The sequence below is a fragment of the Leguminivora glycinivorella genome, chromosome 23, assembly GCF_023078275.1.
Source record: "Leguminivora glycinivorella isolate SPB_JAAS2020 chromosome 23, LegGlyc_1.1, whole genome shotgun sequence".
Classification (NCBI taxonomy): Eukaryota; Metazoa; Arthropoda; class Insecta; order Lepidoptera; family Tortricidae; genus Leguminivora; species Leguminivora glycinivorella.
In genome coordinates this window covers 11635148-11883980 of record NC_062993.1, presented here as the reverse complement: position 1 = coordinate 11883980, position 248833 = coordinate 11635148, and the positions used below count along the sequence as shown (strand labels likewise).

General features: G+C 37.9%; 2 protein-coding genes across 2 annotated transcripts; both read right to left on the bottom strand.

Annotated features, from left to right (window-relative positions):
• Nucleotides 1-25678: 25678 nt before the first annotated feature.
• On the bottom strand, nt 25679-231429 carry LOC125238447. Its single transcript, XM_048145800.1, has 4 exons — nt 231279-231429; nt 127888-128070; nt 37458-37515; nt 25679-25864 (listed from the first exon to the last, which is right to left on the bottom strand). Exons 2-4 carry the CDS (start codon nt 128065-128067, stop codon nt 25746-25748), a joined length of 357 nt encoding a protein of 118 aa, XP_048001757.1. The 5' UTR covers nt 128068-128070; nt 231279-231429; the 3' UTR covers nt 25679-25745.
• LOC125238224 lies at nt 142777-147124 on the bottom strand. Its single transcript, XM_048145498.1, has 3 exons — nt 146233-147124; nt 143409-143519; nt 142777-142790 (listed from the first exon to the last, which is right to left on the bottom strand). Exons 1-3 carry the CDS (start codon nt 147122-147124, stop codon nt 142777-142779), a joined length of 1017 nt encoding a protein of 338 aa, XP_048001455.1.
• Nucleotides 231430-248833: the final 17404 nt, after the last annotated feature.

Below are 248833 nucleotides of genomic sequence, written 5' to 3'. Positions count from 1 at the left end.
AAGCTTGCGATATTTTAACTGGGAAGAGTAATTTTTGGGCACAATTCCACACGTCACACACGATATACTATCTACTAGCTTTTGTTCTAGGCTTCGCTCGCGTTAGAAAGAGACAAAAAGTAGCATATGTCACTCTCTATCCCCTGACTTACTCCCCTTAAAACATCACGTAAAGTCGTCGCTCCGTTTTGCCGTGAAAGACGGACAAACAAACGGACACACACTTTCCCATTTAAAATATTAACATGGATTGTTAAGTTGCACCTCGCTTTACGTTTAACGAATTATAGCTAAAGGTAAAAGAACAATTTTAAATATTTTATCATTATTTAGGTACTTAATAAAGAACTTTTCAGGAATAATTTGTATCAGTAGGTATCTATGTAGAATCTGTTCAGAAGTAGATCAATCATAGAATGTATAGGACTATATAATTAACTACTCGTCTCTTTTTGAATAGTCTGTATATACTTATAAGTCTTATACAAATACCTTTAGAAGTCAAGAGAACAATATATTTTAATGCATTTAGGCATTTATAAATAGCTTTTATTAAAGAATTAGAAGTAAAAACTGTCGTTTTATTTTATGTTTATGACCTATTGACCATAATAAAATTTTATACTGAATCATAAAATTTGAAAATAACTTAAGTACAGTCACCGGCATAAATATGTGATGATTCCTACACCTTATCACATTAACGTCTTGTTTGATATGTCTTAGGAAATTGTCAAATGATTAAAAGCGACAAGGTACATAAATCATCACTTATTTAAGCCCCATTTAGATGGTACGAGTTTCTCGCCTCGAACGTACGATTATCGAAGTACGAGAAAAAATATCGTATCATGTAAACTATGCGTACGATATCGCACGAGAGGGGGCGATAATCGCCTCGCCTTTGATATTTGTATGTCTCCGTGTAAACAAAACACATATGCGAGAATCGTATACGAGTTTATACGCTACTCAGTCGAAATGAATTCAGTAGAAATCATGTAAAACATGGTGTTTTTATATTTATAGCTGCCTCTCAGTAACTGCTAAAACCAAAAATAAATTCGGCTTATTAAAATTTATGCAGTTAATGTTTACCTTCTGACATTTTACCCCTATCTATGGGGCAAAATGTCAACTATAATTTAAAAAAAATGTTATTTATATTCTATGTTTAATAATATTCTAAACCTAATCGCAAGTATCGCAACCAAGATTTTATTAGCTAGGTAACGCTACGGTCGAAATCATTATTTTCCCTATTGTATATTATTGAGATCTTCATAAATCATTTAAATTAGCGTAATAAGAAAAACAAGAATACTTTATGTAAATAACTAATATATTAAAGAATATAAAGTACATTGACCCGGTAAGTAAACGTGAGCAAAAATGTACAGACAGATACAACCAGCGCCATGTGGCTATTTAGGGAACTAAAATTAAAAAATAAAGTGCTGTCTATGACAGCTAGTGCTTTCAGCCAATATCAAATTTCAATATTTAATACTCCCACTAAATTTGATATGGCTAGTGCAATGTGTGTATTACATTTACTCATAGCATACAATAAACAAAAAAAAACAAACCTTCAAATTGCCAACAGAACAACTTCCTGATTTTAGAGCAAATCAAAGAAAATTACAATATAGAGAGTATCTGATCTCTGATATTCATAAATTGCACAGCCGGTAAAGACTTGGTAAATATATCCGCAAGTTGTTCTGTACTGGGCACATATCTAATATCTATCAACTTTTGTTGGACTTTTTCACGAATGAAATTAAACTTTACATCTATGTGCTTACTTTTCTTATGGAAAACTGGGTTATTTATGTTTTATGGCACTTTGATTGTCCATACACAAAGTTGTACAATTCATATCAAATTCAATGTGTTTAAAAAATTGTTTAAGCCATAACAGGTTCTTGGCTGCTTCACAACCAGCTAAGAATTCAGCCTCACAGGTTGACAAGGCCACGCAGGGCTGTTTCTGACTAGCCCACGAGATAGGCCCACCATTCAACATGAATAAATAACCCGTAGTTGACTTTCTAGAATCTAAGTCCCCGGCAAAATCTGAATCAGAATAACCAACTAATTCTGACTGCTTTTCATACTTAATACAGACATCTTTTGTTTTAATAAGGTATTTGATTATTCTTTTCACTTGAGCTACATGCTCCAAACTAGGATTATTAATATATCTGCTTAAGACATTTACACCAAAGCATATGTCAGGCCTAGTTGCGTTGGCCAAGAACAATAGTGAACCAATAGCTTCACGATAGGGAAAATCAATAATATCATTCTCATTTTCATTTTTCTTAATAGGCACATTAACATCAACAGGTGTATTGCACGCATTTGCAGTACTCATATTAAACTTACATATTATCTGCTCTATATATCTTTTCTGGTGTATACAGATGGTGCTATTGCTCTTGACTATCTCTAAACCCACATATTTGTTCAAATCTATTTCTTTAATTTGAAAACCAATTTTCAAATGGCTAACAATCAAGTCTAAAACACTATTAGATTCAGACATAACCAGAGCATCATCAACATATAAAATCAGGATTGCTTTAACACCCTTAAAATTACCTACAAAAACACAACTGTCTGCCTGTGATTGTTTGAAACCAAATTTTACTAAAAAATCTGTAAATTTCTTATTCCAGCATCTGGAAGCCTGTTTCAGTCCATAGAGGGACTTTTCTAACTTGCATATCTTATTAGGTGCTGGTGCTGTAACACCATCTGGCACTTCCATATATATGTCCTCTTCTAGGACCCCATATAAAAATGCTGTTTTCACATCTAATTGTCTAATGTTCCAATCCATTTGAGCAGCAATGCTTAGCAATATTCTAATTGACTCATATCTGGTAGTTGGTGAAAATGTTTCATAATAATCAAGTCCTTGAATTTGTGTAAAGCCACGAGCACAAAGGCGGGCTTTATACTTCTCTACTTCACCATCTTTGTTCCTTTTAATGTTGAAAACCCACTTTGATGTTATGGTCCTATGATCTTCTCGATCAACGAAGCTCCAGGTGTTATTCTCTTAATGAGATTCTAGCTCTTCCAATATAGCTTTCAGCCATTCTTTACACTCCGGACTGTTGATAGCATCATTGTAAGTAACAGGGATATCAAAACTATTTGAAAAGTTTACTTCAAAGACACAGTTTCTCCTGGGTCTTAAGTTGTATGACACTTCATTGCGTAACGCTTCTGCATTAATTTCACAAGGTGGTATATAGGTGTCATCCTGTCGATCCATATCACCATTAGAGGTATCCTCATCCAGAGGAATATCTGCCTCTTCTTGCTCCACCCTTTCTATCTCAATTTGTTCTAAACTGTTTTCATCTTCAATTTCATCACCAAAATGAAGTGAGATTTCTATTTCATTCTTCTGAAAGTTTGGTGTGTTTCTCTCATCAAATATAACATTTCTTGATACTGTCACTCTTTTGGTTTCTGGGTCATACATCCTGTAATTTGTGTGTTCATATCCAACTAACATCAATTTTCGACTCTTACTCTCTAGCTTCGTTCTTAATTGATCCGGTACATGTACATAACCCACACATCCAAACACTCTTACATGATCTAGACTAGGTTTCATATCAGTCCATAGTTCATAAGGTGTAACACTTGGGGTTTGACGTGAAGACGTACGATTCAGTATATACACAGCACAGCTGACTGCTTCAGCCCAAAGATCAAGGGATATGCCACGAGCATATAGCATAGACCGAGCATTCTGCATAATTGTCCTCATTTCCCGTTCTGCCCGGCCATTCATTTCTGGACTATAAGGAGCAGTCAATTCATGCAGTATGCCTTCACTGTCCAGATATTCTTTAAATTCTTTACTTTTAAATTCACCGCCATTGTCAGTATGCAACACACGCACACTATGCAACAACAATTGAATGAATTGTACAACTTTGTGTATGGACAATCAAAGTGCCATAAAACTTATAAATAACCCAGTTTAATAAAGAGTATAATAAAGAATTTATTCTTTATTATGGCATTGTATTTCTTGAAATACTCTAATGCATCACTTTTGTTCTTAAGAAAGTACACATGTCTATAAGCAGTGGCAGCATCTTTAAATAATATGAAATATTTCATACCTTGTACTGAGGGCACGCTCATGGGGCCACAAAGGTCACTATAAACCATGTCACCTGGCTGCAGTGGACCTCTGCTGGACTTCTGGAACGGTCTCCGAGCTTGTTTTCCGTAGGCACAACCCTCGCACACAAAACTGTCACAATCAGTTAGTTCCACACCATTTATCACATTATTATTGCACATTTTCTGGATTTCTTTAATGTCCAAGTGACATAACCTCTCATGCCACGTACGCAAGTCCGATTTTTGTACTAAATTGCACTGATTTAATACAGTTTTCACTTTCACTTCATATAAGTTATTTCTTCTTAAAGATGCACACATAACTTTTTTATTGTCCAGATATATAAATGCGTCAGAGCCTTTTTTAACAATTTCATATCCATGTCTTGTTATCACTCCCTCAGAGATTAAATTTCTGTTTAACTTAGGGACATATAAAACATCTTTCAAAACACTGGTCTCCCACTGACCATCGACCCATTTATTTAACAATATGTCTCCTTGTCCGGCCACATCTAAAATTTCCTCATTTCCTAATTTCAATGGTGAACCTCTGTACTCGTGAATTTCTGTAAAATATTCCTTTTTAAATGAAATATGTCCAGAGGCGCCACTATCCAATATCCATTTGTCATCTTCCTTGGGTTCTTTCCACTCACAGTGTGTAACATTGAAAGCTAACATATCACTTTTCCCTTGACTCTTCTTCGGAGCCCGACATTCTCTCGCATAATGACCACGAACACCACAGTTGTAACAAGGATAGCGATGTCCTTGATGTTCTTTATTCTCTTTTGAATCTTTCTTACTTGAAGAAGGGCCAGGCTTAGTGGTAGTGAACACTTTCTTCTTCACCTGTTTAGAAACATACAAGGCGGTTTCATTTTCATCTTCCACACTTAGGCTCGCCTCTTCATCCAGTAAACGAGCAGTCAAGTTAACAATAGTTTGGCTCTTAGTATCTAATGACATCCACGCCTGACGTAAGGATCTGAATTTAGGTGGAAGAGTACTCAATATCTTCGTCATAATGGCGGTATCACTGATACTCTCGCCGCTTTCTTTAAGTTGTTTAGCCAAGGATTCAACTTTAGCTATATGTTGAGTTATGCTATCCGTTGGACTCATCTTGTATTGATAGAATCTCTCGTGAATCATCATCTTAGTAAGCTCAGACTTTTGTTCATAAATAGATTCGAGCTTATTCAATATTTCTAACGCAGTCTCACAATTTTCAATAAGGGTAATTTGATTGAGATGCATGGCCGATGTCATGATGAACATAGCCATCCCATCATCTTTATTCCATTGTGTGGCATTCGATTCCGTTTTAGTTTCCCTTATATTTAAACCTTTCGCTCGTAATGCGCACATAATTTGGAACTTCCACTGCTTAAAATTCGTTCCATCGAATTTCTCGACTTTTCCAGTAACCTCCATCTTTGTTGTCGAGTCACTGTTTCTCACTGTATTTGCACACTACTTTACTGTCTTTCTTTGTTAATCTTTCACTCGCGTGGGCTAAGGGGCCCATAACCAATTAGCGGAATAAGAAAAACAAGAATACTTTATGTAAATAACTAATATATTAAAGAATATAAAGTACATTGACCCGGTAAGTAAACGTGAGTAAAAATGTACAGACAGATACAACCAGCGCCATGTGGCTATTTAGGGAACTAAAATTAAAAAATAAAGTGCTGTCTATGACAGCTAGTGCTTTCAGCCAATATCAAATTTCAATATTTAATAATTTATAGTGTTTTTAAGCCCCATTTAGATGGTACGAGTTTCTCGCCTCGAACGTACGATTATCGAAGTACGAGAAAAAATATCGTATCATGTAAACTATGCGTACGATATCGCACGAGAGGGGGCGATAATCGCCTCGCCTTTGATATTTGTATGTCTCCGTGTAAACAAAACACATATGCGAGAATCGTATACGAGTTTATACGCTACTCAGTCGAAATGAATTCAGTAGAAATCATGTAAAACATGGTGTTTTTATATTTATAGCTGCCTCTCAGTAACTGCTAAAACCAAAAATAAATTCGGCTTATTAAAATTTATGCAGTTAATGTTTACCTACTGACATTTTACCCCTATCTATGGGGCAAAATGTCAACTATAATTAAAAAAAAATGTTATTTATATTCTATGTTTAATAATATTCTAAACCTAATCGCAAGTATCGCAACCAAGATTTTATTAGCTAGGTAACGCTACGGTCGAAATCATTATTTTCCCTATTGTATATTATTGAGATCTTCATAAATCATTTATAGTGTTTTTAATATTATTGGGTACTATTCATCTTAAATTCAAATAAATCCAAGGTAAATTATACCCAATATTATAAAAAAAGCATATAATATATGTGTTTATAATTAATTAATTAGCAACTAGGCACGCAAGTTGACAGGCAAAACTCGTATGTAAATCGGTTCGCTCCGATTCGTGCGATAATCGCACGTTCGAGAAAAAATGTCATACGAGAACTGGTTTAGACGAGTCGAGAAATGTTATGGAAATATCTCCCGAAAATTCTACACTCCGTCTAAACTATTTCGCCTGGCGATAATCGCCTGGCGAGTCTCGCATACGATACTCGTATGCGAGTTTTTATTTCTCGCACTAATGTAAACGTTTTGGTACGATACTCGCCAGGCGATTATCGCATACGATAATGTCATACGAGTTTCTCGACCAAGACGGGCGAGAAACTCGTACCATCTAAATGGGGCTTTATGCCGGTGACTGTAGATACCACTTATATTTTGACAATATATTCTCAAGGTAGACCAAAACCAGACCTCGAAATTAACGACAATATATTTATCAATCTCACTGCAATGCCACAATTGCATACCTACGTTTTTTTTCAACCCCATATTTGCCAAGAGTGGTACCACATCTCAGACACTGGCGATCAAATATAATGAAAGAGGCGCGTTCCTAGCACACATTCTAAGCTCGTGTAGGTGAACGCGTACCATGCTTGTGTGGGTGAGATGTGACAGGTCGACTGTTGGCGTTTTTGACAGGCGGTAACTGTGAGGTAACCGAGAGGGGGTGGGCGGCACTTTCAGCGGGGAGCGGGAGTGGCCATACTGTACGATAGTAATCTTTATTATACTGTGGTGGTACTGAAACTTGAGTAATTTCATGTGCTCTGAATAAATTTGTATGGGATACATGTGTGATTGTATGTATGTATGTATAATCATCAGTTAATTGTTTGTTTGCCGAATAAATGATTTTATTTGATTGATGAAGCCTATGCTTGACAGGCACGGACGTATAAAAAATACAATAAACTCATCACCAGCCTAATAAATATTTAAATATAATGTTTGAATCGAGATGCAAATGCGCCATTATTGTGCGCGGCCGGCGGCTGTGAAGCCGGTTTGATAAATTACTTCACACGTCGATACACTTCAATAAAATGCCGATGCCGCTGTTTACGTTGGATAGATGGGAAAATATTTTAACTAGATACTAGTAGAAGTTTATTAACCGTTCTATGCGGATGATACGAGCGGCGTGTCATTGAAGTTTCTTGCGTGTGGCGTATGACACGCGAGCCGTGTCATTAGCCGCCTTTGCACAGACGCTCTATCGCGCGCGATAAAGAATGCGCGTGTAAAGCGGAAGGGGAAAGGAAAGAACGCGCGATTGCGTCTGCTAGTGCGGGCGCGCGATCGCGTGGCTGAAGTTGTCTTTACGCCGTGTCTTGAGTGGGCAACGGTCGCGCGACCGTCGCGCAAAGGCTTTTGTTTAACAGATTACGGCAAAGGCCAAAAAATTATCTCAGAAAATTCATACTATAACAGATATCTCCCTTTTTCTCTCCAAATTTATGAAAATTGTATAATTTTTGGTGAACTACTGTTTTTTTTTTAAGTATGAATAGGTAGACGTTTGACCACGATCACACCTGAAACTGATGCCTGATGTTTTATGTCGTATCCTAATGGAAAGTGGTGCCAAGAAGACCTCACATACCCAGTCATCTATGTATGGATTTCTACAGTCTATGTGTAGGCCAAATAATCGTTAGTATCAAGTAGCTGGATTTGAATAATGCCCTTTAGTTTGCTCTGGAGGGCTGATTGGCTTGCCTTAAGATTAAATATTTAGCGATTTCTATATGTATTTCAAGGACAATAATAATGGAGCCATATACTATGCTTGTAAAATGTTTGACTGGGATTAAATAAGTACCAAATAGCTAGTCAATGATTTTGTGAAAAGTAAAAGGTGCAAAATCAACAGAAAAAGTTTAGTTTTGCTTTCCTTTCTAAATTTGATGTTCTTTTATACTAACGAAAAGGGCTTGACAGATTTTTACAGTCACCGACCCGCCAAATAAGGTACGAGAAGGTAAATTTAATGCTAAAGGGCCTGATCTACAAGTTAATAAGAATTATCAGTCTCTATACTTAAAGTATAAAAGCGCTGGAGGTCGCGGGTTCGAACCCCGGCTCGTACCAATGAGTTTTTCGGAACTTATATGCGAAATGTCATTTGATATTTGCCAGTCGCTTTTCGGTGAAGGAAAACATCGTGAGGAAACCGAACTAATTACAATAAGGCCTAGTTACCCTTCGGGTTGGAAGGTCAGATGGCAGTCGATTTCGTAAAACTAATGCCTACGCCAAATCTTGGGATTAGTTGTCAAAGCGGACCCCAGGCTCCCATGAGCCGTGGCAAATGCCGGGATAACGCAGAGAGGATGATGATGAATACTTATGATGATACTTAAAGTATAAAATATCAACACTTAACAGATGGTTACAAACCTCTTACCTCCTCCGCTGCCGCCCATAACTCACGCCATTTTCAAACTCGAGGTGACATTTGCATATTTTCATGCATGTTTAATTCGGCTCCAAGTTGAATTGTTAACGGCGGATAGTTCCTCAACCTCAAAACTCAAATGTCATAACTCACCGAACAATCCTTTAGACTTGCGCTCCTTTCAAACTGAGACGGTTATGAAAGCTGGCGACGTTAAAAGGACTTAAGTGACAGGAAATTCGTATGGATATAAGGCGTTTTGTGTTTGAGTTAGCTTTTGCCTGAAGGAGTTGAGGCAAGTTGGTCGAGATTTCGTATAATAGAAATGTATGGTGAAGTGAAGGATGTATAGGCTTTTAGAGAATTCAATGGCCTTGGAATATCTTTAACTACATAGTTATAGTTAAAATATTAATTGTATATTATGGAGGAAAAGGACAACGAAGGCTGACCAAGTAAAAACACACATAAGTTACGCTTGTATCCCATAAAGAGGTATGCAGAGCACATGAACTACTAAGTTTCAGTGCCTGTCAAAAAGGGGTTGAAAGAAATCCAAATTGTGACATTGCAGTGACAGGTTGCCAGCCTCTCGCCTACGCCACAATTTAACCCATGTCCCACAGTCGACTTCTACGACACCCACAAGAAGAGAGGGGGTGGTGAAATTCTTAACCCGTCACCACACGGAACCATTACCAAGTAAATAAATAGCAAAAATGTCAAGAAAGAAGAAAAGATAATAAAATTATAATTAAAATAAGCTTAATATCGAAAAAAGGTGAGATGATTTTACCCTGTTAAGCAATAATTTTTGGGAGTTAAAAAGTACTTATGAACATAACGGGGACCTTAAGGTAAGGTATGGGGGGGACTCGGGACACAAACTGCCTCTATTTAGTCGGTCCAGCAGTTAAAGTGTGAAGACAAACAGACAGACACACTTCTTTACACCTGTATTAGTTTAAATAGAGGCAGTTTGTGTCCCGAGTCCCCCCCATACCTTACCTTAAGGTCCCCTTAAGGTAAGGTATGGGGGGGACTCGGGACACAAACTGCCTCTATTTAGTCGGTCCAGCAGTTAAAGTGTGAAGACAAACAGACAGACACACTTCTTTACACCTGTATTAGTTTAAAAATCCATACTATCATTACAAATGGGAAAGTGTGTGTCTGTTTGTCCGTCTTTCACGGCAAAATGGAGCGACGAATTGACGTCATTTTTTAAGTGGAGATAGTTGAAAGGATGAGGAGACATAGGCTACTTTTCGTCTCTTTCTCACGCGAGCGAAGCCCCGGGCAAAAGCTAGTAAAATGTAATTTACTGACAAAAATGGCATCAACGCTATCGTGGTCACAGTCTCACAGTCAATTAATAAGTACCATTCAAGTGGTATTACATTGGCCGTTTTCATCAGACCAAATATCCCACACCACGGGGACCGCAAACAAATTAACGTCAGCCACGTTCATTTCGAGTGATGATAGACGCGGGGTAGTGGAGAGCCAAGTTCTTACTAGCTGGCTTTTCATAATTCATAATTCATAATCTTTATTTGCTTTTTTTTTATCTTTATTTTTTTAAGCGTAATACTTTTTTACGTAATACTAGCTTTTGCCCGCGGCTTCGCTCGCTATAAATTCGAAAATTGCGGAATGCCCCGTACACATTTCCATCCCCCCTCCATTTTAGGAAAGTGGGGGGGGGGGTACGAGAAAGACAAATATAGGGTCCCCCCACATCTAGCGTCTCGCGAGCGTCGCGTCGGGCCAACTGTATGGAAAAAGACGTCGCGTCGACGCGACGTCGACGCGGCGTCGGGCTTTGCCCATACAGTTGGCCCGACGCGACGCTCGCGAGACGCTAGATGTGGGGGGACCCTTAGCCTATGTTGCTCTCCATCCCTTCTACTGTCTCCACATAAAAATCACTTAAATTCATCGGTCCGTTTTGCGAAAGACGGACAAACAAATAGACACACAATTTCCCATTTATAATATGAGTATGGATCGCTCTCGCAGACGTTTCTGCATGATAAAAAACAAATCTAATACATATTTATTGCTTAATATTTCAACCCTTACCCAAGCTGCAACAAAAATGTTTTTTTTTTTCGGAAATGACAAGTCACTTTCCCCAAAACCTCAATCGAAGATTCGTCGTGAAATGTATGGCATCCAAGACATTCCACGACAATTCTCTTTCCGAACAGTCCCTATGAACTTATTACGACGGATAAATAAATAAATAACATTAATTTTCATTTTCATCTAAGTTGTAGGTACTCGTCTCCCTTGGTCGCTCTTTCATATTAAGGCAAAAGTGCCAGTTAGGTATCGTTCGCCACGGAGCACCAACAATTCTACTCTTGCTTACAGATCTTGAACAGAATCACTTCTCAATACATATTAAATGTGATAAAACATTGACTGTGTTCATTGAGAACTGACCGTGGAGTCCCTCCGCGCGGAAGAAGTGAAACTTCGTAACGTAAATATTAAAATTTTAAATAATATTTAAAAAATTGAGTTGGCAACACTGAGCGTTCTCAGTAACTCTGAGCGCTATCAGTGAGCGTTAAACGTTTAACGCAGTTGGAAGTCGCATTGGAAGTTTCACTTCGGAAATAATAACATGACTTGGCAATGCCTCTACCCGCACACACCTATTTAATCACTCTGTAAAACGGCTCGTACGTTTCGCGTCATATTTGTTTATCCGCTAGTAATTTATGTAACGTAATTAATTAGCGAGTAATAAAACGTTATTAAATGCAAATCGAGTTCAAGTGGCAGTGAGGCTGATTAAATGGGCTGGTAATTTATTGTAATGGTTTTTATATAGTTTGTATGTTTATGCCATGAGTTTATTATTGCTTACCATGAGGCGATCTGTCTGCTCGTTTCCCTTCTATTTCATAAGATAGGTACATACTTATTTCAAAATAATGCCAATGTTGTAGTACAAATAAGTTCGAAGAAACATCTTGCGTTGAATATTAAGTAGGTACTTTTAGATATGGATCGGATAAGGCAGTTTTGAAAAACCGTCATGTTGACACTAAAATATCCGATTCACATCTTATTTATATTTATAACCAAAATCTTACATTATTCAAATCTTATATCATTTAATCGCGCCGACAAACACATTTGCATTGTCTGAAATTATGAATGATTAAAGCTTTGAATTACACCATTAAATTTATAAATACCATTTTAAATGAATGTTATATAAAAAATAAAATGTTTATAAATATTCTTCTTCTTCTTTCTCCTGTTCTTTTCTTCTTCTCCCTGTAGATCTGCGTGTGAGTCGACTAAAGAATCAGTTCGTTTTGTGAACGCACGCGCAGTGACGACAAAGCGTACTGATTCTAATGCCGGCGCACGACATCTTCTTTTTTCTGCTTTGTTTCTTCTTCTTCCTTCTTAGTTCAAGTTTAGATATCTTTTGAACTTACGTCAATCTTAGATTTTTGTTTCAGTTACATTCTACCTGTTTGTTTGTGTTATAATATTTTAAATAAAATATCTTTGGCGCCCAACGTGGGACTTCAAATTTGGGCGACAGTCATTGTAGCATAATGGGAGTCTATAAAGTAACAAACTATAAATCTAGACGCTATTTTTTTAATGAAATTTTCAGAGGAAAAGTCTGGCATTGCCATTGTTTATACCAAATTTCGACGAAAATATAATTTTTTAGTACATAGATGCAAAATTCGTTTCAAATGGGTTCTGAGTCTTCTGACAGCGTCTAGAAACTTTACGCCAACTTCAAAGTCAGCCAGCATATCAAGCCCTTAAAATGCAGTCTGTCTGTAGTAGCCCTTAGAAAATCAATTGAAACTTGGACTTTATAACGCACAAAGTATGTGAATTAATACATACATACATACATACATACAATCACGCCTGTATCCCATAAAGGGGTAGGCAGATCACATGAAACTACTAAAGCTTCAGGGCCAGGCAAATAAGGGGTTAAAAGAAAACGAAACTGTGGCATTGCAGTGACAGGTTGCCAGCCTCTCGCCTACACCACAATTTAACCCATATCCCATAGTCGCCTTCTATGACACCCACGGGAAGAAAGGAATTAATACTCTTCTATGTATAGGTAAAATTAACGTATTATTAACAATAATTTATTTTCCTTGTAGACTCGCTATGTCAAACATACTTACCAGATTAATCCCCTGGATTCACGGTCGGTTCGGCTTCAAATCTGCAAAGTCAAAAGTTCAAAGTACGCCCTGAACAAATAAGTACCAACAAAGTTTTTGTCTAAGTACACTTTTACACTGATTAATGATGTAGTGAGTCTCGAAGAATTTCTCATTTTACGGGAAGTTGAAGCACGAAAAATCATTTGAAAGTTAAGAAATGTCGGAAGCAGAAGCTATTACATAAAATCAAGGTTATTCAAGGACTTCTTGAGGTTGTCTTTTCTAATAAGTTTTTTTGATTATTATTCGTGTCTCACTGACTCTCCCACTTTTTCAGTCCTCCCTGCAATGGCAGTTTTTAATCATGATCACAGATTAGTCGAGTCTAAGATATGGCCTACGATAGAGCAAACTCGCTCAGAAGGTGCCTGTTTATCCTTTACAGTAGGTACCTACACATCTAATTCTACAGAATAGATAATTTTTAGGTTCGTACGTAGTAGGTCAGTGTGCATAATAGAAATAGCTGGTAGTTTTTTTTTTCAGTTATAAATATTAGTCAAATTGATTGAGTATTTAAATAAATAATCCTTAACCTGCTTACAATAATGAAGTTGTTTTTTTAATTAAATATTTATGTTTAACCTGAGTTCATATCGATGTAGGGAACAAATAAAATTATTTTATTAAATATATATTTTTTTATTTGTTTTTTTAAGTAGTAACACTACTATATAAAAATTATAAACTGAAATAGATAACAACTAAAGAAATACCGATCAAGCCCACTGGTGGCGAAGCCGGGAATCGAATGCGGGTCTCCAGCTAACGCGGCTGACGTGATAAACCGCTACACCACCTCGACCGCCCCGAGGATTCCCGGCTTCGCCACCAGTAGGCTTGATCGCTATTTCTTTAGTGTATGTTATCTGAGTTTATATATTTATCTTCATTGTTAGTCTCGGTTTGAGAAGATTTATTCAACAAATGTTACCAGTTATCACTCAAAAACTGTATTTCATGACATGTGGATAAAATACACGCCTGTCTGCATGTACGAATCAGACGAGTTAACACGTCGGACTCTGAAAAGCTTTAAAACAAATGGGAAACATTTCACACTAGACAGAATAAATCCTAAAAGCCAACACTGTGCCAGATAAAAGCGTTCCCAATATTTAATTCTTTCCCTCGAAATGACAGTGATCCGATTAATTTAAATATGCTTCAAAAAACACATTCAAATCGGTAATGGTTATTTTTTAAATGTCGAGAGAAATAAAGGCTTTTAATGTTTTTTTTTTATGTTGAAAATTGAGAACAATATATTTTTTATTAATCAGAAACGTCTGCAAGGCAGCCACTAATTTTAAAACTATAAGAGAAATGGAATGTTCACATCTGAGGCTCCAGCTGAAACGGTGTTTAAGAATGTCGCAGGTTTGATTCCTGTCGAAAGGAATACATTTTTCCATTTTCCTTTTAGTTTAAAAATTGTAAACATTATTTCAGAAAAAAATCAACCACTCCGACTGGGTCAGTTTGCTTTCGATAAACAAAAACTCATCGATCATAAAAAGCAATTTATGAACGACCTAAAAATTATATTTACTTTTTTGTTGTGGACGTTCCAAAATTACTACCTAAAACATCACAGGTATTATTTTATAACGAAAATAAAAACGCTCTTTTACGATATTCTAAACATCTTAATAAAATTATATTATGGTGGAAGGGTAAAATGGTGCTGTAAAAATATATTAGCATTTTGGGTATAAAAAAAAGTCAGTAATTTCAATGAATGATAAATTGGTCTTTATTTAGCTATAAAGAAATAGAAACAGTGTGTCTTATTAGAAAACTGTCCAAAGTAAATATAAATGATACCTATTTGAAATATTTCCTACGCTATTCTTAAATAGGTATATGTGCATAAACTTGGAAAGCGTCAGCGCCAGACATTTTTTAGAGAAGTTTAGGTACATCAAAATATTGTTAAACTCAATTCTAAAGTAAATATTGAATGTGATAAAAACAGCGAAGATTTTCGCATATTCGGTTTCGTGTTAAAATTAAGAAAAAAGTTGAAGAATAAATATTTGGTTCGTGTTTTTGGGCAGGTCGTATAAGTCGACCAAACCTCCATACAAAAATGGAAAGTTTTTCACGTCAATCTATTTTTCTTCTAGTTTTTCCTAATAAGGTACAGCGGGGCAAATCTCGACTGGGGGAGGGAGGGGGGGGGGGGATTGTAACTAAACCATTTTTTCCATTACTTATTACACTATTATTTTGAGTTCTACATGTATCCACTGAATACGCATAATATCATATTGTCCATATTTAACCGGTGGACACTATTTAAAAATGCAAACATTGTAAAACATGAAAAAAATGGACCAGTTACATTTGCCTCGCAGTCAAAATTTGCCCCGCTTTACCTTACTGAATATGAAGAGCATAAGTTGATTAGATAATAATAAACGTTTGTTCACATTAAACATATTATTAAGAATCTCTCATACCAGTTAGACAGTTGGTGGTCTGCCTATTTAATTAACGCAAAAATAAACTGATTAGTATTTAAAATTATGTTTTATCCTTGATTTGTAAATACATTCATTTAACCAGAAAAAAATATTCTCATATATTAATATATGAAAGTAGTTTTTTAGTAAAATTATTTTTTCTTTCATTGATTTATTAATATGAAAGCGAGACTGTTTAATTAAGGAAAAAAGGTATTTCTGGAAACGCTCTTCTTTGCGACTTTCCATTGAATTTTTTCTGCGAAAATATTTAAGCATATAATTTAAAATAAAGTTTTTTACCTTACCCCTAATTACTACCTACAAATATTTTACGATAATTTAGAATATTTCAGCTTCTGATGTCAATAAGTGATAAATTATTATAAAGCGTTCGTTAGAATGTTAATTAATTATATTAATTACGATTTCTGTTTACTTTGTTTGAGAATTATTCTCGCGTAAATGCGAAAAGCAACATTAATTCTATAAAATAGAAAATAAAGTTTAAGGCGTCTCATGGAATGGTGTAACTATTAGTAATAAATACATTTTCAATATTAACGGTAAAAAAATTAACGGTTCTCAAACAAAGTAAGTATTTCTATCTTAACTATTAAAGTTCTTAGTTCTAGCAACAAAAGTTGCCAATTTTTCAAACACCACGCAATTTTGAGAAAATGTAAGTACCTAAATATATTTGGTAGACATATATTTTTTGATTTGAGAATTGCCAGTATTTAAGTGGTAAAGATAAAAACGTAGTTGTGTAGAGCAAGGGCGGAAAGAAGTAGCAGGACTAAATCAATAACCATAGAAAAACGCAGTACTGGTCATAAGAGCTACACTACACCAGCGTCAGCTCTAGACGCCAAAGCTTTAAATACGCTTGTGTGGTGTGGCCATTATAATGTGATTGGTGTGTTATCAACAACCATTTATCTAGTCAGTAAACAAGCAGGGCTATTAAAATAAATTGGCAACTAATCTTGCGGCAGCTGGGTCTTAACGATTATTACTGTTAGACTAAATAGTTTTGATTCATGGAAGACAGAATACGAACCGTGAGTAGAAAATATCCCAAATATTTATTAAAATTATGATAATACTCAATTCACTTGAAAAAAAATTGTTCTCCAAAACAGGGCTTGAGAACCGGTATTTACTCTAATTTTTTGTAGGTCTTTTATTTTGTTTTGGGACAATCTTGATATTAATAATATTGGTCTTTATCGGGGTTTTAAAAAAACACCGATTAGGAACCCTATTAGCTCTGTTAAAAAGTATTTTGATATAATTTGAATGAACTTTTGCTTTTATTTTATTCATAAAAAAAATTTTGAATATTTTGACTCTTCGAACGAAATTATATTGCTATGAATTTAATAAATTTTTCATTTCCACATTTATATCAATTATTAATTTTATTCTCAGAATCTGTTTAATGACATCTAAATTCGAATGTACCTAATGTAATGTGTTTTATTTCAATTGAATTTAATATCTATTTCATTAATGAACGGCTTCACGTCACAGTACTTGATATTATTGTATATTGCATGTTAGATCCTAAGAAATACAAAACTAATTAGCACCTAAGGTTTAACTGTAAGTGTAAATTTGATGCAATAAATTGAATAAATTGAAAATTGAAAAAGGTTATGACAATTTCGTCAAAACTTTGTTGACTAAGCAATCTGATATTTTGACCTTGTTTCTAAATGAAATTAAGAATATTCGTTAGCCGTCATTTCAATAATATTCATATAATTTGATTTATATGAATATAAAATGTCTGGGATATTTTATAGCTAAGATATTTTTGCTAGGTTAGTTCAAATTTGAACTCGAGATTCGCATTGCGTCTAGGCACTGTTAGGATAATTTTATTTTATTAATACTGATAATAGGTCTCGTACAAGTTTTGAAATCAGTTATTACTTGGTTAACACTTATTTCAGGAATAAAGCGCTTTGTACTTACTACTAGCGTACAAGAAAGAATATATAGTCATCTGCAATCATATTTATATAATTAATCTTGATACACTATTTTTTAATGACAAGGACCTATTATTAGGTTATTAAATTTCTCTCTTTCTTCCAAAAAAATTATGTATCGCACTTTCTGTTGTAAAAAAAAATACCACCAAATGGTGTTTAAAAAAATGTTTTTTTTTATTAATAATTGGTTTTGAAGGCTATTATCCTGATTTCAATTGTGTGTTATATAAATTACATGGATCTTAATTTTTATTATAACTACTGTATACGTCTCATTACCTTTAACGACATCTAAAATATGTTTTTAATATAACTTGTAGTCATATAAATTACCTAAATTGTTAAGTATAGTCGCGGCCAGATACATCAAATCACTTTCGCAAAAAAAAATCAAAATATTTTTTTATGTTCATAATAATAATTAGAGTTGTGTTCAGAAATTATTATTTACATAAGTTTGTAGATATAACTGAACGCCACTATACTATTTATACCTACCCAATATTATTATTTGCACAAAATTCAATTGCGTGGAATTTAAGACATGATATCTCTTAGTTTATTAATAAAACATGTTATTAATATTAATTAATAATTTGTGATAATAACTATTCGAAAGCGTATGTGAATAGGTACTATTTACATTAACAAATTTAGAATAGTTTCTTTAATGTAATAAAATACTATTAGAATATTGAAAGTTGACATTTCGGTCAAATTAATTTTATTTTTAGACATTTCTTAATTTTGTTCTGAAAAATTTTACTTGTTATGATCCAACGTGCAAACAATCCCATAGTTAGTTAATTTTAGTTCACGTATATTTTTTACTATAATTTAATTATAGTTATCAGCAGTTTAATTATAGTTATAAACATATAATACCTACAACTGACTAACAGTCATATTGTTATCATTTCACAGAAAGGAAAAAAAAAACTCTAAATATATTCGGTAAAACTTTCCCACTTTCATTCATTTAAAAGATTCCAAATCTTGCCGATTTCTTGCTATGATTGCTGTTTTCGGGAAATTAAATTGTTTTCATAAAAGGAATTTTCTTCCGCATCTTCAAACTTTCATTTTCTTTTAATACTAGAATATTTGAACCCGACAAATATAATTGAATTCTTAAAAATTGAATGTAAGTAATCTCTCTGTTCTCGAAAATCGAATATTTTTCTTAAAGCAATGAAAATAGGTACAGATATATTGATTTAAGCTAACACGATTTGCGCTCATAATTTTAGAACTAAGCGGGACTTAATCGCGTAAACACTTACATCTATATTTGGCCCGACGCGGTCTTGGTTTGGTTTGGTCTGCGGTAGCTGAACATGTTCTATAGTCAGGATCAAACCACTGGATCGAGCTCCATAGTGTAACATTATCTTCCAACTAGGCTAACCAACAATTATTTTAAGTGAAGGTAGGGTCTTTGAAGTTGACAGCGGATGGTATGAATTTAGAGGGTAGGTAAAGAAGGACGGTCAGCCGGTTAGGAACGAGTCCAGTCGGGTGACAGTTAGGAAAGTTAACGGACGATTGAAAAGGAATGTCTTATGTTGTCTTATTGTGAATAATACAGCAGTGAATATTCGAGATTGTTTTATTTAACGTGATCTCGTTTACATACACCAGTCTGAGTGCAGGAGTGTTTTAGTTCAGAAGACGGGATAAAAACACAAGCCCACGAAAAGGTAAATTACCGTTAATTCGGTTATTTTTTTTTCTCTTCCCTTTGCTTGACAATTGTTTATAATTAGATGTTTTCCATTGATTAACTACAGATGAACCTTAAAATATTAGCTCGTTGAGATGATTTGACAAGAACTGCTACCGTTATAAGATGCTAAAGGGTATTTAATTACATAAGTACATTTATTTAATCACCAGTCAGATATTGCTTGAAAACAAAATCTACACATTACGAATGAATAGGGCTAAACGATAAGAGTCCATACGCAAATGGCGTCTGGCCATTGATTTTGCTTTTACTAATCGTATTGAGCAAAATTCTATCAAAACACTGATTTAAACCTATCTACTTACACGATTTTTACAATTTTAAATAAAATATTCAATGTCGTAAACATATCAGGTTGCAACCGTCACATACCTCAGCATAAAAACGACTTGTTGTAACTTCATTTTGGCAAGTTAACAGCGCGGTTGTGAAGTTTAGTAAATAACAGTTTAGTCCTAAACTAACAATATACCTACGGTGTTACTAGTTGTTTACTATTTATTGTAATCTAAGATCATTGTTTACATTAATAAAATAATAAAAGAACGATCACATGTTATGAACTCGCCTTATAAATACTAAAAGGTTCCCTTTATTTTAGTCCGGGTGAAAATAATTTCGAACACATTTAGATATTTCTTAGCATGTCATCACAATTGTGAATCTTTTAGTTTATTTTTTTTGAACAATGATGATAAATCGAGTACGTGTTCTAGATCCTAGTCCTTTTAGGTCGATGAAAGTTATGATAACATATACAAATATATTTGTTACAAGTTTCAGATAAAAACAGACTATGGAGGATGACGATGACAATGGCCGGCCAAGGCAACCAACCCCTAGCAGTCCTGTTCTACAAAGGAGAGGGACAGCTACCGCCGCACGTCGTATGCTCGACGAGACTGCCGGTAACCGAGAAGATATCAGGTCAGAGAGAATCCTATTCACTCCCAGGCAGAGTCGTCGTCGTAGCCGTACCGGTAGTGTTCGAGCAGCTAGGAGTCGGAGCCGTCCACGAAGCCCTAGTTTTGGCTCAGTGACTAGAAGGGACAGCCGAAGTCGTGCACGTAGTCGTAGTCGTAGTTCTCGGCGCAACAATTTGCTACGAGAGGAGCTGGAGCTCAAGAGACAGCGACTACGTGTTTTAGAAAGTCAACTGAGGAACGAGCGTGAACGGCAGGAGCTTCAGGAACGCGCACGTCTTAGAGATTCGGAGATACGTAACCGTAGACGGAGCCCTGGAGTAGGTGAGGGAACCAGGAGGTTCACAGACCTTGCTATTCGGAGACGGACTCCGGACAGGGACAGCATGGAGACCAGCAGGTCCATGGAGCTCCGAAATCGGAGTCGGAGCCCTCTAAGGGTCAATGAAAGTACCGGGAGGTACTCGGAGCTCCGAAATCGGAGACTGAGCCCTGGAAGGGACTGCGAGGACAGGTATGGTTCAACATCTCGTCTCTTTGAAGAGTTTTTAAAGGTTATTAAGAAACAAAATAATGAGCAAAATAACAGCTTTCCTGTCTTAAACAACGTCATTCCCGACTTTGACCCGCTGAGTAGGGAACAACCAATTACCGTTTGGCTAAGCAAAGTGGATGAGTGCGCAGAAATGTATAAATGGAACGATAGGCAAACTATCCACTATGCTTTGCCAAAACTCATTGGTCATGCAAAATTATGGTACCAAGGGTTACCATCTCTGAAACGAACATGGCCCGAATGGAAAGTGCTTCTTACGGAATCGTTTCCTGCAACCGAGAATTATGCAGACTTATTAACAGAAATGCTCGCAAAAAGGGCTCGTTTTGGCGAGTCTCTAGAACTGTACTATTTTTCAAAAATCAACTTGTTGAACCGCTGCAAAATTTTCGGTAGGGAAGCTATTGATTGCATTATACATGGTGTAGATGATAGAGGGGTTAGGGTTGGCGCGCAAGCGGCGCATTTTGAGAAAACGGAACAGATTTTGCAATTCTTTAAAACTGTTAAAGTTCAAACTAAAGAAAATGCCACAGACCTGAGGAAAGATAGAAAAATTCCGAATAATACGTCCAGTAAACAAAATTACCGAACTAGCAGTAGCGACGCAACTTCTCCTAAACCACGTCCAAATCCAGATAATGTAGTGTGTTTCAATTGTAAAGAAAAGGGCCACCCGTGTTCTAGATGCCCAAAACCCATTGTTAAGTGTTCGTATTGTCCTTGGGTGGGTCATTCTATAAATGATTGTCCCAAAAAAGCCACTAAACCTGATATAAAGGATAAAAGTGTTATGAGAGTTCTCCACGTAAATAAAAATGACAACAATATTCACGATCTATTAAGTCAAGTAAACAAGAGGGACGGTAATATGTATGATTCATCAAATGACGATACCAATAGTAAATATAAGATGGTCATTGAAATCAACGGCCAACCAGTAGCTAGCCACATAGATTTGGGCTGCGAAACCACTCTTGTACGTAAGTCAGACGCGGAAACTTTAGGACTTGAGTGGACAACGGTAAATGACACTGTATTGAAGGGCTTAGGGCTAATACCATACGTCCCATTAGGACATACCAAGGCTACAATTGATGTTCAGGGAGTTACAGAAAAGGGGGTAGACATTTATATTGTTGACGACCACCTCATTAATTGCTCATTACTGTTAGGGCACTCTTATACAGAACGCCCAAATATTTGTATTATAAAAACATTTGTGAGAGTTGATGAGGACAATGACACAAAACTGTTACTAAAGGCGGATAAGGATGTAATAGTCACTAAAGGTTCGATGAGTACAGTTCGTGTCATTGCGGATAAACAATTCAGTGGAATTGTCTACATAAATGGCTCTGTCAGAGGAAGTGTCGGTAATGAATATTATCTTTTACCCGGTGAGTATGAAATAAATTTAGGGACATGTTTGCTACTCCTACAGAATTTAGGCGCAAAGCCTCTAACTATTCTCAAGGACTCACTAGTTACGCGGGCCAGATATTTAAATGCGGTGAAACATGTTTAGAGTGTTTCCGTAACAGCTGAACAGAAAGAGTCCTCGAACGAAACTGCAATTAGATGTGGAGAAGAGCTGCCTTCCGATGTGAAGCAAAAATTGAGTGAACTCTTAGATAAATATGGGACCTGTTTTTCAACTGGTTTGCGTGATTTAGGATTCACAGCTGAGGCCGAGATGGTTATCCAGCTTAAGGATTCGGAACCGGTCGTCTATAGACCATATAGAATGTCACATTCAGAGCGACAACTTGTGCAGAATATGGTAGATGACATGATTGAGTGCGGGATAGTCCGAGAGTCTAAATCACCGTACGCTAGTCCGATTGTTTTAGTGCACAAGAAATCGGGTGAGAAGAGACTTTGTGTCGACTATCGCGCACTCAATAATAAAACAAAACGGGATCACTATCCCGTTGTCCGGACAGACTGTGTCCACAACTCTAGATCTTGCGTCGGGGTACCATCAGATACCCATTGCGGAGGAGTCTATAGAGAAAACTGCGTTTGTCACGCCAGACGGACAATACGAATATACTCGGATGCCGTTTGGCTTGGCAAACGCGCCCGCAGTATTTCAGAGGGTAATGCATAAGGTCCTGGCCAAGGTCAAATATGTCGTTATTTATATGGACGACATTTTGATCCCAGCCGCTTCATTTGAGGAAGGGTTGACTCGGCTGGAAGAAGTTCTCAAGGTGCTGCAACAAAGCGGTCTTACTCTTAAAAAGCAAAAATGGAACTTCTTCCAACAGAGTATTGAGTTTTTGGGATTTGAGATAAGTAAAGAGGGTGTTAAGCCTGGCTTACAGAAAGTACAGGCTGTTTCCAAATTCGCCGTCCCCACAAACCAACATGACGTTAGACGGTTTCTGGGTTTGGCCAGCTTCTTTAGAAGATTTGTCAAGGATTTTGCTTTAATAGCTAAACCACTGACGAGTCTTCTAAGGAAGGAAACTCCTTGGAGATGGACTTCCGATGAGGATAATGCATTTGAAACCCTTAAAAGATGCCTTATCGAGAGGCCTGTGCTTGCGCTGTATGATCACACTGCTGAGACACAGCTCCATACAGACGCGAGTAAAATGGGTTTAGCCGGTATATTGCTCCAGCGTTCAGGCTCTGAACCTTAGCGCCCCGTAGCGCCAAACGACTATTGATGAACAAAAGCTACATTCCTTCGAGTTGGAGACACTAGCGGTCGTAAGCTCACTCATGAAGTTTAGGGTATACCTGCTCGGGGTCAAATTCACAATCGTCACTGATTGTAATGCCTTACGCTCAACCTTTACGAAGAGGGATCTCGTTCCTCGTATCTCACGATGGTGGATACAATTCTTAGAGTACGATTGTGAAGTTGAGTACCGAGCAGGCGAGAAAATGGCACACGTTGATGCGCTCAGTCGTAGTCCCATCAACGAAAAGCTGGAAGAACCACATGTAATTGACGTCCTGTCGGTAAACGTTGAGGACTGGATCACGACTGTTAAGTCCAGTGATACGGAAATAAAACATATTAAAGACATTTTACAAGACCCTTCAACTGCAGAAATTGTAAATATTCATAAGGACTACAAATTGAAAAATGGTCGAGTATATCGTAATATCGACGAAAATACGATGCGTTGGGTGGTACCAAGAGGCGTCCGTTGGCAAATATTAAAAGCCAACCACGATGACGTAGGCCATTTTGGCTTCGAAAAAACCTTGCAACGGCTAAGATCACACTACTGGTTCCCGAAGATGCGCAGGTTTACCAAAAAGTAGGTGTCGGCGTGTTTGGAATGCGCCCACCACAAAATTCCAGCTGGTGCGAAAGAAGGAGAACTTCATCCAATCCCAAAAATTGATGTGCCATTCCACACAATACACGCCGATCATTTAGGACCGTTCGTAAGAAGTAAGCGCAAAAATGCTTACTTACTTATGATCGTAGACGCGTTTACTAAATACGTCAATCTTACTGCTGTCCGTAGCACTAAATCGAAGGAAAACATAAAGGTTTTCAAAAATTACTTCAGCTACTTTAAACCACCTACGCGCTTAGTGACTGACAAGGGCACATGTTTTACAAGTAAAAAGTTCAAAACGTTTACCCAAAAGCTAGGAATCAAGCATATTTTAAATTCAGTGGCCACGCCTCGTGCAAATGGACAGGTGGAACGCTATAATCGCACCATCTTGTCTGCACTTAGCACAATGTCTCACGGCCAGAGGCCTGATAAATGGGATGAATATATTCAAGATGTTCAAATTGGTATTAATTCTACGGTGCACGAGATAACAAAAAAATCGCCGACCGAATTACTTTTTGGCACGAAAGCGACCAACACTTCTCAGGGAGCGTTGAGTGAAGTTATAGAGGAAATAGATAGAGATGGGGTAGAACCAGATTTAGAAGAAATTAGGGTACAGGCTAGAGAGTTAATAGAGAAAAATCAAGAGAAGAACAAAGAAAGATTTGATAGGAATAGGAAGAAGGGTACACAGTACAAAGAAGGAGACCTAGTTAGGGTAGTGCGAGCTATAGTTGGAGGTACAGGTCAGTCTAAGAAACTCGAATCCAAGTGTCAAGGGCCCTATAGAATCAAAAAAATCTTACCTCATGACCGCTTTGTGATTGAAGACACACCACTGACAAAAAAAGGTAGACGTTATGAAGGTGTAGTCTCGCTTGATAAGATATTTCCATCGATGAGTTACGATAATGACCCCACTAGCAAATCTTCTACTGATGTTAGCTCCTCAGAAGAGTAAATTGACTCAGAGATTAGACAGAACAAGCAAATAGCCTATTATTGTTGATCACCTTTTGGGAAGAGATGTTGAATCAATACGAATGACCACGAATGTTCGAAACGTCGGGCCAAATATAAATGTAAGTGTTAAAGCGATTAAGTCCCGTTTAGTTCTAAAATTATAGGTACAGATGTAGTGCAAAAAGCATTTCCTTCGTATGCTACGGAAACAAACAATTCAGTCAGTGTCAGTACATCTTGTACTGAGATTGACTGAAATAACATGACACACTCGTATATATGACGAGAACAACAGAAAACAATTAAAACCAAAACAAAACATAGGGGCTCATGAAATGAAGCCTCTCTCTTAGTGCGGTCAGCGCGCGGCGTACAGAAAGTCCACTCTTGTGCAGACGGCGGTGAGGTGGAAGGCATTCCTCGAAAATATAGATAGTTATGTAGACTTTCCGCAACTGACACATAAGTATGAATCATTTTTGTTACAGATAACAACGACGAGTCAAGATCAACACAAATAAAGAACCCAAACGAAACAAGGCTCATGGATTTAAGCCTCTGTCTTAGCTGTTCGGTCAGCGCGCGGCGTACAGAATGGCTACTCCTACGCAGACGGCGGACAGGAGAGAAACATGCGCGGGCGCAGAGTTGCACTCGTCCGTGTCGCAGCAAAACGTGCGCGCGCCCCACCATTCTGAAACAAGGGGTGAAGGTCATTCGAGTTTCGACAGAGCATTACTTGCAGCAGGGACTATTATTGCTATTTTAAAAAGTAATGGTATCTCAGGAATTAGCTGCATCTGCATCGGGTGTTTTAACTTATAAATAAGATTTTTTTTTATTTCAAGCTTTTCGGTTCATAAGTATTTTTTATGTAGAAACATATTGTACTTAAATTCCTTTGTCAAATATGTTTTAATAAATCCATTTTAATACAGACCGAAATTTATTACACTGTGTAATATGCAAATATTTGGTCAGCTTAATAGAAAAGCAGTTAATTAAAGAATAATGAACCTTGCTCTTATTTAAAAAAGTTTCAGAAATAAAAATACAAATACAATTAAAATTAATTACAATGTGTTAATGAAATCATTAACACATTGTAATATTTGTAATATTTACATGACATAATAATAAGTCTAATATCGCATTACATTTTACATAGAATTTTGTCCCTCAAATGTAAGAATTTCCAGACATGGCACCTGTCGGCAGTTTCCGTCTCAAGAGAAAATAATTTTACGAAAGCGTTCGTCCGTTTCCGCCTGAGCGCTTACCTTATGTTACCCCTGCAAATGCTAAGAAGGAATTTTGATTTAGAAAAAATTTGGTGACGTTTTTAAAATCGAGACTTAAAATTAGGCTTGTGTCGTTCACGAACTATGAACTGTTAGGAATAAAATCCCATCAATGACCAAAATGAACTGAATCTTTCCGTGCTCTGAGAATCGGTCTTTGCTCATTTAGTTCAGTATAGGATCGGCGAGCGCGAACGGTTTGGATCGAGAACGAATGTGTGGTGTGACTGCGCCGACCGACAGCGAGAGCTACTTAGAAGCTACTAGCAGAGCAACAAAAAAAGTCAAGTTTTCATATTGAACTTCGGTTACTTACAACCTTTTGGCCCGAAATGTTACTATCTGTGGACTATTCGTGTCATTTTGACACTCTTCGGTCCCATTCATTCTGATTTTTCCGACCGCAGTGATCGCTGGTCTGGCTGAACTAAATGAGCAAAAGACCTAAAAGAGCGAACTAGTTCGTGGGACCGATTGAACGAGATCGGAGCGCTCCGATCAACGAACGAAACGGCACAAGCCTACTTAAAATTCACAAATGGAAATAAGAACATAACGAGAAATGATTTGCTTTCAACTAGTCCCATTCACCACAGTGACAATGAGGAGGCACACTGACATTTTATCCCGCCAGGCGGCGCCTCTGCAAGTGTCAGGCATGTCACTGTCGTTCATATGTGTGTGAGAGAAAAAAAACATCTTCTCGCTCTCACGTATGAAATTCTTTATTTGTGCAATGGACTAATAAGGTGGCACCATCTGTCATGATATTTGAGTGTGTCTCCTCATTGTCGCCCGACAGTGACACTTCGCTGTTCATTGATTACAGTATTACGATATACTTGTTAAACTGTGGCTGAGTTATAATGTTACTTGTCAACCCAGAAATAGGCACAGAATTGTCAGTGTCCAGTGTCAATGTCACTATGGTAAAATAGTCCACTGCATTCCGAAAATTAATAATGACAACTAACCACAAAATAAAAATTTTGAAAAAACCCCCGACCGCGACATAGTTCACCGATTTTCATGAAACATGGCTAAGAAGTCTAAGAACACTCCCGACTAACTCAGCTTTCAGACAAAAAGAAATAAATTTAAATCGGTTCTTCCGTTTGGGAGCTACGTTGCCTCAGACAGACACACACACACAGACAGACAGACAAACAGACAAACAGACAGACAGACACGTCAAACTTATAACACCCCTTCGTTTTTGTGTCGGTGGTCAAAAATGAAGTCCAATATTTTTTGTGAAACCAAGAATCAAAACTGGAGACTTTTTTATTTACGAAATATAACGAATTCTAAATTTCACAAAAGTTTAAGGATATTTATTTCATTTCTTATCGTGAAAGATATTTCAATTTAAACGAGTTTACCGATAGCACTGCCTTGACAGACATTCCCTTTATCAGTTGATTTATTTTTCTTTACGGTGACTGTACCTTTCGGAAATGAAAAAAAATAATGGGCCACATCGGTTCTAGTAATTGTGGCAGAAATGCAGTAGGGCCATTTCGAGAAAAAAGATTCAAAAACTTTTTTTCTATGATTTTTGAAACACTTTGTACAGCGGTTACAAAGTGGAAAGTACTTACGCAAAATAATATGAAATATTGGGATCATTTTTTTCGTCTATTGTTTTTTGTCCTACATCGAAAGGGCTCGTGATTCTGAGTAGGAAAAACATTAAACAGTGGGCCTTTTTTTCTTTCGTGTATGATATCTATTTCAATTTATAGTGAACCGACACTTGAGCAGTGTCATTTATTATGATCTGCCTATGGAATACAGGCGTGAGTTTATGTCACAGACCTGTCATTTCGCTTACGCTTAAAGACTGCTGAAGTGTGCAAAAAAGAAGCTGTCAAGTATATGATCATGCTATAAGTGGAAAAGAGGCAGACTACAAATGCAAAAACCTGACCATTTTTGATGACAGGCAGCGGCCGCTAGCGGCCTACTCAATTAAAGTAAACTGATTAATCGGACCTTTCAGTACAAATAGTTGTATTTAGAGAATACAGTGGGTGATTTCCGTTTCGATTAAACAGTTAGAAAAGCAAATTATTCATGTTATTAAACATAATTTCTGAATTTAATACTCCCAATGAGACTTGACATTGGTCCAGTTTAGGTCACAATTTTGATATTCGACAGTTCTTCTATTTTATGTATACCACTTTTCGGTGTAAGTATAGATTTTTTTAGCAATTTTATTAAATGGAATTTAATAATTGCAAAACTAAAAAAAGCTCAATTGTGGCGATCTACTGAAAAACGGCAGGTCGGAAGGCCCAGGTACCGATGGATCGATGAGGTCCAGAAAGACCTGTGTGACCTTTAAGTGACTGAGTGGCATCAGATCGCACAGGGTAGGAGCGAATGGCGGAATATTGTGTCGGAGGCCAAGATCCACTTCGGGTCGCTGAGCCATCGCAGTAAGTAAGTAAGTAAGTAGTAAAACTATTATCATCATCATCATCATCTTGTCCCGGACGGTTTCGGCCTCAGCGACTGGGTTTGGTACCTATGGCTATTGAGAGCGACAGTCATGAGTTCTCAGGTGGCTGACGTAGTCTATTTTCGCAGAGAATGTACGACCACACTCACTGCATCTCAACACCCCTCCGATGTAATTATAGTTTAATTAGTAAAACTAACGATGTAAATAGTAAAACTATTATACAAGGGTCGTGAATGACGTCAGCTGATAACGTAAAAAAGCTATTACTGCTATTAGTGCATATTGGATTTAAATATGGATATTACGCGGTCACGGTAACCATTTCATTGCTTTTGAATAGTTTAAATCAAAGCTTTTATTTCCTTTTATGTAATAACAGGAAACAGTGAAAATTTCGACCCTTGCTTTCGTGATCCGATGGCCGAGTGGTTTTACATGCATCCGTCCGGTTAATGGAGTACGCCGGTTCGATTCCAGCTCGGAACACTTGGAGGCCTTGGTCACTTTTTCTTTGTATATGATATTTATTTATGGAAATAGTAGTTCGACACATAAATGAAAAAAAGTAACTTTTAAATATGTTTGTCCAATAAAAATATAATTGTACATACTTTTTGATATTGCTCTGATAAGTAGTTTTTTATATTCGTTAGATAAATACCCAGTTAACTAACTCAATTCACTGCGGCAATTAAGTTAGTTAATTTGTAGTTCACCACTCTTGTACAGGGTCAATATAGCCTGTACCACACTACCTAGCTATCGTCACTTTTTGATCATAAAATTCGAACGTCATGTTTAACGGTTAAATTAGGTACTTACTCATTATTATTTATTTATTTATTTATTTATTTAAACTTTATTGCACAAATTATCAATAAAAAGTACAAATGGCGGACTTAACGCCTTAAGGTATTCTCTACCAGTCAACCATTGGGCAAAACAGAGGTAGTTAGTTTGGTGCACAAGATTATAAAGCAAGTGTGAAATTTTAACGATTAAATACAAGTTGATACCTACTATTATAAAATAAACATACACAAAATACAATAAGTAAACCTACATATATATATTAGTATAATACATATAAATATATGAATAAAATACACATATACATACATAAATAAATAAATAAATGTACCTAGTGCGAGACATCAAGTAGACTTTAATCTCGAATGTTTGCAAATAAATGCTTACGCAACTTGCTTTTAAAAGAGAGTTTACTCTGAGCTTGCCTGAAAGGCAGAGGGAGGGCATTCCATAATTTCCATAGACGAATAGCCTGACAGCTAAACGAGGAGAGTTATTATATTAATCTAATTAGATTTGGATGATCTGTCAATAAATAGAAGGATCGTCTTACATCACTCGATAAACCACGAAGGGCCGATTTTTCTTCCATCCTGACTCCAGTCTTTTCCATGGAACAAAACTTGAGATAGGGGCAAGCAATGAGCGACATCTCGATGCATCTATATTTTTACAATTTTTTAACAGTTTTTTACCACAATGAAGTGGAATCTATCAATGAAAGAGTTGGGTACATACACTCTGTTGGATAAAGGCACTCATAATCGTTCTAAACTAGAGATGGGCCGAATAAGGACTTTGCCGAATACGAATATTCGGCCGAACATTCGGTTCAGCTGTTACCGAACCGAACATTCGGCTGAATATTCGGTTGAGCCATATTTTAAATCCTGGCTTAGAGTTAAAAACGTTTCATTGGTAATGGGTAGGTATACATTTATCTTACTAAGGCTCTTAATGTTCCTATAATTTAGTGCATAAGAAAATTTTGGATTTCGTTTCTTAAGATACGTTATTTTTACTTTTTTTACAAAATTATTGTTTTTATATTTGCTTAACGCATTTTGAAATCCCTTTGGTAGTTCCTTAGAATGCTGAAATAGGATGTCATTACCCGATGAATTACGAAACAACTTACGCTATTTAATTACTTTGTTTATTCCGTAAATATTCGGCAATGTAACCGAACTATTCGGCCGAATATGAAAATTGAAAAATTTGCCGATTTTGTCGAATACCGAATATTGACCGAATATTCGGCCCATCTCTATTCTAAACCATTGTAATTGACATGATCGGCAAACAAAAGCACAGGTCACTCAATAAACCTTAACACGCGGGTCATTCGGCGGCATTGGTTTTTATATATACTACGTCGGTGGCAAACAAGCATACGGCCCGCCTGATGTAAAGCGGTCACCGTAACCTATGGACGCCTGCAACTCAAACAGTGTCACAAGCGCGTTGCCACCCTATTAGAAACTTGTACACTCCCTTTTGCTGTGTTAAGTACACAGCAAAAAGGAATGTACAAGTTCTAAGGAGGGTTCGGGTTGCCGACGACTCAAAGGACAATAGACGGAACAAGTTAGTTCCGTAAGTCCTCCCGTCATCAGCACACCGCACCCTCGTTGAGCTCTGGCAGCCTCACTCACCGGCAGGAACACAACACTATGAGTAGGGTCTAGTGCTATTTGGCTGCGGTCTTCTGTGCGGTGTATTGGTCTGCGAGTGACGTCACAATAGCTAGCCTGATAGAAATGGAGACCCAAATCCAGACCGATTCCGCAAATTTGGACATACGGTTAGGCAGATTGGACATTAAACCATACATATTTGCCAGTCGCTTTTCGGTGAAGGAAAACATCTAGACAAAACCGGATTAATAGTTTTGAATGATTCACGGTTATTTTCATTAGACTTATATTGACCGGGATGTAGATCGTGATTATCTTTTTGTTTTTTCCCGATATTTCTACGCAAAGCATGCATCATGATCACGTTAAACTGACGCAGGCGGGGTGAATATCAAAGTTGTGTAGACAGCGCGCGATCAAAAAAAATTAAAAAAGGTAATCACGATCTATAGATATATCCCGGTCAGTATAAGGACGAGTTTGTCTTCTGACTTGAATAGTCAAATGGCAGTCGCTTCGTAAAACTAGTTTTTTTTTTGTTAGCCTATTGTAGTGTCCCACTGCTGGGCAAAGGCCTCCCCTCGCTTCTTCCACTCAACCCTGTCACGTGCGTAATTCTGCCAGCTTGGATAGAATGCGTTCAAGTTATCCCGCCATCTCTTTTTTGGTCTGCCTGAACCCCGGCCTGCACCCTCTACGGTGTTCCGTGGGTGTGGGTCCCACTCGGTAACCATTTTGGCCCACCGTTCAGGGTGCATGCGGCAGACATGTCCAGCCCAGTTCCACTTAAGCGGTAGAGGTCTTGACACCTACATCTGCAACTAGTATTTATGCCAAATCCTGAGATAAGTTACCATAGCGTTCCAGGCGCTCATGAAGCGTAGTAAAATGCGCAAAAGTAGATGATCAAGTATACCCGTAAAAAGCGGGCTATGAATATAAAACTCTTGACAGCAGTGTGTGTCAGCCGTCGCTCGGGGGCAAAGGCAAGCAGGCCCCAATCTCCATGGAGCGACAAACGACTTAAATCGCACTTTAGCCACCACAATCTGCACCGATGTGGCGCTAACTTTGTAAGTGAGGATTTTAGGCAGAGCTAGACTTAAGGTTACCTATTGGATCTCCAATACTATTAAAACGATTACTTATTTATTTAAAATCGAAGATTGCTTAACAAGTTTCATTCTAAAAAGAAAAATATACAGTATGGCACTAAAGCGTTGGCCAACCGATTTTGTTAGTAATCAAATTTGTATTGCATTCTAATTGCAAACCTGTTTTTGATTTTCAAGAAATGTTGTTCCGTAAAGGAAGGATAAAGGATTTATCTAAATAATCCCTCAGAACATTACCAGTTATAAATCCATTATCCTCTCATCAGAAAAGATAAAAAGGAACTAAAATAGTCCTGACATTCCATTATACAACAAAGACAAACTAAATTGCCAAAGATCTGAAGAACTAATTATTCATTGCTACGGGTCACAATAGACCCGTATTCGAGTAAAAGCAACGCGAATACGGGCTTAGACTAATGGACCTCTTAGCTCCTTATATTTTATGCAGAAGCTTAGGCGGGACGTTCGAAAACGATGCACTTGCCGTTTTTGGACCTTTTGTAAGGAATGCAATGGTTTACAACGATTAATTTGGGGTATTTAACTTAGTTTTTTTCAAATTGTGGACTTTTTTTGCAAAAAATATTTATATTATTTCTCACTCTAAAATAGATTTTTAAAGAATCACCGAGAACCGAATCTAAGTATATTTAAGTCATCACCGAAAGTTTCCTTCACTTGTGACTTCAGTCGATCACCAAATACTAAAATACTCGTATTCAAGGTTGAAGGATATTTTCTTCATTATTTTAAGGAAGCAATGTCTCTAAATATTTTAAGGATATATTTAAGGACATTGCCACCGAGAGAAAATGATTGACTTTTTTAACTCATTATCTAGGTTAGCAACTAAATTCAACAGTCAAAACAACCTGCCTAATATCACCACAAATACAGCAATAATCCTTTCAACAACTGAATCCACAATATCCACAAAATATCCATAATGCATATGGATGAAATTCATCAGACAGGATTATAAATCAAAATTCGGATAAACATGGCTTCGAAATGTTAACAACATTGAAATCCAGGCATAAGCTAATACACGTCACAAATGGAAACAATATGCTTTGTCCAAAATCAGGCTACATAGTTGTGTGTGCAGAAGTTATATATAAGGAAAATGATGGCGTTGTTTGAAGAAGAGTTTCCTTTGACTGCATTAATATCTGTGTTCTGTGTCCCTACACTGAGAGAAAAAAAAACTAGTTTTCATGTTCGTTCAACAAGTTTTCTGGTTAAAATAGCGCCTACGTGCTCTTTGGTTCAAACAACAAGCTACTTGTCATTTGAATCGGCAATGTATTTGAATCAACAAGTCGATTTTATAAAAACAACCTGACACATATTGTTTTAAACATACGTTTGGCTGATTCAAACGGATAAACCGCAACAAGTCGAACTTGTTAAATTCACAATGCAAATTTCTCTCAGTGTAAGATATATGTAAGAAGTGGAGTCATTTAAATTTTTGAAGTATGTGGAATGGAGAGCGTCGTTTCAACGTCGGAGACGCCGAATAATTGTGTAAGTTTGAGTTCTACACTAAGTTCAGTCACGGTGTAGACGTAGATTGCATCTAAATCGGCTCTCAAATTATTGTTTCACCCTAAAAAATTACACCTTGTTTTTCATTATTGAAGAAAAAAAATGTGATAAGTAAATAGTGTCTTATGTTGTCCTTCATGACAAAGACAATATCAAAATAGTTGCCCTAAAATTTTACATCAAAATCCATGATGCCCACTTCTCAAGGCCAAACTTATAAAATCTCTTTTGTTGCACCTATGCCTTGATTTATTAGATCAATAACTAAATTTGAACTAATAATAATAAGAAGAAGAACTAAATTAACTAATTCAAAACTAAACCAATAAGTTAATCTAAATATAATATCTAATCTGAAAAAAAAAAGGAAACAATGTAAACGAAACAAACTGGTCCAGAGTAGGAGCACAAAAATAAAATGTCTTGTTCACTCAACGCCGTATTTCCCTACCTGTACAAAGCACTAATGCTATGCAAATAATCAAATGCATTTCAATTGGCATTTCGTCAACGGCTATTTGATATCGGCCATTTTGGATCGGGCATTCTCTTTGCAGATTGCAAATGAAATGCTTACCGCGATTAGAATATTTGATTTGATTTGGTAAGCTAATTGCTCAATATCGAATTGTATAGCGCAATAATTGTAGTGAACGGTGTGGTACACAAATAGTGATTATTTTAGTCATTCTACATAGGTAAAGCTTAGCAGAAATAATAATGACTACGCGCCATCTTGCGGAATTTCATTAGAACTATTTTTAACCCCCGACGCAAAAACGACGGGGTGTTATAAGTTTGACGTGTCTGTCTGTATGTCTGTCCGTCTGTCTGTCTGTCTGTCTGTCTGTCTGTCTGTCTGTCTGTCTGTCTGTTTGTCTGTCTGTCTGTGTGTGTGTCTGTCTGTGTGTGTGTTTGTCTGTGGCATCGTAGCTCCCGAACGGATGAACCGATTTAGATTTAGTTTTTTTTGTCTGAAAGCTGAGTTAGTCGGGAGTGTTCTTAGCCATGTTTTATGAAAATCGGTCCACTATGTCGCGGTCGGGGGTTTTTCAATATTTTAATTTTGTGGTTAGGTTATTTCATACTATCCTGAACTGCCATCCCATACATCAGAATAACAGCGCCCTCTTAACAATAATGTCATTATATTTCTGGTCAGGATTTCGTTCATATATAGCTACCAGTCCAACCTCCAATCGCGAAAATACGATTATTACTTTTTTTTAGAAATTTCCCTTATTTCTTATAATATTTAGCTTTCGCTAAAAAATTTCGCCAAATTTTAAAGAATTCGCATTTTTATAAACTGAATTTAATTTGCAGAGCCAATATTTTTAAAGATTGGCATATAAGCGGAGCAGGATTTCACGAAAACTAAATAAAACTATTTATGTTTTACGAGGATTTAGCAAAAGAAGCCGATTCAATTTTAAGAGTTTGCTTTCTTGAACAGTGTTTGATACGAACTGAAATGAATACAAAAAATAATTACTTCTTTGAAAAACTTAAATCTAAACTGGTGTCGCACACTATCAATTGATGCCTATCACGAGACCTAACAATGTATCAATGGGTAAAACTGTAGGTATACAAATATATGTACTTATACGTAATTCGCTTGCTCAGCCTTGCCTATTAATTACTTAATCTAGCAGTAAGCATGCTAATGTACCTGAAGTGTAAAATTTTATTTTATCAATAAAGGATTGTATTGTATTGTACTGCAGGGCTTGCACATGATTGGTGTACTATATTGCCATGATTGTAGATAAGACGTATATTTTCTCATCATCATCCTCCTTGCGTTATCCCGGCATTTGCCACGGCTCGTGGGAACTTGGGCCGCCTCGATAACTAATCCCAAGATTTGGCATTTATGCACTAGTTTTACGAAAGCGAATGCCTTCAGACCTTCCAACTCGAAGGGTAACTAGGACGGAACTTGCAATGGTTTCCATGACAAGACCTTACAATTTTCAAGTGCCGTGTCGTGTCAAATCCAGTTCAATCCAATTCATATTTGTTGAATCGGAATCTGGTTCAAGGTTTGAAAATATTTGATGTTTAAGCAAAATATTTTTCGTGGACCCGATTTACGACTTTTAAAATATTTTTCTGCTTAACAGGATTCGTTCGTTAATCAGTAAAGAATTCTAGCTTATTTCGTTTTCTACGAAATTTTCGTTATTATATTTTCAGTTTATTTAAGTTCCGTTTTTAAGAAAATAGTACGCTCTATTTATGAAGGCGCATCTCAACGGGCAAGAAACTGGACAACTGGAGGCCTTGGTCACCTTTTCTTGGTATTTTGCGTTTTTTTTTTAGTTTCTAAGAAGAAACCAACCATCATTAATTTAGTCCACCATTAGTATCATTAAGTCCGCTATTTGTACTATTTTGTGTCGTTCAATTAAGTTTAAATAAATAAATAAAAATAATTTTATGAATTAATTAGGCTTTCTTCATGTGTCTACCAAATTTATTAATCAACAAAGTAAAATAGATTTGACATGCCCATAGATGCAAGAAGTTTCAAAGGCATTATTTTACAAAACACTCGCTTTGATCTCACACAAGATCAAACCCTTCAATCGGTTCTCTTCAATCTATCATCAAACCCGGTCAGCTGTAAATGTAGTCTATAGACTGTTTGTGGCCAAAGGAATTCTCAATCGTTCATTCAGAGGGAATGTAAGTTGTGACGTACCTAAGGTAAAGTTTTATACTATATTCAAAAGAAGCCAGAAAAATGCCAACCTACCATATTAAAGATAAGCCAGACAAATGCATTTAATTTTTTAGTATTTTAACTTGAGAAATTTCGGTCCGATCCGCCATCACCCGGGTGGCCCACTGACTTTCAAGTAGGCATCTGGCACGAATAATTAGTATGAAGGTAGTTTGTAAAATGACATGAAAAAGTGCATGGGCCTATTTACTATATAAGTTTTTGTATGGTTTGTGCCCGTGTGGTGACGGGTTAAGAATTTCACCACCCCCTTTCCTTTCTGTGGGTGTCGTAAAAGTAAAGGATATGGGTTAAATTGTAACCTGTCACTGCAATGTCACAATTTTATAATACTTATATTGACTGGGATATAAACCGTGATTACTTTTTTGATTTTTATTGAGCTCCCGATATTTCGACGCAGTTGCATGTCAAAGTTGCGTAGACAGCGCGCACAATTATGTTTTCTTTTTTCCGTTTCCCTTTTGCCAAGAGTGGCACTGAAAGTTTTCTTTATTGGCGTGGGTATGTTTTTTTGTATATTACCAAACACATTGGTTCAATGATGGAATGATTGAATTATGATGGAATTATTGGTTGATTATTGGTCACAAATTATTTCGTTTTTATTATACTATTTCCGTAAAATGAACCAGGAGTTATATTTACCTTTTTCACTGCAAGTAGGAACACAGTCCCGGACCACTGTCAACTCGCTCACATATTTCTGAAACAAGCAAACAATATATTGATTTATTGATTACAAGCAAAGAATTTAGGAGTAAAATTGTGAATTAATATTAAATTAGTAGGTACTTATATAATTCTAATTCTGTATAATTCATCAGTTTATTCTGAGTAGATAATTTCTAAGTACTGTTCTCATGGAAATTTCTAGATATTGTTCTTCGCACACTTATTGTTAAACTTCAGGGTCATTTTTTGTGGCATTTGATGAATTGATAATATCAAATGACGCGATTGTCAACTCGTCGTAAATGTATATTTACGCAATGTTCTCCTAATCTTAAAGAAACTGTTCTTAGTTGCAACTTTGCTCACGAACATTTTTATTACTTACCTAATTTTCCAAAAAAATAGAATATTCTGCAAATTCTATATATAGTATAATCAAACAATGTTATCCATTAAAAAAAAAACAGAACCTGTTATGCATTAAAAATACGCGTCCTGGGCTATCTCATTACACTCAGGTAAACACTAAAAGCTCTAACGCAAAACTGTTATGACACGTTCTCTTTATCATCATTAGCAAAGCAAGCAACACTAAGCTCAGGAATTATTAGTATTATTACAATCGCGTGAAAAGCGCGAGTTGATTCTCTGAAAAACCAGTATAGCCCGGGCTTTAGTCCCAACTTTCACCCCTAAACCCGTATCCACCACACCAATCGCTCACGACCGAAGCGTAACTGTCTCTGTTCTACTAACATGGAAGAGTGATAGAAGGTACAAAGCGTATTCTTTGTCGTAGAGACAGCGATAGTGCTTTTTGCTACACCGGCTGTTTTCTGATCAAAATTTTAATAATTTTTACAAGCTAGCGGGAAACGCTCACGATAATACTCTTCTCTCTTTCTTAGCTATCTATCTCTATCGCTCTTGCGTATTGGCGCGACAGAGCCAGACTACAAATTTCTGCGGCGTTTCGGTGGCGTTTCGGTGGCGTTTCGCATCACGGGGCCAGGACACGGTCAAGTGCAACATCCGCTCGGTGTACCGTAACATTTCATTAAAGTGTTAAAAGGGCCTCTACGTATAATTTGCTTTAGCTACGTGCGTGCTTCCCAAAAGCCCAGATTTTAGTGAACTTGTTTGGTACCGGGATTTTTTTATCTACCACGACAATTCATCATCATCATTGGCCACGTCATCTATTGCAGATGATTGTTGCAGTGTCTAGTAAGTCATGTGTTGTGTGGGGTGCCCGATTGATATTCCGAAATAAAATACGCCGATTTTCGTTACGCCGACAACGATTCGCCGACGTCTGTTTTGGCCGAATAACGATTGGAAGATTCTCATTTCGCATAATATTCGTTCGTAAACGGAGTCGGTAGGCAGAAATTTGATACGCCGATTTACTTTTCGACGAATAATCATTTAGTAATTGTAAAAATTGGCTGACACAAAATTGGTCGAAACACAATAGGTCGAGTGATCTTTTTTTTTTTGTGAGTTGACTGGAGCCTGGAATTTGCGTACAAAGTGTTCTGCGGATTCAAAAATCTGGTTGTTAGATCGTTTATAAGATTAATTCACATTTATTTCATTTACTTATTTATATTACTCATCATGTTCTGATTCTAAGGATTAATTGTAGTAAATTATGTATTGTTGTTTTCAACTCATAAAATTTTTTCAAGAACATAATGTTGCCAGTATATGTAAATTATTCCCGCAACGAAAAGAATTTCACTTTATACATTCTTTAAGAACCCCCCCCCCCATTTCTTCCCGTGGGTGTCGTAGAAGTAGACTGTGGGTGTGGGGTATGGGTTAAATTGTGGCGTTGCCACTGCAATGTCACAATCTGGACTTCTTTCAACTACTTTTTGCCAAGAGTGGCACTGAAACTTAGTAGTTAATGTGCTCTAGCTACCCCTTTATGGGCTACAGGCGTGATTATATGTATGTATGTAACGTAAGAAAAAAAGTGTCTATTAAGTGCGTAATTTTTTTACAACAGCGATAATTTATTCGTCCGAAAATATTTTAACAATGTATAAAATGTGAAACGTTATTCGACTAAACGTGGCCTAAACGAACATATTACTTTGCTAAATGAAAAATGTCCAATAATAGTTCGGATAATTTGCACAGAAGCGAACTGAACTGTATGCGAACCAAGATTCTACGTAACGTTATTCGACCAAAAGTGACAGCGATAGTTTGATTATTCGGTTAAATGGCATTCGGCGAATCGTTGTCGGCGAATCAATAATCGGCTAAAAAATTGTCGGAGAATCATTAGGTAGCCGTTGTGTGGAGGTTGATTGAACCGTCTCCGGTAGCTAAATAGACCTATACCAGTGTGCGTCGCCGAATGGTACAAACGCTCAGGAAATGAAAGGCTCGTAGATATCTATCTCTATCGCTCTTGCGTATTGGTGCAACAGAGCCAGACTACCTTTCTCCAGCGTTTCGATTTCGTTTCGCGTCGCAGAAATGCTTCGGCTACGGGGCCAGAGCGGCATCTTCTACCACAGCGATTGCAGACATGATCAGAGTTCAGGGGAGGGGCTCTGGCAGTAGATTTTTCTGCCTGAGGCTTTCTAACCAATCCTCGTTATGTTTATATAACTACACCCGTTTTAAGATCACGGCGCTACTTCTGGTCTCATCTCACGAAAATGCATAAGTAAGCAAATAAAAACAAACCAAGCTTTTTTAAATTACACTGGCAAAAACTTTTCTTGCATATAAAATATAATAATTGTATCTGGAGTTCATTTTACACTGGTAACCAAGATCTCGATTAGAATGAAAAGCAAAACAGAATTAATATTAATTTGCGTGTTAATGAAGAAAAACTACGAAAGTGCATTATGCGCCGTGTTGTGATAGTCGGGATTTAAAAGTATGAACTTATTTTCTCGGCTATGTTTTAAATTTGAATTTTATTCCTAGAATAATTGTTGGTTTTAAATCTGAGGCACGGGCGTAATATGTTTTAATTTCACATCTTGTTTTGCTTGCTTTTAGTCGTTAAATTTTGTGAGACATATCTAAATATTTAAATAGACGGATGTACTCGCAAAAAAAATTAACTGTTTCATACATTCCGACTGTCATGATGCCGTTCATTTCTATGTAACAGCCAATTTTTTTTTGCGATTTTAGCATTGGTATCATAATAAAAGGTTAATTATGACCTCAAAAGTCACTATGCAAAGTTTGTACGGTCCTTTTTAATTCACCCTGTATAATTAATTATGCCCTTGATGATCCACCACCCCACCGCTGCTGCTGCTGGAGCACCCCAGGAGTCAAGTCACATTTGTGTTCGATGCGGCAGAAAATGCCGATCCGCCATTGGCTTGTACAGCCATCATAACCGATGTAGGCTGCAGACTGCCTAACTCTTACTTACGCCGTGGCATGCGTGGGCGACGGTCGCGCGATCGTCGCGCGACGGCGATGCGACGCATACGAAATCAAACCTTATCGATATGGAAGTGCGTTCTAAACAGCACACTCTCGAAAGGAACATTATGCTCGGCAAAGTCGAAGGCCGACGCTCCAGGGGTGGAATACTGCTAAGGTGGGCTGAGACCGTGAAGAAAGCTTGTGGTTCCATGCAGATGGCAGTCCATATGGCCCTAGATCGCGTCAAGTGGAGAGAAATCACTGTTGGTCACGATCCTCAGCCATGAGGGAACGACTGAGAAGAGAAGAGAGAGATATGGAAGTAGACGATGCGATGAGACGCGACGGCGACGGTCGCGCGACCGTCGCCCACGCAAGACACGGCGTTAGTCGCTGCAAGTGCTGCAACTATCATCTGGAAAGATGCTGTGGCCAATGACGATGATGATCGCATTAAATCTAAAGAATTAAACGCTCCCTCACACTTTATTGTTTAATCTTACATTCATCATCCTCCTTGCGTTATCCCGGCATTTGCCACGGCTCATGGGAGCCTGGGGTCCGCTTTTGACAACTAATCCCAAGATTTGGCGTAGCCTTCCAACCCGAAGGGTAACTAGACCTTATTGGAATTAGTCCGGTTTCCTCACGATGTTTTCCTTCAGGGAAAAGCGACTGGCAAAATATCAAATGACATTTCGCACATGAGTTCCGAAAAACTCCTTGGTGCTGCTTGGTGGTTGGACTTGGTTTTCTAGTCTTAAATTTCGATTGCAGAACTATTTAATCCTTAACACTTCCGAATATTCCGTACAGAATTAGCTAATATTTAACCTAAAAGCAAATATTTCACGAAAGTTCAACTATTCCGGTGCAGTGTTTAACAACTGCAATTCCCAGTATACAGTTTGGCTGCAGCGGGGGATTTTTGGCCAAAAAACTGATTTCAGCTTGAAATTCTTCAGCTAAGTATTTTGGTGCGTTGCGGTATATATCCAATGCAGGGATTATGCGACGTTCTTGCCAATGTCACTTTTTCCTATTCGCAATTCTGGACAATCTGAATTCTACGCAATTAGTATTTCATTCGCTATTGTGGACAGTCATTCGTAATCGCACATTTTTAATTCGCAATTGTTCGCAAATAATGACTGTACACATTAGCGCATGAGGTCAAAAACTATTGTGTGCAGAATTGCGAACAGGAAGAATCGCCACTGTTCACAAGTAATGACTGTCCACAATATCGAATGAGGTGAAATACTAATTGCGTAGAATTCAGATTGTCCAGAATTGCGAATAGGAAAAAGTGACATTGGCAAGAACGTCGCATAATCCTAATGTAGATGTATGAAATACTCCTTAGGTTATTTTAAAAATATACTGTAGATTTAGAAGTTTAACTTGCTTCTTGGAAAATAATTCGCACGGAAAAACTGAAGAATCTTATACTGCTAAAGTACTAAAAAAAGTTGGACAATAAATTATGGTCTTCAGATACGGTATACTTCCAGCTAATTCAATATTACGTTGTTTATAGGTACATAGGTAAAATGTGTGGTTAATAATGGACTTTTACAATTACATTAGACAGTCCGCCATTTGTAGGTACATTTTTTATTTATGTGCAATAAAGTTTAAATAAATCAATAAATTATAAAAATCACAAAGTGTAGAGTTTTTCTGTTAAACATTTTGTTATTGTCTTTATAAACTCTAAAGTCTAAATAAAAAAAAAAACGAGATAAATTTGTATAATCCCACGTTAATCCGTTTTTCGGTCAGCGAATACAAAATTCTAAATATAAAATAATCTAAGCTCTCGTTTCTCAAAAATTAAGTTTATGAACTTTAAAAATGTTTAAAATTGCCGCAGTGACTGTCCAATTCAAATAGGTCAATTCGAACGAGCACCTAAAGACTGAATAATGAGTTTTGGATTAATATTTAAAAAAAGAAGATAATTCTTTGCTCTGGTCCTGGCTCTTTTTAACCCCCGACGCAAAAACGACGGGGTGTTATAAGTTTGACGTCTGGGTTGGAAAGTCAGAAAGCTATTGCTTTCTTAATTAATTTAAAAAAAAAACCCCCGACCGCGACATAGTTGACAGATTTTCATGAAACATGGCTAAGAACACTCCCGACTAACTCGGCTTTCAACAAAATAAATTAAACCTAAATCGGTACATCCATTCTGGAGACAGACAGACAGACACCCCGTCGTTTTTGCGTCGGGGTTAAAAAGGGTGCTTAAAAATCGTTTAGATGATAAGGCCACGTTCAAATTGTCCTAGAAGTTTCGCTGGAGTCTGTTAGCGAAGTTCTTTAGCTTTCGTCTTAGTGAGTCGTTATAAAGTTATTTTATTCATCGGTAACTACTTCATTTTAACATTGTTTTCTCTTGGCAGAATTTCGGCCTTTTATCTCTAGTTCTTTATAAAATTCTTAGTTTTTAGGTAATATTCGAAAATTCTATGATCATAAACGTAGATTAGTACGAATCGGGAGGTCTGCGCTGCCGTCCTATCACTAGAACCCCTCTAAGCTGCATATTACCAGTTTTCATTTGGATAAATATTCTTAAATAGGAAAGAATTCCCCATCGACTGGTCTTGGAATCATATTTTTATCATTTTTAGTTACCGAGATACAGAGTCGACATACCTCGCTAAGTGCACTATTTTATAACCCTTTTCAATAGTATAAAACCGCAAACCCACATTTGTCTTCTATAACTTATATTAAAGCGCTTAGCAGTTGTTTATCTTCATAGTTTTATTACACGATACATAACTATAACAACGTTACTTGACATAAGCTTCATAAATTCCCATTAAAGCCGTTTAATTGCGTTATTACATTTTATAACATTCACTTTTTTAAATAAAATACTACGCTTAAACACGGCTAAAGTCCTTTAACCGTGTATTTAAAGACTTTCATTGTAATTTCGGTTACAAATACATCACTAAAACCTAGTTACTGCGCTTTACGGTGAATTTATTACTAAAAAATATTCATAATGCCACACTGAAACAGGACAAACCAGCAAAGCTACGCTAAAACCCCGCTAGTTGTAAAAGTATACCTTCCAAAGTTATTGCGCCAGTCCGACAGTCAGCCGAGCGGCTCGCGCGCAGAAGGTTGTGCGAAGGCTGTAGTGACCGGTGAATGAACATTTTCTCCTTAAAATGTTAAGAAACCGAAGACCAGGTAAGTGTTAAATATCTTTTTTTTAAGGTTTTTTCAAGCACAACTTGCGTTTTGCTAACGTATTATCACACGTTTGCCGCGACAAGTAAATACCTAACTCATAAGTTATTCGATCAAGAGCCCAGTTAAAACTATTGTGTACAAATAAAGCGTAAACAAAAAAGTCAAGAAATTACATTGTACCATCCTATTGCTATGTAGGCATTGCCATAGCCACATACATTTTGTAAGCATTTATTTACCTTACAATGTTTTAGTACCTATGTAGGTATGGATTACTTGCGCAACATTATATTACCGTCAAGCTGATTTAATAATGCAGTCAAAAATCAAATTAATTAATGTTATTTCTTTTAGGCTTGTTACGAACTTCAGGATACAAACGATAACAGAGATCTGCGAATAAAATGAATACCGAAAAACCGACCACAAGTCATCACACCAGCAGTAAGTTTAATAAATGTAGAACAGAAGGGGATTGCTCAACTCGATCTTTACCAAGGAACATTCTATCGTTGTGTATTGTTTCAAGAATTTTTGAGATTGATAGCTCAGAATTCTTTGCCTAACTTAGCCACGTCGAACGTTTCTGCTTTAATTTTCAATGCTGACGAAAATACATCAATTTTAAAACTCCCTTTTACTGGTCCAAGCTAAAACCGTTGCTGACGATCATCGAATTTGGGTTTATCCTTCGTTGTAACATAATCGAACAACGTTTACTTCTTTAATCATTCGTAAAATGCTTCTCATCTTGATATAAGGAAAGAAGGTTTTTGACTATTCCGTCGCAGACGCATTGAAACTACAAGTGATGACTCGAAAGAAGAAGAACTCTTTACCTAGCATGTAAAAATTGTAAAATGACAACATATGTATCATCCAAAATGAAGCTTTATCTTGATTTATCCGCTCCAATTCATACAAACAACAGAGAAACAGACTTAAATTTAACCTAGTTAATACAATTTTAAGCAATGAAGCACCTGATTTTACCAGAAATTGTCAACAAAAATCTCTATATTGATTCTAGTTAAAAAAAAAAAAGATGTATGATATATAAGTATTCTGCTGTACCAATTCATTCAGACCCTTCAAATCCAGAAGTTTTACATACAGAAAAGGAGGACTGACCTACACATAAGTACATATAACCATTTATCGATGTAGAACCACCGTCGATATAGAGCACTACACTCGTAATATTAATATTAATAATACAACTGTCGAAAACCAAACGCACAAAAAAAGAAAAATAAATTTTAAGAAGAACGGAATCAAGCGGAAAGAGAGAAAATTATTATGTCAAACAATCCTAAATGTATTTTGAATTTTTGAAGTATAAAATAAATAAAGATTGCTATTTTCACTTGCTTGGCGAATAATAAATGAAATCCGTGTTTTTTTTTGTAAGAACTGCCAATGTCAACCGTTTTTAACCTTATATAACTCGGTAATAAAAACATTATTTTAATAGTGTATTATATTAATAATACGAAAAACTTTGGATATCCAAGAGCGACACCTTTCGCCGTGTCGGTATAGCAAATTGATTTGTTGCAATGTAAAAAGCGAATTTTATTGTTTCATATTAATGTTATGTTAGTTTTCACTAATGTTAGAATATTATATTAAGTTTAAATATGTTAATTTGTAACATAACTTATAACGAGGTTTTTTATGCATGCAAATAAATGGTTACAATATCATACAGTTGTCTTTTATTCATTTAACAAATTGAATTGCTCTTGAAACTTAGTGCAGGTACTGCAGGTAAACGGGACATTGCTAAAATGATAAACTCCTTTTAAAAAGAATGACAATGCTAAAACCTAGTAATCGTCGCTGGTTTGTCATATAGCGGGCTTTTAGATTAGGAATGCATACAAATTATTTCGATGTTAGTAGTCATTGCATAGCTTAAAAACGGTTACAGCATTTTTTTAGAGCATATACGATAGTATAAAATTGTTTAGTGTCTTTGCGGTTATTAAGCTATGTTTTTAGATTATTATGCAATGCTCAGTTACGATTACTATAAACACGTAAATTTACTTTGCCGTTATTAAGCCATGTTTTATGTATTATTCAATCCTAAAACACGGCTAAAGTATACTTAACCGTGTTTTAACAGTAAAATCATACATATTTTAGGAATTATTTGCATAACTTAAACACAAAATGGCGAATTTCTAAAAAATTAAACAATATTTAATTAAATTGATTTTAAATAATGTTAGCGTGAATTTAGTTTTAATTTAAGAATAAAAGAAATCTTGACTAAATCGACACATTTCCTAGAGATATGGGTTTTTATGTTTTTTGCCCATATCTCAAAACTATCATTTGTGGGTTAGATGGGTTTTAGTGATAGGACGGCAGTGCGGTATTTGAATTGTAATGGTATTTATGATACGAAATATATTTTTTTTTTCAAAAGCGCTGGTGGCCTAGCGGTAAGAGCGTGCGACTTTCAGTCCGGAGGTCGTGCGTTCGAACCTCAACTCGTACCAATGAGTTTTTCGGAACTTAATTTGATATTTTCCAGCCGCTTTTCGGTGAAGGAAAACATCGTGAGGAAGTCCAGATGCATTAGTTGCATTAAGATGTTGTTTTGGGTCAGATTGCATAGTTGCAAAAATGTACATCTTTGTACAACCGGACTAATTCCAATAAGGCCTAGTTACCTCTTCGGTTGGAAGGTCAGATGGCAGTCGATTTCGTAAAACTAGTGTTCACAGCGAACCCCAGGCTCGCATGAGCCGCGGCAAATGCTGGGATAACGCAACGCAAGGAGGATGATGATATTTTTTACAACACGATTTTTTGCTCATAATCTGACGTGAAATTCCGATAACAGGTCTACATGATGCTTAAGGAATCTTTAATGAAGAAAGCCAAAGCTGTTGTTTGCATTATCATCAGTTGTCTCTAATCCATAAGTTACGATTATTAGTAGGTTTGTACGTATTCGTGTTACCAATTTATTAGCTACATTGTATTGTACGGAAACTATCATAATTGGGTTAGTAGCAACTGGTCCAAAACGCTAAATATACACAACATTTTTTCCGTTTTATTGTTACTTTAAAGCGACATCGACGGATAAGCGTACCTATTCTCTGTAATTTGGCCTTCGTAGCCGAATGGCATTTCTGCGACGCGAAACGAAAACGAAACGACGCGAAAAGTAGTCTGGCTATGTCGCGCTAATACGCAAGAGCGACAGAGATAGATATTTACGAACGTTTCGTTTCGTGAGCGTTTGTGCCATTCGACTACGTACACTGGACATGTTGCGTTTTAGACTTGCGACTATACGTCATAATACTCATAATTAACAGCGAGTGACTATGATTTGTCTTTCGTCTGGAGAATGCGACTGGCCCTAAATCTATACAATGGATTCTATAGGTTATAAATTAACTCGGACCACAAACACACTTCTTCAAAGGTTGTGGCAATTACTGTAATTGATGGTGTCAGCGTTAGGCGAACGTATCCCAAGTTTGGTCGCGATTTGAATACATTTGGGATGTCGTTAGACTAATGGAGGGGGTGGCTACAGAGTAAAACGGCTAGGGCAATTTGAGGGAAAACGCTGGTCAATAACTTACGAAAGTCAAAAGAATTTATAGGAAAAATAGTTTTTAACTCTTTTGTAGTACCAGTTTATATCGTGTTCTACTGGGCAAAACTATCCCTGTTTTTCGCGCCTCCTCACGATTGTGCTCCCGGCGCTCTTTATAGGGATTATGCGACGTTCTTGCCAATGTCACTTTTTCCTATTCGCAATTCTGGACAATCTAAATTCTACGTTTTATTTGTGCGTGTTTGAGGGGATTGAGGAAGCTGAGATTGTGTAGAATTGCGAACAGGAAGAATTGCTAATTTACACAAGTAATGACTGTGCATAAAATCAAATGAGGTGAAATACTAATGGGTCGAACTCAGGTTGCGTAGAATTGCGAATATGAAGAAACTATACTGTACACAAATAATGACAGTGCACAATAGCGCATGAGGCGAAATACCTATTGTGTAGAATTCGAATTGCGTAGAATCGCGAAGTGGAAGAAACTATACTGTATACAAATAATGACTGTGCACAATAACGAATGAGGTGAAATACCTATTGCCTCGAATTCGGATTGCGTAGAATTGCGAATAAGAAGAAACTATTCTGTACACAAATAATGGCTGTGCACAGAAGCGAATGAGGCGAAATACCTATTGTGTGGAACTTAGATTGTGCAGAATTGCGAACAGGAAGAATCGCTACTGTACACAAATGATGGCTGTGCACAGAAGTGAATGAGGCGAAATACCTATTGTGTGCAATTCAGAATGTGCAGAATTGCGAACAGGAAGAATTGCCACTGTTCACAAGTAATTACTGTCCACAATAGCGAATGAGGTGAAATACTAATTGCGTAGAATTCAGATTGTCCAGAATTGCGAATAGGAAAAAGTGACATTGGCAAGAACGTCGCATAATCCCTTTATAGGTAGATCAAAATAATACCTTACCACAAAATTACAATTTTGAAAAAAGCCCCGCCCGCGACCTAGAGAACCGATTTTCATGAAACATGGCTAAAAACACTCCCGACTAATTCGGCTTTCAAACAAAAAAAAAACTAAATCTAAATCGATTCATTCGTTCGGGAGCTACGATGCCACAGACAAACCTACACACAAACAGACAGACAGACACGTTAAACTTATAAAACCCCTGTCGTTTTTGCTTCAGGGGTTAATAAAAATAATTAAGAAAATACCCAGGACGTGACGGATCAAAAATTTTACCACCCACTTTCGTACCGTGGGTGTCGCAGAACTCGACTGTGGGATATAGTTTCAATTGTGTTGTGGACGATGGGCACTGCAAATATCACAATTTTGTTAACTGTCAACCCCTTATTTGAAAAAGTAGACTGGAACTTGAGTCATGGGTTCAGCCTACTACACCTTACGAAAATTCAGACGGTAATTCATGTATATTCCGGTGTTTTATCTCGTGCAAGAAACTTGCCCTTGCAATACGGAGTGAACAAAACAGGTACCAAATATGTTATTTCATTGTACATGTATAATATTGATGTAATAAATAAAATATTGATGACAGTCTTTTCCACCGACGAGCATATCGCTCATCGCTGAACGCCGACAAGATGGATACTTTATTTCAACATCTTCCAAGAGCGGTAAAAAGGAAAGTGATCTTTCTGCGGCTTTACCAATCTGTCTCCAAAATACGAAGTTTCGAAACTTGTCGCCTATCGAACGTTCTGCGAGATATTGTTGTGATTCTATTACTGCGGCATGTTATGTAAGATTATATTTGTGATAAAACTACGAGTAGTTCTGTTTTCTATTCATTTTCTGATCGAAAGGGCGAAATGTAATTCAAGCGTATGATTTTTTGTGTGTAGGTTATGTTGTTTCTTCTTGATAGAATATGTACTATTCATTACTTTACGACATAAGTCTGAAAAAAAGGACGTTCGAAACGAGTGCCGATAAATTAAAACACGACCGAAGGGAGTGTTTTAAATCGACACGGGTTACGAATTTCCTTTTCGCGCGTGTATCGTACGACGTTTTTTAGTACAGATGGCCCTCCGAAGTTTCGACCTGGCATAATAATGAACCACTTCTTGCACTAGTGCGTAAAAAGACACCATCTACGAGAGCCCACGACCAAAATTTTTGTCTCATAGCAATACAGCCAAAACCGCATCAAATCGATAGATACGATTATCCTGAACTCGAAAATACCAATATCAGACATTTTCCGCGTAGCGTTTAATCTGACCGAATTTTCAAAATTGTCAAAGAATTTTACCGAACTGCATCATAGCAATATGTCTGATTTGCAGACTGTAGTTGAATGATAGTTCTGAGATACCGGAAACATATTTTTCAGACGTTAGTGGTGTAGCGCAAACCCGTAAAATCACTTAAAAAAATTAAAAATGAGACAAAAAAAATGTCTCATAGCAATAAGTCTGAAAATCTTTTTTATTAGTAAATTTTGGTTATTTGATGCGAACAAAACAATTTTCAGACGGAAATGTGAACGCATTAAATTTTGAGACCGTTTTGAAAATGTTAACAAATTTTACCGATCGGTATCATAGCAATATGTCTGAAATTGTTGGACATGATAAAATAAGTTGTCCACATGTGCAAAAAATGTATATCAGACAAATTAAGTGTAGCACCTTCTCTATCAGACAACTTTTCGATACTCAGATATCATTTAAAAATCGTATTGAGGCATCTTGAATTCTCTGTTACAAACCAATGAATACGTTGCGACCCTGAATTTATTAGATGATAATTAACAAAGAATTTACCCGAAACCGTAACATTGAAGTTGAAGGACTGAAATAAATCGCACAAAAGGAAACTGGGATGAAGTTGAAAAAAAAAAACGGTTTATTCAAAGTTACAAAATATTCTCGTATTCAATCGCTGTCGGATTCGGAGTCGGACACCACCACAACCGCACAACGCATGACAACTAAGTGAGCGTCGTTCCAACGTTTGGAGCAGCTGCCGAGTGAGCTGTATAATAGTAAGAAAGGGGCAAGAGCGTAACAAGCGCTGAGGCTGTTGAAATTAAATACTGATTGATTTGATAGTTTTGGTTTTATTTAAAGCACTTGAGTTCAGTTCAGTTCAGTTTTTAAAATTAAATGGCTTCAGTCCATTGGGACTATTTCGCCAGTGTCAAGGTGATATGAGCTAATATTAGTAATTTTTGTACGGTAAGTACGACATTGTACGGTGACTTAGCACTTGTAAATTGATAGCTAGATTTTACAAGAGCACGTGGACTACCGGCCGTTTACGACAAAAAAGAGGCTAAATGCGTTTCGAGAACAATTCTTCATCAGCTTCTCGCTACACCATTAGTTTACTGCATAATACGCTATCAATATTACACTTTAAACAACATTAATGAGTAAAAGAAAAGTAAATTATTCACGACACGAAACCGCTATGATGGCGTCCCAACCGGAAGTCCCTAAAGCACTTGAGTAACTTTTACAAAAGAAATAAGTAATGACATCTGTCATCTGTCAAAGTACATTTATAATAGACAAGGGAGATTCTTGAATATCTATGAAGGCTGTAAATTTAAAAAAACATTTAACAGAGGCGTCGGCCAGGCGACTCCGAAACGTTATTTTCGTTTTTGGGAGTATATGCTACACTTAAAGTGTCTGAAAACAGGTTTTTGGTAATCATGGCAGCAATACGAAAAGTTAAAAAAAAAAAATTATCCGTATTGCTATGATACAGGTCGGCTAAATTTGTTGACATTTTCAAAAATGTGCTCAGGCTATGTGCTACGCGCAAAATGTCTGAAAACAAACTTTTTCGTAATACAATTATAAAATCTATGTACATTTTCACTATCAGACGTATTGCTATAATACCGACTGCCTTTTTTTTGACACAGCAGAAATGGCCTCCCACGCAGTTGCTACACTTTCGACCGTTACTACACACCTAGTCGGGTTCAGAATCATACAAAACACATAGAAAAGTATATTAAAAAAGAATTAGTATGTACACTGTCTAACTATAACCTTCAAAATCACATAACTTCTCCGACAAGAAAAAAGTCCTGCATAGATTTAATTGCTAGCAATATAAGTGACTGTATGCCTCAAACTCATTTCTTAGCTTTGTCTGATCACGAAACTTGTCAAACATTAACTTTCCATATAAAAGTAAAAAAACTGGTTAAAAGAAAGCCGCAAGTATGGTACGAAACAATCAGAGACTACAGTCAGGACAATTTGAAAAAGTTTGCAGAGTGTATGTCAGCGTTAACATTTACACAAGTACTTTGCGAAAGCGACACGAATGTAGCTTTTAATGAATTTCATGATTTGGTCACTATGTTTTATGATTTATGTTTTCCTTTAATTAGAGTGAAAAAAATAAGTAAACCTATTTTGAACAAATGGCTGTCCAAAGGTATAAAAATCTCTTGTAAAAAGAAGAGAAGAATGTTTAAAATGACAATGCAATGCACAGAAAACACAGAGCATTTAAGAAAATATAAAATGTATACAAAACTTTTAAAAAAATGTTTATGTAGTGCTAGACAAATATCAAATAGTCGTTTTATCAAAAGTTCTAGAAATCCAGGTAGAGCGGCTTGGCAACTAATAAAAGATAACTGCGACGTTCAGCTCAATACTAATGAAATTACTAAAATTATGGCGGATGGCAAAGTGATAGACGATCCTAAAAGTATAGCTGGAAAATTTAATGACTTTTTTATTAATATTACCAACAGAGCTCAAAAACAGACGCAACGATGTTATAGTATCGATCAATGTAGAGATAGTATATTCTTATATTCAGTTAGTCCAGTAGATGTAGTCACAGCAATAAAGGCTCTAAACAACACGAGAGCCACTGGGTACGATGGAATATCAACCAAAGTCCTAAAATTATCAGCTATTTCATTATCAATGCCTCTTAGTCACATAATAAATTTGTCTTTTTTGCAGGGTGTCTTTCCTGAACGTCTAAAATTATCATTAGTTAAACCACTTTACAAAAAGGGGCCTAAAATGGATTTAAATAATTACCGTCCTGTCACGCTAATACCGGTCATATCCAAGATACTAGAGAAAATTATGTATGATAGACTATCAAGTTTTATAAATAAACACAAAATTTTGAGTGAATATCAGTTCGGTTTTAGGAAAAATAGTTCAACGGCCTTAGCATGTTTTCACTTAATAAAAACCGTAACTGAAAGTCTGGACTGTAAAACTCCTATAGTAGCTATATTACTAGATATGAGCAAGGCTTTTGATTTTGTGGAACATGAATTATTAAAGAGCAAGCTCTATAGATATGGCATAAGAGGCCCAGCTTTAGAGTGGCTAGGTAGTTACCTTAAAGACAGAAAACAGTGTGTGGAAACTATAAATTTTGATGGTAGAGTTAGAGTCACCAACAGATCGAGCTACCAAACAAATTTTTACGGTGTACCACAGGGTAGTATATTAGGCCCATTGATGTTTCTGTTATATATCAATGACCTTCCAAAGGTCATTAAACATAGGTGTTTACTTTTTGCAGACGATGTCACAATACTCGTAAAATGTGATAATGTCGAGTCATTTGAAGAAAATATTAATAGCGCAATTAGGGATGTTGTAAATTGGCTTGATAGTAATAATTTGAATATCAATCTAAGTAAAACTAAAATTATCCAATTTCAGACATACAAAAGTAATCATATAGCGATGGACATTAACTATCAGGAGTCTCATATAGAGGAAGTAAAGTCAACAGTATTTTTAGGTTTGACCATTGATTGTTTTTGTAATTGGAAGGCTCACGTCGACGTTCTACGGCTTAAATTAGACCGTTTTGTATATGTTTTGCATCGTCTTCACAATGTAGTTTCGGAATCTACAGCGATGACAGCCTATCACGGCTATGTTGCATCGCAATTAAGATATTGTATCATTTTGTGGGGGAATTCTGTGGATTCAGACATTATTTTTAAGGTCCAAAAAAAATGCATAAGGGCAGCATGTGGTGCCGACTTTCGCGAGCCTTGTAGACCATTGTTCAAAAAGAAAAACGTATTGACATTACCTGCTATGTACATATACGAAATCTGTATTTTTGTTCGGAAAAACCTGTCTTGCTTTAGAACAATTACTATGACATCAAAGCGAAGTGATTATAGGAACAAACTTTTTATGCCGCTGACAAATATATCTCTTCCTAAGAAGAATGTTTATGGAATGGCAATACAAATATTTAATTGTCTCACTGATCATTTTAAGGAACTCCCATTTAATTTATTTAAAAGAAAATTGTATAGCCATTTAATGGAATGTACCTATTATTCTGTTAATGAGTTTTTAGAAAAGTGTGATTTATAAGTAGGGAATTGGCCATTGATTATAGTATTTATAGTGTATTTATTAAATTAATTAATTTGAATGTAATTGCAAAATCATTTATATTATATTTAATTTATTTTGATAATTTTTAGTTATTAGTGCTAGACATTTAATTAATTTGTGCCATTTAAATTACACCTAAGAGCGCATGCTTGTACATATAATGTATAAAAGCTAAGTTAGTTATAAGAATTAAATATTTGAACGCCAAACTGTGGTAAAATAAGGCTTGAAATGAAAATGTATTGCCCATCTATTATGTACCCTTATTTATTCAAATAAATATTTTTGATTTGATTTGATTGATTGATACAATCTAACGATTTTATAGGGTTTTTGCCGTATTGCTATGAGACATGGTTTTGGTCGTGGGCTCTAGTACTATGAAGAATAGTTTCCTTAGCTACCATTCGCCTTTTATGTCGACAAGACAGTATGAGTAGGTACCTAGATTATTGTTTTGTCAGAACGAGTCAATGCATTTCGATTACAACTTATACAATGAGTTTGACGTTTTAGAATACTTTGCTTGATAAAATAAACGACGCAGAAAGTGGAGTATTATTATATACCTATACCTATACCAAAATTATTAGACCTTTTATAAAGTTACCGTTTGGGCGTGCTATTCCCATTCTCCATATAATACTGTCACTAGAGAGAGGTAGGAAGAGGTGGGGAAGGGAGAGAAAAAATTGAATCTGTTGAGTGACGCACCTATTGTAGGTACTTGTAAAACTTCAAAAATATTACTCAACTCAACCCTAGTTATCTTAAGCTTTCGCTTCAACATTTCATTTCAACAAGGAGTGGAATACCCTGCCTGCACTGAGAGAAAATACAACCAGTTTTCATGTTCGTTCGACAAGTGTTTTGGTTAAAATAGCGCCTACGTGCTCTTTGGTTCAAACAACAAGCTACTTGTCATTTGAATCGGCAATATATTTGAATCAACAAGTCGATTTTATAAAAACAACCTGACACATATTGTTTTAAACATACGTTTGGCTGATTCAAACGGATAAACCGCAACAAGTCGAACTTGTTAAATTCAGAATGAAAATTTCTCTCAGTGTGAGTCTGTGTTTCCGCATGAGTACAATCCAGGTCTATTTAAAGCAAGAGTAAATAGGTATCTCATAGGTAAGCGTGCTCCACCGTAGACAGCATCATCACTTACCATCAGGTGTGATCGGGGTCAAACGTCACCTATTCATACTAAAGAAAAAATGCTTTCTACCATCAAAACTGCTTCTTAACCCAACTTTAACCCCTTTGAACCCTTGGGTAAATATCTTTATTATCTAGAGCAGAAAATAAAACATTTCCAACCTATAAACATTCCTAAGGTCCCTTTAGACGTGTAACTCAAGAGGTAACAGAAAAGGGACCCACGGGTATCATGACAGTTTATTGTGACATAAAATGTTGACAGTGCTACTACGCGTTTTTAACACGTTACTCGATAGTGTAAAAATACGTCGCCAAAATTACACCATCATCCTCCTTGCGTTATCCCGGCATTTGCCACGGCTCATGGGAACCTGGGGCCCGCTTTGACAACTAAACCCAAGATTTGGCGTAGACATAGTTTTACTAAAGCAACATCTGACCTTTCAAGCCGAAATGTAACTAGGCTTTATTGAGATTAGTCCAGTTTCCCCGCGATGTTTTCCTTCACCGAAAAGCGACTGGCAAAATATAAAATGACATCTCGCACGTAAGTAAGTTTCGAAAAACTCATTGATACGAACCGAGGGTTGAACCCGCGATCTCCGGATTGAACGTCGCACGCTTTTACCGCTAGAGTACCACAACTACTGAATAACAGGAGTTTTGAATGATTCACGGTTATTTGCATTAGGCTTATATTGTCCGGGATATATATTTTTATTATTTTATTATAAATGGACTTAACTCTTGTCCACAGACTAGCCAAAGGCAAAGACGTGGCCTACGATGGAGTCAGCTCACCCAGAAGATGCCTGTTCACTCATGATTTGAAGGTTTATCGATTTAGATTTAGTTTTTTTTTGTCGGGAGTGTTCTTAGCCATGTTTCATGAAAACCAGTCTACTATGTCGCGGTCGGGGGTTTTTTCAAAAAAAAAATTTTTTTAAACGTTAATTCACGTAGTAGAGGTACAGCTTTGCCAGTGAGTATTTCAATTTGTACGGTCAGATAAACTGTAGGTTGATGTAAAATGTAATATCGCCTTGAGTATGATTGCGTCAAGTTTTTATCGTTCTTTTTGATGATTGAAATCTTTTTGCTGTATTTTGCTATGATTAATATAACTTTCAACAAAGAAAATACGAAGAAATGAGAACAATTCTGTGGGCCTAGTGAAAAAGGGTATAACTCAAATTGACTCGGTGAAAAAGGTCACAAGTCTGAGGTGGGACTTGTGCCCTTTTTCACCGAGTCAATTTGAGTTATACCCTTTTTCACTAAGTCCACAGAATTGTAGAATGCTCTAGAAAAGGTTAGGTATGCTTTAAAGTTTTTCTTTTGAATTAAGGCCTGCGTGCGTAGCCAAATGCACGAACGCTCACGAAACGAAACGCTGGCAAAATATCTATCTCTATCGCTCTTGCGTATTGGCGCGACAGAGCCAGACTATCTTTCGCGGCGTTTCGTTTTCGCAACGCAGAAATGCCATTCACCTACGGCACCTGACCAGAAATACTTGCTATTGTCAAGAGGGCGCTGTTACTACGCGCCATGTTGCGGAATTTCATTACAACTATTTTCTTCATACTTAACTGAAGTCTCACGCCATACATCAGAATAACAGCGCCCTCCTGACAAATAATCAAAATTATATTCTGGTCATCCTTTACTTATCTTCTTCTTCTTTACATCTTGCTACCTTCTGCTGGGGTGTAGGGCTCAAATCATATTTCTCCATTTACTCCGGTCTTGGGCAGTTTGGGCAACCTCCTCCCACCCCATGCCTAGCACCCTGAGCTCCTGCTGTACTGAACGACGCCAAGTCGATTTAGGTCAGCAGGGTTTCCGCTTGCCGGGTATATTCCAGGTGAGGGCCATTTTGGATAGGCGGGTATCAGGTTTTCTGAGGATGTGTCCAATCCAATGCCATTTCCGCGTCTGGCTTTACTTATACAGGAGGACAACAAAGTGACACCATACGTCTTTCCTTTTCCCTTTTGAGGTACGGAATCCTAAAAAACGCAAACCAATAGATAAATATCAACAGCAATTTATTGCACGCCAGTATGCGACATGAAACACCGGGTTTTATTGAAATTGGTCTGAAAAAACCACAGACGACACAGACACCGCAATATGATGCATTTACAAAGAACACATAGTCATACATATGTGGAATTTTACTGGTAAAATATATATAAATTCCTCTTAATCGTTTTCGATGACGGCGACCCTAAATAAGTCTTACGGACGTTTCCTTGCGTGTGCTCTAATGTGGCTGGCCAGGCCGAACTTGCTTTTAAATACTCGCTGGCACGTGTGGCAATAAAGTTCGCCAGCGGAGTTATACGTGTACACGTAGGAGGGCTTAGGTCTCTCTTTTCGTAATTGGCGCTTTTCAAGGGCCAGAGATATTTTTGTTATCACTGGTAAAATACAACAGCGGAATTGAGTAGCGTCTTACACCATAAAATAAATATACATAACAATCCAGGTTCAACAAAAAACTATTTTTTTTAATGTTCCAATATATATATATTGCTACGGGAGAACATAATATATGTGGTGCACAGATTTCACCAGAAATCAAGCAAATGAATCTACTTAATAGTATGCCCGAACTGTGACCAAGCGTTAAAGGTATGTAGAACGTAGCTATAGCTACTCAGTCTTCGCTCGTCAATTTTTGTAGGTAGGTTTGTGTCAACGAAAACATAGGTATCTACTTCTTTACGTGATATTTAATAGGCTAGTTTCCTATACTTAAAATAAAATATTTTATACAGTGCATGTAATAAAGCAATACTTAGCGGACAAATATGAACAGTAGTTATGTTTAATCATAATTTCTATTTAATAAAAATCGAAATAAGATGTCATATATTAAAGAAAAAATGACGAGCACCACCAGTGTTGAAGGTCGGATATAAAAGGTCGGTTAGTTTAGTCTAGTTAATTTAATTTTAAAATATAGTTGTAAAATTACTCTTAGGATATTAAGTAACTAACAACCTAGATATTAAGTCTATACTAACAAGTTCTAAAAATAAACATTTTTTTTCTTTTTTTTTTATAAAAATATTTGTTAAAAATAATTTGATTTGTTCCCATAGTTGTTCTATTTAATAAGTCAAAGAGAAAGATATAAAGTAAATGAATTGACAGTGACGTCACTCCTCTCCATATTAGCAAATCGTTTTGACAGTTCTTAAAAAGAAGCTGATTTGACTAGTAGGAAACTAGCCTACACAAAAATTATGAACACTCAAGGGCCAGAGATATTTTCTTATCACAGGTAAGTAAGTACATGTTAGTGCAAAATGTGACACGTTCGGTCCCTATAACATTTTTTTCTATCCAAATACAAGTTTTGTGGTGTAACTCTGAGTTGGCATGAATGCTCTGTCTAGTTAAAATGGTCTGTCGAAAAAACTGATTTATCGAAGTGGAAATAATACACTGGCGAGCATTCCGGGCACTGCGGGACAATTTAGCATGAAGTTATTTTATGATTGTCGGGTATTAAATGAACGGAAGTATTGTATTTATTTAGCAGAAGTAGGCGCAAATCGTATTTTCTCAAATTATTTCATAGGTATAGTGTAGGTTAACTGGATGTCATCCCACTTACCGATAAGTTTTCCTTTGTAGAGTTCCTTCTAATAGACAATAGAAGTAGATATTTTTGCCTACCTTGGCTGCACCGATAATATCTTTATGTTTACTTCATATATTATATCTTATATGAAGTAAACAGAAGTATTCATGTCCAAATAAGAATTATTTTCATAAAGAAAATATTAGACGTCACGATGTCCGGATTTCAAATGTCATTTAATATCCTTACACGTCGCTCGCATGTCACGTCCTTCTGTTCACCCTATTGTGTGGAATAGTGTTGGAAAAATATTCTCGAGTGTCTGTACCATGAGACTTTAATATTTCACTCGACATCGTGCGTGTCACGGAAAACGACATTTGTATGGGAAAAATGTACAGCGCCATCATCTGGCGGTTGCTCTACAGATATAGGAAGAAAGGAGATCGAACTTATGTGCGAAATGTCATTTGATAATTTGCCAGTCGCTTTTCGGTGAAGGAAAACATCGTGAGGAAACCTGACTAATTCCAGTAAGGTCTAGTTACCCTTCGGGTTGGAAGGTCAGACGGCAGTCGCTTTCGTAAAACTAGTGCCTACGCCAGATCTCGGGATTAGTTGTCAAAGCGGACCACAGGCTCCCATGAGCCGTGGCAAATGCCGGGATAACGCAAGGATGATGATGATGATGAGATCGAACATGAATACGCCTGTCGCAAGCTCTTGACCACACATACATACATACATACAATCACGCCTGTATCCCATAAAGGGGTAGGCAGAGCACACGAAACTACTAAAGCTTCAGGGCCACTCTTGGCAAATAAGGGGTTAAAAGAAAACGAAACTGTGGCATTGCAGTGACAGGTTGCCAGCCTCTCGCCTACGCCACAATTTAACCCATATCCCATAGTCGCCTTCTACGACACCCACGGGAAGAAAGGGGGTGGTGAAATTCTTAACCCGTCACCACACAGGTCCTTGACCACACACACTTAGATATTTATTTAATCTTTCTTCTCGTTAAGAAAATGAAAATGAAATGAAAATGAAATATTTATAGTAGCGGGTAGACTACCCGTGACCACGAACATAATGTGATGTTCGAAACGTCGGGCCAAATATAAATGTAAGTGTTTACGCGATTAAGTCCCGTTTTGTTCTAAAATTATGAGTGCAAATCGTGTTAGTCTAAATCAATATATGAAATATTTATTTTTCAAGTAGGCATATTACTTAGTCGGTCCTAAAGTTCTGTCACAAATGCTTTAACTGATAAAATTGTATATAAAGGTTTTTATTCAATAAAAAATACATGATATCAAAACCTGTTTTATACTTATTAAAATGTGATATAAACGATCGAAAATGTAGATCGTGATTTTTAAGAATCCTTGATTACTTTGAGTTTGTCGATAGACGTCAGCACGCGGAAAAATAGACTTCGCAAAAGGAAGAAAAAACATTGTTACATTAGCCAAATAAAATAATTATTTTTTTAGTACGAGTTCTCTGAATTTGGGCATATTGAATTACTGGTATTTCATTTTCCTAGAAATCTTTAAGTCTGCTAGTAACCTTTAGAACTTGGGTACTTTTCAGTAAAACGCTTAGATTTCACAATCATCAACGGGAATGTGCAACAAAACGTTGTACAGTAGCAATATTGTCCATTTAATTCACAAAAATCATATACAAACTTAAAGATAAAAGACCCAGCGTTTATAATAAGTATCATTAAAGCATATTAAGCCAACCAAAAATAAATAAAAAATAAAAACGTCCGGAAGAGGTCGCGTGTTTCTTGACTTGTTTTTTTTACCAAATTTTCAGATGTTACAAGGAACCACGCGAAACTGCGACAGCAAAGTACTTTAAGTAATATTGCAATTTATTCAGTATGAAACGAGCTTTCAAACCATGTATATGCATAGTAAGAAATATCTGTCAATAAAGTTTTTATCACTTAAAACCTTTGTGACAGAACTTTAGAACTGACTAAGTACAATGCGCATATGCACGTCAAATAAAGCTACGCCGGCTCTAACCCTACGCCTCAGCCTCGAGAAGATTTCAGTCCCCCCTCAGTTGGGAGGGGGGTATCCACTATGGGACCGGCAAGAAACTCGGCGGGCAACTTCTTTTCAAAACATTACATCTTATAATAATTAATATGCATTAAGTAGTAGTAGTAGTAGTAATACACTTTATTGTACAAAGATAAGAACACACAAAGTAAAGAAAAAAACCGGCCAAGAGCGTGTCGGGCCACGCTCAGTGTAGGGTTCCGTAGTTTTCCGTATTTTTCTCAAAAACTACTGAACCAACTTCAAAACAATTTTCCTAGAAAGTATTTATAAAGTTCTACTTTTGTGATTTTTTTCATATTTTTTAAACATATGGTTCAAAAGTTAGAGGGGGGGGGGACGCACTTTTTTTTCCTTTAGGAGCAATTATTTCCGAAAATATTAATATTATCAAAAAACAATCTTAGTAAACCCTTATTGATTTTTAAATACCTACCCAACAATATATCACACGTTGGGGTTGGAATGAAAAAAAATATCAGCCCCCACTTTACATGTAGGGGGGGGGTACCCTAATAAAACATTTTTTTCAATTTTTTATTTTTGCACTTTGTTGGCGTGATTGATGTACATATTGGTACCAAATTTCAGCTTTCTAGTGCTAACGGTTACTGAGATTATCCGCGGACGGACGGACGGACGGACGGACAGACAGACATGGCGAAACTATAAGGGTTCCTAGTTGACTACGGAACCCTAAAAAAGAACACACACATCATTTGTACAAAGGCGAACTTATCCCATTAAGGGATTTCTTCCAGTTAACCTTAGAACAGTTAAATAACAAGATACAATTTAACATGCAAAAGTATTCATCAAAGAATATGAACAGACTAGGTAAGCTATGCAAACATGTAGTTTAACAAACCGGTCAAGTGCGAGTCGGACTTGCTCACCGAGGGTTCCGTACAAACTTTCAATAGTTGAATCATCAAAATAATATTCATAGAACTCTACAGACTTGACTAAATCCCTCAAGCCTCAATTTCCCACATAATAAGTAATGTTTTAATATACAATTTTATTGTTAGACAACGTCCAAATAAAATCAAGACTATTCGACTTCAATAGTTTACGACGTACGACATGTCGCAAGGACACTCCTGAACCGACCTCATTAATCCCATTATAATATCAGGAAAAACGCTATGTAGGAAATGAGCGTTCAACGTACAGCGACATCTATCGGCAAATTGAGTAAACTAATGCTCGTGAGCTACTATGGAAGATGATATTTATGGAATAATTGTTTTTTTGCGTGAACCGATTTTAACCATTTTGCCTCTAACTATTTGAAACAAGGTAATTTCATTAACATTACCACTATTCACCAACAAACTGGTTCCAGTTTGGCGAAAAGAAAAAATGTAATACCATTAGTCATAAGTTTTTTTTTAAATAAATAAATGAAATAAAATAAAAATAATTGTTATTTTGTTAAAAAATACAACATCGCAACATCATTTTCTCGTTATAAGCTATGCAAACATTTGTAGTGTTAACAAACCCTTTCCTCCCATACAACCATTTCAGTCGCAAAATCTTCAAATCAGTAACTAACTGTCAAATGTGACATAACGCGTGGTAACGTCGTGCAAACAATGCGACCGTATTGTTACAATAACAAAGTGTAGTCGTCGTGTGCACTCGTTACGGTAACAAAATGTGTACGAATTTGTGGCTGTCAATGTCACTGTCAGAATGACTTTTAACGACACTTTATTAGTCGACGTTTGCACACATAACGGTAACAACATGTGAACGAATTTGTGGCTGTCATTGTCACTGTCAGAACGGTTTCTGACAGTGACATTGACAGAATTTGTACACACATGTGTAGGTCTGATTACCGAACTGCTCCTAAACCACTGTAACCGCAAATGACAATCTGAAATACGAAGGTTTCTCAAACTTTCTTGTGAAGTTGTGGACTGGTTGCTTTGAATCATTTAAATATGAGCGAATTAAATAATAATAAACGACGACGACCATTTAAGCACTCTTAGACATTTTATAAAAATGTGGGAAAGTTAAGAAAAGTGCAGAATGATAATACAAATAGATAAGCACTTTATAGTTACTTAATGTATTAAATATATAATTTTTAATTCTTATTGATAAAAATGAAGTGCAGTGTTGCTTTACACAATAAAAGTAGGAATCAAATGAAATAGAGTATTTACTGTGATATTAATAGAATTTCTGTTGCGCAATGATAGTTTTTTCAGTACAGATGCTGCTTTTTACACGCAGTAGTGCGAGCAAATCAAGCAATGATTCATTTCTTGTCTGGTCGAAACTCTTAGCTTGGATTTAGGTACTGAAAATCGTCATCCGATACACGTGCGAAAAGGACATTCACAACTCGTGTCGATTTAAAACACTCCCTTCGTTCGTGTATTAATTTATCGCTACTCGTATCGATTTTCCTCTTTTCCGCACTCGTATCTACAAGTATTTTGTTTGGGTTACAAAAAAAAACATTTTATTTACTCTACTACGTTTTATTTATGTCTCTTTAACATTACAAATTTGTAGACACTTATCTATACAAAAATCTTGACAAAAGAAGTACAGATCGCTGAAATTAATGTTGATAGTAATATTATTGACGACTACTTCAACAAGTGTCAATTGTGAAATGCCGCAAAATACTAGTTGCTCTATAGAAGACCATAATAATATGATCCCCGATCCTTTACAACCCAGCAGCTCGGTACGCACGTTACATTTTTTTTTAAATCTTCTTTAGTGAGGGCAACTGAGTACGACGGCATATTTAATTGTTTATAAAGTTTGAGGATACCTGGAAAAAATTAATACAAGAATTACGCCATTTTGAAAACAGCTTTCGGTCACGCGTGTACGCTGCGACCATTTTGCGACCGTTTGTCGACCGTTTGGTGACCGTTTGGCGACTGTTTTTTACATGGAATATTACCGTCTTAATCCATATTTTAACAACTTTATTGGTTTTCTAGGCATTATTTTTAATATTTCAGTATAGTGTATGCACCGGAGCACTAAAACTTCACCAATCAATATACATAACACGCAAACACCGAGTAGTCAATAATATTATTACTGGTTAAACTGAGGTAAATTGATGGCGCGTTGATAAATTTAGACTTATTTTATGAAATCACTCGAGCAATTTAATTGGCCATGGTAATTAGCCCACATTATATTACAAATGCAAACAATATTTATCTTTAACAAATTCTTACGCCATTACATTTTAATGTCAAATGGTTTTATTTCTTTTTACTTTGACGTCTCTGACAGTCGCCATTTGAAAAGAATGAAATGAACGAATGATTTTCGGAAAGTAGTCGCCAAACGGTAACAATGTGTGCACGCGTAGTGCACACTTCTGTCACTTCTGTGACCATTTGTGCCTGTTACCAATCGTCCCCATTTGGGTCGCCGCGACTAAACGTCGACCGTACTGCGACTAAACATTGAGACCCGAAGACCTGTGTGTACACAAAATAGGAGGATTTGCGTAGGAACGGCGACCGATTATGGTTATATGGGCTTACTTTGCCACCTACAAGCATGAACTACTTGCATACTTGTATACTTTCAGTAGCATAATTTTGCATAAAAACAGCGTGACTCAGGGGACCGTAACCATGGCAATAACAGGCAAAAAATTGTTGATTCACCCAAATTTGTATTGTACCTATTGTATTTAAAAACCCCCTACGCAAAAACGACGGGGTGTCATAAGTTTTACGTGTCTGTCTGTTTGTCTGTCTGTGTGTGTGTCTGTCTGTGACATCGTAGCTCCCGAACGGATGAACCGATTTAGATTTAGTTTTTTTTTGTCTGAAAGCTGAGTTAGTCGGGAGTGTTCTTAGCCATGTTTCATGAAAATCGGTCTAATTATGTCGCGGGGATTTTTTCAAAATTTTAATAATTGGATACCAGTGGCGGCCTCTGTACAACACTACTGGCATGCGAGTACCTAGACACGCCTGTCTCGTGTCAGCAGGCTTTGTTGATCTAGCATGCCACCTGACCTAATACTGGCTGCGGCCTATTTCATTCATTCATATCAGACATAATATGCAGTGGCCATTTATTTAAACCAATTAGCAGTCGTTTGCGAATATCAGAAAAATGCTATATTAATGTACCGAAATCCGCAAATCGATGTACTGCGTGCACTTCGCAAATTATGAGCTGTCATTGCCTTTACGCCGTGTCTTGCGTGGGCGACGGTCGCCGTCGCGTCTCATCGCATCGTCTACTTCCATATCGATAAGGTTTGATTTGATAAGCGTCGCATCGCCGTCGCGCGAACATCGCGCGACCGTCGCCCATGCAAGCCACGGCGTTACTTGACATAGTGTTTATATACTGTACTTTGCTGGCAATTTTTCTTTTTAACCCCCGACGCAAAAACGACGGGGTGTTATAAGTTTGACGTGTCTGTCTGTGGTATGTCTGTCTGTCTGTCTGTCTGTCTGTGTGTGTGTCTGTCTGTGGCATCGTAGCTCTCGTACGGATTTAGATTTAGTTTTTTTTTGCCTGAAAGCTGAGTTAGTCGGGAGTGTTCTTAGCCATGTTTCATGAAAATCGGTCCACTATGTCGCGGTCGCGGGTTTTTCAAAATTTTAATTTTGTGGTTAGGTTATTGACAGTAAGTTTATACAGTCTATATTTTATTTGAAAATGAAAATAAAAAATGAAATATTTATTTTTCAAGTAGGCATATTACAATGCGCATATGAACGTCAAATAAAGCTACGCCGGCTCTAACCCTACGCCTCAGCCTCGAGAAGATTCTGAAATCTTGGGGATCAGTCCCCCCTCAGTTGGGAGGGGGGTATCCACTATGGGACCGGCAAGAAACTCGGCGGGCAACTTCTTTTCAAAACATTACATCTTATAATTAACATGCATTAAATAACAAGATACAATTTAACATGCAAAAGTATTCATCAAAGAATATGAACAGACTAGGTACTCCATGGAAATTAATTTCAATAAATTATATTGTTGCTTAATAATACGTCGTTCTTCTTCAGAGAAAACATATCAAATTGTCACAGAAGAAAAAGATAATATGAATCTCAATGTCATTAAATATGTAATTTACACAACATAAAATATAAAATATTTGATGTGCTTTCTTATCTGAACTGTGTCCTCTATACATAGTACAATTATTTTAATTGCTATTCGTTTTTTGTAGTTTCTGGTTCGGGCCATGCATGTTTTTCTGTCAAATAGTCCTTGACTCTGTAATAAGCCTTTAACATCAATGATTTTTTTAAGTAGTTCTTAAGAGCTGGGAGGGGTAATCTCAAAGCAGTGTCAGGTAACTTATTATAAAAATGAATGCATTGCCCAACAAATGACTTGACTGTGTACTTTATGGACACGAAACTTCTTTATGGCAAGCTTATTTTTGTTTCTAGTGTTATAATTATGGATATCAGAATTCTTAGTGAAACAGTCTAAATTCTTAACAACATAAATAAATAAATAAATAAATGTTAGATTACGCTCCTTTAAAAAAGCCATCTTGCTGTCAACATACTGTATAACTCAGATAAAGTTTTTTTTTACAAAAACGGTACAGATGTAGTGCGAAAAGGGTTTCCTTCGGAAACGTTCGTATGTGTCATGCTAGTTCAGTCAATGTCAGTACATCTTGTACTGAGACTGACTGAAATAGCATGACACGTTCGTACGTTTCCGAAACAATACGTACGAAGGCCACTTCTCACTACCTGTACATGCCTCCATCATTAAGTAATCATGAATCTATACAAAACAATTTTATTAACAGCTTAATAACTAACACTCATAATTTATATCTTATTTACTTAAACGGTTCATTTTTTTATTTATTTCCAACTTGTGTATGTTCCAACTGTAATATAATATTTATTGTCAAAGCTGTGTAGGTGTTTCAAATATTTACAAAACCCATAGCTAACCCTATCGCCGAACGCCGCGCACGTGCGGCTCATTTCTTTGTAAGTATTTTGTAGGTATTTAAAAAGGCGGCATTTCGTGAACATCAAAGCAGTGGGTCTTCTGTACTTGTACACTGAGAGAAATTTGCATTGTGAATTTAACAAGTTCGACTTGTTGCGGTTTATCCGTTTGAATCAGCCAAACGTATGTTTAAAACAACATGTGTCAGGTTGTTTTTATAAAATCGACTTGTTGATTCAAATATATTGCCGATTCAAATGACAAGTAGCTTGTTGTTTGAACCAAAGAGCACGTAGGCGCTATTTTAACCAAAAAACTTGTTGAACGAACATGAAAACTGGTTGTATTTTCTCTCAGTGTAATTACATATTATGTGGTATAACTCCGTAACGTAGTAGAGGGTTAACCCTCCATTTTCGTTGGTGCAAGAGGCCCTGAGACAGATAAAGTTGTTTTGCTCTGAACGTCCACTAAGGCACACCCACACCACCTTCAGACTAGGCAATATTTCCCAGCTTCTAGTATTATTGCCAATACAGATATTAAATTACTGCGAGCGGAGACGTAACCTATTTACACGGAGCTAGCTTGTTTCTTTTATTAGATTATTAGTTCTGAACCTTACCAAAAGATATCAGACTTTGGTCACTGGGGATTGGGGACATGATTCTACATTATTTATTTAGGTTTGTGAGATTACGTTCGTAATAGTAATACAAGAATTGCTTCGTGAGTAAAATCGGTAGTTAGGCAAGGACGTGGCTGTCACTAAAATACCGGTTGGAAACGGTGAATTGCCTATTATTTTCAGTGACAATTTTCTGAATTCGAACGCCGTGAGACTCAAAAATCGGCCCCCAGATCTGTCACAGATAATGTAAATTGCAATTAACAAATTATAAATTGAAATAGTTATCATACACGAAAGAAAAAACGGCAAGGCCCACTGGTGGCCGAGCCGGGAATCGAACCCCACCACGAAGCGCTTTGCTTCTTCTTTTCTTATGCGCACTGCCAAAAGGAGTGGATGGAATTCCTTGCCGGCGGCTTCCGAGCTCATATACCTAATCCGGCAACCTTCAAATCAAGAGTGAACAGGCATTTTCTGGGCGAGCTCACTCCATCGTAGGCCACGTCTTTGCCTTTGGCTAGTCTGTGGCCAAGAGTAAGCCCATTTAGAAACAATAAAAAAAAAAGCCTTTACTACCTACTTTAATAACATTCCTGATACATTTTCGCCGGTTTTAGTTGCTCCTGTTACCAAGAGTCTCTAGTTGACGCGAAAAATGACATATGATTTGTATGGAGAAAGTGGATAACACCTCCAAACGGTTACCTTGTTTGTTGACCCAAAATTTACACACATTTTTTGTGAAGGTATAGTATCTATAGATTGAGCAACTTACACTACAAAAGGTATAGATGCACTCTTTTGCATTCCCTATTCAAAATGCAATATTCAGCTTATTAAGTATAAGACCCCAACCCACTAAAGTCGTTTGAAATAAAACCACTATCCCCGCTTAGTGCATTCTCCTGTACTATCCAGGCTCATTAAAAGATCTTAAGTCATCAGTATCTATATGTCGCTTACGACCTTCTTAGAAACCAACTTTGCAACCGTTCGCCTAAGTTTAAAAGGCGTAAGAACAAAGGAGGTCCACGGCGCTTAAGTCTTTTCGAATCTGTTCGTTTCGTTCAGTGTAGGTAAAGAAGGGCTTAAGCGATTATGAAAGCGTAGGCGCATAAGACCTTTAGTGAACATTGTGGTTAGTTCCTGCTTAACTGTAATGCGGCTTTTAGGTTAAAATTTGGGAACCGGAGATGCAGAGAGAGAGACTGACAAAGTGAAATGTGTTATTTTGTGTATTTGATGCTTCGTGTACCGTGGGAGAAACTTTCAACTTTATTAAAGTAACTGGCGAACTAGGCTTCGCACCGAGTCAAGTATACCTATTAAGTAAGGATGTACCGACTAGTCGCCGACTTTCCTTCCTAGTCGGCGATTAGTCGGCGACTAGTCGGCAAAAAAGGCCGATTAGTCGGCACTTCATTAGTAATAGAAAACAGTACAGAACTAAATATCAGCTGAAAATTATGGTTGTATTATGTACCTATTCGTAGGTAATTCCTTTCTTTGTCAAGACAACAAATATCTGTACCTACCTAGGATTATAGGTTTCATAGGCAGGATCACTATCCACTAAGCCAAGCCGGTTGTTAAAAATGGAAAAGTATATAAATATTGGCATGAACCTTAAAACCTGTAAAAATCATGAAAACCGCAAATGAAGAACCAAAAATGACATTCAAAATGTGAATTTAGTCGAAAATTATATTTTGGCCGACTAGCCGACTAGTCGGCCGACTAATCGGCCACCCAAGCGCCGACTAGTCGGTAGTCGGCCTAGTCGGCCCAATCAATAGTCGGTACATCCCTACTATTAAGAATATAGAAAAAGTTATACACAGTGTAACATGAGAAAACCGAATAATTTTGACACCGTAAAATTCCAAGTCACATGGACTAAGAGCCCAGAGCCGCCAGACCTTCCTCATTTTCTCAAGGATGAAACTTTGGGACAATATCCTTTGGTGTAGAAACTCTAGGTCCATGGGGCCCCAGCGCCCCAGCGCGAACAAGTTGTTCACAGAAATCGCGAAGCGTCTGGTTGAGGTAACTGGTGACCGAAGAGCTGGCGGCTTCCTCGCTCAACGTATCAGCATTGCGATACAGCGAGGAAATGTCGCCAGTATCCTTGGTACAATGCCTCAAGGGCCTATTTTAGACATTAGCTAGCTTTTAAGTTTAGTCTTAGTTTCTTATATAATTATGTAAATATGTTCATGTAAATAAAGAGAATTTAGTTCGTATTGACGTTTAATGTCTACATATTACCTAGTTCGGCCCTTCGGCCATTTTTTTGCTATAAGGTTTTTTTAAAAAACACTAATTTTCCTCCGGCGTCTATAAAGACTAAAATGACATGTAAACTTTTCTGGTTTTGGCACAGTTTCAGAGTTACTACCATTAAAAAAAATCAATCATTATTATTTCTTAGTACAAAATGCTTTTTTGATGGCAATGATGAAGCATTTATCGATCCTTATTGACAAATGTCAAAAGGTGTCAAGCAAAACTTTAAAAAAAGTAAGTTTCAATAACTCATATAGCTCATAATAATCCGGCAACCTTCAAATCAAGAGTGAACAGGCACCTTCTGAGCGAGCTCACTCCATCGTAACTAGGCCATGTCTTTGCCTTTGGCTAGTCTGTGGCCAAGAGTAAGCCCATTTATAATAATAAAAAAATTAAGGTAGGCTGCGTCAGAGACACAGCCGCGATGGATAACGTGAAACGTTGTGTGGACCACCGCTACTGAGGAGGGTACGTAACTAACTAGCGAAGGCCGCAGGCCGAGCTGCGGATAGACAGTGCTCCCAGGTATAACAATAATAAGTGTCTAAAAAGCGAAGCGGCGGGCCGGAGGCCCAACGCTGTGCTTCGAAACCCAGCGAAGGCCGAAGGCCGAGCTCCGCGTAGGGCCGAAGGCCCGGAGTGTCCCCGTGGCGCTCCCAAGTACGCGAGGCCGCAGGCCGAGCTGCGGACAGATAGTGCTCCCACACAGAGCAATAATAAAAGTGTCTAAAAAGCGAAGCGGCGGGCCGGAGGCCCAACGCTGAGCTTCGAAACCCAGCGAAGGCCGAAGGCCGAGCTCCGCGTAGGGCCGAAGGCCCGGAGCATCCCCGTGGCGCTCCCAAGTACGCGAGGCCGCAGGCCGAGCTGCGGACAGATAGTGCTCCCACACAGAGCAATAATAAAAGTGTCTAAAAAGCGAAGCGGCGGGCCGGAGGCCCAACGCTGAGCTTCGAAACCAGCGAAAGCCGAAGGCCGAGCTCCGCGTAGGGCCGAAGGCCCGGAGCGTCCCCGTGGCGCTCACAAGTACGCGAGGCCGCAGGACGAGCTGCGGATAGACAGTGCTCCCACACAGAGCAATAATAAAAGAGTCTAAAAAGCGAAGCGGCGGGCCGGAGGCCCAACGCTGAGCTTCGAAACCCAGCGAAGGCCGAAGGCCGAGCTCCGCGTAGGGCCGAAGGCCCGGAGCGTCCTCGTGGCGCTCCCAAGTACGCGAGGCCGCAGGCCGAGCTGCGGACAGATAGTGCTCCCACTCAGAGCAATAATAAAAGTGTCTAAAAAGCGAAGCGGCGGGCCGGAGGCCCAACGCTGAGCTTTGAAACCCAGCGAAGGCCGAAGGCCGAGCTCCGCGTAGGGCCGAAGGCCCGGAGCGTCCCCGTGGCGCTCCCAAGTACGCGAGGCCGCAGGCCGAGCTGCGGACAGATAGTGCTCCCACACAGAGCAATAATAAAAGAGTCTAAAAAGCGAAGCGGCGGGCCGGAGGCCCAACGCTGAGCTTCGAAACCCAGCGAAGGCCGAAGGCCGAGCTCCGCGTAGGGCCGAAGGCCCGGAGCGTCTTCGTGGCGCTCCCAAGTACGCGAGGCCGCAGGCCGAGCTGCGGACAGATAGTGCTAACACACAGAGCAATAATAAAAGTGTCTAAAAAGCGAAGCGGCGGGCCGGAGGCCCAACGCTGAGCTTCGAACCCCAGCGAAGGCCGAAGGCCGAGCTCCGCGTAGGGCCGAAGGCCCGGAGCGTCCCCGCGGCGCTCACAAGTACGCGAGGCCGCAGGCCGAGCTGCGGACAGATAGTGCTCCCACACAGAGCAATAATAAAAGTGTCTAAAAAGCGAAGCGGCGGGCCGGAGGCCCAACGCTGAGCTTCGAAACCCAGCGAAGGCCGAAGGCCGAGCTCCGCGTAGGGCCGAAGGCCCGGAGCGTTCTCGTGGCGCTCCCAAGTACGCGAGGCCGCAGGCCGAGCTGCGGACAGATAGTGCTCCCACACAGAGCAATAATAAAAGTGTCTAAAAAGCGAAGCGGCGGGCCGGAGGCCCAACGCTGAGCTTCGAAACCCAGCGAAGGCCGAAGGCCGAGCTCCGCGTAGGGCCGAAGGCCCGGAGCATCCCCGTGGCGCTCCCAAGTACGCGAGGCCGCAGGCCGAGCTGCGGACAGATAGTGCTCCCACACAGAGCAATAATAAAAGTGTCTAAAAAGCGAAGCGGCGGGCCGGAGGCCCAACGCTGAGCTTCGAAACCTAGCGAAAGCCGAAGGCCGAGCTCCGCGTAGGGCCGAAGGCCCGGAGCGTCCCCGTGGCGCTCACAAGTACGCGAGGCCGCAGGACGAGCTGCGGATAGACAGTGCTCCCACACAGAGCAATAATAAAAGAGTCTAAAAAGCGAAGCGGCGGGCCGGAGGCCCAACGCTGAGCTTCGAAACCCAGCGAAGGCCGAAGGCCGAGCTCCGCGTAGGGCCGAAGGCCCGGAGCGTCCTCGTGGCGCTCCCAAGTACGCGAGGCCGCAGGCCGAGCTGCGGACAGATAGTGCTCCCACTCAGAGCAATAATAAAAGAGTCTAAAAAGCGAAGCGGCGGGCCGAAGGCCCAACGCTGAGCTTCGAAACCCAGCGAAGGCCGAAGGCCGAGCTCCGCGTAGGGCCGAAGGCCCGGAGCGTCCCCGTGGCGCTCCCAAGTACGCGAGGCCGCAGGCCGAGCTGCGGACAGATAGTGCTCCCACACAGAGCAATAATAAAAGAGTCTAAAAAGCGAAGCGGCGGGCCGGAGGCCCAACGCTGAGCTTCGAAACCCAGCGAAGGCCGAAGGCCGAGCTCCGCGTAGGGCCGAAGGCCCGGAGCGTCCCCGAGGCGCTCCCAAGTACGCGAGGCCGCAGGCCGAGCTGCGGACAGATAGTGCTCCCACACAGAGCAATAATAAAAGAGTCTAAAAAGCGAAGCGGCGGGCCGGAGGCCCAACGCTGAGCTTCGAAACCCAGCGAAGGCCGAAGGCCGAGCTCCGCGTAGGGCCGAAGGCCCGGAGCATCCCCGTGGCGCTCCCAAGCACGCGAGGCCGCAGGCCGAGCTGCGGACAGATAGTGCTAACACACAGAGCTATAATAAAAGTGTCTAAAAAGCGAAGCGGCGGGCCGGAGGCCCAACGCTGAGCTTCGAAACCCAGCGAAGGCCGAAGGCCGAGCTCCGCGTAGGGCCGAAGGCCCGGAGCGTCCCCGTGGCGCTCCCAAGTACGCGAGGCCGCAGGCCGAGCTGCGGACAGATAGTGGTCCTACACAGAGCAATAATAAAAGTGTCTAAAAAGCGAAGCGGCGGGCCGGAGGCCCAACGCTGAGCTTCGAAACCCAGCGAAGGCCGAAGTGTCTAAAAAGCGAAACAGGGGGCCGGAGGTCCAACTCCCACGCAGAACAATTATAAAAGTGTGTAAAAAGTATTCTGCGTGGGAGCACTATCTATCTGTAGCTCGGCCTGCGGCCTCGCGTAAAAACACTAAAGGTAAACAAAATACAAAAGACAAGACCGTGGGGCCTTCGGGGCCTGCGCACTACCAAAAAAGTACTGTACATATAAATAAATATATAAATATTGGACGACACCTTACACAGATCAACCTAGCCCCAAACTAAGCAAAGCTTGTACTATGGGTACTAGGCTACGATATACATACTTATTATACATAGTACTTTACTGAATTTTAACTACAATGAATCATTATCGCTTGATCGTATGTTATATGCGGCCGCCGGTGCCATTCATTCTAATGCATATTTGGGGAGATGAATATGTTTTACTAGAGAAAATGTATATTTATTCCAATCCTTATTAGTTAGTCTTAGTATTTTAAGTACTTTTTTACGGTTATATGCTTAAATTTTTGCATACTGTTGGTGAGGGGTGCGGGGCGGGGCAGAGAAATGAAATACGTGCGTCTCGCGTAGGTGCATCTATTCGACTAATTTGCATGCGGGCGCAGCCGCACTCTTATACTAACATCCCTCCACCCTTAGCCTAAAAATATTGTTTGTAATTAACTATGTTTCGATTTCTCCTCGGGGGAGGCGGCTCAGCAGTTGGAGAAGAGTCAGGTGACTCAAACCGCTCGGCGAGTTCTCCGGCCGACTCTGACGTAGGCTCTGCCTGGCATGCCACAGTTTGCTCAGAGTGTGGAGATTCGAGTGAGCTGGTTCCGGGTTGCTGTTCTGCGTGCTGTCCAGCCACTTCATGGCTTTCTTCACATGGAGTCACATCAGTGGTAGGAATCGGTTCCGGCTCCGCCTCAGTAGGTACTACTGTAATGTGCGTATCAGCGTGCTGTGTTGGAGTCATGTCGTTTCGATGTACTAGTGGCAAAATAATTGTAGGCATCTCTGATACGATAGGCTCCACGTTAGAGGAACTTGGTTGAGTCGCCGAGTCATTACGATATCCTTGATATCCTTCCTCCCCATTTAATTTCAGAAGTTGGTTAGCGTGTCTTTTAATAATGTTTTGAGAACCACTTAACTTGACAGTGTACAAACTTTTACCTAATTGTTCAATTATTGTTCCCTTCACCCAATAGTTTTTTGTGCACTGTACATTTTAACTAAAACTATATCGTTCAGTTTAAAGTCAACAACTCGCTTGCCGCCGTAATGTTTACACTGCGAAAACTGGTTTTCTTTTACAACGCATTCGAGTGCTGCGTCAGCTGTTGCTGGGCGATGCATGGCTAGTGTATCTAATCTACTTCTCAACTTGTGGCCAAAAACGATCTCTGCTGGTGACTTACCTGTCGTGCTATGCACTGAGTTTCTGTATCGCATCAGGAATTCGTACATTTTGCAATTGAATGATTTTGGATTAATCCCAGACAAAATGAATGATTTTAACGCTTTTTTTACTATTTTACAATATGCCTCAACCTGACCGTTGCTGCTTGGTTTATAAGTAGGGGAAGTTAAATGAGTGATTCCATTTCGCAAACAAAAGTCCTTAAATTCAGCTGAGACAAAAGAAGTACCGTTGTCAGTACATATAGTATGAAATAAGCCAAACCTTGACATTAACTCACATACCTTTTCTATTACTATTTTAGATCCATATCCGTTTGAAACATCGAAGCATTCAGGCCATTTCGAATATGCATCGATTGCAATTAAATACATTTTATTGTTTAACGGCCCTAAAAAATCTAAATGTACTCGATGGAATGCATGTGGCGGAAACGGCCAAGGCGTGAGAGGGGCGCGCGGGGGCGAAGGTCGTAAGGAAGTACATATATCGCAGGACGCAACAAAGTTATCTATGTCTGCAGACATGCCTGGCCACCAAAACCGACTCCGCGCCTCCACTCTCATTTTATTAGACCCTAAGTGCCCAATATGCAGTTCAGTTAGGATTTTATTACGACAATTAGTAGGAATCACTACCTTATGCCCTCTAGTTACGCATGATTTTTCTACTGATAACTCGTTCCTGACAGAGAAAAATGGTTTTAAATAATCACTAACTTGGCTAGGCCACCCTTGCAATACATATGTCCGTACAGTTGAAAGCACGCTATCTGCTGAGGTATGTTTACCCAATTCGCTAATAGTTATTAACTGCTCGTCCTCGTAAACAAAGTTAATATAAGTAGCTCTGTCGATAACTGCGGTCGGCTCGGCGGCGGCGTCAGCTGTTCCCTTATCAGTGACCGAGCGACTCAGGTAGTCAGCTGCGTTGCGTGCACTGCTAACATACTCAATGACGAAGTTATATGACATTAGGTATATAGCATACCGCTGTAACCTATTTGCCGTTACCTCCGGTATCCCTTTGTCTGAACTAAATATTGACAACAACGGTTTGTGATCAGTTCTAAGCACGAAAGGAACTGAACGGCCGTACAAATAATGGTGATATTTCCGTACCGCATATATTAAAGCAGTTGCTTCCTTTTGGATCTGACTGTAGCTCTTCTCGGCCGAAGTAAGCGACCTAGACGCGTATGATACCGGCCTCTCGACTCCATCGGCCCCGACTAGGGACAGAATAGCCCCAAGGCCCCAAGGTGACGCGTCTGCAGTCAGAATTAACTTAGCATTGGGATCAAAGTGTGCTAACGTTTTTTCGGAAATTAATTCGCCTTTGATGGTAGATACAGCTATGTCATGCTCTTTCCTCCATTGCCACGGAACATTTTTTTTCAACAGGTTATGTAATGGGCTTAAAATAGTCGATGCATTTTTTACAAAATTACGGTAATAATTTACCATTCCTAAAAAAGACTTAAGTTCGGTGACATTGGTTGGAACTTTTGCATCACTTATTGCTTTTATTACCTCGCTCCATATTCTCATGCCCCGGGGTCATACCGAGTACAAAGCGATCTCGAAGCGTTTCGTCTAAAGTTGTGGCAGAAAACCCGCAGTCGACTGCTAGTCCACGAATGCGTGCTGCCCATTCTGCCATACTTTCTGTAGATTTTTGAGTCGACGAGTAGAACCTGTTGCGCTCCGCAAACCCGCACTTTGCCGATTTTAAGTGACCATCCAAAAGTTTCACCAGTTCATCATACTCTAGGGTTCCCACGACCTTGGGTAATGCTAAGTCCCTAGCAGCTTATATGAACCCTCGGTAAGGCTGCTCAACAATATAGCTCGACGCTTACACTTGGCCTTGTCCACCGTGGCGTCTATATCGTTGGCTACGAACCATTGTTCCAGACGTTCTTTGAACACTAACCAATCTTGCACTTCATGGTTAAACATCGTTAACGCTCCTATCGACACTTTAGCCATGATCACTATTTATTTTTGCACGCGTAATAATTAAAGGTACAGCCCGTCGCCACTGTTGGTGAGGGGTGCGGGGCGGGGCAGAGAAATGAAATACGTGCGTCTCGCGTAGGTGCATCTATTCGACTAATTTGCATGCGGGCGCAGCCGCACTCTTATACTAACACATACGATGGCCTTAAGAATCGGAAAAGACAAGATTGCTTCGGTATGTTATATGCGACAGCGGCGCCATACATTCTAATGCATATTTGAGAAGATGAATATGTTTTACTATAGAAAATGTATGTTTATTGTAATCCTTATTAGTTAATCTTAGTATTTTTAGTCATTTTTGACGGTTTTATGCTTTAATTTTAGCATATGATTGCCTCAAACGAATCGAAAGAGTCAGGATTGCCAACAAGTTTCAGTACATTGCCAACCGTTGCCGCCGCCATAGTTTCTAATGCATTATTTGATAAGATGGATAAGTTTTACTATGGATAATGTATATTTATTTTATTCCTTATTAGTTAATCTTAGTGTTTTAAGTAATTTTTGACAGTTTTATGCTTTAATTTTTACATACGATGTCCTCAAACATGAACAAGCACCAAATTTTTGTAAAAAATGCCATATTATTGAGTTTTTCCAGCTGGTCATAAATAAATATGTTAGTCTTTTATAATATTTCGATAATTTAGCACGAGATCTAATTAACAATACCATTTTATGGTACAGCACAATACAATTTTTGTGAGTACTTGCTAAGCAAACAATATAAAAAACGCCATTTTTGGCCCGAATGGAACGCTTATACCGCAAAAGTGGCGCCATCTGTATCAGCAAATTATGTATGTCCGAGTAATGGCTACTTTCCTCTACACACTCATATTAAAATTATTTATATGGGTATTATAGTTACAGAGATATAAGCCGCCGCGCCATAACACTTTTCGTTACACCTGGTTTTCGGTCCGGTCACTCTACTACGGGTTTTTAAAGACGTTCACCTAACGTTTCACGTCAAAAAATAAAAAAAACTACTTCGAAGGTGAAAATAACTATATTTGAAAAAAAAAAACAACAAAAAACTTAAGTGCCATATATGACCTATAGTCACTCTACTTAGGGCCACTTGCACCAAGGAAAATGGAGGGTTAATCCAAGGGTTAAGCTACCAGTTTATATGGAATTTGACAGATGACAGCCCACTAACCCTGAGTTAAGTGGTTGGTGCAAGTAGGCCTAAATAATGTAAAAGTTGTAAAATATATAATAAAATCAATTAGCACTTAGTGCGACTTTATCAAACCCTTAGCTCAGCAACCAAGTTTCCACACGATATAACCCAGATTTAATCTTACCAAATTAATTGATCACTCGATTACCGATCAGTAATCGATTAAACCGATTATTATGTAATCGATTATAGACGGCTGACTGAGTCAGATGGTGATATATTGATAGATAGTTATCGAATAGTGTAAAGGGATCAGCCTGATCAAAGGTTATTTTAAACGCTCGTTTATTAACGTTTTTCGTAACTACATATTTGTAAATATATTTTGTGTAAATATTTTGTTTAGTGTTAGATTAGTTTTAGTTATAAGTATTTTTGTTTAATATTTTGATATACAGCGTGTATACATAATACAGGCGATAAATGAAACCAGGCATAGAATTTCTTAGTGTTATCTTTAACCCCTGGAATGCCGTATTGTATGCATACCTAGCTCACGCACACAGACGCGTCCGCTGGCGCCGCCAGGGACGGCTCACTCCGCTATCCTATCGCCGCGCTACAAGTATATCCTGGCGGCCGCGAGCTGTGGCCGCGAGTTCGCGGCCTACTCAGGGGTGGCGCACATTCTCACGGAATACACGTTCGCACTTTCTATTGTTACTTTACGTCGCGAGGTTGGAATGGCTAATAATACTTAATTAAATAGACATATTGAATAAAATAAATACCAAAAGATATTCTTATACAGATCTACTACTGATTAAGTCCCACGGAAAAGTTCAATAAGGCTTGTGATGTTGGAACCTTGAACAAAAATATATAAATACAGCGTATATACCTAGAAAGCACTCAAGACTTGAATATAATAATATAACATTTAATGTGAAACCAGGCATAGAATTTCTTAGTGTTATCTTTAACCCCTGGAATGCCGTTGTCAAAAATTTGCTACTGAATTAATAACCTGCAGTTTGTTAGCTACAGTTTAACTTGTCTGGGACAGATCTGGAACAAGGCGTTTGAGGGGTTAATTGAGAGGTGCTTTTGCGTTACTTACTCTTAATTTTCACCCCATAATGATTTTTTGAAAACCTTCCTAGCAGCAATGTGCTAAACGTTAAACGTGGTTGCGATGGCAGTCAATGGCAACTGTCAATGACCGTTTAACGTGAGCGTACCGTAAAACACCATATCTTCGCCTACTTTTTCTCATATATTTTAAGTTTCCTCTTTAACCGAATATTTTTTATGGTAACACTGATGTCAAAATGATATATAATGTGGCAATACCTAAGCTTAATACAAAAACGATTCAATTGTATGTATACATATACCTAAAAAACGAGCCTAAAGTCAATAGGCAAAGTTTTGACTTTTTGCCTAACTTTGCCTACCCTATCAATTATGAGTAAACAGAGGCACATGACATTAGATTTAAGTTCTACCCTCTACATGATTTACATAATTTATATTAAATCGTATGCAGGAGTTATTAAGGTACAAATAAGCACAAATGTTCATCATAGGCAAAGATAGGAAGGCATCCGGAGAGTTTTCATACAAAACACGCTGCTACTTCAGGGTTGTCAAAAATCATGTTTGGTATTTTTAATATATTGCGGGCCGAATTATATTCTTTGGATAAAAAAATTGTTGCAATTGTAAGTAAAATACATAAATAAATAAATATTGGGGACACCTTACACATATCAACTTAGCCCCAAACTAAGCAAAGCTTGTACTATGTGTGCTAAGCGACGATATACCTACTTAAATAGATAAATACATACTTATATACATAGAAAACATCCATGACTCAGGAACAAAATATCTGTGCTCATCACACAAATAAATGCTCTTACCGGGATTCGAACCCAGGACCGCGGTTTAGCAGGCAGGGTCACTACCTTCTAAGCCAGACCGGTCGTCAAGTTATGTAATTACATTTCTTGTCCTATAAGTATACTGACCACCGTCAAAAGATTCACCCGTATTAGATTTACACCCTGAAGATGTGTCAATAGGCTGACCTACCTCAACCATCCCTTAACTTACTATAATTTATTTTATTTTATTTTATTTTTTTATTTTTTTATTAGGGTTTACCAACAGTGGCAACAATAACTTAATATAAAGAAACAAAAATTTTACAGCTTAATTGTGATAATAGATCGGATTAACTACAGTAATGCCTAAGCAAGTCATATCGGGGAAATCCTTCGCATATCACGAGCACAAGACATATTGGAGATATTAGTCATACTTGATTGAACCGCACAGTGTTAAGTACAGAGGAAATCTGAACCTACTTATAATAAGATATTGATATTGTAAATAAATAACAACACATACATACAATCACGCCTGTATCCCATAAAGGGATAGGCAGAGCACATGAACTACTCAAGTTTCAGTGCCACTCTTGGCAAAAAGAGGTTGAAAGAAAACTAAAATTGTGACATTGCAGTGACAGGTTGCCAGCCTCTCGCCTACGCCACAATTTTAACCCATATCCCACAGTCGCCTTCTACGACACCCACGGGAAGAAAGGGGGTGGTGAAATTCTTAACCCGTCACCACACGGGCGACGATATACATACATAAATAGATAAATACATACTTATATGTACGAGTATACATAGAAAACATCCATGACTCGGGAACAAAATGAGGAATGTCATGGTGTCTTTCCTAAAACGGTTTTTTTAATGTTATACCTACCTCTTATCTTATACTTGCTACTTATAAAGAATATATTTGTAAAGACATACATGTTATTGGTATATATGTGTATAAATGTTGTGACGTTTTAATGTATGAGTGCATTTACGAAATAAATGAATATAATACATTCTTTAAAGCTTTATGAACACTTCTTGTTTTTAATCCGCGGCAGATATTCTTCAATAGTAACATTTTCTAGTTGTGATTCATTTTAATACATTTTAGTACCTATCTGAATTTTTCTGGCTTAGAAAAGTGTTACACCAAGCCAGAAAAAAGAAGTATTCCGAGCTACAGGATTTTGGCACGTTTTTCATCCGCTACTGCTGATGCTGACTGTACCCAGCGTAGCCAGATCTACGGAAAAGTCTGTAGATCTACGGATTTCGGGGCTTCAACACAGACCTACGGATTTTTTTGAAATTTCTACGGAATTCCAATAAACACAATTTTTTACTAAATTATACATGTAAGAATAAAGATATTGTGAGCATCGATTTAAACTTCTCTAGATACACTATCACCTACAAATTCGGCACTCAAAAGTGTCCGATCGCTTAGTTGCAAATGTGTGCGTCCAGTTGACAAACGAAAACTTCGCAATGTAGTAAAAACTACTTTCATTTTTTTACAAAAACAACGTTATTTCTTAGTACTTAAAGTTCAATTTCAAATGCAAGCAATTGGCGGTTATGACATTAATGAATGTGATCATCGCGAAAGCCATAAAATTTTATTACCGCAGATCGCAGGTGTGCATATTTTTAAAAAAATCTACGTCTTATTGCAACCAACTTAAGTTTAATTTCGTTTGCGCTGCAACAATCTAAACGCCATTTTTACATTGGGAACGAGGATGGACAGAGGCATCATGGGAGTCGCGCTATGAGATGAAAGGCGAGAATGAGGAAATTTGCGGTATTTTTGCGAAAAACTGTTTTAAAAAATCCTATTAGATAGAAAATTTCTTAAGGAACAAAACGTTTGGTATAACATTTTTCGAGATGTTGCGTATTTTAAGCGAAAAAAAATGAGTTTTTACTGTACGATATTTTTATTGATATTATCTCAAACAAAAAAATATATAAGGTACGGCGGGACAATTTGGACTGGGGGACAATTGCAACTGAACTGATTAATATCTCCACGTTTTGCAATGTTTGCATTATTAAATAGAGTCAACTGAGGTATATATATATATATATATATATATATATATATATATATATGTGTGTGTGTGTGTGTGTGTGTGTGTGTAGGTATGTATATATATAACATATGTGTGTGTGTGTGTGTGCGTGTAGCGATTATGTGAAGGTAAACAGTTGAGGGATTGTATGTGGTGTGTGTGAGGGTGCACTTGGAGAATATGAATTAAGTAGCTATTAAAACAAAGAAGAATTGAACGATGACATTAATTTATTATTCTACGTATAATTTCTTTCAAAGCTTTGTTTGGGTAAATCTTCTCTCCGCTCCTCAGCTATAATCTTGCGCCATTTTTCCCTTTCAACGTCTTGTTTTGGGAATCTGGAATAAAAAGCTTTTTTATTACTTAAAAACGAATTTGCTATTCCCGGGTTGTTTCTTTTTATAATTAAAGTAATTTATAAGATATGTATTAATATTATTGAATTGAAATCATTTATTTCAGACTTATTGGTCCATAATAATAAATAAATACATACATTATTAATATGAAATAGGCTTCTTTTACAAAAAATATAAATTAGCGACTCCATCATTCCATTTTTAACTATGTTCCACTTCATCCATCTTTTGTCGCCGTCCGCTCATTACTAGTATAGCGCGAGAGAAAGAGACAAACTGCGTAAGACCAAATCAAGGAATTTACTTTAATTATTCTAGAAAATAAATGTTTTTTGTAAGTTAGGAAGCCATTTTGACCACAAATGCATAACATTATAAAATTATTAACAATTACTTACCGGAAATACGATACGTCATCCTTTTTCAACGTATATAAGGTGTTATTTTTGCACTTTTTTACGGAGCACTTAGGCATGTTGCCGACACGGCGGATGAAGCGCTACTGACCGCCCAATTGTGCTTAGAACATTTTCAAGCACAATTTGCTGCGGACACATTCTAAGCCGTGATGGTGCATCTAGGTAGTTTAGATCGATGATTGTGAGTTATTGCTAATAACGAAACGCGATTCCCGTCTGTCACGCTTCGGATGTGCTTCGGACTCACTTCGGACTCAATTCGGACTATAGCGACTATTTATACTTTTGCGTTTCGTTACACGCCGCTCACGCTGTACAAGATCTAACTTTCTAAGGCTACACTAATGTAGTAAAAGGGAACGGAATTGAAGCGTACCAATAGTGTAGGTACGCACTGTAATAATATGGCGAAAAAGTAGAAGTGCTACATACACTTCTACTTTTCATTACTCATTATTTATGCTTCAATATAGTCTGTCAAACAGAGGTGTGTCACAGTAAAAAGGCGCGAAATTTTAATTCTTCGTGTCTTTTAATTATCCTATTTTATTTTAATTTTCCGCTTTTTCTAGAGACGGAATCGGCCATAAAAACTTAAAAGAAAAGTCTGTAGAACTACGGATTTTTTAAATTGCAATCTACGGAATTCTACGGATATTTTGGCCGCAGCCTACAGATTTACAGAATTATAATCTGGCAACACTGACTATACCCTTCCCCTCTAAATTGCGAGACCAGCGATCGTGTTACATGCCAAACGTTAAAATGAACGGCCAAGCTTCCATTGCTCCCGAGGGACCGGGATGTGATCAATGAATGAACGAGATGAACGAATGGGAAAGAGAAGTTTCCTTTTTTTATACTACGTCGGTGGCAAACAAGCATACGGTTCGCCTGATGTAAAGCGGTCACCGCGGTGACGCCTGCAACTCAAAGGACTCAAAGGTTGCCGACGACTCAAAGGACAATAGACGGAACAGATTGATTCGGTTAGGTCCTAGACGATGACAACAAGTGCCTCTGGCTGGTTAAAAAATATTGTGAGCTTACGTTTGACATGGAGATAATAGATTTTTCCCCTCACTAGCTCGGAAACACGTGTTTTGTCCTTTAATACCAGCGGGTAAAAACGCATTTTATCCACTAGTGGGTAAAGTAATTTGAACTTGAATAAAGTCAAATTAACTGCTTTAAAATTGATAAAAGTAGGTGAATCTAGTAATAAAGATGATTTACCACAGCGTTTCCAGTAGGAAACAGTGATAAACGCATCTTTTGCGTTGTAGTTTCCTCGCTGTAGTGAGGGGAAAAGTTTTGTGTTACACTCGGGTGCAAATGTATTTTACTTCTCGTGTGTTAAAAAACTCGCAAGTTCAGGATTCTTTTCTAGAACCACTCGCTTCGCTCGTGGTTCAACTATAGAATCCTTTCACTTGCTCGTTTTTCAATTCCACACTCGGCGTTAAAATACAACTTTGCCCCCTTGTATAACAAATAACTATTGTGAGCTTACGTTTGACATGGAGATAATAGATTTTTACATGCAGCGCGTGTTTTAATTCAACCGCAAATATAATTGATAGGTTATATTTATTAATAGCACGTGTAATGAATAAATAACCTTTAAAATTATTTTTAAATATGGTTGCCTTTATTATATTATGTAAGATTTAAAAGCTTCCCGTTATTATTAGAGGTTAATGGTACTTGTAGTAATCCTCATAGCTCTTAACGGAAATAAGTATTTTATTTGTTGTTAGGTTATATTAAAATTGCAGGTATAGTATGAATTTTCTGAGATGCACTTTTCGCTTTTGCCCTAATCTGTTAAACAAAGGCCTTTGTTTCTATTATTCGCTGCGGTTAGCTCCCGTTTAAACGGCACGTGCTATAGTCTCAGTGTCGTTAAAAAGCAACTATCATGATAGCAATAAGGTTCAAATCCATAAAAAGCCCTTTCGGAGATAACACGTTTTGTCATCTTCAAAAAAAGTTACCTGCACACTGCAAACTGTTTAATAAATTTGAACCTTATTGCTATCATGATAGTTGCTTTTTAACTACACTGAGACTTTAGCACGTGCTGTGGAAACGGGAGCTAACCACCGCGAATAATAGCAAAATCGTATACCTGTCCTACCCTCATCATCTGTATGTTAAAATGTTTTAATTTGTGGTTAACGTTGTTGACTGTGCATAAAACAATACTTATTAACTATGTAATTCCATTTATAAAATGTATTTGTATAGTTGTTTGTTATCCCTTGAAAATAATAAAATAAATAAATAAAAATAAATAAATAAATAATAGAAACAAAGGCCTTTGTTTAATAGATTAGGGCAAAACCGAAAAGTTCATCTCAGAAAATTCATACTATATTTTATTCTGGTAAGAGCGGTTCCGGCGAATACGTGAAATTAGTACACCCACACTAGATCCGAAAAATGACAAAATGAAAATCGGATGACAGGGATCGGATGTATGTAGTACGTAAAGTACCATACAAATACTTCTACGGTTATGATAGATCTTATTTTCACGGATTTGGATTTGGATCACACGTAGTGGAAAACCGCTCTAATGGATAGACCATCCGGCTGTTTGGATAGACCATCGAGTGTGAATGCGACCAGTGGTGACGCTGAAAGTGAATTCAGCCGACGCGATCGCGCGCTGTCTATGCAACTTTAACATCCACCCGCCTTCGTCAGTTTTCCGTGATCATGATATTCATGATGCATGCAACTGCGTCGAAATATCGGGAGCTCAATAAAAATCAAAAAGGTAATCACGGTCTATATCCCGGTCAATACATATAAGTCTAACCGCTCTACTATCGAATTATTTTGTAAGCATCAGATACTAGAAATTTCAAAGATCGTAAGATACTTTTTGTCGTAAACACTATAATATCCCGTTGAAATCAGTGTTTGTCCCTTACGACATTTGAGAATTTCAGTGTCGTGTTGACAAAATACCTGTTTACTGGTATGCCGTGGTTCACAGATTTTCTCAAAAATATTCATCGTCAATAACTGACACCGTTTCAGGCAACAAATTTAATCAAATCTCTTGAGAGATATAAATTACTGGATGTCAGATCACGTCAATCCTTGTTAGATTTATCTCGGGTCTCCTGGGTTGTTTACTAAATCGAGATATTGTCTACGTTGAGTGTAAACAATTGAATGAATAAATGAATACTGGGGACACCTTACACAGGTCAACTTAGCCCCAAACTAAAGCTTGTACTATGGGTGCTAAGCGACGATATGCATACCTAAATAGATAAATACATACTTATACATATACATAGAAAACATCAATGACTCAGGAAAAAATAGATTTTTTTCTGTTTTTAAATCATCATCATCGCTTACTGCTGAGCATAGGCCTCCCTTCGTGTACGCCACTTATCCCGTTCCTGGGCTAATCTCATCCAGCAGTGCCCCGCAGTTTTTAGGGTTCCGTAGTCAACTAGGAACCCTTATAGTTTCGCCATGTCTGTCTGTCTGTCTGTCCGTCCGTCCGCGGATAATCTCAGTGTAACCGTAAGCACTAGAAAGCTGAAATTTGGTACCAATATGTATATCAATCACGCCAACAAAGTGAAAAAATAAAAAATGGAAAAAAATGTTTTATTAGGGTACCCCCCTACATATAAAGTGGGGGCTGATATTTTTTTTTTCATTCCAACCCCAACGTGTGATATATTGTTGGATAGGTATTTAAAAATTAATAAGGGTTTACTAATATCGTTTTTTGATAATATTAATATTTTCGGAAATAATCTCTCCTAAAGGAAAAAAAAGTGCGTCCCTCCCCCCCTCTAACTTTTGAACCATATGTTTAAAAAATATGAAAAAAATCATAAAGGTATAACTTTATAAAGACTTTCTAGGAAAATTGTTTTGAACTTGATAGGTTCAGTAGTTTTTGAGAAAAATACGGAAAACTACGGAACCCTACACTGAGCGTGGCCCGACACGCTCTTGGCCGGTTTTTCGAATGTCGTCCACCCAACGAGCCAACGGATGCCAGGCGCTTCTTACATCCGATACTTGTACCGTTTTTCACTAAGCTCTAAAAAAATATTATGTTTTTTTTAGGTTTTTTAATTTCCGCACACCGAATTAATATTCCCATTGTCTTCACAAATGGAAGCGAAACTACTGTTCAAAGGGAAACTAACGGAGAAAAGAATTCCCCTTTTGTGCCGCTGAGGTAAATAATTTTAATAATCCCGACTAAGAAAATGAACACTGAGAATAAAAGATTTTTAAACATTTATTTGAAACAGATACATTTCATTATATTAAAGTGTTGCTCACTGAATCGTTACACCACAGAAGTGCGTTACACAGTGTCTTTACATAGTGGCCATATTCGACCTTCAAGCGAATACGACAAATATGAGCTAAAGTCACCGTCAGCAGAATTTGCGAACAATGTAAATAAACCTTGTATTCAAAATGCCTCGAAAATGACGTTTATGTTTGAAGTAACGTAATTTTTGCCAGTGACGTATTCGATCCATTTCGTAACCCTAAGGTTCACTTTTTGACGTACTTTATATTAATAATTGAGTGCGTGTTCACATTATCCGATCCGATATCGGATGTCAGAAGGATTTCTAAGACAAAAATCAAGGATGGCGACTTAAATGTATGGGGTATCGGTCCTACATCCGATATCGGATCGGATAATGTGAAAACACACTTAGACACAAACAAATAACATCGATGTTTTGGATTACTCTTGACCTTTATTGTACTTTTGTAAGTTTGTCTATCTTGCCTACTGGAACGATCCTCTCATCTACTCCATGGTTAGCTGGAAGAGATCTCTTATAGGGATAACCTCGCCTTTGTATACCTACAAATTGTATATAAACTGTTGTACACAATAAAGTGATTACTACTACTACTAGTACTATAACAAACTGATTACAGTAATATTGTATGTGCCACTAATGTCACTGGTAAACTTATAGTTCAAACGTTTTATAGCTGATACAAATTTTTAATTGTTATATTTTTCTGAATCAACTTTTTCTTGTCTGTTATTGCCATGGTTACGGTCTCCGGGGTCACGCTCGTTTTATGCAAATTTATATGCTACCAACTTAAACTATGCAAACATGCATCTTTCTGGTGCTAACAAGCAAGCCTACAAACATGGACAACATGCATAATTTTAGTAGAATAATTTTGCATAAAACCAGCGTGACTTAGGGGACCGTAACTATGGCAATAACAGACAAGAAAAAGTTGATTCACCCATTTAGAATCAATTTATTAATATCACAATCTGGTTAGAAACTATATTCAGGCTTTCTTTTAGTTTCTTAATTCTGTAAGTAGTAAGTACGGGTTACGGACTTTAATTGTTGATCCACTTCTAGCTCATTTTATACTGGACATTTCAGACTTAAGCATAGTTAAGCTATAACGTTCCAGTATAAAATGAGCTAGAAGTGGATCAACAATTAAAGTCCGAGACTGTACAAACTTATGTCGCCGTGTCACTAATAATTTCTGCCTATCATAATCCTGCAAAGGATTCATAATATAGGAGGTGCAAGCACAAATTGCCCTCCTTAAAGTTGGTCAAAGGCGCCTAGCCTTCAGAGATAAAATACACTAGAGAAATTTCGACGGGCACCTCGGCAGTCGAGGTGGTGGTGAGGTGGTGTAACGGTTTTAGCACGTCAGCCGCGATAACTGGAGACCCGGGTTCAATTCCCGGCTTCGCCACCAGTGGGTTTGATCGCTTCTTCTTTAGTCATCATCATCATCATCAGCCCGTTGCAGTCCACTGCTGGACATAGGCCTCCCCCAAGGTACGCCACAGAGCCCGGTCTGCTGCTTTATGCATCCAGTTTCCGCCAGCCCCCCTATGCAAATCATCCCGCCATCTAGCCAGAGGGTGTCCCACACTACGTTTACCAAGACGCGGTCTCCACTCCAGAACACGCTTGCTCCAGCGGTTATCGGTTCTGCGACATATGTGGCCAGCCCATTGCCACTTCAACCTACTAACTTTCAAAGCTATGTCGGTCACCTTGGTTCTCTGGCGGATCACTTCGTTCCAAATTTCTTCTTTAATGTATGATATCTATTTCAGTTTATAATTTTTGCCTATCTTTCTTATTTCCTTATTCACTTCTCACGCTATTTGTTAGCACAAAATACTCAAATAACATTGTTAAATTAGTCGTCCCCAAGTCGGCGTGAATGAAATTGTTTGTTCCAAATTGTCACGCCAAATAACACTTCCTAAAATAATACCGGTATTTTGTAGCTAAATTACGATGCCAAAGAAGGCATCTTAAGGATTCTGTTTCAAAATGTGAATTTCAATTTGAAATGGCATTTCATTTTATTTTCAGCTTCACAAGCCAATTTCAACGTACAATATTAGTATCATTTCATGTTGTATTAATGTCGTTTGATATTTGCCAGTCGCATTTCGGTGAAGGAAAACATCGTGAGGAAACCGGATTAAATCTAATAAGGCCTAGTTACCCTTCGGGTTGGAAGGTCAGATGCCAGTCGCTTTCGTAAAACTAGTGCCTACGCCAAATCTTGGGATTAGTTGTCAAAGCTGACCCCAGGCTCTCATGAGGCCTAGCCAAAGCCGGGATAACGCAAGGAGGACGATGAATGTATGTTTTTATTGAGTTTTTATGCATTTTGCGCCAAAAAGTGTGGATAAAGTAAACGTGGTTTAGTTAACGCTAAAGATTACAAAATAAAGCTAAACGGCAAAGATCACTAAAATAGTAGGGGAATATGTAGAAAAAAAGTATTTATACATAAATGAATTGGTTAGGTATAAAATTTCCGTGAGACTTACATTTATATTATATTAAAAATATTGTAAGTGGGTTCACTCATGCTTATTTAAGTCGAAATAACGCTCGACATGTTTTGATCCATTACCGAGGATCTTTTACAAGAGTAACGACCGCGCCTTCATTCGTTGCCTGCATGACGCGTACTTACGTCGAAATTAATCGAAACATGTTAAGCGTTATTTCGACTTAATAAAACGTAAGTAACCCGTTTGAAATAAATATTTCAACCAATAGGTTATTAGAAATAAAAAAAATCTTACAGTACTTGTAGCTTAACACAGTAACATTCGAGAAACGTCCAAAAGCTATTTTAAAGAAAGATAATATTTTAAATGAGATAAACTTGGTCTACCTTTAGATTAACCTAGGTTCTTAAACAACGTACCTTAACTAACAATATCTTCAACCAATTAGTATTGGATTTCATGCAGAAAATTGTGGGGAAACTTCTGAAGAAAACTTGCAGCTCACGGCGGAGATTCTTTTCAAAGTATTTTCCATTTAACTATCTCAGGAATCGCACCTTTGAAGAGCGTAAGAACTAAATATAGGCTTGGGAAAGAATTTCATATAATTTTTTAAACTATTTTGTTGTTTTTATTTGGATAAATTTTACTGTCAAAATAACATCTGTAGACATAAACCATGTAACAATACATATTTAATGCAAATAAAGCTATTCTATTCTATTCTATTCACGATATCAGATTAAAATCACATTATTGAAGTTTGATTTCCGCTATAGACACATTGATTAAAATAAAACGACTAAGAAGATTTATTGCTCCGGTTTCGAATGGCAGGATCAGATTGTACCGACCGTGTGCCAAGTGCCAAATAAGCTGCCATTATCTTTGGCGAAGTATCTGGCACAGGGCATTTTGGAGCAGTACTTTAAAACAGATTTAGGTAAGTAAATAACTGTGCCTGTTTAAGAATTTCACCACCTCTTTTCTTCCCGTGGGTGTCGTAGAAGGCGACTGTGGGATATGGGTATCACAGTTTCGTTTTCTTTCAACCCCTTATTTGCCAAGAGTGGCACTGAAGCTTTAGTAGTTTCATGTGTTCTGCCTACCCCTTTATGGGATACAGGCGTGATTGTATGTATGTATGAAAGTAAATAACAAAATGAGGTACAACATACCTACCTAATGCAACAACTACCAGCTACCTACTTTAAACATTTTAAAAAGTTATTAAGAAATGAATCATCACGTGTACAAAAACTTGCAAAGAGTCGTTCTGTCATATTCGAACAATACTTTTAACATATTAGCAAGATGTTACCGTATGATAGTTTCTGTTGGGAAAGAAGAGAGTAGTGAAATGTATGGGTCCAAAACATTCCATGACTCTTCTCTTTGCAAACAGACCATCAATCAGTTGAGTGTCAAAACTTCGTACGAAGAAAATCTAAATTATTGAATTTCTCATCGTATCTAGAGCTTGATTCTATTAGAGTTTGATTTGGACCCCGTATCTAGTCAAGTATAAAGGCAAAATGAAAACCAGTTAGCATCAATTATTTTAAATTAGTCAACCGCAGGAAATTGAACTCTTTCTTACGTAGAAGTTTGTAAACAAACGTGCTAATAAATACATAAATAAATATTGGGGTCACCTTACACAGATTAACTTGGCCCCAAACTAAGCAAAGCTTGTACTATGGGTGCTAAGCGACGATATACATACTTAAATAGATAAATACATACTTCTATACATAGAAAACATCCATGACTCAGGAACAAATATCTGTGCTCATCACACAAATAAATGCCCTTACCGGGATAAAGTACTTAATATTACCATTACTGATAGTGATGTGCAAGTTGCGGAAACTTTCCAAAAAAATCTTAAAATTCTTGAAAAATTCAGGAAACTTTCACGAAAAATAAAGGTAATTTAAATTTATGAAATGGAAAGTTTCCATCCATATAATTGTCCATACAAAGTATGGAAAGTTTCCGAATGTTTCGTATGTAAAAATTTCAGAATTTTGGAAACTTTCCTTCGGCACATCAGTAATTACTGACCGTAAATTTGTATTGCCTTGTTAAGGTCCAACAAGGAAAGCGGAGTAGAACCTCGTTTAATTATCTCCTTCATTACTGACACGTATTTTACTGTGAGGAACCCAAGATGCGTAAATAAACATTGTGTGTCTTAGACCGGGAGCGTTCTGGTAAATTAACGTGGGGCTCAACCCAAACATTTGCGCCCAAGGGCTGCAATGTTCATATCACCTGCCGAGCTACTAAGTGAAGATAATAGTTATTTGCCATATAAGGGGCAAAGTTGAACCACGAGCGAAGCGAGTGGTTCGAGAATAGGATCCTAAACTTGCGAGTTTTTTAACACACGAGAAGTAAAATACATTTGCACCCGAGTGTAACACAAAATTTTCCCCCTCACTATAGCGAGGAAACTACAACGCAACAAAAGCGTTTATCACTGCTTCCAGTAGTTCCACAGGTGGTAAATCATCTTTAGTACTAGATTCACCTACTTTTATCAATTTTAAAGCAGTTAATTTGATTTTATTCAAGGTCAAATTACTTTACCCACTAGTGGATAAAATGTGGATAAAGGACAAAACACGTGTTTCCGAGCTAGTGAGGGGAAAAATAAAATATACTATTGCCCACCCCGCCTTTACGGGGGGCGCTTGTTGTGTGCGCGACAGACGCTACTCTTGAGAAAGATCCTCGGAAATGGATCGAAACATGTCGAACTTTATATCGACTTAACTCGTGAGTAACCCGCTTAAAATATTTTTAAATATGTTTGAGTCTCACGGGAGTTTTATAGTTAAAATATTAATTATTTGATAAAAAATTAAGAGCTTTATATCGAAGAAAATTCTGTTTCCATTCAAAGATTCGGTTACCTCTGTAAGCGATTCTAATAACAGACAACAAAATGTCGGGTTGTATCCTCAATCCCTCATACAACCTTATTAGCAGCAGCATTCCTTAATATTTCAAGCGAATCACAACTTTATCCTTACAAAATTACAGTAGCACTTTAAAAAGCGTTCTGTTTGAAGTTAATTCATTATGAAGATGAAATTGAGACAGAATCAGATTGTCTCAAGATGTTGTGTTCATTTTGGAATAAATAGCGTCGGAAATGGAGTATAATTGTTCATAAAGGGGGTGCTACAAAGACAATGGCGTTATTTTATTGGGGATCCTTACCCGTTAAAGATGTTCAAACATAACAAGCGATCTGTTTTTGATAATGGAACCATGCGCGGATCCAGGGGGGGGGTCATGGGGGTCATGACCCCCCCCCCTGGAGCCTAAGTTGGCCATACAAATAGACCACGTGACCCCCCCCTGGGACCCCGGGCCTTTACCACGTGACCCCCCCCTGGGCAAGAAGCTGGATCCGCGCTTGAATGGAACGTCGTTCAAATATTTAACTAACCTAAAATTCGCTCGTGGTTCAACTATAGAATCCTTTCACTTGCTCGTTTTTCAATTCCACACTCGGCGTTAAAATACATTTGCACCCGAGTGTAACACAAAACTTTTCCCCTCACTATAGCGAGGAAACTACAACGCAAAAAATGCATTTATCACTGCTTCCAGTAGTTCCACAGGTGGTAAATCATCTTTATTTACTAGATTTACCTACTTTTATCAATTTTAAAGCAGTTAATTTGACTTTATTCAAGGTCAAATCACTTTACCCACTAGTGGATAAAATGCGTTTTTACCCGCTGGTATTAAAGGGCAAAACACGTGTTTCCGAGCTAGTGAGGGGAAAAAATACTTACACATATATGTTTCTTGACGTTTAGTCATGTGTTCTATAACGTTATTGGGCTCCGATCTATTAGTATCACATGAATTAAGTGAAGTTACTTCAAACCTCTTGGAAACATTTTTGAGACGGACGTAATTATCAGCTCCAAAATGTATTTAGATATGGTATATATCTAGTTAGAATTCTAAAACTATTATAAATAATCAGAAAAGCACACGTAAGTTTTACTTCGTGTAACTTGCTGTCCGATTCGAACTTTATAATATACGTCTAATATTATCTGTATATATCATACAGAAATAAATAAGGGAAGAGTGGTAACTCCATACATCAGTAAATACGGGTTATTTGTATAGGCATAGTTAAGTGACATCTAGCGACCATCACGCCTCAACTAGCGTGAATTATCAGTACCACTACTCGATACTAGGTGGCAACTGTGTCTCGTCTGCCAAAAATTGAATATTAGAACAGTTTACAACTCATATTACAAGCAGAACGAATTGATAACAGATTAATTAATACTATTGTAATATTAGCTAAAAATTGGTGAGACTTTTCGTTCGTCGCGACAGCTATTGACAAGTAGCAGTACTGATAATTTACGCTAGTTGACGCGTGATTGTCGCTAGATGTCACTTAACTATGCCTATACAAATAACCCGCATTTACTGATGTATGGAGTTACAACTCTTCCCTTACTTATTTCTCTATGATATATACAGATAATATTACTGCCCTGATAAGCCGAAAAGCGCTATCTCAAACGAAAATCCATAGCTAACTTATACTTAAGTATCTATAACTGACAGTTCCATTTTCAAAATCATTTGGTTTTGAGATAGTGCCACTCGGCTTAGCAGGGCAGATTAGACGTATATTATAAAGTTCGAATCGGACAGCAAGTTACACGAAGTAAAACTTACGTGTGCTTTTCTGATTATTTATAATCGTTTTAGAATTCTAACTATGTATTTTTTCAAGGTCACATCGGTCTAGTAGGCGGTTCAGTTTACACTTTATTTGAGAATTCTGTTTTAAGGATTAATAATAAAAAAAATATTGTATGAAATAAAATATTAAATTTGAAAATATTTATTTTCAAGTTACTTTTAATTAAATTGTAGTATTCACAATTTCACAATATTGTACGTAAAAAATATAAAATAAAATTTGTTTAATAAAAGAAATGACATACAATTGTACAACTATATCCGTGATCCCACACTAGGCGAGGCTTGTGTCGTGGTGACTGGTCTACACGAATTTCTACATTTATATTTAGGGGTCCTATCCTTTAGACAATTATTACATTACAAAAGTTTTAAATTATTACATTACAATTTATTGCAGTACAATCCCGCATAACATATAAGCCAATTTGACTCAGGGGTAAGTATATGAGTATAAAACAAAAGCGAAACATAATATATTCCCTTTTGTTTCACACACAATAAAGCCACCAATCACGCTGTCATTGGATTTTGTACGTTTACGAGAAAAAATTAAAAATCTGGGCCTCGTGAGACCTGCCTTGATTCTATTCGACTCTTAGCCAAGAGCACATATTCAATAGTACATTACGATACAAGTGCGTAAAAAAGGAAGTTCGAAACGAGTGGCGATAAATTAAAACACGACCGAAGGGAGTTTTTTAAATCGACACGAGTTACGAATTTCCTTTTCGCACGTGTATCGTACGACGTTTTTCAGTACAGATGAGCCTCCGAAGTTTCGACCTGGCATATAATGAACCACTTCTCGCACTAGTGCGTAAAAAAAACACCATCTGTACTGAAAAATAAAATAAATAAATTTAGGACATCACACAGATTGACTGAGTACCACGGTAAGCTCTAGATGTGTGTTGTTGTTGTGGGTACTCGGACAACGATATATACATAATATGCATAATAATATACAAATACCCTACTACTACAAGAAATATCAATGAACCATGATCATAAATAATGTAGATTTTGTATGTGGGTAGTTTTTGCACATTGTAATTTTTCCTCAGTCACCCGTTGACCACGAATGCTGTAAAGTGTTCGAAACGTCGGGATGAATTGTAAATTCATTATACGCGATATAATCTGTTTCCATAGTTTTATTTCATGAGTAACTATCGCGGTAACCGAAGACAAAATTAAGAATAAAATAGTAGTCTTATGTTGGGTTGCATCTCTGTAATTAGTTAGAATAGGATAGCTAGCTCACAGCTTCCGAAAAGTTGTAATAGCGTCTGTATCGTTACGTAAAAATAAAAGTCTGGGCATATGTAGCAGCGTGAGTCGTATCTACTGAAATCTATCTTAATTTGAGAGCTCGCACGTTGGTGCGCTACCTCGATGATTCAGTTTTTATTTTAATTAAAACAAGTATGTACCTATATGCAAACAGGCTAGGCTTGTGTAGGCATGTACAGTCATAGGCGGAAATGCGTTGGTCGGCTCAATCGTTCCTAATACGACGTTGCAAAAATCATTCGTCAGGGATGCAGTGGCCAATGATGTTGTATGCAAACATAAAGTTTTTGATTTAGAATACTCAGGCCCCGTAGCCGAATGGCATTTCTCCGACGCCAAACGAAAACGAAACGTAGTCCGGCTCTGTCGCGCCAATACGCAAGAGCGATAGGGATAGATATCTACTAGCGCTTCGTTTCGTGAGCGTTTCGTGAGCGTTCGTGCCATTCGGCTACGCACCCTGGTTGTTGTTGTTGTGTGTGGAATAGTTGCTGTGTCATCGTTCTCCTTGCGTTATCCTGGCATTTTGGCACGGTTCATGAGAACCTGGACACCACCAAAGTTTCTACCGTAAACCATAAAATTTGACGTTTTAAAATACGTACTGGCTAGTGTAAAGTTTACTTTCTCACTGTTCATTTTCTCAGACTTTTCAGTCAGAAAAACATCGAACGAATAAACTCAACTGCTATACATATAGGTAAATAAATAAATATTATAGGACATTCTTACACTGATTGACTGAGTCCCAGGGTAAGGTCAAGAAGGCTTATATTGCAGGCACTCAGACAACGATATATTGTATATAATATATACAAATACCTAACAACATATATATAATATACAAATATTCGAACCCGTGACCGCGGCGTAGCAGGCAGGGTCACTACGCGCTAGGCCAGACCGGTCGACAACATATTTATAAATACACCTACAAATTTCATATTCCATAAACTAGCTTTATTCGTAAAAGAAAAACATTTTCCCACCTATTCCCCGTTTGCACACAACCCATATTAACCCAGCATCTTACACGTTCATAACCCACTTTCATTGTCTCTGCACAACAGACAAAAATTAGAACTATACACACAATATCTTAAACATCTACAAGGACAAAGCTCCAAAAATTGTATACTACATCTGAACGCGTGGAAAAAAGGCCTTGTTTATATATCTTTGGCTCGTTTTCCGTTTACTTATTATCTAAGCTATACAAGCAGCATTGCCTTACTACAAAACACCTTATCGACAACTATCTGATATGCCGAAAGAAACTCAAAGGCGGGGAAATAGAGAAAAAACTTAAATGGAGGGGCGTGTTATTACTGAAAAAGGGGTCACGGGGTAGGCAAACACGAATCAACGGAAGGTAGGGATAAAATCGCGTATGGAAACAATGTTTTTTGATGGAGGGTTAATATTAGTGTTTTGGAATATTTGAGAGTAATTCTAATAATATTTTCTTCGGTTACCGCGATAATTAGGTAGGTACTCTGACATAAAACTATAGAAACGGATATCGCACGTAAAGTGTTCGAAACGTCGGGACGTATTGTTAATTAATTATACGCCATAATTAAAATCCATATTAATTCATGAGTAATAATAATATCGCTGACAATTTAGGTTTGGCTCAACCTGATAGGTTTGTAATTTTTTGAATAATCTAATATTTACTTTTTTATTAATTCTTTTTTTTTTATTGAAAGTTCAAAAGCTTTCACGATTTTTATATTTCCAGTTTTTAAGTTTATATCTTAAAATAAGAAGCTTCATTTTCTACTAATTATTAGTTTACTGACATTTGGTGCAGTGAAACTGCTGATGAAGATCAGAGCGACACTCCATAAATCTGTACGGCACGCTTACAATGACTTTGGTATTTTTAACCGACTTCAAAAAAAAGGAGGAGGTTCTCAATTCGACTGATTTTTTTTTTATAAAATCAGCTTGCATTTACGTTCAGAATAGTGACATTTGTTGCAGTGGAATCCTGATGATGATCAGGATAGAACTCCTCAAATCTGAACGGCACACTTATAGTGACTTTGGTATTTTTATAAGAACAGCGTGCATTTAAGTTCAGAACATTGACATTTATTTGTTAGATTTGTTCTCTTTGTTATGTTTGTTAAGCATATTGAGTGTTTAAGTCAAATTTTGTCAAGCTCGATTTCTTATAATTAGAGGATATTGGATTAATGAGAAATTGAGGAAACTCCTCAAACCTTAACGGTATACGTATATTAATTTGTATTTCCATCAAATAATCAAAGATTTACAATAAAAAAATACCTACACATTTCTACATAATCCAACATTCGCAAGTATCTTTCACCGGAACCCCAAAAGCGGCGGTTTTTTTTTAATTATTTCCAGGTTTACCTGTATTTTTAAACAAAAAAGTAAATCTAAAACTTCAGTTTGTTGGTGGATATAATGGTTAGCGCAGATTATGAACCTTCGCTTAGCTGTTTTTGTTTCTAACCCTGTCTGAGGATTAAACTTCATGAAACTTTTATTATGTCGGTACTTACTCGTAGAAACGACAGCAGTTTTAAATGTAATGAAAGAGCAAAGTTACTTCGAAAATATAATTAAAGTTTTATTACTCAAGATTCAGTAGGCGATACGAAAACCACATTACATATTGAAAAAAAAATATTTATTTAATATTGTCTTCGGTTACCGCGATAGTTACTCTAGAAATAAAACTATGGAAACGGATTCAATCGCGTATAATGAATTTAAAATTCATCCCGACGTTTCGAACTCTTTACAGCGTCACACTTGCACAGGCGCCGCCTGGTGGGATAAAATGTCAGTGTGCCTCCTCATTGTCAGTGTTCAAGTGCGGAAAAGCCTAAGTGCAAGGAAGCAAAGCTCCCGTGTTGCCAAAATAGAAAAGTTCCGGTAAGCCAAAGCTCGCGTGTCTCACGTTCGCAATTTCTTTCGATCTAAGCTCCTGAAACATCGATTGATTGGAGATAAAACCAAGTAAAATTAGTAGAAAAAATGTATGACGAACTGAAAGGTAAATATTAAGACTTATAACACGGCTTTGAAATATTAGGTACGCCGTTTATCTATAAATGTGTCGCTTAACTTCAAAACTGGGTAAATCCCTTCTGAAAAATTTAATATGATCTGAAAGATACCGCTGCAGGACACCATCGCGAGCGCAGACTTCTGGCCGAAAGGCGTGGTATTTCGGCGGTTCCGGGGCAACCTGCCGAACCCTACGCCGTGTCAGACGACGCAACGGAGCCACGCTGTTACGTCGTCGCCTAAATAGAATATTGTTTTTTTTTTCGTCTGATTTTTACTATTTTATGTGCTATACCTATTGTTTCTATTTTTTAGTTTCACAGTGCCTTGGTTTTACTGTTATGCTGTGTAACTTATTTGAATAATAAATAAATAAATAAATACTCAACCGTAACCCTTTACGACCGAGAAAATTATTTTCTAAAATCTCATAAAAATGCATGTGAACAGTTTTCAATGGTCGTCAAATAGTCGTAAAAAATAATATAAAAAATTGTATTGCCTTTAATCAATAAAAAAATCGCATGCAGGAAAGTGACGTTCAGGACCTATATGTAAATGCACAAAAGTGCAAATTCGGAAGGACACGTAAAAAATGACTAAATATCTTATTTTACATAATAAAACTTTTTTTTATAATCATCTATTATTCGTTTTTACATAATACAACGTTTAAAAAACTATAAAAAAACAATTGACGAAAAAAATCTCATTCCAACTATCACTTACTTCGTATGTAAATCTTTCAAACATTTATTTTTGCGTGTAATGCAAAGGTACACGTTGTTGCAACGTTGATGCAACGTGTATTAGTTCGACTGGATCAGGATTCGAATGGGGAATGCAGGTTTTGGGGGATTTCATATCGTCCAATTTAGGAAAATGATTAATAACTATCAAATATGATAGATGCAAAGGGCTGGCGAGCTCTGACACTTTCTGGGCCTCACAGGTGTTTTACCATGTGAAACGTCATTCGAACATGCTTCTCTATTCACTACGCCGTTTTCTTGGTGCTTTAATGAGCATTGCAAAGATTTCCAAGCGGAAATCTAGTATAAGTAATTACTTTGCGTCTAGGGAGGCCCATGGCGTCGCAAACAATTTTGTACGTATGCCCTCCATGCATTCACCAAAGCTAAATCATTATCATTGCGTCTCAGAAACAATTGACGGATCGTGTATTTTTAAATCAGTTAAAGTATTTGAAGACGAAGGTTCAAAAAACAGCTGGTCAACCTCCAAACTTTCGTTGTCACGCCATTCAAAAAGGTAATAAGTTGATTCTTCAAGGCCCTCGTCAAAATCCTTAGTATCTGATATTTCACCATTGCACAAAATTTCAAGGATTTGTTCATCACTTAATGGACGCCCTATAGAATATAAATATTGAATTACAAACCGAAATTTGTAATAAACCGCGAAAATAATTGATTATTTGTTCGAAATTCATTTTACGCCCAAAGGCCGAATGCACATAAACGTGCAGATATTTATGGCAAACGGATTACGGGCTACGACCGAACCTACAAATTCGTGCACTTCTTTTTTACGATCTTATAAATAACACGAAATCACTTAATTTTAGTCTTAATTCATAATTAATAAAACCATTAGCTCTTTAACAGTAAAAATCATGCATTAAATAAAAGGTTTGTCACCAAAAATATACGAAATTATGAACTTACGTGGGTCACTACTCTCACCAAAATACCGCGCCATCTTCAAACATGTCCTGCGACCGACTGACCCGGCCAACCTAAGGTATTTACTATTATTACGTGTTGCTAGTGTCTGCAGATTCGATCGGTATAGGTTTGAGCCCGAAAATACAATTTACTTTCTGTCAAGATTTTTTTTAAATAATTTGCAGGATTATATCAAACCGGTCGGAAAGGGTTATAGCAGAATGTATTCATGATGGGTGAGAACTAGAATTATCATTTTTGAGTGAAAAAACGTCTGGTGACGTATGTAAGAGTTAAAATAAAGCCACAAGCCCGTTAAACTAATATTGTAGTAGGCTAGTTTCCTATACTTAAAATGAAATATTTTATGCAGTGCACGAAATAAAGCGCCACAAAATTAGAAGAAATATATGGACAGTAGTTATGTTTAAACATAATTTCTATTTAATAAGTCAAAGAGAAACAAAGTAAATGAATTTTCCCCTCACTAGCTCGGAAACACGTGTTTTGTCCTTTAATACCAGCGGGTAAAAACGCATTTTATCCACTAGTGAGTAAAGTAATTTGACCTTGAATAAAGTCAAATTAACTGCTTTAAAATTGATAAAAGTAGGTGAATCTAGTAATAAAGATGATTTATCACCTGTGGAACTACTGGAAGCAGTGATAAACGCATTTTTTGAGTTGTAGTTTCCTCGCTATAGTGAGGGGAAAAGTTTTGTGTTACACTCGGGTGCTCGTGGTTCAACTATAGACTCCTTTCACTTGCTCGTTTTTCAATTCCACACTCGGCATTAAAATACAACTTTGCCCCCTTGTATAACAAATAACTATTACCATGACGTCACTCCTCTATTATATTATTCCATATTAGCAAATTGTTTTGACACTTTCTTAAAAATAAGCTGATTTGACTAGTAGGAAACTAGCACATTACTTGCGTCCTTTAAATACATAGATCACTAATATTGATAGATTAGTGATCTGTACTACGTCGGTGGCAAACAAGCATACGGCCCACCTGATGGAAAGCAGTCACCGTAACCCATGGACGCATGCAACTCAAGGAGTGTCACATGCGCGTTGCCAACCTGTTAGAAACTTGTACACTCCCTTTTGCTGTGTTAATTACACAGCAAAAGGGAGTGTACAAGTTCCAAGGAGGGTTCGGGTTGCCGACGACTCAAAGGACAATAGACGGAACAAATTAGTTCCGTAGGTCCTTCCGTCACCAGCACACCGCACCCTCGTTGAGCTCTGGCAGCCTTGCTCACCGGCAGGAACACAACACTATGAGTAGGGTCAAGTGCTATTTGGCTGCGGTCGTCTGTAAGGCGGAGGTACTTCCCAGTTAGGCTATAATAGCCTCTTAAGTTTAAACTTCGCCACTAACGCCAATTGAATCCAGGAAGTTTTCGATGTAATCAGGCGTTACTTTGCGGAAATCCATGTTAATCGTAAACTAGAACTTTCCTTTGCTAATCCGCGAATAGATAACGTGCAAGTCAGTCAGTGCTAACCTGTTATAATTACTTGCGTATTTTTTACATGAATCATCAGAGAATCATTCTTTTGATGTTTTACATGTATGTGAGAAAGGGCTGCGTTTGGGGGTTCTGGAACAGTTGGAGATAATTAGGTACAACAATAGGGGGTTAATCCTTAATGAGCAGTTGAATGTTGCGTCATCGCCGTTATTACGAATTTTTCCATCTAACTTGCTTGGTAGGGGGGGGTGGACAAAGTATAAATATGGCCGACCATTCTGGGGACGATCAGTCAGTTGCGGGACTTCGGACCGTCAACATCAGCTCCTGAGGATGCCTCGTAGAGAGGCGAAACACGTGTCGAGTTTTGTATTTTTGGTGGTGGGTTGTTATATTTATTTGCGTATTTATTTTTATTTTTGCGGTGGGAGGGTGGGAAAATTAATTGCATGTAAAAAATACGCAAGTAATTATAACAGGTTAGCACTGATTGACTTGCACGTTATCTATTCGCGGATTAGCAAGGGAAAGTTCTAGTTTGCGATTTCCAGGAAGTTTGTATTGTACCTCATAGGGTTGCATTAAAATATCAGCATAGTAAAAATATTTTTTTCATATTTGATTTTTGCTGATTTTATAAGAGTACCAACCAAATTACTACGAGTATGTAGTGGCTAATACTTACCTTATTTATCTTCCCTTGCTTTTATAGCAACCGTTGAAACAAAAAAAAAACCTTTAAAATTTTTTTTTAAATATCAGATACGAAGTTCTGTCTGCGTACAGACGAACTTTATTCCGTCGGGCGATAATGCCACAATTTACGTCCATAATGTTTTTCGGAATAATTCCTATTTTACGCAGTTTTAAATTCGTGGGGAATATTTTATAAGACAAGCCGGATCCCTCGGTGATAAAGAAGGATAAAAAAATCCAAGAACATATTTTTCATTCAGTATATCTTAGAAATAAATGTTCTTAGGTAATGTATTTTTTTTATATGCCACGTCGGTGGCAAACAGGTATACGGTTTGCCTGATGGAAAGCGGTCGCCGTAACCTATGGACGCTTGCAACTCAACGGGTGTCACATGCGCGTTGCCGACCCATTTATGTTCAAAGCGGCAAAACATAATAGGTACTGCTATTAAAAATATAGGTGACATAATTTATGCCTCATTTAATTTAAAAAGGAACGTCGTTTTTTGTAGCATCACTTTAAACATTTCATAATATGCCAGAACAAACATCAAAATGTACCCCCAGACAGGGTTTACGATAGTACTCTTTATTATACTGTGCCCCAGGACCCCCTTTTTTGCCAATACACGTTGCTTGACAGAGTATACAAACATACAAAAATTAATATAATGATTTTATCTACTCCCGAACTGTTATTCGTCATTTACAAGGTCGTTCATAGATATTTAAAATCCTACATAAAAGTCTATTCCCCAAAGCCAGCCTCCGCCGGCTTTCCGCGCATGCGCGCAGTATCGAAAAAACTGAAAATGCATTGTTTGGCTCTGTAACCATGGCAATGCATTGTTATAACGATACTGCGCGCGTGCGCGAGAATGCTTTGGGCAGCTGAGCTGACACTGCAAACCATTGTGTCAAAATACAGGAAACAATGTGAATTTCACGAAAGTTATTAAAGAAAATTAAAAAGTGCATGGTCGTAGAAAAAGTATTGTATGCAACGGTGTTTAACTGAGTCAAAAAATACTCGTGGCGTCTTAATAACAATTTTCGGTTTCGCCTCAAATTGTTACCCACGCTACTCGTCTTTTTTGACCTCCTTTAAACGCCTGTTGCATATAATACTATACTGACGCATTCCACGAGAACGTAACTTACGAAATGCTTTTGCTTTGTATTATGCCAGATACTTCATTCAAACCCGCAAAGCTAAATATTACAATATACTGGCAATTTGTTAGCCAAATCGCGTTAGAAAATCGCTTTCTTAGGGCCACTTGCACCAACGAAAATAGAGGGTTAACCCACCATTTTATATGGAATTTGACAGATGAATGACAGCCCACTAACCCTGAGTTATGTGGTTGGTGCAAGAGGCCCTAAGCATTTTTAGAAGTAAATGAATTTTCCCCTCACTAGCTCGGAAACACGTGTTTTGTCCTTTAATACCAGCGGGTAAAAACGCATTTTATCCACTAGTGAGTAAAGTAATTTGACCTTGAATAAAGTCAAATTAACTGCTTTAAAATTGATAAAAGTAGGTGAATCTAGTAATAAAGATGATTTATCACCTGTGGAACTACTGGAAGCAGTGATAAACGCATTTTTTGAGTTGTAGTTTCCTCGCTATAGTGAGGGGAAAAGTTTTGTGTTACACTCGGGTGCTCGTGGTTCAACTATAGACTCCTTTCACTTGCTCGTTTTTCAATTCCACACTCGGCATTAAAATACAACTTTGCCCCCTTGTATAACAAATAACTATTACCATGACGTCACTCCTCTATTATATTATTCCATATTAGCAAATTGTTTTGACACTTTCTTAAAAATAAGCTGATTTGACTAGTAGGAAACTAGCACATTACTTGCGTCCTTTAAATACATAGATCACTAATATTGATAGATTAGTGATCTGTACTACGTCGGTGGCAAACAAGCATACGGCCCACCTGATGGAAAGCAGTCACCGTAACCCATGGACGCATGCAACTCAAGGAGTGTCACATGCGCGTTGCCAACCCGTTAGAAACTTGTACACTCCCTTTTGCTGTGTTAATTACACAGCAAAAGGGAGTGTACAAGTTCCAAGGAGGGTTCGGGTTGCCGACGACTCAAAGGACAATAGACGGAACAAATTAGTTCCGTAGGTCCTTCCGTCACCAGCACACCGCACCCTCGTTGAGCTCTGGCAGCCTTGCTCACCGGCAGGAACACAACACTATGAGTAGGGTCAAGTGCTATTTGGCTGCGGTCGTCTGTAAGGCGGAGGTACTTCCCCAGTTAGGCTATAATAGCCTCTTAAGTTTAAACTTCGCCACTAACGCCAATTGAATCCAGGAAGTTTTCGATGTAATCAGGCGTTACTTTGCGGAAATCCATGTTAATCGTAAACTAGAACTTTCCTTTGCTAATCCGCGAATAGATAACGTGCAAGTCAGTCAGTGCTAACCTGTTATAATTACTTGCGTATTTTTTACATGAATCATCAGAGAATCATTCTTTTGATGTTTTACATGTATGTGAGAAAGGGCTGCGTTTGGGGGTTCTGGAACAGTTGGAGATAATTAGGTACAACAATAGGGGGTTAATCCTTAATGAGCAGTTGAATGTTGCGTCATCGCCGTTATTACGAATTTTTCCATCTAACTTGCTTGGTAGGGGGGGGTGGACAAAGTATAAATATGGCCGACCATTCTGGGGACGATCAGTCAGTTGCGGGACTTCGGACCGTCAACATCAGCTCCTGAGGATGCCTCGTAGAGAGGCGAAACACGTGTCGAGTTTTGTATTTTTGGTGGTGGGTTGTTATATTTATTTGCGTATTTATTTTTATTTTTGCGGTGGGAGGGTGGGAAAATTAATTGCATGTAAAAAATACGCAAGTAATTATAACAGGTTAGCACTGATTGACTTGCACGTTATCTATTCGCGGATTAGCAAGGGAAAGTTCTAGTTTGCGATTTCCAGGAAGTTTGTATTGTACCTCATAGGGTTGCATTAAAATATCAGCATAGTAAAAATATTTTTTTCATATTTGATTTTTGCTGATTTTATAAGAGTACCAACCAAATTACTACGAGTATGTAGTGGCTAATACTTACCTTATTTATCTTCCCTTGCTTTTATAGCAACCGTTGAAACAAAAAAAAAACCTTTAAAATTTTTTTTTAAATATCAGATACGAAGTTCTGTCTGCGTACAGACGAACTTTATTCCGTCGGGCGATAATGCCACAATTTACGTCCATAATGTTTTTCGGAATAATTCCTATTTTACGCAGTTTTAAATTCGTGGGGAATATTTTATAAGACAAGCCGGATCCCTCGGTGATAAAGAAGGATAAAAAAATCCAAGAACATATTTTTCATTCAGTATATCTTAGAAATAAATGTTCTTAGGTAATGTATTTTTTTTATATGCCACGTCGGTGGCAAACAGGTATACGGTTTGCCTGATGGAAAGCGGTCGCCGTAACCTATGGACGCTTGCAACTCAACGGGTGTCACATGCGCGTTGCCGACCCATTTATGTTCAAAGCGGCAAAACATAATAGGTACTGCTATTAAAAATATAGGTGACATAATTTATGCCTCATTTAATTTAAAAAGGAACGTCGTTTTTTGTAGCATCACTTTAAACATTTCATAATATGCCAGAACAAACATCAAAATGTACCCCCAGACAGGGTTTACGATAGTACTCTTTATTATACTGTGCCCCAGGACCCCCCTTTTTTTGCCAATACACGTTGCTTGACAGAGTATACAAACATACAAAAATTAATATAATGATTTTATCTACTCCCGAACTGTTATTCGTCATTTACAAGGTCGTTCATAGATATTTAAAATCCTACATAAAAGTCTATTCCCCAAAGCCAGCCTCCGCCGGCTTTCCGCGCATGCGCGCAGTATCGAAAAAACTGAAAATGCATTGTTTGGCTCTGTAACCATGGCAATGCATTGTTATAACGATACTGCGCGCGTGCGCGAGAATGCTTTGGGCAGCTGAGCTGACACTGCAAACCATTGTGTCAAAATACAGGAAACAATGTGAATTTCACGAAAGTTATTAAAGAAAATTAAAAAGTGCATGGTCGTAGAAAAAGTATTGTATGCAACGGTGTTTAACTGAGTCAAAAAATACTCGTGGCGTCTTAATAACAATTTTCGGTTTCGCCTCAAATTGTTACCCACGCTACTCGTCTTTTTTGACCTCCTTTAAACGCCTGTTGCATATAATACTATACTGACGCATTCCACGAGAACGTAACTTACGAAATGCTTTTGCTTTGTATTATGCCAGATACTTCATTCAAACCCGCAAAGCTAAATATTACAATATACTGGCAATTTGTTAGCCAAATCGCGTTAGAAAATCGCTTTCTTAGGGCCACTTGCACCAACGAAAATAGAGGGTTAACCCACCATTTTATATGGAATTTGACAGATGAATGACAGCCCACTAACCCTGAGTTATGTGGTTGGTGCAAGAGGCCCTAAGCATTTTTAGAAGTAGGTATTAGAAAAATAGAATTTCGTAAGGGACATCTTAGTTAAAAGCCTGTATTTACAAAAAGCACTTAAAGTAATCTATCGTCTTGTTATGCTCCTAACTTCTAAATAACGTAATTGTTACCGCAAATCGATTAACTTTTACAACCTTCGCCCACACATAAAATAAGATTTTATCAAGTATACGGTAAAGAACGTATTTGAATACAACGAAAGCATGATACTACCTTTTAGTTTTGGATTGGTAGTAGGTAATGCCTTTGTAAGAAGTGGGTAAATAAGGATAAAAAGAGTGGTAACGGATTGTATCGTAGCGGTCTACGATGCTACGGGTGCTACGCCGTAGAGGAGCTACGAACTTTAGCATTTTTTATCATAGATTCTAATGTGAACGTATACCTACTGTGCCTACTGTGATATATAAGATAATTTCATTTACTCATCATTAAATTATGTCATACAGTACCAGGTTCATTATCAGGAACCACCCTGTATATCACTTTTAGTTAAATTCGCAAAAAAAAAATATTTTAATTGTTTTCATACATAATAAATTAATTAGGTTACTGTGAGAGACCCTTAAAAATAATATTCATGTTAGTGTCAAGTGATTGACGGCACATGTCAAAACAAATAGTATTGGGAAGTGGTAAAGGCTACCACACACGTGTTCAGTAATTATTTTTATTTTTTTAATAACACGATAACCGTACATTAAGACGACAACCGAGAAATTAATTGTATTTGACCTAAACCACCATCCCTTAAAGTTAACGGAATTCAATAAAAACAGGGTGTATATGCCTTTTCATCCAAACTCTAACTCAATCACATACCTCATAGATTAATGATTACACACTAGTTTATTACATAGTGTGCAAATTAGGTTTAGGTTAATAATAGTAGCTTGTAATTCAGACACAGCTTGTTTACCGAGCCGAGGTTGAGAAGGGTTCTAATCACGGGTTTCCGAGGTATTTGCTCGTTTGGCATCGCATTGTGGGGTAAGGTCTTAATAAGATTACGGTTCTAATTTGTCTGTGTGTGGGCGGTCGTCATTGAGGAAATGGAACTATGGTTTAAAATTTAGATACATACGTGCCGTGAAATTTTACTTAGTTCATAAACACAAATAAATGACTTCCGGTTTGAGCGCCATCTAAGCGATCTCGTGTCGTGAATAATTTCTTTTTCTTTTGCTCATTAATGTTGTTTAAAGTGTAATATCGATAGCTTATTACGCACTAAACTAATGTTGTAGTGAGAAGCTGATGAAGAATTAATCTCGTAACGCGTTTAGCCTCTTTTTTGTCGTCAACGGCCGGTAGTCCACGTGCTCTTGTAAAATCGATAGCTAGATTCTAGCTATCAATTTACAAGTGCTAACTCACCGTACACTGTCGTACTAACCATACCAAAATCACTTATTAATATTAGCTCATATCACCTTGACCCTGGGAAAATAGTCCCAATGATAGACTGAAGCCATTTATTGATTTAAACTAACACGATCTTCACTCATATTATTAAATTAAAACGGTCTACCCGTGACCACGGACGTAATGTCATGTCCGAAACGTCGGGTTAAATATAAAACGTAAGTCTTACGCGATTAAGTCCCGTTTTAATTTAATAATATGAAGCCATTTAATTAAAAAAAAACACTAATATGATGCACAGTGAACTCCTACATGATTCCTACACGTAAAATAAAATATTTTATGCAGTGCACGAAATAAAGCACAACATAATTAGAAGAAAATCATGGACAGTAGTAATTTTTAAACATAATTTTTATTTAATAAGTCAAAGAGAAAGATATAAAGTGTGTCGTCAATCCTCAGTATTTCAATAGTAATTCCATATTAGCAAATCGTTTTGACAGTTCATAAAAAGAAGCTGATTTGACTAGTAGGAAACTAGCCTATGACACCATATTAATTCCCTTTGTACTTTTTAGGTCAATTTAGGTATCAAAATAAGGGTGGTTAGATTAAAAAATGAAGGTATCTAATATTGGTGGATAACGGGGTTAGGTACATATTATTATATTCGTATGTCTATAGAACATAAAAGAATTAATAATTTTATTCACTGTCTTAAAATTTCTCCACATCTAAAAGTTTCTAAACTCTAGCAAGGATAAGGAATATCTTTGACAATTTCGAAAGGTAACATTTAAATTTTCTTCAGATATTATCAGTCCTTTGAAGTAGGACTGACAAAAGTCTTTATATAAAAGTTGGTAGCTGGAGAATTCATTTTGCATGTTTAGAAAGGTTTGTGAAATAATAAGGAGTATTACTTTCCTGCCGAATTTTTTGAATAAGAAAAAACTTCGAGTTACGTCAAAGTGACTGTGTAAAATATTTGTACGATTCTGATCTGCCTAAAATCGATGAGGTTGCTTAAGTTTAGTTAGTACACCAAAGTTTAATTTTTTTTAAATCTGTTTCTTATACCTACAAAAATGTGTTTTTAGTAATAGTACCCACGGAATATCCAATAGTGCAAAGTAGTAGATAAGTAATAGTAGTGAATATTAAGTATGCACCTACTCAACGGCAAACAATATAATACAGTGCTGTAATTGTCTTGCTTGCCATTGCTAGTAAATAATATAGATATGGAACCTAATGTATTTGGAGCCTCGTCTGCCAACCAACCACACTCTGGTGTGTCTGAAGTTATAATTTAGTTTGAAGTTTTAAGTTTGAATAAACATTTATTTAATTTTTTTTAATGGCTTTCTACCCTAGTAGGTAGTGAGCCTGCCTACAAGTCAAAAGGTCCCAGGTTCAATCTAAGGACATTTATGTTAAGTATTTTTGCTTCTGAGTCATGGACCTTTTCAATATATATTTTAAGCATTAACTATTCATAACATTACTCAAGTTTGTGTTCCATTATTATTTGGGCCATTTTTTTCAAAGTTGTCCACCCCACTTTTTTTTTAGATTTGGAAATTTTTATGTGTTTTCCACTAAGAATCGCGAGTTCTTTCAATCCTAATAGGAGAAAAAAAGTGTCCCAAGGTTTTTTTCCCATTCCGTTACCACTTTTTCATACATTTTGTATGGCGGTAACGGAATGGAAGGTTCGAAAAAATGTATGGAAAATTTGGGACATTTTTTTCTCCTATCAGGATCGAAAGAGCTCTCGATTCTGAGTATGAATCGCGTAAAAAATACCCATGTTACAAAAAAAGTGGGGTGGACAACTTTGAAAAAAATGGCCCATTTGTTACCCATTTGTATTATTGTATATAACACATTTGTGTGTCAAAGATTGTTGTTCAACTTAACATAATTTGCTCGTTAACTTAAACGAATTACTTGATAGAGCGTTTATAAACCTAAGTGATAATGTGCCTTTACCTTAATACCTTTTAATTAAAAAGGGCACATATTTTTTATACTCTGCTGCTCAAGACGAAAATCCTCATCTCAGAAATAGATATCCAAACGTATCTGAAGTCTACACCCTCATTACAACTCTAACTCCACTTACAGCATCAAAGGCTATCTGTAACCTTAAACTTGCCCTTCCGACCTTGAATCAAGTTTCAAGACTTATTCTCATCGGTTGAGAGTGTTGGGAGTCGAGTTTTTGGGGAAATCACAGATTACACAGAAGAATGAAAGAAGTAAGTAAATATTCTTTATTGCACCACAAAGATAACAGATTTATAAATAATAAAATGACATTGAACATAAAGGTAGCAACAGGCGGTCGTCAGTTTTTTTTTAATGTCAGCAATGCAGACAGGCAAATTTGCCTGCAGAATTTAATCGTATTTATGACGACCGGTCTGGCTCAGTCGGTAGTGACCCTGCCTGCTAAGCCGCGGTCCTGGGTTCGAATCCCGGTAAGGGCATTTATTTGTGTGATGAGCACAGATATTTGTTCCTGAGTCATGGATATTTTTCTATGTATATAAGTATGTATTTATCTATTTAAGTATGTATATCGTCGCCTTAGCACCCATAGTACTAGTAGTAGTGTAGCTTTGGTTAGTTTGGGACTAAGGTGATCTGTGTAAGGTGTCCCCAATATTTATTTATTTATTTATTTATTATTCAACGACTAACGAACACTATCAAGTGATTTGAACTAGTTTTAATCTCAAAAAAATATAAAAAATTTAAATGAAAAACGGATGTGATAGAATGACGATCAGTTTGCTGGACTATATCGACTAGTCAGTTAAAAAAAAAAACAACCATACCCAAAAAATACCAAATGCTCTCACGACTTTTTTAAGCGTATCGTCGCTAGCTCATATCGCACTTATGAAGGTGCGTGACAGAGCTAGTCTGCATTTTGATCTCCTCTTAGCGTAAACGACTATCATTATCGGGAGACCTACTTAACATAGTAAGCTGTGTTCCCGGGCGCAAGACTATATTAAAATTGAAGCTTAGTTCGTCAAACGTTAATAGTTATTTGTTATACAAGGCAAAGTTGTATTTTAACGCCGAGTGTGGAATGGAAAAACGAGCAAGTGAAAGGAGTCTATAGTTGAACCACGAGCGAAGCGAGTGGTTCGAGAATAGAATCCTGAACTTGCGAGTTTTTTAACACACGAGAAGTAAAATACATTTGCATCCCGAATGTAACACAAAACTTTTCCCCTCACTATAGCCAGGAAACTACAACGCAAAAAATTCGTTTATCACTGCTTCCAGTAGTTCCACAGGTGGTAAATCATCTTTATTACTAGATTCACCTACTTTTATCAATTTTAAAGCAGTTATTTTGACTTTATTCAAGGTCAAATTACATTACCCACTAGTGGATAAAACGCGTTTTTACCCGCTGGTATTAAAGGACAAAACACGTGTTTCCGAGCTAGTGAGGGTAAAATGTTATTTACTTATACTAGTTTTATAAAATTCTTTCTTGTTATAGCATTTGGAACGTCTCCCAAGCAAACACTCAGCGCTTGTATCCGTGATTCGGCGTCCAATTTCCGGACGCAGCGCCAAGTGGACACAGCGCGGGTTATGACGAATTTTATTAGCAGTTTAGCTGGTTCAGTGTGCAGTTTATTGCAGGATTGACTGGTGACAGCAAATAGTCACGAAATGAGCTAAAAAGGCACGTAGCCATTTGGCTTGAAATGACGGATCCGTCATTTCAACTACGTGTATGGTATAGATCAAGCAAATGTAGATACTCACTGGATTTTACCGAGTTCGTTTGACACGCTAAGTAGATACTTAGCGTGTCAAACGAACTCGGTAAAATCCAGTGAGTTGTCTGTCTTTAATCGCAGCTTGCAGTTTTCGGGCGTCAATTTTTGTAAGTTGAAGTCAACAAAAATTTTAACAAAATAAAAAAAGCCGCGTAAGCTGAAGACCCGGGTTCGATTCCCGGCTCGGCCACCAGTGGGCCTTGTCGTTTTTTCTTTCGTGTATGATATCTATTTAAATTTATAATTTATATATAGTTGTTCCGTTCTTAACGTTTAGTTTTACAATAATAATTCATATTCCGCGCGCTTCCAACCATTTATCGATGCACTGCCAAACCGTACTTCGCAGGGATGCGAATTTTGAAATGCTAGCCAATGAGAATCGCCTAAACTGTAATTGGGCGCATGCGCGTGGATACCGTCTGCAGCGCCTCTGTCGGCGACTGAGAGAACACCGCGACGCCGCGAGCGATCACATCGACCGCCATTGAATAAAATCGAAATATTATGTTTTAATCGTTCAATCTCCAAATTTGTGTGTTTATATCGTGATTATTGTGCGTGACAAGGCCTGAGACTGTTTATCGTACCACCGGCCGGTGTGTGAAGGAGAAGGGGTGAACGTGAAAGAACCAGCCACGCTGAGGAGCCATATTGCAGCTGAAGGTTAGTCCAGTGCATGATATCCTTGTTGGCCAGGTTTCTCAATTAGTATCGTTTGTTACCGGCGAGTATACATATTTATGCTCGATCCAGACAGTTACGAATTGGCATTGCATCATATTTTCGAAAACCGCGTCAATTTGTAACATCTTTTTGGTGCCGAAACAACCGGGAACGCCCTTTGATCCTCATTCACAATCGTCCAACCAACTACCAATTTTACTTCGTAATATTTCTTCCATTGTCGTTAATCCTCGTTTAATATCCTTTTCTACCGTGTAAACGAATTGCAACGTCAATTTATCGCGTAATTACGAAGTTAAAATCAGAGTCTTTGTGCCATCTTTGTCTCGACCTACCGCATACCGTACCGATAGATAATATTATATTCGCAAATTCATTCATTCAAACTTTACCGAAATAATACCTATTCGTTTCAATCCATTTGACAAAATTAGTTACCGTTTTTATTATAAATAACTGAATTTCTAAGAAATCGAACCATATTTCTTAAAAACCTACAAGTTGCAACGGGTACTTCGCACAGCTGTTCGAGGTAACCACGTAAGCTGATCCCTCGCCCGCTGAATAGTGTACGGCGGCACGGGTCATATTCGCGTTTTCCTATATTGTAACATCAGTGTTACAGGGTTAGGTATTAATTCCTTATAACTGGCCAGTATTTTAATGCGGATCCCTAAAAATATATTCACAAGTCGCAAGCTCTTGAAATCGACCTAATCTAAACACACGGTCATAATTTTTGCTTTTTATTACCTTTTTTCGGCGAGTCGCTCTTATGGTACTTGACACTATCGAATACTCGATAGCTAAACACAAGAGTTCTATTTCAGATGCGTGTAAAAAGGGCGTAGGTTAATTTAAATAAGGTGACACATACGTCATCTAGTTAGAAATTATAATGATCGAAATTATGAAATGACGTATGTTAATGCAAAACTTATGTACAAAAGTCTTTTTATTATAAAGGTCTATTCGTGTGAATGTTATGGTTTTAAAATATAAACCTACAGGAGTTAGTCAAGATTTGGAGCCCGAAACGACTGGCTGGATACGCGTCGTGACATTTAGCCAGAAATCAGTTAATTGTGTCTTTATCTCTTAGGTCAAATCTATATAGGTAGATTAGCCTTGAAAGTGAATTATAGCAATAGTGTGATTTAAAATGACAATAGACTGTGTAGAGATTTTAAGTGTTTAAAGTGTTTGTTTTCTAATAATGTGTAATTATGTTCAAGTAGAATCAGTGAAATCAGGAAGTGTTTAAACTTATTTATAATTTAGTTTTAAGTAATATAAAGTTAATCATTTTATCCCCTTAGGTCATCACGTCGGGTGTTTTATATTTTTTTTAGCTTAGTCCAGCGTGATTCGCGAAGGGTTAGGGAAATCGTCAGTGGACGATTCGTACGTAGGACAAAATAGATCTCTTCTGCAATGTTCCCGAGTCGAGCCAGCGAGCGAGAGTACGAGTGAACGAGAAGAAGATTATAGGGAGCCCTTCTGGCTACTTTCGTATCTCATGATTTAGCTCGTAATTATTAAATTAGCTATGAAAGTGGATAAAACACTCTTAAAATCACTTTTACTTTGATCAGTTTGCATGAATTGAATGTTGACATTGCAGTGAAGTTGTTTTGAAGGAGGAGCCGAATACCATACATCATACACTCAATCAAATTTTGGCTCTTTCCGACAGAATGACAAAATTGTAGTGTCACGCATTTAATTGCTTCTTTGATCCTATTATTTGTGACGAGATAGTGAACCACAATAAAAAACTATACACACACACACCCATGTATTTTGTCCCACAAACATAATACATGGACACACACACTCGATACACACCACACTACACTTACACACACAGCTGACACACCACACGTTTAGTCCATTTGCATACACACACTTAGGTACACTCGGAAGAAGGTCGGTGGCCGAGAGTAGCTCCTGCCGCACCGGGCGCCGAATCTGGCTTTGGCCTGAAGTATCTGACGTGTCAGTGCTTCAGAAGTCCGAAGCCTCTACACACACATTAGGTACACACCCAAGGCCTGAGTTGTTTGTATTTCTGCAACATTTCGCTCTGTAGTCCTGGGATTCAACCACTCGATATGTGCCGACCCCTGACGTCTGATGTCGTGTGTGAAGGTAGAGTGCTCTCTTTCCAATTTAAGGGGCTGCAGTACAGTGGATGTTGTAGAGTATAAATGATATTCAGAGCACCTTTGGACAAATTCACACACTCACTAACTTTGTCACAAATACGCGGCTGCATGTCGAGTTAGGGAAAAGCGTAAATATCGCAGCGCGTAGATAGCATGGCGTAGTTTATAAATGCATTGTGCGTAAATATATTTTTGAGAATGTCAGGAAAGTGAAGAATGTTGAAGAATGAATATCTAGGTGCGAAGGTTTGAATGTTTTTATGATTAGATAGGAATTGCGCCACGAAGGATTGTCGGACGCGTAGACGGGCTTGTTCCATTCTCAACGTCACGCGAGGTAAGGGGTGTAGGCGTGCAGGGAGCCCCTTTTCGTTCCAAAACAAAGTAATAACTTAGGTTCCCCTTTATAGACCTATGGTCTTATATCACAAGGTCCCTTTGTGGTCGGGTTTTATTTTAGGTTGTTGTTTGTCTGCTGTACGACGGAGTCTATGGATATTTATTTAAGTTAGAAAAGTACTTAGTTGTTTAATTGTAATATAATTATATAATGTAATTGTAAAATCAGGTAATTAAGTCAATTCATTAATTTTATTCTTAGTTTTAAGCCCCATGCTGTTTTCGGGTGAGTTGCATGTTCATTTATGTAGTTAGTTTTTTTTAAATATTTTTCCACAATTTATGTCTGCGGGAATTTTATTGTGTTTTTATTGTTTCATTTTATACGTACAATTTTATTTCAGTACGGTAACGAAATGTATTCGTGATTCTAATGATATTTTATCACAACGTAGCGGGTTATACATTTTAATCTAGACGATCACAAATATATAGGCCAATAGTTGAATAAAGTATTTCTTAAAAGCCGTAGGGTTATTGCTTTTACAAGGAAATAAAAAATATTTCTGACAGTTTTCAAGAATCTCACCTTATCATTTCGGATCTATTGGGGGATGATGCCGACGAAGGTGAGAATGAGATTCAAGAACGTTTTGATGAAGCGTACTTTAAGGTGGTTGCCATGCAGCGTAAATTTTTACCGTGCTCGTCTCAACAACCGGATATTTCGAGGCAGGACACAACAACGGGTTCGCATAGTAGTAACATGCGACTACCAAAGATTTCGCTACCGACCTTTTCGGGTACTATTAAGGAGTGGCCCGAGTTTATCGCCACTTATAATGCGCTTATTCACGAATCTACTCTTTTGAGTGAAATTGAGAAATTTCATTATTTAGTGTCCGTTTTACGCGGTGACGCTTTATCGTTAATTAAGACGTTTCCGGTTTCAAATGAACATTATTTGAGTGCATACAATGCGCTTAAAGCTCGTTATGAGGATAAACGCGACTTAGCTTTTACGTGTTGGCGGGACATTTTAGATGTCAGTTTTAAAATAGGTAACGCTCAAGATTTTCGACACGCGCTAGATACTATCGATGAAAATCTAACTATTTTAAAACAGTTGAAATTACCGACGGAACATTGGGACTTTGTCCTATGTTATAACATTCTTGCGAAGTTAGATACTAAGTTGCGACGCGAGTTTGAGGAAAAACACGCCGACGTGGAAATGCCTCAATATAAACAAATAAGGGCATTTTTACACTCGAAATGCGAAGCTATGTTGCGCGATACGCATTTTACCGCCGTTACTTCTAAAACCGCGAGTTCTTCTAAAGAGGCAACGGGAACCGTTCAGAAACCGAAGCGACATAACGTCACGCATACCCTGCTATCACCTACCGTTAATGCAACCCCCCATGCGAAGGGTGAGAAACAAGAGGTGAAACCGAAAGTTTCGGGAACTCCGAAAGTTGTCCGAAAATGTTCCTTCTGTGATGAGGATCATCACATATCAGCCTGTAAGGCTTTTTAGCTAAATCGGTAGATGAACGCATGGCTGTCACTACAGAGAGAAAGTGGTGCTACAACTGTCTTAACGCATCTCATTCAGTCAGACAGTGCACATCGATTTTCTCTTGTCAGAAATGCAAGCGGAAGCACCACACTCTGTTACACCGAGAGGAACTTGCCAGCCATCTTGAACCTTCGGGTGGAAAACCTAGCCCAGTCGTGTTACTGGCTAAGGAACCGCGGACTTCGTCGAACTCACTTTTAAACACGACCGTGCTACTGGCAACCGCGCTTGTCCAAATTCGTGATGCTTCGGGCAAGTTTCATACCTTCCGGGCGTTATTCGATACCGGAAGTCAAAACAATTTCCTTACTACGCACGCTGCTCAACGGCTACAGCTGGAGCCTACCGTGACTAGTGAGGGGCCAAGCGTCCTTGGTGGAGCACCCGCATCGGTGACTGGCCAGGTCACCTGTGATATAGGCTCCAAGGACACCGTACATTTCCGTCTGGATATGTTTGTCGCACCGCACATTTGTGCAGATCAGCCAATTGGAAGACTCAATACGAGTGGATTGGGCAACGTCAAAACATTACCGTTAGCAGATCCTGGTTTTGACATTCCTGGTCCAATTGATGTCTTGCTCGCTGCCGACGTCTTTGCTGAGGCACTTCTCGACCAACGTGTGAAACGCTGCGTCAATAAACCGCGTGCTCTCAACTCAGTCTTCGGATGGCTGATTGTCGGAAGAACCCGACTAGCTTCGTCATCCTTATTAAGTGTGCCACCACCCAATATGGATGAAAACCTGAACAATATCGTTCAACGCTTCTGGGAAATCGATACCGTTCCACATTCTTCCCGATTAACCCCAGATGAACGGCTCTGTGAAGACAGTTTCACAAATGAGCATTACCGTGACGAGACTGGTAGGTACGTCGTCTCTCTCCCTTTCAAAGATAACGCTGAGCCTTTGTTTGAAGGCTCTCGGGAGATAGCGTTACGACGCTTCCATGCTATCGAAAAGCGCCTGTCTCGTGATCCAGACTTGAAACAACAATATGTTGATTTCATGACCGACTACATCGAAAGTGGTCACATGACTTTGGTGCCTGCTAAGCACATGGGTCAAGGGAAGTATTACGTGCCGCATCATTGCATTTTGCGCCCTGAGAGCGCCACAACGAAGCTGCGCGTCGTTTTTGACGCGTCAGCTAAAGATGCGCATTCCAAATCCCTGAACGACACGCAATTAACAGGTCCAAAGTTACAATCCAACATTGCGGAGATTCTTCTTCATTACCGGGAGCACGAAGTGGTCTTTATGGCTGACGTGCGCCAAATGTACCGTCAAATTAACGTTGCTCCGCAACACCGGGATTACCAGCGTATTCTCTGGCGAGCTCACCCAGATGAGCCTCTTCAGGAATATATTTTAAACACCGTAACGTACGGGGTCTCCTCGGCTCCGTTTCTTGCTTGCCGAACGATCCAGCAATTGGCCAACGATGAAGGGCACAAGTACCCAAAGGCCAAAACCGTTCTAGCTTCCGATATTTATGTCGACGACGTTGTTACCGGAAGTTCTTCGCTGGATGATGCTCGTGACATCAAGTCACAAGTTATCGACCTTTTCAAGCTCGGCTGTTTTGAGCTTCGAAAATGGGTAAGCAACCAACCCGAACTTCTAAGGGACTTGCCCTCAGAAATGTGTCTTTCGGAGGCCGTCGTATTTACCGAAGCCGAAGACACTACCGTTAAGGTCCTTGGCCTTAAATGGGAACCCGCTTCAGATTCGTTCGTTTTTAACGTTCAACCTTCCAATCAACCGTGTACCAAACGAACGATTCTAAGCGAGGTCGCCAGAATCTTTGACCCTTTGGGTTTCTTGTCTCCTCTGACAATCCAAGCCAAAGCCTTAATCCAAAAACTTTGGATTCTTGGCACATCATGGGATGAAACTCCACCTCCGGAAATTGTCTCCCAGTGGAACAACTTCTCCCAGCAGCTCCCTCAAATTAGGGACCTGAAAATTCCTCGCAAGCTCACCATAAAAGGTGCTCAAACGTATCAGCTGCACGGGTTTTGCGACAGTTCGGAGGTAGCGTATGGCGCCGTCATATATCTCCGTGTCACCGATTCGGACGGTTCCGTTCACGTCTATCTCGTGTGCGCAAAGGCGAAGGTTTGTCCACTCCGTAAACAATCTTTGCCTCGGTTGGAACTGTGCGCAGCAGTGCTGCTTGCTGACCTCATCAAGTTCGTCAAGGACACGCTACGGTTGCCTATTGACGAAACTTACCTTTGGTGTGATTCAACCGTTACCTTGGCTTGGTTGCGTGCTCCGTCCTCGCGTTGGGTGACATTCGTCGCCAATCGTGTTAGCCACGTGCAGGACATCGTTCCTACCGCCTGCTGGAGACACGTTCCCTCTGGAACGAATCCCGCAGATATCTGTTCACGTGGGCAGCTGCCACATGAACTTTTGACCAATACGCTATGGTGGGCGGGTCCAGAGTGGCTTTCCCAATCACCGTCTGAATGGCCAACAGATCTATCGAAGGATCGTAACAACGACAACGTTGTACTTTCCGAGCAGCGTCGGGTAACTCTGGTAACAAGCCAAACCGAACCTATCAAGCAACCGTCAATCATCGATCAGCTGTTAGAGAGGTACTCGTCCTTGGACAAAGTCTGTCGCATTCTGGCTTACGTTCGTAGGTTTTGCACCAACGCGCGTGGCAACGCTTCTCGATCTGAAAGCCTGTTCATAACAGACACCGAGCGCCATCGGGCGCTACTCGAAATCGTTAAGCATTTCCAAAATCGTCATTTTTCCGATGAGATATCGAAACTTAAATTGCGGAAACAGTTACCTCGTAGTCTTCGCAAACTGAATCCGTTTCTCGACGACCAAAGTATACTCAGGGTGGGCGGACGACTTGCGCGCTCCGGATTAGAATTTGAGCACAAGCATCCCGCTCTATTGCCTAGAAAATGTGTACTTACGACACGCGTAATCGAATCGGTGCATCGGAAATGCTTCCATCCGGGTTTAAATACGACTCACTACTTGGTCCTGCAGCAATTCTGGAAACGATGGAATAATGAGTACCTACATGCTTTAACTCAGCGGGCAAAATGGACCAAAGACTCGACACCGTTAACCGTAAACTCACTCGTACTTATTAAAGACGACAACCGACCTCCTCTTCATTGGCCGTTGGGACGAGTTGTGTCTCTCCATAACGGACCTGACGGAGTAGTTCGGGTGGCTACCGTTAGAACCGCGAAGGATAACTTAGTTAAAAGGCCCCTGGTCAAACTATGTCCTCTTCCATCCGAATAATCACTCCCAACAACGCTCCTAGTTTTAAGATTAGCTTAATAAATCGTAGTCTAATAGTAATGTAACGTCCCTTTTTTATTCGGGAAAATCCCATTGGTATTTTGGTGGGCGGAATGTTCCGTTCTTAACGTTTAGTTTTACAATAATAATTCATATTCCGCGCGCTTCCAACCATTTATCGATGCACTGCCAAACCGTACTTCGCAGGGATGCGAATTTTGAAATGCTAGCCAATGAGGATCGCCTAAACTGTAATTGGGCGCATGCGCGTGGATACCGTCTGCAGCGCCTCTGTCGGCGACTGAGAGAACACCGCGACGCCGCGAGCGATCACATCGACCGCCATTGAATAAAATCGAAATATTATGTTTTAATCGTTCAATCTCCAAATTTGTGTGTTTATATCGTGATTATTGTGCGTGACAAGGCCTGAGACTGTTTATCGTACCACCGGCCGGTGTGTGAAGGAGAAGGGGTGAACGTGAAAGAACCAGCCACGCTGAGGAGCCATATTGCAGCTGAAGGTTAGTCCAGTGCATGATATCCTTGTTGGCCAGGTTTCTCAATTAGTATCGTTTGTTACCGGCGAGTATACATATTTATGCTCGATCCAGACAGTTACGAATTGGCATTGCATCATATTTTCGAAAACCGCGTCAATTTGTAACAATAGTAGTGTGACTACTTGAAAAAAGAACAAATCAAAAAAATATTCAATAAAATAATTTGATTTGTTCCCTAGTTGTAAAATAAAAAAATTTAAAAAACCCCCGACCGTGACATAGTAGACCGATTTTCATTAAACATAGCTAAGAACACTCTCGACTAACTCAGCTTTCGGACAAAGAAATTAAATCTAAATCGGTTCATCAGTTCGGGAGCTACGATGTCACAGACACACAGACAGATAGACAAACACACTCACAGACAGACAGACAGACACGTCAAACTTATAACACCCCGTCATTTTTGCGTCGAGGGTTACAAAAGACACGTAGTCATTTGGCTTGTGCATTTGCAGAAACGCTCTGAACGGTTTCGTACCATTGCTAGTGCTATTCAAATCCGTGAAAATAAAATCAGTCATAGGCGTTTAACTATGTGTATGGTCGTTTTCATACCGTGTGGTTACGAGTCAAGAATTTCACCACCCTCTTTCCTACTGTGGGTGTCGTAGAAGTCGATTGTGGGTCATGGGTTCCATCGTGTTGTGGGCGATGGTCTGGCAACCTATTACTGCAATATTTCCTCAATTTCCAAGCGTGGCACAGCACTGTAATGGTGCTCTCACACTGGCAGTTATACCTCTATGACATGATATGACAGGGCAGCGCGATGGCGCGATGGCGCCGTGTTATTGTAACGTGATATAACAGAACTGCGTGGCAGCAGCATAACTAAGCGGCTTCATGTGCTTACCACGTTTGTGAAAACAGGCTTGAGTTTGTATGTTTGTGTTTACCGTCCAAATCTAATCCATACCGTGTACAAATCTTATATTTAGTATATAATAAAGTTTGAGCGGCGAGAAGGGGTTAAGCGGACAGGCACGTAAGGAGATTTATGTCGGTACATGGAGCACATCACATCAATCTGTGACGTGAGCTGAACGAAAATACGTGGACGTCCATTCTGGTCGTCAATCAAGAGAAAGCTTAAGAATACGGGTATGTTCAAAGACGATGATGTTGTAAGGGCTGATAGGGGAAATCAAATGGCACTTTTATTCCCTGCTACCAGAGCTATGATCTCGAGCTCTCTTGTTCTGTTGTAAGGTTTTGCTATTCTTGGACACTATTTTTTACTCTTTGTATTATTTTATACTCATATAAATAAACTAAGTAAATCGATATTCTTTATTGCAACATTTTAGCATTTTACATGTAAAAAATATACAGAATGTTGAGTAAGAGTATAAGTAACTAGGTAACAACAGGCGGTCTTATCGCTAAAAAGCGATCTCTTCCAGGCAACCTTAGGGTAGCTGGAAAAACGGAACATAAACAAAAGCTAACGCTAGTCTTAATTCTACTGGTAAGGAATTCCACAACCGTACAGCCCGGAAGGCCCTAAGGCGCTTTTATAGCAATTGACAAAGTGGGACGTTTTACTAAACACACTCACAATTTGTCATGTATATTGTACCATTAGTTTTCGTTTTTCTTGCATTCGATATTGATCTGGATATAACCTATCGTTTAGCATACATGTTGAACTAAAACCTATCACCGCTTATCCGCCATTTTGATTTCGCGCGGTCCCCAAAATGGCCGTCTTATCGAACGGACGCTGAGGGATTAAGATTCGTCTTTGAGATATCCTGGTTCGAAGGCTTACGAGTACTGTATTCAAACAATGTTTCTAAATATCAAAGCGATATGATACCAATCTGTTATTACGAAAATATTTTTTTACATCTTATAAACATCGAATTAGTCAATAAGATTTTTGTGATTTTTCCAGTTTGAGGACTTGAAGTATTCAAACAACGATTTTAAGTATTTTAAGATTTCACAGCTATATGATACCGATCAGTATGTGTCAAAAGTGACATATATCTTCGACCAGTAGCATCACTGTTGACTTAGACTGATTCGTATCGCAGTTAAATCTTGTAGGCCTTGTTCGAATTGGTTCATAAGAATTGTCTTTGCGATTTCCCTGCTCGAAGTCTTAGATCTCGATAAATGTTGTGTGTGGCAGTAGAAGATATATCAGGCTTGAAAACATTATTATCGATGGGTGCCTTATTCCAATATACTTTCGTCAAAAACGTACTCTAGAATACGATATTGATCGGAAATATTGACGATGTAGTGACGTCTGTTCAAACAAATTCTTCTGTTTTGACACCGCTATATATATCCGATAACTATATGGGTGAATCACCTTTTTCTTGCTTGTTATTGCCATGGTTACAGTCCCCTGGGTCACCCTGGTTTTATGCAAAATTATGCTATTTAAACTATGCAAACAAGCATTTTTCTGTTGTTAATACATCCCTTTCTTAATGGGCCATCTACAAACATGGACTACATGCATGTTTGCATAATTAAAGTAGCATAATTTTGCATAAAACCAGGGTGACCCAGGGGACCGTAACCATGGCAATAACAACCAAGAAAAAAATGATTCACCCATATACCAAAGACATGTGTAACTCCGTATAGACGGATAAGGTCCAAGAAAAAAACGTACCTCAAAACCATAGAGAAAAAGGTACGGTGGCCTAGATGGCGTTACACCTTTATTTTTTGCGGTTTATAAATCATAATAAAATATAGTGATATTTTTTTCGGTTAATTGGACAGTAAGTAATTATAAGACAAACTTTAAAAAAAACCGGCCAAGAGCGTGTCGGGCCACGCTCAGTGTAGGGTTCCGTAGTTTTCCGTATTTTTCTCAAAAACTACTGAACCTATCAAGTTCATAACAATTTTCCTAGAAATCTTCATAAAGTTCTACTTTTGTGATTTTTTGATATTTTTAAACATATGGTTCAGAAGTTAGAGGGGGGGGAGACACACTTTTTTTTTCCTTTAGGAGCGATTATTTCCGAAAATATGAATATTATCAAAAAACGATTTTAGTAAACCCATATTCATTTTTAAATACCTATCCAACAATATATCACACGTTAGGATTGCAATGAAAAAAAATCACTCCCCACTTTACGTGTAGGGGGGGTAACCTAATAAAACATTTTTTCCACTTTTTATTTTTGCACTTTATCGGCGTGATTGATATACATATTGGTACCAAATTTCAGCTTTCTAGTGCTAACGGCCACCGAGATTATCCGCGGACGGACGGACGGACGGACAGACAGACATGACGAAACTATAAGGGTTCCTAGTTGACTACGGAACCCTAAAAAGGGTCCAGTAGCCTATGCTCTCCAAACACCATCATCGGAAATTACTATCATTGGCAGTTTGGAACAGCCCCTGAGGTATTGAGAAAGATTGATGGTTTAAAGGTGATCTTTCCAAAACGCGTAGACAAGTCGTCAATTTCTCAAGCTTCGTGCGAACGAGACGGAGCTCTCTCGCTCTTTCATATTAGCACATCAAATACCTACCTTTAAACGAGCAATTCTTGTATATTTATATCCCGGCGATCTAAGAAACAGCTGTAACGATTTTGATGAAATTTCTTATGTGTAGGTTTTCGGGGGTGAAAACTCGATCTAGCTGATTCTTAGGTCCCAGGAAACGCGAAGTTTCGAGTTTTCATGCGTTTTTATATCGCTTTATTAAACGCAATATGTAGACTAAAACTCCGAGCGAAGTTCGGTCGCCCAGGTACTAAATAATAATACCTGCTTATGTACCAAAGATAATGACTTCCAAAGTATGTAAAGATCGCGTCTATACACTATGACTTCGCCACGCAACGATAGCGATTGACCACTTGTGTATGCCTTGAGCTGTGTCATATTTCAGAGCGGCCAAATTGTCTGCGTGTGGAGTCCATTTTTATGGCTTTGAAAAGCGGCTTTTTATACAGAGTGGGAAAGCGGGGTGCGTATCGATCGGTATAACTTTTTTTGATATATTTTTAGTCGCTATAACGATCATTTGATATAATTATTGAATCATATAACAACAAATAATATACTGACAAATTGTATTATTCTTATTTAATATAATGATAATTTTTTCGCATAACATTTACTATAACATACTTTGAATATAATGCTTATTTCCTATAATAAATAAATTGTATAACACAAATTCTTTTTAAAGCACAGTTAGAATTGCACAATAAATTAGATCCATCATTTACCAGAAAAGTAGATTAGGTTAGAACTGTGACCCTTACACACAACGCGCTGCTACCAGACAAAAAGGTTAGGTTAGGTTAGAACTGTGACCCTTAAACATACGTACTGCTATCAGAAAAGTAGGCTAGATTAGGTTAGAACTGTGATCCCTTCAAAAAAGAATAAAATTAATTCATGAAATGTTTTATACTGTTTGCTAGTTATATTATACTAGTCGTATATCAATAGATAGTTACACCATACCACGGTTATTACAAATAAGTGTTATACGAAATAATGATTATACAAAATAAAAGTAGATATTTTGTGGTTATACCAAATGTTAATTATGTCAAATAAGTGATTATACCCTCTAGATATATACCAAATGTTGTTATAACAAATGTTACTATACCAAAAAAAGTTATACCAATCATTACACACCCGAGAAAGCGAAGGTTGCAAATGGAAACGGAGATAAAATGAATTGAACTGAATGGCGCGATTGTCGTGGAATTAAGATAAAGAACGTTTTATCGACCACGTATTATTAAGCTATAATATAATTAATTAATTTCCATAGAGTACCTAGTCTGTTAATATTTTTTTATAAATACTTTTGCATGTTAAATTGTATCTTGTTAATGAATGCATGTTAATCTCTAATGTTTAGAAAAGAAGTGGCCCGCCGAGTTTCTTGCCGGTCCCATAGTGGATACCCCCCTCCCAACTGAGGGGGGGACTGGAATCTTCTCGAGGCTGAGGCGTAGGGTTAGAGCCGGCGTAGCTTTATTTGACGTTCGTATGCGCATTGTAATATGCCTACTTAAAAAAAAAAATTTTTTCATTTTCGTTTTTTTTTTTTCATTTTAATAGGTATCAAATTGTCGAAATATGATATGAACTTGTTCTACATATTTATAGGTCCTTACCTACTAAGACGCTTTTCTCAGTGTTGAATAAATATAAGGTAGGTAGCGGTCAGGACAATAATAGTAATATAATAGAATGTCATAGAAAACTCAACAATAAATGCTAGTAATCGTAGGCTAGAACCTACGTCTAACAGAAATTACGATAATTATGACAGACAAATTTTTCATTTATTTTCCATAACTAAAACGACAAAGTTATAAAGTTCCTCGTTAACATAAATTTTACAGCCCACCCATCCTATCAATTTCCGGAAAACACCGGAAATAACGGAAGTCGTAACTTCCGGTAATTTAAACAAAATTGACATGGTTTCTATTACCGGATAATATGTGTTACGCGATACTTTTTTAAATAGCATTTTTTCTAAAAGAAATTTCACTCAATCTTTTAGGTTATTTTTACTGTGTAAGAATTTGAAAATTGTATGTAGGAGTGGTTATTTCACCGTTTCAAAAAGTACAAATAACGCTGTTTTTTTTTCATAGAAATTATAACAATAATGAGACACGGTCAGTTCTGTTGTAAATATTAGAATAAAGAAATAGAAAAAACGTCCATTGCAGAAACCATTTACATATGTAGGTACAGCACCACATGCATTTGAAAAAAGAAAGAAAGAGATCGTATAAACTAAATACTTAAAGTTATTATCTTGTAGTGCTTAGTGCCAATTTGAGTGATATACATTCGCCTGGAATTGTAATAGTAAATCCATAGTTTCCCATTATATTTAATATTTTGACCATTTGAAATTACACCCTGTATGTAGCCTACTTAATCGATATTGATTTGTTGGTTAAGTAAAACTTTTTTTGGCAAGAAAAGGTGCCCGGAGATTGTTTCCACAACCTGGATAACTACGTCCATATAAAGGTGAGATAAATAGGTAGAAACTTTACTGGTAAAAACTTTCTGAAAGACTTTTATTCAATGTAGCGGTAAAATAAGCATTACGTAGCCTTAATGGCATCTCATATGGCGAATACTGATATTTCTGGCGCTCTTTACCATATTATCCCCTCCCGAGCATTTCTTTTTTTTGCCACTTTTATGAAGTGTGATATTTTTGAAAAAAAAATACGCTATTCCTACTCAGAATTACTAGCTTTTTCAATCCTAGTAGTTAAAAAAATTGTCCCATACGATTTTTTCTTATTTTGTTACCATTTTCCGTATATGTTGTATGGGGTAACAAAAGAGGAAAGTAACAAAATGTATGGAAATTCTGGGACACTTTTTGTCTCCCAGTGAGATTGAAAGTACTCGTGATTCTGAGTACAATTGACCTAAAATTCCGTAAAACAATCAAAAAAATTTTATTGGCAAAAAAAAGAAATGCTCTCCCCAACCTATATTGCTATCTCCAGTATAATAAAAGTACGATACAGTATCTGGCGTTGTTCGGGCAGTTGTCTAAGCGTGCCGCGCTTTGATTAGCACACTGCGTAATACTGCCAACGCCAACACTATACTGCCCGCATTTTATCACCATACACGACTACTATCTGTCATTTGTCATTTAGTTTGTGTAGCGACCGTTGGCGCTAGTAACATGCGCACGCTGTGTTCGACCGGACCAATACAGGTTCGATCGCCACATCTATTATTATTGTCAAATGTTTATATTTTATAATTTCTTTATGCCGTATGCTTCGTTATTTTTGTATTTCGTTCTTTATGCTTCGTGTTTCTTTATTTTTGTATGTTGCTTCCGTTCTTAATGGTCTCACCGGAAGACCAGCGCTGGAAGTCGCCAGCAATATGCTGAGGTGAGGCCATTTCGTGGCACTTTATTCTTCTATGTCATTCGTAAATATTGTTTATTTTCTGTGTGTTTACGAATAAAAGTGATTCTATTCTATTCTATCTCTGTCTCCCTTTACTATTATGCCTTCTGCAATCAACAGTGCTACCTCTGTCACTCGTAATATATTCATGAAAGTACTTACGATACAGTATCTGGCATTGTTCGTACAGTTGTCTAAGCGTGCCGCGCTTTGGTTAGCGCATGGCGTGATACTGCCAACGCCGTCACTGTACTGCCCGCACTGCCACAATTGAAGCGTTAAACACTGCCACTATCTCCGTCACTCATTACCATATCCCCTTTACATTGCTATCTATCATAATAAAATTACTTACGATACAGTATCTGGCGTTATTCGGGCAGTTGTCTAAGCGCGCCGCGCTTCGGTTAGCGCACGGCGTAATACTGCCAACGCCGTCGCTGTACTGCCCGCACTGCCAGCATTTCAGCGCTGTGCACGCCGAAACCAGCGCTAGGAGCAGCGCCACAGACGCCAGTCGAGTTGTGCTTGACATTTTCTGGAACAATATATATATATTTTAATACTTTATCACCCAAGAACCCGCCTGGTAGGCACTCGTGAACTTTGTTCGGACAACGTTGGGCGGTAAAATGTCCGGTTTTTGACGGAGTACGACATTATTTGTCTGCTACTGTATGTGTTCATATTAGTTGCTACAGATAATTGGAGTAATCCAGAAAAAAAATCTATTTTGTCAGAGGCATGACGCGACTGGCAGCTACCGTTGAAAACTCCGTTGAATTAGAAGCTGTCAAAATGTATTACAAATAAACAAAGTGTTACCTAAACTGACTGCAATAAGAGACAAATACATATACTTGTAGGTAGTGAACTCTGAAGAAATAATGATAATTATTTATTCTTTAAATAATTATTAAATTTCTTAGATATAAAATACATTCAATAAAGGGCGGCATGATTTGGTAGGATTACGAGAATATGAATATACCTAATATTGTCCTCGGTTACCGCGATAGTTACTCATGAAAATTGCACATTTTGATTGTTTATATAACATTTAGTTAATTTAATTCTTACAAAATGTAATTTAATGGATGACTGTTATTGGCCTTCTTATACGTAAGCAGTAGTATGTCTTAGTTATATTTACGGCTGTTGTTATCCTGAATACCAATAAAATAAAATAAAATAAATTAAATGAAATAAAAGTATGGAAACGGATTAAATCGCGTATAGATGAATTTAAAATTCATCCCCATAAATTCATTATACGCGATTTAATCCGTTTCCATAGTTTTATTTCATGAATATACCTACTTATGTATTTAATGCAACACTTTTAAACAATAAATACGTTATGCAGTTTCCCCAAATTGCTAAGCCATACCATAAAATATAATTTGCATTACCATTATACGTTTAGCTTATATTCGCTGTTTGAATAGAAATCATCGCTGACCAAACTTAAATTTTGATAAAATTTCCTATTGGACCGATTTTCATCAAACGTGAAGTGAGTAAGAACATTGCCGACAGCTTTCAATAATAAAAAAATCGAAATTGGTTAATTTGTTCAAAAGCTACAAAACCACATACAGATACATTCTCAAAACTAACACTGATCCACCTAGATCATCGATCGTCGAAAAGATCTGAACAGCTGTTTCAACGCAATCACTTTGCCGTTCAATTGTTTAAAAAACGTGACGGACCAAAGAAGAGCTCTAAAAAAGTAGGCTAAAGTCCAAAATTGGGTGGATATTGAGTTGGAACCGCGCCAAAGTTGGGTAATGAAAGTGATTGGGAATGGGGTAGCGATGTACCGTTCCCGGGAATAGAGAAATCTTTTTTTTTATATATTAGGAGCAGACAGGTTGCCTCGCCACCAAAAGTGTTGGTGCTCGGAAATATTCTCTGGGAGTAGCACTAGTGTCACATATATTATGACACGACCGGTCTGGCCTAGCGGGTAGTGACCCTGCCTGCTAAGCCGCGGTCCCGGGTTCGAATCCCGGTAAGGGCATTTATTTGTGTGATGAGCACAGATATTTGTTCCTAAGTCATGGATATTTTCTATGTATTATAAGTGTTTGTATATTAAATATATCGTTGTCTGAGTACCCACCAAACAAGCCTTCTTGAGGTTACCGTATAATATTTATTTATTTATTCTGTAAGTGCGATAAAACTTTTTTTTGTCGCAAACTCGACGAATACCTATGTTTAATCGCTTAGTAAACGAAACAAGACAAAATACCATAGAAACTTGAAGGCAAAAACTTTGTAATTTTTATAATATTTAATACAAAAAATATATATTATGTAATAATTGATTAAAAGACAGTAAAACCCTACAAAATTCCCTAAACACGTTATTTTAACCAACAGATATAAACTAAAGAAAATAAAAACAACAAGAACATTTTTATACAAAAAAAATAGAGTGCAGTAATTTTTGCTAGTCAAAGAATTCTCGAGTTTAGAAATTTCTCCGGAAAATAATTCTTAGAAACGAGAACATTCTCATCGGCACATCACTATGATTGGGGTTGGGGTTTTAATGCGTGGAGTTTGAAAGGTTCTTGCTACAGAATTTATTGAGAAGGTGGAAACTTTGAAGGACTTTGTCAAACTGACGGCACTCAATCAGGCTTTCGGCGTTGAAAACAAGAGTGAAATGATGTTTTCAATTATTTATGTATGTATGTATGTAAACACTTTATTGTACATAAGATAAGTTAGGACATAGAAATACAGTATAATTATGGTCTACAAAGGCGAACTTATCCCTATAAGGGATCTCTTTCAGTCAACCTTTGAGCGAATTGAGAGGAAAAACTAATAAAAACATGATAGACAAACGAAAATGCTGTGTCGCCTCCATGCTCTTTATATCCATGTTAGTAGTTCTTATCTCTGTTACTAAGACGAGCCGGTCCGGGCCGTAGCAACTACGCTCGCATTCCATTGTGCATTTATCTTGTTTTGTTGTCGATTTACCCATCATAGAAAAAAGTGAATTTAGATTTTTCTTGTGTAATATTCGTTTAAGTAAAAAGAATAATAATATTATATTATTACCCCTTAAGTAATAATATTATGTGTACCAAAAGTGTTAAGTTATTGTTAATATTGTAAGTTATTAGTACTTAATTGAGTGTGCGCTCACCGCTTAAAAGATAAGTATTGCATGAAAAATAAGAAATTCTCATGTAAGTGAATATTATGTATTCTTATGGGAAATAAAGATCTTTAAACCTAAAACTATGTACAGAAAGGAAAAATTTATAGTTTAATTATTACCCCAGTAATAATTAGAACCGAATATAATATTAAAATAATAAAACCGAAAAATAATAATAACCGAAAATAAATACAAATAATAATAATAACCGAATATAATAGAATTTAGTTGAAATGGTCCGATTAGGTAACATACTAAAACTAGCTACACTAAGTATAATGATTGCAATTGCATTGCAGACGTCGTGTATCCGGCGTACGCTCAAGATCCTTAAAGGCGTTCCCTGCGCCAATGACCTTCGATTTGAATCCATTGATTTTATGATAGTACCTATCTAAAGCCTATCATATTAAGCTTCGTCTTTAAACAAAAGAATATCTCATAATTACTTCACAGCTCATTGTTTCTGTGATTTTGGCATCAAAGTTTTAGAGTATCAATTTTAGGGCCAAAAACTGTTTTTTTGGCCATAACTTTTGTTTTACTTAGTTTAAAATTAAAATCTCTCTTGAAATTTTAGAACAGTCAAAGCTAAATCCAAGCATGTCGATTTCATGTATGTAACACCCTTCACTTTTTAGACCATATTTAAAAAAATCATAAAAAATAAGTATTACTTTTTTTTTCAAAATATGGCCCTAACGTATAGAGATAAAAGATTGAAAAACCGATGGCCGTTGGTCCTATAATTCTATCTACACCGTGTTTCACTTAACACTAAAAACCTGAAAACCGTTTGTCCAGAATCGAGAGTAGAATTGATTGAGCTATATCTTGATGGGGGTAATATTTTTATTTAAATTAGTATTATTAGTTATTTTTTATGTGCCTATTCTATTGTATTCGTAATACAACATTGTGTATATCGCATTGCTAGAGGTTGTTTACCTTTTTCAGTATTTGAGGTAATACTGGCTGGTAATACTTGGACGATTATTTTTTCCGCTACGAGTTTGACGTTGTTTGTCAGTTTAATCTTAATGTTTATCATAAGTCATAACAAATTGAACTCGTACCTAATTGCAACCTTTTCATTTCGAATATTGGGTTTAAATTTGCTTACTGCGATTACCTGTCCAATTTGAAGTTTACTGTGACAAAGCTTTAAAGTGTTTTACAGTGACATCTTAGCTGTCTATACACAAATAAATAGTTTTATGGTTTATGATGGTAGTTAGCAATTATTTTATTGACTGTAGAGCTAAAAGTCAAGTAGAGCTGTACAGAAAATTCAAAATTCAATTTAAAAAAAAAGTAACCATCAGATTAAAAGATGAATACTCTAGATGAGTTTAAAAAAATAAAAATCAGTTGGGGTGTCTGAGGTTTTGAGTGATACCGGAAACACGTTGTATGTAAATTTAGGAGATTCAACTCAAAACTTGTCAAAAATCGATAAAATCCGTGTGGAGCCCCTTAACATGGTATTTCCTTTTTGTCACTACTAGACCATTTTGTAAAAGGCATATCCACATTGACTTGTTAATCTTAGCACCTTTGCTTTGTTTCACTTTAAAACAGTCACGTAACTGATAAAAGATTTAAGATTAGAAAAAAATTAAAAGCAGTCATGCTTAATGCCTAGTCGTTTGCGGACGTTCCTGCTTGATAGAAACATTGTAAATGTTCCATACAAACTTCCACCCCCATTTGAGGAAATTGGGTTGTTAGAAAGAGACAAAAAATAGACAATGTCACTCTCCATCCCTTGAACTATCTCTACTTATAAAATCACGTCAGTTCGTCGCTCCGTCACTTTCCCACTTATAATAATAGTATGGATAGTTAGATACCTAGCACATGCAATTATCGGCCGAAGCGAAGCCGAGGTCAACAAACATGTTAAATATTTGAGGCTTTATTATTTACTTGCCAAGGTAATAGTTATTTGTTATACAAGGGGGCAAAGTTGTATTTTAACGCCGAGTGTGGAATTGAAAAACGAGCAAGTGAAAGGATTCTATAGTTGAACCACGAGCGAAGCGAGTGGTTCGAGAATAGAATCCTGAACTTGCGAGTTTTTTAACACACGAGAAGTAAAATACATTTGCACCCGAGTGTAACACAAAACTTTTCCCCTCATTATAGCGAGTAAACTGTAGTTGTAACGCAAAAAATGCGTTTATCACTGCTTCCAGTAGTTCCACAGGTGGTAAATCATCTTTATTACTAGATTCACCTATTTTTATCAATTTGAAAGCAGTTAATTTGACTTTATTCAAGGTCAAATCACTTTACCCACTAGTGGATAAAATGCGTTTTTACCCGCTGGTATTAAAGGACAAAACACGTGTTTCCGAGCTAGTGAGGGGAAAAGGTACTTTTTCTGTTCGACGAAGCCGGGAAACAGCTACTTCGTTCAGCGTAGCGGCCCAAAATTTGACGCCTTAAATGATTTACTTTACCAAAATACTAAATCACCCCTAGTAACACAAAACTTCTTAACCGAGCCTAGTCAGTTGTACGTCTTATCCACAACAAATAAAGTAAAGTAAAGTAAATTTATTAATTAAATAAAAACACAAAGTTTTACACGCAGGCATTATCCGGTGGACTGCAAACTAGGCTAGGCCTGTATCTATAACCATACACTTTTTCAATCAAAATAATTTACAACAGTTATAAATCTGATGCCCAGTTACACCAAACCGGAGCTTGTAAAACCCGTACAAACTTTCCTCAGTTAACTGAAAACAATTTGGGAACCTCTAAAACGGTTTACGATACAAATTCCAGCCATTATATAAATCCGGTTTACAGCTCGTAAAAAAGGTATTACCGGTCTGATTCGGACTTTAATATGTACAGATTGTAATTTTTATGAACGAAAATATTTTGATCAAAATCTAGAAAATTTATTTGATAAGTAGGGGCTAGTTGGCTAGTTGATTATAAAAAAATTGAGCCAAAAATCAAACTTGAGCCAACCAAATAATTTATTTAAATTAAGAAGATAATTATTGAGTAAAATTAAGGTATACTTTTTCATGGTTCTGCAAAATAAAAGTTCTGCACATGATAAAAGAAATTTAATGTTTCTGTTTAAAAGTCACATTTGACACTATAACATTCGATCCTATCGTACCTATTTATATTTTTTTTTGTATTATAAATGGGCTTACTCTTGACCACAGACTAGTCAAAGGCAAAGACGTGGCCTACGATGGAGTGAGCTCGCCCAGAAGATGTAAATTTTATAATATGTTTGAATCGGGTCGTACAAGTGTATTGTATACATGAGCTTATGGCGCTCACAAAGTGTCTTTTATCGTGTAATGATACGGAGTTGAATTTTTGATGAACGACTTTGTAAGTCTTTGGGACATGTTACTCATGTAAATAAAGGAAAAGTATCACAGAGTTGCAGTGTATGTACCTAGTGATTCGCTTAAAAATGTAAACACTTTTGCATAATTCATAATTCAATATTATTTGTTATAATGATATATACATACATACAATCACGCCTGTATCCCATAAAGGGGTAGGCAAAGCACATGAAACTACTAAAGCTTCAGTGCCACTCTTGGCAAACAAAGGGTTGAAAGAAAACGAAACTGTGGCATTGCAGTGACAGGTTGCCAGCCTCTCGGCTACGCCACAATTTAACCCATATCCCATAGTCGCCTTCTACGACACCCACGGGAAGAAAGGGGGTGGTGAAATTCTTAACCCGTCATCACACAGGCAATAATACATATGTTATAATGATACAGTATAAAATAATAAAATTGCATACCGTTTTGTTAGGCAGGCGTCTGATTTTTTATCCCGTAGTCTAGTATTTAGTCCATCACTTTCATCGAATAGCCCAGGTCAATTTAGATTCCATTACCTAACTCTCAAATAGTCCTTACACCCTGGCGGGTGTTGCCTTTGCGTGTGTCTCATGATACGGGCAAGGGCAACATCCGCTCGGTGTACCCCTTACATTTTATTAAAGTGTCAAAAGGGCTTCTACGCGTTGGTTTCGGACTCCGGGCAAAAATAATCTAAACGTACTTAAATAGTTATTTTATGCAACCGGTGCTACAAAATGTGATTTGGGGAGTAGACTGCAGTAGACTTAAACATCTTTTACCTATAATTTTAGAACAAAACGGGACTTAATAGCGTAAACACTTACATTTAAATTTGGCCCGACGTCAAAAACAGCCAAATTAATAAATCTGCGGTAGCTAAACATTTGCTACAGTCGGGACCAAACCACTGGATCGAGCTCCATAGTCCCAAAATTCTATCAACGGAACGTCTGTTCTTCAGCAGAAAAGTACGTAAAGCGATTAAAATTAGAAAATTTCAACCAGAATGAGGGGCAGGGAATTTCTTTTTCATGGAATCCAGTAATATTCGAAACGTCGGGCCAAATATAAATGTAAGTGTTTATTAATTAGTCCCGTTTTGTTCTAAAATTATAAGTGTAAATCGTGTTAGTTTAAATCAATATATCTTTTACCTATGTAGGATTTTTAAAGTCTATGCACGATCCCGTAAATTCCAAATATCATTACGGGAGTAGAAGAAAGGTTTACATTATCACTACCTAAGTTTTCGCCATTTTCGCGAAGATGCTGCTGTTGCTCTCTCAACTCAAGCCGAAGTGAAACATGCTTAAGACGATACGATACAGGTCAATTCTCCATACAAACGCTCTCGACTATTTCCTCCCTGGTTTTTGAAGATAGAGCAATGACTTTTTCAACACAGATTATTATTATTTTTATCGGTGTCGGACCGTTTTGATTTTTTTGCTATTTTTATTATTTTAAAAGACGCTAGAGCCAATCAAAAATTTCTAAAAACGGTCTTTTTCAATATGGCTCAAAAAAGTTGTGATACTCAAGATCGGTAACAATTAGCCAAAAAAATCTAAACGGTCCGACACATTATTTTATTGTTATTCAGATTCTCAAATTTCGTTCCGTTTAAATAAGTTTTGAAGGAGGAAACAGTGGATTGCAATCCGGTCCGGCGGATCCGGTAATCCGGCCGGATCCGGTGGTTTTTTCATGCTACCGGATCCGGTGAAATTCGCCGGATCCGGTAATGTATTTTAATATGTTAGAATAGTGCAAAAAAATAACATTTACGCTAACATTTGAACGTAGCTCAACAGGGGATTGCAATCCGGTCTGATTTCCAATCAAAAAATAATTTAATACATACGTTTTTTGCATTACTAGGCCGTTTGGAAGTAAAATAATGTGCTCGAGTGACGCGTCAAACTTTCCGTCTTTGAATCTGTAGTGAAATCTGTGCAATTGTTTGCTTGGATGCAAAATGTGGAATAGTGGAGAGTGACAAAGGGCCATACGACAAAACTTTTCGTTAACATGTCACTGAGGTCGATCATTCGCGTTTTCTGGCCAATCACTATCCGAAATCAAGACCTATTGAGTATATGCCAGCAAACACCCATTAGTGAGGAAACTGCGACACAAAAAGTACATTGGTAGCACACAATTCCAAGAGTTCCCTCTAACAAAATAACTCAACCATTTCTTTCGGCTGGAAATCGTCTGCCGCTGGAAGGAGCCTTGGCTCCAGGCGCTCTGTAAGTAAACTCATGGAAGCGGTCCGTTGAGGATGAACTACGAGCGACCAGGTCGAGCTGGAGCGTGGCCACGAGGGTAGCTGAAGATAGGAAGGCATGGCGCGAGCTTGAGAAGGCCCTTTGCATCTCTGTGGTTACGTAGGACTACAAGAACAACAACGTTTTCAGCATGATATACGAAGTAAGAGGGCACATTGCTACAAAAATCATAAAAAAACAATTCAAAGCTTAAATATGAACATTTTTAAAAGGTGGATAGATTGTGGTTTCAGCAATAGCAAATAATACTAAGGTCAATTACTCTTGATGACTTTAATTTAGCTACTGTCGTTTTTTTAGTTCTTCTTTGCGTGCGAGAAAAGTTAACTGTAAAATAACACATAATTATCTTTTTTTAAATAGTTATCTCATAATGCATGTAGGTAATGTTATAATGTCCGTTCTTAATTGTATCTTAAAAGCTCTATAGGTATTACTGTAAAACAATACAGTAAAAATAATTTTGTTATCCTATGAAAGTTTAAAAAGAACGAAATAATTTTCTTTGCGACTGATTATTTTAGTAAAATTTACTTTTTACCTGGTAAAAATGTTGATTTCTAAGCTTTCAACTTTTGGTTTATTAATCGTGAAGCAAAATACCATCATATTTGTCATATTATGCTGAAAACATACAAAAAAAGTTACTATTTGGGTACTTTTAATCCTCAAGGCCAATCCGGCCGGATCCGGCCGGATCCGCCGGATTGGGACCAAAATCCGGCCGGATCCGGCCGGATTGGATATCAGACCGGATTGCAATCCCTAGAAAACAGTTAATTAATTGATCTTTAAATTAAATTAAATTAATTAAAGTCTTCGTCGTGTTTGTTTCGTTATCAGATGTACTGCTAAATCCCAAGCCGGTGGTAAAGTAAAGCCATCTTCTCAGTTTGGATATTTCTTGATCTCAATCCGTTTCCATAGTCTTATTTCACGAGTACCTAACTATCGCGGTAACCGAAGATCGAATTCTTCTTTGTAGGCGAAAAAGAGACACTCCCTATATTACTATAACTGTTTTTATATACAGTTTGGAGTCAGCTTAACACTATCGAAACCCTAAGCACCTATATCGTCCAGTAATACGCCGATCGCGATTTATCTCCAGCCGGGCCATTTGTCGCTGTCGACAAACTCATCGCGTGTTGGCAGCGACGCGACAATTTGTCGTCGGATAAGCGACTAATGTGGGTGATTATTGTGAATATAGAATATACCTACTGGTAACTCCCTCATCTTACTAAGGTACTTAAAACGACTAGATTGTTTAACATATCTTACAAGTTAAACTTTATTGCTGGAATGTTTTGCAATTACTGTTATTACGGTTATTTCTGTGAAAACAAGGTTGTTCGTATTGGGGCATTTTCAGAATTTGGGACCCCCTAATTAGCGTAAGTTGTTAATAAAAATTAACTCACTCTCAGTTTTGATATGCGTGATGTGTGTACCGTGTTTAATTTTATCTTTTTTGTTTGTATTTTTTCCTCGTGTTGGTAGTTGTGGCAGTAATTTTTTTTTAGATTGTCCGTTACGTCCGTAAGTTAAAGCTTGTAGCTTTCGGGCGTCAAATTTGGACGGTTGAAGTCAACCAAAACATAAAAAATGCCTCGTTAGGTGATATTTTATTGCAATAACGCAAAAATTATGAACATTCAAGGGCTTTAGACGATTTCCTATCATAGGTGAGAAACAAAGTCATTGCAAAACACCTGTCCGCACCCATACAAAATACAAATAAATGAACTATAGGTAGTTTCAACTCAGTTGAGGCCACGCACACTATAACACTGTCATGTAATGACAACGAAATTTTGAAATTAGTGTTCTTACCGTGTACCGACTGCAGATTCAACAGTGAATTGCAAGAAAGACCAAAAAGTTTCTATTTACTATTTTGTTAAGAATTACGTCTATAGAACAATTTTCAAACAAAACAGAAAATAAAATATCTCGTATGTGATTAATTAATTGTCAGATTATGATTGTAATATAAATCGTAGAAATCAAAGATTACTGAATATGTAATAAATTGCCTTATTTTATCATCGTAGCTGTTAAAATAGTGTTTATCTATTTTTTCATTACTTATTAGCAGACATAGAAGTCGCAGTGGCAATAACGTCAATTAACATAGGGACATCCTTCCGATATAAAATATATCGATAGCTGAATACTTATTTGGAAGTGAAATTTCATATGAGCTATAAAGTTCATCGGATAATTTAATTTAATAATATAATATCGTTTGTCCTTAGCAAAATTTTATTCGTGCCACCGCGACTTCCAGCTAGTAATACTGAGTTCACATTTAATAGCGTCATGAGAAAATTAAACGAAGAAATAGCAGCACTTGATAAAGAAACGTTTCACAGTATTTTCAGAAAAACCCAAGAAAACGAAGAAAGAAAGATATAGGGAAAGGGAACCTATGATAGATGATTTAACCGAAAACCAAAACCTTATAATCAATCCTAACGAATCAGATGAAGATATGCCAAGTGACGGTGGTTTATAAAAGGATTTGTTCATTATTTTTTACTGCTTTTAATACCATTAATTTATTTATTTATTTATTTAAAAACATATTTCAATGACATTACAGATAAATCCAATGCGTCATGAAACTTAAATTAAAAAAAAAAAAAATAAGGTAGGCTGCGTCAGGGACACAGCCGCGATGGATAACGTGAAACGTTGTGTGGACCACCGCTATTGAGGACGGGACGTAACTAACTAGCGAAGGCCGCAGGCCGAGCTGCGGACAGACAGTGCTCCCAGGCATAACAATAATAAGTGTCTAAAAAGCGAAGCGGCGGGCCGGAGGCCCAACGCTGAGCTTAGAAACCCAGCGAAGGCCGAAGGCCGAACTCCGCGTAGGGCCGAAGGCCCGGAGCGTCCCCGAGGCGCTCCCAAATACGCGAGGCCGCAGGCCGTGCTGCGGACAGATAGTGCTCCCAGCTCCCACACAGACAAATAATAAAAGTGTCTAAAAAGTGAAGCGGTGGGCCGGAGGCCCAGTGCTGAGCTTCGAAACCCAGCGAAGGCCGAAGGCCCGGAGCGTCCCCGAGGCGCTCCCAAGTACGGGAGGCCGCAGGCCGAGCTGCAGACAGATAGTGCTCCCACACAGAGCAATAATAAAAGTGTCTAAACGCGAAGCGGCGGGCTGGAGGCCCAACACTGAGCTTCGAAACCCAGCGAAGGCCGAAGGCCGAGCTCCGGGTAGGGCTGAAGGCCCGGAGTGTCCCCGAGGAGCTCCCAAGCAGGCGAGGCCGCAAGCCGAGCTGCGGATAGATAGTGCTCCCACACAGAGCAATAATAAAAATAAAAAAAATAGCTGAGCTGTGGAGAGAGAAAGCTCCCACACAGAGAAATAATAAAAGTGTAAGGTAAGCAAAATACAAAAGACAAGACCGTGGGGCCTTCGGGGCCTGCGCACCACCAAAATTAAGCAAAACTTTAACTATGGGTGCTAGGCGACGATATGACATAGGTACTTATTATACATAGAAAACTTCCATGACTCGGAAACAAATATCTGGGTACGTCACACAATTGAATGCCCTTACCGGGATTCGTACCCAGGACTGCGGCTTAGCAGAACGTCTAAGTGTAAGTATGTAGCTATTTGAATGAATGAATGAACATTACAAAGTCCAAATTCTCAAGCAACCGCCGTCGGTTCCATTTACTGTCGCCGCACCGCTACAGATTCTGATGCATTATTTGAGAATATTACAACTACAATGAATCATTATTGCTTGATCTTCATAATAAAAATAATTTGCTTCATTTTAATGTTTTAAATTTTGCATGCGATGGCTTTAAATGAATCGAAAGAGACACGATTGCTTCGGTATGTTGTATGCGGCTGCCGGCGCCATACATTCTAAATGCATATTTGAGGAGATGAATATGTTTTACTATAGAAAATGTATATTTACTGTAATCCTTATTAGTTAGTCTTAGTGTTTTAAGCACTTTTTTACAGTTATATGCTTAAATTTTTGCATACGATGGCCTTAAACGAATCGGAAGAGACAAAATTGCTTCGGTATGTTAAATTTACTGTAGCGCATCAGGCATGTTTGCGGAGGCGCGCACGGACGGCTTTCAAGCCATTCTGCGCAAACGGGTGGCCTCGTTGGCGCACAGGTCGCGGACCAGCTCCAATAGTATCCTCAACGCATTAGCAAATCGTTTAGACTGCCCACTCACTAAAGCGCTTCTCGACCTACATGTTAGACCACAGAGCTTGCGGACTGTATAAATTAAATAACTTTTTAATTAATAGTTCATGTTAGTTAAGTGCCAACATTTGTGTTGATGTTTAAAATTTCAAATTTCAGGCACACGTCGGACATTTCTTTTTATTTACTTTATTTTATTGAATGAATTTAATTTAATATTTAATTTATTATATAATATTAATATTCACAAATTATTTTATACTATATTAATTTTAATTTAATTTAATTTGAAATTTGAAATTTTGAATTTAATTTAATTTGATATAATTTAATTTAGTTTGATTTAATTTAATTTAATTCGTATTTATTTTGTTTTAATTGTTTTGTTTTGATTTAATTTTAAATTAATAATTGAATTCTATAGCTTTAATTTTAAATATAAGTGTAACGTAATGTAACAATATGGACTGTTATGTCTGAAATAAACGAATACAATACAATACAAATTGCGACGGCGGCGCCTTACATTCTAATGCATATTGGAGGAGATGAATATATTATGTTTTAGTATAGAAAATGTATATTTATTGTAATCTTTATTAGTTAGTCTTAGTGATAGTTTTAGTAATTTTTGATGGTTTTATGCTTTAATTTTATCATATGATTGCCTCAAACGAATCGAAAGAGTCACGATTGCCAACAAGTTTCAGTACATTGCCATCCGTTGCCGCCGCCATAGTTTCTAATGCATTATTTCATAAGATGAATAAGTTTTACTATGGATAATGTATATTTATTTTAATCCTTATTAGTTAATCTTAGTGTTTTAAGTAATTTTTGACAGTTTTATGCTTTAATTTTTGCATACGATGTCCTCAAATATGAACAAGCACTAAATTTTTGTAAAAAATGCCACATTATTGAATATTTCCAGCTGGTCATAAATAAATATGTTAGTCTTTTATAATATTTCGATAATTTAACACTAGATCTATCTAACAATACCATTTTATGGTACAGCACAATACAATTTTTGTGAGTACTTGCTAAACAAACACTACAAAAAATGACATTTTTGGCCCGAATGGAACGCTTTTACTGCAAAAGTGGCTCCATCTGTATCAGCAAATTATGTATATCCGAGTAATGGCTACTTTCCTCTATACAGTCATATTAAAATTGTCTGTGTAGGTATTATAGTTACAGAGATATAAGCCGCTGCGCCATAACACTTTTCGTTACACCTGGTTTTCGGTCCGGTCACTCTACTACGGGTTTTTAAAGACGTTCACCTAACGTTTCACGTCAAAACAGTAAATAAGAACATGAAAAAAAAACAAACAATAAAGTTAATGATATCAATATCAATAAATAATAATGTTTTTCAAAAATATATTAAGCGTTTTTTTTTACATTCACTCACTCATTTCATTCATTAATTTTTTTTGCAATCAGTACTAATCTTCATTTAGCTGTGTGTGTTATCATTCACTTCAACCTCCGTGGAATTACCTATACCTATTTCTTTTATATGAATATAGTTCTATGCTATCACTATATAAATATAGAATATTTGGAAACACTTTAATAAAAATTCCATACAATAAATATCATAAACTAGGCAATTAAAAGGAATACTAAAAATAATCGATGGAATCAGGCGTTACTTTGCGGAAATCCATGTTAATCGTAAACTAGAACTTTCCTTTGCTAATCCGCGAATAACAATAATTAAGATAAAAAAAAGATAAGATAATCATTTATTTGTTTGCTACAATACACACCAAAATTAAACAATTAAAACAAAAATAAACAATAAAAAGTACTAACACTACAGAAAAAACAACAATAGCATACATTAAAATATGGGTGGGTTTGCTGTGTGCGTTGCAGCAAAAACAAAAGGGTCCTGGCTCAGTTATATGCTCCACTCTTTCGGGCGAAGCAACTGGTAATTCTGCTAGAACCCAGGTCACTAACAGATCGTTGTACAAAAAAAAATTTAAAAAAAAAAGTAATAATAATAGTAATAGTTTGCCTATGTCTAAACGATTGCATTATAGTAACATGACATAAACATAAATTGCAAAAAATAAAATTACAAGGAGTGTGCGTGTGTGTGTGACTGTGTGTGTGTCTGTGTGTGTGTGTGTGTGTGTGTGTGTGTGTGTGTGTGTGTGTGTGTGTACACTAAAAACAGACCAGACTAGATTAGATCCGGTAATCTGCAACCAAGTACCCGTATGGGATTCCTAAATTTTGCTTGTCCAGTAGGTATTTTTTGAAATGAAATTTGAATGAATTCTTAGTCTTAAGGCATCTTAATGGTGGAGGGATATTATTCCAGCATTTGGTTGCGAGATACCGGAAGCACCCAGTAAAGGCTACAGTTTTGTGTGGATGTGTTTCCAAAAGGCAGCGCCTAGTTGCTCTAGTACCGTGTCGTGTATGAAATGAGGAAACGCGTATTTTTGCATGCAAATAGTCAGGAGTCTTATCATTCATGACACCGAACAAAAGACTTGCAAGGTGTAGGTGTCTGCGAGACGACATATTTAGTATTGAAGCCTTATTTAAATATGGCGTTATGTGACTTCTAGGCGGAATTGAAAAGCAAAAACGGTAACAGGCATTCTGTACTCGTTGTACAAGACGACGTGTTTTGTCTTGTAGACGTGGACCATACACTATGTCTCCGTAATTCAGCTTAGACAGAACCAGTGATTCACATAAAATCTTACGTACTTCCTCACTCAAAAGATTTCGTATTTGGTATAAAACCTTTAGGCGAAAGAAGCAGGATTTGACCAACTCTCTCACATGTTTTTCGAACCGCAACTGACCGTCGATCACAAGCCCTAGGTTTCTAGCTTCCTCCACACGTTCTATTATTGAACCTTCTATACTTATTTCTGGTTGACGGTCGAGGACTTTTGCTATCTGTACTTTTGAACCTAAAATCATGAACTTGGACTTGAGAGGGTTGAGCAGTAATCCATTTTTATCAGCCCAAGTGGATATACTTTTAAGATCTGTATTTATATTGTTAATGGCCTGAGGTAGATCACTAGGTGGGTCGAAAAGTATAATTGGACGTCATCTGCATAAAGATGATATTTGCAGTATTTAATATGGTTTACTATATCTGCGCTGTAAATAATAAATAGCAATGGTCCAAGTATGGAACCCTGGGGGACTCCCCGTGTTAAAGGTCTAGCATCAGATACCATTAATGAACCACTTTCCCTTAAAATTTTTACAGACTGAGTTCGTCCCTCAAGATAACTTTTGAACCAAGCCAGTGAATTCAAGTCTAATCCATAGTAACTCAGTTTTGAGAGTAGTAAGTCAACATTTATACAGTCAAAGGCGCGCGAGAAATCTAAAAGTACCAAACATGTGGCTTTACCCGTGTCTTGTTCAGAGAGCACATTATCAACCACGTCAATTAAAGCCGTTATGGTCCCCCTTCCCTTACGGAAGCCAGATTGCATCTGAGGCAGGATATTTGTATCTTCTACATACTTATATAATTGTTCAAAAACAGCTTTTTCTAATATTTTCGACAAGAACGGCAATATGCTTATTGGCCTGAGGTCTTTCAGTTGCGATGCGTTATTCACTTTAGGCAATGGGGTTACCAGCGCAGATTTCCAAATAGCTGGCACCTCACAGGTAACAATTGACCTATTAATAATAGCTGTGATCACAGATAATGTGCGCGGTAATGTGAGTACAATCATGTCCCTACAGATGGAGTCAACGCCAACCGCATTACTTGTAACAGACAGTATGTATTTTCCAACTTGTTGCTCGTTGACTGGTCCAAGGGTGAAAACAGAATTGCCAAAACGGTCATACTGAAAGCCCGATATTGTAGACTGCGTAACCTTATCACAACTTGGAACATTAAGAAAATGGTCATTGATTACGTTTGGATTATTAAAACAATCAGAGAGAGGTCGGTCATTAGAGTCATCATATAAAACGGTATTTTTTAGATTTTTCCACAAAGATTTCGAATCCTTATATTGGGAATTTATTTTGTGATTATAATAAGCTTGCTTTTCACGAAAAATACTCTGAACAACAAGTTTTTTAAATCATTGTAGTATTTTTTACTGCTATCTGATTTGGACTGCCTATATTTCAAGTGTGCCTCATTTCGTTTCGCAATCATGACCTTAATAGTTTCAGTTATCCATGGAAGATTATAATTTTGTCTTATTTTTAAGGATTTTATTGGCGCGTGCTTATCAAACAGCGCGAGCAATAATTTATTAAACATTTCTAACATATGCTCTACTGAGCTGCAATTTAATACAGATTCCCAGTGTATAGACTGCAAATCCTTATCAAATTCAGCATGCATGCATATATGTAATGGATTTAGAAATTGTTTTAGGTTTTTTAATCGACACAGTAGCTATAACCATACAGTGACCCAGAGAACCTGTTATGTTTGAGACGCACACATCGCAGACTGGAGCATTCGTACATACAACGTCAATTAGGGTTTCATTGTCGACTGAGTAATGCGTAGGTTCTGTTACTACTTGTTTCATATCTAGACAATCCAGAAAACAAGTGAATTTTGTCACATTACTATTACAGGTATCGAGCATATTTATGTTAAAATCTCCAAGTAAAATTACATAGTCATGCTTGGAAAAGTGACTTATAGATTCTGTCAAAGAATCAAAAAATAAATCAGTGTTTACCCAATTTGGCCGATACGCTGTACCTACTATAAAACTACGACGATTAATTGTCATACTTAACCACATCTGCTCAATATTTGCAACGGGGTGGGTAGATAGGCGCGCGCGAACACCGCGTTTGATGTAAAAGCTTACCCCACCGCCGCGCCCTCCGCGCATCGCAGTAGGTCGCGGGCTGTTGAGAAATTTATATCCAGGAACCGCCGGCGCACGTTTTTCTTGGCCATGTCCTATCCACGATTCGTTGATTGCGACTATGTCTGCGTCATATTTATTCATCACAATTAAAAAGTCGTCGTGTCCGGTTGCAAGGGACCCCGCGTTAAAGAGACCTAATTTTAAGAAACATGTTTTATTAGTGCCCGTCACTAGTTATACCATGTAATATCTGGTTAGTAAAGCGATACAATAGCGCACAACGCGGTAGTATAACCTCAAATACTGGTTCAATATTAGCTATCAGTGTTATCATATGTACGTGGATGTGGTAATAAGTGTGTCTCAGGCAGTTAAAAGTGATGTATAGTGCATAAAATATGGCATAAAGTGTGTTATAACGGGTGAATACTGTGACAAAAGCTTTTAAATGTGTGTGTAGATCCATGGTGGTTGTTATCAGTGCAACGCATTCAACAAACAAGTTTAAAATAAGCAAATTGTTACACATACAAGATTCAAGGTTATTCAATCTATTTATATGTTCAAAATATATTAAAAATAATAAAAATTGTGCGTCGGAAAACAATTCAAAATCAATCGTGTAACTATAGTGTACGTTATTAAGTGTAAATTCTAAAACATACTTTTTAGACATGAGATCAAATATCGAGTGTCCCAAAAACACGGCTTAAATCTAGTTCTGTTTGTATACGATATCGCGGAGTTTCCGAACCTGGACGTTGGCGCACGTAAATCCTACCATCGCGGGTCCATACATATCGCCAACCGTAGTGTTCTTTTAGCTGCCTCGCCTTCTGGAACAGTTTTCGGTTGAAGGAAGTCAGGCGCTCGTTAACATAGAAGCGGCAGTTATGGCCCGGCAGGCCAGTGCCCTCCGTGGTGGCTCCGCGACGTACCCGCGCCGCCTGCAGCAGCCGGTCGCGCACGGCGCGGCGCGCCAGGCGCACCACCAGCGGCCGCGGGCGGGCCGGCGGGCCCTGGACGCCCTCGCTCAGCTGCACGGCGCGCCCCACACGGACCGCGTCGACGATGTCGTGCTCCGAGAGTGAGACCCCGAGTTTCTGGCCCAAGGTAGTGACTATGTGCACGGCGTTCTCTCCGCATTGTTCAGGTACGCTAGATATTTCTATGTCGTTCAACAACGACTCCTGGTCTCTATTATTTATTTCCATTCTCAATTGGTCAATAGTCTCTTGAAGCGACTTATCCATGTTCTGACTTTCACAAATGTTTGAGGTGTTGTTTTCAAGTTTTTCGACGCGAGTATATAAACTATCAATACGCCCATCACATTGTTCAATTTTAGCGGTCAGATCCTTCATACTCGTACGAAGAGCCTTAATTTCGTAACTCATAGCTCGCATTTCTTCGCGAAAAAGACGAAACTCAATCACCAACTGCTGAACATCGTTACCACCAGTAGTGTCAAACAAAGCCCCATACCTAGTGGTGTCGTTTAAGCCTTGGCTTTCTGTATAGGACATATCCATGGCTGAGCTATCGAGCTCGCGGGCCCCGGCTCCCCGGGAGCAGGCGGCTCCTCTGTGCAATGTCACATTGGCGTTGTCGCCGCGCACCGGTGTATTAGTGTTGTCTAACCTAGGTTCGGAGCTTTTACATTCCACACACTTCCACGAATATTGTAATGCAGGTCCCATTGAGTCAAAAAAGGCATTTGAACAGTTTGCGCAAAGCAGACAGTACGATTTTCGGCAGTTATGACAATTCAAAAGTCTCGCATCGCTTAAGTTGTTGAAACATCCCGCACACGCTGCCATTGCAAAATGTAACTTATGCGTCCGTAATAAAGTCGGAAGTTCCAGTGGCTGTCACTGACACACTGAATACGCGCGCACGCGGATACCAACAGCTGATTGGCTGACAGCGGTCAGCTGACTCGCACGAATATAAGACTGTTTCAACGACTACTCGTCGATTTTAAACTGTAATATCTTTTAACACGTTAACGATTATGCACCAAACACTATTTATTTCGTTTATCACTGACGTTAACTCTTAGTTGTTCACTACTTGAAGGTGACAAAACAACTTTTATAATTATTATAGGCAATAAACACGGAGCTATCTAAAAGTTCAGTTGACAGTTTGACGTCTGTCACGTGACCATTATTCGCGGATTAGCAAAGGAAAGTTCTAGTTTACGAGAATATTAAAAATCTAATTCTAAAGAGGGCTCCTGCGGCATAGTGCCCATGATGCTGGCAGCATTTCCTCGCTGAATTGCAATACTTATACATATTTCAAGTTAAACACAAACCCGAAAACACCTCATTACAACTCCAGCTTCTCTTAAAAACTCTTTATAATACGTGTTTAAAATGTTGCGAAAATATTTAAAAACAGAGCCGCGAGCGTCGAGAGCTCTTGACCTGCCCTCGTTGTGTCCTATGTCTGTCTCTTTCTGTACTACGCGGGCAGAGAGGGAATACCGAGAGTGCTGGTTCAGTGTTTTGTTTGTTGAGAAGGTCGAGAGCGATTAATAGTTGAGGTTTTAGCTATGTTTAAGAGATACATATGTTCATACTTAGGTACTCAATTCCGTATTCCCTTATGTGATCCCATCGTCGACTTTTTTTACGACACCACGGGAATAAAAGATAGGGAGGTATGTATGTACAAGTATGGTATTTAAGAGATAAATAAAATAATTACTAACTACTTTTTTAAACAATGTAAAATACTTGAACTTATTACACAACAATTGCTTTGCTATAAAAAAAAAACAAAAAATACACTACGTAAAGTAATATTTATAACACTTAAATAAAAAATAATTATATTAAATTTTTATTGAAGTGTTTTAAAATGAAAACTTAAAAAAATCTAGATATTATTACAAATTGTAATTGTCAAAAGTTTCTGACACCGAATGAAAATAATTTCAGCGTTCTTATTATAAATTATTATGCAAAATTTTAAACTCATAAAATATGTTCTAAAATGGCCCTAAATATTTATATTTAATTATAATTGAATCATTTATTTGCTGTAGGTATTATATTTTGACAACAGTATTAAATGAGATCTCACTGCACCCGCAAATCAAACCTAGTACTCTAACTTAATGAAATTGGTCACTAAAGCAATTACATGAAGTTATTACTTCAGATAATAAGACATCACTGACGATTTAACCTAATTATATCCAATAAATGTTTAATAAAACATTTATTGGATATAATTAGGTAATAATATAATTGGGTAATAACCCAATCACCACAGAACCAACTTTAATTAGCAATGAATCAGAAGGCTAATCAACCATCAAATAAGATCGGCGATCCAATTGACGATCCCAGTTTACGAAGTTTCCAAACATCTTCTTTATTAACAAAAGGACCTATATGAAATACTCTCACAAGTCTCATAAATATTAGCACATTCTCACAAAGATTGAGTCCCACGGTACGGTAGGGGAGATCCGCCACGAAACGGACATTTAACTTTGAAGCAAGATTACATAATATACTTTGTTAAAAACTTAGGAACGCGTTGATTATCCTTATGAATGTTTTTAAATTAAAGGAAAAATGGAAAAATTCACACTTTCGGTAGCACTCGAACCTGCGAACTCTGGCCTTGCCGGGGCCATCACGCTTCCAACTGCGCCACGGAGGCCCCGGCAAGACCAGAGGTCGCAGGTTCGAGTCCTGCCGAAGGTGTGAATTTTTCCTTTAATTTCAAAAACATGTAATATCGCACGCAGACGTTTCTTCTTGTACTAGGCTGTTTTAAAGCTCTTTTTACTAACCCTAATTAAGATAATTAATTGTACAATTTCATTTAAAATATAAGTTATAAACCCCAAAATAGTTCAATTTCAGCACCAAAGTCCTTAAGCCAAACTTCTTAACTCGCGCACTCAAGTTTAATTCATAATGAATAGCGCAAGACAACTTGGCTTAACTCTGTTGTGTGCAGAACTCTGGGATACCCCCATTTGCCAGAATTTCATTTGCCATAATTTTATTTGCCATCCTATTCAACAATCATAATATTGTTTCTCATAACATCTTATGCCATAATCATTGTTTACTATATTAATCTAGTGCCAGAAACTTTGTTTCCCATAAAGTCAGTTTCCATAATGTCATTTGTCAGAATCATCGAAATCCGTAATTACCACATTCCATACCATCATTTGTCATACAAATTAGCGTCCAGAAAAGTCAATTTCCATAATGTGCTTTGGCAGAATCGAAAACTACTATAATAGGTACTAGAAGGACTAGAGAATGAAACTGCTATCAGAAAGTAGGTTAGGTTAGGTTAGAACTGTGACCCCCTGGAAAATGAAACTGCTATCAGAAAGTAGGTTAGGTTAGGTTAGAACTGTGAACCTCTGGAAAAGGAAACTGCTTGAAAAGTAGGTTAGGTTAGGTTAGAACTGTGACCCCCCGGAAAATGAAAATACTATCAGACAGTAGGTTAGGTTAGGTTAGGTTAGAACTGCAACCCCCTGGAAAATTAAACTGCTATCAGAAAGTAGGTTAGGTTAGGTTAGAACTGTGACCCCCTGGAGAATGAAACTGCTGGAAAAGTAGGTTAGGTTAGGTTAGAACTGTGACCCCTGGAAAATGAAACTGCTATCAGAAAGTAGGTTAGGTTAGGTAATAATATGGGCAACAATTAATATGGCAATAATTGCTTATGGCGTTTGAATATTCTATGAAACCATATTATTGCACTTAATAATATGGCTAATAAATAGTATGGCATTGTATGATTATGGAAGGTAATATTCGGATAAACAACGAGTATGTCATATGATTTTTATGGTAAACAAATCATTCGGGCAAATGAAATTCAGGCAAGTTAGATTCGGGCAAATGAATATTATGTTAAATGACTGTCGGGCAAACAATAGACAACCGCAGAACTCTGTTAGTTGAACAGAACCTTTGACACCAGAAGGCGTATTATGCTTCCCATTTCATCACTTATCCACGTGGATATGACATCTGTCACTCTCACTATGACCAGGGGCGGCTCACTCCGCGATTCTATCGCCGCGCTACAAGTACATGCTAGCGGCCGCGAGTTCGCGGCCTAATCAGGGGTGACGCGCGTTCTCACGGAACGCACGTTCGGACTTTCTATTGTTACTTTACGTCGCGATTTACTTTTTAAGGTATATATACGACGTCCGCGTGTGGAACGGCTAATAATGCTCAGTTAAATAAACGTCATGAATAAAATAGGACAATCTTACATAAATCTACTATTGATTAAGTCCCACGGAAAAGTTCAGTAAGGCTTGTGATGTTGGGACTTAAACAAAAAAATATATAAATAATATAGACCTAAAATGGGTTAAAATGTGGCGTAGGCGAGGGGCTGGCAACCTTTCACTGCAATGTCACAATTTCGTTTTATTTCAACCCCTTTTTGCCAAGAGTGGCACTGAAACCTGAGTGGTTCATGTGCTCTGCCTGCCCCTTTATGGGATACAGGCGTGATTGTATGTATGTATGTATAGACCTAAAAAGTATATAGACCAAAAATGTATATAGACCTAAAAAGTACCCAAGACTTGAATATATAACATTTTATTTGAGTATTAATTCGTTTTAAACCATAGGCAACCCTGTCGTCTGACGCTGCGCACGTGCGGCTCGTTTCTTTGATAGAATTTTGTAGGCATTTAAAAAGGCGGCATTTCGTGAACATCAAAGCAGTGGGCCTTCTGTACTTGTACTATTATATATTCTGTGCATACGTGACGGATTCTTTATCCATATAGATAGGTGATAAAATTGGAAGAATAATAGGTCCACAGGGTACGTTGCCAAAATGCACAAACGCTCACTATAACATCTGTTTCGTAGCTGTCTCTATCGCTCTTGCGCGACAGAGCCAGACTGCATTTCTGTCGGCGTCTGGCGTCGGCTATTGCCTTTCGGCTACGCCGGCTGGTAATAAGTACTCGTGACATGACTTTCTGGTTAATTTTGTAAAGGTCATTACATATTTTTAAATTAAAGGAAAAATATGTAATATCCCTCGCAGACGTTTCTGCATGATAAAAAATAAATTTGTAAAGGTCAATTTTGTAAGGCCTGAGTGGACGCTAACGGCTCAGCCACGACATTGGTCTAAGCGCGACAGCGGTGAACGGCGGCCATACATTGGAGCGAGACACGGCGATGGGACTTTTCATTCGCACATATCGCTGCCGCTCACCCGGCTCACCGCTGTCGCGCTTAGACCAATGTCGTGGCCGGGCCGTAAGAGCGGAGCTTTCGGCGGTGCGTGCAGTGGGGCGAGCGAGCGTGCGTTCACCCTATGCAGCGTCGGGCCAAGCATGCGGCATAAGAAACAATTAAATAAATAAATAATAAATAAATAAAGTGTAAGTGTAAGTAAGTAAGTAAGTGCTTTATTTGTAAATATAGGTTACAGTGGTGGTCAGTTATCATATATGGTACAGTTTCACTATATTTTACCAGTTGGCGTACAAAAACATTAAACTTAATACTAGAAATTAGACTATCCTGTACAAGTATTAACACAATCTTACAGCTTAACTAAATAAATATTATAGGACATTCTTACACAGATTGATTGAGGCCCACGGTAAGCTCAAGAAGGCTTGTGCTGTGGGTACTCAGACAACGATATATATAATATATAAATACTTATATACATAGAAAACATCCATGACTCAGGAACAAATATCTGTGCTCATCACACTAATAAATGCCCTTACCGGGATTCGAACAATTGAAGCTCATACAAGTGTCCTGCGTCGACGCTGCATAGGGTATGCACGCTCACCCGCCCCGCCGCACGCCTCACCAAACGCTCCGCTCGCACCGAGCGTCCACTCAAACAGGCAAGCATGGTCGCGTGATAAATGATAAAATATCCGGCTGACCGTTGCGCGACCGTCGCCGTCGCGTCTCATACTTCCATATCGATAAGGTTTGATTTCGTATGCGTCGCATCGCCGTCGCGCGACCATCGCGCGACTGTCGCCCACGCAAGCCACTGCGTTAGACCGTTTTCACATTATCCGATCCGATATCGGATGTCGGAAGGATTTCAATAGAAAAAATCCAAGATGGCGCCTGTAATGTATGGATTATCGGTCCGATATCCGATATCGGATCGGATAATGTGAAAACGCACTAAGGGATATAGGGACGCACCGATGTGATACAGTTTATCCAACTAGTGTGCTACGCCCGCAGGATTTACACTTTCACTTAGACGAACTTAGTGCTAATAAATAGTGTTTAAAAATAGGTACATAACACGATGTACACACACACGTATGTTTTGTAGCGAACCAAACCAGGAAAACATATACATATAAACTTACATACAACTAAAAAAAAAACAATTTATTCGTAAGGTTATAAAATCGTATCTCAATAGGAACCTATATATCGCCACACTTGAAGCGTGAGTAATACCAAAGAGGATCGAGTATTAAAGAGCGTTACTGTCAAAGTAAAATGTGTAATCACAGCGCATAGACTGCCATCTCTCGACACAAGCTTAAAACTTTTGAACCTCAGTTTTGACAATTTGGCCCATATTCTTAGCTTGATATGTTTTAAAATGTCAAATATTAATATTAGCGCCATCTAGCCGAGCGTACCCCAAAGGTGTATCGCCATCTAGCTCACCGTACTTTTTCCTGTATGGTTTTGGGGTACATTTTTTTCTTAGACTTTATCTGTCTATACGAAGTTATATAGGTATTTGGTAATACCAAGTAATACTTAACTAAGCTCAGAATTCAGAACTATAACCTAATTTTTCCCTAAATCCACTTTCAACACAACAGACAGTTATCAAACTAATAAACAGGATCTATGAATGAGAACTTTACTACAATGCAAAACATCTCATTTACCCACTACATCTCTGGAAATACGCCCTTTCCGCACAAGGGGGCAAAGCGGGAGTTTATTCACCAGTCTGCAATCAAACTTTTAATTACCCTTTAGTTACCTCGGGTTAAAATGAGCTGAAGAAATTCACAGCTATTTATGTGGGAAAATGTAATTTTAGCTGTAGTTACTAATATTATGCACAAAATATTTGTTTTGAAAATTAGAATATGGTATGTACTTAGATTACGTTGCGACGTTGCTTGGAGTAACCTACTCGTACGTGAGCATTTCTTTTTTTTTTTTGCCAAGAAAAAATGTTTGATTGTTTTAGGTAATTTTATATCAATTGTACTCAGAATCACGAGTACTTTCAATCTCACTGGGAGACAAAAAGTGTCCCAGAATTTCCATACATTTTTGTTACTTTCCTCTTTTGTTACCCCAGACAACATGTACGGAAAATGGTAACAAAATAAGAAAAAATCGTATGGGACAATTTTTTAACTACTAGGATTGAAAATGCTAGTAATTCTGAGTAGAAATAGCATATTGTTTTTCAAAATTTTTTCTCATAAAAGTGGCAAAAAAAAAAGAAATGCTCACCTATGTCTTTTGTACCTGCCTGAACCAATTTTGAAGTCTCAGATATATTGATGATTTTCAGCATAACTTTTTATCAATAAATTACCCATATTAACAAAACAGCACATACGAGATCATAAGAAGTTTCATAATATAAAAGCTGACGTAAAATCTTTACGAAAACTTTAACTCGCTAGACTTTAAAAAGGTCATTATTAAAATGCCACAGAGACTAATGTTCTATGCTCTCTTTGGTAATGCGAGTCAAAATGGCGGACAAAGTTCTAAGCTTATAGCTGAATCTTTGCAACTTTGTCAATGTTTGTGGGATGTGGTATGTTGGGTATCCCAAAAATACGCGTCAGTGAAGTTGGATGAAGCATGAATAAATCTAAATAGGTAATAAACAAAACTATTTCTTTTCTCTTTTGTTCCTAACAGCACCAATGAAATGCCAATGTTTTTGGTAATCTTGAAAAATTTGCTCCCATCTTCCCTAGAGTGAAATAGTTATTTGTTTTACAAGGGGGCAAAGTTGTTGTTTAACCGCACGTGCCAATATTGAAGCCCGAGCAAGCGAAAGATTCCAATATTGAACCGCGAGCGTAGCGAGGGTTTCAAGGCATGAAGGTTAAACAAACTTTGGCGCCGAGTGAAACACAACATTTTTCACCACACCAACAACGAACAAAATACTTGCTATAAAACATCAAACTAAATCAAATTTATCAATTTGTTCAATGTTTATAATTCAAAATCATCTTTTATAGGTAATATCTACCAGCCAGCTCAAGATATGAAGTTAAAATTTTGAAATTACTTTGCACTCTTGTGGATAAAATGCAATTTTGCTATCTGTTTTCGAATAGCAAAGTTAGCCTTTATCAGTTGATGTGGTGAAAAATACTTTTAATAAACTTGGGCATAAAAATTTTGATATCAACTTTACTTGGACAGAGCACCGAGGGCAATATTGTTAATACTTTTAAGTTCAAAATGTTCAAATCCGTGAAGGATCTTTCCGTTTACATCCCTACTTGTGGTTACTGCATCCATTTCAGTCCTCGAACGTGCAACCGCTCAAGCTTGACCTTTTCCACAGACAAGCTAGAATTTGTACAAATATATAAATACTAGTCTTTTTCTACGACTTATTCGTTTGAGTTTAAGTACGGAGCGATCGGCAACAATCTATGCAGCGTAGACTCATCATCATCATCATCATTTCAGCCATTAATCGCCCACTGCTGAGCATAGGCCTCCCGGTCCTGGGCTAATCTCGTCCAGTAGTGCCCCGCAGTTTTTCGAATGTCGAACCCAACGAGCCAACGGATGCCATGCGCACATACATCCGATAGCGGCCACCATTCGGTCAGCGTAGACTTAGGACAATTGTATGGGCTTCAATTGTTTGACAAGCACGTCGCACTCCCAGCCCCGCTGCTTACCCAATATCAGTGTGCCTAGACCTAGACAATCAGAGATTTTGACTAGGTTGTAGTTGTAAAACTGTCCCCATAGAATAGGCGAGACGACTAAAAAATAGTTATTTTCTCAAACATGCAATGAAATATTGTCTTTACGTTCCTTAAAATGCGCTGGGAAGTATCGCTTTTTGGGCGCAACAACTCGAGAGGACTGTAAAGGGATTTCATATTATTTTTGTGTGCCTGCAAAGTAACTTTTTTTTATAAAATATTGTCCTTTAGAGCATTTTTTTTTATTTCATTGTATGTTTGAGAAAAGCACTATACATGCCTCGGCGTGAAAACAGATTCCCGGCCTCGTATCCCTATCCGACCGCGCTCGCACGCTCGGTCGGCCGTATATACCCACTTGGCCGGAAATCCTCATTTTCCCGGCCTCTGATGTAATGTACTATTGTTATACAAGGGGGCAAAGTTGTATTTTAACGCCGAGTGTGGAATTGAAAAACGAGCAAGTGAAAGGATTCTATAGTTGAACCACGAGCGAAGCGAGTGGTTCGAGAATAGAATCCTGAACTTGCGAGTTTTTTAACACACGAGAAGTAAAATACATTTGCACCCGAGTGTAACACAAAACTTTTCCCCTCACTATAGCGAGGAAACTACAACGCAAAAAATGCGTTTATCACTGCTTCCAGTAGTTCCACAGGTGGTAAATCATCTTTATTACTAGATTTACATACTTTTATCAATTTTAAAGCAGTTAATTTGACTTTATTCAAGGTCAATTTACTTTACCCACTAGTGGATAAAATGCGTTTTTACCCGCTGGTATTAAAGAACAAAACACGTGTTTTCGAGCTAGTGAGGGGAAAAATATATAGTTCACATATTTTTTATTTTTTCTCGTAAACGAAAAATGACGACGGTATAGTGCGTTGAAGTTTCGCGTGACGTCACGCCTAGGTACAATTTTTACCTAACAGTGACGTCACAACTGCCGTCCTAAGGTAAAAGGCAGCTATTCGACAAAAGCTAGTTTTGAGATAATCGCAAAAAACCTTCTTTTTTGAATTTCTACAAAACGGATTAACTTTTTTCATTATTTCTTTTTGTACATAGTAGGTATAAGTGTTTACTTATTTTAGACATTATTTGTGTGTTTGTACAGCGACTGGTTTTTTTTTAATTCGATAAAAGCCTTTTTGCATAGTATTAAGCTTCAAAAATGGTAGATATTACTAGTCAAGAAAGCGGTAAAACATGCTTTATACGGTGTTCTAATCTAGGATTTTCTCTTAAACTAGGCTATAACGCCGTATATAATCACATACTATCTTATTGCTTAGCAACAATGCCCATCTAGCACTCGAGATTCTAAGTTAAAGGCAGTATCGTAGTTATTCGGCCTTTTTAATTAGTATCCTAGTGAGTTTTCCAGATTTTCGACTATACTGCTCTGCCGTCCTAAGGTAAAAGGCAGCTATTCGACATTTTGCCGAAATAGACTTATTGTAATATTCGTAATGTACAGGTTAAGCTGCATTGACCATTTTTTTCCGTTTTTCGATATGTTGCCTAGTTTCCGAGAAAATTTCTCTAAAAAGGCAGTATTTGCACTAATTTTCCAAGATTTCCTAGCCAAAAAAGCAGCTATTTAACAAAACTAAGCTAAATCAACGTATATGCAGATATACGTTTTTTTACGCTCTGGTTAGGTTGACATATTATCCAGTATTACTAGCCTAAAAATACGTAAAAGTGAAAAACTAGGCTAAAAATACGTACAAGACGTTATACGTAGTTTCAGCGTAGGATTTTGATAATTTTTTTTAACTGATAGTAGTCTAAAAAAGCGTATATACATTTTTTCTGTAAAAAATGTCAAATACGTCATTTAAGCCTAGTATCGCTCGATTGTTTTACAACACAATATTAGTCTATAAAAACGAATAAGTGTTATACGTTCTTCTTATTTTGTATGGGTGTCATATTAAACGTAAAAAAACTTTTAAAATGAGTGAAAGTGCTGCAAACTAGCCTATAAAACAGTATATGCTCCAACCTTTGTCAATCCACCCGCCAGCCGAAAGATACTTTATGCTATGGAAAAGCCATCAGTGACGAGCTGCGAGCACCGGCGCAGCTTGTGGCTGACAGTACGAGAGCGCAGCTGGCTTTTTTCGCGCGAAATATTGATCGAAACCAAACGAAGTTAGGAAAAATACTGAATGATTGCATTTTTGATATGTTTTAACAATAATAACTATTGTTTACATTTCCTACATCATTTCTATTGTCATTTTTATTCGAGATACAAACATTTAACTCGATTTTCAGATATTATTGCTCGAAAGCAAATACGTCTTTTTAGCGTAGTTTGCGGTGGGAAAGTTGTTCGTATATAGTTTTTTTTGCAGCAAACACTATATAATATGAGGTATATTAATATTCCACGGTTTAAGTATTTAAATACTTAAACCGTGGAATATTAATATACCTCATATTTATCCTTTTTGGTTTAATTTACAGTAAAACAAGTAAATAATTTGCAATTAATGAATGAGAACGTTAGAGATGAATGTTGATATAGAGAGGGAGGGGTAAATCCAAACAACGATGAATGGATTATGTGAAATAGGATATTAGAGAGAAAGATATGAGTGTTGAGATGACGAAAGAGGAGAATGAAAGAGAAAGACCTGTTCTGTGATAAGGGTATGAGGAATAAGAAGGAGAAGTATTGGCAGTAGTCTACATTTTCAACTATGTTTTATTTTACAAACATGGAATATTAATATGAATATAATAGGAAATTGAATATGAAAATAACCATATTTTTAATAACCAGTATCAAAAAGCATAGGCATGTTCGTGTGAAAGTTAGGCCTATATAATAAACTTACGGGGTCATCTGCCACTGTTTCCAGAAAATCCATTAAATGACTATTTTGGTGTAGTCGAATTCAATTTATAACTAATTATTTTGATTGACTTTGATTTTGATACTCTCTATAAACTTTTGGATCGCAATTTTTGTATTGTAACATTGTTGAAGATTTTTATGGTTACTAATCCAGTCATTTCTGAATTGCTCGATGTTATCTGTTTCTTAGCTTAATTCATTTCAGGGTAGTTCGACGGATTTAATGTTTTCGCAACAAACTCGACATCATTCTCTTGATACCAGACCGGTACTTGGCGAGCGTAGTGAAAAGCAGCTTAATCGGACCAGAAGAATATTTGATCCCTGTACTTTCATATACTTAAGCAGAACCTGCTTATGAAGGCATTCCTTCTTGTAAATCTAGGAATGTAAGTTTCCTTAAACAAAAAACGAATGGACAAATTGGTTGCCAAACTGCTTGGATGCGTTTTGGATGTATTTGTTTCATGTATATAACCAGCCGCAGTGAATAACGCTCTTTAGCTTACTGAACTATTGCTACATATTCGCACAATCTCTAATAGAAATTGGTAAAATTGTTTTTTGTTTGCAAACTGTTCGTCACATAATAATTATATTATCTTTTTCTCTAAATTTTTTTATAGAAAAGAGCCAGATTTTTGGAGCGACCATGAAATTCTTCTAAACTGTATGTATAATTCATGCGAAACCATTTGGTAGTAGGTAGTGTAAACTGCTTTCTAACTCACATCTTGTGCGGCCAATTTCATAGTCATCCAAATCCTTTGCAGATAGATTGGTCACAATTAAAACCCGTTGTTGTTCTACCTCTCATCTTGGCATTAAAATTACATAATTATAATTTATTTTGCCTCCAATTCTCAGAAGTGACGCGATAGATTGACATATGACATATGATATAAAAATTGACCTTTTTTCAAAGCAAAATAACAAATTGACCTATTTTATCATTACTTACTAACTTGTTTCCATTAGCAACGTAAGAAAGTTTCCACAAAACTCCGAATTAGTACACGTATGTTTAGTATACAGACGGCACTCTTATCATCTAGGCTTTGAGGAAAAATGACGATTAGATACTAATAATTGACTACTTACTGACTAACTTAAAAGAGCAGGTATTATTGTGTACTGTAAAAGTTTATTATATTATATTTATCACTATCCAAAAAGAATCGATAGATCTAGTTTTTTTTTTAGTAAATAGGGACAGAATGGCGTTTTCTTGTTTCTTTAATACATACGTTTTTAAACGACGTATTTGCATTTTGTTCCAATTTCTTCCAAATATACTAATCTATAAAGCCGTATATACGATTTTTTTGATAGTATGCGTTCTTTTAGACTAGCAGTATAGTCGAAAATCTGGAAAACTCACTAGGATACTAATTAAAAAGGCCGAATAACTACGATACTGCCTTTAACTTAGAATCTCGAGTGCTAGATGGGCATTGTTGCTAAGCAATAAGATAGTATGTGATTATATACGGCGTTATAGCCTAGTTTAAGAGAAAATCCTAGATTAGAACACCGTATAAAGCATGTTTTACCGCTTTCTTGACTAGTAATATCTACCATTTTTGAAGCTTAATACTATGCAAAAAGGCTTTTATCGAATTAAAAAAAAACCAGTCGCTGTACAAACACACAAATAATGTCTAAAATAAGTAAACACTTATACCTACTATGTACAAAAAGAAATAATGAAAAAAGTTAATCCGTTTTGTAGAAATTCAAAAAAGAAGGTTTTTTGCGATTATCTCAAAACTAGCTTTTGTCGAATAGCTGCCTTTTACCTTAGGACGGCAGTGCTAGTCTAAAAGAACGCATACTATCAAAAAAATCGTATATACGGCTTTATAGATTAGTATATTTGGAAGAAATTGGAACAAAATGCAAATACGTCGTTTAAAAACGTATGTATTAAAGAAACAAGAAAACGCCATTCTGTCCCTATTTACTAAAAAAAAAAACTAGATCTATCGATTCTTTTTGGATAGTGATAAATATAATATAATAAACTTTTACAGTACACAATAATACCTGCTCTTTTAAGTTAGTCAGTAAGTAGTCAATTATTAGTATCTAATCGTCATTTTTCCTCAAAGCCTAGATGATAAGAGTGCCGTCTGTATACTAAACATACGTGTACTAATTCGGAGTTTTGTGGAAACTTTCTTACGTTGCTAATGGAAACAAGTTAGTAAGTAATGATAAAATAGGTCAATTTGTTATTTTGCTTTGAAAAAAAGGTCAATTTTTATATCATATGTCATATGTCAATCTATCGCGTCACTTCTGAGAATTGGAGGCAAAATAAATTATAATTATGTAATTTTAATGCCAAGATGAGAGGTAGAACAACAACGGGTTTTAATTGTGACCAATCTATCTGCAAAGGATTTGGATGACTATGAAATTGGCCGCACAAGATGTGAGTTAGAAAGCAGTTTACACTACCTACTACCAAATGGTTTCGCATGAATTATACATACAGTTTAGAAGAATTTCATGGTCGCTCCAAAAATCTGGCTCTTTTCTATAAAAAAATTTAGAGAAAAAGATAATATAATTATTATGTGACGAACAGTTTGCAAACAAAAAACAATTTTACCAATTTCTATTAGAGATTGTGCGAATATGTAGCAATAGTTCAGTAAGCTAAAGAGCGTTATTCACTGCGGCTGGTTATATACATGAAACAAATACATCCAAAACGCATCCAAGCAGTTTGGCAACCAATTTGTCCATTCGTTTTTTGTTTAAGGAAACTTACATTCCTAGATTTACAAGAAGGAATGCCTTCATAAGCAGGTTCTGCTTAAGTATATGAAAGTACAGGGATCAAATATTCTTCTGGTCCGATTAAGCTGCTTTTCACTACGCTCGCCAAGTACCGGTCTGGTATCAAGAGAATGATGTCGAGTTTGTTGCGAAAACATTAAATCCGTCGAACTACCCTGAAATGAATTAAGCTAAGAAACAGATAACATCGAGCAATTCAGAAATGACTGGATTAGTAACCATAAAAATCTTCAACAATGTTACAATACAAAAATTGCGATCCAAAAGTTTATAGAGAGTATCAAAATCAAAGTCAATCAAAATAATTAGTTATAAATTGAATTCGACTACACCAAAATAGTCATTTAATGGATTTTCTGGAAACAGTGGCAGATGACCCCGTAAGTTTATTATATAGGCCTAACTTTCACACGAACATGCCTATGCTTTTTGATACTGGTTATTAAAAATATGGTTATTTTCATATTCAATTTCCTATTATATTCATATTAATATTCCATGTTTGTAAAATAAAACATAGTTGAAAATGTAGACTACTGCCAATACTTCTCCTTCTTATTCCTCATACCCTTATCACAGAACAGGTCTTTCTCTTTCATTCTCCTCTTTCGTCATCTCAACACTCATATCTTTCTCTCTAATATCCTATTTCACATAATCCATTCATCGTTGTTTGGATTTACCCCTCCCTCTCTATATCAACATTCATCTCTAACGTTCTCATTCATTAATTGCAAATTATTTACTTGTTTTACTGTAAATTAAACCAAAAAGGATAAATATGAGGTATATTAATATTCCACGGTTTAAGTATTTAAATACTTAAACCGTGGAATATTAATATACCTCATATTATATAGTGTTTGCTGCAAAAAAAACTATATACGAACAACTTTCCCACCGCAAACTACGCTAAAAAGACGTATTTGCTTTCGAGCAATAATATCTGAAAATCGAGTTAAATGTTTGTATCTCGAATAAAAATGACAATAGAAATGATGTAGGAAATGTAAACAATAGTTATTATTGTTAAAACATATCAAAAATGCAATCATTCAGTATTTTTCCTAACTTCGTTTGGTTTCGATCAATATTTCGCGCGAAAAAGCCAGCTGCGCTCTCGTACTGTCAGCCACAAGCTGCGCCGGTGCTCGCAGCTCGTCACTGATGGCTTTTCCATAGCATAAAGTATCTTTCGGCTGGCGGGTGGATTGACAAAGGTTGGAGCATATACTGTTTTATAGGCTAGTTTGCAGCACTTTCACTCATTTTAAAAGTTTTTTTACGTTTAATATGACACCCATACAAAATAAGAAGAACGTATAACACTTATTCGTTTTTATAGACTAATATTGTGTTGTAAAACAATCGAGCGATACTAGGCTTAAATGACGTATTTGACATTTTTTACAGAAAAAATGTATATACGCTTTTTTAGACTACTATCAGTTAAAAAAAATTATCAAAATCCTACGCTGAAACTACGTATAACGTCTTGTACGTATTTTTAGCCTAGTTTTTCACTTTTACGTATTTTTAGGCTAGTAATACTGGATAATATGTCAACCTAACCAGAGCGTAAAAAAACGTATATCTGCATATACGTTGATTTAGCTTAGTTTTGTTAAATAGCTGCTTTTTTGGCTAGGAAATCTTGGAAAATTAGTGCAAATACTGCCTTTTTAGAGAAATTTTCTCGGAAACTAGGCAACATATCGAAAAACGGAAAAAAATGGTCAATGCAGCTTAACCTGTACATTACGAATATTACAATAAGTCTATTTCGGCAAAATGTCGAATAGCTGCCTTTTACCTTAGGACGGCAGACAAGCCCCAACTCCTGAACTTTGATGCCTTGTATCTTTGTATTTTTTCATTCATTAGATAAAGCGAAAAATATGTTTTCAGTATTTTTAAACGATCTAAAAAGAATGCTATTTTTAAATGTAGTCGTCATCCCTATTCTTGATCTAATAAGGCGTTACCTTTTGAGTAGTAAAGGTGCGCCAAAATTTAACAACATTTTTGGTAATTCAAAGAAGCAACATTGTCAGTTATGTATCCCACTGGGGTTGTAATTTGAACCGGCTAGTCCAGAGTGGTAACACAACCCTGCTAGATTTAGTACTTAAGTTTGATGAAGTCTGTTGTAGATTACTACTAGATTTATAAGTGGGTGATGAAGCCTGTAGCTGATTTTATGTCCTCTTATATCCACTTGACAAAGACTGCGTTACTGGTCATGAACTATGAAGTCTACTTGTTGGTATTCTTTGTAGGGTTCCGTGCCTCAAAACGTAAAAACGGAACCTTTAACAGAAGATCGCTCGTGACTCGTGAGTCTGTCTGTCCATCCGTTTGTCAGACTCCACTTTTTCCGAAACCACTCTTTTTTTTAATTTGAATATGTAGACGTTTGACCACGATCATACCTGGCAACACAGACTCAGGCAGAGCATCCCCAACCAACCACCGAACTAGTTAATTACTCACGCAATTAATTTTAAATTTGTTATTTTATTGAACAACTGAACTTACAAACTAATACAACTGGGCTTAATAGCGTCTATTTTAGATGATTTATGGTGCAATCTCCGAGAGACATCGCTTTTGAAGAGACCTATGCGAGAGCGACATGTTTTGCCATATAGCTGACAAGTGAAACTTGCAACCAATTGCGACGTTTCGCTATGGTGTCTTCTTTCCCTTTTGTCAGCAAGTGCCACAAACCAGGTCTCATCGACGAACTTGCGACCATCTCCAACGCACTTTCGCCACTCTGTCCGCTTCTTCTCAAGCTTCTCCCAGTTTTGGTAATTGATTTTAAAGGCTGCCATGTCCCTCTTGGCGCAGTCTTTGAAGCGAAGCAATAGTCTCCCAACATCTCTTTTGGCAAACGAATACATTTATAATATCAGAAAGAGGATAGACAGACCCAGTTAAACTGGCTACTAAACTCTTTGAAATTTTAATGGCTCAGGTGTCGCTAGTAAATATTTAAAACAGACATCTTTGAAGCTATTCATGTATTTTTAATCGTGGAACTGGGTGAAAACGGTCCTTTAGTGGAATAAATTTAAATAGGAGTACATAATAGACTTCATTTAAATTGTAGATTTTTATATGACTATTAAAATTAAGAACTATACGTTTTTGAATAAGTATATTGCATTATCAGTGCTTATTACATAGTAGATTTCACCAAGTACGAGAGAAAAATAATGTTTCTTTTAAATAAAAAATGTATGAAACGGAACATGCGCTCCTAGTATTTTCCGTTTCTTGCATTGAGTTATTTCAAAATACTTATGTACATAGAAAACATACTTGACTTAGGAACAAATATCTGTGCTCATCACACAAATGCGGAAATGCCCTTACCGGGATTAGAACCCACAACCGCGGCATAGCAGGCAGAGTTACTGCACGTCAAACATTTTATAAAATGAAAATGAAAATGAAATGAAAATGAAATATTTATTTTTCAAGTAGGCATATTACAATGCGCATATGAACGTCAAATAAAGCTACGCCGGCTCTAACCCTACGCCTCAGCCTCGAGAAGATTTCAGTCCCCCCTCAGTTGGGACGTAAAATAGTTACATTACAGCGAGTCATTTTTAAATAACCTTACCACAAAATTAAAATTTTGAGAAAAAAAACAATTTTCACCGACCGATTTTCATGAAACATGGCTAAGTCAAGAACACTCCCGACTAACTCAGCTTTTAAACAAAAAAAAATCTAAATTTAAATCGGTTCATCCGTTGGGGAGCTACGATGCACACACACAGACAGACAGACAGACACATCAAACTTATAACACCGCGTCGTTTTTGCGTCGGGGGTTAGGTAATCAGTAATTAAATTATAGCGGTTATTTAGTGTTGTCTATGAAGAGATATCAAAAAGAAAAAAACCGGCCAAGTGCGAGTCGGACTCGCCCACCGAGGGTTCCGTTCAAACTTTCTTTCAAACTACCTAGTTAAAATAATCTCATGTTGTCATATAACTCTAATGACTTGACTAGAAGACAACAGTATGGGTACTAATGAGCATAGCGCCATATGTATTAGCGCCATCTCTGGGTGAATTCACTAACTAATTTGCGCGACCTGTATAGTATGTTGGTTTTTCAAGGGTAATTATTTATAATGTTAACCGATTTAAACAGTTTTTAATTTATTGGAAAGAAGATGGTTTAGGTAACATCTCGTATTAATTTGAAGAACGATATACGGATGCAAAGGTGGGTAAATTAAATTGAAAGTCTGAAAAGTTTTTTGTCAATTAAAAAAAAAGTTCTCAAGATACAAACACGATTATATTTTTCCTGTAATATTTAGCATAAAACTATTTATATATGTTGTAAAATTTTCATAATTTTTCGTTGCTAAACTTCGGAGATAATGGGGGGGAGGTATTTTTTTACATTTTCCTTCAAAATTCTTTTCCACTACAAAAAAATTATAAAAAATAGTTTATTTACGTTCAATTTGCGCTCTTTCTAACGATACCCCACTTGACCTGGTAACTTGAAATTTACAGTTTGCCCCCCTTTCATTTTGGCCATTTTCTACCATTAAAATTAATAAATTAAAAAAAATATACTTTCTGTTTGTAGAGGTTTACAATGTTAACAACTGTTCCAAATTTCAATTTGATAGCATTAGTAGTTCTCGAGATATTTGGGAATGTGACAGACGGACAGACAGACGGACAGAGTTGCACCATAAGGGTTCCTGTTGTACCTTTTTGGTACGGAACCCTAATTAAGTAAAGCAGTAAGCTAAGGGAGTATAACTGGAGTTCACTGAGTATCGAACAGTTCATATTGTGCTTCAAGACGGCATTTAACTATGCGTTTAAAAAACAAAAAATTAAAATCAATTTAAATAAGGAGAACAAAACAAATTGGATAACTAAGGGCCTTAAAGTTTCAAGCAAGATGAAGAGATTTCTTTTGAGTGGACATATAAATAGCATCGATTCATCTATAATGGACTACAGGAAAAGATATATTCGCACCTATAAAAAAGTCATCAGCATAGCTAAAAGAAATTGCATTTCTCGTCACCTACAAAAAGCAGCCCATGTCTCCAAATCAATATGGACCGTGGTAAATAGACACAGGAATAAGCTATCTGCTACTTCTCGCCAAAAGTTGTTATTAAAGGTTGGAAATAGGGTCATAAACGATCCTCATGTTGTCGTAGAAACTTTCTCACAAGCCTTTGAAAAAGGATTTAATGAAAACGTAAGGCACCCTGACAGCGACACAGCGCTAAATATATTACAGAAACACAACAAAAAAACGGACAACGATATTGTTTTCGGCGTCACAAATGCTAACGAAATAACTAAAATAGTGAAAAATATGAAAATGAAGAAGTCGGTGGGATATGACGATATTCCTATATCTGTAATTAAGGAAAATTTAGACACATTAGCCTTGCCTCTCGCATATTTTTACAATAACTGTATCACACAAGGGGTCTTCCCAGATCAATTTAAGACGGCTAGGATTATACCAATTCATAAGAAGGGGCCAAAAACGGACCCAAAAAATTATCGGCCGGTGTCAGTGCTGCCAACTCTGTCAAAAATTTTCGAGAAAATTATTCAAAATAGGCTCATGGCGCACTTACACGCAAATGGAATTTTGAGTGATACACAATATGCTTATCAAAAATCTAGAGGTACCTCCCAAGCTATTGATACTTTATTAAGTGTTATTGTGAATGGACTAAACCAAAAGCTTAAGGTGGGGGCTATATTTCTAGACTTAAGCTCCGCATTCAACATGGTTGATCACAGTATACTTATGCAAAAACTTGATTTTTATGGCATTAGAGGTAGATCATTAGATTTGATAAAATCCTACTTTGATAACAGAACTCAGTTCGTAGAAATCTCTGATGTGGATGGCAATTGTGAGAATGTTGTTAGGTCCAAACCCATTAAGATAACGAGAGGTGTACCCCAGGGTTCTATTTTGGGCCCAGTTTTATTCGTTGTGTATACAAACGACCTGATAAAATTTATCACGAATGAAATACCGGACATTAATTTAGTAGTTTTTGCAGACGACACGAATGCAATTGTTAACTCTAATTCGCTGGATGATCTAAATGACAAGGCAAATCGAGCGCTAGAACTATTTCATCACTGGTTCAGTTGCAACAAATTGAAGGTGAATTCAAGCAAGACGAGTGCAATGCTCCTTAGGTCTACGGTCAAGCAAAAGGATATGCTGGATCTTAAATTTTGTGGTAATCACATTGAAAACGTTACTAGTGTTAAGTTCCTGGGCATCCACATTGACGATCTACTTACTTGGAAAAATGAGCTTGCAAACGTAGAGGCTTCCATCAGCTCTGCTTGCTATGTTCTGCGTAGTTTACGGAACGTAGTTGATCGTAATCATTTGAAGATGGTATATCACGCACTGGTTGAATCGAAGCTTCGCTATAGTATACAATTTTGGGGCAATAGCTATGACTATAATATGCATAAAGCCTTTGTAATACAAAAGCGAGCGATAAGAACCATAGTGCGGATTTCGCAACCTCAATCATGTAAGGAACACTTTATAAACATGAGAATACTGACCGCCCCGTGTTTGTACATCCTTTTGCTCCTTACTGACCTCTTTAAAAATCTAGGCAAATACGAGACTTCTGAAGAAAGAGAAATACGGCTAAATACTCGAAGGAAATATCTACGTTGTAAGTTGCAGCCAAACTTAAAAGTAGTGAGCCATTGTGCATACTACCAGGGGGTACAGCTCTACAACAAACTTCCTAGTGAGTGGAGGAACATTACTAGCCTAAATATTTTTAAAAATAGATTAAAAGCCCTGTTGTTGAGGGAGTGCTTTTACTCAATTGAAGAATTTATTAATTATTTCAACGAAAATTGACTGACATAAATAATTTTAGTAATACCTAATAATAATAATAATATTCTAATTGTGATTTTTTGGCATTTGGCTTTTACTATATGTTGTAAAATTTATGCATGTTAGATTAATATTTAGATGTAGTACATTCAGACACAATTGTTATTGTTCATGAATAAATAAATAATAATAAAAATCCCTTGACAGACTTAGTACAAGAAAATTTCTCAAACCATATTTTCAATGAAATTATGCGCAACTCAGCAAGAACAGTAGAAAAGATAGACATAATTAGATTTTTTCTGAACGTTAAAGGAAGAATATACAGACTTGCTATTCACTATGGCTACTAAACTTAGTTAAAAGCTGAAATTTAATTACTATTAGTTTAGCTTAAGCAATTATAATTTCTTGAAGCGAACTTTAATCCTCTGACACAAAGAGTATGACTTATCGCAAATTATAAATGCAGATATTAATATTAATGAAAATTCAATAGTGATCAACACTGACCAACATTAAATAAATATTGGGGACACCTTACACAGATCAACCCCCCAAAACTAAGCAAAATCAATTATATGTACTACGGGGGACAAAAGAGCTGGCAGCTTCCTCGCTCAACGTATAAGTATTGCAATTCAGCGAGAAAATACTGCCAACATCTCGGGCACTATACCTCAGGGGCCCTCTTTAGACCTAGATATTTAATTTTCTTTTTAATTGCTTAGTTTATGATATTTATTGTACGGAATTTTTATTTAAGTGTTATGAATAAATAAATAAATACAGAAATGTTGCGTACAGTACATAAAATTTGTCTTGTGGTTTTTCGGAGGTTCCGGGGCTACCTGCCGAATCCTACATCGGGACAAACGACGCAACGGAGCCACGCTGTTACGTCATCGCCCAAATCAATTGTTTAGTTGGACAGTGTTATGGAATAAGTGATCAAGCGACAGTTAGTTTAAATCGAGAAAATGAGCTAGAAAGATTTGAAATTTGAATCAGTTGTTGTAAGTTCATTTATGAAGCAAAAAAGTTAATTTTGACATTGAACCTATAAAAGTGTTCATAATTTAAATTGATAAAAAAATAACACCATACCTATTCAAGTTTCGAAGTTATTAACGTTTTTCCGCTTGATTCTTTATTGAACTAATACTGCGATGACGTTAATTTATTTCGCCGTAGCGTACTATGAGACATATTTTGTCGTTTGATTCTTTAATGCAAATTGTTAGAGGTAAAGTGAATACTGGAATAAAATAAAATTCCATATATTTGAGTAAATAGTGCTATTGTAAATAAATTAACAACAATGTTTTCCTTCACAATGATTAGGACTAATCCGTCTAACAATTTAGTTTTGTTCTGCAATCAACTTTTTTTAATAAATATCATAAAAATCAGCATATATATGGCAAAATTGGCATTGTAACTAATAATAATTCATTAGTACTAGCCAGGATTACACACATAAGATATTATGATATAACAAAACCTCTTGGTACTTAGTTCTCATTAAGCGAAATATCCTGCAATTTCAAATATGTAACAACGAATTAAACGACACCAATAGGGCGGTTAAATCGATATTGCGTTTATAAATCATCAAAACTTTAAACCAAAACGAATTAATAACATCTTTATGGCGTTTAACTCGATTTTGCGATTTAGAATATACGCTTATTATAATTTGTAAAAGTAAATTTGGCGTTCAATTCGTTTTTACGTAACTAATTAGTACACAGGGCCATACAAATCTTAACGTGTCGCTTGATTCTACCCCTTAAAATAAGGCTGTAAGCATGATTTTTCAACAAAGAAATAATCAATACTATAGATTATCACATTTATATCCGAACTGCATTCATAACTTTTTTTTCGGATTCTGGCGCTTAGTTCGCTTTTCCATAACACCGTCCAGTTGTAAACTTTTATTGTTTGTTTTATTTTCATGTTCTTATTTACTGTTTTTTTTTTTATTTCATGACGCATTGGATTTATTTGTAATTTCATTGAAATATGTTTTCAAATAAATAAATTAGTTAAATTAGTTAATAACTCTGTAAGCTGCAGGAATAGGAAATTATATTCACCGAGTGGCAACTTTTTAGACTCTTTTCAAGCCCTTTTTATCCTCAGGAGAGCATTTACCGCATAAAAGCCTAATTGTACCTTTTGTAATCTTGTTTTTATGCTCTTGTATGTAGGTTAGAATGTGTTTTAATTTACTACTTAACTGGAGAAAAAATGTAAGATTTTTTAACCCCCGACGCAAAAACGACGGGGTGTTATAAGCTTGACGTGTCTGTCTGTCTGTCTGTCTGTCTGTCTGTCTGTTCGTCCGTCTGTGTGTGTGTGTGTCTGTCTGTGGCATAGTAGCTGCCGAACGCATGAACCGATTTCGATTTAGTTTTTTTTGTCTGAAAGCTGAGTTAGTCGGGAGTGTTCTTAGCCATGTTTCATGAAAATCGGTCAACTATGTCGCGGTCGGGGGTTTTTAAACATGGCTAAGAACACTCCCGACTAAGTCAGCTTTCAGAGAAAAAAAATCCGTTCGGGAGCTACGATGCCACAGACAGACACACACACAGACAGACAGACAGACACGTCAAAGTTATAACACCCCGTCGTTTTTGCATCGGGAGTGAAAAATAAATAATTATATTTGGTGTTTATAGATAAATAAAATATAAATAAATAAATATTGGGGACACCTTACACAGATCAACTTAGCCCCAAACTAAGCAAAGCTTGTATTATGGGTGTTAAGCGACGATATACATACTTAAATAGATAAATACATACTTATATACATAGAAAACATCCATGACTCAGGAAGAAATATCTGTGCTCATCACACAAATAAATGCCCTTACCGGGATTCGAACCCAGGACCGCGGCTTAGCAGGCAGGGTCACTACCGACTGAGCCAGACCGGTCGTCCGATAGATAGTTAAAAGTATGAAAATTATTTACTCTCAGTTGCATAGAAAACTGACATCCTGCTTATATAGGTCTGTATGAAAAGGTAATCAGCATTGCTATGTGTACACTGTACATACATATATACATACTGAAAAGTTACGTGGTTGGTACTTAAATGCTTACCCCCTTATTCATAATTTATCATGCCGATAAAGTTCGTTTGTCCTTTTCTATCACACCAATACGTCGGAACGGGACAAACGAACTTTATCGGCTTGATAACTTTAGAATACGTTTATGAATAAGGGGGTTACAAATCATAATTACTTATATATTTTGCAGTTTTATTTACAGCTAGGTTTTTTCGCGTGGGTGTCATAGAAGTTAACTCTGGCATGTGGGTTCAATTGTGTTTCAACCCCTAAATTGCTATGATTGGCTCAGAACTTAGAGCCATTTTATGTACTCTACTTACCCTTTTTGGAAAAAACAACGTACCTCCAGTTAGTTAAGTCAAATTATTAATTGGTAAGGTTTCTCATAACACTCGAGATTGATGAAGTATAATTCCAGCGATGGAGCGAGCGTGTTTCTGCGTGTGAAGCGCTGGTAGCCTAGTGGTAAGTACGCACGACTTTCGTTCCGGAGGTCGCAGGTTTGAACCCCGGCTCGCACCAATGAGTTTTTCGGAATGTATGTGCGAAATGTCATTTGATATTTGCCAGTCGCTTTTCGGTCAAGGAAAACTTCGTTAGGAAACCGGACTAATTCCAATAAGGTCTAGTTTACCCTTCGGGTTGGAAGGTTAGATGGCAGCCGCTTTCGTAAAAACTAGTGCTTACGCCAAATCTTGGGATTAGTTGTCAAAGTGGACCCCAGGCTCCCATAAGCCGTGGCAAATGCCGGGATACCGCAAGGAGCGTATTTCTGCGTAATTTATTTTATTGTAACCACAACTGTACGAGCCTTCTTTTTCCGGGTTTCCTTTTATGAGTGTACGCAAACTGGCCTTTTTACGTCTTTTTCAGGCGTCTGTAGTAAATAAGTAGGGGTTTTATTGTGATTTCAGTACTTTAGGTTGGTTTACTCTTGGTGAGGCCTGTGTCTAATGCTTTTAAGAACATGGTAGGTTAGTAAGAGGAAAATAAGTTTCTTCTAATTTCCATTTCTGTGTACAGTCGACTACAAAGAGATGTGTCTACTTTTTAACCTTATTACAATGCAATCTCTTTGTAGTCGACTGTACATGCGAACGACCAGCGAGTGGTGAAATTAATGGAATTTCTGCAGAGGGCTAATATTTTGGTGCTAATATTATTTAGTATGATCAGCTATTTCTGGGCGCCCGCGGTGCCCGAAGACATCTAAACAGTTATGCCATCACCTTGAAAATAGCGGCGTGTTGACATATTTATGAGCACCTTAGCTGCCCCCATATATTTGACGGCGACTGTAGATGTAGACCTTTATAAACCCCATTGGCAACTTTTAATTAAGTGTGGCCCGAAGCATCAAATACAACCCGTAATTTTGTTCTACGGTGGTCTTCTCGGACAACAGCGTGATGGGGAACAAAGTCCCTACAAACGACTTTGCCGTGTACCAGTTACGCACGCACACATCGACAACTGTAAGCTCAATGAGCTACTAACTGTGACACGTCTTCTGGCGGCTTGTCTCATCTCTAGTATTATTTGCTCCGACGTAGTCTGACTATTTCGCGGATGAGATACTGTCGTGGTCGTGCCCACCGTGTGCTTGTTTTACAGTTGTATAAAAAATTATTTCCACAGAAATATTATAAAAATACGAGTACAGGAAAAACACCACCGAACCGAATCTTTATTTCGCATTCAGCCAAATCGGATTCCATCTCAAAGTCCGTTGCATTCAAATGGCCAAAGAAAAAGGCTTACAAAAGAACTCATTCTGGCGACCAATTACCTCCGGACACTCGAAAAACCACTATAAATTATGTCGCTTAGCGAGAATCTGACTAGGGGAAACCAGTGGTAATAATTTCCAACACATCGACAGAGTACACAAATTTACCTTGTTGCAAAATTCTAACATCATTTAAAATCAGATGACACTAATCTAACCACAAAAAAAAACCCCGACCGCGACATAGTAGACCGATTTTTCATGAAACATAGCTAAGAACACTCTCGACTAACCCGGCTTTCAGACAAAAAAACTAAATCTAAATCAGTTCATCCGTTCGGGAGCTACGATGCCACAGACATCAAACTTATAACTGAACACCCCGTCGTTTTTGCGTCGAGGGTTAAAAATGACACATTTAAAGAGACACCATGTGCTGGCAACAGTGGCAACCTTATAGGTTAATTTTTAAATGAACAAAAATTGTAATAATTACTTATCCCATCGAATAGGGTATGTTTTCAGAAATAGAGGAAATAAACTGATAACTTGTATAGGCACCAGTGGCGTGGCGTGAACATTTTCGTAGGTAAAGCCGGAGGGGTTTTCGGGAACTATTTTGTATAAGCTTCTAAAGAAACTGGACAATATTAGGAAACCCGTGAGGAATCGAGTTGTATCGACGTTACATCACTGATAGGCCCCAACGCTTTATGAAAAACTGATTATTGATCAATACAAACAAACATTCGAGTCAAACGAGCAAACAAACCACTTGATAGTAAGCAGTCGTCGCTTATGGCCTAACATATCTATAAATAATAGTTATTTGTTATACAAGGGGGCAAAGTTGTATTTTAAAGCCGAGTGTGGAATTAAAAAACGAGCAAGTGAAAGGATTCTATAGTTGAACCACGAGCGAAGCGAGTGGTTCGAGAATAGAATCCTGAACTTGCGAGTTATTTAACACACGAGAAGTAAAATACATTTGCACCCGAGTGTAACACAAAACTTTTCCCCTCACTATAGCGAGGAAACTACAACGCAAAAACTGCGTTTATCACTGCTTTCAGTAGTTTCACAGGTGGTAAATCATCTTTATTACTAGATTCAACTACTTTTATCAATTTTAAAGCAGTTAATTTTACTTTATTCAAGGTCAAATTACTTTACTCACTAGTGGATAAAATGCGTTTTTACTCACTGGTATTAAAGGGCAAAACACGTGTTTCCGAGCTAGTGAGGGGAAAACAATATAATATCTTTTCTCTAGGGGGTCTTTAGAATCAAATAAAATGTTTATATCAATACTTGTTTGGAATAACTTGTCACTAGAGGCAAAATACTCGTTCGACAAGGACAACCAATCTCTGTTCATTAGTATTTTTCCGCTACAAAATTTAACCTACAAAAGGTCTTAAATCTTTCTAATTTACGACCATCATAGCCCTTTTTTACCGAAAAAATTGCGGAAAAAGTTTCCTTTCCCATTCGAGGACTAATCCGTTGACGGTATAATTTTTAAATTATTTAAAAATGGAATTCTGCAGTTGTTTAAACTTGATTACTCGGTTAGTTAAAATTGTCACGGAGCGAAGAATATTTTTAATTTTTTACTGAGGTAAATTGAGAGCGGATTAGGATCAATTTTAATTTTCCTGTTTTTTTTTTGTTATATTGAGGGATAATGCCGCTCTTAAGATACTTCTGATTCTGAATGGAAAGACTAATGTATATTGAAGTGTACTTTTAAGTTTAGTAAAACAATACCTAGCATATGAATCATTTTTGGATATACCGGTGCTAGTAGCGTAGCGGTTATACACAGTGCAACTTTCAACCCGTTAATCGCGGGTACGAATCCCGGCTTGTACCAATAAGTTTTTCAATTAAGCACATATTAACGCACTCATAAACGTACACTAAAGTTATTAAGCTGATAAAGTTCGTTTGTCCCTTTCTATCACACCTGCGTCGGAAAGGGACCAACGAACTTCATCGGCTTGATAACTTAAGTGAACGTTTATAAATAAGGGGGTTAATGTTATTTCATGTTTGCCAGCAACTTGTCAGTGAAGATAAATGCAAATAAATTCTTTGAATCTTTGAAGAAAAACATCATGAGGAAAACGGACTAATCCCAATAGGGAATTGTCCCCTGGAGTGGTAGATCAGGCGATAGTCATTTTCTTAAAACTATGCGAACGCCAAAACCTATGATTAGTTACCAAAGTACTATTATATATTCTGTGGCTATGTATTGGTCGAAGCTATCTGTGCATGTTCTATTCGGTAGGGATGTAGTAGAGTTTAATAAATGAAACACATGTTGACTCTCCAAGGCATCAATATGTAATGTCGATTAGAATACAGATAGAATAAGCTGATCATTATGAGTAATACAGTTTCCATATATAAAGCATCTAGCCTACTTAATCTAATTAGGTATGCTTACACAACACACCTTCCCCCCCTTTTTTTTTTTTTTTTTTTTTTTTTTTAGAAAAGAAAAAAAAATATTACACAAAAAAAATCATGTTTAACAAACTTTCAAATTAACCTACAATAAAAATACAGGTCAATCACTTTTATGTGTTATTGTATAATACGACACGCTCATAATTATGGTGAGGTGATTACTCTCTTAGGTTACGATAACAATAATATAATGAAATGTGACGCACACCTGGTGCACCGATGAGTCAATGATTATGACTAACTTATTACTAGCATAACTCGTTACATAAAATAAGGAATAGTTCTATTTTTATGGATTACATTTTGTTTATTTCCTATAGAAACTTTTACATTAACATCCATGTCTTCAATAACAGAGTATGGACCTAAATACACTGGGTCCATTTTTTCACGTCCTTCTTTTTTCACTAATAATAAATCGCCTATTTTATACTTAATTGGATTACATGTTTTATCATATCTTTCTTTTCTTAACTGCTTTGACATAATTAAATTATTTCTGGCGTCTTCCTGAGCCTTTTGCAATCTATACCTTAAAGCTATCGGATAATCATCGAAGTTATACACAGGATCTATATTATTATTAGTTATATTAGTTGGTAAATTACAAAGTTTTCCGAATACTAATTCGAAGGGAGTATACTTAGTTTCAGAATGCATAGTCGTGTTATAACTGAAGCACCAGAATTGAAGCCAGTTGCTCCATTCGTGAGCCTGGTTATCCGTCTGGATTCTGAGGAAAGCTCCCAGGGCCTTATGAGAGTTCTCCAAAGAACCGAGACTCTCATGGTGATATGCCGTGGATTGTATCTGATTTATTTTTAACAATTTACACGTATTTCGCATAGTTGAAGAAATAAATTCAGAACCTCGGTCTGTTGCTATCTCGCGCGGGATGCCGTAATGTAAAATAAAACCTTCAACGAATGCTCGCGCGACCGTTTCGGTCTCTTTATTGGGTAATGGGTAAGCCCATACGTACTTAGTGAGCTCGCACTGTATCGTCAATATGTAACTATACCCGTTGTTATCTTTAGTTAAAGGGCCAACTAGATCTAGATACACTTTTTCACATGCCGATGTGGCTGTGGTAGTAATAGACATCGGTTCTTTTATGTGTTTATGGAATTTTTGCTTTTGGCATTTATCGCATTTTTTTACAAAAGCTTTTATGTCATTTTCCATGCTTGGCCAGTAGTAGTGACGTTTTATATTATTCGTCATCCTACGCATACCCGCGTGTCCGCTAGTGGGTAAGATATGAAAATCATTCATGATGACTCGCCTGTCATCTTTATTCTTTACTTCTTTTGCACCCTTTATAATACATAGTCGTGGCCCGGACCACTTACTTATATTTTTTATATGTTGAGCTAGCTCTTTGATAATCTTTTCATTGTCTTTGTTTTTAATAACGCATATTTCGTTAATGTTTATAATATTGCAGAAAGCTTCCAATTCCCTCATGAAGAAAGCTCGTTTCATACATGATAGGGATACTGGTGCAACGCTAATAAGTGACAATGAGGGTGTATATACAAACGTATTGTTTCTGCTATAAATACAATCATTCATTTTCGCACACTTGCGATACTCTTCTGAATTAAAACTTAATTGTGTTGAATTGTTAGGTTTTTTTAGAATTTCGGCCACGTTTGGGTGATCAATCCAACCGTTTTGGAAATCCGTAGTGCCGGCATTTTTTTGCCTTTCTTTCTCTTCCATTCGCTTCTTTTGCCCACGTGTTGTTACGAACATAACTCTTTCACTCATGTCTTTCAGCTGTTCACTAGTTATCTCAACCCTTGATAATGCGTCTGCAGCCACATTATCTTTACCTTTCAAATACTCTACCACAAAATCGTACTCCTGTAAATACAATTTGAACTTGGTTAGGCGGCTGGAGGGATCCTTCATGTTAAATAAATAGACTAACGGCCTATGATCCGTAATTACTCTGAAACGTCGTCCAAATAAATAAGGTCTGAAATATTTTATTCCCCACAAAATAGCTAAAAGCTCTTTCTCAATGGTGGGATAATTTTTCTCCGCTTTGTTCAGGGGTCTACTGGCGTAAGCAACAGGTAAACCATCTCCGTTTGATAAAACGCAGCCTATCGCTATCCCTGACGCATCGGTGTGTATTCTAAACTCGTTATCTTCTGAAAAGTTAGGATATTGTAGCAATGGTGGGTTACTCATTGCTGTTTTTAGGGTATTAAATGCATCTGAACATTCATTAGTCCATACAAAGTCTACGTTTTTTTTTAAATAAATTATTTATTGGCTGAGCTATTTCGGCAAACTTCGGAATAAATTTTCTGTAATAGTTCGCAAACGCTACGAACCTTCTAGCTTCATCTTCATTTTTTGGAGTTGGATAATTTTTAATCGCTAAAATTTTGCTTGGATCTGGTTTGATTCCATCTGACGTAACTAAATGGCCTAAATATAAAATTTCCTTTTTTAGAAACGTACATTTTAGTGGGTTAAGTTTAAAGTTGACTTTCCTCAGCCTCGAAAATACGTCTATTAAATTTTTGCTATGCTCCTGAAGATTTCGTCCCATGACGATAATATCGTCAAGGTAAACGATACATTGTAAGTAATTCAAACCCGTCATTGCAACTGTCATCGCTCTGCTAAACGCACTAGCACTCGTTTTTAGACCCATTGGGAGGCGCTTCATTTGGTAGTGCTTATCAGCCAAAAATGCCGTGTATTGCCTACTCTTAGGGTCGAGTTTTACTTGATAGTATCCTTGATTAAGGTCCAAGGTGCTGAAATAAATTGCACCAGACAGTGAATCCAATATCTCGGTAATATTCGGTAATGGAAATTTGTCATTCTCTATACGCTCGTTAACTTTTCTGTAGTCAATTACGACCCTCCATTTCTTTTCCCCGCTGGAATCTGCTTTTTTAGGTACTATTAACAAAGGACTAGCCCATTCCGAATAGGACTCTTCGATTATGTCATCTCGTAACATTTGATCGATTTGTTTTTTAATTTCCGCTTTTTGAGAGTGAGGCAATCTGTATGGCTTACTGTAAACTGGAGATTCATTAGGCTTTAAATGGATTTTTTGTTCGTAAAGGTTCATGGTATTCAGCTTATCACCTGGTAGGTGAAAAATATCGGCAAACTTAGCGCAAATACTTGAGATGCTGGCGTTTTCTTCCGAATTTAAATAATTCAATTTTAACAAAGAAAGCAACAGTTTCACTCTTTCGGCGTTATTTGGACATTCATCAAAATTAAGAACGTCAAATTCCTCCAGTCGCCTAATTTCGGGAGTAACACACTTAATCCTCACAACCTGCTCTCGCGTGTTCAATAGTTTAACAGTCAAATTACCATCCGTACTTCTAGACAAAGAATTTGCTATGAAAATACCCTCGCATACTTCGCTGGCATAAACAACAAAATCTCCCGCGACATTAATGGGAACTTTTACAAAAATTTCACTTCGCGAAGGTAACTCAATGAATGATTGTTCGTTACTGCTATGTGTAGAGTAAACGCGTACCGGTATAAAGGATGTGCGGTTACCGTTTTTCAATTTCAAAACGTCCGTTTCAAAATCTATATTGCCTCTATATTTTTTTAAGAAATCCTGACCCAGGATCCCGTCCGCGTCAACCGGTAAATTTTCAAAAACATGAAATTTGTGACTAAATGATTCATTTGTCTCATAAAATAAATCGAGATAGCTGTAACCAACAGATGTAATTACACCGCCTAGCCCATTTACGTTTGTTGTGTGTGGGTGAATCATCGGAGCTGTTGGTCTTATCGAACCATATTTGACTGCACTCAATGACGCTCCGGTGTCCAATAGCCATGTCAACGACTTTCCATTTACGTGAAGCTGAACTGAATTCACGTTACCGAAGGCCATAATATAAGGTAAGGTGTTAGTTACGAAAAAACTGAAGATCAGACGATCTGGCTGGTGACTCGCTCGTGTCATTGCACTCACGAGCCGTGTTTACGTACTGCTTATTATGGGGCTTACGGGGTCCGAAACCGTTACCATTATGCCCGTAGCTCTTACGATATCCATGGCCGCGTAAACCACCCCTGAAAGCGCCACCGCCTCTGCCTCTGGGCAAGTAGGAAGCGCGTCCTTCGGTTTTCCTGTACTCGTACTGCGGGTGTCTCGCTGCACCTACCCTACTGTTGAAATATACATTTCCACGACCCGAAGCTATTTGGGCTCTTGCACCCCTACCGCGCACCGCGAACACCTGCTCTGAGGGTGTTGGTGTCATCGCAATCTCTTCATCCTTAGCACCCTGTATTGCGTCTTTAAGAGACGTGTAATTGCGAGCCGATATTACCGTACTTAACCGGTCATTTCGCAAACCACTGGTAAACCTGTGAATAGCCTGCCTTTCATTAAGGGGTTTTAGAACACTGTAAGCACTCGAATCACCATTGGCTTGTGAAATTGTCAGCTTGACAAAAATATCCTCTAAATCTCTACCGAACTGCTCTATACTCTTTCCCGCCTGCCTAGCCGTCTGCAACTGTTTCTGCAAAGCGGTATCCGACCTCCGAGTTAGCAGATGAAGTTTCATATCTGCAATTAAACTCGCTACTGTGGTATAGGTACCTGTTAACCGCAGTTTTGCATTGTAAGACAAACGTGTTTTCAAAACGAAATTTATCAACACCGGGATGTCAGCTTCGACTATCATTGTCCCATACAACTCTATGGCGTCGATTAATTGCAAAGAAACCTTTTCAGTATCATCCATGACGGGCAAAAGAGAGACTGCCGTCTTCAAGTCGAAATTCGATTTGGAACCCATGTTTGAATTAATTAATTGTTGCGATTCCCCGAACAGTTGCAATATTTTAGCATATGCTCTTTCGACTTCCGCAATATACTGTTGTACCTTATTGTCGAGGGGCACTTCCCCCTTTTCTACCTTTGAAATATAAATCTCTAAATAGGCATTATACTCGTTATAAACCGACTTTGCTTCCGAAAATTTTTCCTGCCCTAACTTCTCGCTTCTTCTAACTGGCCCAAGCTTAAGCAAATATTCCTTAAAATAATTAATGCGCTTATAAAATTCTAAAACATCTGGCATAACTATAACGAGCCTTAAGCTAATATAACGCCACACGATAAGGTCTACAGTCCATAGGAAAATAATTCACTACACTTACATGATTTTCCGGCAGGCCGATGAAAGTCTTTGTCACTTCACTACACTTACATGATTTTTCCGGTAGTCCGATGAAAGTCTTTGTCACTTAGTTCGTGGTAGGACACTCACACTGCTTTGCCGATCCGCAGCGCTCCAGGAATCCCCACGACAGCCGCTGCCCGCCACCTTAGACGGACGCACGCCTGCGCATCACCATAGCAGCCGCCTGGCGCTCGATCTTCTGCGTCAGACACTTGTGGATCCTTTTCCAGACGAGATAGACGAAGATAACGGTGATCATCACTCCCATAGCCATCGTTATGTATGATTGCCCATCCGCGTGGCTGATGTCCTGACTCGTCCTGGCGCTATTGCCCTGACCGGCCTGAGCTATGATGACCTCTTCCTTCTCCACTCTAGACACAGTTTTCCCCATCTTGAAAATAGCAAACCGACGAAATGCTGCAGAGAAGCCTTAGTGGTCGTAGTTCCTCAACACGCTGACACGCTTTGGCAGGGTCGCCATGTATTGGTCGAAGCTATTGGTGCATGTTCTATTCGGTAGGGATGTAGTAGAGTTTAATAAATGAAACACATGTTGACTCTCCAAGGCATCAATATGTAATGTCGATTAGAATACAGATAGAATAAGCTGATCATTATGAGTAATACAGTTTCCATATATAAAGCATCTAGCCTACTTAATCTAATTAGGTATGCTTACACATCACAGCTATACTCTAATAAGGCCTGGAAAATGCAAAGAAGAATAGAAATAAGTAGACATTTACACGCGGTTAAGGAACAACTATTATCAAAGTACCTATAGTAAGTTCAATATCGCAATATTCTCACCGGTAACTATATTGAACACGCACACTCCTAACGACCCCAACTTTCTTGAAATCGGTAAAATATGAGATACAATCTTTTGGCAACAATCGTCTGTGTAGGCTGAGAGATAAAGAAAAGTTTGACTATACACTATACTATCTGAGCAATATCGACTGTGGAGAACGATTATGCCCGAAACTTTTCCCTCCTACCCCCACTTAACCCCTTATTAATAAATGTTATATTATTAAAACCATAATTAAGGAAAAGTAAAGTTTATATTCTCGTGACATGACATTGAATCCTAATACTATTTTCAAATATTGACTTTGGCATATTTATTAAGATGTGGACACAAACAATAAACTAAGGCTTGTTGTACACAATACTACAACATTACCCCCCTTCCCCCTCCACCGAAAAGGTTTGTTTGTCTCTATAGTCCGAAAAATCCAAAACGTGTCGGCGATTTCATTTTCCTTCCCGACCACCATAATTAAGGAAAGCTAATGTTTATATTCTCGTGACATGAATCCTAATACTATTTTCAAATATTGACTTTGGCATATTTATTACTAGCGACCCGCCCCCGCTTCGCACGGATACTATACCTACATGTAAACCTTCCTCTAGAATCACTCTATCTATTAAAAAAAACCGCATCAAAATCCGTTGCGTAGTTTTAAAGATTTAAGCATACATAGGGACATAGGGACAGAGAAAGCGACTTTGTTTTATACTATGTAGTGATAGTGATGAAGATGTGGACACAAACTATGAACTAAGGCTTGTTGTATACAATACTACAACAATAAACTACTCTAAAATTATCACGCCGATAAAGTTCGTTTGTCCCTTTCCGACGTATTGGTGTGATAGAAAGGGACAAACGAACTTTATCGGCTTGATAACTTTAGAGTTAGAGTACGTTTATGAATAAGGGGGTTAGATTTTTTAGAATAGGTACGTTACGCGTATAGAGTATAGCGTAAAAGTCACAAATAGTGCACTTGTAAGATTTTAGGTTTTAGTGGTGTATTCTTCTCTTTCTTCATAATTTGAATGTATTTTGAACGTATTATAAAAAGTAGTTTATTGTTCATTTTAAACCCTCAAAGAAATAGTAGCTAAGGCACGATTTATAATTATAATAGAATGTCATATCTAATACAGAAACCTATCGGGTAGGGTAAATAAATTACTCAGTCGATTTGATCATTCCGCATTTTTCTGTGAATTGAAAATGTCATGTTCGTCTCATGGACTATAAATGATGGACACTTTTGGCAGCAGTCTTACTGTGACTTTTTTTTTTTTTTTTTTTGTCGGAGTGGGGAATGCGTTACGCACCGTCCCCCCAGCCGCGGGAAGGCCTTGAAGGGGGGGTGTGTGGGACTCCCTCCTTCGGCCCCCTCTCTTGTCGAGAGGGAGGGAAGAGGTTTACCCACTAAACCCCACTCCGGCGTTTCGCCCTCTGTGCCGTTCGCGAGGGCATCATGGGATCATCGGGTCTCCTCTGTCCACCATGGCGCCCTCCGGCAGCCCCGAATTGTCACAGGTCATCCGCACAGGTTAGGGAGAGAGGGATCAGAAACGCTTGATCCCTCCCTCGACGAGGTTAGTGGGGCCGGTGCAATGCGGGTCCCGTACCCGCTAGCCCCACTAAGGGTCGTGGCGCAAGAATGCTCGTCGCCTTCGACCCTGCCGTCTTCGACGGAGAGGCAGCGCGTCAGCCGCAGCTTCGCGCTCTCTTCCGCCGCCTCCTTCTGTGACATGACGTCTTCACAGAAGGAGGCCACTACATCCCATCTTCTCTCGCTGCTCAGCATCGCCCCTATGACGCTGTGCAGCGAGAGGTCCACCAGTCCTGTGGCTGCGACCAGCGCAGCCCTTTCCACGGCCCAGCGACTACACTCCTCAAGGGTGTGCTGGGCCGTATCGTCCTCCACACCGCAGTCCAGGCACTGGGTGCTCGGCTCTCTCCCTATCCGGTGCAGGTAGTGTCCAAAGCACCCGTGCCCGGTCACCACCTGAGTCAAGCGGTACGTGAGGACCCCCCTCCTTCTTCCTAGCCAGTCCTCCATGACAGGAAGGATGGCTCCTATGGTTCGCGTTCCATAGAGGCTATCCTCCAGGGCGTCCCTCCATTGTTGGCGCAGGTGCTCCTCAGCTGCCCGCGCCGCTCTTTCCTCTTCCTCAGGGTCCGGCGGCTCTCCCCGGCTCCTCGCTGCCACCTTCCGCTGGTACCTTTCGGCTAGGACCACCGCGTCCAGCTCCCATGGGGGCGTGCCAGCGAGGAGGCAGGCTGCGGCATGGGAAGTGGTGCGGTAGGCCCTGACTGCCCTTTGGGCCACGACCCTCTGGGGCCGACGGAGTAACGCCTTGGTGCGTTCTCGCAGCCTTCCGGCCCAGATTGGCGCTCCGTAGAGCACCATACTCCGGACGACCCCCGCGAACAGCCGCCTGCAGGGGGCGTTCGGCCCTCCCAAGTTGGGCAGCAGATTGCCCAGCGCCGAGGCAGCACCCACGAGACGAGGAGCGAGTCTTGCGAAGTGCTCCTCAAAAGTCCACTTTCTGTCCAGGACAAGGCCCAAGTATTTTATGTTGGCCTTGACCTGGACAGACTGGCCCTCCACCCTCAGCGCCGTGTTTGCCTGTAGCCTCCACCGCCTCACGCCCCCCAGGACCATGGCTTCGGTCTTTGCGATGGCGACCCGCAGCCCGAGGAGCCCGATGCGGTGGACGGTGAGCTCCGTCGCAGCCGCCGCCCTCCTGAGAACCTCCTCCAACTCCCGCCCTCGCACAGCCACCAGTGTGTCATCCGCATAACACAGCGTGACCATGTAAGGGAGTTGTGCCCCGCGGAGGACCCAGTCATAACCGAGGTTCCACAGGAGGGGCCCCAAGACGGACCCCTGTGGAACCCCGCAAGTCATGACCCTCGCCCTCCGTACACCCCCCTGTTCGTAGAGCACCACCCGCCCCGTCAGGTAGTGCTCTACTATCCTCCTTAGGTACAGAGGCACCCCGTGGTAGCGGAGTGCCTCTGCGATCACCGCATAGGGGAGGGAGCCGAACGCGTTAGCGATATCGAGAGACACCGCCACGACTCCCTGTCCCTGTTCTTCCGCCAGCTCGCTAAATGCTCTGAGGGTTCCCACGGCGTCCAGCGTGGACCTCCCCCCACGGAACCCGAACTGATTGCCGCTTAAGTTCGGGCCCGTCCCTTCGAGGTGCCGCTGGATGCGGGAGGCCAGGATACGCTCGAAGAGCTTCCCGGTCTCATCCAGCAGGACGATGGGGCGGTAGCCGGCTGGGGAGTCCGGCGAGCGTCCTTGCTTCCGGAGGAGGCATAGTCGTCCCTCCTTCCAGAGTCCCGGGAAGGTCCCCTCGACCAGGCAGTCCTCCAGGAGGGCCCTGAGGCGGTCTCCCAGGTGTTTCAGGGCCAAGAAGAGAACTCTCCCTGGCACTCCGTCCGGTCCCGGGGCCTTGCGGGTAGCCCTGACCCGCTCCACTGCCCACTCAAATTCGTCGTCCGTGACTGGGGGGATGATGAGAGGCCCATCTGGGTGTCCTTCCGGGGGGGCCATCACCGGCGGGACGAACTCCGGCGCCTCAGGGAAGAGGCCCTCTACCACCGTTTGGAGGAGCTGTGGCTCCATAGAGTCCATGGGGGGTGCACACTAGGGTGGAGCGAAAAAACACTTTTCTGGAATTAGCATATCTAATAGTTATCAATCAATGCCCCTTAGTCTATGAAGCCTTTGTGCAAATTTTCAGCTTTTTAAATCAACATCTTCAGCCTCCGCATTAGGTTTGAAATTTTGAAAAACTCATACAAACCTGAAAATTCAACTTTCAGATAAAAAAAATTTTTCGACAGTATTATGTTTAGTATACATTATTGATACATATTATTACAAGAAATTACCAAAAGTTGCGAAAATAGCGTCAAAAATCGCCAAAGTTTGCCTAGTTTCAGTACATTGGCCAAAATAGCCGCTAAAATACTGAAAATTGGCGATTTTTAACGCTATTTTCGCAACTTTTGGTAGTTTCTTGTAATAATATGTATCAATAATGTATACTGAACATAATGTTGCCGAAAAAAAATTTTTATCTGGAAGTTGAATTTTCAGGTTTGTATGAGATTTTCAAAATTTCAAACCTAATGCGGAGGCTGAAGATGTTGATTTAAAAAGCAGAAATTTTGCACATAGGTTTCATAGACTAAGGGGCATTGAATGATAACTATTAGGTTTGCTAATTCCAGAAAAGTGTTTTTTCGCTCCACCCTAGTGCACACTGCAGCTTATTGCGCACCATTCTGTATGGGCGCCCCCACGGATCTCTATTAAGAGTTGCGAGGAACTCTTCCCACCGCTCAGTCTTGGCCCTTTCAATGGCTTTCCGAAGCGCCCGTTTCTTTTCCCCAAGGATGGTGTGGAGGACCCCCTCTTCCTCCAGGGTGTGCCTCCTTCTTCGGCAGCGGGTATAGGCCCTCCGAGCGGCATTACAAGCCGTACGGAGGTCAGCGATCTCCGGACCCCACCAGTACACCTTGCGTCTGCCTTGAAATGGCCGGGCTCGAGGCATGGAGGCGTCGCACACAGCCATTAGTGACCGGCGTAGGTGGGCTGCCCGCTCCTCTACGCTAGTGGGGGCTTGCGGGGGGGCGTTCCAGGCCTCAACAATGGCAACCTCTGCCATTCTTATCGACACATCAATTATTTTTATTTGTTCTCGAAATTCTTTATGGTGGCTGGCAGTGTTACAGAAAACGTTATATCAGAGCTTTGTCTTCAAGCCATACTACTGTTTTTTTTAGCAGTATGGTGTGTTGTCATTGTCAAGAAATTGCCTAGCAGCAATTTTTTTATGAAAAATCAAAGGAAATTAAAGAGACTGTAATTTTCAGAAAGGGAATTTATATTTTCTTCCAACGAACGCCTAAAACACATCATCGGTAAGTGAATTTTATTTTATTTATTTGGAATTTTTCCACTTGTTTTTCTACTTAATCATGATTAAACGACACCAACTATTCATTTCTCGATTAAAACCTTTCGACAAACGTCATGTTATTTTTTTACATAATATTTTACAACATAGTTTAATTATTGTACTTAGTATTGCTCACAATACGACAATATGTGTGATTCCATTTAGCTATCAAAATTTATTCGATTTTATGAAATAAATAAAACATTTAACAGTTTTACAAAGTGTAAAACTATACGTAAGTAAAATATTTAACTTTAGTTTTACCGCTTCAAGCATCATTGACTAAAGAGCGCTTGGCAGCCAACACCGGTCCAAGTCGCACATTGTATTCGACATTTAATGAGTGTGTTTGCGCTCGTGACAATTGAACTGCGCTACAGTAAGTTTTAGCATTTTGTGACTTCTCTTAGGAATATATATTAACTGGGTATAGAATTGTATTTTCTTAGGAATACTTATTTTAACATTGTACACAAGTTTTCGATTCGAATGTTCGACATGTTTCTATCCATAGTTAAAATTCGTGAGATATAATATTTAGGTATTGAAAAATAACACGTTCATTTTGTCGCTTTTCGAATCAGTTGGATGATCCCTTTAGATGATATTAAATTTGACTTGAAGAATCAGTTATCTCTACCAAGGGCGGCTCACTCCGCGATCCTTTCGCCGCGCTACAAGTACATGCCGGCGGCCGCGAGTTCGCGGCCCATTCACTGGCGACGACCTTCGCGCGGCGCAATAAAATTCAATGTCGTCTGCACGCGTGCGGTCCGTTTGTTAATGTAGGTAAGAATTTAGAATGGCGGCGTTTTGTGAACATCAAAGGAGTGAGCCTTCTGTACTTGTACTATTATATATTCTGTGTCTCTACTTAGGTACTTACTTATGTAGCAAAGCTGTAGCCAAGAGTACATTCATTGAGGATCTGAATCGTAGCTATCTCTCTCTACCACTATTTTGTACTGGTACGAAAGAGTTGCATATCGTTCGGCACAGTGCGTCAAATATAGTACTTATAGGCCCAAATTGGAAAATATCAAATGTTTGAAGTTTTACAACTTAGTAACCCATTTTAACCATGTGAAGTATGTATAACTTCCCTAATAAATTATTAACTTTATTCATAAGTGATAATCTAAGGAAGAATTTATTGATAAAATTACTTTGTAAATTCTTTAATAATTTATACAGAGAGTTAAACCTCTGGTTATTTTCTGTGGCTTTTGTATCGTTACTACTTAATGGGTAATATTTCAGTGATGGCCGCAAACGGGGGTTAATGTAGGCTATAAAATAATAATATAACATTATTAAAATAACTTTCGTATAATGACAGGGCTTGAGTATTCATAAACTATGGGATTCTGGCTTCAACCCAAATTTATAGCAGTTTTATATTGTTTTGTTAATATTCATTTATACTTGATACCTACATTCAATCTACATAGAAGTCCTCTATCTATTCGGTGATACTGATGTCCATAGGTGACGGTAATAACTTACTATTAACGTTTTGCCTGCTCATTTGCCTCCTGGGTCATAAAAGAGGTTTTATCAATTTCCTGTTGGCTACGTGCACGATGACAGCGTCACCTGGCGGTTACAACTACGGCGGACTTTGAAACGCCAAATCGTCGTTGAGATTGCCAATTCCGTTATGTGCATTTTTTCGATTTTTCGTTTTTTGCAGATTTGCCTTTAAAATTGTATTCCACGTCTAATGCAAAAACCAGCATACGCAAATTCTACTTGGATCATGTTTTAACTAAACACATTTGTGATTTTAGCCCCAAAAATAAATACACATGTACTTCCAAGCACATTTAATGGCTTTCTGTCATTACGAAGAGTAAGTAAATAAATAAATAATTCATAATGAAATATCATAAATTACATACATTTTATTCGATCATATAAATTAAAAGTGTCCACAATGACAATCTCCTTTAAAAAATATCTTAAAAATCGTCGATTCCATGACAGGCAAAAAATAAATCAATTCTGAAAAAAAAACGGCCGCTGGATAAAACTCCTCTATTTTTCACAAAAAATCCCAAAACCGTTATTTCCTTGAAACCTTCATAAGAAGAATTTAAGAATCTAATGATATTTGCATTTTCCTACGGCAGGGTACAGTCAACAACACAGCTGTAAATACAAAGTGCCAAAATAATGTACAGAACTTTATTATATGATTTTGACTCTACCCTACCCCGACTAGACCCTATTCACCTCTCATAATTAGATTAAGTATACATTTTATCATTAGTGACATTTAGAGTCATTTTGCACCCTCTAAAGTAATTTTAGCCTTCTTTTTGTATTTGGACTTTTTATACTAAGTGTAGTTTTTAGTTGTTTTCGACATTTAGATACCTCATAACACCTCTAATTAATTGTAGTAGTTATACTTTAGTTAGAACTTAGAATTAGTATGTGTATCTGTGGCCTATTTGCTGAATAAATTTAGATTTTTTGATTTTGGAGTGTATATATATTTTTGGCACTTTGTCTGCATTCACATCTGTGTTGTTGACTATACCGTACATAAATTACGTTTAGAAACACTGCTATTATTCACGGCGGCATTTCATAAAAAGTTTGTCCTCAAAGTGTACGGAATACCTTCCCTTGAAATAACGTGGATGCTTTTTAAATTATTACAATTACTTTGGCGTGTTCAACACTTTTTTAAGGAAGTTTAACATAATTATTTTTAAATATTTAGAGTAATATTACATTTCATCTGCACTGTAAATTTGTGCTTAAAAACTAACAGAAAATCGTAATTCATGCCTATAAGTTGTACATTGTCCATAAGTACGAATATTCTACCTTTATATATTGTATACAACGAAGTTTGGTAGGTAAATAATTATCTTCTTATAATATTTGCAATAATAAGGTTGAAGAAAAACATTCCTATATAGCTTTTTTTTTATCTACACTGAGAGAAATTTGCATTGTGAATTTAACAAGTTCGACTTGTTGCGGTTTATCCGTTTGAATCAGCCAAACGTATGTTTAAAACAATATGTGTCAGGTTGTTTTTATAAAATCGACTTGTTGATTCAAATATATTGCCGATTCAAATGACAAGTAGCTTGTTGTTTGAACCAAAGAGCACATAGGCGCTATTTTAACCAAAAAACTTGTTGAACGAACATGAAAACTGGTTGTATTTTCTCTCAGTGTAGCCTATAACGGTGTCCCACTGCTGGGCAAAGGCCTCTCCCCTTAACCTCCATGACTCCCGGTTTAGTGCCTCTTCCGGCCAGTTGGTGAGGAAGGTGTCTAGGTCATCCCTCCATCTTCTTCTGGGCCTGCCGCGTCCGCGCTCTATTTGTGGCATCCACTTGGTGGATACACTAGCCCACCTGTCAGGATGCTGCAGTCCCATTTGAGCCTGGCAGTCCTCTCGTCCACGTCGGCAATGCGGGTTTTTGAACGCAGCGTGGTGTTCCGGATACGATCGGTCCTCTTCACACCTAGAATACTACGCTCACTAGCCCGTTGGCAAACCTTCAATTTGGATTAAATAATAACTCGATTTATCTTTGGTTTTGACAGTTCCTCCAAGAATTCATAAAAACCAATGACATAAAAAAAATCCTTTAAAAAATAATAAAACGGTATTTTATACTGACCAAATCTTTACCAGAAAATCAACCCGTAAAATATTTTTATACTTCTGTCTTACATCAGAAATTAATGCTGAAAAAATAAAATTTACACTCGTCAATATTACTTACATGTAAAATAATAAATGCAGGACCATTTTTCAATTGCAGTAAATGCACGCCGTTTTCGAGCGCATCGCACACAGCTTGAGAGTTGAGTGCATTCGGTTAAAATGGGAAATTATACTTCGCGCCTCGTCCTCGAGATTAGTAACTGAAGATATATATATACATGTAGTTACGCCGGTAGGTGCTACCACTCTGCACTTAGTTTGGAGTTATTTTTAAATTTTTATTTTTTAAAAGTGGGTATGCTGAGACAAAGTAGCTGAGGTATGGGAGGTAAGAACCTCCCGGCCGCTATCGCTCCGTCGGTTCATACGTTTTCTAGTGCTCGACCACTCAAGTCACTTCTCAAAGAAATTAACCAAGTTTTTTCTTTCGTGGATCTCGCATTAAATAAAAATGCCTAAACGTAAACGTATTAAGAAATACGAGGATGACATTGATCATCTAATGCATAAAGTCCGAAAATTAAAACGTAAATTACAACGTAATAGTGACAGTGCTTCGTCACACAGTGGTTCTAATGATGAATTTGTACCGCCAGAAACCGGTAAGTCCTTTTAATTTTCACTTATAAAATTTTAACCAAGGTTTTCAAACCTAGGGACATAATTCTTATAATGTGCACTCAGATTTAACCATTGGGGATAAATCAAAGCACAAATATTATATCGGTTGGCGACGTTGGCGTTCAGTTCACTGAGAACGGATACCCAACTGTAATGTACGTTTTTCTATTATCATTAAAAGTTACATAGTTACAAGTTTATACTTGTATATACATCAATGCTTTCCGATTAGTCGTTGGGGCTAAATCGACGCATGGTATGACGGTTGGCGTACAATTCGTTGGGAATTGTTACCTAACTTTAGAAGAGATAACGTGCGTTATCTGGTTCAGTTCACCATTAAAATATGACAAGTCATTAGTTACATTTTACGAATAAAATTTAAAGTTAAAAATGTTTTGCTATTAAGTAATTTCTTATTCTTAATTTATAATAATAATTTTACATTTCAATATTCGGGTATATGGATAATACATAGCAAACTTAAGTATTGCGTTTTGTTCTCAGTATCACCGGTTTTACGACCAGATGATTGGTTTCCGGAATACCCGGATTATGAACTGAACTACGACCCATACAGCCAAAATGACCATGCCATTGGCGTTGATTACCAGAGAGACCCTATCGAGGCTGATAATTTTCCTATAGAGGAACACCAGATTTCTGCTGAAAATTTGATAAAGCCTAATGAGGCTCAGCAAAGCGCTACACGGGCCGACACGGTGGCCGTTTCAAATACAAGCGATAATGCTGCGCCCGGCACGAGCTCCGGCGCCGCGGCCCCGGCCCCGGCCGGCGCGAGCGCCGCCGCGAGCGCCACCGCCACACCAGGCACTAGCGCGTCCGCTGCTGACCGTACCGACGATAATAAAGTCGAGGACACAATTGATTTGGACGAGGATGTACTACAAATCCTGGGAGATGACCCCTCGTCGGCCACAACATATGGCAAAGAAGTGCGTGCAGAAATAGCTACCCGTTTTACACATGTAGCCATAGAAGTTATACCTAAAGATATCCGTAAAGAACTCCTTAGTAAATACCTTATCCCCGCTAATTGCGTGAAAATAGGCGCGCCCAAGCTAAACCCTGAGATCAAGGCCACCATTTCAGAGAACTTTGCTAAACGTGATAAGGGCATCGAGTCCAAGCAAAAAGAAATGGCTTGCGCAATATCTTGCCTTAGCGAGATAATTACATCACAATTAAATTCAAAGGAGAAAAATAACGACCTGTTACAAAAACTTATAGACCTCGGTCGTATTTTGTGCGACTTATAATACTCAGATAGCATAACTAGACGCAACTTCATACTTTTCTCATTGAAAAAAGATCTCAAGGACCATCTGGCGAATACCAAGATAGATTCATGCCTATTCGGAGAGAACTTGACCGAGACGCTTAAATCAGCGAAAGCCATGATTAAATCCGGCGGAGAGATGAAAGCTCCCGTTCCAAAACAACCCGTAGCGCAATACAGACGGGTAAGATCCAGTGTGTCGCGGCCTTTAAACCGCCGAGGCCCAGCGCCGCGCAGGCCGCCGGGCCCGCCGCCGCCGCCGCCTCGCGGCCGCGCGCCTGCTCCCCGCGCGCCGCCCCCGCCGCCCCCGGCGCCGCCCGCGCGCTACTACAGGCCGTCGTACGCGCACCAGCCCCCGCCGCCGCCGCCGCGCCACTACTACTAGATACAGTTAAGTACGCTGGCCGTTTATCACTATTTGAGAAACATTGGGCGTTAATTACTAATGATCGCACCATACTTTCATGGATAGCTGGCTATAAAATCAATCTTAAAAGTAGTGTTGTTCAAAATTCTTTACCTTCAGTGCCAGAATATTCTGAAGTAGAAAAATCACATTTTGCAGATGCCATTGATAATCTTTTACAAATAGGTGCTGTATCAGAGTGTACTCCTTGCGAGGGCCAATTTGTGTCCAGTATTTTTCTTGTGCCGAAGCCGAACGGTAAAATGCGTGTTATACTTAATCTTAAAAAATTAAATGAATTTATCAACACAGACTGCCGTTAAACTTCTAACTCCAGATTGTTATATGGCTACACTGGATTTAAAAGATGCTTACTTTTTAATCAAAATTCATGAAGAATCAAGAAAATACCTACGTTTTATCTATGAAGATAAAATGTACGAATTCAACGTTTTACCGTTCAGCCTCAATGTTGCGCTGTATATATTCACCAAAATCACAAAACCCATTGTAAAACTATTACGCTCCGCAGGCTTCCTCTCTACCCTGTATCTAGATGATTGGTTACTTTTTGGTCAAACTTACGAACAATGTCTAGAGAACATTGAATTAACTAAACAAATATTGATATCATTAGCCTTTATTGTCAATCAAGAGAAAAGTATGCTCACTCCTATGACGTCATGTAAATTCTTGGGAATGATAATCGATTCGCGTCGTTTACAACTTAACTTACCTTCTGAAAAACGAGCACGCATAAAGACCGAGTTAGAACTGTTTTTAAAAATGAAGCGTTGCAAGATTAGACAACTAGCAAAACTTACTGGCCTACTAGTCTCAGCGTGCCCGGCTATCGAGTACGGATGGCTCTATACGAAGGAACTAGAACGCTGCAAGTTCCTTAACTTACAGGGCCAAGATAATTATAATCGTACAATGGATATACCCGAGTCCATCCTACCTGACATACGTTGGTGGTTAATGAATATCGATAATTCACATAGTTGCATTCGCACTGATGATTATCGAATTCAAATATTTTCTGACGCCTCAACTACGGGGTGGGGGGGCAGCCTGTGGGGGTGATACGGCAAGTGGCCAATGGTCTAATACTGAGCGGGAAAACCATATTAACTACTTAGAGTTGCTTGCCGCGTTTATTGCTTTAAAGATTTACGCATGTAGCTTGTACAATTGCCAGATACTCTTACGGCTAGATAACACGACTGCGATAGCGTACATAAATCGAATGGGTGGTATACAATACCCCCATCTTACTCAGATTACGAGAGAGTTCTGGCAATGGTGCGAACAAAGAAAACTGTTCGTATTTGCATCGTATATAAGATCCCGCGATAATACTATAGCTGATTACGAATCAAGAAGATCACATCCCGATATTGAATGGGAATTAGCCGATTGGGCTTTTAAGGAGATCGTGTGCCAATTTGGTTTACCGTCCATAGATTTGTTCGCAAGCCGTATAAATAAAAAATGCGCAATGTACATTTCCTGGCACAAAGATCCTGATGCATACGCGGTAGACTCCTTTACTGTAACCTGGACAAGCATGTTCTTTTACGCTTTTCCACCTTTTTCGGTTGTACTTAAAGCTCTTCGAAAGATTATTTCAGATAAAGCTACAGGCATCATGATTGTACCTTTGCGGCCAACACAACCATGGTACCCTGTTTTTCAAAGTCTCCTAGTTAGCAATGTCATTACCTTTCAGCCTAGTAGCAATGCCTTAATTTCTCATTCCAGTTCCCAACGAATACACAACTCGATTACCCTGGTTGCAGGGATATTGTGCGTGTCGCGCTGTCCAGAAGAAGCTTACCGCCGTCCTCATTAGATATAATGTTAGCATCTCTATCACCAAACACGATTAAACAATATGATGTTTGCCTTAAAAAATGGTGGATTTTTTGTAAAAGTAACTCGGTCGACTTGTATGACGCATCTGTTCCGACAGTAATATATTTTTTGACTGATATGTTTCATGAAGGTAGCCAATATGGTACATTAAACTCCTATAGATCGGCCTTATCTTTAGTCTTAGGTCCCACAATATCAAAGGATGACAGGCTTCACAGATTCTTTAAAGGCGTTTTTCGTCTTCGACCCCCAACACCTAAATACAATACAACTTGGGATACGAATCTTGTATTAAATAAACTGGGTGATTGGTTTCCTAACGATACATTAAGTTTCGAAGAGCTTACCAACAAAACGGTTACATTGTTGACTCTCACTACGGCTCATAGAGTCCAAACAATATCTAAAATTAATATAAATAATATAGAAACAACCCCTGATTGTATATGTATTAAAATTCCAGACATCTTAAAGACGTTAAGACTTGGCTGCAAACAGCCCATTATATATCTGCCCTTTTTCCGAGAAAACCCCTCTATACGTCCAGCGTCAGCGCTTTCTTGCTATTTAAATACAACAAAGACCTTACGAGTATCTGACAGCCTGTTCATCGCGACTAAAAAGCCACATAAACCAGTAGGCTCGCAGACGCTTAGCAGATGGATCAAGCGCACGCTTGGCTTGTGCGGGGTGGACACGGCGGCGTTCAGCGCGCACAGCACGCGGCGCGCCGCCGCGTCGCACGCGCGCGCGCGCGGCGTCAGCGTCGACGCCATCCGCAACACCGCGGGGTGGAGCGGATAGTCCAATACTTTTGCAAAGTTTTATCAAAGGCCAATTTTAAGCAACGAGGACTGTTTGTCTCTGGCGTTATCGGTCTTGAATAAATAAATAATTAAAATTATATCAAGCTCATCCTCAGTTGATTAATATAAACCTTAGCCTCTTGAAATGATAATGTTGTTTAGCATTAATCATATATTATATATTATATAGATTTAATTATGTATTTACAAAAAATTGTAATTCATAGAGGATGGAAAAGATGTTTAAATAAACAAACAAACTTGTAATTACTCTTACAATACCTTAAGTGGACATTTATTTCAATGCATAAATTGTACCAATTAGTATAATGACTAATTGTGTCTGCAGTTTACACGTGTGTGATTTATCTCAAATTTATGTAATAAATATTAAAGTACGCTATTTGAAGTGTTTAAGATTAATATCCTGCCAAGATTACCTGCATAGCTTATAGTATGCCACAAGTGTCTACAAATCTATAGTTTTTACTTTTGGGTATGGCATAAAGACAATGATATTTTATCAGGGCTTACTTACAATAGAGATTCACTCTCTAACATATACCTAATAATATGGGCATTGATTGATGATCTTTAAGGAAATGTTACTCTCAAAGTCTACATGTATATATATATCTTCAGTTACTAATCTCGAGGACGAGGCGCGAAGTATAATTAATGATTAAACGAACTTACCTGAAGTGAAGTTCTATCATAATTATACGAAGCGCCTCGTCCGAAACTCAATAATTCCCCAAAACCCTTACAAAGGACTAAAGGATCTCACTTTAATTTATCCGTTAGTCACAAAAGAAATTTCAAGAGGCTAATAAAGGCTTTTGTTCATGTATTAAATGCGTTAGGTAGCCTAGCCACGGTGACAATTGTTTCCGCTACAATAACACTTTGTGTCTCCCTTATCGATGCGTTTCAAACTTTCTTTGAACAAAATGTCACTTTTGACACTGACGTATCGTATCTAAACCTAATAAGTTTGACCTTAAATTAAATATAAGACGATCATAATACCATCCCATACATTATAACCTAACCAGAAAATTAAAATTTTGAAAAAACCGCCGACCGCGACATAGTAGACCGATTTTCATGAAACATGGCTAAGAACACTCCCGATTAACTCAGCTTTCAGACAAAAAAAAACTAAATCTAAATCGGTTCATCCGTTCGGGAGCTACGATGCCACAGACAGACAAACAGACAGACAGACATACACGTCAAACTTATAACACCCCGTCGTTTTTGCGTCGGGGGTTAAAAAAGGGTTTTATCTCATTTTGCTTCCTTTAATTATACATATGTCATAAATCTTGGTCATTTAATTGTGAGCTTACAATAAATTAGTGAAATTACTGCCTTTGATGAGACTTCAACTCACAGCCTCTGGAGTTCAAGTCCCATCTAAGACAGGTATTCCACTATTTTCATCCCAGCAATTCCCGTCAACTTTGTACAATGCCACGTCAGCAAATTTTAATTGATCCTATTTTGTTACCAACATTTAGTAATATAATTCGACTTTCGTAAGATATATACAGGATAATTGTTATAATTAAGAAAATATAGATACTAGAGAACCTTAATGACGAAATAAAACTTAATAAAATCTCAATTCATCAACAAAATCTTGGTAACAAAATAGGAATTAATAAAAACAAATTTAACTTTTCCCTTAATTTTTGTACAAAGTTGACGGGAATTGCTGATCCGATTGTTACTTGTTTTGGGAGTATAATTTGAGCAGTTTCATGTTTTCTACCTGGGGTAGAAATATTATATAATATTTAGGAATACAGGGATAAAATTGGATAACATTCCTTGCCTTGAATAATTTACAAAGCTCATTCCACAATTTGTATCAATATCCATATCCACACTAATATTATAAATTGTATGTGTCTGTTTGTTTGTCCGTCTTTCACGGCAAAACGGAGTTACGAATGACGTGATTTGCAAAAACGATGGGGTTTTACAAGTTTGACGTGTCTGTCTGTCTCTGTTTGTCTGTGTGTGTGTTTGTCTGTGGCCTCGTAGCTCCGGAGCGGATGAACTGATTTAGATTTTTTTTTTGTTTGAAAGCTCAATTAGTCGGGAGTGTTTTTAGCCATATTTCATGAAAATCAGCCTACTGTGTCGGGGGTTTTTCAAAATTTTAATTTTGTGGTTAGGTTATTAAGTGGAGATAGTTGAAGGGATGGAGTTGGAGAGTGACATAGGCTACTTTTTTAGGGTTCCGTAGTCAACTAGGAACCCCTATAGTTTCGCCATGTCTGTCCGTCCGTCCGTCCGTCCGTCCGTCCGTCCGTCCGTCCGTCCGTCCGTCCGCGGATAATCTCAGTAACCGTTAGCACTAGAAAGCTGAAATTTGGTACTAATATCAATCACGCCAACAAAGTGCAAAAATAAAAAATAAAAAAAAATGTTTTATTAGGGTACCCCCCCTACATGTAAAGTGGGGGCTGATATTTTTTTTTCATTCTAACTCCAACGTGTGATATATTGTTGGATAGGTATTTAAAAATGAATAAGGGTTTCCTAAGATTGTTTTTGATAATATTAATATTTTAGGAAATAATCGCTCCTAAAAGAAAAAAAGTGCGTCCCCCCCCCCCTCTAACTTTTGAACCATACGTTTAAAAAATATACAAAAAATCACAAATATAGAACTTTATAAAGACTTTCTAGGAAAATTGTTTTGAACTTGATAGGTTCAGTAGTTTTTGAGAAAAATACGGAAAACTACGGAACCCTACACTGAGCGTGGCCCGACACGCTCTTGGCCGGTTTTCTCTTTCTAACGCGAGCAAAGCCGCGGGCAAAAGCTAGTTAAGTATAAAGAGGGGTTTAAAAAACTAAAAGGATTTGTATTACAGCTGTCCAGTAACCAATAAATGTGATAAAATATTGAGTTATTCAAATCAATAGAAACGGCAAAGAACAATTGGCAGTTGAGATTCCAATTTCGAACGGCGAGTGGCGCCATCTCTCGGGAGCGATGTAATTTTAGTTCTGGTTGCATAACCAAATGCACAAACGCTCACGATAATATATAATTATCATAGCTAGCTATCTCGCTCTTCAGTATTGGCGTGACAGAGCCAGACTGCGTTTCGGTCAGCGTCTAGCGTCAACCATTTCGGCTAGGCCGGCAGAAGCAATCGGTCAACTCTCGGGGGCACTTTCAAGTTTGCTATTCTGATTTGGGAGTTACGTGAAGGTTTGTGTTTTAGTTTGGTTTAGAAACTTGGATTTTAGGAGTTTGAGTAACTTGTATTGAAAACATGTCGGCAAGGTAATGTAATTTCGATATTTTCCACAACTTTGGACCTTTTAACGCTCAGAGTATATAATAGGGATGACGACTATATAAAATAAATGCCATTCTGTTTAGTCCGTCAGTTAAATCGTCTAAAAATATTGAACACATATTTTTCGCTATTAATGAAAAAATACAAAGAATATAGAGCATCAAAGTGGGGGCTTGTGACGAAATTTGAGAATCTGAATAACAATGAAATAATCTATGTCGGAACGTTTAGCTTTTTTGGTTAATTGTTACCAATCTTGAGTATCACACCTTTTTTTGCGCCACAATGAAAAAGGCCGTTTTTGGAAATTTTTGATTGGCTCTAGAGTCTTTAAAAAGCAGAATATCAAAAAAATCAAAACGGTCCGACACAGATATTAATAATAACAATCTGTGTTAAAAAATCATTGCTCTATCTTCAAAAACCAGGGAGGAAATAGTCGAGAGCGTTTGTATGGAGAATTGACCCCTACCGTATCGTCTTAAGTTATATTTTTATCTGGCAATAAAATGGTTTGGTTCGCTTCCTGTAATGATAGATTTAAGTTGTTATTTCCAAATAAAATAAAATAACATTCAAACAAAATATAAAATAAAACCGTTTTAACCCGTAAAATTTCAGTAATAGAACTCGTATTATAAAATCGCCTGTTGTTTGTTATTTTAAGCATATTTTTCGGAGATAAAAGTAAGTAAGTACGCTATTATTATCCCGAATGGCCTTCATACATCACCACGGCCGCCATTTTGTAAGTCAACCTATTAGTTTACTTGGATCTGGATCTATTAAAACGAGAGACTTTATTGATTTGAAACTAACTGACCGAATTGAAATTTACTTTTAGGCAATGCAATGCTGCCAGCATCTTTGGCACAATGCCGCGGGGGCCCTAAGTATTTTGATATATTTTAACCCCCGTCGCAAAAACGACGGGGTGTTATAGGTTTGACGTGCCTGTCTGTCTGTCTGTCTGTCTGTCTGTCTGTCTGTCTGTTTGTCTGTCTGTGTATGTGTCTGTCGGTGGCATCGCAGCTCCCGAACGGATGAATCGATTTGGATTTAGTTTTTTTTGTCTGAAAGCTGAGTTAGTCGGGAGTGTTCTTAGCCATGTTTCATGAAAATCGGTCCACTATGTCGCGGTCGGGAGTTTTTTTAATTTGAATGGTACATTATAAGTTATTTTTATATCTAGCAATAAATGGTTTGTGTTACATAATAAAATAGAAACATGTACGTTATTCAATCATAACAATATTTTCAACTTAGTTAATTGTCCGCGTATAGACGCCCGTAGACGAATAAGGCGTTCTGTTTCGTCCGCATCCTCGCCAATTTGTTACATAATAAAATAGAAACATGTACGTTATTCAATCATAACAATATATTTTCAATTGAGTGACAAGCAAAATATGTCAACAACAGTAACTAGGCAATAAGTATGAGAAGGTTTGATAGTTAGTTTATGACAGTTTGGTTCGCAGTTCGCTTTCCTGGATCCCTGGCAATTTTTTGCGCTTTTGAATTTAGAACTTTCTTTTATTCGTGTAAAAGTTCAAACGTTATGTACTCGTACGAAGGCAGCAGGACCCAGGAGGTTAACTATAACATTAGCGGAACGCCACATTTTTATACAGAAAGTTTGTTGTTATTTGTTAAGGTTTTAGGGTCAACAAGGTTGGTAGGTTTGGATAGAGTAATAGGAAAACTTTTAGGCCATTATTTAACAGATTAGTTACGAGATGAGGCAAATGAATAATGCTACCTTCCCCTATAGTAGCCTAGGGTCTGCCTTCTCATATGTGAGCGTGCGCGGGAAAACGTACCACTGTCGATTTCTATAAAGCCGCTTTGTCAGTTTATTCATATAAAGATACAAGTAAATCTCGCTTCAATGGTATCCAACAACGTGGGACTTTTTTTTATGGGATAGGGGCAAACGAGCAGACAGGTCGCCTGATGGTAAGCGATCACCGCCGCCCATGGACACCCGAAACACCAGAGGTGTCGGAGGTGCGTTGCCGGCCTTTAAGATGGGTGTACGCTCTTTTCTTGAAGATTTGAAGGTCGTATCGGTCCGGAAATACCGCAGGCGACAATTCATTCCACAGTTTTACTAAACACACTCACATATGTACTGAGAATCAGCTATAGCCTGTCAACCAAATTTTGGCAGTAGCAATGTACATCAAACTAAAGTATGGTATCCCTATGAAACGAAAAAAACCCAGCAATGTACGTCGAACAGCCACAGATTTTTTTTTTCAAGGGGCTCGTTCCTTCCTTACGAATTAGATAATGTATTAAAAAGGGACGGATATCTTCTAGTTATTTCTCTTTTTGGTAGGGTGGAGATTTCCACAGATAAGATAGAAATGACACGCGAATTTCCACCGATTTTCAAAATTAGTGTTGCTAGCCCGCGATTTTTCAAATTTTCCGCCTTTTTCTAGTGACAAGATTTGGTTGACGGTCTATAAATAATAATTCCATCCGTATAATCCTACTGGACAACGTTCTTGAGGCTTGGGCTATATTTAGTCTCCAAATTGGTCCAATGAGGGTTAGGGACTTTTACGTATAGCTAACTAAATACCACACTAAACTAAAAATATTAAAAACTAGGTAAACTCCTTAGGCATGGTGCCGTAGACACTGGCAGCATTTCCTCGTTGTATCGCTAGGCATTCTTTGGTCGAGGAAGCTTCCAGGCCTACGGTCACCGCTGTCAGTTTGTCGCTGTCTGTCGGTCAGTTTTTTTCGATATTTTCTCAAATAAATTTAAGAGCGTTATAACATTTCGGCGTCGGGCGAAATTAGGTATTTTACCCGCCGTGCGAGCCCAATATGCCGACCCTTTCTAGCACGTCTTATCACTCGCTCGCACTACAATAATGGACAAAACAATCTTGATCCTTTCTATGGAATTTTGATAACAACCACAATCTACTATCTCGATATAAACTTTTGGTTTCTAATAAACATTATTTTGTACGAAAATACGAGAATATAGCGCGAAATAATATCAATTATGTTAAAATTTATTTAAAAAATTAAAGTAATAATTATAAAAGTAGACCCCATCCCAAATATTTGCTTTTGTTATATGATAAGTATTAGAGTAAAGTATATATTAATATGATGATAAAATAAGACAAATACAATTATAATTACTTCAAGGTGGTGCTCACGCTCAGGGTCTGATGATGGAGCCAGATGGTGGTCACCAATACTAATGAACAATATGACTATACAACTTCGTGGTTTACATGTCATTCTAGCATTTTCACTTTCACATTTCAAGTGCATATACCACGAGTATAGGTTTTCGGGTGTGCTGATTTAAAAATTAATGACCGATTTGGAATCTGACATTGCTGACTGTCACTTTGACACAAAAGTCGTCATGGGTGTCGTAAAATAGGTTTTAGGGGGTGCTGATTCCAAAATTAATGACCAATGTGGAATCTGACATTGCTGACTGTCACTTTGACGCAAAAGTCGTCATGGGTGTCGTCAAATAGGTTTGCGGGGATGCTGATTCCAAAATTAATGAACAATGTGGAATCTGACATTGCTGACTGTCACTTTGACACAAAAGTCGTCATGGGTGTCGTAAAATTGGTTTTAGGGGGTGCTGATTCCAAAATTAATGACCAATGTGGAATCTAACATTGCTGACTGCCACTTTGACACAAAAGTCATCATGGGTGTCGTAAAATAGGTTTTAGGGGGTGCTGATTCCAAAAATAATGACCAATGTGGAATCTCACAGTGCTAATTGTCATTTTGACACAAAAGGAATCATGGGTGTAGTCAAATAGTTTTTAGGGGGTACTGATTCCAAAATTAATGAAATGATTTAAAAAGTAATGACCGATTTGGAACCTGACATTGCACAGTACCCCTGGAAACCTATTTGATGACACCCATAACGACTTTTATGTCAAAGTGACAGTCAGCAATGTCAGATTCCAAATTGATCATTAATATTGAGATCAGTACCCATGAAAACCTATTTGAAGACACCCATGATCACTTTTGTGTCAAAGTGACAGTCAACAGTGTCAGATTCCAAATTGGTCATTAGTTTTCAAACACCTCCGGATACCTATTTGACGACACCCATGACGACTTTTGTGTCAAAGTGACAGTCAGCAATGTCAGATTCCAAATTGGTCACTAATTTTGGAATCAGCACCCCCTAAAACCTATTTTACGACACCCATGACGACTTTTGTGTCAAAGTGACAGTCAGCAATGTCAGATTGAACATTGGTCATTAATTTTGGAATCAGCACCCCTAAAACCTATTTTACGACACCCATGACGACTTTTGTGTCAGAGTGACAGTCAGCAATGTCAGATTGAACATTGGTCATTAATTTTGGAATCAGCACCCCCTAAAACCTATTTTATGACACCCATGACGACTTTTGTGTCAAAGTGACAGTCAGCAATGTCAGATTCCACATTGGTCATTAATTTTGGAATCAGCACCCCCTAAAACCTATTTTACGACACCCATGACGACTTTTGTGTCAAAGTGACAGTCAGCAATGTCAGATTCCAAATTGGTCATTAATTTTGGAATCAGCACCCCCTAAAACCTATTTTACGACACCCATGACGACTTTTGTGTCAGAGTGACAGTCAGCAATGTCAGATTGAACATTGGTCATTAATTTTGGAATCAGCACCTCCTAAAACCTATTTTACGACACCCATGACGACTTTTGTGTCAAAGTGACAGTCAGCAATGTCAGATTCCACATTGGTCATTAATTTTGGAATCAGCACCCCCTAAAACCTATTTTACAACACCCATGACGACTTTTGTGTCAAAGTGACAGTCAGCAATGTCAGATTCCAAATTGGTCATTCATTTTGTAATCAGCACCCCCTAAAACCTATTTTACGACACCCATGACGACTTTTGTGTCAGAGTGACAATCAGCAATGTCAGATTGAACATTGGTCATTAATTTTGGAATCAGCACCCCCTAAAACCTATCTTACGACACCCATGACGACTTTTGTGTCAAAGTGACAGTCAGCAATGTCAGATTCCACATTGGTCATTAATTTTGGAATCAGCACCCCTAAAACCTATTTTACAACACCCATGATGACTTTTGTATCAAAGTGACAGTCAGCAATCTGAGGTACTACATATTCGTAATCTGAAAGTAATCAAGTCAATAATTTCAGTTATTTTGAATCGACTATGATTCCGAATTATTGGTAATAGTAATGATTGTATAGATGATTAGTGATTCCTTTACATGTAATGGTAATTTACCGTTTCACTTGATTACATTACAAGTAATCTGACACCCAGCAGTGTCAGATTACAAAGTAAAATCAAGTAATCGTGTAATCCGGAATCGATTACGATTTCCCCATCTCTGGGTTTAGTTATATGGTTCATTGGTACTGGTGACCACCATCTGGCTCCATCATCAGACCCTGAGTACCACCTCTTGTCAAAGGTCTTGTTGAGACGAACCCAACGAGCCTAAACACGAAGTCGTTTACTTACATGGTTCACTGGTACTGGTGACCACCTTCTGGCTCCATCATCAGATCCCGAGTACCATCTTGATGTGTCTTATCATCTTGACCGTATTGTAATTTTCACATTTTTATCATCACAATGTTGTAATACTTTAACATTCAAACATAACAAAGTATTACAAAAGCAAATATTTACGGATCTAGGATCAAATTCGTTGGTCGCTGTTTACACACACACAATGCGAGGATAGCCCGTGTATAAACAAGGCGTCCGACCCACACAACGATAAATATTCTCGACGTTTGCGATGAAAACTCGGAGACCAAAGCGACATACGTCTTACCTCCTCGAGCTCCGGCGCGGCACTGAAATCGCAGGCGTCCGTCGCCGGTAAAATAGCGACAGGAAGGCTAGTTTTCAAAAAATTGGCAAAAAATCATGATAAAATATTATAACGACAAATGGATAACAGCAGTTTAAGCACATTGTGCAGATTATTTATATACTAAAATAACTTCGATAACATGTAGATTTTCGGAGAAATGATCACTTGTTTCGATGTATTTTCAAGACAAAATTGAGTTCGTTTTACTTTCAATTTCTCAATTTCAAAGGATTAAATGATAAATATTGTTTAATGGGCCTAAAGTACAAGATATTAGGAATTTAAATTTACCGCATTTATGAGAGTGAGCTTATCAAATTGTACATAATAAGAGCTCCGAAATCTGTGCTTCGCGCGGTTTTTCCTAAACGAGCATCAGAAAAAAAATCATTACTAATTGAAAACGCTTTTTCATCCATATGTTTTTTAATGAACCGACAGTTAATTAGATTTTCTAACTGAAACAAGTACTTTAACTGTCTTTTAGTATGAGTAAAGTGTACAATTTTGCCGATGAATATTGTACATTTTACAATATATCGCCTTTTTTTGTCATAGCGCTCTTAAGAGGGGGTCGTACGAAATCCTCGAAAAGTGCATTCGGCGTTTAACAAATGCTGCTCACATTTCTAAATTAAATGAAATAAAATAAATGTAGTTATTATCTTAAAGAGTGTGTCTACAACTTTTGACTATTCACAATCTCCAATTATTAACGATGTAATAACTAAACCCACACAAAGTTGACCTAAAATGAGAAAAACGTATGTCGCCGTTTAGTAAACTTTGTTAAAAACAATACCTTAGTTATAACATTATGTGATTCTAAAAGCCAGATAAATGGACTACAAGTTTTGAGGTTTTTTATATTTTTCCTCTCAAAGGCAACAAAGAAATTTTACCATAAATTGAAACTATCGTAAAATTTCCATACATTCGCCATTTCTGTCAGAATTCTCCTTTCGATTAGATGCCGTGAGCGGCTCATCGGAGGCAGACGTATCGCCGGTCGCTCCGCGTTGACAATTAAATTTGACAAATATTTTGACAGAAAATAGTGTACGTACACGAAAAACCATACCAGTGTAAAACTGTGCTCAAAATAAATAGGGTAAATCAAATATGTCAGGTGGAGATCCAATCTCATTTAAAGTTTAAAGGTGCATGGCTTGTGCATAAAAAATAATTAAAAATATATCACATTATTAAAGAAAACAACGAACACAACCGAATGAGTATAAATGATTTCATTGTAGTTCGGTTAAATTGAAAAAAGTTTCATGTTTTCTTTTACTCATTGGAATAAATTTTCATTAGGCTGGTATTAACAGTACGTCATTTTAAAAATATGTATGACAGCACCTACGTCAAATTTTGTCAACCAGGTTGTATGTAAACAATTACAATTTAATTTATTTTTACATATTTAGATACTTATTAATCGATTCTTACTTAGAATAGAAGAAAGGGAAATGCGGGCGGGTATATAAGTACCTATTTATTAAATACAATATTCCGTATGGTGTGCTTCTGGTTCAAATTTATATATAAAAAAATGTTTCAATTTCATTAAAGATAACCCCGTGCATACCACGAACACGTAAGTAACCGTAAGATGATCGTTGTTTAGAAAGTTAACGCTCATTTTGAATGGCACTGCTCCATCCAACTAGACCTGATGTTCATGGAACAGTCACCAGCATAAGTATGTATATGACTATGAACGGCCGTGACAACATGTCCGATTCTCTATAGGGGCCATAAGTATATTATGACGACATATTCCCGGCAAAAAATTGTGATGCTTCGTGACCGGCAAAAACATAGTCTCTCTTTCTACCGTCTCGCGAACGAACGTAGCGTCGGGCCAACTGTATGGAAAAAGCCATACAGTTGGCAGTTGGGAATTGGCTTAGCCATACAGTTGGCCCGACGCTACGATCGCGGGACGGTAGATGTGGATGTGGGTCCTTATCCGTATAAATATCTGCACGGGAAGTATGGTCGCGCGATAGACGATAAAATAGCAGGCCGTCCCTATCGCACTATTTGTAAGTGCGGCCTGATATTTTATCGTCTATCGCGCGACCATGCTTCCCGTGCTGATCGGGTCGCTTAAAAATCTTTGTTTCCTTAGGTACCGGCCACATCAGAGCGTCGCGTGTCTCGGGGCGCGCAACGGACGTCCGCGCCACGCCACCTGGGGCGCGGTTGCGCGCCCCGAGACACGCGACGCTCTGATGTGGCCGGTCACTTATAGAAATTTAAATTACACTCTCACTCCCATAATTATCTATCCGGCTAGAAATTATTAATATGTAATTAAAGTACAATAACAAGCCCTACCTTAGTTGCCTTAGAGCGGTAAATTGTATGAGGTGATTTGACATCTCACGAAACACGTGCAATATTTTATTGTCATTGCATATGTCTGTCTCATCTGTTCTTAAACTATGACAACTAAACTTATAACAAATCTCAGAAGCCTTTTTACAAGCTTTTATTCAACTAGCCTTGTTAGTCTTAGTTTGGGTCAAAACGTAGAAGCTAAATTTGACCCACTTTCCGGTTTCCGATTGAGCTGAAATTTTGCACACATATGTAAATCACGTGACAATGCAATATTATGATATCATGGAGGTGATCTGATGATGGAGCAGAAAGGTGGTCAGAGGAACTCTGTTATGAAACGTCGTATCCCCATTGAGTAAGGGGTTTTTAGAAACATCCCGGAGAGCAATAGATGATTGTTGAAAGAAAGGTACAGTCGGCTAAGGTAAAGCTTGTGCCAAAAATGATTTTTTGCAGAAAAACTTATTATAAATTGGGAGGTGTAATTTTTTATTATCTCTGCATTTCATTGAGAAGAAAAACCGGCACAAAGCGCGTCGGGCCACGGTCAATGTTCCGTAGTTTTCGACATTTTACATATTGTTCGAATAGGGTTCCGGGGGTATATAATGCTATTATATTTTTTCACATATTCCTTCTATTTTCCGCAATAAAAAGTAGGAAAATAATATATTTAGGGGCATGAAAATGTCTGTCAAAGTTGGCATTCAAATTTATTGGATTATTTATTTTACTCATTGTAACTTCATTTTTGTGTGAAATTTTGCTCAGAATTTGTTCGTTATCCTTTTGAATGTAGTGTATACCTACACTTCTAAAGTTTATGTTTAACAGAAAATCATAAGACATATCTTCACTACTTTTAAAAAATCTCGTATCTCATGCTTCTCCTCAAAGTTAAAACGCAGTAAGTCTATATGCATTCCATATACACTTACTATAATTTTCTTTTCATTGACAGACCTTGTACTATTAATGTATTCTGTGGACAGACGAAGATACAAGTTTTTTTAAAAGTACTGACGATATTTTACTTTTTATAATGGTTTTCATGAAGAAAGCGATGCAACTGTGTTGGGAAACTTACGGGATGAATAAATATCCGCGGCCTGAGGGGTGAATAGGATCAGGAATGGGGGGAATCGGGTAGCAAAGGGGGTGAATAGGTTTACGAAGGAGGTGATTAGGGTCGGAAGAGGGGTGAATTGGGATGTGTGGTCAATGGTTGTCAAATTGTATAAAATATATATAACTTACCTAAAGTGATGTTTTTATGAATGACCTCTCTGTATATGGACGCAATTTATACGTCAGTGTATTGCTTCGTAGTTAGACTAGATACAAGAAATTAATATTTAGAAATGTTAATTATACTTCTGTCAACCTCCACATTTCACTCATGGTTGCTATAAAATGAATGGATTACTTTAAAATAAAAATCATAAGTATGAAACTATACAACTAGGGAAGAAATAAAATTATTTTATTGAATAATTTTTGATTTGTTCTTTTTCAAGTTTATATAAATATAATAAATTCTCAATTCGCTCAAAGGTTAGAAGAGACACCTTATAGGGATAAGTTTACCTTTGTACACCATAACTATACTGTATTTATATGTCCTAACTTGTCTTATGTACAATAAAGTGCGCACATACATACATACATAAATTGAAATAGATATCATACACGAAAGAAAAAAAACGATAAGGCCCACTGGTGGCCGAGCCGGGAATCGAACCCGGGTCTTCAGCTTACGCAGCTAACGTCATTAGAACTAGGCCACCCGCCCGCCGTGTGGTACCCAACGAAATTTCTCTAGTGTGTGTTATCTCTGATAGGCACATTTTGACCACCTTGTATATGAATCTTTAAGGCCCATTTGCACCAACCACTTAACTCAGGGTTAGTGGGCTGTCAACTGTCAAATTCCATGTAAAATGGTGGGTTAACCCTCAGGTTAATCCTCCATCTTCGTTGGTGCAAGTGGCACTTAGAGGATTACGGTATAGCGAGAGACATGGCGGGTTCGATTCCCGGCTCAGCCACCAGGGGGCCTTGTCGTTACTTTCGTGCGTGATATCTATTTCAATGCATAAGCATGAAAACGGTTATGACTTTGTTTTCAAGTGAGTAATTTTTACTGATAAACTTTTTTTTGGCATTAATTTTGTAAGGTATGCTCCCAGCCGAAGATCAGCGCTAATGAAGAGGCACCAAAGACAACACGTCCGTTCCATACAAGATTTATTAGCAGAGAGCGAAAATATAAACCTACCCACAATCAGTCGGCGCCTAATTACTAAACTACCCACATATGTCACAAATTTATTTCAAAAAACTTAAGTCATTAAGTATCAGTTTGCCGTTAATATGTGTGGGGTTTGAAATTGGACCAGAAGTGATGTTAAAAAAAAAACTATACATTTATAGCCTTTTGAATTTTGGAAGTCGGTTGAAAAATCCGGCCAAATGAGAATCTTTTTTCGTATAATTGTAAAACTAAATTATCTTTACTAGTGACCTCCAAAATACTAAATGAAATGACATCTATTGCGACTTAAGTAGTTTGCATAAATTAGTAACCCAATTCACCTAGAGACGGCGCTGCACTTTGGGCCACTTACTACATCGTTTTTCTGACGATTTTGGGTTCATGGGGTCGGAACGGGTATGAACTACAGTTATTTGTGGTGAATAGGGCCAAAACCGACATTTGAACGTCGCTAGCACTTTTATTATATGTGCCATGCTAATTTTTTACACAAAAAATCTTCCAGCGGTGTTAACTTCGGTTTGTCTTTGAAAATATGTCGTTTTATTTAGTAATTTTCGCTCATCCTAACGTTGGCGTGAATAGGGAAAAGTGCTAGGGTTGACTCTTTTGGACTACGAACAAAACCTGACCTGTCACGGGCATAATTATATTTATTTTACCAAAAAAATAAGAAACTAATTATGTTATGAGTAGTCGGTTATGTATTAATAAAATAAATTTATCGAAATCTAGACACATGATAACCTTAAAACCAACCTTTATAGTGAACAAAGTAAGTATGGTCGTAAGCAGTGCGGATAACATGTCAAAATATAAGCATAGTTTGTTGCTATTTTTATGTTTAAATAACTTCTAAACTAACGTAGTGGGTATTCAAGTAAAAGGTTCACAGTGAATATTAGCTTGCCAGAAATGTGTTTCTGTTTAGCCATACCATTGTGAGTATTGAGTTTTGTATCATAAAGTCAAACTAGGCATTTATTACTAATGATTTACTCTGTGGGGTGTCATTGATCACTTGCATGGGGTAACATTGACCATAATGACACATAGTTGATTATTGTCTGATTATGTCACGGTACTTGTTGAGGCTGATAATTTGATCTCTTCGTGTGATAAATATTGAAACTAATTTTTGAAATTGAAACAAGCTTCTACATTTAATGGGTAAAAATACCCATTAAATGTAGAAGCTAGAGAAATTCAAATTCCCAAATTGGTCAATGTAACCCCAGTTTACGGTAGACACCGTGAACCTATTCTAATAATTATCTTTTTATTTGAAAGAAAAATCGTTACGATACTAAAATATGCAATCTAAGATGAAAATGCTCTTCATATATAACTTTACAAACTTAGTTCAAATTTTTTTTTCAAGTTCAAAATAATTTTCCTAGAAAGTCTTTATAAAGTCCTGCTTTTGAGATTTTTTTCATACTTGAGAAAACATCCCTTATTGCCTGAAATATGGCAGTGATATTGACATTGACTTTTTAACACGCTTTTATTAGGTCGTCGTGTATGTAACTAACTATGTAATGGAATCTGCGGAGGCTAATTTAACCATCTTCCAGGGATCGTAGCGTAATGAAAATTGGCAGCTGTATGTAGTTCTGATGACAATACAATAATATGATACTGTTGAACTGATCTGATGATGGAGCCGGAAGATATGAACTGGAACTACATGATGGAACATCGTATCATAGCTGTTTTTGGGTTTCTTAGAAAAGTCTTGTAATGAACTTTGACTACGATTAGGTTCCAAGGTCTGATGATGGAGCCGGAAGATATGAACTGGAACTACATGATGGAACATCGTATCATAGCTGTTTTTGGGTTTCTTAGAAAAGTCTTGTAATAAACTTTGACTACGATTAGGTTTCAAGGTCTGATGATGGAGCCGGAAGATATGAACTGGAACTACATGATGGAACATCGTATCATAGCAGTTTTTGGGTTTCTTAGAAAAGTCTTGTAATGAACTTTGACTACGATTAGGTTTCAAGGTCTGATGATGAAGCTGGAAGATATGACCTGGAACTACATGATGGAACATCGTATCATAGCTGTTTTTGGGTTTCTTAGAAAAGTCTTGTAATAAACTTTGACTACGATTAGGTTTCAAGGTCTGATGATGAAGCTGGAAGATATGACCTGGAACTACAAAATGGAACATCGTATCATAGCTATTTTTGGGTTTCTTAGAAAAGTATTGTAATGAACTTTGACTACGATTAGGTTTCAAGGTCTGATGATGGAGCCGGAAGATATGAACTGGAACTACATGATGGAACTTCGTATCATAGCTGTTTTCTGGTTTCTTAGAAAAGTCTTATAATGAACTTTGACCACGACTAAGTTTCAAGGTCTGATAATGAAGCCCGAAGATTGGCACTGGCATTCCATGATGGCATATCGTATCATAGTTGTGTTTGCGCTTGTGAGAAAGGCCAAGTAATGAACTTTGAACGTTACGTTTTCAACGTTATAACAAACCTATTATTGACAGAAGCGAAGCGAGGCCTAAGTTAGGTTAGGGTTTTCTTGCGACCCTTATGAGCGGAAAAAGGAAAGACCGAATAAGTATCTAAACTAAGTCAGGTAAGGGTCATTTTTGTGACCCTTAAATATGTAGCCCAGGTCGCGGGCTAGCGTCCACATGCTTACAAAAGAAAATTGATAACAAAAGCAAAATTGGGGGCGGGGGCGAAGCCCCCCGCAAAAAAGAAAGATCAACGTAGTGTGTAAAATAAGTTGGGCTAGGGTTTTTTGTGACCCTTAAGAGCAAAAGTAAGAGGGGCTCGGGGGGCGAAGCCCCCCCGCATAAAAGAAAGATCAATGTAATATTTAAAATAAGTTGGGTAAGGTTTTCTTGTGACCCTTACCAGCAAATAAAGGGGGGCTCGGGGGGCGAAGCCCCCCGCAAAAAAAAGGATCAACAAAGTATGTAAAATAAGTTGGGTTAGGGTTTTCTTGTGACCCTTAAGAGCAAAACTAAAGGGGGTTCGGGGGGGCGAAGACTCCCGCATCAAAGAAAGATCAACGTAGTATTTAAAATAAGTTGGGTTACGGTTTTCTTGTGACCCTTAAGAGCAAAAGTAAGGGGGGCTCGGGGGGCAAAGCCCCCCGCATAAAAAAAGATCAACGTAATACTTAAAATAAATTAGGTTAGGGTTTTCTTGTGACCCTTAACTGCAAAAGTAAGGGGGGCTCGGGGGGCGAAGCCCCCCGCATAAAAGAAAGATCAACGTAATATTTAAAATAAGTTGGGTTAGGGTTTTCTTGTGACCCTTAAGAGCAAAGAAAGGGGGGCTCGGGGGCGAAGCCCCCCGCAAAAAAAAGGATCATCGTAGTATGTAAAATTAAGTTGGTTTAGGGTTTTCTTGTGACCCTCAAGAGTAAATAAACAAAAGAGGGGCTCGGTGGGCCAAGCCCCCTGCATAAAAGAAAGATCAACGTAGTATTTAAAATAAGTTGGGTTACGGTTTTCTTGTGACCCTTAAGAGCAAAAGTAAGGGGGGCTCGGGGGGCAAAGCCCCCCGCATAAAAGAAAGATCAACGTAATGTTTAAAATAAGTTGGGTTAGGGCTTGTGACCCTTAAGAGCAAAAGTAAGGGGGCTCGGGGGGCAAAGCCCCCCGCATAAAAAAAAAGATCAACGTAATATTTTAAATAAATTAGGTTAGGGTTTTATTGTGACCCTTAAGTGCAAAAGTAAGGGGGGCTCGGGGGGCGAAGCCCCCCGCATAAAAAAAAGATCAACGTAATATTTAAAATAAATTAGGTTAGGGTTTTCTTGTGACCCTTAAGTGCAAAAGTAAGGGGGGCTCGGGGGGCGAAGCCCCCCGCATAAAAGAAAGATCAACGTAATATTTAAAATAAGTTGGTTTAGGGTTTTCTTGTGACCCTCAAGAGTATATAAACAAAATGGGGGCTCGGGGGGCGAAGCCCCCCGCATAAAAGAAAGATCAACGTAATATTTAAAATAAGTTGGGTTAGGGTTTTCTTGTGACCCTTAAGAGCAAAAGTAAGGGGGGCTCGGGGGGCAAAGCCCCCCGCATAAAAGAAGATCAACGTAATATTTAAAATAAATTGCGTTGGGGTTTTCTCGTGACCCTTAAGTGCAAAAGTAAGGGGGGCTCGGGGGGCTAAGCCCCCCGCATAAAAGAAAGATCAACGTAATATTTAAAATAAGTTGGTTTAGGGTTTTCTTGTGACCCTCAAGAGTATATAAACAAAATGGGGGCTCGGGGGGCGAAGCCCCCCGCATAAAAGAAAGATCAACGTAATATTTAAAATAAGTTGGGTTAGGGTTTTCTTGTGACCCTTAAGAGCAAAGAAAGGGGAAAGGATCATCGTAGTATGTAACCCTTAAGAGCAAAAGTAAGGGGGGCTCGGGGGGCAAAGCCCCCCGCATAAAAGAAGATCAACGTAATATTTAAAATAAATTAGGTTAGGGTTTTCTTGTGACCCTTAAGTGCTAAAGTAAGGGGGGCTCGGGGGGCGAAGCCCCCCGCATAAAAGAAAGATCAACGTAATATTTAAAATAAGTTGGGTTAGGGTTTTCTTGTGACCCTTAAGAGCAAAGAAAGGGGGGTTAGGGGGGCGAAGCCCCCCGCATAAAAGAAAGATCATTGTTATATTTAAAATAAGTTGGGTTAGGGCTTTCTTGTGACCCTTAAGAGCAAAAGTAAGGGGGGCAAAAGTAAGGGCTTTATCAACGAAAAATTTCACGCCACGCCACTGCTAAGCACGTCGCGAAGGTCTACAGATCCCAGAGCCAATATAAGTCTTTTAGTTGCTTAGTAAACTGTCGCGTCCACGTTCCATAACCAGGTTCAACTCCACGCAAGTATACTAGAGAGCGACTGAGAAAATTCAACCTTTTGTCTCTTTCCTACTCTGTAAGATGAAATCCTTAAGTTCTGTATTGCATTAATCTTCAAATTAGCGCAGCACTATGAAAAAATTTTAAATTAATGACTTTATTGCGATAAACTTGGTATCTATACATCAGGTGGTATTAATTCATATTAAGCAATAGCAATACGTGTTAAGCCACAAATGGCTTGCGAAATTCGCCTACTTGAAATAATATTTTTGTTTAAATTTTAAATATATTTCATTATTAACGACTAAAAAGTATAAAATAAATTTATAGTTTAAAAAACTCTAGAAAAACACGCTTTTATAAATGCACGTAAAAGCCAAAAATAAATTATGGATCGTTCAAGTTGTCTCTATTGCTGGGATGAAGAGTAAACTATGTGCTTTTAATTATAATATTTGATTGTAAAAGCGTGGGGCGCTGTAACAGGAAAAACTTTTTGTATAACTTGCTGTGAAATCAAGTTAAGCTTATATTACGAGAAGCAGTTTACACAGATTGACGCGCTAACTGGACTTGCAGCACGACTGCAGCGCCCCGCGCTTTTACAATCAAATATTATAATTAAAAGCACATAGTTTACTCTTCATCCCAGCAATAGAGACAACTTGAACGATCCATAATTTATTTTTGGCTTTTACGTGCATTTATAAAAGCGTGTTTTTCTAGAGTTTTTTAAACTATAAATTTATTCGTATTTTGATCGTATTTTGACTGCACTGTTGTATTTTTTGCCATGCTAATTTGAACCTTATCTCTGAGCGATGGTTTTTAATTTTCAGTCACGTCATAGATGTTTATGACATAACATCTAGGTATTTAGCCATTTAAAAGAAACTACATGGGGCTAAGACGTGGCGACTGCAACTGGTACAGGGCCTAAGCCATGATTTAAAATTATATTGTGATTTTTATATGTATTTGTGTTTTATTTAATACCAAGTATGAGTTTCAACATTTTCAACTCAAGAAACTGAAATTAAGAGAAGAGACTCGGAAATTGGGTAAGATCGAGAGTCTGATGCAAATGGCGATGGCGGTATTGGATAAGATAAGATATGCGTCGATATTCCCTGTCTTTCTTTGTGTCTCTGACTTGACTGCTGCTAGCTGTACTCTATTCATTAGGTTTTTATTTTATACACATACTTTATTTTTGTGTCAAACTAAATGGTAAAAAAACCTAACGACCAAAAAGAATAAAGAAAATATCTGATAGTCTTTAATACAACCAGCATATACGTAATGCACAGCACAGGCCTCTGAAGACCTGCAGGGCAATCATAGTCGCGCGATAAATGATAAAACACCGGACCGTCCCTATTGCACTTACAAATAGTGCGATAGGGCTGAATGTTTTATCATTTATCACGCGACCATAATTGTACTGCCTGGAGGTGTCGGCCTTCACACATGACTTTGAATAATGTTTGCGGGGATAGACAGGCTGACGATTTTTAATCTAAGTATAGAAAAGTAACGCTAAATTAAGTGCAAAGTAATTTGAAATACACCTAGATAAACAATCAACTGAGTAAGGAACGTTATCTACATATTTAGGTAAATTTTAAGTCGCATGAGACATGAACAGAGAAGGAAAGCTAGATGATGCGTATTTTTTCTGTCTTCTTGTATGCTACCTTTTTTACAGTTTTAATTTCTCAAAGGAGGTCAGTAGTTGACTACAAACTCAAAATAACACTCTTGAAAAAAATTAAGGGTCACTGACCTTTCACAGTAAATTGAGGTAGTGTGAGTGAAGGATGTTTGTGTGTGTAATGGGGTAATTTGACAGATTCTGAAAATTCTCCCTGCTCTACCCCCTCTTAAGGCGTTCGGACCCCACGGACCAAGGGTCTCAACGCCAAATGGTACGTAATAGTATTCGGCGCCAAGACCCTTGTACATATATTTTTTATATTTCATATATTAATGACAATGACAATATTGAAAACCCCAAGCTCAAGTCAAGAATCCACTTTCGTTAAAAGTACCTAACTAAAACCTGGGCCCTTTTCTTTCGAATATCATTTCGGCTCTGATGGAATGGTAATGTAAGCCCGCGAGGCCTACTTTTCAGTTTAGAATTTTAAATGACCGCTCAAAGGGACATATAATGGTCACTGCCACAGATAAGAAAAATAGCGTGTTAAAAGTTTTAGACTGCTTTAAAAGAGGGAATTGCACACTGTAGATAACCTAACCACAAAATTAAAATTTTGAAAAAACCCCCGACTGTGACATAGTAGACCGATTTTCATGAAACATGGCTGGGCATTTTCCAAATTAAATCCCGAAAATCGAATTTCACCAGATCTGGACGTGTCTGGGCTCATTCTACTCAGAATCACGAGCTGATTCGATCCCGACGATAAAAAAATGTGTCCCAAATTTTCCATACAAAATTCGAGTTTCCAATACGTCACGCTCCTAGTAAGTTCATACTAAAATCGTGACGTAAAAGGAAAAAAATATTAGGACACTTTTTTTTATCGTCGGGGTCGAATCAGCTCGTGATTCTGAGTAGAATGAGCCCAGACACGTCCAGATCTGGTGAAATTCGATTTTCGGGATTTAATTTGGAAAACGCCCGGCTAAGAACACTCCCGACTAACTCAGCTTTCAGACAAAAAAACGAAATCTAAATCGGTTCATCCGTTCGGGAGCTACGATGCCACAGACAGACACACACACACAGACAGACAAACAGACAGACAGACAGACAGACAGACAGACAGACACGTCAAACTTATAACACCCCGTCGTTTTTACGTCGGGGGTTAAAAAGAACAGTAAATAAATAAATAATGACCGATGCGAGTCCGATTATTGTACGATTATAGTATAGTATAGTATAGTCCAAATATAGTATGGCACCGGCAGGACTGACAGGAGAACTTTGCGGAAATCGGAAATCGTATCGTATGTACATACATACATACATACATACATACATATAAAACACCCAAGACTTAGTAAGATAAAGATCTATGTTAATTACAAAAATAAATGCCCTTATCTAAATTCTAACTCGAGAACATCTGCTTTATACAGTTTATACTCAGCCACTAGGCCAGACAGGTCGTCATACTGCAAAAACTATTACCTATTTTCTAAAATACATAACAAGTCAATGTTGCAGCACAAGGAAATTGACAGTAACAGATGTTTACTAAGTATATTGAAAAGTGTTATAAGTACGTCATAAATATAACAGGTCGACGTTTATATCCGTCGGCTATGACTTGTGCAGTACTTCACTTGAAACAGCAATTGAATTTGAATTTTTGAAATTGTATTGATGCCTTGCGGAGCATCTTTCTACATCCAATAACTAGGTATTATTTATAAATTGAAATAGATATCATACAGGAAAGAAAAACGACAAGGCCCACTGGTGGCCGAGCCGGGAATCGAACCCGGGTCTTCAGCTTACGAGGCTAACGTCATTACCACTAGAGCAACCCGACCGCCGTGGTACCCGACGAAATGTCTCTAGTGTATGTTATCTCTAATAAGGCTAGGTATTATTTTAGTTTCACGAGCTCAAATTAGTGTGGTTTGTAAACTCGAAATATTTAGGCATTATATTATACTATTATCTTACATTATTTTTGTTTTTTACCTAAATCTGTTTAAATACATAACAACCTAACCACAAAATTAAAGTTTTGAAAAAACCCCCGACCGCGACATAGTAGACCGATTTTCACGAAACATGGCTAAGAACACTCCCGACTAACTCAGCTTTCAGACAAAAAAAAACTAAATCTAAATCGGTTCATACGCTCGGGAGCTACGATGCCACAGACAGACACACACACACAGACAGACAGACAAACTGATAGACAGACAGACAGACAAACACACAGACAGACACGTCAAACTTATAACACACCGTCGTTTTTGCGTGTCGGGTTAAAAATCGATCCTAGAAATCGAACATGTGCAAATACCTAGTCTGACCTAAATTCTAGATTACCTACATTTTCGTTACCAAAGCAGAAAATCACAACAAGCGGACATCTAAAATCGCATCCGAATCAAATCTATTTTTATTATTCGACCTCAATAACAGCGAAGCTGAGCAATGATAAACAATACGATATAGGGTAATGTTACAACTCATCCCCTCATATTCATGAACGAGCAAAATGTGATCTTAGATTATATTCTCTGTATTTTGTGTTGTGTTGTAGCATAGAGCAGCCATACTCAAAGTGTGCTCCGCGGAGCCCTAGAGCTCCGCAAAACCTCTCTGGGGGCTCCGTATGAATTTTGGTTGACTGATATGCGACTTCAACTTTCTTCCATTAAACCAAAGATTCACTAATTGTAAAAATAAAAACAGTTCCATGTAATACCTCACATTAGAATCTAGTGATTAGATTTTACTATTATGATTAAGACTTATTAAAATAACCTAACCACAAAATTAAAATTTTGAAAAAACCCCCGACCGCGACATAGTAGACCGATTTTCATGAAACATGGCTAAGAACACTCCCGACTTACTCAGCTTTCAGAAAAAAAAACTAAATCCAAATCGGTTCATCCGTTCGGGAGCTACGACGCCGCAGACAGACACACACACAGACAGACAGACAAACAGACAGAGACACACACACAGACACGTCAAACTTATAACACCCCGTCGTTTTTGCTTCGGGGGTTAATAAAGGTTGCTATAAACTTCTTATATTTATTTGATTTAAGGGTTCCGTCAGATATTTTGCTTTCCAAAAGGGTTCCATGGGAAAATAAGTTTGAGAACCGCTGGCATAGAGGAATAAGTAAGGGAAGAGTACCTCCATATATCAGTAAATGCGGGTTATTTGTATAGGCATAGTTAAATAAGTGACATCTAGCGACAATCTCGCGTCAACTAGCGTAAATTATCAGTACTGAACGAACGAAAAGTCTAATTCTCACCAATTTTTAGCAAATATTGCAATAGTTATTAATCAGTATTCTGTTTTCAATTCCTTCTGCTTGTAATATAAGTTGTAAACTGTTCTAATATTAATTTTTTGGTAAACGAGACACAGCTGCCACCTAGTATAGAGTAGTGGTACTGATAATTCACTTAACTATGCCTATACAATAACCCGCATTTACTGATGTATGGCGTTACAGTTTGACGACCGGTCTGGCGCAGTCGGTAGTGACCCTGCCTGGCTGCGCCGCGGTCCTGGGTTCGAATCCCGGTAAGGGCATTTTATTTGTGTGATGAGCACAGATATTTGTTCCTGAGTCATATGGATGTTTTCTATATATGTAAGTATTTATATATTATATATATCGTTGTCTGAGTACCCACAACACAAGCCTTCTTGAGCTTACCGTGGGCCTCAGTCAATCTGTGTAAGAATGTCCTGTAATATTTATGTCGTATAATCATATTTACAACTCATCCCTTACTTATTCCTCTATGGTTGTAGTGTGTCACTCGTTGACTATGAAAGGTGTACAGGGGGGTTACCATGACGTGATAAAGCCGTTCAATTTAGGTTGAGAGAGAGGGACGGAGCTATGTAACTGCTATAGCTGTGTCCCTTTCTCTCAACCTAAACTGAACGTCTTTAGTACGTCATGGTAACCCCCCAGATGTAGTTCGAAAAGATTTGCCTTCGTATTTAATTGTTACGGAAACGTACGAACGTGTCATGCTATTTCAGTCTCAGTACAAGATGTACTGACATTGACTGAACTAACATGACAAATTGAATTGAATTTTGACGACCGGTCTGGCGCAGTCAGTAGTGACCCTGCCTGCTGCGAGTGCTGCGCCGCGGTCCCGGGTTCGAATCCCGGTAAGGGCATTTATTTGTGTGATGAGCACAGATATTTGTTCCTGAGTCATGAATGTTTTCTATGTATATAAGTATTTATATATTATATATATATCGTTGTCTGAGTACCCACAACACAAGACTTCTTGAGCTTACCGTGGGCCTCCGTCAATCTGTGTAAGAATGTCCTATAATATTTATTTATTTATTTAAATACGAATGTTTCCGGAAAAATACGAAAGAAACCCTTTTCACACTACGTTTGTAAAGCGTTCGAAATTGTCACTTTGACATAAAGTGCCCATGTCAAATTCTAGTTCAGCGTCGAGCACTAGTAGGTACTTTCGCCTTAGGTAATTGTGTAAGATGTACCTTATATTAGTTTTTAATCCCCGACGCAAAAACGACGGGTTGTCTGTCTGTCTGTGTGTGTCAGACAGACTGTGGCATCGTAGCTCCCGAACGAATGAACCGAAATAGATTTAGTTTTTTTGCCTCAAAGCTGTGTTAGTCGGGAGAGTTCTTAGCCATGTTTCATGAAAATCGTTCTACTAAGTCGCGGTCGGGGTATTTTCAAAATTTTAATTTTTGATTGAGTCAAACGTTTCATCTAATAACTTTTCAAACATCTAAGTCATGTCTACCAACATAAATAACTCATTTCCCATGGGATTCAACATGTTCCAAGTTGCCACACATATTAAGTAGGATTCTAACATTCCCTCACTTTTCCGGCCTCTACTTAATTCACGAAGTCATAAATTAACCGGGAAGACATAAGTCCGAGCGTGTCAACTGTCAAGCTTGGGCTAAGCCCAGCTTATTCTCATTGTTTACCAAGATATCGTTGACTCACGGTGCAGGAAGCTCAAAATAGGGTTTTGATACGTCATACTGATTTTTCAAATCACAAAAAAATTAAGTTAAGCTGCCAAATATTTTTCTCAAACATGCCATGAAATATTGTCTTTACGTTCCTTAAAATGGGCTGGGAAGTATCGCTTTTTGAGCGCAACAACTCGAGAGGACTGTAAAGGGATTTCATATTATTTTTTAGGCCTAGGCCTGCAAAGTAACTTTTTTTTATAAAATATTGTCCTTTAGAGCATTTTTTTTTTGTTTCATTGTATGTTTGAGAAAAGCACTATACATGCCTTGGCGTGAAAACGGATTCCCGGCCTCGTATCCCTATCCGGTATATACCCACTTGGCCGGAAATCCTCATTTTCCCGGCCTCTGATGTAATGTACTATTATTTTTTGTTGACATAACTGACGACTGGTGAATTGGCTGCCTTGTTCAGCCATTGGTATGAGTAAAATGCCTTTTTGTCTTCTCGCTCAGTGAGGGCCTACTGGGGATCGATATTTGAATTTCGAGCGCTCGAATTCGCCGTTCGAAAGTCTGTAGAAAACAACGTAATGCTAGTTTTAAAAAAAAACGTCTAGTTATTTTGAAATTAGTGCTAATGACCACTCGTTTTCGATTCTGTTAGTAGAATTTGAATCGCTATTAGGCCCACTTGCACCAGACATTTAACTCGGGGTTAGTGATCTGTCATCTGTCAAATTCCATATAAAATGGTGAAATCTAATGGCCGAGAATCACATGTTGTTGTTGGCCCCCCAGGGGGCCGATTTTTGAGTCTTACTTTCACTAAAATACCGGGTGAAAACGGTGAATTGCCTATTATTTTCAGTGAGTGTATTATTTGTTTCTGAATTCGAACGCCGTGAGACTCAAAAATCGGCCCCTGGTCTTTATTGAATTCACCGCTGAGCTACGATCGTAGCCCTACGTCACGTCGTAGCCGATAACATGGGTTTCCATGTATGTAGTAAAATTGCGTCGGAGAGGTGAAACGTCAAAAACGTTTTGTGATTAGCACTGAATGGGTTAGCGATCGACGAGTGACACTTAAACTTAAGGGGAAAATCTACAAGACGATTGTGAGGCCTGTTGTATTGTATTAGTACAAGCTTTGCTTAGTTTGGGGCTAAGTTGATCTGTGTAAGGTGTCCCCAGTGATTGTGAAATCCCAGTGAAATAGTTAAAGTTGTGAAAGCAAGAGACTGTAAAAAGTTGAAGAAGCCCTGACCTTCTTGCCAGACATATCAAATCACTCTGTCTGTGGTAAGAACGGCTTGAGAAGGGTATCAAGTGATTTACTCGCAGTCACTTTGAGACGATTGCGGACTGGCCTATATCACATACAGGGTGAAAAATGATCAATGCAAGAAAACCTGTTACGTCTACGTTATACATCATTTTATACAGGGTGTAAACCTAATACGGGCGAACCTCTTAACGGTGGTGAGTATAGGACATAAAAAATGGAATTAGATATTTTTTACTTAAAATTGAAATATTTTTTTTATCCATACAAATTAATTCGGCACGTACGTAATGCAAACACACTCGCGTTAAACGCTCGTTGACAGTTGTCATTTATTGTTATCGCAACCACGTTTACAGTACATTGCTGCTGGGAAATTTTTCAAAAATTCATTATGGGCTGAAAATTAAGAGTAACTCAAAAACATCTCTTAATTAATGATAACAATATTGAATTATATGCCTGGTTTCATTTATCGCCCTTATTAGGTGTTCACACAACACAATATATATACGTTTACCCAAGTACTCGTACGAAGACCGGTTGACGACACATGACGTCACACACATACGTCACGGCTCCCCGCGCCGCGTACCTACATTAGACTGCACCTTACAGCCGAAGCGGCTACACATATATCTCTATAGATTCATAAAAAATTACCTAACCTACTTGTACCTAGTTATTAAGTTAATAAAAAGAAGATAGTACTATCCTGGAGTTCTTCATTCTTCATAAGAAGATCTTATATTGAGGAGTACACCGAACATTAGGTTTACGCGCTGTATATATAGATAGATAAAGCTCAGAAGTCCAAGCTCGGGGTTTGCCAACGAGCCATGGAGCGTAGCATACTAGGTGTCAAATTGGTGGATCGAGTCCGGAACACCACGCTACGCTCTAAAACTCAAATCGCCGATGTAGCTCGGAAGGCGGCCAAGTTAAAATGGGACTGGGCTGGTCACGTCTGCCGAATGCCTAATGAGTTGTGGGCCAAACTCACTACAGTGTGGGAGCCCGAAAACTCTGATCGGGGATCCGGCAGACCCCGCCGGCGATGGAGGGATGAACTGGACTCCTTCTTGGAGGAATGGTCAGACATAGCACTGGATAGAGATCAGTGGAAAAATTGGGGGGAGGCCTTTGCCCAGCAGTGGGACACGACGGGCTCCAAATAATAATAATAATAATATATAGATAGATAGGGAAATAGATAGATAGATAATAGATTTTTATTGGTATTAATATTTTTAGCCAATTATAAATTCACAAACATACGGGTCTCATCATCCTACTTGCGTTATCCCGGCATTCGCCACAGCTCCGCTTTAACAACTTATACCAAGATTTGGCGTAGGCACTAGCTTTACGAAAGCGCCTGCCATCTGGCCTTCTAATCTGAAGGGTAACTAGGCTTTATTGGGATTAGTCTGGTTTCCTCACGATGTTTTCCTTCACCGAAAATGACTCGCAAATGGGAGTTTGGAAAAAAACATTAGGACACATTTTTTATCGTCGGGATCGAATAAGCTCGTGATTCTGAGAAGAATGAGCCCAAACACGTCCAGATCTGGTGAAATTCGATATTCGGGATTTAATTTGGAAAACGCCCAATTGACACAAGTTCCGAAGAACTCATTCACCTCCGAATTGAAAGTCGCACTATCTTACCGCTAGGCCACCAGCGCTTTATACTAATTCAGACCCGTAGTCTGAATTAATTAAATATACATGTTATTTATAATTGCAAACGGGACTTAATCGCGTATTTACTATGTTTTAAACACTAACCTCCGACGTTTCAAGGACGGCATTGTCCCCGTGGTCTCGGAGCAGACTGGCTGAAGTTGCCAACTTTAAGTTAAGTCTTAACGCGATTAAGTCCCGCTTGCAATTTTAAATATGTTTAAAAATCGTGAAAGTTTGAATCAATATACATGTTATCCCGTGTGGTGACGAGTTAAGGATATCACCACCCCCTTTCTTCCCGTGGGTGTCGTAGAAGGCGACTGTGGGATATGAGTTAAATTGTGGCGTAGGCGAGAGTGCAACCTGTCACTGCAATGTCACAATTTCGTTTTCTGTCAACCCCTTATTTGCTAAGAGTGGCACTGGAACTTGAGTAGTATGTATGTATGTATATAATATTATCCTTTTCTTACGAATCGAAATCGAAACCAGGATTTTTCGGAAAAAATCTCAAGTCTGGACCTGGACCGTTTGTTCATTACGTTCCGTAAAAACTAACGGTCCTAACAAAGCTCTGAATAATACACAGGATGGCGAGAGTAAAAATGGCCGGTCCGTGTCTACATACATTTTTAAACTTACTGCCGAAAGATTTAAGGCCCCGTAGGATTAGATCCTTATTTTACTCTTACAGAACTGGGTTTTGATAAAAATGGGACCAATGGGTATGTTTACATGGTGAAATAATAACCACAATTTTTTTTTTTCAAACCCCCGACAGCGACGTAGTAGACCGATGTTCATGAAACATGGCTAAGAACACTCCCGACTAACTCAGCTTTCAGACAAAAAAAAATCCAAATCGGTTCATCCGTTCGGGAGCTACGATGCCACAGACAGACACACACACACAGACAGACAGATAGACAGACAGACACGTCAAACTTATAACACCCCGTCGTTTTTGCGTCAGGGGTTAAAAAGGATCGTTCAAACTTGGCATACCTATTTATTGACTTTTGAGGTCATAATGAACAAGATTTATTATGGGACCAATGCTGAAATCGCAAAAATTGACTGCTTCATTCGACTGTCATGACTTCATGATGCCGCTCATTTCTATGGAACAGCAGAATTTTTTTCCTTGATTTCAGCATTGGTCCCGTAATAAAAGTTGTTCATTATAACCTCAAAAGTCACTATGCAAAGTTTGAACGATCCTTTTTATTTCACCCTGTATACATTCAATCAAGAAAAAATATATTTCAAAATCGGTCTAGTAATGAAAGAAATATAGAATTTAAAAAAATAAAAAAAACACACAGACGTATTCATAACGTCCTCCCTTGTAAGTAATTTTTAATTCTAGTATTAAGTGCCTATCTGGGGTCTTTGTACTGTATTTTTTATCCGTATAATTAATGTAATTTTTGGCTACTTCTACGCCTAAAGTTTTTTTATACCACATCGGTGGCAAACAGGTATACGGTCCGCCTGCTGGAAAGCGGTCACCGTAACCTATGGACGGCTGCAACTCAACGGGTTGACACCCCATTACAAACTTGTACACTCCTTTTTTGAAGAAAACCATTCGTTCATCGGAAATACCTCGGCAGCTCATTCCACAGCCGGAGCGTCCGCGGGAAATTTCTCTGAAACCGCACGGTACGCGACCAAGAGTAATATTCTAACATTAAAAACTCATAGTATAGGCACAGAACTAACCTATTTAAGTTCTCACCATTAGAAGAGCACTCGAGTAGTCGGTCAGTAACTTGAGCCACAGATCTGGGTCAGCCAATAAAGGGCAGTCATCAATACTAGTCCCGATTTGGCTAAGTTTCGACAGATTGGAAATAGTAGTCTACCGCTTTCAGTTCTCGTGCTTTGTACACATATTTAAAGTCACACACAGGTCGAACGCGATTTTAACATTAGACACTGGTCCCGCCGCGAGCTAGTAAGCTATCGGCTATAAAAACGAACAAAAAATAATCACTACCTTTTTCCAACGTTTTGGGCCAGGTTGCACTGGCCTTGGTCGTGGTAAGACACAAGTCTCACCGCGAGCTAGTAAGCTATGAGCTATCGGCTTATAAAAACGAACAAAAGATAAGCACCCGCGTGCAAATAAAAGAGATACGGCGATGTTTATATACAGGGTGATTCATGAGTCGTGAGCAGGAGTGAACAGGGTACTGGGGAGGGTCACACTGAGCAACTTTCATAATGGGGCAATTAAAATCACAGCAAACAGAATAGGAACCGATGAAGCAAATCAGTTCGTAAGATTTTTATGATTAATATCTATACGATACTACTACTACTACTATTTGGTACAGTCAACCGAATACAATCCTAGGCCACTCTAGATTCTAGAACCCTGTCGTATTGACACCGTGATTTAAATGCTATAGCAAACACTCTTATTTTTACTGCGAAGGAGTTCTACACTCTCCTAGGATAGATTGGTTGAGTGTATTCCGTGTTTAAAATGACCGGTTTTTATTTCAAAGTTGTTCACCTCACATTTTTTTAAATTTGGATTTTTTTATGTGGTTTTTCACTCAGAATCGCGAGCTCTCTCAATTCTTCTAGGAGAAAAAAAGTGTCCCAAGGTTTTTCCCCATTCCGTTACCATTTTTTCATACATTTTGTATGGCGGTAACGGAATGGAATGTCTAAAAAATGTATGGAAATCTTGGGACATTTTTTTTCTCCTATCAGGATCGAAAGAGCTCGCAATTCTGAGTATTAATCGCGTAAAAAATACCCATGTTACAAAAAAAGTGGGGTGCACAACTTTCAAAAAAATTGCCCAAATACCCATTTCTGTTCTATTCTAGAATCCAAAGTTAAAACTAGCAGTTTAACCAGCGACCAAAACCGGCGTCAGCACAACTTCAAACTCCTGAGTTTCAGTCAGTTCGCGGCTAATTTCAGAATGTTCCACATTTCAACTGTGAGGTTTCGTGCCCGCAAAAATGTTTGCTCCCATGTCCTCCACATCCATAATAATCCATACATCTATACATACTAATATTATAAATGGGAAATTTTGTGTGTCTGTTTGTTTGTCCGTTTTTCACGGCAAAACGGAGCGACAACTCAACGTGATTTTTTAGGTGGAGATAGTTGAAGGGATGGAGAGGGACATAGGCTATTTTTTATCTCTTTCTAACGCGAGTGAAGCCGCGGGCAAAACCCAGTATATATATTATTATTATAAATGGGAAAGTGTGTGTGTCTGTTTGTTTGTCCGTTTTTCACGGAAAACGGAGCGACGAATCGACGTGATTTTTTAGGTGGAGATAGTTGAAGGGATGGAGAGTGACATAGGCTACTTTTTGTATCTTTCTAACGCGAGCGAAGCCGCGGGCAAAACCCAGTATATATATCCATACTAATATTATAAATGCGAAAGTAACTCTGTCTGTCTGTCTGTCTGTCTGTCTGTCTGTCTGTTACGCTTTCCCGCTTAAACCACGCAGCCGATTTTGATAAAATTTGGAACAGACAATCTTTAGACCCTGAGACAGAACATAGGCTACTTTTTATTTCGAAAAAAAGGGATGAAGGGGTTGAAAAAGAGGTTGAAAGTTTGTATGGGATTTCTTAATTTTAAAAGATAAAACCATGAAACTTTATCTTTTAGCACTTGATAAGAAATCATTAAACATATATTTAAAGTCACATACAGGTCGAACGCGATTAATTAACATTATTTTTACCTTTAAAATAAACATGGTGGGAAATAAACATTAACTAAAAGCGGGTAGATTATATTTATTTGTCTACCCCGAACATTTATATAAATTAATATCGGGTAGTTTTGTGTTGTTTACATCTCCGGTGACATTTTGCTGGGACGTCAGTCTTCCGCGACCACGGCCAGTGCAACCTGGCCGAAACGTTGGGAAAAAAGGTAAAAATAATGTTAATTAATCGCGTTCGACCTGTATGTGACTTTAAATATGTGTACAAAGCGCGAGAACTTAAAGTGTTATATCATTAAACATCTTGATAAGGGATAAGGATAGGGATAGGGATAGGGATAGGGATAGGGATAGGGATAGGGATAGCGATAGGGATAGCGATAGGGATAGCGATAGGGATAGCGATAGGGATAGCGATAGCGATAGGGATAGCGATAGGGATAGGGATAGCGATAGGGATAGCGATAGGGATAGCGATAGGGATAGCGATAGCGATAGCGTTAGCGTTAGCGATAGCGACAGCGTTAGCGTTAGCGATAGCGATAGCGATAGGGATACGGATACGGATACGGATACGGATAATATGGGTATCGTTAGAGGGATACGGATAATCGGTCGGCGGTCTCTTACAATCAATGTGCTCTAAGACGATCGTTGTTTGCTTGCTTGAAGATTACGTTTGTGATAAGTATAAGCAAAATGTAAAAAATTGTAAGGGATAATAGAAAAAAGTACTTTTTACCCACCGATCATAGTGTCGAAATACGGGCTATGTGGGATGTTTATAAAGGTTTCCCCAGCGTATATAGAATTACCTACGCTGTGGTCGATGTGTAATATTTCTACAATCAATGCAAGCAAAAGTATTATGTGCAATCGAAATAATCGCAGATAAATATACCTACAGAGAAACCTAAGGATCCAAATGAAAATCTTAATGAATACTTTTATTACGCGGGCGAAGCCGCGGGTAAAAGCTAGTTATTATTATAAATGGGAAAGTATGTGTGTCTGTTTGTTTGTCCGTTTTTCACGGCAAAACGGAGCGACGAATCGACGTGATTTTTTAGGTGGAGATAGTTGAAGGGATGGAGAGTGACATAGGCTACTTTTTGTCTCTTTCTAACGCGAGTGAAGCCGCGGGCAAAAGCTAGTCCATACTAATATTAGGTATAAATGGGAAAGTGTGTGTGTCTGTTTGTTTGTCCGTTTTTCACGGCAAAACGGAGCGACGAATTGACGTGATTTTTTAAGTGGAGATAATTGAAAGGTTGGAAAGTGACATAGGCTACTTTTTGTCTCTTTCTAACGCGAGCGAAGCCGCGGGCAAAAGCTTGTAGTACATAAGCCCCAATCAAATGTTGACTCCTCATAATAAATAAATGCTTAAATGCTTGTTTTAAATGTGTAGCTTACGGCCCAGCCACGACATTGGTCTAAGCGCGGCAGCGGCGAGCGGCAGCCATACGTGTGAATGAAAAGTCCCATCACTGTGTCTCGCTTCAATGTATGGCCGCCGCTCGCCGCTGTCGCGCTTAGACCAATGTCGTGGCTGAGCCGTTAAGCCAGCTTTAAAACCCGGTGGTCAGGAGGCTATGGCGAAAACGTCAGGAAAACTGGCCTTAATTGTATGGAGAAAGTGAACAGCGCCTAAAATGGTCAGTTACTTGAATCAAAAATTATTTAATAATTAAGGTACATGACGTTTACGGTATCAATAAGTAAATAAATAAATATAAATATTGGGGGACACCTTACACAGACCAACTTAGCCCCAAACTAAGCATAGCTTGTACTATGGGTGCTAAGCGACGATATGCATACTTAGATAGATAAATACATACTTATATACATAGAAAACATACATGACTCAGGAACAAATACCTGTGCTCATCACACAAATAAATGCCCTTACCAGGATTCGAACCCGGGACCGCGGCGTAGCAGGCAGGGTCACTACCGACTGCGCCAGACCGGTCGTCGCAGTAACATATCAAATATCAAATCAAATTTTTATTGCATATCACATTACATAATATTAGGTGGAACTTACAAAAGGTAGGTTTACATGTGACGCCCTGCAAGGGCACAGCAATATATGCTTAAAATTAACATGCACTTCATACTTCTAATTATCTAATCATGTTTATCGTTAAAAAAATCTTTTACTGTATAATAACATTTATCTATTAAAAAACTTTTCAAATATTTATTAAACGTCGGCTGATTTTCAATGTTTATATTATACCTTCTAGTAGAGTCACAGCTCGGACACTGGCGATCATATATGAAAGAGGCGCGTTCCTAGCACACAGTCTAAGCTCGTGTAGGTGAACGCGTACCATGCTTGTATGAGTGAGATATGACAGGTCGACTGTTCGCGTTATTGACAGGCGGTAACTGTGAGGTAACCGAGAGGGGGTGGGCAGAACTTTCAGCGGGGAGCGGGAGTGGCCATACTGTACGATAGTACTCTTTATTATACTGTGCCATAGTATTGCAGTTCTCATTCACGGCCAATTTCATGTTTTAGTTAGGCTCTGGCAGATGTTCGATATTTCAACTGCGAGGTTTTTGCGCGCAAAACTGTTTGGTAGGTTTGAAAAAATGTCTAGGAAATGGTGGAAGATTTTCTAAACAATTTATCAATTTTACGTAGCTTTCACACTTTTACCTGCTATGCTGCCGATGACGAAATTACTGTCAATAGTTACGTATTTTAATCTACCTTAAAGCCTGCAATGTCTTACCTGAGCGTTGGGAGGAGCTGGCGGTCAGGCGACCAGAATGGCGCAAGAAGGTAAGAGAAGGTGTAGCTACTTTTGAAGAAGCTCGACTAGAACACCTAGACCAAAAGCGCCTTCAACGGAAGTCTCGACCCAAGCCGTCCTACGCATACACCTACAACGAACAGGGCCAGCTTTACTGCGCACAGTGCGACCGGATATTTAAGACCAAGTTCGGATTCGCGAGCCATATACGTGCTCATCAGAGGAAAATGTAAAGGTCGCCGTTGTCGGATACGACATGGAGGACTATATATATTTTAATCTATTATTTGGTAGTGGTTATAGGACCCAAAATGAAAATTAAAGGTCCATGAATTAAAAATCTATAAATGCTATACGATAATTTAATAAATGTAGGTAACTTCATTTTCATGTATTTAAGATGTACCCGCTAAAGCTAATATTAAATTTAATTTAAAAAAATTAAATTTTCTTATACGAGTAATACAAATAACTTCTTGTTCGAATAGTATAAGTATATTTTAACTAAATTTTTATATTAAAAAAAAATAATTTAGAACTATAAAAACTTTGGTTTAATAAAACATATTTGCCTTTGGCTAGTCTAGGGTCAAGAGTAAGTACATTCATAATTTAAAAACCGGCCAAGACCGTGTCGGGCCACGCTCAGTGTAGGGTTCCGTAGTTTTCCGTAATTTTCTCAAAAACTACTGAACCTATCAAGTTCAAAACAATTTTCCTAGAAAGTCTTTATAAAGTTCTGCTTTTGTGATTTTTTTCATATTTTTTTATACATATGGTTCAAAAGTTAGAGGGGGGGGGACGCACTTTTTTTTCCTTTAGGAGCGATTATTTCCGAAAATATTAATATTATCAAAAAATGATCTTAGTAAACCCTTATTCATTTTTAAATATCCATCCAACAATATATCACACGTTGGGGTTGGAATGAAAAAAAATATCAGCCCCCACTTTACATGTAGGGGGGTACCCTAATAAAACATTTTTTATTAATTTTTTATTTTTGCAGTTTGTTGGCGTGATTGATATACATATTGGTACCAAATTTCAGCTTTTTAGTGCTTACGGTTACTGAGATTATCCGCGGACGGACGGACGGACGGACAGACAGACATGGCGAAACTATAAGGGTTCCTAGTTGACTACGGAACCCTAAAAAAGACTTCACTATTAATGTGTTGTACCTATTTAAAATAATTATGATACATACTAAACCAATATTTTTTTCCAAGATGTCCATTTTTAGGGTTCCGTACCAAAAAGGTACAAAGTGAACCCTTATGGCGTGGCGACGCTCTGTCCGTCTGTCTGTCTGTCTGTCACATTTCTAAATATCTCAAGAACTACTTATGCTATCAACTTGAAATTTGGAATAGTTACGAACATAGTTAACCTCTACAAGTTGAAAGTATTATTTTTACCTATATTCAAACACTACATCTAAATTGACAAATAATAAAACAACTTACCCACACAAACAAAACTTGAACACACACTCCACAAAGTCAAAACGAACTCGATAAACTTTTAGAGGAGACCCGGGCGAGACGGTACGTGCAAGCCTCACTGCGCGGAGTACAACACTGAATTATCGCACCCCTGTGCACCAGTGCCCAGTCTACCCTGAACTCTAAACATATGGGGGTTGTTTGGGATAAGGGTCTAATGAAATTGGTCGAAATTTTAAAGAATTTGAGGCTGTAACTACAATGTGTATTTTTAATATTACCGCATGTTTAAAAAGTAAAAATAGTATTTTAGAATTATCATATGAAAATAATATGTTCCTTAGGGCTTATACAAATAACTCCTAAGGAACCTTCGTAACGTTGGTACCGTAAAAAAATTAATTTTCAATTTTTTTTTTGTATTTCGTGCGAAAACATTGAAATATATGGGTAATGTTGTGTAGATTGAGGGAAAAAAAAATCCTAGTACTTAAAAAAACATAAAAACGCGTCTAAAGGACAAGATACACATGTCTCTACACCTTATAAAAGAAATAAAATAAATAAATATTATAGGACATTCTTACACAGATTGACTGAGGCCCACGGTAAGCTCATGAAGGCTTGTGTTGTGGGTACTCAGACAACGATATATATAATATATAAATACTTATATACATAGAAAACATCCATGACTCAGGAACAAATATTTGTGCTCATCACACAAATAAATTCCCTTACCGGGATTCGAACCCGGGACCGCGGCGTAGCAGGCAGGGTCACTACCACAAATACACACAACAAAAGTCGGGGGGATCCGCGTCTGTCTCTGTGTGTGTGTGTATGTGTGTTTTTCTGCATGTGTGTGTTATCCGGAAGAAAAACTACTGAACGGATTTTCATGCGATTATTTGTCAACTAGCTTTTGCCCGCGGTTTCACTCTCGTTAGAAAGAGATAAAAAGTATCCTATGTCACTCTTCATAACTATCTCCACTTAAAAAATCACTTCGCTCTATACAAACTTCCACCTTACTTACCCTCATCCTATAATATAATTATGTCATTATATTTTCCACCGACGTTTAAGTACAGTCAGCTGCAGAGAAAAGTAGACCCTCCTGCATACAAATTTGTATGCAAGGGGGTCTACTTTTCTCTGCAGCTGAGTGTACAATATAAGTTTGCCCGTGTGGTGACGGGTTAAGAATTTCACCACCCCCATTGTTCCTGTGGGTGTCGTAGAAGGCGACTGTGGGATATGGGTTAAATTGTGGCGAGAGGCTGGCAACCTGTCGCTACAATATATGTCACAGTTTCGTTTTCTTTCAACCTTATTTGCCAAGAGTGGCACTGAATCTTGAGTAGTTTCATGTGCTCTGCCTACCCCTTCATGGAACACAGGCGTGATTGTATGTATGTATGTGTATGTTAACGATATGTATATTATGTATTTAAACTTGCATTGGAAACTACTTTCAGTGTTAGAATGGAAACTGTTAAAGTTATTTGCCTCCTCGATTACACACATGTGGCGTAAATGGCATGGACATTAGAGGTTACTTAATTCTGTATTCTTGCACTATTAGCACAGCACAGCTAACGAATATTTAATGTACCCACGGAATATATTTTAAGCGGCATTGTAAATTAGTTATTATATGTCTAACTGCATGCTAACGTTTAAAAAATTACAGTACCTACTTGGTTAGTATCTTAAAGCGCATTTTACTTTTCATCACACTAACTCTATGATATGTGTGCAATTTCAGTCATATACACCGTGTTTTTTTTGTTTTCCTTTAAATTCCGTTAAATTCACTTAAAAAAATTGTATTTTAACTCCGAGTGTGAAATGGTTCGAGAATAGAATACTGAACTTGCGAGTTTTTTAACACACGAGAAGTTAAAATACATTTGCACCCGAGTGTAACACAAAACTTTTCCCCTCACTATAGCGAGGAAACTACAACCACAGAAATCAGAATATATAATAGTACAAGCTACAACGCAAAAAATGCGTTTACCACTGCTTCCAGTAGTTTCACAGGTGGTAAATCATCTTTATTACTAGATTCACCTGCTTTTATCAATTTTAAAGCAGTTAATTTGACTTTATTCAAGGTCAAGTTACTTTACCCACTAGTGGTTAAAATGCGTTTTTACCCGCTGGTATTAAAGGACAAAACACGTGTTTCCGAGCTAGTGAGGGGAAAACAATATTAAATTTCTTTAGTCGTCTAGAATTCATGAAGTCTCGTCTCAATTGCGCCCGGAATGCAGTAGTTCCACAGGTGGTAAACCAACCTTATTACTAGAAAAGATCTTTTTCCCCTCAAAAGTTCTGAAATGAATAGTATCACACTTAACTAGTGTATAGACATTGTGTGTAACTCGGGGCGTAAGAATATTTCAAACCCGAGTCTTTAAATCGATCTGGCAAGCTGCCTCGATTTACCTATAGGTACAATCGTTTGTAAATATTTAACTTCCTCGTAGGTACTTCCTACATCCGATAATGTGATATCGGGTCGGATGAGGTGATAACGATCTCACACATTTTAAGTATGAATACCAGTCCGTAGCAACTTCTAATTTCTAAAAGATTTATTCAAAAAATAATAACTAACCACAAAATTAAAATTTTGAAAAACCCCCGACCGCGACATAGTGGACCGATTTTCATGAAACATAGCTAAGAACACTCCCGACTAACTCAGCTTTCAGACAAAAACACTAAATCTAAATCGGTTCATTCGTTCGGGAGCCACGATGCCACAGACAGACACACACATAGACAGACAAACAGGCAGACAGACAGACAAACAGACAGACAGACAAACAGACAGACAGACATACACACAGACAGACACGTCAAACTTATAACACCCCGTCGTTTTTGCGTTGGGGGTAAAAATAGAATTTGCTTCCCAATAAGCGTCATTAAAATCTCCATAAAACTCATATTCCAGTAATTATGTGTAAATGATCTGGTCTGGGACCTGGAACCTAGATTTGAAGGCTTTCTGAGGCACTAATATCCGGCTAAGAGCCCGAGATCGTTATCACTGACACAGCGCTGTGAGATGCAGCTAGGCCACTTTATATTAAAAACGCCCCAATGTTTTTTCGTCGTAATTGCGGGAGCAAATATGTTCAGAGCTTAGAAAAGGTGAACTATTTATTTGCCTTATAATAGTTATATGATGTAAGGCATGTCAAATAATAAGGAAAATAGAATAGAATAGCTTACCTTGTTGTTCTGGATGTTTATGTTTATTGTTGTGGTACTCGTAAGTATTACGCGATTTAATCCCGTTTCATTTTTAAATTATGAGCAAATACTGTGTATAGTTTTTGTCAAATCCCTGTCATGTTTCAGTGACATAAAATAAGTCAATAACGGTCAATATTAAACAAATCCCCATGATAATAAAATAAAGGCTTGTACTGTGTAGGCCAGTGGCTTCGACGACCGGTCTGGCCGAGCGCGTAGTGACCCTGCCTGCTAAGCCGCGGTCCTGGGTTCGAATCCCGGTAAGGGCATTTATTTGTGTGAGGAACACAGATATTTGTTCCTGAGTCATTGATGTTTTCTATGTATATAAGTATTTGTATATTATATCTATATATCGTTGTCTGAGTACCCACAACACAAGCCTTCTTGAGCTTACCGTGGAACTCTGTGTAAGAAGTCCTATAATATTGATTTTATTGATTATTTTCTTTTATATCATCGAGTAAACGTATTCTAAAACGTTACAACATCGATCGTCGTGTCGTCTCGGTTTCTCATACATATATACTTTTTTTTGACAAGCTGTACATGCCGCGTTTATTATGGTAGTGAACTTTCGTTTAACTAATCTGTGCCCCCCACCCCACTCTGGTCCAATGCGGGAACGAAACGAGACGACGGAAAGCGACGACTTCAATCATCTTCCTGATTAAATATAATTGGATGTTTTAAATCTGGCCTCGTATTTTTATTTCTTCTTATTTAGGGAATTTAATATACAGGTGCGTATTTTAAATGTATGTAAAATTAAAATAGAATAATTAAGGTACAGCGGGACAAATCCTGATTGGGGGGCAAATGTAACTGGTCCATTTTTTCCATGTTTTACAATGTTTGCGTTATTAAATAGTGTTCACATGGTAGGCGTGTTCAGTGGATACATATAGAACTCAACATCATAGTGTAATAATGGAAAAATGGATTAGTTACAATTGCCCCCCCCCCCCTAGTCGAGATTATATATAGTTTTCTTTTTAAATGCCTAGTGTATGATATTTATTGTATGGAATTTTTATTTAAGCGTTATTAATAAATAAATAAATTGTTAAATATTATATATATACATTTTTGGATCATACAATTAGATTTTTAAATAAAGCAACACATAATGTATATGTAAGTAGATCAGCTAGACGTTACCATAATGCTGCACGCAAAATTTCACCTCAGACAAAAATCGGTAAACTTGTCAAATTACCTTCAAAAACAACAAAAACACGGCAAGTGAAATAAAAGCTTAAAAGTATAAAAGGAAATAGTAAAATTAACCTTGAATGAAATGGATTACCCGGAAGGAAGTGTTTTCAATAGACTTGGGCCTAAACTCCACATTGCACTGGCCTTTTTATTCGTAACAAGTAACAATAGAATTTATTTTCATGATTGGTCCATTTTTAAATTAGCATTGATTACCTGTTACATATATTCCTACAAATATTATACCACACAATTATTAAATACTATATTTTGCCCGCGGCTTCGCACCCGCAGAAAATCGCAGGCTTCGCTCGCTTTGAATTCGAAAATAGGCTAGTTTCCTATACTTAAAATAAAATATTTTATGCAGTGCACGAAATAAAGCATCACATAATTAGAAGAAAAATATGGACAGTAGTTATTTTTAAACATAATTTCTATTCAATAAGTCAAAGAGAAAGATAATAAAGTAAATTAATTGACCGTGACGTCACTCCTCAGTATTTCATAGTAATTTCATATTAGCAAATCGTTTTGACAGTTCATAAAAAGAATCTGATTTGACTAGTAGGAAACTAGCCTATTGCGGAATGTTTCATACTTGAAACTTCCACCCCATTTTAATTTTAAAGAGGCAACAGTAGACTACGAGTATGTCACTCTTAATCTCTTCAACTATCTCCAAAACATCAATTCATCGCTCCGTTTTGCCGTAAAAGACGGACAAACAGATACACATACTTTCCCATTATATTAAATAAGTAGACATGGATTTATTGATACATTTTTATCTGAAATAGGGTCTCGCCAAAACCCAACTCAGACTATGTCAGTACAAAATACCCGTTCGGAGATAAATCATATTCTGACAGCTCGTATTATATAATAGTAATCTTGTTGGCATTTATTTATAGATAAGAGTGATTGTATTATATGTATAATGATATTGCAAAATATTAATAAATAATACATTTAAAAAACGTTATTTTACAAAGAAAGAATCATGTTGGCAATAATGGAATTTACCGATCAGTCATTTGTTTCAAATATCGAACGATTTAGGGCCGGTTTCACCAAACCGTCTGTCATCGTTAAAGCGTCCGTTAAATTTTATTGTATGGGAAGTTCCATAGACGTCTGCTGCGTGACGATGATGTGTCTGTCAAATGTGGTTGGTGCAACAGGCCTTTGAAAGTAGATTGACAGTCTATCACTAGTTAATATTTATTACCTTTTACCTGAATTTAGAGAAAACTTATGATACCTACATATATACATACAATCCCATAAAGGGGTAGGCAGAGCACATCGACTACTAAGTTTCAGTGCCACTCTTGGCAAAAAGGGATTGAAAGAAATCCAAATTGTGACATTGCCAGTGACAGGTTGCCAGCCTCTCGCCTACGCCACAATTTAAACCATATCCCACAGTCGACTTCTACGACACCCACGGGAAGAAATGGGGTGGTGAAATACTTAACCCGTCACCACACGGGCTTATGATATAAGTAGATAAATAACTATAACATTCCTGAATCAACGTACACATTACTCAGCTCATATATCACGTAAGTTATTCCGATCCCGGAAAACAATTTACCGCCCCCAGAGATTTTAGGGCCCGAAAATAGGCGAGATTGTTCTGATTCGGTTTTTATCTTATAAACAAAAGAGTCTTGGGAATCCGAAATTACTTTCTTGTATCTATGCGTGATACTCACTATGTTTTTATGGGAAAATAATTATACGGGACTTGGGAAGCGGTCCAGGGATCCTTTAGGAAGGCAAAAGATCGGCCTGAGTGGAGAGCACTGCAACGTACAGCGACTTATGGTGGTCACAACCCTCAGTCATGAGGTCTCGACGAAGAAGAAGAAGAAACACTGGTATCTTTCAAATAAAGTTTATTAAAATAAACTTTTTCTTTGTTTATTTCATTATGAAAAATCTCAATGGATATTTTTTTATCTTAACAAAAAACTTAAGTGTAAGCCTTACTCTGATTTTGATAAATGATACGCTCAAGAATTCTTCCTTTTGCTACAATTCGATACAATTTAAACGGATCGCGAGTAACGCTAAGTCATCGTGAGGGCCATTCGTACTTGAAGTTAAAATGATAGCATTTTGTTATCACAATACATGTGCGAGTGTCTCGCTCACTCCAATGTATAAGGTACACATATTATTATTTGCATGAAATCTTGCCCCGTGTGGTGACGTGTTAAGAATTTCACCACCCCCTTTCTTCCCGTGGAAGTATAATAAATAGTACTATCGTACAGTATGGCCACTCCCGCTCCCCGTTGAAAGTGCCGCCCACCCCCTCTCGGCAGTCCACCTGTCATATCTCACTCATATACTTACATGGTACGCGTTCACCTACACGAGCTTAGAATGTGTGCTAGGAACGCGACCCTTTCATATTATACATATTTGATCGACAGTGTCTGAGATGTGCCGTGGGTGTCGTAGAAGTTGACTGTGGGATATGGGTTAAATTGTCACTGCAATGTCAGAATTTCGATTGCCTTCAACCCCTTTTTGCCAAGAGTGGTACTGAAACTCGAGTAGTTCATGTGCTTTGCCTACATCGTAATTTATTTTATTTGCTATTTGTGTATTTTTGCAGTTATCTCGAATAAATGATTGATTGATTAATTGATATTATAGTAGGTACCTATGTAATTATGAACAAGTAAAATTCACCCGTGGATGATCAAAAGATACAATTTTTCATATCAGAATCTGAGTTCGAATCGGTCTCCAAATTGTATTGAAGCACACTGGAAAATGATTTATGTAAACCTTTCACAATATGTATTGTAACAGACTTTTATTGAATCTTAAAATAGTACATTACGATATAAGTGCGGAAAATAGGAAACGAGTGGCGAAAAATTGAAATGCGACCGAAGGAAGTGTTTTAAATCGACACGAGTTACGAATTTCCTTTTCGCTCGTGTATCGTACGACGTTTATCAGTACAGATGGTGGTCTGAAGCTTTGACCAGGCATTTCTGCGACACGAAACTCCATCCATGCGCTGCAGAAATGTAGTCTGGCTCTGTCGCGCCAATACGCAAGAGCGATAGAGATAGATAACTACGAAAGAGATATTACGACCGACGACCGGTCTGGCTGGCCTAGCGCGTACCGTGCCTGACCGCCTGACCCTGCCTGCTAAGCCGCGGTCCCGGGTTCGAATACCGGTAAGGGCATTTATTTGTGTGATGAGCACAAATATTTGTTCCTAGGTCATGGATGTTTTCTATGTATATAAGTATGTATTTATCTATATAAGTACCTATGCTTAGTTTGGGGCTAGGTTGATCTGTGTAAGGTGTCCCCAATATTTATTTATTTATCGTGAGCGTTTCGTAAGCGTTTGTGTATTCGGCTACGCACACTGACAAGAAATGAACCCAAGCGCACTAGTGCGGGCAAAAGCACCATCTGTAATTCTGTACTAAAATAGTATTTTATACAATCGTGATATAATACAACGTTTTTCAGTCGAGTACCATGTACCTAATAGTACGGTACGAGAGTGAAAAGCTTAATTATATCACTATTGTATACAATACTTTTTCTACGAGTCACCATCTTCATCATCAATGGACGGAATTCATGCAAGTTAAAATTAATGTTAATAGCGTCGTTCACCGTTGTATCAACATCGAATTACCTAGCAACCAATTGTTTGTAATAACCGTCTCTGATTGGCCGATAACGCGACAGATAAAAAAAATGTGGTTCAGATGCCGACAAATTAGTATAGAAATTGTATGAAGTTCTATTTTTGAAATTATTACAGTTAACTAAAAGTCAACTATAATGAGATTATTATACATAGTTGAGTTGGAGCTGCCATAGAGTATCCAACACTGAAAAGTTAGCACTTATACTTTAGTCTGTGGTGTCCTAATTGACAGATTACAGTCGACGAGTAGAAAAATATTTTTTAATGAGTTTGAATCTCCCAACATTTTTTTACTGAAAAGGGTAAAAGTTTTCCCACAAAACCTAGCCAGGTTCAAATAGCCATTTGAACTCCTAATAAGGCACTTATCCTCAAGTACGTGATTACTTTTTACCCTTTACCTCAAACTGGTGGAACTTTTACTATTTTTTCAAGATGTTCACTTAACGGGATTTTTACCCTAATAATTTCAGGTGGCACTGAAACTTAGTAGTTCATGTGCTTTGCCTACCCATTTATGGGATACAGGCGTGATTATATGTATATATGTATGTAATTTCAGGTACGATTTTTCATTATTATTTTGTGTTTAAAACAGAGTCTTACTAGGTAAACCTAGAAAATGCATTGTACACTATATATCCAATTATCCATACTACTTAGTCGGTCCTAAAGTTCTGTCACAAATGCTTTAACTGATAAAATTGTATATAAAGGTTTTTATTCAATAAAAAATACATGATATCAAAACCTGTTTTATACTTATTAAAATGTGATATAAGCGATCGAAAATGTACTTAGATCGTGATTTTTAAGAATCCTTGATTACTTTGAGTTTGTCGATAGACGTCAGCACGCGGAAAAATAGACTTCGCAAAAGGAAGAAAAAAACATTGTTACATTAGCTTAGCCAAATAAAATAATTATTTTTTTAGTATGAGTTCTCTGAATTTGGGCATATTGAATTACTGGTTTTTTTCCATAGCATTTTTTCCATTTCCATTTTCCTAGAAATCTTTAAGTCTGCTAGTAACCTTTAGAACTTGGGTACTTTTCAGTAAAACGCTTAGATTTCACAATCATCAACGGGAATGTGCAACAAAACGTTGTACAGTAGCAATATTGTCCATTTAATTCACAAAAATCATATACAAACTTAAAGATAAAAGACCCAGTGTTTATAATAAGTATCATTAAAGCATATTAAGCCAACCAAAAATAAATAAAAAATAAAAACGTCCGGAAGAGGTCGCGTGTTTCTTGACTTGTTTTTTTTACCAAATTTTCAGTTGTTACAAGGAACCACGCGAAACTGCGACAGCAAAGTACTTTAAGTAATATTGCAATTTATTCAGTATGAAACGAGCTTTCAAACCATGCATATGCATAGTAAGAAATATCTGTCAATAAAGTTTTTATCACTTTGTGACAGAACTTTAGAACTGACTAAGTAATATTATAAATGGGAAAGTGTGTGTGTCTGTTTGTTTGTCCGTCTTTCACGGCAAAACGGAGCGATGAATTGTCGTGATTTTTCAAGTGAAGATAGTTGAAGGGATGGAGAGTGACATAGGCTACTTTTTGTCTCTTTCTAACGCGAGCGAAGCCGCGGGCAAAAGCTAGTTATAAATAAACGTCTGTAATACTCACGTTATTTTATCGCGGTCAGTTTTGAGACATTTAGGAGACTCGTCATCAGGCATGAGTGCTCGCAGCGGCTAAACTCCGTGTACTGAGTGTAAACGACTCGAAACATATCGCAATAGTCGCGACAAACTAACGTAAGAACCGTTTATATAAATACTAGCTATAGCCCGCGGCTTCGCTCGCGTTAAATTCGAAGATTGTGGAATGTTCCATACAAACTTCCACCCCCGCCCCCAGTAGAGGGTTAGAACGAGACAAAAAGTAGCCTATGTCACTCTCTATCCCTTTAACTATGTCTATTAAAAAAATCACGTCAATTCGTCGCTGCGTTTTGCCGTGAAAGACGAACAAACAAACACACACTTTTCCATTTATAATATTAAGTATGAATTATGTAGATCACCAAGAGTGATGATAAAACGACTCAGAATACACCCCTGAATCATGATCGATTGTCTCTAGACTGCTCGACTTTTCATCAATACGACACTTTAATAAACTGACGTGACTAGAGATTGGTTTTTTAAATATTTGTGCCTTGTTGAAATAAAGATAAAGTTGTGATTTAAATGGAATGGCTGGTGTAGTTATGTTGTTTTAGTGTTTATAGGGATAAGGTATTGAAAGTTAGACAATAAAGGGTCCATTGTGGCGTCTTGGACGTAATAATAAATAATAACGTTGACTTTTGTTTGAATCGTGTTCAAAAGTAAAATCAGTTGCGGGATTGGGCCTTATTATAGAAATGGATATTTTCGACAATCAGAAAATATTTTAAGGCCCACTTGCACCAACCTCTTAACTCATGGTTAGTGGGCTGTCATCTGTCAAATTCCATATGGTGGGTTAACCCTCGGGTTAACTGTAATGTACATTGGGCCTTACGAGGTTAACATTTTGTTAAGCTAAGCCGTAATAACCACAAAATTAAATTTTTGCGTCGGGGGTTAAAAAAGTGGAAAAATCGATTTATCTCTGGGTCGTGGGTTCAAATCATTACACCAGGACAGTGAACTTTCCAATCTAAATTTATTTTTCAAACATTCTTCTTGGGTTTTTTTTAAAGAGAGTCGTTTCAGAGCCTAAACATTTTTCTTTATTTGATTTTTCATGATACTTAAATAAAAACTTTATAAAAAATATAAGCACTCTTGGCTTCAAACAAGACACAAAATAAATGGTTCGCAATAATAATCTTCCCAGAAACGTTGAGGAAAACATGTATATCTCGCGGAATGGACGAAATTAAACAAACAGGGTGCGTAGCCGAATGGCACAAACGCTCACGAAACACTCACGAAACGAAACGCTCGTAGATATCTATCTCTATCGCTCTTGCGTATTGGCGCGACAGAGCTAAACTACCTTTCGCGGTGTTTCGTTTTCGTTTCGCGTCGGAGAAATGCCATTCGGCTACGGGGCCAGAACAGATTGGAGCTACGCTGAGAAATTGACGGTTTAGGGTTCCGTAGCAAAAATGGTTACAACAAAACGGGACCCTTACATTGTCTTTTCCACCTGTTTGTATGTTACATGCATTATATTCCGAAACTATTAGCGAATATTTATAAAAAGACTTCCTGAAGGTATTTTAGTGTTGCCTTTTGTAGAGTTATTAAAAATATTTTTTCCCCTCACTAGCTCGGAAACACGTGTTTTGTCCTTTAATACCAGTGAGTAAAAACGCATTTTATCCACTAGTGAGTAAAGTAATTTGACCTTGAATAAAGTCAAATTAACTGCTTTAAAATTGATAAAAGTAGTTGAATCTAGTAATAAAGATGATTTACCACCTGTGAAACTACTGGAAGCAGTGATAAACGAAGTTTTTGCGTTGTAGTTTCCTCGCTATAGTGAGGAGAAAAGTTTTGTGTTACACTCGGGTGCAAATGTATTTTACTTCTCGTGTGTTAAAAAACTCGCAAGTTCAGGATTCTATTCTCGAACCACTCGCTTCGCTCGTGGTTCAACTATAGAATCCTTTCACTTGCTCGTTTTTCAATTCCACACTCGTCGTTAAAATACAACTTTGCCCCCTTGTATAACAAATAACTATATTATAATTCACTAAGGGCCGGTTGCACCTAGCCGTCTGTCACCGTTAAAGCATTCGTTAAATTTAATTGTATGGGAAGTTCCATAGACATCTGCTGCGTGACGATGATGTGTCTGTCAAATGTGGTTGATGCAATTGGCCCTAAATGTCAATAATCATTAATTATCAACACTATGAAATATAGAGGTAAATAACATTCATCGTCATCCTCCTTGCGTTATCGCGGCATTTGCCACGGCTCATGGGAGCCTGGGGTCCGCTTTGACAACTAATCCCAAGATTTGGCGTAGGCACTAGTCTTACGAAAGCGACTGCCATCTGACCTTCCAACCCGAAGGGTAACTAGGCCGTATTGGAATTAGTCCCGTTTCCTCACGATGTTTTCCTTCACCGAAAAACGACTGCCAAATATCAAATGACATTTCGCACATAAGTTCCGAAAAACTAATTGGTACGAGCCGGGGTTCGAACCCGCGACCTCCAGATCGAAAGTCGCACGCTCTTACCGCTAGGCCACCAGCGCTTTTTGAAATATACTTAAATAACATAATTCTTTGAATGCTTCTTCAAAAATGATCGCCTCGAAAGTTTTTAGACAAAAAACAAGTGAGTTTTTTTTGTCTAAAAACACTTCTGTTCAGTTCTAAAAAAAATAAACTCGACCGGTACAAGACGCGGTTACCCTACAACATTTCGCTTAACAAGATTGTCGCTGATCTCGGAATCTCGCATAATTATAACAACTTCATCGCAATAGCAGTTTTCATGATAACGTCTAGATATGAAAAATTGCCGAGGTTTTTACTTTTTAACCCCGGACGCTTATAAGTTTGACGTGTCTGTCTGTCTGTCTGTCTGTTTGTCTGTCTGTCTATGGCATTGTAGCTCCCGAACGGATGAACCAATTTAGAATTAGTGTTTTTATTTGAAAGCTGTGTTAGTCGGGAGTGTTCTTAGCCATGTTTCATGAAAATCGGTCTACTAGGTCGCGGTCGGGGGTTTTTCAAAATTTTAATTTTGTGGTTAGGTTATTAGATGAAATAGTAGATACATTACGGTACAAGTGCGAGAAAAAAGGAAGTTCGAAACGAGTGGCAATAAATTAAAACACGACCAAAGGGAGTCTTTTAAATCGACACGAGTTACGAATTTCCTTTTCGCACGTGTATGTGTGTTTTTCAGTACAAATGGCCCTCCGAAGTTTCGACCTTACAAGAAATAAACCACTAGTGCGTAAGAAAGCACCATCTATACTGAAATAGTACATTACGATACAAGTGCGCAAAAAACGAAGAAACTCGTGTCGATTTAACACACTCCCTTCGGTTGTGTTTTAATTTATCGCCACTCGTTTCGAATTTCCTTTTCGCACGTGTATCGTACGACGTTCTTCAGTACAGATGAGCCTCCGAATTTTCGATCTGGCATATAATGAATCACTTCTCGCACTAGTGCGTAAAAAAACACCATCTGTACTGAAAATGCTGTTACGTTATAGATATACTGTGGTTATAGAAACTTCTAGATTTTAGTTTGTTTCTATTCGACTATTAAATGCAACACACTCAAAAGCTAATAATTTCCGTTCTTCGAAAATGTTATTTCTCGCAAAACAAATTCATATTTTAGTTTCCACATGAAATTCGCGTTCTTCAAAGAAGCATCCTCAAAGAAATGTCAGAAAAATTGGTGTTGATGTTTACCGCTGAATGCTTTATTCTTAAACTTTTGACAATAAGTCAAAAATATCTTTTGGTAAACCTATTCGTTTGTTAAAATTACCAACAATAGGTACCTAAGGTAACGTATAGCGACATCTATCGACAGACAATTACATCATGTAAAGGACGGAGTTTCAAGTCAACACCTTACCGGTACAGCGGGGCAAACCTCGACTGGGGGGCAAATGTAACTGGTCCATTTTTTAAATATGGTAGGCGGGGTTAAATATGGTAGGCGTGTTCAGTAGATACATGAAAAACTCAACGTCATAGTATAATAGTGGACAATAGTACATTTCGATACAAGTGCGAAAAAGAGGAAGTTCGAAACGAGTGGCGATAAATTAAAATACGACCGAAGGGAGTGTTTTAAATCGACACGAGTTACGACTTCCCTTTTCGCACGTGTATCTAACGACGTTTTTCAGTACAGATGGACCTCCGAAGTTTCGACCTGCCATAAAATGAACCACTTCTCGCACTAGTGCGTAAAAAAAACACCATCTGTACTGAAATAGTACATTTCGTTATCCATTTATGCCCCGACGTATTGCAAATAACGTAAAATAATTATGACAAATCGCGTAACATATTGAGGTTTTTTGAACGTGCATTAAGTTAAAACATGGTAGACGCCTCTACTTTGACAGTAGAAGACGCGTTTCGTTCCAATCATGTTCTGTTTACACGACTCATTATGACCGATTTTTCAATGTATAAACCATTTTATAAATTATGTTTAGTATGACTAAAAGTAAACAATTACATATGAAATATTAACGTTTTAAATATTAATCACTTAATAGTATGTTTATAGTTTTATTCTGTCTTAGTAAACTAGACTAATATGAAAACAGCTCGGTAAGTAAGTAGTCGTAAAATGAAACGTATATACTTTTTACGCACTAGTTCGTAAAATACAACTTCTCGCACGCTAAACAGCCAAAAAACGGGCACTTTTTGAGCAACTGTATTAAAAAATCAGTTACAATTGTCCCCCAGCCGAGATTTGACCCGCTGTACCTTACTGTTTGTTAGTCACTTTACTTTATAAACGTTCGATATTTGAAACGAAACAAATCGTCACTACTTTTAAAAAATCTCGTATCTCACGCTGCTTCTCAAAGTTAAAACGCAGTAAGTCTATATGCATCCCATACATACTTACTACAATTTTCTTTTCATTGACAGACGAAGATACGAGATTTTTTAAAAGTAGTGACGAAATGACTGATATGAACTCTAATCGGAAATATAATTCTTTCTTCAGAACGTTTTGAATGTAATTAAGGCACTGGTCCCACCGCGAGCTAGTAAACTATGAGCTATCGGCTATAAAAACGAACAAAAGATTTGATAGCTCACCGCTGAGCTATAAACATCGCCGTGTCTCTTTTATTTACACGGGCGTGATTATCTTTTGTTCGTTTTTATAGCCAATAGCTCATAGTTTACTAGCTCGCGGTGGGACCAGTGCCTTAAGGATAACAACTTTCGACCGTACAGATATTTGATTGACGTTACATCATCCTTAAATTTCCATTTCCGAATGACGCTCTGATGTGTATCACAAGCATTAGATGCGGAAATTGTACATTTTCTCTCCATTCTACCCGCTTTGAGGTTTCTACGCTTGTAAACACTAGATAATCCAACAAGTAGATTTTTGTCAGTTTATTTTAGCTTGTTTATGTTGCAAGTTTAAATAGTCTCCATAAAACGGCTATTTTTATCATGTGTTCCTTGCTGTGCTCTTTAATTGGCAGATTGGTGGTGGTATATTGTTCCAGCATTTGGTTGCGCAGTATCGGAAACTCCCCTATAAAGCGGCAGACCAAACAATCTTACTAACGGTAAGTAACGTAAGGTGCGCATGGATAAACTTACAGCTATGCAGACATAATAAGGATGTATAGCATACCAAGCTAATTTTACAGCGACTTAGAAAACTCCACCCGTGTGTTATTTTAACACGTTCGTTCCCAGAACTGTTTTACTAAAAGCCATATGCTATGCCAATAGAAATCACTAAATTCTCATACCTATGCTATGCCACTGGCATAAGTCAACTTCTTACCTAATCCTGTGCCAACGGTATAATAGAAATAAGAACCATTTCACAATTTTCGAATTTAACGCGTGCAAAGCCGCGGGAAAAAGCTACTTTTATTAGTAGTTTAATAGCGTAGTAGGTTTAGTAGTTTAATTCAATTCAATTCAAAACCTTTAATGTCATAAACAACACATGTCAAAAATACAAAAATGATGATACAATAGATAAGGAATTAAAATAATCTTAAACAACCTAGTCAAAAATAATGATAAATACTAACCATAACCTAATAATAGCGATATAATAACGTGAGTACAACCGTAGATTCATTAATTATTTTAATATGTCTCACGAAAGTTTAACGTGTATAAAGCTAGTTTTATTAAATCCCTACGTAGCTTTTATTATATACTAGCTTTTACCGCGGCTTCGCTCACGTAAGAAAGAGACAAAAAGTAGCCTATGTCACTCTCCATCCCTTCAACTATCTCCACTTAAAAAATCACGACAATTCGTCGTTCCGTTTTGCCGTGAAGAACGGACAAACAAACTGACACACACACTTTCCCATTTATAATATTAGTATGGATGGCCTTTATTTAATTCCAGAAAGTAATTAGCGATTTCTTAGACCGAAACCTAAAGAAAGCTACAGCAATATTGAATAATTGATACCGGAAGTCTTACAATTACTCAAAAAGGATCTGAAAGGAAAGTTGCCACGGAAACTAAGTACTTAGCTGCTGAAACTTTGTAATCTTTTAGTCATTATTTCATTAATAAAATCATTAATTTTATTAACCTATCTTTAACTCTCGACGCAAAAACGACGGGGTGTTATAAGTTTGACGTGTCTGTCTGTCTGTCTGTGTGTGTGTCTGTCTGTAGCATCGTAGCTCCCGAACTGATGAACCGATTTAGATTTAGTTTTTTTTTTGTCTCAAAGCTGAGTTATTCGGGAGTGTTCTTAGCCATGTTTTATGAAAATCGGTCTGCTATGTCGCGGTCGGGGGTTTTCTAAAATTTTTATTTTGTGGTTAGGTTATATCCCATCAAAAACATAAATGTGAAATGTGAAAAAAAAAAGAGAGCCAAGTTCAATAATAATGATACCTATATGCCTTGGTTGTTGACTTTAACGAAAAAAGAAGTGAAATCTAGATGGGTGCCAAGTTCAATGGACCGTCCTGAAATTTATTTACAACAACATTAAATATCATTTCTTCTTATTACTTAGGATAATATACAGGGTGTTTTTTTTTTTTTATGGGATAGGAGGCAAACGAGCAGACAGGTCGCCTGATGGTAAGCGATCACCGCCGCCCATGGACACCCGAAACACCAGAGGTGTTGGAGGTGCGTTGCCGGCCTTTAAGATGGGTGTACGCTCTTTACGGTGTAAACCTAATACGGGCGAATCTCTTAAAGGTGGTGAGTATAGGACATAAAAAATGGAATTAGATAATTTTTACTTAAAATTGAAATATTTTTTTTATCCATACAAATTAATTCGGCCCGCTACGTAATGCAAACACACTAGCGTTAAACGCTCGTTGACAGTTGTCATTGATTGTCATCGCAACCAGGTTTACAGTACATTGCTGCTGGGAATTTTTTCAAAAATTCATTATGGGGTGAAAATTAAGAGTAACTCAAAAACACCTCTTAATTAATGATAACAATATTGAATTATATGCCTGGTTTCATTTATCGCCCTTATTAGGTTTACGCGCTGTATTATATTGTAGCCTCATGTCTGACTTTTCATATACGAATTATGTTCGATGGCTAGTATCTACCAATAATATTGGAATAATAAATTTTGGAATAATAAAATAAGAAGTAAGAGGTTTAGAACTTGCGAGGGCTGTAATTCACTTCTTTTTTTAGTATTTTTACAAC

Bases quoted from the DNA above. Each gene is read 5' to 3' on its own strand.
- LOC125238224 (XM_048145498.1), bottom strand. From the start codon at position 147,124: ATGGGACCTGCATTACAATATTCGTGGAAGTGTGTGGAATGTAAAAGC. The intron at 143,520-146,232 runs GTTGGCGATATG...TCATGATTTTAG, and splicing joins GCAGCTAAAAGAACACTACG to GTTCAAAAGTACAGATAGCA.
- LOC125238447 (XM_048145800.1), bottom strand. From the start codon at position 128,067: ATGTCAAGCACAACTCGACTGGCGTCTGTGGCGCTGCTCCTAGCGCTG. The intron at 37,516-127,887 runs GTAAGTAATTTT...TGCTTGTTTCAG, and splicing joins ATAACGCCAGATACTGTATC to AAATATGTGAGCGAGTTGAC. The intron at 25,865-37,457 runs GTAAATATAACT...CCCTTGTTTCAG, and splicing joins TCCTACTTGCAGTGAAAAAG to AATGGTGGGGCGCGCGCACG.